Raw genomic sequence first — 276882 nt, forward strand, 5'->3', positions numbered from 1 at the left:
ATCTGTAACCTTGACACCGCTGCTACCCTCACCACCGAGATGTGCCCGTGATGAATGTGGCTTCATTTGGCAAAAGGGTCTTCGCAGATGTAACGAAGGGAAGGGTCTCCGGGTGAGACCTTGCTGGCTTAGGGAGGGCCTGAAATCCAGCCACAAGCGTCCTTACGGGAGACAGAGAAGGAGAAAATACACGCAGACGCAGGTGAGGAGGCCCCGTGAAGATGGAAGCAGAAGCTGGGGCGATGCGGCCCCAAGGCCAGGAACGCCTGGAGCCCCCAGAATCCGGAAGAGGCAGGAGCTTCTCCGAGAGACTTCAGAGGGAGCGGGGCCCTGCCGCACCTCAATTGCAGACTTCTGGCCTCCAGAACCGGGAGAGGATACATTTCTGAGGCTTTTAATCTCCTGGTATGTGGTCACTTGCTACGGCAGCCCCAGGACGCTCACACAAGGGTCGAGCACCATAATCTTCACTTTGGGTGCGGGGCCAGGTGTGCGGGCAGGTGAGGGGGGCAGAGGCCTACAGAATCGACCTTGCAGGGTAACCGGAAGGGCCACCGGGCTCCACCGCTCAGCAGGCCGGGTGGGCAGTGGGTGGCCTGGACTTCAGAATCCCAGCTCGGGCAGGTCCCGGGTCTGCCCCCAACATGCTGTGCGACCCACACGGTCCCTTAAGCCCTCTGAGCTGCCACCTCGTCTTCATGAATAAAATACAACGAGCTCCGGAGTCTCGGGGAAGGAGTCAGATGCCCGGCTCTGCTCTCCCTCCAGCCCACACGGGCCTGGCCTGCCTGCCGTGGCCGGGAGGGAGCAGGCACTTTGGGAAACATCCGGGGCCAGCTGTGAGCCGGGGTCGGGGTCCCACATCTGGGCCTCTCCTGGGTCAGGCCAGGGCCATCTGCGAGCCTGGGTGGACCCAGACGGGGTTTAGGGAGAGTCAGTACCCTGCTTGGCGGGCCCCGGGCCGCTGCTGTGGCGACCCTCTCTCCCTCCCTGTCCAAGCAGTCCAGCCTCCCGCCCACGAGCACAGAAGGGCATGCAGCCCAGCATGTCCTCATCCCAGCCCCGGCTGGAGGGTAGACCAAAGGGAGTGCTTCTCCTCGGTCCCAGGGGCCACCGGCCTGAGGATGCAGCGCCCACTGCAGACAGCCCCCTCTGCTGGGGTCCCTGCACTCCTCTTTCTCTCCCTTCCTCCCACCCCACCCCATGGCACTCCCTCCTGCCGCCCTGTGCCAGGAGGACGCCTTAGAGTCCACAAGGGGGTGGGAAGGCCATTGTGAAAACAGGGAGATGCTGGTGCCTGGCCTGGGGCTGGAGGTGGGGACCGTGAGCAGGGGACATTTTTAAGATCGAGGAGGTCTAGTGCCGGGGACAGGGGATCCGTGAATGTGGGTGAGGTGGGTGGGGCAGGGGGCACAGCTTTCTGGCTGGAGAGGAGAGGTGGATGGGGCGTCTTCTGCTGGGAGGGGACTCAGAAGAAGCAGGTTTGGAGGTAGGATGCTGGGAGCCACTTTGATCATGCCCAGCTGGCTTTGGGGCAGACACCCCTGTGAAGCTGCCAGTGGGAAGTTAAGTAAATGGGCCCAGAGCCAGGGGAGGCCTGTGTGTCTGCCCTCCCTTCTGCTAGGTCTCCACCTCTGACTGTTCTTCCCAGGCGTTTTGACCCTGTCCTCCCAGCCCCATGCCAGCAGCCCCGCTGGGACCTTGTGTGGGGCTGATCACAGAGCCTGCACCTTGGTTGCTCTCAGGGATGCTGGGCAAACAGTTGGCACTCCATACGTGTCTAATGAAGGAGAGTCTCGCCACAGAGATCCAGTGGACGCAGCATGCTCCCGGGCAGCCTTCTGGCCAGTATGGATTGGCCTGGTGTCCTTTCTCTCAGTTCTCTGGCCTAACCCAGAACCCAAAACAACTGCTATTCCTTTTTCCAGGGTCACTGCCCCCAAGACCATAAAATCCAGCCTGACTCCCTTCAAGGAGCACCTCCTATTTGCTAGGTGCTGTGAGGCTGGGGCAGGGGAAAGGGGTGGGGTCACCGTCTCCGTGCTGGACCCAGGTCGGAGGTACAACCTCGCCCAGGGGCAGGAGGAGGGCCGGGTGCCACATCTAAATGCGGTGTGTTATGAGGGACCCACGGGGGGGCTCCAAGAGGCATGGGAGCCTGTGTGGACTCTGGAGCACGGTAGTACCGCCCTAGAGAGGGAGGACTTGCTGGAGGGCAGCTCAAGCATTCCAGGACGGGCGGCTGCGGCATTACAGACATCTGGGGTGAGAAACCCCCATGCCTCTCCCCGAGCCCTGGCAGGGCTGGGTGAGGAGTGAGTGAGACGGGGGTGAGGGACGTCCGTGAGCAGAGGCGAGCTGCCCTCTCGGACGGGGAGCTCACTCCCACACGCAGCACACATCTGCAGCAGCTCCTGGGTTGACCAGCTCTTTGAATTTGGCCCCAGGGAGGAGGTGACTGCCGCCCTTTGGAGAATCTGGCCTCTGTTAGTGATGACAACTGCCAGGGTGCTGAGAAGGGGCCCTGCTGGGTGGCGCCCCCTACTGGTGGGCCCAGCACAATGGCGACCACCTTGCTCCCGGCTGGCCCCTGCTTCTGCCAGCACTCAGGCCCCAAGTTGCAGCTTTCCAAACAACCCTTTGGAGTGAGAACCGGGTCCAGCTGGGAAGGGACACCTCTAACTGACCCAGGATGCCCCCAGCGCCTCTGGGACCCCGCCCCACCTCTTGTGTCCTGCCAGGGGGCACACAGAGCAGGCTGTCCTGGCCCCCTCATATACATGAGGAGCCTGAGGGTCAGAGAGGTTCCAGACCTGGGTGGAACCCGCAGGAGGCTGGGCTCGAATCCAGGTCTCTGAGCCCCTTTCCGGGGCCCTTCCCAGTGCGCCCCATCATGCCATCCCTGCCCCCCAGGGCAAGGCTGCCAGCAGGTCCCCAGAGGCCGTTTCTGCCATCCACCTGCCTTGATCTCTGCTCTAGAGCGGTTCCTGGCATTCCGAGGTCCACCTGTGGCCCAGCCTAGTATGGGGCAGGCCTCCCGCTTTTCTCCCGAACCCGGAGGGGCCAGGAGCTGGGTGGCAGTCCAGGGCTGTGGGAGGCTTAGCCAGAAGGAAGCCCCTCGCCCTCAGAGCCGCTCCCAAGCCTGGGAGGCGGGAGGGGGGCACCACCCTCTGAGCCCCAGATCCCTTTGGCTCTGGGCTGGGGAATGAGGGGGAGGGGACAATCCCCCCTCCCTGCCGTGCTGGCGGCAGAGGCCAGCTTCCTGGGGGCCAGCCGCACATGAGATTCCAGCAGCATCTATGAGTGAGGGGGCGGGGGGAGCGCTGCCCGCTCAGGACTCCAGTCCCCAGGCAGGTGCTGCCCCCTGGTGGGCCGTCTCTGGAACCGCGGTGTGGGCATTTCCAGTTTGGCTCAGGCCAGGAGTCCCTCATTCCGACAGAACATCCCCCCGGCGGGTGGGGGTGGGGGGTCCTGTCCAAGCAGGGCCCCTGCTGGTATCTCTGTCTCCTGGGGGGTGGAGGGTGTCAACTCCTGCCCAAGGGACTCCCAGGTGAGCACCTGCCAGGGGGCCTCGAAGGATTCCAAGAGCCCCCTCTCTGGGGCAGGGTCACTGGGGGCACCGACAGCATCCTGCATTCACAGGTATCAGCGTCTGCTCAGCTGCCCCAGGTACCCAGCGCTGGGCCAGGCTGGGGGCGGGCAGGAGCAGCCCTGTTCCTGAAGCCCCTGTCCCTACAGCCCTGAATGCGACTCTGTGGGGCTGCTCCCGGGGCCCCGCTCAGATGTGGGAATGTGGGCTAGACTCCATGGGAGCAGGGGGCGCAGCTGTGGCTCAGACCCAGGCCGAGGTCCCCCGGTCTGCCCTTCTCCCACCTGGGCCTGGGCACTGGGAGAGTCCAGTCGATGGAGAAAGCCCTTCCGAGCACCTGTTGTGAGGACAGAAGGGATGAGGCGCCACCCACACTCCGAGAGGGAGGCAGCCGGACAGCAGCCTGAGCCCACGGCACTGTGGCCACCAGCCCCAGCCTCCAGCTCGGCTCCAGAAGTGCATCCGGGGGTGGAGCCTGCTGTGCAGCCGGGCCCTACGAGTCCCCTCACGGGAGCGGTCTCAGACTGAGAGTAGCCGGGCGCATCAGCGGAGCCCGGGAGTCACCCTGAGTCAGCACATCCTCTCCCGCTGCTGGCCCGAGTCCATTACAAGGCTCTGTCGTCAGAGCCTCGCACCCACCTGGGGCGGGGGCTCTTGTTGTGGCTCCATTTTTCAGATGCGGAAACCGAGGCGCAGGGCGACCAGCCAGCTGTTAAAGGCGGGGGCCGGGGTGGGGGGCGGAGATGGGGGGGCCTCCGTGGCCGCCTCTCCTGCGCGTGGGGTGGGGTCAGGTTTGGAATTTCCTGTTGCTTCTCACCTTTGAGTGGTGTCGGCGGCCCGGCGGTGCCAGGCTGGGAAGTCTCTCTGGAGGCTCCACACCCAGCACACCTGGTATTTTTATTCCCGTGTAAGTCTGATGCCAGGAGAACGTGGTTAAAGCCCTGCTGTTTCCTTCCATGCCCAGGGTCAAGGGATCCCTTATCTGGCGAGATCTTATCTGCGTGTCCTCGCTGGATTCTGGAGCTGGCTCCTGGAGGTACAGGAGGCCCAGGCGGGCAATCCAGGGTACCAAGGATTGGCCCAGAGGGGTGGGGCCTCCCGCCTCTGGGCCCCGCCTCTGTCCCCTCCCCCCAGCACTGCTTCCCTAGGAGGCCTTTCCCTCTTGCTCACCTGCCCACTCTCCACAGCACTGGAGGTGTCAGGCAATAAAAGGGGGATAGAAAGGAAGTCAGAACAAGCAGAGGTTGAGCAGAGAGGGGAGGGGGGGGAGGAGGAGGAGGAGGAGGCTTTCCAGGGCCCCAGGGAGCTATTTCAGCCCTGGGTTACACAAACTGGCTCTGAGCTTCCTAGCAGCCAGGGCAAAAGGGAAAGAAGTTGAAGGAAGGTGGAGTCAGAATAGGAGACTGCACTCATGCACAGATCCTAGACCATTCCCTAGACGTTGTTTCACTAATCCTTTCTGCCCTCAGTCTTCCCTGACATGAACCTTCTTTGAAAAGAGCGAGACAGTGCAAACGTCACGTTCCATGACAGGGCATGCATGCACACTCCTGCATGTCTGTTCACATGTCCTTTCCTCCAGCAAACACTCACTGGGCACCTACTATGTCCAGGCCTGTGCTAGGTGCCAGGGAGATGGTGGTCAGCAAGACAGGCGTGGTCTCTACTATTGGGGACGGGGTGCCTACCCTCAGGACCTCATCAGCTCAGAGGAAGATGACAGTAAACAAATAATGCAAAGGAAAACAATTCCATGTCATCAAGCATTTGATGCCTCCTCCTTGGACCTGAAGGAGCTGAGGTCCCGGCACATCTGAACAAGAGGACAAAGTGAAGAAGGATTAAGCCGTTGGGCCTGCAACAGAGATGGGAGAGTGAGCACCTGGAGACCAGGGCTGAAGGGAGGGGAGGAGGGGGCGAGGGGCTGGGGCCCCGGAGAGGTGTGGCCAGGGCAGCGGTGTGCTGTGCCCCGCATCCAAGAGGCAGAGGGGATGGCAAACGCTGCTCTCCTTGCAGACTGCGGGTACCGCTGGCTGCAGGACCCCTGCCCAGCCTTCAATCGTTCTATGCCTCAGTTTCCTTGTCTGTAAGAAGAGCTGGTGCGGGGATTCTGTAGTCAATACAGACAAGGTGCTGAGTTTGGTGTCTGGGACTCTGACGTTGAATGTGAAGTTTCTCCTGCTCTGTTCTCCCTGAAACTTCCCACCCAACGCAAGCTCACAGCCCTGGGTCAGGATGGTTTGGGGGATGAAAAGGGAGCTGTGTGGGGCGGGGCTGTCTTGTGAGTAACAGGGCTCCCGCTCCACGCCCAGGGGGATGCCTAGGAGACATCCCTCAGGTGGAGGGGCTCCGGCCACGCTCCACGGCTGGGGCGGGGGAGGGGCGACATCAGGAACTGTCAAGAATTACCAGCACCAGTTCTGTGAGAGCAAAATTGCATTTTCACGGAATCCCGTTTTATCCAATGACACGTCACACGAAAACCTGGTTTCAGTGGGGAAAAGGAGGCAAGCAACGGGAGAGGGTCAGATGTGAAAAGCAAATTGCATCCTTCTGTGGGAATTTCAATATTGCAGGTGGGTTTTGCAGCAGTAAACCTACTTTTGCAAGGCCAGAGGAAAGGACTGCGTTCACCAGAGCTTCCCTACCCAAATCTAAATAGCCTGTGACTCTATCGACCTTCCAGACTGCAAGGACATACCCTTTAAAACAACCCCCACAGTATTTGCTCCCAACTCCTCACTACGGCCTCCAAGCCCCCCAACTAGTCCCTGCCCACCTCTCCATTACCTCGTACCCCCTCAATGTGCCCCCCACCTGGCACCAGCCACTCTGGCTTTCTCACTGTTCCTCAAGCATAGTGGGCTAGTTCTGGCCTCAGGACCTTTGCACGTGCTGTTCTGTCTGCCCGGAATACCTTTCCCCCAGAAAGTCACCCTCCTGCCTCTCAACCTCCATAACGCTGCCTCTGGAGTGCCTTTCCTCAACGGCAAGGCCATCCTCTGCTCTGTGTCCAGACCCCAGCACATAATAGGACTCAATACCTACTTGAGTATTGCATCGAACAAAGACACGAAACCCTCATTGTTTTACTTTTAAGACGGCAAATGGAAATCAATTGCAACCTAGTTCCTAGACTCCTGGACTTTCTCCTGCTCCAGCCCCGCTTCCCCGACCTAGGGGATGCCAGCTCCCAGCCAGCCTACATTGTACGCCGAGCAACACAAACCATATTCCCTGATTGATCCATGTCTCCAGGTCTGGATCTGACCCTGGGGGCTGTGGCTAGCTTAGCACTCTCCGAAAAACCAGACCCACCGCTGGGGGGCAGCATGGCGTCGCGGGAAAAAGCTGGAAGCTTCAGGGGACCTGAGTCTGGATACAGCCCTTGCCCCTTCATGAACCTGGTGACACTGGCCCGGTCACTTCTGCTCCCGAGCCTCAGAGTTTCCCTCCACAAAGTGGGGCTAGGACTCTTCCGTGCCAGGCATATGCGCTTGCTGGCCGTGGAGACAGGGCGTGAAAGGCCAGGACCCTGTGCCACCCGAGATAATTTCAGACAGACTGGGGACCATGGCTCTCAGGCCATTTTCAACATTCAAAAAGTTACAGGGGGAAAAAGCAACAGTTTAAAAATAGGAGGACACAAGTCCAAAAGAACGTTCTATTATTCCCCACTGGGTCTCTCTTGGCAGGCTCTGGCTGGGAAGAGCAGGGACAGGCCATGACGAGGCCATCTCGCTATCAAGGGCTCTTTGGGGGCTCTGAGTCCTAAGCCCCTGGCCCCCAGCCTTTGTCCACTCCTTGGACAGCCAGGGAGAACTGAGGCTGCTTCAGTGTCCCCACAAGGCCGCCTCGGGCTGGCTTTGGGGTCTGGGCAGAGGGGGGCTCGTGACCCCCTTCAGTTAGAGGACAGTAACCCACTTCCTAGAACGGGAGCTGCATTCGTGTCCTACGCTCCTGTCGCAAATGACCACAGATTTACCGACTGTGAAACGACACAGATTTATTCTCTTGTGCTTCTAGAGATCAGACGTCTCACTGGGCTAAAATCAAGGCATCGGCAAGGCTGGTTCCCTCGGGAGGCTCCAGGGAGAACCCATTCCTTGCCTCTTCCAGCTTCTGGAGTCGCCCACGTTCCTTGGTGTGTGGCCCCCTCCTCCCTCTTCAAAGGCAGCAGTTCAGCGTCTTCAAATCTCTCTCCCTCCCTCCAGCCTCTGCTTCAGCATCACATCTTTTCTCTGACTCTGACCCTCCTGCCTCCCTCTTGTAAGGACCCTTGTGATGACATGGGGGCCCCCTGGGGGATCCAAGAAAAGCTCCCCTCTCCACTCCTTCCTCAAGTTCATCACACCCAAAAAGTCCCTTTTGCCACATAAGGTCACATATATGACCTGCGTTCTGGGCATTAAGATGTGGATATCGGGCTTCCCTGGTGGCGCAGTGATTGAGAGTCCGCCTGCTGATGCAGGGGACACGGGTTCGTGCCCTGGTCCGGGAAGATCCCACATGCTGCAGAGCGGCTGGGCCCGTGAGCCATGGCTGCTGAGCCTGTGCGTCCAGAGCCTGTGTTCCGCAATGGGAGAGGCCACAACAGTGAGAGGCCCGCGTACCACACACACACAAAAAAGATGTGGATATCTTTGGGGGTGTCCTTTTTTCAGCCTACCACAGACCCTGTGCACCGTTGGTGCCCAAGGGACTTATTATAATAATAGGCACCAACTGCCTGCCGTGGGTATCGCCCTCCTGAGGATTTCTATTCCAACACCAGTTTTTTGAGGCAGGTAGTATTATTCCAGATCCCAGGGTGCTGGCCACCAGAACACAAACACTCAGCTAGCCAGGACTTTCTCCAGGCTTTCCTGGGGGCCCGCTGCAGCATGCCCTGCATCCCACAAGACATTCCCCACGAGGCATCTGCTTAGGGCCCTGGACCATTGGGGTGAAATCTTCGGGGAAGGGTGACCCTCCGATGCAGGTGTCTGGGACGGTCACTCCACCCCCTGAGCCTCAGTTTCCCCGTTTGTAAATGGGAAGGGTGGGGCTGGGGGGTCACGTGGGAGACTGGGCTCAAGTCTGGATTCTGTTAGCTGCAGGCAGAGCACCCAGGCCAGGCGTCTGTAAACAGGCCAGCAGCCCTGCCTTAGGGGGTGTTGGAGGATGACATGTAATAATGTCCCCCCACCCCCGAACACAAGGTCATTGGATCACTCAGCCTCACTCGGGAGGTCTCGTGTGAACACACTTTCTTTCTCAGCCTCCGAGGGCCTTGAGGCAAAGTTGTGCGATGGAAAATTTAACGTTACAGGCCGATTGACAGAGGTTCTTTCTACCACCAGGGGGCAGCATTGGCCCTCACTGCTGAGCCTTCCTGAGGGGCCCAGCTGCCTCCACCCCATCCGCCAAGGGCAGAGGCCTCTGGGTTCGCGGGGTGTGGGCCCTGAAAGCCTGCCTGGCCCTTTCCAGACACTACGTCCCTGTTCCCACCTAAGGAGTGGCTCCCAAGACTGACTAGAACCTTGCAAGGCCCTGGTGGGCCATCTTCCCGGCCTGGGTCCCTGCTGTGAAATCTCACGGATGCTCCTCGGCCTTTATGCTCCCCGACCCCCTTCCTGAGCCCCCCTTCCTTGACCCCGTCCTGGTTTCCCCCCTCCCCCAGGCTGCTGTCCCCCTGGTTCACACCAGGCCTCGCCCAGAGAGGACTGGGAGGCCCTAGCGCCTGGATGGTGGAGTCTCCAAGGGTGATGGCCCTCCTGAGCTATTTTCCCCTCACAGCCCTTTCACTCTAGCTGGCCTGGCTCCCTGGTGCTCCCACACATGTGCACACACACACACATGTGCACACACGTGCACATACCGGCACTCACGCCCAGACACATGGCACACTCACACACGTGCACACACACACGGCACACACGTGCACATACCGGCACTCGCACGTGCACACATGCCCAGACACACGGCACACTCACACACGTGCACACACCCACTCACATGCACACACCCGGCACCCCAGCATTCTAGGGTCCTCTCTGTGTCGTCACCCCCTGGGTTCTTCCTCCCCAGCGACACCCGGAGGCTCCCTGTGTCCTGAGCTCCTCCTGGGGTGAGGCCCCCTTCCGGGGTGAGTCCTCCCTCGGGGTCCCCCTCCCCCCTCCAGCCTTGGAGCCTCTCCAGAGCTCCCAGTAAGCCGAAGTGTGCCGGGCCCCCCAGGAGGACCAGCTTGGGCCCTTTTCTTTCTTTTCGTCTGTTTCCTCAGCTGCCCTGCAGCAGGGGTGCAGCAGGGGTACAGCAGGGGCGCAGGGAGGAGTGGTGCCCTCTCCACCTCCCGGAAACTTGATGCACGCATCCTGCCCCACAAAGCGTGTCTGCAAAGAGCCTGCAGCCCATGAGCCTCCCAAGCCCTGTGCCATCAGTGGGAGACGGTGGGGAGCGTCCCCACGCTCTCTGGGATGGACCATCTCTACGATGCACCCACAGCGCATGGCTGGGGAGAGGTAAGGAAAGGCTCAGTCCAGGCCCCGTGCTGGGTCCTGGGCCAAGGGTAGGTCCTGCAGCCCCAGGCATATCTGAGCTCCATCCTCCTCCCCAGGAGATGGGGCAGAGCTGCCTCCCCAGGGGCCCGAGGAGTCCGGGGCAGCCTCTGAGGTTCTAGCTCACAGCTCACCTCCAGTCATGAGATGCTTGTCCTGTGGGATCCGCTACTGAGACGTTGAGCCCCTCCCCACGTCCGACAGGTGGGGAAGGGGCACTGGGTTCCTGGGTCACTCACAGCTTCCTGGCTTCTCAGGACCACAGACTCACCACCACCCTTTGTCAGAAGATAAATGTATTTCCCTTCAAGAGATAAAGCCAGTGACCCCGACAGGAAGGGGAAGGAGGCCAGGCTCAGGCTGGGAGGGGGAGTGGCCAGGGGGGCAGTGGGCACCCTGAGAGCGGGCTGCAGGCTGGGGCCTCTCGGCCTGCGGGGCCCCGTCTGTGGCCTTGGTCTTGCTGCCCACCCACGGCAGGCCTCCAAGACCACAGGAGCGCTGGGCCCTTGACCGGCTCTCTCGGCTGTGTGTCCCCAGCCAGGGACCCTGGGGTAGGCGGGGCTGGGAGAGCCAGGCCCCTGGCCCTCGTTGGCTCCACAGTCTGACTGAGAGATGTGACTGAACAAGAGGGTGAGCGTGGCTTCCTGATGGGTGGATGGGTGGATTCAGCTGCCGGAAGGGGTGGCATGGCACACGCCCAGGGAGTGCAGGGCACCGTGTGGACCAAGGCCCAGAGGCTGGAAGGTCCCCGGTGTGCCCAGGGATTAAGCAACAGGGGACGGGGCCAGAAGCAGGTGTCTGCTTCGCTGTGCCCACCTGAGAGCAGGACTAGGGTTTGAGCAATCCTTTCCAGATAATGGGTGTGTGGAAAGCCGGCTCCTTATTTCCGCAGGCTCGGTTTGGGCACGGTGCCCACCTGGGAGACTGACGGTAATACTCCAGCAGCACCTCTAACAGTCCCCTGCCCCGATGTCTTCTCCGTGTGGCCTCATCAGCTGTCACCAACCCCCATCCTACTTCTCTAAGAGGCCGAGGTGGCATCAACTGAGGTCCCACAGGGATCTGAACGCCCTGACCCTGACCTTGACCCTGCCCCTGCCCCTGCCCCTGCCCCTGATCTTGAGTGGGGTTGTGTAGTTCCTGGTGGCTGGAACTTGCTCCTCTAGGGGCCCGTGTGAGGGGGCGTCGGAGAGCAACAGAGGGTCAGGGTTCTCAGCGGCCCCTTTCCACGCTAAGAGGGATTTTAGCGTCTGCAGATGTTATGGTTGAATTGTGTTCCCCACAACCCAGATTCATTTGTTGAAATTCTAACCCCCATTACTTCAGAATATGACCTTATTTGGAAATAGGGTCATTGCAGATGTAATTAGCTAAGATGAGGTCGTACTGGGGCATGGTGGCCCTTAAGCCAATATGAGTGGTGTCCTTACAACGAGGGGAAACGGAGACAGACACTCACACAGGGAGAACCCATGTGAAGACTGGCATGACACAGCCACAAGGAAAGGAACCAGCAGGATCCAGGAGAGAGGCCTGGATGGACCATCCCGAGCAGCTTAGGGGAAAGCACCAGCCCTGCCCACACCTTGACCTCAGGCTTCAAGCCTCCAGAACCATGAAAGAAGAAATTTCTGTTGTTTAAGCCACTCCATTTGTGGTACTTTGTTTCGAGAGTCCCGGGACACTAATGCAGCAGAACCCGCCGTTAACTCTGGTTACCCCGGACCTGTGAGATAGCAGGTGGTGGGTGGGGGCAAAAGGGATTCATTCTTTGAACCCCACCCTCTTCTAAGAGCTGCAGTAGCATGGGGCATCTCTCTCCTCCTGGAAGCTGCCCCCCAACTCCCCAAGACCCCCCATCACCCCCAAGACCAAAGTCCCCTCTACCCACAGCCAAGGGGTTCCCTGGGGCATTGTTCTCTTGGGGCTGCAAGGTGTCCAGTCCATAGGGACATATGAGATGACCGCGCCTCAGTGGATGGACGGATAGATAGCTGGATGTTTGGTAGATGGATGGATGGATGGATGGATGGATGGATGGATAAATGGATGGATGTTTGGATGGGAAGCTGCTAGTCTTATGGCCTCACTCCTGTGTCACTTTGTCTGGGGTATGGACACCATGGGAGGCACTCTTAGCGCAACAATCTTGTTGGCCATGAGTATGCAGACTGACACAGGCTGTTGGGTTTGTGCGGCTGCCCTCCAGCAATTTCCATGCCAGTTGCCAGGTGAGATTTTTCACTAGTTCCCTGGCTTCGAAATGTGGAAAAACAAAGCACATCATCCCCAAGCCTGCAAGCCTCTCCGACCACAGCAGTCATCGCAGCCGGCACCCCGCACTCCCCCAGGTGTCCCGCGTCGGCCACACTGGACGCTGGCCTGAGGAGAGAGCCCTGCCTCGCCGAAGCATGTTGCTCGCCCAGATTTCTAAACTCGGCTCTGGCAAGCATTAAATTTATGACAGAGTTTATTTAAGGGAGGAAGCGGCAATAAAGTACAACACCCAGGAAGAGATGAGCTGAGAGCTCCAAGGCAGACACAAAACAGGTACCGACAAACACAGGACACGTTATTTAAAATTCCCCTCGCTGACAGATCGGACGGCCGAGTGGGCCAGACACCGCTCGGGGGAGATGAAAAGAGCTTATTTCCTTCCTCTGGATAAACACGCCAGCAGCCAGATCCTTCCGTGATGATAAATGGTTTCCTCCTGTCATCAGTGCGGGGGGTCACGCCTCATGACTGGCCAGAACCTGTGGTCCATCAGGGGCCCTGGAAAGGGCAGCGACAGGAAGGTGCTCCTGCGTAAGAATTCCCACAAGCCCGGCCTGTCTTCAGGCACCGAGATGCTGCTTGTCTCACTCCACATCCATCACAATTCTCAAAACACAGGGAGGTGCGGAGGGCGTGGGTGCAGGGGCGGGTGCAGCTCTGACACCCTGCCCGGGGGCCAGGACTGTGGGATTGCAGGGCCTCCCTGGACAAGATTCTAGAAGGAAAGGAGCAGGGGCAGGGAGGCATCTTCCCTGCTCCACGGGACAGGAGGATGCCGTGGGCCCTCATCTGGGAAGTGAGGATCCAGCTCCGTCTCCCCAGGACCGGGGACCGGCTTTGGTTGGAGTCTGAGTGCCAGGTCTGGTGGGAAGGCAGTCACCCTACAGCAGGCCAGCATCGCTGCCCGGGCTGAGACTGTTTCAGGAGGAAATTGGTTTGAAGGTATAAGCAGAACCTGGAGCAACCCGCCCCCCCCCCAAAAAAAATGGTGCTTTCACACAAAATCCAGTGAGGTTATTTATAAAAGGCCAAATTGCTGGTAGATGCACCACCTCCCAGGGCTGGAGAAAGGAAGGAGTCAGAGCCCAGCTCGAGGCTTGCGGTGGTCCCCTTGCTGCCCCATATGCTCCCCTACATCAGAGATGCATCTGTGCTTTCCTGCTGCCTGGGCTCACCTGGGGGTGGGCGGAAGCCAGGGCAGAGACCTGGGTCTAAAGAAAACTCCCTTCCCACCACCCGGGGGGCAGCATCCTGCCTGCCGAGCCGTCTTCCCCAGGGCACCTCCTTGCTCTCCAGGGCTAGGAAGCAAGAGTGCGCGTGGGAAGTAGTGAAACATTGACGCCGTTACGGCAGGGATGACCCTGGAAACCATTCTGCTCAGTGAAAGTAGCCGGACTCCAAAGGCCACACGTCGCACAATCCCATTTATATGAAACATCCAGAATCGGCAAATCCATAGAGACAGAATGCCGATTGAGGGTTGCTGCCAGAGCTTGGGGTTAGAGAAAACGGGGAGTGATTACTTAATAGGTGTGGGGTTTCTTTGGGGGTAATGAAAATGTTTTGAACTTGATAGAGGTGGTGGTCATACCACGCTGGGAAGACACAAAATGCCACTGCATTGTTGACCTGAAAATGATGAATTTTATGTTACGTGAATTTGACCTCAAAATTTTTTGAAAATGCAGGTGGGGAATCAGTGTGGCCTCTGGAGGGACCTGCATGGCGCCACCTGGCTCCTTGGCTCAGACAGGTAGCCACGTGTGCAGCCCCCGGAGGAGAGAGGCACACAGATCACCACCTTCAAAGGCAGTTGCTCATGCATCGGACAGTCTGGGCTCTAGGCCCAAGAGATGGTGGTATCTGGGGACTCAAACCCCGCTCCACTGCTTATGGGTGACTGGACCAGATGACTGGCCTTCAAGAATCCTGTCTTCACATCTATAAAATGGAATCCACCAAGACACAACACCAGACAGCACAGGGCCCCGGATGCAGCTTGAAGCCAGGTTCTGCTCACGGGCCATTGCCCTTAGCCTTGCTCCCATGTGGTGCTTCTGATTGGGGTGTGGAGAAGAATGTCGCCCGCCATATCGGGAAACAAAGGATGTTGCAGCCGTCAAGACAGCAGCCACTGCAGCTGCGACCCCCCACTGTGCACCCTGAAAGGATTCAGGATGGAGAAAAGCAGGATGCTGTCCCTAGATAGTTGAGGTGCTTATCAAAGGGATGATTTCAATCAACCCAGACTCTTGCATCTTCCCAGACATAAAAAAGTGCTAAATTCATTAACTTGAGATGTCTGGTTTTTCTTTAATTAACAGTGATCCCTTGATGTACCAACTACCTGGTATTTGTTTCAAAACCCCCTGTACAGGCCTTCCCTGGTGGCGCAGTGGTTGAGAGTCTGCCTGCCGATGCAGGGGACACGGGTTCGTGCCCCGGTCCGGGAAGATCCCACATGCCACGGAGCGGCTGGGCCCATGAGCCATGGCCGCTGAGCCTGCACATCCGGGGCCTGTGCTCCGCAACGGGAGAGGCCACAGCAGTGAGAGGCCCACTTACCACAAAAAACAAACAAACAAAAAAAACCCCCTGTACATCCTGGTTTCTCCCCTGCCTCTCTGGGGCAGTTCCTCAGGGCTGTCTGAGAGGCTGCCTCTGGGGCTTGAGTCCTCAGCAAGTGCACCGAATAAAACATAAACAACTTTTAGGTTGTGTTTTTTTTTTTTTTTTTAGTCGATAGGGGTCCTGTCTTACCTTTCCTGCCAGACAGTCATGGTCCCAGAAGCAGGGCTGTGTCTGACTCATCTCGGTGTCCTCCACAGCCTGGTTTCCCAGATTCCAGGCCACGGACAGATCACGTTGGCATCTCCCCGGCACTGCTAAAAATTCAGATTCCTCTCCTGCTTGACTATCTGCATCAGAGCAACTGGGGTGGGGCCTGGAGATCTGCATTTTAGCAAGTGCCTCTGCACAGCCAGGAACCTTCTACAGTAGGTGGGAAGGGGAGTTGGAGGGGGCAAGGCGTTTCCTGGGGCTTCAGTTGTGCAGCCAGCCTGTGCTCTGTCACCTGGGCTGGCAGCAAGTGGGCCAGAAGAGGCCGCCAGGAGACCCTCTTTGAGAAATGCTTTCACTCCCTTGACACCCAGAGGGACCCCATCCTTGGCCCCAGCAGGAAATGATCCTCCTGGAGACCAAGGGTAAAAAAAAAGAATGCTACTTAAGAAACTTGTCAGGCTTTATTATTATTATTTTTTAATACGAAAAGAATGTTCAAGCCTTCCCACCAAGGAATAATAAGATTAAGGAATTTAAAAGAGGTGGCTGATGACATATATTGTACATAGTCCCCATGGGAGGAGACTTCCGGGGAGCCCTGTGAGGGCTGAGCTTCCCTTTGCAGCCTCACTCGGGGATGGCAAAGCTGATTCGGATGTAACCGGGAGGATGAGTAACACGCTCGCCTGCCAGGCCCTCGCAGGCCCTTCCAGCCGCTCCCCTTGCTTGGTGATCCAGCTGCTGCAGGTTGTAAGAGCAATAATGACTAAGACAGACTGGCCTCTTTCCTCCTGGACACACAGCCGGCCCACGTGTCCCAGCCTCCCTGCACTTAGCGTGGCCTCAGCCTGTAGTTGGAGGTTCCGGCCCAGAGGAGCCTCCCTGGAATCCCCCATCTGCAGAGGACCCAAGAGGAAGACTCTGAAGCCGTAAGAGGGCCACAAGCTGGAAGGAGCCTGGATCCCCAAATGACTTTGTGGATCAGACCCTCTCTCCTTCACCTTCCTGCACTGGATTGTGATATGAGAGAGAAATAATCTTCATTGTATTAAGCCCTCCACATTTGGGTTGTTAAGGGCAGTGGCTGGCTCGCCCTGTGCACTGATGCTCATAGCTACAAGTAGTCAAGCTCTTGTCACCAAACGGGGTTCTAAGCACCTTTGGTGTGTGTGTGTGTGTGTGTATATATATATATATATATATATATATATACAAGAAACACAAGTCTGTTCTCTATGTCTGAGTCTGCTTCTCTTTCATAGATAAGTTCATTTGTGTCATATTTTAGATTCCACATATAAGCTATATCATATGGTATTTGCCTTTCTCTTTCTGACTTACTTCACTTAGTATGATAATCTCTAGGTCCATCCATGTTACTGCAAATGGTATTATTTCTTTCTTTTTTATGGCTGAGTAGTATTCTGTAGTATATATGTACCACATCTTCTCCATCCACTCATTTATCTGTGGACATTTAGGTTGCTTCCATGTCTTGGCTATTGTAATAGTGCAGCTGTGAACATAGGGGTCAGCACTTTTGGTATATTGACACATTTAATACTCACTCAGGAAAATAAAGCCCTGGGCTTTCCTGGTGACGCAGTGGTTGAGAGTCCGCCTGCCGATGCAGGGGACACAAGTTCGTGCCGCGGTCCAGGAAGATCCCACATGCCGTGGAGCGGCTGGGCCGGTGAGCCTGCGTGTCCGGAGCCTGTGCTCCGCAACAGGAGAGGCCACAGCAGTGAGAGGCCCGCGTACTGCAAAAAAAAAAAAAAAGAAAGAAAAGAAAAGAAAAGAAAGCCCTGGGGGATGGGGGAGAGATGGGGGTGGTGTAAATGGCCTAAGGTCACACAGTCAGGACCCGGGGGGCTAGCCTCTGAGCCCTACCTTTGACCCCTCAGCTCCCCCATTAGAGGAGAAAAGCAAGAATCAGCAGGATGGGGGCTTCCCTGGTGGCACAGTGGTTGAGAGTCCGCCTGCCGATGCAGGGAACACGGGTTCGTGCCCCGGACCGGGAAGATCCCACATGCCGCAGAGCGGCTGGGCCCGTGAGCCATGGCCACTGAGCCTGTGCGTCTGGAGCCTGTGCTCCGCAACGGGAGAGGCCACAATAGTGAGAGGCCCGCGTACCGCAAAAAAAAAAAAAAAAAGAAAAGAAAAGAAAGCCCTGGGGGATGGGGGAGAGATGGGGGTGGTGTAAATGGCCTAAGGTCACACAGCCAGGACCCAGGGGGCTAGCCTGTGAGCCCTACCTTTGACCCCTCAGCTCCCCCATTAGAGGAGGAAAGCAAGAATCAGCAGGATGGAAGGCGCTCACCCCAGGCTGCCCACTGGTCATTCTCGAGGAGCAGGGATTCACTGGCTCCAGAGCCCATGGCCCTGACGGCTTGCTGTTCTGCTGAGGGAGGTGGGAGCTGTGCCCTGAGGCGGCCATGAGCCCCATCCCCACTGCTGTGCAACCTGGGGAGGGGTCTCAGAGTCGGGGAGCCAGCCTCCACCTTGCCATGGCCAGCCAAGGGTCTCTCTAGGGATGATCCCACTTCCAGTGGGGGCCCGGGTCCCAGAGAGCCAGGCCCCTTCCCACGGCAGCCCCAGCTCCACTGGCAGCCTGGGTTCAGGTCCCACCCTCCAGGCCTGGGATCCTGCGCCCTCCCTCTCCCCACAGAGCCACACGCTAAGGGCTCAGCCAGCTCCCTCCTGAGTCCACAGCACGGCCAGGTGAAGTGGGACTCACGCCGGTCCATCTGGGCTGCAAACTCCTGGGGGGCACCACCGCCCCTGCCCCCGACTGCCCGAGTTGGGCTCATCATCTCAGACAGCAGCTGGGGCCACCTTAAGTGAAAAGGACATTTGTTGGATGGAAGCCCAGCATCCTCGGGACCCCCTCTCAGGGGCCCAGGCCCACGCCCCCAGGCGGGTCTCTCTGCTTCTCCTGCATGCAGCCCCACCTTACCTCCCTCCAAGCGGGCACCCCACCCAACCTCACAGCACCCCTGCCTGGAATGTTCAAGCCCTGCTCTGTCTGAGAGGCCTCCCGACCCCCCCGCCCAGGAATACACCCAGGTCTGCCTCCCCCAAGCCCTCCCTCTCCCAGCGGATTATCTATTCATTTGTCTACAGTCCCCCATCCCCCCCTTAGGTGAGCCCTAAGATGCCAGAACTTCATGCACCTGTCACTTTGATGTGACCACAAGACCCAGTCAAGACCCTGGCACAAAGGAGCAGAAGCCCAGCATCCACCGTCTAAGAGAAAAACCTGTTAAAATCGCCACGATTTTTGATACCCTGTCACTGTGTCACTCTGTGGTGCCAGGCCTGGGGAGCAAGGCTCTGGACACACCCCGTACACAGAGGGCTCCGGGCCACACCTGGTAGGATGGCCCAACGGTTAGGGGCCACAGGAAAAGGGAACACTCTGGCCAGGCTCCAGACTCCCCGGGTGTGGCCTGTGGTCCAGCAGAGGCCCGCATGAGGCTGTGTCTTGAGCCACACAGAGCAGGCGGCCGCGCCTCCAATAATGATTTCTGATGCCCTAAAGTCTTCATCAAACACCCCATAGAGCTGCCTAGCTTCATACTTTGCTTTATGCAACTCTCATCAGGGCTCCAGACGGATGAAGGGGGGCCCATCCTGACCCTCCCAGGACCCCGCAACGCTGGTTCCCCCCTATCCAGCAGGAACAAGGCCTGGTGGTGAAATACAGGCGGGGTGGCATCTCCAGGGTCACAGGGAGGCTGCCAGACCACCGCAGCAGAGGATCTCTTCCCCGGAAACGCCCCTCCATGCCTCCCAGCTACTGGTGAATGGTTGCTTCCTCTGCAGGAGAGTCCGAACTGGCCAGGCCACAGTTTTCCCTGCCATCCTCTCCACCTGCCACCCTCCAGACACACTGGGCCCTCAGCCCTCACACCCCAGGCCTGCATTGGCGGGGGCCCCTCTGCCCACAGTCTCCCTGCCTCTTCTTCACGGGGTGGTCCCTTCTCAGCCGTCCAGTCCGGGCTTAAATGTCACCCTTGCAGGTGCCTTCCCAACACCCTCTCCCCCGGGCACCTCCCTGTCCTCTCCATCTCTGCCTTTCACTTCACATCCCACCTTGCCCCACACTTGGTTCCTCGTTCACTTCCGGAAAGGACGCTGAAAGCGACAGTGGGGGGATGAACAGTGGCCCCCCCGAAAGATCCATTCACAGCCTAACCCCTGGAACCTGTGAAGGTGACTTTATTTGGAAAAAGGGTCTTTGCAGATATCATTAAGTTAAGGGTCTTGAGATCATGGTGGATTTAGTGTGGCCCCCAAATCCAAGGACTAGGGTCCTTATAAGAGAAAGGAGAGGGAGGTTTGAGACACAGACACACAAGGGGACAAGGCCGGGTGTCGATAAGGCAGAGACTGGAGAGATGCGGCCACAAGCCAGGGATCACCCGGGGCCCTCAGAAGCTGGAAGAGGCAGGAAGGACCCTCCCGTGGAGCCTCCTGTGGGGACACAGCCCTGCCGACGCCTTGATCACAGACTTCTGGCTCCAGAACCGGGAGGGAATCCCTTCTGCTTTCATAAGCGCTCCCAGACGGTGGTTGTTTGTTGCAGCAGCCCCAGGACACTCACAGAGAGCCTCACCTGCTCTTTTGGCCACAGCCCTTCCTCCCTGCAGGGGCCTGAGCCAGGGCGGGCCTGAGTCTGGGGAGAGAAGACTTAACCTGATTGAGAGACTGGACTTTTTCTGTGGACCAGACGGGACATTTTCGTCTCTGAAAGGCAGTCATCATGGGTGAATTAAGACTATTCCTATGGCCGAAAGGCACCAGAAAGCTACAGCATCAAGGATTTTATGGGACCCGAAGCTTATACAGTTGGTGGAGGAACACTTGAAGAAAAAGAATATATCACTATAAGGGATCTGTTTGGACTTCCCTGGTGGTCCAGTGGTCAAGACTCCGCGCTCCCAAGACAGGGTCCTGGGTTCGTTCCCCGGTCAGGGAACTAGATTCCACATGCTGCAACAAAGACCCCGAGTGCCACAACTAAGACCCAGCACAGCCAATTAAATAAATTAATTAATTAAAAAAAAGAATATATAAGGAATTTGTTGTCTATTGCTACCTAACACACTGCTGCAAGTTTAGCAGTTTAGAAAAAAACCCATGTGTAATCTCACAATTTCCCTGGGTCAGGAATCCAGGCGCAGCTTAGCCAGGTCCCCTGTCTGGGTCTTAGGCTGGAATCCAGGTGTTGGCCAGGCTGCGTCCTCATCTGGAGGCTGGCTCAGGGAGAGGAGCTCCCAAACCCACCCAGGTTGTCAGCAGCTTCACTTCCTCGGTGCTCTAGGATTCAGGGCAGCTGGTTTTCTCAAAGCCAGCAAGAGACAACCTCTGACTTCACCAGAGGCCTGGGTGCCCTCTCAAAGGCTTGCCTGACTAGGTCATGCCCACCTGAGCCCATCTTTCGAAGAACTCAAAGTTAAGTGGTCTGGAATTTTGATGACTTTTGCAAAATCCCTTCGCCTTGGCCCTATAACTTACCGTACTCACGGACACAGTAGTCCATCAGCTTTGCCATATCCTATCCAGCAGAAATAAGTCACAAGATCTGCCCACACTTGAAGGAGGGGAATTATGCAAGGGTGTGACACACTGGGACCAGCCCCGTCAACCTAGAGTGTGTCCACCACATAGAAATCGCTTATTTTTGCAAACTTTACAAAAACACATGACCTTGTAAACACAACACCCAATTCCCTCCTGGGCCCTTGGAAGCCCCTGGCAAGTAAGATGACCTGAGATTGAAGCTGCATTAGCTTCACGAAAAATCCACACCTGACCGCGGGCCAGGGAGGGGACTTCTGACAGGACTGTTTGAAGAGTTGGGTAAAACAAAATCCTTTCCCAGGACCTCAGGAGGCCAGTCTGTTCAATAAGCTGGTTCCTGTGACTGTCTCCCTGGTGGTCCCCAGGACCTGGCCCATGGAAAGAGCCCAGGAGGTGCCTACTGTGTGTGTGAGTGCACCCCCAGAGCGCCCTGGTATTTGGGGGGACTCACTGCTCTGATGTGTACTCCGTTTTCGATTCTGTCTGGCCCTATTCTGTGAACACGTTCACCCAGACACCCAGCAGCCAGCTCAGGCCTGACTGTGCTACCTATAGAGTGAATGCAGGACAATGAAAAAAGGGAGGGGCGGGAAGGAGAGGAGGGGCGGGTCAGAAACCGCAAGGGATGGGCCCTCAGGTCAGACGTCCTGTAAGGCCTCTGGTCCTCTGGGTTAGGACCCACCTACCTGCTCCTCTCTCAGCCCTGAGAGAGGCTCAGAGTCATGCATACGGCATTTGCCTGCAATGAGCTCAACTTCTGTGGCCTAAAGCAGGGCACACCTGATGAACCTTAAAACCTTGGACAGGTGTACACCTGCTTGACATGTTGCATCTGCTTTCAGTGCATGTGCGCCCCGTGCAGGAACCACTCTTGAGCCCGCACATCTGAGCCCGCATACCTGAGCCTGTATACCTGAGCCTGCACACCTGAGCCTGCTCACCTTGGCTGGAGGAAGGTGAAGGGGGGAGGCGGGACACCAGGGTTCCCAGCTCAGCCTTGCACTTGCTTCCAGATCTCAGATAGCCCCTTGGTTTCCTTATCAGCATACCACAAGGTGTGAAAACAGTGTGTAGACCCGGAGCTCTTGGTTCAAACACAATTTGGGGAGAGGGTCTAATGTACAACATAGATTAACCTAGAGTTGCCAGACAGACGGCCCTGGGCAGCAGGAACACTCTCCACCTGGCCTCCCCCTTTCCCTTCTCTGCTAAGATGATCTCTGAGGTTCCCTCTCACCAGAACATTTTATTTCGTAAAGGAGAAAATGCACAGGACGGCCAACAAACAAACAAAAACAACCAACCCAAGACAAATAGCACAAAACCCACCTGAAAAGTGTCAGGTTTCACTTGATTTTTCCTTCTTTTAGCATCTTGGGGGGAAGGTGAGCTGCTGGCCACCCAACTGGCATCCTGGGTTGGATGTTTTGTCCAGACCTCAACAGAGCTAGTCAGACCCTCCCGCAGGGAAGGGAACTAAGGGAAAGTGGAGAGATTGTGAATAAGCCTTCCAACTCTGCCTTCAGATGTGTAGTTTTGCCCGATTCCTAAGGTGCTGAGAGGGAATGTCGAAAGCAATAAATGGTAAAATGTAAGCTATGCAGTTATATGCCCAAGTCCTGCTGATCCTAAACAGCTCTCAGACCCTCCCTTACTATATACCCCCTCCTGCTCCCTACTTTCTAGGATCAGGCCAGGGTCCCTCTGCTCCCAGACCACTACAACAGCCAGGCAGACGGCCTTACCTCCCTTCCCACCCCTCTAGTCCATTCTCCACACAGCAGCCAGGAAATGATAGGGGCTTGTTTGGGTCTGCCAAGAGCCAGGTGCAAAGCTAAGACTTGACCTAGAAGAGGTTTATTGAGGGAGGCAGTGGACGAAGGAGCAAAGAGGCTTCAGACCACTATGCAGGGCTGACACCTCCAGAAGGAGAGAGGGAGGACCAGAGGACCATGCAGGGTGGGTCTCCAACTGCAGCATCATCCCAAGAGAGTTTCTGCCAAGCCGACTCTTTGGAGGGAAAAAGGTAGTTAAACCAGCGAAATTAATCAAGAAAAAGGGAGAACATATACACATACGGAATAAGACAATACAAATAGAGAAACACTGACAGAGAAACTGGAAAGAACCACAAAAGAATGCTTTGATCAACTCTATGCAAATAAATTTGTAGACTTGGATGAAACAGATCCTTTCTAAGAAAATATAAATTATAAGACTTAAGCCCAGATGAGACAGAAAAGAGACGATGACCCAATTACCATTAAAAAAATGACATTCTTAAATAGATAGCTCTAGCTCGTGCCAAGACAGCACCAGGCTGTGTTATTTCAGATGGGAATTCTAACACAATTTTAGGGAACAGATCATTCCAATACCGTTTAAATTGTTCCAGGGCATGGAAAAAGTAGAAAAGTTTCAAAAATGTTTAGAAAAAGCTAGTGTAACACTGATACTAAATTCAATAAAGATAGGACAAAATTTTGAAAACCATAGACTATGCAAGAATCTGAAATAGAATATTACTGAACACTACAAATCCTAATGAATATAAATGCAAAAACCCTCAATGAAACACTGGCAAATCAAAACCAGAAACATATAAAACAATCATACAGTATGACCACATGACATTTATCCCAGGAATTCTGGGTTGGTTTGACATATGAAAATCAATCAAAGTCATACACCACATTGTTAGAATAAAAGATAAAACCACAAGTTCATCTTCATAGATGTGGGAAAAGCATTTAACAAAACACTCTTTCATGATGAAAATACTCAACAAACTATGAATAGAATGGAATTTCCTCAACACAATAAGGGCATCTGTGAAAAACGCACATCTAACATCAACTTAATCATGAAAGACTGGATGCTCTTCTCTTAAGATCAGGAAAAAAACAAAGACTTTGATTCAACATTGTACTAGAGGTTCTAGCCAGAGCAATTAGGCAAGAAAAAGAAATAAAAGCCATCCAGATTATAAAAGAAGTGAAACTCTCTCTACTCTCAGTGGATATGATCTTGTGTATAGAAATTAGGAAGGAATCCACTAAAAAAACTATTTGAATGAATAATAAAGTTCATCAGTGTGGCAGGAGACAAGGTCAATATACAAAAAGTCAATTGTATTTTTACACACTAGAAATGAACAATATGAAAATAAAATTAGGAAAACAACACTATTTGTAATAGCAGCAAGAAGATTAAAATACTTAGGAAGAAATGTAACAAAAGAAGTGCAAGACTTGTATACTGAAAGCTATAAAAAGTGTGGAAATGTAAGAAGTTGAAGTTCTAAATAAATGGAAAGACATTTCATGTTCATCCATCAGAAGATTTAGCATTAAGATGGCAATATTCCCCCAATTAATCTACAAACTCAATGCAATCCCTCTCAAAATCAAACCTGGGTTTTGTTTTTGTATTTTTTCAGAAATTGACAATCTGATCCTAATATTCATATGGACCCAGGATAACCAAAGCAAATCTTGAGAAAGCAGAACAAAGTTGGAAGACTCACACTTCCTGATTTCAAACTTGCTACAAAGCTATGGTAATAACATAGAGTGGCACTAGCATGAGGATAGACTGGTGGGAAAGAATAGAGAGTCCAGAAGGAACCCTCACATTTATAGCCACTTGATTTTGGGCAAGAGTACCAAGACCATTTGATGGGGAAAGAATAATATTTTCAACAAATGGCGCCGGAACAACTGGATATCCATGTGCAAAAGAATTCAGTTGAACCCCTTCCTCACACCATACACAAAAATTAACTAAACATGGATCATAGACCTAAATATAAAAGCTAAAATTATAAAACTCCTAGAAGAAAATATAGGACTAGATCTTCATGACCTTAGGTTAGGCAAAGCCTCCATGGATACAACACCAAAAACACAAGCCACAAAAGAAAAAATAGATAAATTGGACTTCATCAAAATCAAAAACTTTTGTGTTGCAAGCAATATCATCAAGAAAATGGAAACACAACATACAGAACAGGAGAAAAAGATTTGTAAATCATATATCTGATACGGAACTTGTTTCTAGAATACATAAAAAACTCATATAACTCAACAATAACAAGACACTCCAATTTAGAAAGACAGGTATTTGAATAGATACCTCTCCAAAGAAGACCTATAAATGGTCAATAAGCACATGAAAATATGCTTAATATCATGAGTCATTAGAGAAATGTTAATCAAAATCACAATGAAAAACAACTTCTCACTCACAAGGATGGCTCAAATTTAAAAAAAAGATAATTATATATATATTATATATATATAATGGAATACTACTCAACCATAAAAAAGAATGAAATCTTACCATTTGCAACAACATGGATGGACTTGGAGGGTGTTATGCTAAGTGAAATAAGTCAGACAGAGAAAAACAAATACTGTATGATATTGCTTATATATGGAATCTAAAGCATACCACAAACAAGTGAATATAAGAAAAAAAGAAACAGACTCATAGATATAAAGGACAAACTAGTGGTTACCAGTGGGGAGAGGGAAAGGGGGAGGGGAAAGAGATGGGTAGGGGATTAAGAGATACAAACTACTTTGTATAAAGTAAATAAGCTACAAGGATATACCATACAGCACAGGGAATATAGCCAATATTTTTTAATAACTATAAATTGAATATAACCTTTAAAAACTATGAATCACTGCCAAAGTAATCTTGAGGGGAAAAAAACGGAGCTGGAGGAATCAGACTCCCAGATTTCAGACTATACTACAAGGATACAGTTATCAAGACAATATGGTACTGGCACAAAAACAGAAATATAAATCAATGGAACAGGATAGAAAGCCCAGAGATAAACCCATATACCTATGGTCAACTAATCTATGACAAAGGAGGCAAGGATATACAATGGAGAGAAGACAGTCTATTCAATAGGTGGTGCTGGGAAAACTGGACAGCTACATGTAAAAGAATGAAATTAGAACATTCCCTAACACCATACACAAAAATAAACTCAAAGTGGACTAAAGACCTAAATGTAAGACAGGACACTATAAAACTCTTAGAGGAAAACATAGGAAGAACACTCTTTGACATGTCATGGCAAGATCTTTTTTGACCCACCTCCTAGAGTAATGGAAATAAAAACCAAAATAAACAAATGGGACCTAATGAAACTTAAAACATTTTGCACAGCAAAGGAAACTATAAACAAGACGAAAAGACAACCCTCAGAAGGGGAGAAAATATTTGCAAACGAATCAACAGACAAAGGATTAATCTCTAAAATATATAAACAGCTCATTCAGCTTAATATTTAAAAAACAAACAACCCAATCAAAAATGGGCAGAAGACCTAAGTAGACATTTCTCCAAAGAAGACATACAGATGGCCAAGAAGCACATGAAAAGCTGCTCAACATCACTAATTATTAGAGAAATGCAAATCAAAACTACAATGAGGTATCACCTCACACCAGTTAGAACGGGCATCATCAGAAAATCTACAAACAACAAATGCTGGAGAGGGTGTGGAGAAAAGGGAACCCTCTTGCATTGTTGGTGTGAATGTAAATTGATACAGCCACTATGGAGAACAGTATGGAGGTTCCTTAAAAAACTAAAAATAGAATTATCATATGACACAGCAATCCCACTACTGGGCATATACCCTGAGAAAACCATAATTCAAAAAGACACCATGCACCTCAATGTTCATTGCAGCTCTATTTACAATAGCCAGGTCACGGAAGCAACCTAAATGCCCATCGACAGATGAATGGATAAAAAAGATGTGGTACATATATACAATGGAATATTACTCAGCCATAAAAAGGAATGAAATTGGGTCATTTGTAGAGACGTGGATGTACCTAGAGCCTGTCATACAGAGTGAAGTAAGTCAGAAAAGGTAAAACAAATATTGTATATTAATGCACATATGTGGAATCTAGAAAAATTGTACAGATGAACCAGTTTGCAAGGCAGAAATAGAGACACAGATGTAGAGAACAAATGTATGGACACCAAGGGGGGAACGCAGGGGCAGGGTGGTGGTGGGATGACTTGGGAGATTGGGATTGACATATATACACTAATATGTATAAAACAGATAACTAACAAGAACCTCCTGTATAAAAAATAAATAAATAAAATAAAATTTTAAAAACTTAAAAAATAGGGCTTCCCTGGTGGCACAGTGGTTGAAAGTCCGCCTGCCGATGCAGGGGACATGGGTTCATGCCCTGGTCCAGGAAAATCCCACATGCCGCGGAGCGGCTGGGCCCGTGAGCCATGGTCACTGAGCCTGCGCGTCCAGAGCCTGTGCTCCACAACGGGAGAGGCCACAACAGTGAGAGGCCCACGTACAGCAAAAAAAAAAAAAAACTTAAAAAATAAAAATTATGGATCACTATGTTGTACATCTGAAACATATATAGCATTGTACATTAACTATACCTCAATTTAAAAAAACAGACAATAACACAAAGTTTTCAGAACTTTTGGCTTCTTTGTCTGATCCAACCCCAGGCATCCCACCCTCCCCGCCACACACACACACACACACACACACACATACACACAAACACAGAGTCACACACACATATACATTTCCCAGCGAGGCCCCAGAAGCCACGAGCCCGGCACCTACAGCTTGGGGAGGCAAAGCCAGTGAGGTGCGTGTCCACGGCCTCTCTCAGGAGACGTAGCTCCACAGAGAAGACAAGACTCCCCCTGCCCAGCAGCCTCCAAACTCCCAGGGGTGAGTGGAAAGTTTAGAGGTTCAGGCTCCTGAAAAGCCAGCCCATCTGTTTTCAGGCCCCGCCGCCCCAGGATTGACTTTTGGAAGTTCTGAACAACCATCCTCCCAGCTTGAAACCGCCAAGTTCCCTCAAATGCCATAAAACTCAATGTAAACAACTTTGCAACTCTAACCACGGGTGTCCCGCTCACCCTGAGAGGTTGCTAGGATATTATCTTGGCCGGGAAGTCTATCCGCCAAGTTTGAAGACCAATGGCATGGTTTCACAGCAGAGAATGTGGACGGATCTGCACAGAACAAAAGTCCCATCCTCCCAGCCAGCCCTCCCGCAGTGTCCAGCCCTTCTGGGTATCCACAGGAGGACATGGCAGGGCACAGCTTTCCTGAACAGGGTGGGCTTGGATGTGGATTCCCGGGCAAATGCCCCCAAGCTGTCCCCTCGCACTGCCCTCTCCCTGTCCTGTGCCGTGCAGTGAGAATGGGTCACTCAGTCCTGGCAGAGACCGCAGTATGGCCGAGGCCAGGGCACTGGGCGGATTCCAAGACTCGTGAGCGCAGCCATCCCAGGCTGTGTTTCCTCCACAGTGTGAGAATGGGGGTGGTCCTCTCCCGTGTTGTGAGGTAGTGGTCCCAGGATTTGCCATTTCTCAAAGCCTGGGTTGATGGCCTGGCTGCCATCAGCAACCATCCCCCAGAGACAACGGAGTGAAAAGGCAGCTGTGTGCTGAGGAGTCAGGGTGCCCAGGGAGGTACAAGGGTGCCCAGCAGACCGGTCACCAGCTCCCGGGTGACCCTGAGCCTCCGTGGGGAGTTTTGCCTCTTCCATCTTCTCAACTCAGACAGATGGGCGTTAATCCATCCAGTGGTGACCCCTCAGGGCCTTTGCACATGCTACACCCTTTGGCCTGGTTGTCCCGGCCCGAAGTCAAAGCCATATCCCCAGGGCAGATCCTGTGACAGCAGGGACCACATTAGGCTGTAACTGCCCTGTGCTTAGCTCTGTCCCCAGTGACATGGGCCGTTCCTACCTGCGTTCCTTTTTTTTTTTCTTTTCTTTTTTTTCTTTGGCCGTGGTATGAGGGATCTTAGTTCCCCAACTAGGGCTCGAACCCACACCCCCTGCAGCGGAAGCGCAGACTCTCAACCACTGGACCGCCAGGGAAGTCCCCTGCCTGTGTTTCAATTCTTACTCTTCCTTCTTTCCAAAACCGCAACTCGGTGCCCACAGCAAATTTTTATTAAAGATGTAAAAATAGTGCACTAGTGCTTTCAGCCACAGAGGGGCTAAAGTCAGTGCTGGGACCACTGGAGCCCCAGATCCATGAACCAGTGAGGCTGGGCTGGGCTTCCCCCAGGACAGGGTCCTCACCCTCAACACTGTCGATATTTGGGGCTGGAACATTCTTTGCTGTGGGGCCTGTCCTGTGCCTGGAAGGATGATGAGCCGCGTCCATGGCCTCGACCCACTCGACGCCAGTCTCACCCCGACTCCAAGTTCTGACAGCCAAACATGCCTCCGGACATCCTCGCGTGTTCCCACGGGGACAAAACAGCGGGGCTCCCCACCCCAGCCCCAGCCCCAGCCCCATTGAGAACCACCGCCCCAGGGAGGCCCACAGGAAAGAGGAAGGCGGAGAATGAGGGTCCATCCTGATGTCAAGTTTAGTTTCCTCTCCACTCCTCTCAACAAGGAAGGAAACTCCCAGAGGTGGGTGGGGCAGGGCGGGACCAGGTATGCTGTGCTGGGAGAAGGTGTGAATCCTGGCCCTTGGCCCCATCCACCTGTGACCTCGGGCCTCCCTCCGTGGGCCTGTGAAGGGATAACTCAGAAAACATCATTCAGGAGATAAAGGAGCTTTACTGCAAAGAAGCTCACAAAAGCCAGATGCAGGAGGACTGGCTCATCAAATAAAGCCACAGCAGTTGCCAGGCTCTCCGGGGCCACCAAGGGGGCAGTGCCAGTGGGCTTGTGGCAGCGATTTTCTCCCAGGCCCAAATCAACACAGGCAAGGACCCTGGAGAAACCAGCAGAGCAAAGGTCAGGGCAATTAGGATTGGGAAGCTAGGGGCCAGGCCCAGGCTGCTCTTATGCTGGAGACCAGGACTCCACGGTGACCTGCTGTGACCTGGTTTATCTTAGAAGGGCAGTGCTCTCCAAACATCGCAGACGTGTCCTTTCCTCCCCTCTGCAACCACACTGCCCCGGGGACCATCACTTCTTGTTTGGACAGCTGCCCTGGCTTCCTACCTGCCTCTGCTGGGACCCCCTCCAATCTGCTCCACCCAGAGAGCAAACCAGCCACGACCTGGGGCTGAAGCCTTTGGTGGCTTTTGCTTCCCAACTCGTGTGATCACCTCTGGGAGGAGTTCCTTGGCCTCCCTGGCAAGGACCGGTGCCCTTGTGGCATACCCTCCTGGCTCCAGGAGCCTCGCCATCGCCACAAGTCCCAGATGACAATTTCCACTGGTCTGTGTGCTTTCTCGGATTAATGTCCATCTCCCCCGTCAGACCTGAATCCCCAGGAGGCCAGGAATGTGGTGCTTTGGTCCCCACGCACATTTCTAGTGCCTATTGGAGAGATGAATGAATGAAACTGACACGGACAAGGTATGTCTCTCTTCTAGGGGCAGAGGGCCAGATTCCAGACTGAGGTGACTATCGAGGCACTGCCCAGCCCAGCCATTGACCCCCGCAAGCAGTTTCTGTTCTAGATGGTGAAGACAGATTTGCCAGTGACACATGGTGACCTCCAAAGGCTGGTGCTGGCGGACGGGGACCGATAGGCAGGCCGGCAGGATCTAGAGGCCTTAGGGAGATGCTGAGGACACACAGGACCCACCCCAGAGAAGGGCAGGCCGCTGCTGGCCACCAGGACACTGCATGAGTCCAGTCACTGCTAAGACTGGAAGGTAGAAGGTGGAAGGTGGAAGGTGGATGACGCTGGTCTTGTAGGCTGGCTGCAGGTCCTTAAAGGGATCCCGAAAGAGGAGAACTTTGCGTGTGGAATTCCTACTGAATGCGGGGTCCAGAGGAGCCTGAGAGGCCCAGGGACATGGCCACAGGCAGTGGACGGTCCCGCTGGGCAAGTGATGGATGTGGAGGACAGGACGCTTTCTCTGCATCGGCGCCCCTCCCACCTCCCCCGGGGACCAGACTGCAGGGAGGTGGGGGTCTGTATCAAAGCCTCAGCTATTTCCCACGCTGCCTCGTGCAGTAGAGAGACTGGGTCCCAGGGGGAGGCTATTCCAGGGACTGACCCAGGCCAAACCCGGAAGCCAGTGCTGGGAGTCTCTCCAGGACCGGCCCTGAGAGAGAAGCAGCAGAAGCCTCCCGCTGAGAGGCTTGAGCCAGCCTACCGAGGCTGCCGGGTACCCCAGACTGGCAGGGAAGGGCGGGAGACCCTGCCCTGGGTGGGCCCACGCGGGTCACGGACCCTGGACAGCCCTTCCTGATTTCATACCTTTGGGCTTGTCACTAAGAAACTTCAGAGGTTCTTTCCCCACCACCCTGGGCTTCACTGTTTGAAGGTAGGATCCAGGTGCGAGGCCTTCTGGATTCTTCCAGCATCAGCAAAGGGGTCAGTGACTATGTAGAAATGTGCTGTTCTTCTCGCATGAGTGGGGGGCAGATTAAAATCCATCCTGATGGAAAGGAATCTAATCTTGCCATTAGGCAGATTCTTGGTAAAGATCACTTGGAATGCTTCCACCCCCTGACAAGCAAGCCTTTTCCTGGGAAACGCAGTCGGCACCTTCCGAGAAAACACAGTCCCTCTTTTTAATTTGCCTCAGGGGCCTGAGGTGGGTGGACCGGGCGGTGCCTGGGATGGAAAGCACTGGCAAGAGGACCACAGGTCCCTACTCAGCTGGTCAGCGTTCAAGGAAAGGCTCCCAGCCCAGGTGGGAGGAGGGGCTGGAGCGCAGGGGGAAACTGAGGCAGAATGGGCCAGCCAGGGGGAGTTCGGGAAAGGCTGCTGTTCTCCGGGGCTGGAGCGGCCGAGGTTCTCGCTGTGCTAATTCGAGGCAGCACGGAGCACGCCCCCACCCTCTGCGGCCAGGGCTCTAGGTCTGGCCTCCTCTGGTCAGAGGGCCCTGGGGCTGGGAGAGGATCGTGTCCCCCAGACCGTGGAGGAGTCCGCTCTCAGGACCCCTGCCTGCTCTCTCTGGGGTTCTTCTGCTCCTGAGCCAGAAGGCATAACGCAGGGGTCTTCCTTGGTGCCCACCGGCACCTCCTCCTGGGACACCTCCTCCTACCTACTTCAGGCGTCACCTCCTGCCCGGGATCAGGCTGGCTCCACTCACCTGCTTACAGGTCTCACTTGGTGGAAGCCAAGAAGCAAATCAAACCTCAACTAACCACCGCTTCGACAGCTAAGGGTCCCAGTGATGCGGGGCTCCTGCCCCCCAGAACCTGACAGTGTGAAGCAAATCAGCAAAAGAAAGTCGCAGGAAAGCAATTCCAAATCAGAATCCACAGGACTGGGGCATGCTCCTGTTGTTTGCCATTTCTCTGAGGCTGGTCCCTGGGATGTGGGCCTTTAGCCTCAAGGGACCTCAATCAGGAAACACTCGTTTCCTAGAGGAACCTAATCAGGGATAGTAGAGATGGCACGTGCTCAGTGACTATTTACTGGATGAGAGGAAAGAAGGAGAGAAGGGACGAAGGAGAGGAGGATGGAAGGAAGGGGGCAGGAGGGAGGGAAGAGGGAGGGAGGGAAGAGAGAGGGATGGGTGGATGGATATGTAGCTGGATGAATTGATGAATGGGTTTGTGGGTAGATGAATGGATGGATGGATGGATGGATGGATGGATGGATGGATGGATGGATATGTAGCTGGATGAATTGATGAATGGGTATGTGGGTAGATGAATGGATGGATGGATGGATATGTAGCTGGATGAATTGATGAATGGGTATGTGGGTAGATGAATGGATGGATGGATGGATGGATGGATGGATGGATGGATGGATGGATATGTGGGTGGATGGATAAATGAGTGGGTGGGTAGGTGAGTAATCAGGTTCCATGCTTCAGAGAGGAAAACGCCAATACTGTAGAAAGATGTGTCACAACAGTGCTGGACACAAGACCAATAAAATTTGCCTCCAGGTGGCAAGCTTGCGTGTGGTTTTGACTTTCCTCTTTGTGCTCTTCTGTGAGTAACAAGATGGGACCCCGGGAGCATGAGGCAGTATCAGCACAGCCGCTCACTGCCCTGCCAGGCAGGAGGACTTTTGTCTTTACTGAGGGGGAAAGAAGAGGCCCCGGGCAGACAAAGAGGAGCTCGGCTGATGGCCCCAAGGTGGGCAGCTGGACAAGAGGGTCTGACAGAGGCAAGCAGTGTCTAAAGGGAGGTTGGGGGCTGTTTGCCATGGGTGAGTGAGGCCCCTCCCTCACGACCTCCTCTAATGCTGATCACATCCCAGAGGCCCCAGCACCAGCCCACGGGGGGTTAGGCTCCAACCTGTGAATCTGGGAGGACACGACAGCGTGTCTCCTCTGTTCCCTTGTGCAATTGCCCAAACAGCCTAGAAATAAAACCGCCAAGTTTAGAGATCTCCTGGACTCCCCCGAAGACCACACACCCGTGCTGTGCGTACTGTGCGTGCTGCACAAGGGCCCAGCTCAGGGCATCACTCACGGCTCAGACCTTGTAGGTCTGCATCTTGCTCAGCTCTGTCGGGTGGAAGGGGCACCTTAACCTGATTTGCATAACGTTGCCATGTGGGCTGGAGGCCCCCCCACGAGAGCACCCTGCACTGGTCAAGAGGACACCCACAAATCCAGACTCCAGCATTTCCACATTCTACAATTACAAAAAGAGACGAAAACCCAAAGTGGTTCGTGGTCCCCGCCAGGCATGTCGAACATTCTGGAACATTCCAGAATGTTCCAGAAACCCCAGTTCCTGCTGCTCCCATCACTACAGTACATGGAAATATCCCCAGGCTTCAGCTTGTGCTTCTGAGTAACGATGATCCCAGCTGACCCAGGTGTTCCTGGCACAGAGAGGCGGCCCTGCCTCACCCCATCCAACCATCCTCCCTGAGCTGACCCTCTGGGCACCTGTACTTTTAAAATCTCTCCAGATGATTCCGATTCACAGCCAGGCTGGCTCCCCAGGTGGGGCTGCGGTTTCTCCTGGCTGCCAGGCCAGCCTGCTCCCCACATGGTGGGCTGTGTGTCACGGCTGAGCAGGGAATTCCGAGTCGACAAACTCAACCTCAGCAAGCCACCCTCCCCACTGCCCTTTGGAGAGTCGGGGTGGAAAGGCTTCCAGACTGGCTCCCATCCCCGGCTGTGAACAAATGAAAGGGAGGGCCCATCCACAGCCCCGCCCTGGCCTGTCCTGGCCCCAGCCCTGGGCTGTCTCTGCAGATCTGACCCCACCATCAGAGCATCGGAGAGTGGACACAAGTTCACGCCTGGGCCTGCTCGTCAAGGGGACCCTGAGTCACTGGGTGTGCTCGGGAGAACAAAGACCGAGACAGGGAGGGGCCGGAACCTCCAGGAATCTTAGGCTGGAGGGAAGGAGACATAGGGAGCCGCACAGCTAACTCCTGACATCTTCAGGGCTGACTCACAGCAGAGAGCAGGGGGAGGCTGGTTTTTCCCCAGGATAAGGAGTAGCTGTGATAAGCGACAGATTTTAAACAGTTAGAGAAAGGGCCGTTTCACACCTGCACTGCCCAGCCACCTCTCCAAGGACTGAGACTCCTCCTAGAAGGGTCCCGATGGCGAGAGAGGACACAGCCCACACAGAAGGGGGGACCTGAGCGCATTTATTGAAGGGAACTATTGTTACAGGTGTGAACAGAGAAAAGAGAAACCAGAGATGGGGTGGGGGGGCCTGCCCAGGGCCCCCAAGGCTGGCAGCAGTGGGTGGGGAGCCCTGCATCCCCAGACCAAAGTGACAGGGGAGGGGTTGCCAGAACAGGATAGAGCTGCAGCTGTAGGACAGCCCACTTGGGTAGAGGAACTTGACCGCCGCCAGGAAGGAGCCGGGACTAATTCCTCAGCCTCTCCTTCACCTGCTTCTGCCAGGCTCTCCCAGCAGCCAACCCGACCGGAAGCCAGAGGGCGAGGACAGCTGTCCACACGCCACCTGTGCAGGCCAGTCCCTCGGACACAGGGCTGAGAAGGGTGCAAGGAGGCATGAGGGACTCCGGGGGGGTCTGACCCGGGATACAGGACCAAGATCCCTGCCCCCCAGGAGGGTGTTGGTCTGGGTGACCTGCCGTATCCGCTGGTGGAGGAACTGGGGGCGAGCCAAGTCCTGCCCCTGTGGGTGAATACACGTTGGTGCCATCGGCGAATTTGCTTGCCGGTCGGGTCAGACTTGTCACGTGAGAGTCACCCCTACGGCCGAACAGCAGGCGCCCCACCGGCGACTCAGACAGACCATCCCTCTCCTGGATTGGGACAGCAGGTCTGTGGAGGACAAACCAGGACAGGAGCAACCAGGCACTGGGGGCTGGCACTTTTGAGAATGGATGGATTTCCCCTCCAAGCATGAGGCGAGTCAAGTCCTTGCCTCCACCGTCAATGGACTCCAATCTGGATACTGCAGAGCAGGGGGTTGGGGGGCACCCACTGTGGTCCCCAGGAGAGCTGGGGGAGGCATGGCATCAGCCCACAGTTCAGCTCAGTGAGGCAGGTGAGAGACGGAGGGGCCTCGTAGGACGCTTTGGAAGGTCGTGAGCCCTGGAGGGGGCTGGCTGAGCTCCACTGGGAGAGGGCTGTTTGCTTCCAGCAGGAAATCCCATCCCTGTTTCTGTGCTAAACTGTTAGCAAACTGCCAGGCTGGCCCCATGCACGTGTCCCTGGTGACGATATGACCAGCACCCACCTAGATACAGAAACTCACTTCCTTTGTAGTTTCCCATTCTTTGTTCCATCATCCCCCAGCTTAGCCAGAAGTCTAGAATCTTCCTTTTGAATCCTCCTCCACCAATGTGAACGGTCCAAGAACCTCGGGAGCCCAAAGGATTGAATCAGCCTCCAGGGCCCACGTTGGACCCACGTTGTTTCTGCTGTTGCCACACGGTGTCGCTGTTAAACACTGGTCCAGAGCATCCTTGCTGCTGGCCTGGGGGTCCCCCTGCTCAGGTCCTTGTGGCATCCCACGCTCAGGCTACAAAGAGCCTATGGAGTCAAGGGCTTGTCACTTCTCCCCAGCTGGAGCCCACTTTGGCAGGACCAGACCCCTCAAACTTTGGCTCAGCTGGGGGCCTGTGGGTGTGGGATCCCTCTGACACCTGTGGGTCCTTGGTCCCTCTCTTGTCTGTGACCTCAGCTGGAACCATTCCCATCCATCTAAGAGCATCGCCAGGGCCCCAGGGCTTCCATTCCATCCCCCAAGAGGCTCCTGTGCCCTGGACATGTCTGTCCACTTCTTCCTCAGCACTATTCCTCAGGGACGCTGGAGGGAAAAGGCCAAACCATTCTATCCCCTCCAGACCCCACTCACAGAACCCTTGTCTACACTGGTGACCGCTTTATCCACATGGTCGGAAAAACAAGTGGCACTTAACAGCAATAAAAAGTGGCATTTCACCCCATCGGACACCCTGAACTCTGGTGCGGACCGTAATTGCTTGAATCCCGGGTCTTGGCGGGGGGTAGGGGAGGAGTGGGGTAAGCGGGGTGGGGGAAAGGGGGAAACGAATGCGGGGGGAAAGGGAAGAGGAAGAGGAGGAATACAAGTTCTTCCTCAACCGTCTTCAACTCAGGCCTGGCCCATTAGGAACATTTGAAATGGGAGAAATGGGACTGTGTCCCCCTCCCTCCTTCCTTGGGTGCCTCACGTGTCCCAGTGCCCCCTGGCTCCACCCTCCCCAGGGCAGCACGCCTCCCACGGCGCTCTGGGTGGGATCCCCAAGAGGTCCTATCCTCTCGGTGTTGCTCCTCTGCTTTGGGGTGTTAGAAGGAAAGCCTACTAAACAAACTAATTTATACTATAGTGACAATGACCGATAGATAGCAGACCATCTAAGAGCTATTAGTATTTTCTAAAAAGGTAGTTCCTGAGCCTAATTACTCCCTAACTAGTGGGCTTCACACCTGTGCCAAATCAAAGGCAATGCGGGGGTGTGTTGGGGATTCCTGAGGATAGGGGCTTAGAACAGGCCCCCCTAGAACCACATACTCCATGCCCCTCCTCTACCTTCTCTGGCTCTCTGGACCCAATGTTTCTGTCCCGGCCCCTATGGGGATGGGGAACCCAGGTGGGAGCAGCAGGGAAGATGGCCCATGGGACTGAGCTCTGGGTAAGTCGAGGGGGACGCCAGCCCCATAGCAGAGATCCTAACAGGATTGCCCTCTGTGGGCCCTGAACTCCCAGCTGTGCCATCCTGAGGCCCTCGCTGCCCCCAGAGGATCTTCTGGCTTCACTGAAGTGACCTTGGCCTGAGTCGAGCTGCCAAGGACCAGCATCTGTTGATCTATTTACATTCATGGACAGAGCTCGCCTTTTCCCACGGAGGAAAACCCCCGGGGCTCCACCTCACAGAGGCCAGGAAGCCAGAATGTCCCTTCCTGCCCTCCCTGGGGCACACACAGACCTCGGAGCCTGGGGGGAACTCAAATGGCACGGGATCAGCCCCGTTTGTGAACGCCCCACGACTCCTCCGCGGCAGCCCCTGTGAAGGGCTCCCTGACAGGCAGGGGCACCTCCTGGCACGACCACACCTCCTGGCATCAGGGAGGATGTGGTCACCAGCCCCTACCCCTGGTCCCCAGTCAGCTGGGATGAAAGGCGGGTTCTCTGACGCCAGCTCAGCCCCGAGTCCCAGGCTCCCCTAACTTGGGGTCAGTCCAGGTGTGCAGGCTGGACAACATTACAAAGCACCTATTGTGTGCGGGTCCCCGTGTCCGGCCCTCCATGGTCGGGCACAGGGTGGGGGCCGGGAACGAGGTACTTCAGGGCTCTGAGCCTCGATTTCTGCACCTGAAGACTAGGGTGGCAAGTGTACCTCCCTGCAGGGCAGAGTCAGAGAGAAATGAGCCGATGGGAGCCAGGCAGAGGGGGTGCTCAGTAGACACCGTGATCGTCTGAGACCGTGAGCTTGGTCCTGGCTTCATCCCTGTTCTCACAGTGAAGCAGCTGCTCACAGACAGTTGTGACAATATGAGGAGAGGTAAGAGGAGAGAGATAGAGACAGAGGCAGAAAGACAGCAAGAGAGAGACAGAGGGAGCTGGTGAGCTGTGGAAGCCCAGAGCATCTTCCTAGATTGGGGTGGGGGAGGGAAGGTGCCATCCTCCCTGAGAATTCCGGGCTGCAAAGGGACCAGGCCTGTGCAGGAAGCAGGAAGTTCTTCTGGGCCAAGGGAACAGCATGCACAAAGCCCAGAGAGTGTGTTCCAATGGCAAGGGGCTCCCGGTAGGAGAGAGAAGTGGTTAGCGCCAAGGAGGGAAAGACACAGATGAGGCTGGAGCTGGGGGGGTTGAGGGGCCGAGGGGCCTGGAGCCTGTCCAGGAGGAGGTTCAGTCCTGTGGACAGTGGGAAGCCCCTGAAGCTGTGAGCCAGGGGAGCCTTTTGGATGGACCAGGCCACAGCTGGGAACAGTGGTCCTGCAGCCAAACAGGTCCTACAGACTACAGTGACCGCTGGGGCCAGAGATGCGGCAGGAACCGGCTGCAGTGGGAGGAGGAGGGCCGAGTCCTGGAGGGAAAACCCACGAGCCCACCGTTCTCCATGGGGCAGGAGGGGCTGGGGGAGCAGAGGTCTCGGGGCCCCTGCCTGCACAAGGGGCCCCCAGCAGCAAAGCGGTCTCAGCATCGTGGCGGGAGTGATTTCACGCGTTCACTGCAGAGCTACCGGAGAAACGGAAATGAAACCAGCAGGGTGGTTATGTGATCTGTGGGGTCCTGGTCCAAAAAGCAGTGGAAAAATGCCCCCGGAGGTGCCAAACCACAAAGCCTTTGTCTTTCCTCTGCAACGTCTTTCTCGGCTTGTCATGTTTTTTATTTGCTGTTTAATGTTGTTGTAAAGTAGAAAAGAGTTAGAATTTTAAAGTATGAGCATGAATTTTGTTGTTCATCTTGATCCTGTGTGGTGCCAGCTTTGAATTCAAATATAAGAGCATGTTAAACAAGGTCCTCCTGTAGAGCACAGGGAACTCTCCTCGGTATTCTGTAACAACCTAAATGGGAAAAGAATTTTAAAAAGAATAGATGTATGTATATGCATAACTGAATCCCTTTGCTGTACACCTGAAACTAACACAACATTGTAAATCAACTATACTCCAATATAAAATAAAAAATTTTTAAATATGTATATGTTGGAACAACCAAGAACTACTGACTGTAGAGCACAGGGAACTATAGTCAATACCTTGTAATAGCTTATAATGGAAAAGAATCTAAAAAGAGATACATATATATATATATATGTATGAATCACTTTGCTGTACCCCTGAAATATTGTAAATCAACTGTCCTTCAATAAAAATATCTACTGGGAGGAAAATAGAGCATGTTAACGTGTGCGTGGAATCACGGAACTTACACAGTGTGCGTTTCGTAGCTCATACACACGTGTGCATTTTTGTTCTCACCAGAGCAGTGGAGGCACTGCACACACTGTCTCCACTGTTGCATTCCCCGTCTCTCCCCTTCCTCCTGCATCGTGAGTATTGGAGCAAGAGCTTTGATACAGAGAGGTGACGGGATGAGAAGGGCGTGATGGGTGACCACCAGTGCCGCCTTCCCGTGACTGAATGGAAGTTGCCCTCCCGGGGCTGTGAGGGTCCCACCTTCTCAGAACGTGGTGACCCTGTGCTCCCTGGTATTTCACTGGCCTCCCCGTCGTGACGCCTCACAGCTCGCAGGGGAGGGTGAGCCTGCATCTGGTGCGTGGCACCTGTGCCAGAGCACACACTCCATCAGACTTGACCTAAAAACCCAAATTCAGGGCTTCCCTGGTGGCGTAGTGGTTGAGAGTCCACCTGCCGATGCAGGGGACACGGGTTCATGCCCCGGTCCGGGAAGATCCCACGTGCCGCAGAGCGGCTGGGCCCGTGAGCCATGGCCGCTGAGCCTGCGTGTCCAGAGCCTGTGGTCCGCAACGGGAGAGGCCACAGCAGTGAGAGGCCCGCGTACCGCAAAAAAAAAAAAAAAAAAAAACAAATTCAGTAAAAGAATAAGAATTTGAAGATAGAGACAACAAAGCATTAAACCAAGCTCGGGCCCTCTGAGCTCGGGGCTCTGGGTGACGGTGGGGTCCCACGCCCCGAAGCTGGCTCTGCCATCAGGCCTTCTCCCCACTGTCTCTTGGAACCCTTGGCCTGTGCTCAGTGCTCAAAATAGGAGGTCTCTGGATTCTATCTAGGTCAAAAATCCTATAAATGATACATTCCTTGGTTAATGAGTACAGTTCCTTCCCAATGGGGTAAAATTAGGGGCACATCTTCTGTTTTTTTTTTTGTTTTTTTTTTTCCTTTTTATCATCAAGATTTCTCGACCTAGCCCGGTCTTATTTTAATTCAAATCTGCCTTGATCCAAATCCCCAAAGACCACCAGCAGGAGAGTTTTCAGCTTCCTTGAGTTTTCTGTGCTCCCTCCATAAGCCACCTCGGCAAAGATGAGGGGCTGTATCTGCAGGGAGCTTTGGTGTAACCGAGGGTGGGAGGAGAGGGGAGGGAGAGGCGGAGAGTCAGGAGAGGGACTAGGAAGGGGGTCGAGGGGGAGGCACAGGGGAGAGGGACAATCTGATTGAGGGTCTGCAGGAGCCCCACACTTACCCAGCCTGGGTCAGGCCAGGTCAGGCCAGTGCCCGCTCCCGGCAGGACAACTGAGGGAGCTGCACGACCCCCTGCTGGGCCTCCTCCACACCCCATTTTTAACGAGGAGCATGTGTTGGTGGCCCCTTGTGTTTGTAGATGTCTGTATCATAGGGGAGCGAGGCTTGCGGCATTTATTTATCTTTTCAGCCGTAATGCATGAGCTCCCGGAGAAGAGACTGAAGGTCCGGGCATTCCTGGATGCTGGCATCACCGCTAAGGACCAGGCAAGGGCTCCAGGCATGGCTGTCACTAGGTGACAAATGGGTCTATTCTAGAGGGAGGCCAGCCTCAGCCACCTCTGACTCCTGGCATGGCTTGGGAGGGGGGTGCAGAAGGGGACCCACTGGAAGACGCCTCTGTGTCCCTGCCAGGCTTTGTCCTCACCACAGCCCTGCCAGGGACCAGTGACAGCCGATGTTCACCTGGCCACCATTTTGAGCACTTACACTCGCAAACTCATCTGCTGCACAGTCGCCCTAGGGAGGAGGCCACCTTATTACCCCAGTTTATAGACGGGGAAACCGAGGCAGGTGGGGCTTAAGTGGCCAGTAAGTGATGGAGCCAGAATCTGAGCCAGGCTGCCCAGAACCCAGGTGGCACTCAGGACCACGTGCCTGGTGTTGGATATCATGGCCTCTGACTTGCAGGTGAGGACACTGAGGCCTCAAGGAGGCCCAAGGTCACACAGCTGGAGCCACACCCACGTCTGGCTGAGCCCAGGCAGGACTCCTTCCTTTCAACTGGACGGTGCGGAAGTCTAGCCCTCCAAGGAGGCGTGGACCCCATGGTCACAGTGAGGAGAAAAGCGACCCCGTGCTCCCCTCTCAGGGCCCCCTACTTGCTCTGCTTTCTCTTAGCGGGCAGGTCCCAAGCCCCCATCCTTCCTGTGTCTGGCGGTCTCCTGGCCAGTCAGCTGCTGCTAACTCAAACAGCTCTCACCCCAGCCCTTGAGGAAGCTAAAATGTCCACAGCTTCTGCGGTCCTCTGTGCTTCTGGCTGCAAGTGACAGAAACCTAACGAAATCTTAGAGAAGAGAGCAAGCAGGTCACGCTGCTGGGGAGGTCAAAGTGTCCACTAACCCCCATACACAGCTGCCTCCTTCAGCTCGGCCATCCCCTGCACTGTCCCCAAGGAGTGGCAAAGATACACCAGCATCTCCAGGCTGTGTCTCACCCAGGCTCCCAGCCACTGGAACAGCTCGGGCCACGGGGCCATCCCCGGACATGTCACTGTAGCCCAAGACTGCCGGGGCTCAAGGTCCACCTGGGGCGCCAGTCACCCCAAAGCTGAAGAGGGAGGAGGCTCCACCTGGGCCTCATGACTGGAGTGGGGAGGGTGGCCCCCGGGGGCCCAGGGAGCAAAAGCCGCACATCCCAGAAACCCCGGGCACGGTCTCCGCCCACTGTGGGCGTGGGCGGATGTGGAGGGACCGTGAATGACCTGTGCCCGCGGAGGCACGCAGCCATTCACAGCAGGCCGTTAACTGATGCTCTCACTGGACACAGATCCAGAATGGATGAGGCCCCCGAGCAGCTCCTGGAGACTTCACTTGCTTTCTCTGTGCGCCAGCCTTGACCTCGAGACCCCGGCGGCTTCCCCCTCACGACGAAGACCACTCACATCAGAGAATCTGCGAAGAAAACCTTTTGCTGTAGACTTCTTGGGTGATCCAGAGCAGGTGTTTACATCTCACAGCCAGGAGTGTTTCCTGCCAAATCCCAAGAAGGTGCGCCTCTGCATCCCAGTCTTCCTGTCCGCAGCCCACCGCGGGGTCCCCCCCACTCCCCCTCAAAACTGCTGCTGGTGTGGGACCGAGCCTCAGCCTCCCCAGACCTCAAAGAGATTTTCTAAATTGTGGTAAAATCCACGTAACATAAAATTCAGCATTTCAATGTGCACAGTTCAGTGGCATTTAATGAATTCACGATGTTGTTCCGGGATGTCTTCATCACCCTACCCACAGCAGTCACCCCCCATCCCCCTCCTCCCAGGCCCTGGCAATCACCAATCTGCTTTCTGTCTCTGTAACTCTGACGATTCTGGAATGTCGTAGAAATGAAATGATACAATTGGCAGCCTTTTGTGATCAGCTTCTTTCTCTGAGTGTCATGTCCTCAGCGGTCATCCGTGGTGTAGCACATGTCAGAATGTCATTCCTTTTTATGGATGAATAACCTTCCACGGCAGGGAGAGACCACAGTTTGTTCACCCATTCCTCTGTTGGTGGACATTTGGGTTGTTTCCACCTTTTGGCTATTGTAAGGAAGGCCGCTGTGAACATTAATGTAAGATCTTTTGTTTGAACACGTTTTCACTTCTTTATACCCTAAAAGTGGAATTGCTGGGTCATGTGGTAATTCTCTGTTTAACTTGTTGAGGAAGCAAACTGTTTTCTGTAGTGGCTGCATCATTTTAGAGTCAGGAAAGGGGTTTTGAAAAGCTGGCCTGCAAGATTACAAGTCCCTGGCACTTGTAAGCATCCGCTGGACAGTGGAGGGTGTGAAAGGGAGGTGGTCGGAAGTACAACCTATGCAGACAATGATCTAGATTCAAATTCTGGTGTGACCACTTGCGGGCTGTGTGCCCTTGAGAGACTTACTAAATGTCTCTGAGCTTCACTTTCCTCATCCATCCAATGGGGCTGTAGTGAGGGCTAAAGGGATATTGCAGCGTCTGGGTCTGCTCTGGGTGCACAGTGAGTGCTCGACAAACCTCTACTGTCTGTTCTCAGCACACACGTCTCATCTCAGCAGGAGGGGAGACGGCCCAGAGAAGTCAAGGAGCTCACCCAGCCACACAGCAGCCCCCAACGGTGGCCGGGTCTGCCAGCTTCTCCCCATCATACGCAGCCCCCCACGTGGCGCCGGCCTCCCACCATCACCCACCCCAGAAACTGAAGCTCAGACACAGTGCTGAGAGCAAGTGTCTAATGCCCATAAAATCCAAGGAACTCAATAATCCCAAATAAGGTCTCCTATGCATTTCTCCAGGAACCCAGCCCAGAAGGCAGAACTTGAAACATATCTTAGAAGGGAAAAAAAAAGCCGCTCTTCCCCTTTTCTTGGGTCTCTCTTTATAAGACAGCTGAGATCGTATCTCGAGGCCCAAACAAAAGCACTTAGTGGGACGCCCGCCAAACCCCTGCAGCTCCGGGCCCTGTTGCCGACAATTCAAATTAACTGCATAACGTGTCGGAAAATGATAAGCGGGGTTCAAGTTTAATGGGCAAAAGGAAACCCACTATTCTTAGTTATTGGAAGGGTTTCTGGAGAAGGAACTGCTCTCAGGTCTGATGTTTGCATCGTGCCTGCCTCTCCACTTAATCTCTTAATAACAGGGATTTTTTTAAGTTTACAAAGAGATGTTTCTGGAGGCCCAGCATCCTCACCTCCCCTTGGAAGGAGCCCAGCAGGGCCGGGACGGGTGGCCTCGGCCTTCCCAGCTCTGACTCCCCATTACATCTCAGCGCTGGGACAGGCCCGGATGACCTGACTCTAGGTCTCAGCCCCACCTCTTACCTTGTAGGGTGACTTCTGCCAAATCGCTTAATCTCTTCATGTGTCAGCTTCCTCACCAGCCAAACTGATGCAAGTGGGCTTCAACACCGAATGAGGAAACGAGGTTCCTAAAAGTGCCGGGTACATTGGAAAGCTCGTGGAAAACTGTCGTCCACATCTTTGCCATCACCCAGGCCACCTTGCTGCTTTTACACATGTAGAGGCCAAGGGAGCAGATGTTCCATGTTAAGCTCACACAGCCAGCCTGGACCCCTCAGAGGGCTGTCTCCAGGCCTCTCTGGCCTTTTCCACTCTTCACCTGGCCCCGGGCCTGCACCCAGCCGTGTCCTGTGGCTTTTCACTCATTTTGTCATGACCGAGTCCCTAGGAGTAAGGACCATTACATCACTTCATTTGACAGACGAGGAAACTAGTGCCCAAGGAGGTAAACCTTGCCCGAGGGACAGCCCCCTTGGGCTATGGGGGGCCCCAGCAGCAGGGCTGCTCTCTGATGAATATCCAGAGCACAGGCCCCACCTGTCCGAGACAGCAAAAGCCTGGACAAGAAGCAGGTGGTCCAGGCAGTTTTGTCTGCTTACCTGGACTCGTCCATTGTGGCCCAGTGATTGGGAGCCTGGGGAAGTCGTCAAGGCTTGGGCACTGAAGCAGCCATCGCAGCGCATGGAGGGCTATTCAAGGCTTATCATTCGCTGAGACTTCCCTTACCACCTGCAGAGAAAATGCCAGGCTCCTCCTCATGGCCTGCACAGCCCTGCCCTAGTGCCTCTGTTCTGCTTCTTCTTCCTCCCACTGCAGCCATCCTGGGCTTCTTTCAGACACATTTCCTTAATGTGTCAGCTCCTCCCGGCCACAGGGCCTTTACACATGCTATTTCTACTGGCTGGAATTCCTCTTGTCATTACCTCTTCACCTAGTTAAGTCCTGTTTGACCTTCCAGTACAAGCGTCAACTTCATTCCTTGCTGTAAGGGGTTGAATGGTGTCCCCCACAAGATACGTCCAAGTCCTCACCTCAGTACCTGTGAATGTGACCTTATTTGGCAATAGGGTTTTTGCGGTTGGAATCAGGTTAAGGATCGGAAGATGAGCTCATTCTGGATTCAGCATGGATTGGGCCCTAAGTCCAATGACAAGTGTCTTTTTAAGAGACAGAAAGGGAGAAGACTCAGAGAGGAAGGCAACGCAAAGATTGAGGAGAGATCGGATGGATGCAGCCACAAGCCCAGGAGCACCAAGGATTGCTGGCAGCCCCCAGAAACTAGGAGAGAGGCTTGGAAGAGCTTCTCACTCAGAGCCTCCAGAAAGAGCCAATCCTGCTGACACCTTGACTTCAGACTTCTGGCCTCCAGACTGTTAAAGAGTCAATTTTGGTTGTTTTAATGCACCCAGTGTGTTGTAAGTTGTTACAGCAGCCCGAGGAGATTAATACACTTGGAAAGCCTGTCCAGTATGCCCAGAGTGGAGGGGTTCCCTGAGATGTGAGACTTGCAGTGCCAAAGCCAGGACAGTCCCAGGAGAAGTCAGATCCAAGGTAGGTAGGGAAGTCCCAGGGCATGCAGTTGGTGCTTAGCTCTGGGAAATGCTTCTTGGCATGAAGAGTTGCCAGCAATGATCAGGCTGCATGGGAGGTGGTGAGCACCTCATCCCTGGAAGCATTTAAGCAGAGAGGCTGGGGGGATGCTGTGAGGCCAGCCTATACTGGGGGAGAGCTGCAATCAACACCGTCTAACACCGCCTGAGTCCCAGGATTCTGTAAGAGGCCCATTCTGCACGCAGAAGACAATCAGCCTGGGTGGAAAGGGCACAGTGCAGGGCAGGGGGTGGGGAGGGCTGGGCACCCAGAAGTATAGAGTGAGGACATTGAATCATGACAGTCAACTCAAAGGAGTTATGGCAGGGTAAGGGCAAAACGAAGGCCAATAATCAAAATAATAATAAACATTGGACCCATTTTTAAGGTGAAAAACAAAGGCAGCAGAAAGTTAACTAACTTGTCCTTCACGCTGGATATTGGAGATAGGGTCATTACCTTACTGTTGTAGGGATCTTCACAGTTCACAACATACTTTCATGCACTGTCTTAAGCAAAATGGAAATTTGTTTATTCTCCATGTAAAAATCCCAGGGTATGTGGTTAAGGAAACATGCTCCCTGGTTTCAGAGACCCAGGCTTCTTACCTTTTGCTGCTCTGCTTTGTGAAGCCTCCATTCCCCAAGCCACTTCATAGTCTAAAATGGCTGCTCTTACTCCAGTCGTCACAGGTCTATCCCAGCCAGTAAGAGAGGGAGAGGAAAGGGGAAGGAGATCCTCTCTTTAGGATACTTCCCAGAAGTTGCATTCTTGTGTGCCATCATAATAAACGGTAGGTGAAATAATAACATTTTGGAAAACGTGAGTGACCTTTTCTCATTCAATTATTTACTTAATCCCACCAACATCATTTTAGCACCTACCATGTACCACTGGCATCTCTACATATATCCATCTATGTATTTCTCGCAACAGCCCTCTAAGGCAGGTCCCAGTAAGCTTATTTCACAGATGGAGAAACTGAGGCTCAGAGAAAACTGACTTGCCTGCAGCCCCACCCGAAGGACACAGCAAGTCTGGAGCCAGAGCCCAGGGCCCTCTGATGCCAGGCCCGGCTCCACCACCCCATCACTTCAGGCACCAGAGCTTCCTTCGCACTCTGGGCCACACTGAGAGTCACGGCCCCTTTGTGTTTCCTCTTCGTTTCCTTGTGATGCCCACTGTCTGATTCACCCCAAATCACCCCTTGGAGGGAATACCCGGGTGTGGAGAGTGGTGACTGAGCAGATGACCACTGGGGACAGCTGCAGTTTCCACAGAGGCTAGACTTTCACGGAGGGAGCATGAGGGCCTCTCCTATCCCTGGACCAGGGGATGAGGCAGCTGGCTCTGCAGGGGGACTCCCTCCAGGCTGCTCCTGGGGGCAGGAGCATCTGCTGCATGGCTGTTGCTGGGCTCCTGGTTCAAGGCCTGGGACTCCAGCTAGCTGCCCCTCCAACAGACCAGCCTGTGGTCCAGTCCCTTCGCTGTGAGCAAAAGGGCCACCCAACTTCAATGTCCAGGATGCGTGGCAGTACTGAGCCCGAGCCTGGCACCCCAGTGACACCAGCCACAGCCGATATCTTGCTCTTAGTTTCCCTGCCCGGGTTTGGAGCACCCCCTGGACACCCCAGAAATCCAGGGACACCCGGCCTTCTTGAATCCTGCTCTGCGACAATGAATTTTGTTGTTTCAAATCCGTGTATCCATACGAACTTCAGAGAAATGGGAGGTTCTTCTGACGCCTGGTCTCCTGCACCTAAACACCTAGCCTACTGCAAGCCCGCGGGGCCCAGATTTGGATTTGGGGAGCACGCTCCCCTGGCTCGGGCAGCACCCTGGGCAGCGTCTGTAAAAGCTGCACTAGAAGCCCATCAGCGCCAGACCCCGGGGGGCCCCATCCGAAGGGGGCCCTGAAGCCCCAGCCGGTCGACAGAGGTGGCACCCACATCCACAGCCCAGGCGAACGAGGACGTGGAGCTAATTGTTTCTCACACAGTCAAAGGCAAAGAGGCCTCTGCAAGTGATCACTTGGCTCTGTCACCAAATAAGGCAATATTACATTTCACTGTTTACAGCGGCATGAAGCGGGCGGCTCAAAGGGCACGGGGAGCAATGCCGTCCATGCTGTCTCTCCATCCCCAGCATCCAATAACTCTGTCCAAAGCCAGTTATACGTTCCTTATAGAAACAACCATTTGTCACTTTTTAAATACACTAACAAACCCCAGAGGTGACCCAGTCTCGCCTCCAGGCAGCCGGGGGGTGGAACCTGGCTTTGAACTTCCACACGCATGATTTAAAGGTCCTCTAAAAATTGTATTCCAGGGCCTGAGCAAAAACAGACACTTCTTCAAGAGCCAACTTCAGAGCTTCACTCGTGAGGTGCCTTTTTCTGCACTGAGAATTTATTTCAAACTTTCTTTTGCAAAGAAGACCATTGCTGCAGCAAAGAGCTATGGGTGACCTTCTTGTCCCGATAGTATTTATAAAACGAGACGCATGATTGGCAGGGCTGAGCCTTAGTAATTGGTATTAATAATAAGACAAGTGTAAATGTTGTAAACCCATTAGGAGGCTTTAAGTGCTAAACAAAGCTTCAACTTGCTGGCATTTGCACCCTGAGTGTGGACCAGTCTAACCTACAGCTGGGAAAATTGAACCCCAGGGGGATTCTGCAGCGTCGGCGCAACCCGGTGCTGTCTGCGTGGAACACGCTTAGAGCCCAGGATGGGGACATGGCTCTTGCAAAACGGGGACGACAGGAGAGCATCGATCTCACTTTCAAAGTGGAATTTTTGAACCTGACTTTCTCCCCACAAGACCCCTTGCACTGCTCCCATGCGCTGCTTGCTGTCAGGAATGCAGGCCACTTTCAACTCTGTTCTACCCCAAAGCAGCCTTTCTGGACAAAGCAGGTGCTCAGGAAATGTTTTCTGGAAGGGAGAATGAATGAGTGAATAATGAATGAATGAATGAATGAATGAAGTTTATTATTGTATCTCTCTCCATTGGCAGCCTCTGATGTATCACCCTTGAATTTCGTGCAGGAGGGGTTTGTAGTGGCCAAGCGAGCCAGGACCAGCTTTGGGATAAAATTCTCGAGCCCAGAGTTGATTTCTGGGGAGACCAACAGCGATCAGTCCTCGGTTTCATGCCCTAACACCCCCAAGAGCCCCCCTGTGGTCCCAGTTTCTCCTTCCCCCAGGAGAGGTCTCCCCGCATTGCCTCCCCACCTCCGCCACCTGTCCACCCCCTCACGCCCCTCCTCCAATCAGGAGAGTGACCGTCACCGGGCTTGGGCTCTGCGCCCCCGGGGGCTGCACCGACAGTGAGCTGGAACTTGGGGCAGCTGGCCTGGGGCCCGTGAGGTGGGGCTCCGCGGCCACATCCAGGTACCACTGCTTTCAAACCCACCCGCCTAAAGGAAGTGTAATCCACTTTCCCAAGTGATGAGATCTCGGGGACCAAATGCAGCCTTTTTAAAGAGCGCATCACTAAAAGTCAGACCCACCTGGGCTGAGACTCGTGGCTTGCCTGTGGCTTTGCCCAAGTCACCTGACGTAAGTTTTCCTTCAACACCTGCCACGTGCTGACAACACCAGCGAGCAAACCGGGCAAGGATCCTTGGCTCTGAGACACAGCCCGGTGACATGAGAGGCAGCCAATATTTACTGAGTGCTTACTGTGTGCTCAGGGACGGTGCTCAGAATTTTTCCTGCTTTGCCCCACTTAACCCTCGCCACGTCCTGCACTGCAGGGACGGCTTGAGGAAACAGAGGCCCCAAGGGAAGAAACGATTTACTCTTTTTCTCCCTTGCTCTCAACCAGACCTGTCGCTGGACAGCCACCTGTCTGGACCTCACCCCCTCACCCACGAAATAGAGACACACAACCCTTCATTTGCAGGGCTGGTGAGAATATTCAAAGAAGGAGTGTACATTGAGTGCCTGGCACAGCATGGGGAACAGAGCAGACTCTTAGGGAAGCGCAGCAGGGTGATCTGAAGGGGCTGTTACTGGCCAGGGGGTTAGTGTGAGCTGTGAGATGGGACCACTCTCCTTCAACAACTCTGACATTTCAGGGCTGAAAATGTAGGGACAAAGGGAGACAGGGTCCCTGGGCACTGAAGCTCCCTTTTAGCACATAATCAGCCTAAGCTAGCCCTGATGGGGTTGGTCACCCAGGACCACGGTCAAGGCTGGTAGATGCCATGCAGGCCCGGGTCCTTTGGAATCCCGGGGAAGTGACTGAGCTGTGCGTTAATGATTAACCCACATGCTCTGAGCTCTCTTGCCAGCTGACTCATTTTGCAAACTCTGCTGGCCCACCAGAGCGGCCTCTACCCCCTTGCCTGAGATACCGGTGCAGAGGTGTCCCGACCAGCCGCTGGGGGCCAGCGCCCACCTGAGGCCAGTGTGCAGGGCACACTCAGATGAGGAGATGGTGCTGAACTCTCTGCTGGCGAGTAGGGAGCGGGCATCCATGGGGTGGGGGCCTGGGGTACGTTGCTCACTGCCAGCCCAGCCCCGGCTGGACATCCCACCTGCCCTCTGGGACCCTGGACGGGTCCAGGGAGGACCCAGGGAGCACAGTTTTTCGTGGTGTCCAGCGCAGCCTGGCTGGGGAAGCGCCTCCGGGGTGGGCAGTCCAACAGTGGGTATGTCCATGCAAGACCCTTCCTAGGAGGGAAACCCCTTCCAGAGAACAGTAATCACAACCCAGGGCTTCTCAGCCTGGGCATTGTTGACATTTGGGGCTGAGTCACTCTGGGCCCTGTAGGGTGTTTAGCAGCATCCCGGGCCGCCACCCACTAGAGGCCAGTAGTGCCCTCCTCTGTAGCGACAACGCCAAAGTGTCCCCAGATGTTACCCAGCATCCCCTCTGAGAGCTCCCATGCCGCCTGTATGGAGCACTAGCTGAGCACGCGGCATTCCACTGAGCCCTCGGGCCGTGATGCAGCTGAGCTTCACGGGGCCTCACGAGGTTGGCCCCGATGCAAGTTGCCTGACCCTCCACGCCTTTGTTTTCTCATCAGTTAACTGGGGCTTAGAATAGCGTCCACCCTGGGCTTCCCTGGTGGCACAGTGGTTGGGAGTCCGCCTGCCGATGCAGGGAACACAGGTTCGTGCCCCGGTCCGGGAAGATCCCACGTGCCGCGGAGCAGCTGGGCCCGTGAGCCATGGCCGCTGAGCCTGCGCGTCCGGAGCCTGTGCTCCGCAACAGGAGAGGCCACAACAGTGAGAGGCCCGCGTACCGCAAAAAAAAAAAAAAAAAAAAAGAATAGCGTCCACCCTGCAGCACCCTGGGGTGGGAAACACTTGAGTTGAAGCATGTCAAGGGCGCTAAGCACAGGGCCTGGTCCTCACCACGTGCTGTTTTGATCCCATTTTACATGAGGGGGTAAAGCTGGGGCCCAGAAAGGTGAAGTCACTTGCCCGTGGGTCACACAGCTCGTGGCCTCAGGGCTGTGAGTGACCCTCTCCAGGGCCTCCTCTTGTAACCACCAGACTGCCCCGTGCGCAGGAAGAGGGGACAGATATGGGGGCCTGGTCCCAGCCCCGCCCTCTTCCACACAGTGGCCGGGCAGCTCCCTCTGTCTTGGGACAAGGCCTCTTGTGCTCTGAGGGGTTCCGTCTGCCTAGCAAGGCCCCGCCAGGTGGGCAAGGACCAAGGACGGCTCACCTCACTCTCCCAGGCTGTTGGCGTCCTGCCTGTGATCCTTAAGGATGGGGCCTGCTTGCTGCGGGCAGCAGCTCTGAGGGCCTTCCCGGCATCAGGGACCAGGCGGATGGATCGCTTTGGGGCGAGCGGAAGGTATTTCTGAAGATAGAGCCCTCCTCTTGCCTCCTAAGGATTCGGTCACCAAGTCCAATACTTGGATCCATCTGACCAGCCCCACCCTCCGTCCTTGGATTAGTGAATGAATGAATGACATCACTCCGTCTATGAGTGAATGAATGGAGGAATGAGTGAGGCGGCGGACTTACCACCCCTGACCCCCAGAGGGAATTCCAGGAGCCAAGCCGGGGCGTCCTCTCCTGTAGGACAGAGGGGGTGGGAGGTGGTTCTCGGTGGCCCCCATTCTGTGCTTCCCATCAGAGGTCAAGTCTACAGGGCAGCTGCCTTCCCAGAGATGTCCTTGGCCAAAGCCAGAACACCCCCCAGGAATGATCCTCTGGCCTCCTTTGGGAGACAAGTCCCAAGGGCAGAGGGGACAAAGTGAGGATTTGCAAAAAATAAGCGAATCAGCTGGAAAAGGATTAATTTTTATTTTTGGTTTGTTCTCAAAGTGCCTGAGAGTCAAGCCAGAGGAAGGAGAAATGTGAGTTGAGCAATCAAACGTTCAGAGGGGCCTTCAAATACCTGCCAAGTGTCGCCAGAGCTTGGACATCCCTGCACTGTGGTTGCCCTGGGACCCGTCTCCTCCTCAGTGACCCCCAGGCATCGCTCTGCCATCCTGAGGAGGGAGGCTGGGAGGGGCCAGCCTGATGCACACAGAGGAGGACGGGGCTTCCACTCCAGGAATTGTGGGAAATACTGAATCTCAGAGCAAATACAGGAAGAGAGGGGGCAACTGAAGTCAGGAACGAGGGGCTGCCACTGGGGTCCTTTCAGGGAAGGGCTGGGATCTGCATCTGTGCCATCTACTTCTAGAGGGGATGAGCATATAGCTCTCCAGTTTCCCTGGGGGTGCCTCCACCTCTCCCAGGAGTACTTCTTGGGCAGGATTTCTCTCCAGGAGTGAGTGATACTCCTATGCTAGCTGCAATGCCCACAGACTTGCGACCTGGCCTTAAGTACCTTCCTGCTGGCAACACAGGATTGTAACTTGAAGGGGTCCCCTGGGAAGACCCCTTGTCGTGCTGCTGGAAGCTGCATCCTTCAGTCTCCATTCCTTTGTCCCTAAGCCCTAGGTCCTCAGAGCCCTCAATTATAAAGCCAGCATCTCCAAAGGGGAGCAGTTAGACATGTATCAGTCAGTCACACCCTAGTATAAACAAGGTTAGTACCAGCCTTTCTTAGTGACTGCTGACTGAATAGACATGGGCACCACTGCAGGACCTTAGACAGCCGAGGGACGGCAAGGGGTGTAGGGCACATGGGGAGGGTCCCTGGCAAGCGATGGGGGTGCATGGCTAGCAGTAAGAAATTCTCCTTCTCCAGCTGTCACCAAAGATCCAAGATTTACCTTTCAAGGCCATGTGTGGTGACTTCCTCCCAGGGTGGAGGCTGGGAAGGGCAGTAGGGAGACCACAGGATCTGGTCTGAGGCAGGGCTGGATCCCGGTGCCGGGACTGCCTAGCTGGTGTGACCTGGGGCAAATCAAACTCTCAGCTCTCAGCTTGCTCTTCTGTAAATTGGGCATGTCCCGCCACAGAGGACACCTAAGGAGGTCAGGATGGCTATGGCAGCGTTTTCCCTGCCGATGCTTTCTGTCTGATATTGGAGCCGGGAAGCGACCACTCTCTGGCTACTGCCTCTATTTCCTCTTCAGAGTGAGGCCCTAAGTATCTGACTCCACTGAGAAATTGTGTCTCTCTTTTCACTAAGCGGAGAAGTCGTGAAACGCCGCTGTGGGCTCGTAGGGTAAGGAGAAAGAGGCGGCTGGGGAGCTCTGTGAGACCCCAGTGGCAGGAGCGTGGCTGGGATGAATTATGTCACTCCCCATCAATCAGAGGAGGGGGTCCCTGTGAGGAGGGAGGAGTCTCCGAAGGTCGGAGGCAATTACAGGGAGGGGGGTGCACTGCAGTATCCTTAGGGTCTCAAAGAAAATCTTTGCCAACAGGAAATGCAGACAAATAGGAAGGGAGGGAGGGAGGGAGGGAAGGAGATCTTGAAGGACCTTCTTGCTCCTGGGTGGAACCCGGGAGGGATGATGCTTCACATCAGAAGCCTGATCAGGGCCTGGTGGATCAATGCCCCCAACTGTCCCAGAGACTGGCCCTCCAGGGAAGTGTTTTCTCAGAGCCACAGGGGTCCCCCACCAGGCCCTGCAGCGTGTCCCTGAGGAGGACGAGGCAGAGTTGGGCTGACAGCAGCCGCAGTGGCAAAGGCCTTCAAAATGTCACCAGCCTCATCGATTAGTGGTCATGTGAACATCCTGTTGGGAAATGCTCTCTAGGCCACGGTCTTGCCCAGCACTCTGGAGGGAGGCCCTATTTGTTTTAGCAATTACTCTGTGCAGGTCTGAAGTGGCTGTTTATATAAGAGAAGCTCTGTGACCTCGGGCAGTTCACGCCCCCTCTCTGGGGCTGTTCTTTATCTCTATCATGATGAGAGGGTTGCAGAAGTAGCCACATGGCAGGGAGAAGAGAACCAGGGAAGGTCTCTGTTGGTTCAACAGCAAGGGGCAAAAAAAGCTATCTTTAAAAAGTAATTCTCGGGCTTCCCTGGTGGCGCAGTGGTTGGGAGTCTGCCTGCTGATGTGGGGGATGCGGGTTCGTGCCCCGGTGTGGGAGGATCCCACATGCCATGGAGCAGCTGGGCCCGTGAACCATGGCTGCTGACCCTGTGCATCTGGAGCCTGGGCTCTGCAATGGGAGAGGCCACAGCAGTGAGAGGCCCGCGTACCGCAAAAAAAAAAAAAAAGTGATTCTCTCTCAGAAGTGGGTATTTCGGGATTCCAGGGCTGGTAGGGGGTTTCATAAACTCATCAGAGACCCAGGGTCCATCTCTCAGGCTGCTCTGTCATGTTCAGCAAAGACATCCTCCTCATGGCCCGCGATGGCTGCTTGAGCTCAAGCCATCAAATCTGCATTCCAGTGCAGGAAAGAGAAATGGCAAAGAAGGGTACTCTCCCTCCCTGGAAGTTGCCCACACACTTTGACTCATTCCCACTGGCCATACCAAGCTGCAAGGGAAGCCTAGCCATGTCATCGTTTTTCTGGGTAGTCACATGTCAGCTGAAAAACTAGGAGTTCTTTTACTAAGAAAAAGGCAGAGAATAAATATTGGGAGGCAACTGGGAGTCTGTGGCACAGGTTCAGGATGAATCCCTAGTCCTGGTGCTGGCAGGCCATCAGCTGGCAAGGGACCTGGGTGTCCTCTCCTCACTCTGCGCCTTGGTCACTCAACTGCAAAATGGGACAGTGGGTCCCCCAGGGCCTCTTCTCCAGATAAACGACTCCATTTAACAGAAAAGTGAAGGCGAATTCAGAGAAATGCTGGAGTACTTGCCTAATAGGCTGTGTTTAGAAATGCTATAGCTTATCTCAGTCTCCAAAGTTGAGTGAGCGTGGGTGCCTAGACTTTTTTTTTTTTTTTGAAGTGAGTACATAGACATTTGGATACATATTTTCCAGTCCTGGCAAAATATGAGTGTTATTCCAAATGCACGAGCAGCGGGCACTGAATCAATTACGAGACAAGCCTCACAGACAATTGAAGAACCTCATTTCCTGGGTGGGTTTTACACACACATAGTGTTTCTCCCCACTTTGGAAACTGTAAAATGCTGTCATTAACATCATATATGTCATCTTCCTGGAGCTGTAAAACAATCTGAGACCCTTTGGATTTTCCTCTCAAGTTCACACTGTACTGTGATAAGATATTTCCGTGTACATACGCTGTATCAACATTTACCTGTGATTATGCCTGAAGATGTGGTTCATAAAACCAGGAAGATTCCATGTCCTTACTCTTTGCCAGCATTCCTGAGAGAGTCAGGCCGGTTGTGAGACTGAAGCCAGCTGCCCACAGGGCCTTTGCACAGCCGTTCCCTGGGCCCAGAATGTTCTTCCCCAAATGCCTGCACAACTCCCCACCTCCCTTCACTCAGGCCTTGTGCAAACACCCCTTCCCTGTCCCCTGACTCTAGCATCTTTTCATCCTCTCTCCCCTCCCTTTGCCTAACTTTTCTTCAAAGCCCCCTCATTCTCCAGCACAGCATCATTTGCTTATTCTCTTTCTCCTGCATAAGGATGTGGGTCCTTAGCAGCAAAGACTTTTCAAAGCCCTCTACCCCCAGCATCTAGACTGGTGCCAGGGCAATATAGGTGCTCAATGAATATTTATCCCCTGAAGTCATCCACTTTTCTAAATATTTTCTATTGGTGCTTAGAGACTCTATTAAAAATGAAAATACTTTTTTTCATGTATCTATTTTTTTTATTTATCTGATGGAAGTAGAGTTGATTTACAATGTTGTGTTAATTTCTGCTGTACAGCAAAGTGATTCAGTTATACCAATATAGACATTCTTTTTCAGATTCTTTTCCATGATGGTTTATCACAGGATAGTGAATATAGTTCCCTGTGCTCTACAGTAAGACCTTGTTGTTTATCCATCCTATATATAATGGTTTGCCTCTGCTAACCCCAAACTCCCAATCCATCCCTCTCCCCGCCTCCTGCTTGGCAACCACAAGCCTGTTCTCTATGTCTGTGAGTCTGTTTCTGTTTCATAGATATGTTCATTTGTATTGTGTTTTAGATTCCACATGTAAGTGATATCATGATATTTGCCTTTCTCTGTCTGACTTACTTCACTTAGTATGATCATCTCTAGGTCCATCCATGTTGTTGCAAATGGAATTTTATTCTTTTTCATGGCTGAATAGTATTCCATTGTATATATGTACCCCATCTTCTTTATCCATTCATCTGTTGATGGACACTTAGGTTGCTTCCATGACTTGGCTATTGTAAATAAGGCTGCTGTGGACATTGGGGTGCATGTATCTTTTCGAATTACAGTTTTTTTTCCAGATATATGCCCAGAAGTGGGATTGCTGGATCATAAGGCAACTCTATTTTTAGTTTTTTAAGGACCCTCCATACCGTTTTCCACAGTGGCTGCACCACTTTACATTCCCACCAACAGTGTAGGAGGGTTCCCTTTTCTCCACACCCTCTCCAGGATTCGTTATTTGTAGACTTTTAAATTATGGCCATTCTGACCGGTGTGAGGTGGTGCCTCATTATAGTTTTGATTCGCATTTCTCTAATAATTAGTGATGATGAGCATCTTTAAGATGGAAATACTTTTAATTCCCCGGTCTGGCAGTGGTGGGGGTGATCCTTCTCAGGTGGTATAAGATGTCAGAGCACGTGTTCTACTTGAGCAGAAGCATTTTAGATCCCAGCTAAAGGACTTTAAGGTGGCTTACCAAGATCTTTAAAATTCCTCAAGAAATAAAATAACTTGGAAGTTTGCAAGGAAAGTGAGGCACAGGGAAAATAAGGTTCTGGAAATGAGATGATTGAAAATAATATTCAGCACTTACTGAATGGCGGCTGTGAGCAAGATAAGGGGTGTTTTCCCGGCTCTGGCTCCCTTGTTCTCCACAACGAGGCTGGGGGCAGGCACTGTGATGGGTCCCATTTCACAGATAAGGAAACTGAGGCCCAGAAGGAAGAAGGCCCTTGCCTGAGATCACCAAGCTGGCAAAAGGCAGGTGGGTGTGAGTCAGCAGTCTCTTAGCAAATGGGACCCTCCCCCTAGTGCTATTGGTCCTGACACCTTTATCGAGGAATGTGGGACCACCTGCGGGTGGCACAGGGTCCTAAACGCCTGCTCAGGGCACCTCCCCTGAGCCTCGCAGCAACCAACCCGAAGAGCGAAACAAGAGCCATTACACAAGTCAGCGCCCACGAAATAAGACCAGTTGCTCAAAAGGAAGATGCCCAAGACCAGCCGCTTCTGGGCATGAGTGCAAGTTCCACTTTCCGTGGGCCAGGGTTCCCGGCTGCAGGCAACAGAAGCTGAGTCTGGTTCTCCATCTGGAAAAGAACATGGTGCAAGGCCCTGTAAGAGGCAGGAGTAAAGACAGCCTGGGAGGCCACGAGTGGGCTGGGCAAGTGTCCTGCCCCCAACGCTGCCACAGGACACCCTGCCACTGCACACGGCTGCCATAGCGATGGGACAGTGACACACGATTCCAGGAGAACCCTAACCCTCTGCCCCTTCTGGTCCAGCCCCCTTCCCCAAATGGCCAAAACCCACCACCTCCGCTCTGAGGAGTCCCCCAGGACAGCCTCTCATGGGGTCCACTGAGAACCACAAGCTCTAACTGCCTGAAAAGCAGGGAGTGAGGGGCTGGTGCCTTTCTGTGTAAGTGAAGCCCCTGAGTGCAGTGGGGGGTGTGGGGAGCTGAGCAGACCCCAAAGGTAGGCCCATGATCCCCCTTCAGGGGCCATTTGGGCCCCTTTGACACAGAGACTCGTGGGTGCTTGGGGATCCTTTGGTCCTCGGCAACTTGCAAAAGCATCCTTATCATGAACATGGCAGCTCTGGGCACCCCTGCTCTCCAGGACCAGCTGCCCCAAACAGCCTCTCTGGTCCCAGAACCAATGTCATCCCCATAAGCCAGTGAGACGCTGGGGTCGTCTACCAGGTGGGGTGACTTGCATTTTAGACAGTGTGCTCCAAACTTACCGGCTGGCAGGGTCAGAACAGCTGACCGGTTTGTTTGTCTTACTTTGTTCTGCTCTGTTTGGTTTATTAAGCTGTCCGCGTGGTGGGGGTCAAAGCGCTCACACGCTGTGCTTCACGGAGCCTCTGTGGGCCCTGCGCCCTCATGACCCTGCTCTGCTCTGGGGCCAGAGAAGAGGACAGGGGCCAGCCGTTAGGGACGGTGTCCATTTGTCCCTGCCACCCTCTGGATTCTGGACACGGTTGGCCATCGGGACCAGAGGACAGGAGAGAGACACTGGACATCTATTCTTCTGGCCACTCCTGCCAGGCTGGGCCCCTCTGCTGAAGAGGCTGCCACACCCGCATCAGGCAGCCCTTTCCTCCAGCCTAGCCCCCTCCCTTGTCTCTGGGTATCAGCTTCCCACTGTTGCCAGCATCTGGGTGCCTCTTCACCCCTTACTGATTTCCTCTCACCTGACCACGCCTCTGTAAACGATTCTTTCGTTAAACTTGTCATGGGCTGAATTATGTCCCCCCCCCCAATTCATATACCGATGCCCTAACCCCTGACACCACAGAATGTGACTACATTTAGACCTGGGGCCTTTAAAGAGATGGATAAGGTAAAATGCGGTCACTGGGGTGGGGCCCTAATCCCATAGGACTGCTGTCCTTATAAGAAGAGGAGGTCAGGACACAGACACACCCAGAGGGACGACCCCGTGAGGACACAGGGAGAAGACAGCCGTCTACACGCCGAGGAGAGAGGCCTCAGGAGGACCCAGCCCTGACCACACCTGGACCTCGGATTCCAGCCTCCAGGACTGGGGACAGTGGACCCTGTTGTTTAAGCCGCCCATCTGTCATATTTGTTATGGGGGCCTGAACCGTTTCATACAAAATCCCTCTGGAGAGAGCCGTCTGTTTGCTGCCAGGCCCTGACTGGTACATATCACAGCAATTTCGTATCGAGGGCTGGAAGGTGCTAGGCCAGGTACCCCCTGCATGGGCTCACTTCATACTCAGCCCCACCCTTGAAGAGGGGCGCTCTGGTGCCCCTGTTACCCCAGACCACGGAGCAGAAACTGAGGCCGAGTTTGAGAAGGCGTCAAAGGGTGCACAGCCAGGACCGGTCCCCGGGCGGCCTCACCCACACCCCCCTCTCCGCGGCTTCTCTGACCGAGAGAGGACTCGTTGTCCAGAGTGAAAATACAACCACTCCGCTCGCCCAAAATGGTCCTAAATTCTTTGGACTGAAATTAAAAGAAGGGGCCGGAACACAGCTCTGGGTGCTTCCTGACCTGTTACACCAGCCCTGGCCCAGGTGATGACACGGGGCTCCTGCCCGTGTGCATGGCAGCGGCCGGAGGAGGTCCTTCAATCCCAAAACAACTCCGGCCACCATGATCAAAGACCACGGAAACGTGCTGCAAACAGTCGGATATTAGTCCAGACCCTGTGACGTGGCCATGGAAGGGCAAGTCCTGCCCCCAGGACCCCCTCACTGAGCAGGGCGCTGAGGGCCAGGCCTGCCGCTCACCAGCAAGGCCGCCTGTGCTTTGGGCAGGAGCACGCTGACAGCTGCAGTGGGAGTGGCGTGGGCAGCCGCGTTGCCCTTTGAAAATGGGACACAGCCCAGCCCAGCAGCCGGCAGAGTGGGCCCGACCAGCAAGCTGGCCCAGCATCTGATGCCCGCCCGCCCGCCAGAGTGGCCCAGAGTCTTGAGGGCTGATGTTGGTCGATTCCCTGAGCGTGAGGTTTTAAATCAAATGTTTTGTAAGCGAGATCATAAGGGTGGCCTGGGGACATGACTTACCCTCTGCTTTTCAAGGACAAAGGAAGCCGACTCCCGGTCCGTCGGGCTGTCCCCCAGATGACTGGCCCTGTGCACCCGTCGCCAGGGCATCGTGGGCGGACTGTGTCGCGGCTCTGAGCCCTCTGGAGATAGCTGAGGTCAGAGTTTCACTTTTCCTTCTCAGATTCCCTTCAAATGTCTGGGAAAGCGTTATCTCGAGGGTCTGTGAACAGTCCTGTCTCTGAGTGGCAGAAAGGGGGAAGGAAACCCCCCCAGGGGGCCTCAAGGAGCCCTGCTCGGGGCCTTCAGGGAAGAGGCAGCCGGGTATCCCCACGGGCAGTGCTGCTGACGGTTTTTTTTGAGAATCAACATCCCCCAACCAACCCTGAAGAAGGGGCTGGCATTTGGGGCACAACTGCCCCCTTGTGCAAAAGACCCCGCGTGACCCTGAGGCTTGCCCTGCGGATCGAGCTGGGGCTGGCCCTCCAGCCATTGGGTGGGCCATCCTGCCTGGCAAGTACCTGCGATCAGATGGCGCTGTCTAAGCTTTTGTAGGCCAAGCACCTGAGAAAGGCTGAGCCTTAAGAAACAGATTCCCTGGGTGAGGACAGATGGCTTCTTGACTGTTGTATTCTTAAACTGAACTCCATGGGAAGCGATCCTTCTCTAGAGACCGTTTTACCATCAACCCCTGAGTAAAAGCTTGATATCTCTACTGAGGACCCATTGAATATTCTTGGGGCCTTGGGGGGATGGAAAAGCACCAGGTGTGTTGAATTACAGATACATCTGCGACCCTCAGATAACTTAGAGACCATCTGGAGACTGCCATCTCCCCTCTGGTTTACAGCCAAGAACCTTGGCATTGATGTTATGTACTCTGAAAAAAACCAGGCTGTTGCCTTTGATGGGGCATTGAGGGTAAATATTTGCACCATTAATTAGAGTCTGTTTAGTTCCCCAAACTCAAACAATATGGGCAGCCTTTAAGGGTAAACAGACCACAAGATGTTAGTCATACCTGGAAGACTGTGGGCTGAGTGTCTTCCCTTGGGCCCCTCGCCCACTTCATCCTGCAAACAAACAGGTGGAGGAAGGTTGAGGAGAGGTCAAGGAGCCCCGAGCCTGGATTTTGGACGTAGAAAATAAAAGGGACTAATTATGGGGTTTTTTCTATTGTTTCCATAGCCTTCTTGTTCTGTAATAATGTGTTGCAATGAGTGTGTTGGGTCTATCCATGAGAATTCCAAATTCTAGAGACACAAAGAGAAGTTTTGTACAGTGCATTGGAAAGAATTCTGGAGTTAACTAGAAGTTTCTAGAATCAATTGGACCTGGATCTGACTCCCAGTTCTGCCACTTACTAGCTGTGTGGACTTGGGCAAGCCATGGTCCCCTCTGGGCATCAGTTTCCTCAGCTGTAAGTGAGAAGCATAACTCAGACCTCACCTGGTTGAGGTCACCCAGGCAAAGACAACAAAGCAAATATTGAATTCCGGCGACCTTGTGTTGCCCGAGATCTCTGAGGCTGAGGCTGCCCTCCTGCGTCTAAGGGGGAAGATGGCCAGTGGTGGGAGGGTCACAGTGTCGGATCACAAAACCTGTGCAATGCACCGAAGCGATCATTATTACTTCGGGTATTTCCCCTAATGCAGCCCCCGGGGCCAGAAGTGCTCTGCAGACCTGCTCGGGTGCAAAGGGAACCAATCTAGGGCGATGGGGGGGGGGGGTCACAGACGTAGTGAGAACACAGTGCGGTTTTTGCTTCCCTTGCAGATATTTGCAGCATGTCAAGGAGAAAGTCTCAGCCTGCTGCCAGGAGGTCCATGCACTCTTTACCAGGTGGTCTCCCGGGCGATGGTACCATCTCAGGTTCAGGGTCCCCGGGGGCGGAGCATCCAGGTAGACCTGAACACTGTTGTATTTTTATTGTCCTTTATTAAACTATCACCTTCTGTTTATGGCCAGTGATTCTGATTCTCCATTTCCAATAGAGATATTGGGTACTTTTAAAATAAAGTTTGAGGGCTTCCCTGGTGGCACAGTGGTTGAGAGCCCGCCTGCCGATGCAGGGAACACGGGTTCGTGCCCCGGTCCAGGAAGATCCCACATGCCACGGAGCAGCTGGGTCCATGAGCCATGGCCGCTGAGCCTGCACGTCCGGAACCTGTGCTCTGCAACGGGAGAGGCCACAGCAGTGAGAGGCCTGTGTACCGCAAAAAAATAATAATAAAAAAAAAGTTTGATAAGCCTTATAAAGGAAGGACATTCTGATACACATTACAACATGGATGAACCTTGAGGATATCATACTAAGTGAAATAAGCCAGACACAAAGGGACAGATACTATATGATCCCACTCATATGAGGTCCCCAGAGGAGTCAGATCCATAGAGACCGAAAGTAGGACAGTGGGCGCCAGGGACTGCGGGAGGGGGATGGGGAGTGAGTGTTGAATGGGGACAGAAGTTAGCTGGGGAAGATGAAAAGAATTCTGTGGATGGATGACGGTTGCACAACATTATGAATGTACTGAATGCCAAAGAACTGTACACCTAAAAATGGCTAAAATGGTAAATTTTATGTTATGTATGTTTTACCACAATTAAACAATAAAAACAGTCCCCAAAAGTTTGAAAAAGTGAGCTGGATTAAAGGAAAATATGAAGCAGATCATAGCCCAGGGGAACACTGCTCAGGCTCAAACCAGGATGTGGGACTCTGGATGACCGATGTTTGGGAAACACTGGATTTCTACCTTAGAGCACATCAGTTCCGGCACAGACTCTGGAGTCAGGCTGCCTGAGCTCGAGTCCCAGCTCTATACTTACCGCTGTGTGACCTCGGGCAAGTGACTGCACCTCTCTGAGTCTCGGTTTCCTCATCTGTAAAGTGTGAATGATAATAGAATGGATGGCATAGAGCTGCTATTTATGAAGTGCTTGGAACAGGGCCTGGCACACAGTAAGTGCTATATGTAAGTGCTTGTTAAGTTAACAGACTCCCGAGGGGAAGCACCCAGCGGCTGCCTCTTCAGCAGGCCCCTCTGCAGGTTAAGTTCTCAGAGACAGACCCGCTTCAGCTGTAGGAACCCTGCATCAGTGCCGGGGCCCAGGCTCACTCTAGCAACTGCGTGCCCCTGTCAGGAGCCCCTGGTATCAGCAGCAAGCAGCTGCCTCCAGTCTCCAGCTGCAGAGAAGGCTTGACTGGTCTCTCCCCAGCTCACTGTCTGCTCTCTAGTCCCCCTTCCCCCTCCCCCTCCACCCCCCTCTTCTCATAGCCACTGAGCTCTCTGCCCAGCCTTGCCCAGGGCCCTGGGTCATAGTGGGACCCTCCCCAGCCCCTGCAGGTACCTTAGCGAGACCCCTTAGGTCCTTTCCAAAGACACCTTGGAAACAGCCCAAAGGTCCATCAATGGATGAATGGATAAAGAAACGTGGCACAGCCAGACCATGGAATATCATTCAATCACAAAAAGAAATGAAGCTCTGAAACGTGCTATACTGTGGATGAGCCTCAAACACATTACGAATTATGAAAAAAGAAAACCACTGTGAAAGGAACGGGACACAAAAGACCACATTTTGTATGATTCCATTTATATGAACTATAAGAGATAAATCCACAAGAGACAGAAAGCAGATTGGTGGCTACCAGGGGCTGGCGGTGGGGGACAGGGAGTGACAGCTACAGGGTCCTAGGTTTTACCTAGAGTGATGGAAATGTTCTCGAAGTATGCAGTGACGATGGTTGTACAACACCAGGAATGTACCAAATGCCACTGAATTGTTACTTTAAAATGGTTAACTTTATAGTATGTGAAATTCACCCTGATACTATTTTTTCTTTTTTTTTGGCAAAAAACACCTGCTCGGTTCTGCTCAGTGCAGCTGCCTGGGACCCCACTGTGTGCCCGGCCCTGCCTTCAGATTCATCCCTCACCCGACCCATCACTGCCAAGCTGGCCTGTTCCAACTGGCCCGCACCCCCCCGCCATGGTCCCCAGGTCAGGGTAGCTACTGCTGAGGCCCTTTTTACAGATGCACAAACCGAGGTGCCGAGAAGCAACTTGTCCACGACTGGGTGCCAGCCTCTTTCCATTTCCCCCGAGAGGCCCCGGGCTTAACTCCTCCGCCACCTTGCTTATCTCCTCCGGCTGTACACCGGCTCTCGGGGGCGGGGGGTTCATCCCCTGCCAAGCCTGAGAAGGGGCCCTACCCACGGCGAGGGATGCTCAGAGAACCAGATCGAAATCAAAACACACCTCCCGAGACTACCAGAAGTGAGTATTCAAGTGACCCGTGACCCCGGACGTGTTCTGAGAATGAGTGACAGTGGGGGCAGGGTGTATGTGACAATTTGGGCATCTCCCGGTCTCTCTGAGGGGCCTGAGTGACTGCAGGTGATACACAGAGGGGTCTGCAGAGGCGGGTGGCCTTAGGCCCTGTGACACCGCTTGTCAAGTCAGTTCTGGCCTCTGACCCACTCCTGAGTGGCATTTGGGGGCAGTGGAGACCCAAGTGCTGTTACTTGGTGGCCTTGAGTCCTGTCTGATAAGGCCTGGGGAGGGCTGAGCCTGTCCCCACAGGGCCCTGGCCTCAGCCTGCAAAGCCTATTTTAAACCAACCCTAGGGCCTGAGTGCTGGCCCCAGCTTTGCTGCGAACTGCCTCTTTTCCCTCCCTCCCTCCCCGCTTTGCCGAAAAGGGAAACCATTTTCCATAATTATAAGCATTGTGCAGCATGATTCCTGTATCCGTAATGATGGCTCCAGTGGCAGGCGTGTCCCTCCCCAGGACAGTCCACTTGCCCCACTCTTGCTTTTAACAGAAACATCTTCCTGACTGCACAGGGGGCTCCCTGGAAAACGAGTTGGGTCCCCAGGCATCCGTTCTTCTAGGGCACTCGCTCCCCTTTCACGCCACACGGGAGCCCGGTCTCGCCCCAGCCTGGCAGCATTTACCAAAATAGCAGCCGAAACCAATCTTTGTAAAAATGCACCAGTTCGGGTATTTACTAAAATATCTTTTAAAACTTGATAGGATGAAATATCTTTTTAAAAGGGTCTGGATCTCTGACCGGCTCTTTTGCATATGTTGGACACAGCTGAAGGGTTTCATCAGAATGCAGCTTAATTGGAGCCAAGAAATGAAAAGAAGAAAAATGGCTTCAATCGGAATGAATCAACATCTATTAATGGCGGTTTAAAATATTTCTGCTAATAATAATACATTAAATAATCTGCCTTTTGAAGCTGGCTAACTAGACAATAGCCCATCTCTGCCCCCAAAAGGTAAACAATGATGGTTAAAAATAGCCCCAAGACCTATTTACATTTTTTTCCTCCTGAGCATTTTTGGTTTATAGTTCATCATTCCAGGGGTTAGAATTCTAAAATCTTCTCTGTGTATTTACACAACTGAGCTATTGCTATGTATCACGTTGGCTATCAGACTCTTCCAAGAAAAATGAGTTTGTATCTGGACTCCCGCACACCAACGGTTTGGGTCAGATGACTAGACTCTGTGAAATGCACATGGCCCCAGCAAGGGCCCCTACAGTGCTTTTTCTCCATCCAGACCCCTCAGCCATCCTAGGTATACATGTGGGGTATGCAGCAGACAACTTGGGGCTTCTTGGCAGCCTCTTCACAGGATGAGACTTTATCCATCCACAGCCCCCCACCAGGTGCCTCGTCTTCCAATATTTTAGTCCAGACTGAAACGAGATAAATACAAAGGACAATCGCAGGTCACCTCTCTCCCTGACCCTTTGGGAAGAAGGAGGCTTGAATCTCCTCTCTGTACACAGCACTTTGGGTGGGGGGCAGGGAAGAACTTCCCAGCTGGAGACATTTCTTTGTGGTTTTGCTACTATTACAAGCGTTTCCGCCCAGAGCAGTACGCGTGGGTACCAATGCCAGCAGGCTTGGCAGGGGTCAGGGAGGACTGGTCTTCCATCCTCAAGGAGGCATAGATTCCTTTCACGTGGATGTGGTCTGTCTCCCCAGGGTGGCTGGATCTATCTCCACCCGGAGCCAGGCAAAGCCGGGGGCTTGTGGGGTGTTTACTTGGCAGGTGATCCAGGGGTCCCCGGCCCAGGCGGGCTCCCGGCACCAGCCTGGCTCCTCCTCAGGGTGTGGAAAGTGGGAGATGGCCTTTCAAAAGGTCAGTCAGGCTGCCCCATCCTGCCACTGCCCATGCAGTGATCAGGGAGCAGCTTAAATTAACGTTTTGTTTAAGGCAGTTCTGCCCAGAATTTATAGTTATTTACCTGGAGTTGTCATGGGTGTGAGGTTAGGAGAGACAGGAGGCGCCTTGCCTAAGGCTCTCCGCGCTCTCCTGATGCCCACATCTCTGCTGTCCAGGAGGATGCTGAATTGTCCAGACCTTGCCTTCTAAACAGGAACAGGGCTGCAGAATGGTACCTCCCGGCTCCCAGCCCTGAGCCGGGCTGCAGGATGTGGGTGGGAAGTCCCTGCCAGCACCCCTGGCTGAGTCCTCTTAGCCTCGCTTAATTAGAATCCTCAAATAACACAGTTTTCTCCGATTTGGGGGCAGTTCTCACTTTATCCAGATTCCCAAGTTCTGCATAGGTTGGTGTTCAAGTTCAGGCCAGGCACTTGCCCTGTAACCTCCAGATCTCCTTCCCATCCCTGGGCTTCACTTCCTCCCTCTTCTGACAAATTCAGAGTGATGAGTCGGGGTCCCGCCTGGGGGAGGGGGCCAGTGCACTCTCCACTGACGCCCTATGCTGTGCCAGCCTCTCGGGGCTGGATCGCTGCCCCTCCCCCCAGTCAGCACCCCTTCCCTGGGGCCCTGGCTGGGGACCCGTCAAGCACAGCCGCTCAGGGCCCCACTGTTCACCCCGACTGATAAGACGGTCCGGCAGCTGGTGGAGACTCGCCCCGCAGAGCACAGAGCGGGAGGCCGGGGGCGGGCGGGACCCGCGGGCCGATCGCTGCGGCTGGCCTCCAGCGTCCCGCGCCATCGCTCGGTGTCCGGGTGGCCGCGGGGGAGTCGCGCTGCGCACGGGGCGGGGCGAGGGCGGCGTCCGCAGGTAGCCCCGGGGGGGGGCGGTGGCGGGGAGCCGGCCAGGACCCCCAGCCCAAAAAGCCGAGGGGGAGGAGCGGCGCGGCGGTGCGCGTGGGCGGCCAAGTTTGGCTCCTGCACTTGCGGCTTCGCGTGCTGCGTCTGGGGAGGCGAAGAGGGACCGTCCCCTCCCAAGTTGGGCTCGGACCCCGGCCCTCAGAGTCACTGCAGACCTCTGGGGGTGACTTCATCACCCCCTTTCCTGGACCCTGTGCGCCCGGGGCGCACCGGAGCCGGGCAGCGAGCCACGCCATGCTGGAGGGCGACATCGGCCTCGAGGGGCTGCCCCCCAAGGAAGCCCCCGCAGCTGGTGAGTATCCAGGGGCGGCGCAGGGGGGCGAGGGTCCCGGGCGTGGCGGCAGCGGCGTCGGGGACGTTTCGGGGACAGCGGCTTCCCCGGGACCAAGGGGCAGGCGACAAGGACCCGCGTCTCCGGCGGCGGGGACCGTCCCCCGCGAGCTTTTTTTGGGGGGGGGCTGACTTTGTCGGCCGCAGGTCACTGGGGGCACTCACAGACAAACTGACGGCGGACAGCTGGACCGCGGGCTGGGCGGGGCTGGGGGAGGCAGCGGCCCCCTGGCGGGCAAATGCCAGGCCTGCCGTGCGGTTTTCAATTCCTGGGAGAGCATCTTCCAGCCGAGCGGCGTCCGAGGCCCTCGGCGGATGGAAGGTTTTCGGATGTTTTCACAGGCGCTATTAATACACATAATATTTCCGTGCTATTCTGGAGATTTATTTGCGATGTAAAGTAACTACTCTGACTTGAAGTCATAATGGAAACTGCGGTGGAACTTGGAGGGGACAAACGAGGCTTGGACAGGAGCTGGGAGGGGGAGTCCCTGGCTTCCTCGACCCCTCCCTGCACATAAATCATGACCCTGGCTATTTTTATACCAATAATTTTAAAATAAATGACCCAAGCAATGTTTCCTGAATGATTTTTCCCCTCCCAGTTCAGAGGTTATTAAATAAACCTCAGAGCGGGACAGTGACAAGGGGCTCAAGCGGGCACTCGGCCTTATTTAATTATACAGCTGAGTTCCAGCCGGGAGCGCCCTGGTTAGGATGCTGTGCCCTGCAATCAGAGCCACCTGGAGCCAGGAGCCGCTAACTGTAGCACGAAGCACCGCTACTGTTCCTCCCTCCTCCCCCCATCCCCCCATCTCTTTTGGTGAGGGTGGGCTGGATTCCCATGGAGCAACTTATCCTGATGTCTGCTGCTTCTTAAACAGCCCCCAATTTGGCTTCTTTCTAGAAATGACACTGTATACTCATCAAATTCTTCCCAGGAGGAAGAGAGAGGGGGCACTGCCAGCCAGAGGTGGGGAGGCCAGACCTAGGAACAGGAAGGAAGAGTCAGGCTTGAGAAGTCAGCCAGGACAGTTCTGGGCACACTGGCCTGCTTGCACGCGTGGCTTCTTCCAGCTCCCATGCGGACATGATGAGTTCTGGAACCAGCTGGGCACAGGAGCCCCAGACTCAGCATCTGTGAGCATCTAACCAAGCTCTTGCCTTCCGCTGGGCACGGAATTAAGCACTTCACTGGTTTCATCCTCAGTCCAACCCTGTAAGCTGGGAGCGGAATCTTCCCCATTGTGCAGACAAAGAAACTGAGACCACACAGTTAGTACATGGGGCTACCAAGAGTGGAGCCCAGGATGTCTGGGTCTAGCTCCCATGAGGCTTCTGGCTCTCCCTTACCCCACCCCAAGCAGAATCACCCAGTGATGCAGCTGAAACTGATTCCCGCACACGAGAGTGTACTAGCTGGGGGCTTGCTCTTTGGTTTTGAGATCCTTTAAATTGGGGGGGGGCAGGCCATATCTCCGATGTGAGTATCGGGAGGCTTTCCCTAACCGAGGGTCTGACCCATCAGATCTGAGCCGTAATGATGGACAGACTCCACTCCTAGAGCAGACCTTCTGCTCCCTTCACCTGCATCTCCACTCTGTGTGGTGGGCAGGGGTCTCGCCCCCTTTCCCCTGCTCTGGGCTTTAGCAGTGACAGGGCTAAGACCCTAGGACCAGTGCCCCAGCCTCCATTCCTGGGTTTGCCGCGGGGCATACTGTTCCACCACAGCTGGCATGGAAGAAATGTGGGCAAACTCTGGCAGCATCACACTACTCCCTAGCTCATTCGGTGTAATTAAGACCCAGAGGCTGCATTGGCGCTCGCAGGTAAATAGGAAGTAATAAAGCCAGGGAGGTGGCGGAGAGAAAGGGGCCTTAGTCCTCTGCTTTGTCTCCATGCCAGGCCCTGAGGCCCTGAGAGGGGACGTCCTCGCAGGGGGGGTGCAGCTGTGGAGAACCCAATTCTAAATCCCAGCTTTCTGCCCGCAGCTCTGTGACCTTGCCCAACTTACTCAACCACTCTGTGCCTTAGCTGTCAACCCAGAGGGTTTGTGAAGGTGACTTGAGTGTATAGCCTTTCTGCTGGAGTGGCTCTGCTCTGTGCATGAGTACCGCCCCCATTGTCGTCATCCCCTCTTAATCTCCCCTCCTCCCCCTCCTCATCTTCATCACTGCAAGCTTCAGTTCACAGACCCAGATGTGAAGCCCTACCGGATGTTCTGAGACTTATCCCAGGACCGGCTCATTCTTGCTTCCCTGGAGCAATCGATTGTTACAGATGCCATGTCCCTCTCTGCCTTCTTTAGAAGCTCACTCGTTATTTATTAATAAGCTATTTATTCATAAGCCCATGGTCAGCACCTCCCGCAAGGGCAGGTGGGATTAGGACGAGGTGGGGGTGGGCACCCCTCCCCCAGGACACGTCTGCCCGGCTCACTCCTGCTCATCCCCCAAAACCCTTCCGGGAAGGCCCCTCCTCTTGGAAACTAGCCCAGGTGCCTCTCTACACTGATGGCATCCTGGGCGTGGAGAGAGGGAGGGAGAGCTGGTGGGTAAAGATGGCTGTTGGTTGAGCAGTTCACTGTGTGCTGGGCGTCGTCACATGTGAGACTCCCCTACTTTATGAGATGGACACTACTATCTCCCCATTTATGGATGAGAAAACTAAGGCATGAGGAGATTACTCAAGGTCAAACAGCTGATAAATGACAGATGCAGGATCTGAATCCCAGGCAGTCTGGCTGTGTGCACTGTCACCACACTATGCTACCCACTCAGAGAGGATGGGAGAGCTGTCCCTCCCGAAACTTTCACGAGCCTCTTCAACAAACAGCTACAGGTTGCCCGGCACTGCGTCCTCAGGGCTTGGGACACAGCAGGGAACAAAGCAGATGCAGGCCCGGCCCTCATGAAACTTTTTTTTTTTTTTAGATGTTGGGGGTAGGAGTTTATTAATTAATTAATTTATTTTTGATGTGTTGGGTCTTCGTTTCTGTGCGAGGACTTTCTCTAGTTGTGGCAAGCGGGGGCCACTCTTCATCGCGGTGCGCGGGCCTCTCACTATCGCGGCCTCTCTTGTTGCGGAGCACAGGATCCAGACGCGCAGACTCAGTAGTTGTGGCTCACGGGCTCAGTCGCTCCGCGGCATGTGGGATCCTCCCAGACCAGGGCTCGAACCCGTGTCCCCTGCATTAGCAGGCAGACTCTCAATCACTGCACCACCAGGGAAGCCCCCTCATGAAACTTCTTTGACCACGTAGGAGAATTCAATATGTCATATGTTGGCTAGTGATGTGTCCCATGAAGAAAAGCTGAACAGAACAGGGGGCAATTTTAAATAGGGTGTGTGCCAGGGAAGCCTTCATTGATGGGCAGCCTGGGAACACACACCTGAAGGAAGAGCACTCGGGGCAGAGGGAACAGCCAGTGCAAAGCCTCACACCTGAAGTGCCCGAAACATGCCCGTGGGCTCACGGAATCTGGAGGGAGTGGGAGAGGCAGTCCAGATTGTGATGTGTCCCTGGCCACTGGGCTGGGTGAGATGGGAGCTGCTGGAAGGGTCTGGAGCTGACCAAGGTTTGGGCAGGATCCCTCTGGCTGCTTTGGAGAACAGGCTGAGGGGGGGAAGGACAGAGGCCGGTCCGGAGACTCTTGCAGAAATCCAGGCTTGAGATGCTGGTGACCTTGTGCCGGGACCCGTGGAGGTCAGCCTCTGGGTATATTTTGAAAGTAGAGCCGACAGGAATTGCTCACACATCGGTTGGAGGGTCTGAGAGTAAAAGAAAAATCAAGGACTGCTCCAGGATTTTTGGATTGACCTGTTTGGAGAAACAGGTATGGGTCGGGGTAGGTGAGGAGTTCACCTTTTTGGTTTTTGTTTTTTTAGTTGAGGTTAAATAGACATAACGTTTTAATCATTTTTAAGCATACAGTCAGTGGCATTAAAGTCCATCTCGAATGTTGTGCAACCATCACCACTATTTCTTTTTTTTTTTAAATTGTATTTATTTATTTATGGCTGTGTTGGGTCTTCGTTGCTGCGCGCGGGCTTTTCTCTAGCTACAGCAAGCGAGGGCTCTTCATTGTGGTGCGGGGGCTTCTCTTGCTGCAGAGCACGGGCTCTAGACGTGCAGGCTTCAGTAGTTGTGGCACACGGGCTCAGTAGTTGTGGCGCACAGGCTTAGTTGCTCCGCAGCGCGTGGGATCTTGCCGGACCAGGGCTCGAACCCGTGTCCTCCTCGTTGGCGGGCGATTTTTAACCACTGCACCACCAGGAAGTCCCCACTATCTACTTCTAAAACTCTTTCTTATCATCCGCAAAGAGAAACTGTGTACTGATTAGGCAATAACTCTCCATTTCCCTCCCCCCATGCCAGCCCGGGGTAACCTCTGTTCTACTTTCTGTTTCTATGAATCTGACTATTCTAGATACTTCACAGGAGCAAAATCACACAATATTTGTCCTTTTGTGTCTGGCATATTTCACTTTACATGGTTTCAAGGTTCAAGGTATCAGAACTTCATTCCTTTTTATGGCTGAATAACATTCCATTGAATGTGAGACCACATTTTCTTTATCCATTCATTCAATGGACACTTGAGTTATTTCCCCTTTTTGGCTGTTGTGATTAAAGCTGCAATGAAAATTTGCATGCAATTGTCTGTTTGTCCTGTTTCCAATTATTTTGGGTATATACCTAGAAGCAGAATAGCTAGATCATATCTTTCACTTTTGAAGAACCACCAAACTGTTTTCCACAGCTGTGGCACCATTTTATATTCCCTCCAGCAGTGTAAGAGCGTTCCTGTTTCTTCAATCCTCACTAACACTTGTTAGTTTTGCTGTTTTTTTTCATGACAGCCACTGTAGTAGTTGTGAAACGGCATCTCATTGCGGTTTTGATTTGCATTTGCCTAATGACTAGTGATGTTGAGCATCTTTTCATGTGTTTGTTGGCTATTTGTATATAGTCTTCGTGATACACTCAATTTCTTTGCCCATTTTATTATGGATTGTTTGTCTTTTTGGTATTGAATTGTAGGAGCTCTTTATATATTCTGGATATTAAGCCCTTACCGATGATAAGATATGCAGATATTTCCACTCATCCTGTAGGTTGTCTTTTCACGCTCTTGATCATGTCCTCTGATGCCCTTGTACGTACAGTGAGCTTCTCTTCTGTGCCTTCATGTGGCGGATTGAGCAACCTGTCTTGTACCCCTGCAGTCTGATGCATAATTCCATTCAACTTAGAGGTAGATGACTCTCTGTCTTTGGGCACTAGTGATGTTGAGCATCTTTTCATGTGTTTGTTGGCTATTTGTATATAGTCTTCGTGATACACTCAATTTCTTTGCCCATTTTATTATGGATTGTTTGTCTTTTTGTTATTGAATTGTAGGAGCTCTTTATATATTCTGGATATTAAGCCCTTACCGATGATAAGATATGCAGATATTTCCACTCATCCTGTAGGTTGTCTTTTCACGCTCTTGATCATGTCCTCTGCTGCCCTTGGACGTACAGTGAGCTTCTCTTCTGCGCCTTCATGTGGCGGATTGAGCAACCTGTCTTGTACCCCTGCAGTCTGATGCATAATTCCATTCAACTTAGAGGTAGATGACTCTCTGTCTTTGGGCCAGTTACAGGGCCAGGAGCTGGAGGTGCAGTGCAGCCGCCGCCCTTGCTCTCATGGGGTTTACAGCCTGTCTTGATTTACACTGGGGTGTACGTTATGGACAGGTCCTGGTTCTGGCTAAGCACGCCCTGTGTGCCGAGGGCACATCCATCCGGCAACCCTGCCTGCTTCACCTCAGCCGTCACCTCCTTCAGACACGCAGCAGGTCGGGCCTCAGGGAACTGCATCCGTAACGTCTGCCTCCCTGGGTGGATTCATTCTCTAGCCCCAGCACAGGGCCTGGCATGGTGGGGCTTGGTGGAGGGATGGATGATAGCTTTTGTCAGTTTTTGTCAACCCATTCTGCTTTAGGCACTGTTGTGAGCCCTTTGCGTACGGCACCTCCTTTAATATTCACTCGTTACGTTGGTGATATCATTAGTAATATCATGAGCCCCTTTTGACAGATGAGGAAACCAAGGCACAGAGACACCAAGCGACACGTCCACGCTCACACAGCCAAGGGTACCCTGGGAATCAGTCAGCGTAGATGGGGGGACCCTAGATTCAGACCAGAGTTGGGACAGCTGGACAAGGACCAGAACTGGGTCCCCAGCTCCAGACTTGGGGTCCTCCCCAACTCATCTGCCACCTCCCCAGCTCTCCAAAGAGAAGGCAGTCCTCTGTGGGGGGCTAGTGGGGGAGGTTCTGCTGCTGCTGAAGTCCAGCAGGGAGCCGGGTGTGGCCGATAAGATCTTCCTCTCCAGAGCCTGCCCTTGCCTGGCGTGGGCACCCCCAGCAGCGGTCACGGCCCCCGGCTTCCAGCACCAGGCCCCTGTGGCGGCGTTTTCATGCTGCGTAATGAAGTATTAAAAGCCTGCCGACCCTCAGAAATCCACTTGACGATGGTCACGTGGCCTTTGGGTAGACAAACGCCTGGTTTCTTGCATTCAGCCCTCAGAGGGCCTGTGTGCGCATAGATGTCTTGCCTGGTAACCCACCCTGCTTTCGTGTTGCAGCCCGGGGGTTACCTTGCTCCCCTCTGGGCCTTGCACTGCGATGCAGTCCAGCTGGGCTCTGGGCTCCCCCCCACACAGCCAAACCCACCAGGCCCCACCCCCTCCAGTCTGCCAAAAGCTCCTGCCTCCAGCTGCACCCCCATTTGCCTCTGGGGCTGGTGTACAAACATTCCTGGCGACACCCGAGATTTCATCCTTTCCCTTCACACCCAGCTGGAATGATTTCTGCCCACGTACAGCCTCGGGTGTAGAATGATTTTTTAGTGCATTGACACGGCACCTTCACTGCAAAAGTCTGAACACGCCGTTGGGGGTGGAAATGGAGCTGTTGATGTGAGCTGTGAGAAAGAAGGCATAATTGGGCATAATTTTTATTGCATTGTGTTTCCTGGACGGAGAATGGCCGGGGTTTGGGGGTACAGGGGTAAGGGGGTGCAGAGCAGCTCCAGACTGCACTCGTGTTCCTACTGCAGACTCTGCTCTTGAGGACTCTGGGCTCCGGGCTGGAGCAGGAGCCCATGGAGCATTCCTTCCTACTCCCAGCCCTGTCCTCAGGCCAAGGGGGCTCAGATCCCTCCCACCTCCAGGGCTTAAGCGAGTCACACAGCTGTGCGTGGCGCTGGCAGCCCTCCACTCAGGCCCACATTCCGCCCTCTACCTGGTCCATCTGATGCCAGTTCCTGTGCATGTCTCAAAGCTGCCTACAGCTCCCCGTGTCTGTGCTGCCCTCTCTTCAGTTCCACTGTTGCCTCTGCACTGGCCTGTGTCCACCTTGCCCCCCTCCTCCCCCTGTAGTGGACCCCCGCCAGCCCTCACCCAGCCCTGGCCCACAGGTGGGGCTCACCTGCCTCTCTGATTCCTTCTCACCTCCAGCGCTTGCCCTCAGCCTCATTGGCCTTCCTATGGTCCTTCATCCTCTCTTTCCTGCTCCCTGGGCTCTTGGCCGTTTCTTCTTCCAAGCTCCATCACCCCCTTCAGGAGGTCCTTCCTGACCCCAGTGGCACCTCGGCACCAGGCTCCTCTCCCCTGAGCACTTACACAGCTGCCCCTATATCTGCTGCTAGCAGTATTCTATCAGTGTCACTCTCCCTGCACTCCACAAAGTTCCAGAAGGACAGGACTTAGTGTGGTTTTGCCAGTTTGATTTTATACCACCCGTTTGTCCTTAAACCCCCAAGATCAGAGCTGGAGAAGACCTGGGGGTTGCCTGGGCCAGATCAGCGTCGCCCACTTGGGCTCAGGACGCCCATGCACGGTGTTCGTGTCTCAGGCGAACTCCTGGGCGTTAAGCATGCCATTGTATTTCATTTGTGTGCTATATGAAAAAGGAGTGGTTTTAAGTGAAAAATACTTCACTTTGGATATTGGTATAGCATGGAAAGTTTTCCCCTTGATTGATAGATAGATGATAGATAGATAGATAGATAGATGGATAGATGCATATAGGCAGGTAGATGATACAGAGATAGCTCTACATAATGTGTTTTGTATAACATATATAATCTCTATATATAGAGGTAGATAAATACATATATATGAAAATTTTTTTTGGCTGCACTGGGTCTTCTTTGCAACATGTGGGCTCTTCGTTGTGGCACACAGGCTTCTCAGGTTGTGGCACTTGGGCTCCAGAGTGCGTGGGCTCTCTAGCTGAGGTGCGTGCGGGCTCTGGAGTGTGTGGACTCAGTAGTTGCAGCTCACAGGCTTACTTGCCCTGCATCATGTGGGATCTTAGTTCCCTGACCAAGGATCGAACCCACATCCCCTGCACTGGAAGGTGGATTCTTAACCACCAGACCACCAGGGAAGTCCCATATATATATGAACTTTAAATTGTCATCAGGAATTCCCCGGTGGCGCAGTGGTTAAGAATCCTTCTGCCAATGCAGGGGACACGGGTTTGAGCCCTGGTCCAGGAAGATCCCACATGCTGCAGAGCAACTAAGCCTGTGCGCCACAACTACTGAGCCCACATACCACAACTACAGAAGCCCGCGTGCCCAGAGCCCATGCTCTGCAACAAGAGAAGCCACTGCAATGAGAAGCCTGTACACCAACCGCAACAAAGAGTAGCTCCCACTCACTGCAACTAGAGAAAGCCCCCCTGCAGCAACGAAGATCCAACACAGCCAAAAATAAATAAATAAAATAAATAAATTTATAAAAATAAAATAAATAAAATTGTCATCAGTATGACTGGTCTGGGATTATCTTGTCTGAACTATCATCATTATCTTGCATGATGCATTTTAAAAATCAGCCAGTTGACACGGGGAGGGGGAAGGGAAAGCTGGGACAAAGTGAGAGAGTGGCATGGACATATATACACTACCAAATGTAAAACAGATAGCTAGTGGGAAGCAGCCGCATAGCACAGGGAGATCAGCTCGGTGCTTTGCGACCACCTAGAGGGGTGGGATAAGGAGGGTGGGAGGGAGACGCAAGAGGGAAGGGATATGGGGATATATGTAGGCATATAGCTGATTCATTTTGTTATACAGCAGAAACTAACACACCATTGTAAAGCAATTATACTCCAATAAAGATGTTAAAAAAAATCAGCCAGCTGATTTTGTATGTTCGTGACTTGTTTCTGCATGACGACTCAGCGTTGGGTTCAGACTCTTTACCAGCTCTTTCTTCCCCACCAGAAGCACATGGCAGACGTGAGCAAGGCTCCCGCCCAGCCAGTTACAGTTGGGTAATTGTCACCACTCCGTCTCTGTTTAAATAAATTTTTCTTTTACAGCAGTTTTAGATGCACAGAATTATTGCAAAGATAGTACAGAGTTCCCATATGACCCACACCCGTTCCCCCCGTTGTCAACACCTTGCATTGTTACGGTACATCCTCACAACGCACCAACCAATACTGATATGTTATTATGAGCTGAAGGCCACACTTTATGCAGACTCCTTGGCCCTTTTACCTGCTGTCCTCTTCTGTCCCAGGATCCCACCCATTTAGTTGTCATTTCTCCCTCGGCTCCTCTTGGCTGTGACTCTTTGTTTTTGATGACCTGGGCAGTTTGGGGGACGACTAATGCGGTTGTTTTGTGGATGTGCCTCAGCTGGAACTTTTTGTCATGCTGAGACGGGGATTGTGGGTCTGGGGGGTGGGACCACAGAGGGGAAATGCCTTCTCATCCCATCGCATGAGGTCATATGCCATCAACACGGCGGGTCCCTGGGATGCTGCCTGCTCCCTGGCTGAGGGGAGGTGTCAGCCTTCTCCTGTGTGAAGTTACTCGTTTCTTTTTTTTCACATTGGTGGTTGAGGTTCTGGAGATTTCTGAATGAGCTACTGATTTTAGATTATAGCCATCAACTTATGAAACCATCTGAAGCTGAATTTACTAAATTTTTATCATATGTGAGCTCTTTCTTAATGAGTATTTTAACATCAGCGGTCCTTCCACCACCGACACTTGGGGTTATATATTAAACAATATGTGACTAAGAATAGAAACAATTTAAAACTCTCACTTGGCCAAAGCTCCAAGGGTTGTTAGAAGTGTCCAGCTGAGCCATAAATCGAGTCTTGACCTCAACTGACCACCTCACTTACACACAGAGGCTTCCAACTTCCATCTCAAGGGGGAAATCTTTAAATAATTATATCACTGATTTTAATAAGTAGTCATTAGAACAGGTGTTTTTCTGCCCTTAAAGAGGCTAATGAATGTCCTGTATCCCTTCCAGAGACCCCAGAATGAGAAATCCAGGTCCAACCCCCTCATTTTCCTGGTGACAGAAGGAAACTGGAGCTCAGAGAGGTTGAGTGATATTCCTAAAGTCACACAGCAGTTTGGTGACAGAGATGGGACCAGAGCTCTTGTTTGCTTACTCCAAATCTGGTGCTCTCTCCCCTCTTCCCAAATCTAAGGAGGAGGTTAGAGTCAAAGGATGATTAACTTTGAAAGTCCCTTGAGGAGGCCACATTGGAGGCCAATCTTTAAGACAGGTCCAGAGCCAACTGTGTTTCCTGCTGCCTTAGAAGAGACACCAGTGTCTTGTGTCTTTGGCTGGTGCCAGATGAAGTTCAACCTCTAAAAGACAGTGAATCTAGAGAATGCATGCAGCTCCTCGAGGGCTGGAGTCCTGGGGCGTGGATGACGCCCACATGCTGAAAGGCACGAGGGCATGAGACCTGAACAAGGAACAGGAGGTTCACCTCCCTCGACTCAGGTTCCCTGGGAGGTGAGTGATAGGTGGAACCACCTGCAATGTTTAAATGTCTGCTCTTATCACTGTTCTTTTGGGTGGGGAGGAGAGGAATAGCCATTGTATTTGAATCTTTATGAGCTTGCCATGCCCACGAGGAGAACGTGGATGGCCCGCAAAGCCTTACCTGGGCTGGTTCACATTCCACCCTTAATTCTCCTTCGTCCTCCCATCCCTCAAATAAAAGATTATAGCCAGTTTATACCTGTGGATAAAACATAAGAAAATAGCTTAAATTAACATTAAGATGAAAAAAAAAAAATGAAGGAAGCCAAAGGTGGAGCCAGAGAAGAGCGAGGACCGAGACCAGGTAGAGTTCACCTCAGGCTCTGGACCCGCTAGTCTTACCAGTCGCAGAGCCACAAAATGAAAGTCTACCGGTGTCTCAGGAAAGGCTGTCCCCCAGCCACCCCAGACGGCAGCCCCGGGCCTTTGCACAAGCAGCCTCCTCCCCTGGAGCCCTCTTTCTCTGTTTCCTTCTCATCTCTGGCCTTCGATGTCATCTGATGGAGACCTTTTTATCCTTCTCCATCCCACTGGGGGTGCCCGTTACCCCCACTCCTAACACCAGCCCCTCTCCTTTATAGCTCTGAGCACATGTCTTAATTAGATGTTTTAAACTGAGGTGTAATCCACATAGAGTAAAATGCCCAGATCTCAAGTGCACAGTGCCATCAGTTTTAACACAACTTCCTATGCTTGTATAACCTATATCCTGTTAAGATATGAAATAGTCCTATTGCCCCCAGAAAGTGGCCTCACACCTGTTCCCCATCAGCCCCCCACCCCCACCACCAAGGACTAATTCTGCCTGTTCTAAACTTCCTATAAAAGAAAGCGTAGGGTGAGGACTCCCCCAAGTCCAGCTTCTGGTGCTCAGTCATGTGGAGCAGTAGTGGGTTTGATGCTGGGTACATCCCATCATGTGGATGGACCACAGCCTGCGTATCCATCCTCCTAGAAAGATTGGTTGTTTCCAGTTTGAAGCCTTTATGAATGGAGCTGCAAGGAGCAATGCTTTTTTTTTTTTTTTTTTTTTGTGGTAGGCGGGCCTCTCACTGTTGTGGCCTCTCCCCTTGCAGAGCACAGGCTCCGGACGCGCAGGCTCAGCAGCCATGGCTCACGGGCCCAGCCACTCTGCGGCATGTGGGATCTTCCCAGACCGGGGCACGAACCCGTGTCCCCTGCATCGGCAGGCGGACTCTCAACCACTGCGCCACCAGGGAAGCCCCAGCAATGCTTTTTATGAGCATGTTTTCATTTCTCCAATAAATGCCTCCAGCTGGAATACGGGGGTCACATGAGGAAAAGTGTGTTTAACTATTTAAGAAACTGCCCAACCGTTGGCCAAAGTGCTCCCCATTTTCCGTCCCCCCAAGTAGGGTCTGGGAATCATAATTGGGTCTGATTTATTGGACTTATTTACTATCTGCCCCTCTTTCTCCACTGATGTAAAGACCAAGTGGCCCAGGATAGCATCTCTTGTGTGTCCTGAATCCTCAGCATGCCCACAGTGCCAGGCACATAGTAGGTGCTCAGTAAACACTTGCCGAATGAATGAATTCCCCGTTCTACAGCTCTTTTCTGATGTTAATTGTCCAGGGACCTGTGTGTCTTGCTGAGGATCAAGTGGGCCCGAGTCCCCACCCTTTTGTGAAAGTGGAGATAGTGAGAGTCTGAGCGAGGGCTCTCCCACGTCCACTTGGAGACACCTGGGGGGTGTCTGATAACAGTGCTAAGGGTTTCCTCAAGGACAGAGGACAGGGGAGTCCCAAGTGTCCTCCATACAGCCCAGCCACAATTGTTGTGTTCTGAAAAGGCTCGGGGTCGGGTGTAACCAGATGCTCACCTCTGCCAAAGTGAAATCTCAGGAAGGCACTTACAGAGAACTCCCGGCGGGCTCTCCATGACAAAACCTTTGTAACTGTAACTCAACCAGATTACCTGCTGTATGCAGATATTAAAATGGGGTCAGAGTGACGCAAAATGAGCCCTTGGGGAGAAAATGGATCGGTACAAGTAGCTCGAAGTCTCGTTTGTGTGTTTGGGCTAGTCTTGGAGGAAGAAAATGAAATGTGTCACTGCTCCTGGGAGAAAGCTTATCAGTGTGTTCTCAAGAGATAGGCATGCTTCCCAGGAACCCAAAAATCACATCTGGTGATTAACAAGCATCTTAAAAGAAAGGGCCTAGTAAGCACATGAAAAGGCCCTCAAGTTCATTAGTCATCAGGAAATGCAAAGTGAAACCACAGTTCAGTGCCATCATATACACATTAGAGGGGCTAAAATGCAAAATGCAGATGATGCCAACCTCGGGCCAGAGCGCGGGGCCAAGGTGCTCTCACAGGCTGCTGGCGGGAGTGGGAGTTGATACTGGAAACTCAATAGTTGGGAGTCACTGCTGCTGAACCAAGCAGACTTGGTGCCCAGCAGACCTCTCCCCACGGGACTCAACTGAGACGCATGCCACCCTTGGTTGTCCAGAGACACAGATGAGGGTTCCTCACAGTACTCTTCATGATGACCCCAAATCCGGACCCCCAAATGCCCACCAGCCCTGCGACAGATACACACCCGTGGTCCTTTCCCACCATGGAGCCCTCTACATCCCTCGGGTGAACCACCCACAGCTGCTCCCAACATGGGGAGGAATCACCAAGGTCGCGATGAACATAGGAGGCCAGACACTAAAGAGCGCACACTGTAGGAACCCACTTATAGGATGAACAGAACTCCATCCAACCCCATTTATAGGACACACAACAGCAAAACGCATCTGTGAAGACAGGAATCAGGATAGTGGTTTCCCTTCGGGGGTCAGGAAGAGGGCTTCTTGGTGCTGGCCACATGTGAGTTTTGTTACCAAGAACATTATCATGTCTGCATGTCTGTGTGTGTGTGTGTGTGTGTGTGTGTGTGTGTGTGTGTGTGTGTGTGTGAAGCTCCTATGAGATGTTTTTAAGACATCAGGAGAGGGCAGTGCCAGAACTCACCCCTGCTTCAAGCCACCTAAAGCAGCTCTGCAGGAAAGCGTTCTCACTGACCATGTAATTCCACCATGAAATTATGACCTGGCTTCTGCCTTCAAGGGGTACCCTGAGTTGAGCTTAGCCAGCTGCCAATCCCCCCACAAGGGTGAGAGACCAATGCCAGGGCAGTTAGAACAAATGTCAGGCAGCTTCTGGGGGCTTCTCCTACAGTGGTCTGTAGAAGGGCTTTGGTCAGAGACCTGCTTCTCTTGTACAACACCAGTCTGAGAAACCCGGGCTCACTCCTTGTCAAGCAACAAGTTGGCATACATTTTAAGTAGAGTGTCCGGTAAACTAAGAAGTCTATGCTAGTGGGAGGTTAGAGGTGAGAAAACTGCCAGGCCCTTGAGTTCATGAAAGAGAACAAGTTGACAATGATGAAGTCACCACTCAGAGCCAGCATAAGAAGTATATTATTTATCTTGCACTGTGTAACAAACGACCTCAAAACCTTGTGTCTTAATGCATATTTATTACCTCAGGTTCTTTCTGTGTGTCAGAAATTCAGGAACAGCTTAGCTGGGTGATTCTGGCTTGGGGATCTCTCATGAGGTTGTGGTCAAGATGTCATCCAGGTTTACAGGCATCTGAAGTTTGTCTGGGGCAGGAGGGTTGACCTCCAAGATGGCACGCTCACAGGGCTGTTGGCAGGAGCCTCAGCTCCTCACCACAGGAACGTCTCCACAGGCTGCTTGGGCACCCTCGCAACATGGCGGCCGGCTTCCCCAGGGCAGGTGGTACAAGAGAAAGTGAGGAAGAGGCTGAAATGCCTCTGGTGACCTAATAGTTACATGCTGTCATTTCTACCTTATTCTGTTGCTTAGAAGTGAGTCACTAAGCTCAGTCCACACTCAAGTGGAGGGAGATTAGGCTCCCTTCTGAGTAGAGGAATCTCAAAGAATTCGATGCCGTATTTTAAAGCCACCACAGCAAAGCCCTAGGGACAGCAGTGTTCTGGGGGCTTCATTGAGCTTAGACTCTGTGACCCCCTGTGGGATGGCACCAACGCTCCCTAGGCCCACCCACTTAGAAAGTGGCCTCAGCTGGCTGTACCTCTGGGGCCTAAGACATCCTGGGTGTCGGCCGCCATGTTCTCACTCTGGATATCATGCTCGTTCTGCTCTAAGCATCGCACACCTAGAAGCCAGGCCCCTGGGCGACCCCAGAGGCCACACCCATCCTCTCCCATGAGTTGATGGTAGCTTCATTTTTTGAAGCAATAAGACGTTCAAAAATGAGCCTCTTCAATTTTATAAAGTCTCAGGTAGCCAATTCTTTTCCTTTTTAACGTTTTAGTTTATATTGGAGTATAGCCGATTAACAATGTTGTATTGGTTTCAGGTGCACAGCAAAGGGTCTCAGCCATGCATGTACATGTATCCCTTCTCCCCCAGACTCCCCTCCCATCCAGGCGGCCACGTAACACTGAGCAGAGCTCCCTGTGCCCTACAGTGGGTCCTTGTGGGTTATCCTTGTTGAATATAGCCGTGTGGACATGTCAATCCCAGACTCCTTAACTACCCCTTCCCTCCACCCTTTCTCCCCTGCCAGTAGCCATAATTTCATTCTCTTAAGTCTGTGGGTCCGTTTCTGTTTTGTATCATTTCTTTTTAGATTCCGCATATAAGCGATATCCTATTATATTTGTCTTTCTCTGTCTGACTTACTTCACTCAGGATGACAATCTCTAGGTCCATCCATGTTGCTGCAAATATTATTTCATTCTTTTTTTTATGGCTGAGTAATATTCCATTGTATATATGTATCACATCTTCTTTATCCAGTCCTCTGTCGATGAATATTTAGGTTGCTTCCATGTCTTTCAGGTAGGCGATTCTGATCACGAGTGCCTGGTCACATTTGCTAAGGTTTTGGTAACTAGGAAGGATATAAAAAAAATTGGGCCCAATCACACATGCAGGCTCATTCCGTGATTGCCAGAACACTGCAGTAAACATCAGTCCCTCATCCTCCAGAAGGCTGGCCCAGGCTTGTTCACAGGCAGTAGCCAGGTCCAGGATAGAGAATGGAGGCACACGGAGGCCCAGTGAGGTCTGTCACTTTGTCTCATTCTATTGGCCAAACCAAGTCACAGGGCCAGGCCAGGCTCAAGCTACAGAAACACCCTCTGCCTCTTGATGGGATGCACTGCAAAGTGGCATGGCAAAGAGTGCAACTACAGGCCAGGGTGGGAGAATCGTGGCCTCCTGCAATCCGCTCCACTTGTGATCTTCTTGACTTGATGCTGAAGAAGACATCGGATAGAACTCAACATCTCTGCCTGCCAAAAACTCTTAGAAGAACAAAAAGGACACCTTCATAACAGGGTTAGAAATATCTATTTCAAGCCAGGAGCCAACATCACATTGAATAGTGACATGTTAAAAGTGGTCTCATTAAAGTTGGGAACAATCAAGGATGCTCTGATCAGCTCTGTTAATTATCAATGTCCTGAAAGTTCTAGAATGTGCTATTAGGCAAGAAAATTCAATAATAATTATAGGTATTGAAAGAGGGATATAAAATGGTCACTGACTGAAGATGATATGATGGCCTACCTGAAAAACCCAGAAGTATCAGCTCAAACCTCGTTAGAACTAACAGGACAGCTCAGCCAGGGAGTCAGATGCTAACAGCTCTGCAGAGTCAGTGTGTGGCCAAATCAGGTGTAACTGCTGGAAATTACAGTGGAGAAAGAATCCAAAACAAAAGAGCAAGGTGGGGGGTGTGAAATAGAAATACTCTAGGAATAAATTTAAGAGAAATAAAATACCAATATGAACAAAAATGTAAGTTCTACTGAGGGACAAAGGAAGGAAGGAAGGATAGATGGATGGATGGGTACATGAATGGATGGAGGATGGATGGATAGATGGTTCGATAGATGGACTGATGGATGGAAGGAAGGAAGGAAGTTTGTACAGATGATTGATGTATAGATGGTTGGATGGATGGATGGATGGATGGATGGACAGATGGATGGATGCATGGATGGATGAATGGATGGATGGATGGATGGATGGGTGGATGGATGGATGGGTGGATGGATGGATGGGTGGATGGATGGGTGGATGGATGGATGGATGGATGGATGGATGGATGGATGGGTGGATGGATGGGTGGATGGATGGGTGGGTGGATGGATGGGTGGATGGATGGATGGATGGGTGGATGGGTGGATGGATGAGTGGATGGATGGGTGGAGGATGGAGCGAATAAGACAGATGTTAACGCTCCATTTCTAGAAACATATCCTAAGGAACTGATTGAGTAGGAGTTGGGCAACGATTGTTTTGTGCAGAACAGTGAAAAGTGTTTGGAAACAGCCTAAGTGCTCATCAGTGAGGGGTGAGGTACAACCTGTAGACGTCCCATGAGGAAAACCTCCTCCTCCCTCCTGAAACCTTCCCCCTCCCCAGGAGCTCATCAAGGGTTCCGCCCATGTCCCCCCACCCCACCCCGCAGCCCCACAGGTCCTCCCGTGGGCTCCTCATCACATGGTATTATCATCACCCTCCCATCTACTCAGCTTCATCTCCTTCGGGACAAGGTATGTTCTTGCCTCGTCAGCCAGAAATTTGTTGAGTGTCTCTTTTGTGCTGGGTGTGGGGTTTACAGTGATGAGTAAACACAAACATAGGGCACAGTTAAGTGACAAGAGAGAAAAAGGAGCAGATTATAAAATGCTATCACTATGAATAATTATAATGGCTAAGATGGGTGGTGCATGACTATACACCAGGTGCTGTGTGTGTGCCTTAACCGAGCAGGTGCTACTTCCTCCTCATTTACAGAGGAGAAGACGGTGACAGTCACACACTTAGGAAGTGGTGGGGTCAGTTTCCGTGCACTTTGCAGTGCTCCAGGCCACCTCTCCACTGGATGCCATAGGAATAAAACCTGTGGAGACGTTATGTGGCATCCTCTGGGACTTAGGGCTTGTAACAAGGGCTTCTCCATCATTCTGTCTTTAAAATATATCATGGAGCAACAGACCTATCCTTTTTGTGATTTCCCTCGTTTCTTTTAAGCCTAAAAAATAATCTTTCAGTGCTGCTGGGAGAGGTTTAACATATGGTCCCAAGGAAGGTCAACGTTCACCAGCAGGTCTGTGAACAGCCCTTGACTTGTGGAATCAGAATTGGTGGCAAAAAATTCTCACCATGAGTGTATTATGATTGTCGCTGCTGGTTACTGAGCATCTCTTTTGTGTTCAGAACTTTATTATGGGTTTATTATCCGGTTTACTCCTCACAGCATCCCTGAAAGGTAGATATCATTCTACACTGGAAACGTGGTTCAGAGAGGTTAAGTAAACTGGCAAAGGTCACACAGCTTGTACCAATCTCTCAGAGCATGAGGCTTCTCTTTGCCAGTTTCAGAGTCAAGGAGGAGGTGACATGTTGCTTAAAATGTCAATGAAAAAAAAAAGGCTTCTTGGCACACTGTCCTTCCTAGATTATTCTAGGAACGTCTGTGAGAAATTTCTACCATTTGAAATCTCCACTTCTTAGGGAGTCAGCCAAACATGGCTCATTGTTGATCTTCAGAAGCATATTTTTAGTGTGAGGTGGGTTGTGTTTATTTTTTTGATGGATAGCAAAAATGAGGTTTCTATAAATAAAGCCATGGCTTCCCCCCCGTCTCATTTTATTTCCTGTGCACGATTCACAAGTGAGTTGACCAATCAAATGAGGTTACCAACTCCAAAGAACTCAAAATGGAAAGTTCCCATGAGTGACAGAGAAGGGACAGTCTCGGTCTTTCAAGAGCTTCTCCATCTGGAGCACCACGAGGTGGTTTTCCACGCCTTGTTAAGAGCGAACGTCAGTCTGTCCGGGAGTGCAGTTTGATCATTTTAATGATAGTTATATGATGAGGCTACCAATTAAGGACTGTTTCTCTTTTAACTGAAAGCAATCCATTGTTTGAATTGGAAAGCAGGGTAGACCAAGTGGTAAATCCATTTCCATTTTTCAATCTGTAAAACAGTTGGCGCCAACATGGGATCCTGAAGCACCCATAGCCCCCAAGACTCGGGCTGTTGTGAGTTCTGGTTTCTAAGGATCCAAGGCCAGGCCCACAAGGGAGTGCCCTCCCAATACAAGGCACCCGAGCCCCCTTGAAACCACGGCCATGGAAGACCCCGTGCAAACCCTCGATAAATGTCAAGGGAGGCTTCTGCAGGAGCGCTTGCCTGGCACTGCCACCCATTAAGAAACCAAGGATGATGTTTCGTGGAGCACTTTGGAGACTCCTTACACATGGCCTTTTCAGTTCTTACTCATATGGAGACAAGCCCGGGTCCCTAATCCTGCCTGCGCATCCCCTGAGCCACCTCATCTCTACCTGCTGCAGGGCAGCTCCCCACCTGTGCACATAGCCTAGCACATCGCAGAGGCTCCGGGAGCTTGCATCCAATTTGGTACCCAAACTCTCTCCTACATGAGCATGCGTCCCAATTGCCAGCCTTGCTCTCTCCCTCCGCCATCACGTTTGAGCCCCACAGGCTTCTTCCTGCCTGCCTGTGATCTCCCTGTATGAACTCAACCCTTGTGTGGCCCCAGCTCCCTTAAATGAACTTGCCAAGTCCAAGGACGGCACAGGTAGGGGCCGGTGTCCACACCTACCTCGGAAGTTAGCCCAGCATGCGTCTTGCTTGCCTACCTCTCTCCTCAGTTCTGCTCTCTGCCCTGACGCCAGTACACCTACCCTTTCCTACAAATCTGATCCTTTGAAGAGGCTTTAGCTCTGTTATTATTATTATTGCCAAAAATACATAAAAATTTCCCGGGCAGCCCATCTTTAAATGTACAGTGCAGCAGCGTTACCTGGATACACACTGTCGTACAGCAAATCTCTCGAACTTTTCATCTTGCGGAACTGAAACTCTTGCACTAATTGGGCGGCTCTCCTTTTCCCCTTCCCCCCAGCCCCAGGCTCTCACCATCCTACTCTCTGTTCCTAAGAGTTTATCTATTTTGGATGCTTCATAAAAGTAGCATCATGCAGTATCTGTCTTTTTCTGACTGGTTTATTTCACTGAGCATAAGGATTTCAAGGTTCATCACATTGTTGCATGTGTCAGAACGTCCTTCACTTTTAAGGCTTAATTACCTTCCATCGTGGGGATGGACCAGATATTCTTTATCCATTTGTCAGTCAGTGGACACTTGGGTTGCTTCCAATTCTTGGCTATTATGAACAGTGCTGCAATGAACACGGGGGTGCAAATATCTCTTTGAGACCCGGCTTTCACTTCTTTTGGGGATACACCCACAAGCAAGATTGCTGGATCACATGGTAGCTCTATTTTTAATTTTTTGAGGAACCTCTATACTGTCTTCCATAGTGGCTGCACCGTTTTACGTTCCCATCAAGAATGCACAAGAGGGCTTCCCTGGTGGCGCGGTGGTTGAGAGTCCGCCGATGCAGGGGACACGGCTTTGTGCCTTGGTCCGGGAAGACCCCACATGCCGCGGAGTGGCTGGGCCCGTGAGCCATGGCCGCTGAGCCTGCGTGTCCGGAGCCTGTGCTCCGCAACGGGAGAGGCCACGATAGTGAGAGGCCCACGTACCGCAAAAAAAAAAAAAAAAAAAAAAGAACTTAAAAAGAGTGCACAAGAGTTACAATTTCTCTACATCCTCAACGACATGTGTTGTTTTCTGGTTTTTGATAGTAGCTACCGTAATGGGTGTGAAGTGATATCTTGTGCTTTTGATTTGCATTTCCTTGATGATTAATGTTGTTGAGCATCATTTCATATGCTTCTTGGCCATCTGTATATCTTATGTGAAGAAGTGTCTATTCAAGTCCTTTGCCAATTTTAATCAGATTTTTTGGTTTTGGATATTGAATTGAGGAGTTCTTTCTGTCATCTGGATTTGAACCCCTCATCAGATACATGGTTTGCAGATATTTTCTCCCCTTGTGTAGGTTACCTTTCACCCTATTGATGGTTTCTTTGGTGGCATAGAAGTTTCAAGTTTAATGTAATCCCACTTGTTTATATTTGCTTTTGTAGCCTGTGCTTTTGGCATCATATGCAAGAAATCATTGCCAAATCCTACGTCGTGAAGATCTCCCCCTATGTTTTCTTCTAGGAATTTTATAGTTTCAAGTCTTTCGTTCAGCTCTTCGATCCATTTTGAGTTAATTTTTGTAGATGGTGGAAAGTCAGGGTCCAGGTTCACTCTTTTGTGTGTGGAGATCCAGCTTTCCCAACCCATTCATTGAAAGGATTGTCCTTTGCTCCATTGCATTCAGTGGTTCAACCCAATGGTCTTGTCAAAGATGGTTTGACCGTATATGCAAGGGTTATTTCTGGATTCTCTGCTCTGTCCCATTGGTCTGTGTGCCTGTCTTTCTGCCACCATCACCCTGTTTGTGAGCCATTAGCTCTTTTTAAAGGGTGTGGTATTTGCCTTCATCTTTAGTGATATGCGCCTTAAGCTGCTCCCACTGTTCCGCCCACTTTGAATGAAGCAAGTGCCCTTTAGATTTGGTGGCAGGTGATGACCACAGAGACCTTACGAAGGGAGGCTGTGCCAAGTGCTCTCCTGAGCACTGTCAGGTCGCTGTCCATAGTGGAACCTCCCCCAGTCTCCCCTGCCCAGGAGCCGAGACACCACCTCCAGGAAGCCCACGTGAATGCAGCACGCAGCATCCCACGTCCTGCACATCTCAGTGAGGGAATATCAAGCAATTGAGGGAGAGCGTGGCCCAGCCACAGAGTCTCCAGCGAGACGAAGTCGCGTTCCACAGGCAGCTAGCCATGGGCCCCTGGCGCCCAGACAGCCCTCTTGGATCCAAACGCCACAGGCATTTCCCACATGCACCCCAGACGTCTGGAAATGATGACATGGCCCTGGCAGGTTTCATTACTTCCTTCTCTTAACACACAGAAGAATGCACGCCAATGGGGGACCAAAGGACCAAAGGCCTACGGAACAGCCAGCGTGAGCCTCAACAAGCCAGGACCCACTGATGGGGAGGGTCTCGTTCAGGGCAGGGACTTTGTCCGAGGGATTTCTGAGCATCCCTGGATGCAGCTCTTTCTCAGGAGAGGCACAGCTCTGCCAGAATAGTCGCTAGAAGTCTCCACTGATGCCAGTGAGGGTCCAGAAGGGACATGGGCTGCACCCAAGGAAGGGGCAGGGTCTGCTTCCTGCAGTGGGACTGACAGTTACCCCTCCCGGTGCTCCAGCGTCCCCAAGTGTGAGGTGGGGTCGGAGGGCGCCCTTCGAGGGGGTTGGTTGCGAAGTGAGTGCAGATAAGCAAACTGCACAAATCCTGCTTTTATTATTATCTTCCCCGGAACAATAGAAAGCCCCTGCTTACTCATAGGCCTTCCAGAAGGAGATCGGGGAATAACCTCTGCCGCTCGTGTCCAAAGGTTTGAGCCTTAGGATTTTCCTTGGATGTCACAGAAGTTAGGGAGGATTGCATGTCAGTTCTGTTTTTCCCCTTAAAGGAAAATGCATTAGTCAGCCAGGGCCACCATGACAAAGTCCTAGAGTCTGGAAAGCATAAACAGCCAGATTGACTGTCCCCAGTCCTGGAAGCTGGAATCCGAGGTCCAGGTGTGGGCACGGCTAGTTCCTCCTGAGGCCTCTCTCCTCGGCGTGTAGACGGCCATCTTCTCCCTGTGTCCTCACGGGGTCGTCCTTCTGGGTGTGTCTGTGTCCTGATCTCCTCTTCTTATAAGGACACCAGTCACATTGGACTAGGGCCCCACCCTAGTGACCTCATTTTACCTTAATCACCTCTCTAAAAGCCCAGCTCCAGATACAGCCACTCTCTGAGGTGCCGGGGGTCAGGACTCCAAGGCAGGAATTTTGAGGGGACACAATTCAGCCCGTAACATGGAGCTTTGGTCCCAGTCACACAGCCAGGGACCCCTACTGTGCCCCTTCCTGCCCACTTGCCCGGATTGCTTCTCAGCGCCTGAGGTTTGCGGTCTCTGCAGGCTTTGCCCGGGTTCTCCTGCAGGGGCCGCTGATACATCTGACCAAGCTAGTGGTATCTGTCTCTAAGTCTGAGTTTCTCCATCATCACAGGGAACCGTCTGCACTGTAGGGTCGTGGGAGGGAAAGGGAAAGGGAATCAGACAAGCTGGGGAAAAGGCCCTCTGGCTTCCATCTGTAGGTGAGGGCGGGCAGCCAGCACAGCCCACACAGACCCTGCTGGTGCTTGGCTGAGCCCCAGTCGCCTTCCAGAAGCTGCTCCGGGCCTCAAGGAAACTGCCTCAAGGAAACCGTCATGAGACAGACAGATAGACAGACGGACACTCAAGCATCAACAGGATAGATCAGGAGGGGCCCATGGGCCCCTTGACTGTCCCTCCAGCACAGGCCCCTCGCTCCCGCCTCGGGCCCTGGTCCCTGCTGTCCCTCCTGCCCACGTCCCTCTGCACATCCTCAGCCACCTGCGCCACCGCCCACCCGCGCGAGGCCCCTCCCCTCCACCTGGGTCCACAGCTGGTCTGACTGTGGTTCACTACACTCTGCGTTCTTGGCGGGTATTAATATTTCCTCCACTGGGATGTAAGCTCCCGGGGGCAGGGGCTGTCCTGCTCACTACCCACTCCCAGTGCCTCGACACCTGTCTGCAAATAGTGACACCTGTCTGCTCTGTGAATGTGGGTTGAAGGTACCGGGACGGGGACACTCAGGGTGAGCAGGGGGAGGAGAGTCTGATGTGTGTCGGGGGGAATCCCAGGAAGGCATCCTGGAGGAAGTGACAAGCTCCAGAAGAGCAGGCGTTACTCAGGTGGAAAGGCTCAGGAAGGGTGTTCCAGGTGGAAGGAACAGCATATGCAAAGACCTGGAGGGGAGAGAGCAGGATGGAAGAACTGGAAGACACAGAGGTCAGCTGGGGGTGGGCGAGGAGGTGACCTGGAAGAGTTACGCAGGCCTTGGGACACCCAACACCTCATCGTACACCCCCACCTATGTCTAACCCTGCAGCTCATAGATGAGCACTGATGGGCTTCTGACACCCACTGCAGCCACTGCCCTGGCACGTGCCAGCTGCCCACACACCTAGGGTGCAGGAACCAGAATCTTCTCACTTCCCCGATTCTGGTGCTGGGGAAATGTCCTTCATCCATTTTCCAAAGAAAAAATTTCTTTTCCCCTTTCCATATAGCTGGAAGGCCTAAGGTAGACAATACATCACAGGAGTATTTTTTAGGTGTTTCCAAACTTTAGCACTTTAAAAACATAAATATTTAAAGAGGTTCATCATTTGCCTCATCGATGAAAGGCTGAGAGATGTATTCTTAGATCACTTCCTAAAAATCAGCAGAGCACAGAGTGCTGACTCATTTGTGCACCTCAAAGTTTCAACATATGGCTTCTTGTAAACAGAATTGTTGCCTGCTGGAGATATTTTTATTGGGATTGATATCTACTCATCCATCCATTTGTTCATAAATTTATCCAACCATCTGTCCATCCAACCATCCATCCATCCATTTGTCCATGTATTCATCCATCCAACCATCCATCTATACAGCCCTCCATCCTTCCATCCAACCATCCATCTATCCAACTCTACATCCATCCATCCATCCATCCATCCATCCATCCATCCATCCATCTTTTCATTCACAGTGGGTACTGTGGTCCCACTGGAGAACAAGACCACCCCCTGCCCTCAAAGAGTTCACAATCTAGTGGGGAAGACAGACAACAGGCAGCAATATTACATATATTTCCAAATGGAAGGGGTGTAATGAAGAAAAAGGCAGCTTGGGATCAGGAAAACCTTTCCCAAGGAAAAAACAAACTTAAGCTGGAACCTGAAGGATGAGGAGTTTGCTATGCAAAAAGGTAGAGAAAGTGTTTTAAGTGTTTTAGGACCAGCAGGCACAAAGACCCTGAGGCAGGTAAGTGTTTGGCATGTTTAAGCAACTGAAACAAAGTCAGAGAAGCTGTGGCAGAGTGGTCCAAGACTAGAAAGGCCAAGAGGGGCTCAATCAGGCTGTCTTCACGACCACATTATGAATTTGGACTTGATCTTAAGAGCAGATGAGAAGCCAGGAAAGAATTGCAAATAGAGGAGGGCTAGGACCAGATTTGCCTTTTAAGTCAAGTTTTAATTGAATATGCCATATGTGGAGAAAAGTGCACACGTCCTAAGCATACGCTAATTAGTCCGCTCAGGCTCTCATAACAAAATACCACAGACCAGGGAGCTTAAACGGTAGAAATGTATTTCTCACAGTTCTGGAGGTTGGAAGTCCAAGATCAAAGTCCAGCAAGGCTGGGTTCTGGTGAGAGCTCCCTCCCTGGCTTGCAGACAGCCACCTTCTTGCTGTGTCCTCACATGGCCTTTCTTCTGTGTCTCTCTGGTGTCCCTACAGGACTAGAGCACCACCCTTGAGGTTAATGGTCTCATTTAACCTTAATTCCCCCCGTAAAGACTCTATCTCTGGGACTTCCCTGGTGGTCCAGTGGGTAAGACTCCACACTCCCAATGCCGGGGGCCTGGGTTCGATCCCTGGTTGGGGAACTAGATCCCACATGCATGCTGCAACTAAGAAGCCCACATGCTGCAACTAAAGATCCCGCATGCCTCAACAAAGATCCTGCGTGCCGCAACTAACACCCGGTACAGCCAAAATAAATTTTAAAAAAGACTCTATCTCCAAATACAGTCACACTGGGGTTAGGGCTTCCACGTGTGCATTTGAGAACAACACAATTCTGTCCACAGCAGTACAACTCAATGGATTTTCATAAAGGGAATGCACTCAGGTAACTAGTACTCAGGAAAGAAAAAGAATGTGACCTCCATATCCTCTCCATGACCCCTTCCAGTCCGCCCCACCCGCAGCTGTTCCTGTGCCTTCCAACACCATGGAACATTTTGCCTGGTTTTGAATCGTTACCCATTGAATCGGGCAGCAAGTACTCTAGCACCCGGCTTCTTCGGCTCAGCATGTGCCGTGAGCCACGTCCTTGTAGCCCATGTGCCATGTAGCGCATTCATTTCATTCCACGTGTTCCTGATGGTCCTAGTGCAGGCGGCGGGCTGCATTGAGGGCTATGGAGAGCAGAGCTGCTTCCTCCGGGTGTTCTGTGCAGGGCTTTTGGTGAACACGTGAAAGCATCTCTGTTGGGAGTGGAATTGCTGAGTCAAAGGTGTGCTCAGATGGGGCTCTAGTAGATGACGCCTCGACACTTTCCAAAATCGCTCTACAAGTGATGCTCCCACTAGCATTGGCTACGGCAGCCGGGGTGGGGAGGCAGTGTCGGGCTGCTCCTGGAATCCAGAGGAGAGAGGGCGGTGGCCGAGGAGATCCAGACATGTGGACCAGTGACAGTTTGTAAGCCTTGCGTCCAGGGCTCTGCAGACCATCCTTACTTCATGAAAGGCCCGCAGCCCCTTTTATGTATAAGGTTTCAGGGCTACGCTCTGTCTCTCCTGTCTTTTCATTGTTTCGCTCTTGGACCCATGGTTGCGTGTTCCTGGCTGTAATCGTTTTCTAAAAAGTCTTAAAATCCTCAAGCGAAGGAGAAAAGCAGGTGAAATACCAGTGAGTTAACTTTTGGGGGAGTTTTCCCCCGTCTCCTTTTGGCCCAGTTCCTAGATGTTGAGGACCTACTATGTGCAGGGCCCTTTTGGATAATCCAGGGGGCTCACATGTGCTCCTGGCCTCAGGGGGGTATCATCCAGAGGGGCTCCGGGCCGAGGCCAGGATGTGGCCCAGCAGACATTGAGCCCCATCTCTGTGCTGCCCTGTCACTATGGGGAGGCAGCGGGACCCCGACTGGAGGTCGAGAAGACCGTGGTCTTGGCGCTTCCAAGGACGGAAGCTTTCCTTTGCCGCTTTTGCTGAGCTCACTGTGATCTGGCTCCTGGTGACGCCTGCTCACGGCTTCCCACACCGCTAACTCAGGCATCCAGCAAGCTCCTGTCACTCAGCCTCCGTCCTCCTGGTCCCGCTCATCACGGGGAAGATGACACCACCACAAGGCAGCACCGGCTCGTGGCGCCTGGCGTCTGCTCGCCCTGTAGCCCTTTGAGGAGCAGGGCAAGGGAAGGAGAGAGGGAACAAGGCAGGGGGCACGTGACCCCACAGAGGTCAGGAGACACGCCCACGGCCACACAGCTGCAGAGACTTTCCAAGGACACATTCCCCCCCGCCCCTTTTTGTGGGGCAGCAGGAGGGTGACGGAAAGTCACCTCCAAGCATCTGCTCACATGACATCAACACAGAGGATGCACTGCTGGGTTTCAATGCTTTCCCAATTTGCATGTTAGCAAAAATAAGATGAAGCTGGGGAGACGGCTCTGGGAAGCAAGAAGAGCGATAGAAAGTTGTGACTGCTCGTCTGTGCCTTTGACCCTGGATCTGGTGTCAAAGAGAGGAGGTGGTCCGAGCCTGCGTCCCTCGGCCTCACTTCGGCCATCTGATTTCAGCGGAAGCATGGAGGCAGGTCAGGGATGCTGAGGACGGAAAATGGCGCGAGAGCGAAACTAGGACAGCATCAGGGACCGGCTCCGCCCCTTCCGTGCCTGGGAGCTCCTGGGAGAGCCGGGGGTGCCTTTCAGCGGCAGCCTCGTTGTCTTCCTGAACGATTTTCTGCCCGGCTGTCAGGTCAGCGGACAAATTAAAGAGGGTCAAGGCCCAGGCCAGGCTGGCTGCACCCTGGACATTGTGGGCAAAGGAGAAGCGGACGGGGCCTGCGATGCGGGGTCTCTACCGTGTTCTATTAGTGATCAGGCCACTTCCAAAGGGCAGCTCTCTGCCCCCCAAGCACAGCGCCTGCTTGATCCCTGCCTTTCACACTGTACATCTGACTTTCTTTTCCTGCTCTTTCTTCCCCACTAGAATGCAAGCCACCGCAAGCAAGGATTTTTGTCTGTTTTGTTCACTGCCTATTTCCCTAGAAAGATGCCTGGCATCAAATCCTTGTCCAACAACTGAATTAACCCACGGGCCAAGGTGTATCTTGGGTCCTGATGCAGGGAGAGGGGTGTGGCCGCCATATAAAGGCGGAAACCCAGATGTGTTTCCTCGCAAATCTAAGCCCTGCAAGGCCCCAGGAGGCAGCGCTGCACCCCCATGCTGAATCATAAAAGCTAACTCTTTAGGAGGCAAAAGAGATTCTTTTTAAGCCCCGAGCCTGTTTCCTATTTGAATGAAGCTGTTTGCATGTAAAACTTGTCTCTGTCCTCCTGGTGTCTCCGGGCAGGGCCCTGGTGGCTCTGGGCCCGCGGTGGTAACCCCCGGCCCACATGCTTGCAAGACACCCTCCTTTACCCCTTTGTGAAACGCCCACTCTTACAATTAGGACCAGCTTCATAATTAGTGGGGCCCATGCCAGAGTGAAAATGCCAGGTTCTGTTCAAAAATTATGAAGACTTTCAAGATAGCAGCAGCAGAGAATTAAAGCCAGGGTCCCGGGGGCCTGTGCGGGACGTACCCCCGGGATGAAATGCACAGGACCCACGGCTGGTTCCACCCGACAGCCCCTCGCAGGCAGCGCCAGGCCGGGCTGCCCGCTGCTCCGAGCTGCCTGATACTTTCTGCTCTGGACAGTGCCCGCCCTTGCCAATCACGCCTGTGTTTCAGGAACAAGTCAGGTGGCCTTTGGCAGCGCTCACTAGCAGGTCCCCCTCCTCCTGGGGACGAGGACGGGTGGGGCTTCCTGGCCCCTGGTGAGCGGTGGGCCGTGGACTCATCCGGCTCTCATGTAGTGAGTGGAGAGGACATGGTCCCTTCTGGACGGGAGTATTTCTGACTGTTTCTAGACTCCACTCCGGCTGGTGCCCGGCAACGTTTGGGGTGGTGACTGTCCCCTTGCCCGGATGCGGCATGACCACCTGGGTTGGATGTGGAAGCACAAGCAAGAATCAAGGGCCCTCCGATGGCTTGAGGACCTGCTGTTCATTGCTGGGTGGAAGCTGCCTACCTGATGAAGCCCCAGGGTGCTCAGAAGAGTGGGGGGCTCCCCCAAAGCCCACCCCTGTTGTGTTTAGGCCACACGCCAATTATCCATTTGGCCATCTGTTCGGGAGTATTTATTGAGGGTCTGCTAAGTGCCGGGCTCGGAGCCAGGGCTGGGGATGTGGCCGTAAATAAGGCCGCTTTGGAATCGGCCGTGAAGTGGCTTCTCTTCCGGCAGGACATGCACACCTGGAGCCCAGGGAATTGCCAAATGCTGTCCCATGAAGTGCTGCAAAGTCCATGGCATAGTGCAGGTGTGTGGCAGGGAGACCTGTCCTTGCCTGGGGGCCAGGGAGGGCTTCCTGGAGGAGGGGCCCCATTCACTAATTTATTCATTCATTCAGTAAACACTGAGAACCCGTTCAGAGCCAGATCTGTGCAGGCTTGTGCGGCGGGGATTTAGCCGTGATCAAAACAGCACGCCTGGGCTTCCCTGGTGGCGCAGTGGTTGAGAGTCCACTTACCGATGCAGGGGACGCGGGTTCGTGCCCCGGTCCGGGAAGATCCCACATGCCGCAGAGCGGCTGGGCCCGTGAGCCGTGGCCGCTGAGCCTGCGCGTCCGGAGCCTGTGCTCCGCAACGGGAGAGGCCACAGCAGTGAGAGGCCCGAACAGCACTCCCGTTCTCACGTATCTTGGGATGCAGGGGAGAGAAGGAAGACCTTCCTACCCCTCTATGCACGTGCATGCAGAAAATGTAAGGCCGGGAGGGGTGTTCCCAAGGACAATAAAGCAGGGAAACCATTACATTAACGAAGCAGGATCCAGAGGGGAGAGCAGGAAAGGTCCCCTTTTCTCCCCACCGCCCCTTCAAACCTGGGTGTGCTGCAGAAGGCTCACACCTGCTCACACCAGCTCACAAGAGCGAGCTGTCTGTGTCTCTTCCCAGCTCTGCATTCGGTGACATCACACTGGGACCTTGAACTCGGCAGGGGTGGAAGAATTTACACCTCAGCCGTCAGCAAACACTGTACATCAGGTCTGATTTGTTTGGTTCCAGGAACCCGTTTACCACCCACCAGTGTCTGGGACTGGTTCTTCCCAGCCCCCCGGGTAATTCCAGGGCAGGCCCCATGACTTTCTGGTCACTGTCAGAAGAAAAGCTTTCCCAGCCCTGTTGAGTCACAAAAGCATGGTCTCCTGAGGATAATTAAAGCGTCCGGTCCCCTGTGAGACTTCACTAACCCTAACCCCTGCCTCTGCCTTCTCTCATTTCCTGGGTTCCTCCCCTCCCTCTGCCCACCCGTCTCTAGGCTCTTGGACCCTCCAGGGCTGGGGGAGGGGAAAGTGGCCGGAGGGGCATGGGGGCTCCCAGCTGGGCTTGTATTTGCAGCTGACTCTCTTGAGCTACTTTTGTGGGTTTGGGGGCCCTGGTGTAATGAAAACATCCCACTCAGACCCCCCTGAGCCTCTGTAGCTGAGAGTAACACACAGGGTCTCTTCACTCCTGGCCGGCTCCCTCCCAAGGGCCCACTTCCAGTCCACAGGACACTCTCTAACATCCTCAGGGCCCTCACGCCCACGCTGTCAGTGGGGACAGTCACTGCTGCCCAGGACACCCCAGCCAGCCTTCTGCCAGAGACGCTTTGAAGCACAAGTCAGACTCTGGTCCACCCTCCCCGCAAGTCCAGGGACCTGACCAAGCCCCCAAGTGGTCTTCTCATTTTGTCCCCCCAGCTTCGGGCAGGGGAGCAGCTCTTCACTCAGACAGCTTTCTCCCAAGACACCTTCTCTCCCTGCCCACTGTAACTCCAGCCCTCTTCCACCCTGGAGGACGGTGTCCAGCTGAGGGTCCCCAGAGCGGTGCTGGTCACCTCCTTGCTGAGTGATATTCAAGCAGGAGTCATTAGCCTAAATCAGAACAAGGCACATTAAAAGACTTGATGGGGCTTCCCTGGTGGCGCAGTGGTTGAGAGTCCGCCCGCCGATGCAGGGGACACGGGTTCGTGCCCCAGTCCGGGAAGATCCCACATGCCGTGGAGCGGCTGGGCCCGTGAGCCATGGCCGCTGAGCCTGCGCGTCCAGAGCCTGTGCTCCGCAACGGGAGAGGCCACAGCAGTGAGAGGCCCACGTACCACAAAAAAAAAAAAGACGATGATTCAAAGAAACCACGGGCTACCTTCACAGGTAAGGTTATTGTGAATACTCTGCTGGCGTAATGGCTTCTCTTTCCTTATTACTGGTCTATTTATTGAGTGGGTACTTTGAGCTAGGCATGGCGCTGGCTACTTCCTTTACACACATCGGCCCAGGCACCAGGACCCCTCTGGTGGGAATTAGTACTTACTTTTCAGAGAAGTCACACGGCTTGCCCAGGCTCACCCAGCTGCTAAGGGAGAGCAAGACTCGAACTCTGACCTTCCTGACTCCCCTGTGAGTGTTCCCTCACCATGTCACCAAGGTCAAGGAAAGTGATGGACCTTTCTGTCGTCCCACTTAAGCTGAGACCCTCCACTTCATTGTAAATTTCTCTCAGGCCCCGCTGGACCCAAGGAAGCATCATCTTCACAGAGTGCTCTTTTGACCTGTATTTTAGCCCCACTTTTTCTTTTTTAAACTATATATACATTTCAGTTTTTAGAATAGGGAGTGTTTTGTTTTTTGTTTTTTTGGGTTTTTTTTAGCTCTATCAGAAGAGATTAAACAGAGACAGAATGGAAAATGAAGTATATTTTTAAATACACCAACAGCTTAGTTCACATTCTCCCCCGGAACCTGCATCCATTTAAAGCAGCCTCGTTATTTTTAATGCGTCCACTTCCTCGGCCTGCTCACCCCCTCTGTTTTCCCATGTTAATCGTCTGAGAAATCCCAGTGGTGAGATTTATCCAACGCCGGCCAGTGGCTGGGCGAGGCCCCAGGAGCCAGCTTTTGCCCAGGGAGGCTCCAGAGACGTGAAGTGAGAACCCATGACCCCTGCACGCCGTCCCGTTGCCCTGCGTCCCCGGATGGCATTGACATCGAAAGCCAGGAGCGTGTGAACCGAATCCCAGAGGCTGCTCAGAGCATTTAAAAACCCAAGCTGCCATCATGTGAGAGCTTGTTTCCCCAAAAGCCTGGATGTCAGAAGCAGCAAGGGAACGGGATCAAGCACAGGTGTGCCATCCTGGCCCTTTGACATTTCATGTCACTTTGAGGCAGAACTCCAGAGAAAAACAAGGTTTTCTGAGACTGGACCACAGACAGCCTCAGGGTGGGCAAGACACCAGCTTCCCTTTGCAACCTTTTCAGATTGGGGTCATCCTCTGCTTTAGCCTCTTTATTTTAACTAAAAAAGCCCTAGAGGGTAGGACTTGGTCTCGCCCCTTGGCTGCCATATACCCAGTACCCATATCAGCTTGGAACGCAGTAGATACTCAATAAACATTTATTGAATGAGCAAATGCAGGAATGGCCCTAGAGATCGTCAACTCCAGTTTCTTCTTTATCCACATTTGGATGTGTCCACACTTAGCAGGTGCGGTGGGCAGAATAGCAGCCCCCTGACTGTCCACACGCTGATCCCCGGACCTGTGAATATCTTGCATCACGTGTGAAGGCAGAATTAAGCTGGCAGCTGGAAAGAGATTGCGGTAGAGACGGACCGACCGCTCAGATCCGACTTTCAGACCTCGTGTGCAGAAAGTATCCGATGCGCAACGGGGATATTGAGGGCACAGCCATGCGTGCAGCAGGCCCTGTACCCAACCCACTATGATCAGCTGGTACTGGATGTGGAACCAGTCCGGCGCAGGCAAAACGTTTCGGGGGCACAGTTGTCTATACAATTGTGGAGGAACCGAAGGTAAAGCAAGGCTCCAAGGCGCTCAGGCAACCCCCCCACCCCTGGGTCTGAGGCCTCGGCACCGCTCGACCGAATGATCCCAGGAGCCCTGGCCCTAGCGTGCGCCCCCCCAATGCAGCCAAGGGTGAGAGGAGACTCTGGAATCAGTCCCCACAAATGTCCAGGTACTGCACTATGATGGTGCAGTTCCCACCTCACCTGCGCCGCGCCCAGGTTATTGAGTAAAGCACTTATAATATCATTAAAAAAAAAAAAAAAAAGATCCCAGAGCCGTTGTAACAAATCACTATAAAACAACACACATTTGGGCTTCCCTGGTGGCTCAGTGGTTGAGAGTCTGCCTGCCGATTCAGGGGACACGGGCTCGTGCCCCGGTCCGGGAAGATCCCACATGCTGTGGAGCGGCTGGGCCCGTGAGCCATGGCCGCTGAGCCTGCGCGTCCGGAGCCTGTGCTCCGCAGCGGGAGGGGCCACAGCAGTGAGAGGCCCACGTACCGCAAAAAAATAAAAAATAAAATAAACATCACACATTTAATATCTTACAGTTCTGGAAGTCAGGAGTCTGAAATGGGTCTTGCTGAGCTAAAAGCAAGGCATCAGCACAAATCTCTAGGAAAAAGCCCTCTGATCAGCTGATCTTGGGGTGGGGAGATTATTCTGGATGATGCGGTTGGGGCCAGTGGAATCCCAGGGTCCTTAAAGAAGGAGGCAGGGGAGTCAGAGCCAGAGGGGATGTGGCAGTGGGTCAGGGTTGCAGTGACTGACTTTGAGGATGGAAGCAGGGGCCATTAGCCAAGGATGCTGGCAGCCTCTGGAAGCTGGCAAAGGCCAGGAAACAAGTTCTTCCCTAGAGATTTGTGTCAGTGCCTTGCTTTTAGCCCAGCAAGACCTGTTTCAGACTCCTGACTTCCAGCACTGTAAGATAGTAGATGTGTTTTGTTTTATGGTGATTTGTTACAACAGCTCCGGGAAGCTCACGCTGCATTAGGAATTAAGGGGAAAGGTGTTCTGAGGCTTCAGTGCTGAGTGCATGCACCAGGGCAGACGACCCCCGTCCTCAGGAGCTGACCAGTCTGGGGGTGCCTGCATTAAACCAAGCTGAGTCCATTTCTGGATAGCATGTCTTTTCTGATGCTAACATACATGATGAATGCCCACAAGAAAGGTGCAGTGCAGACTTCCCCAAATTTAGGTGACCACGGAACCCTTTGAATGGGGACAAGGTCACATTGTCTTCCTCCAGGGTAAGGTTGGACCAGCCCTGAGATGTCCTGGTCTCTGCCAAAGTCAGGGCTTGGAGAGGTTGGCTTTTGTTCTTTCTGGTTATGGAGTCACAGCCTCATGCCCAGACCGCAAGACGACCCAAATGGGAAGATCTGTTTATTTTAAGAAATGCCAAATATTTAAACCATCGCTAGATGGCTTAAAATAATAAAGGTTCTGTTAATGAATTCATGTAGAACTTTCTTTCCCAGAATCTTCATAAGAGTGTGTGTCTCTGCCCCAGGCCATCTGTGAGCTGAGAGTCAAAGAAAGAAGATGGCTGCTGAGAGGGAGATGAGGAAGAAAACAGGGCTGCAGTTAGTTTGTGCTTTAAATCTGGGGTTGTTCACCAGATAGACACTGAACAAGAGAACACAGGTGGGTCAGTATAACCCATCTGTACTATTCAGTTCTGTTTGGATTGTAAGTGAAAGAAAACCAGCTTCAGGCATAGCTGGATCCAGCGGCTCAATGTCACCAAGGCTTTATCTTTCTCCATCTGTTGGCTCTGCTGTTCTTTGGATTGGGTCCACTCACAGGAAGATTCTTTTGGTAACCAACTGATAAGCACACCTCCTGGCCTCCACCCTGTGCAACTCCAGGGAACCGAGAACATTTGTCCCCTGTGCCCTCCAGCTAGAGTCCCAAGGTTGGCTCTGATTGTACTGACTTGGGTCAGGTTTGTGATCATTCCTAAATGAGTCACTATGACCTGGGGGATGCTAAGCTGTAACTGGCCAGAAGCAGGCCCTGTGGCCACTCCTGGAGCCCTGGCGGGGAGTGGGGGGATTCTACTGCCCTGAACCATGTAGGCTGAGAGCTAACGGTAGTGGTTCCTCAAGGAAAACCAGAGGATCAAAGGCAGGGAATAGAAGCTGGCAGAGGACACTCATATGGGGAGCTGGGTCCACCCCATAGAGAATAACTTCTCTTCAAGGGGTCCCTCGGACAATGGCCAAAAGAACTATAACAACCCAGATTTCTCATGTCTGACAGATTTGGCGTGCCAGGGGCTCCACATGCCCAATCTGCTTTAATTCTTGCAACAACTGTGGGATGTCAGGGTTCATGGCCCTCCAGCCAGTTCACAGAGGAGGAAACTGAGGTTCAGAGACATCCGTTCTGACCCAGGACCCCAAGGTCTTAACCACTGCCCTGACCAGTGTCTTGTCTGAGCTGCATGTGCTCAGAGTGGTGTCTGTGCACAGACACCCAGGTTCAGCTGACAGCTGGGTCAGGACTGGGTGCATTCTGTGGCCAGAGCTGTCTCCACTGGAGAGGAGGACCTGGCCCACACATTGGTCTCTTGAGTCACGTACGGAGGCAGAGAACACCAGGGGGCCACCAGTGACCCACACAGGCATTCTGAGGGCAGCAGGGAGGGGACAGACAGCTGCAGGGACTCGGTGATGAAATGCTGGGCTCCCCTGACAGTGGAAGAGCATCTGAGGGTCTAAGTTCGAGGGAAAACAACAGAAAAAAACAAAGTCCTGTCCATGGCTGTTCAGGACACCAGACAGACACGAGTGCAGTTTCAGAGCCCAGCTTTGGCCTCAGATCCAAGTTCCATGCCCAGCTCTTCTCCTCACCAGCTGGCTGACCTTGAGCAAGTCACTTCGTCTCTCTGTGTCTCATCCAAACGAGGTCGTGGGACAGAATACCCAGCCCGTAAGGTGACTGTGGGGATGAAACAATATTCAGTCTTTTTGACATGTAGGACATACTTGATACCTGCTATGACAGTGGTGACGACAGTGGTGATGATGGTGATGATGGTGATGACCATAATGGCAGTGATCATGAAGGTGATGGTGATGATGGTGATGATGGTGATGACCATAATGGCAGTGATCATGAAGGTGATGGTGATGATGATGGTGATGATGAGGATGGTGGTGATGGGGGGGGGGTGGTGATTATGATGGTGGTAGTGATCAGGCTGATGGTGATGATGGTGATGATGGTGATGACCATAATGGCAGTGATCATGAAGGTGATGGTGATGATGATTGTGATGATGAGGATGGTGGTGATGAGGGGGGGGGTGGTGATTATGATGGTGGTAGTGATTAGGCTGATGGTGATGATGGTGATGATGGTGATGACCATAATGGCAGTGATCATGAAGGTGGTGGTGATGATGATTGTGATGATGAGGATGGTGGTGATGAGGGGGGGGGTGGTGATTATGATGGTGGTAGTGATTAGGCTGATGGTGATGATGGTGATGATGGTGATGACCATAATGGCAGTGATCATGAAGGTGATGGTGATGATTGTGATGATGAGGATGGTGGTGATGAGGGGGGGGGTGGTGATTATGATGGTGGTAGTGATCAGGCTGATGGTGATGATGGTGATGATGGTGATGACCATAATGGCAGTGATCATGAAGGTGATGGTGATGATTGTGATGATGAGGATGGTGGTGATGAGGGGGGGGGTGGTGATTATGATGGTGGTAGTGATTAGGCTGATGGTGATGATGGTGATGATGGTGATGACCATAATGGCAGTGATCATGAAGGTGATGGTGATGATGATTGTGATGATGAGGATGGTGGTGATGGGGGGGTGGTGATTATGATGGTGGTAGTGATCAGGCTGATGGTGATGATGGTGATGATGGTGATGACCATAATGGCAGTGATCATGAAGGTGATGGTGATGATGGTGATGATGAGGATGGTGGTGATGAGGGGGGGGTGGTGATTATGATGGTGGTAGTGATTAGGCTGATGGTGATGATGGTGATGATGGTGATGACCATAATGGCAGTGATCATGAAGGTGATGGTGATGATTGTGATGATGAGGATGGTGGTGATGAGGGGGGGGTGGTGATTATGATGGTGGTAGTGATTAGGCTGATGGTGATGATGGTGATGATGGTGATGACCATAATGGCAGTGATCATGAAGGTGATGGTGATGATGGTGATGATGAGGATGGTGGTGATGAGGGGGGGGTGGTGATTATGATGGTGGTAGTGATTAGGCTGATGGTGATGATGGTGATGATGGTGATGACCATAATGGCAGTGATCATGAAGGTGATGGTGATGATTGTGATGATGAGGATGGTGGTGATGAGGGGGGGGGTGGTGATTATGATGGTGGTAGTGATTAGGCTGATGGTGATGATGGTGATGATGGTGATGACCATAATGGCAGTGATCATGAAGGTGATGGTGATGATGGTTGTGATGATGAGGATGGTGGTGATGAGGGGGGGGGTGGTGATTATGATGGTGGTAGTGATCAGGCTGATGGTGATGATGGTGATGATGGTGATGACCATAATGGCAGTGATCATGAAGGTGATGGTGATGATGATTGTGATGATGAGGATGGTGGTGATGAGGGGGGGGGTGGTGATTATGATGGTGGTAGTGATTAGGCTGATGGTGATGATGGTGATGATGGTGATGACCATAATGGCAGTGATCATGAAGGTGATGGTGATGATGATGGTGATGATGAGGATGGTGGTGATGGGGGGGGGGTGGTGATTATGATGGTGGTAGTGATTAGGCTGATGGTGATGATGGTGATGATGGTGATGACCATAATGGCAGTGATCATGAAGGTGATGGTGATGATGATGGTGATGATGAGGATGGTGGTGATGGGGGGGGGTGGTGATTATGATGGTGGTAGTGATTAGGCTGATGGTGATGATGGTGATGATGGTGATGACCATAATGGCAGTGATCATGAAGGTGATGGTGATGATGATTGTGATGATGAGGATGGTGGTGATGAGGGGGGGGGTGGTGATTATGATGGTGGTAGTGATTAGGCTGATGGTGATGATGGTGATGATGGTGATGACCATAATGGCAGTGATCATGAAGGTGATGGTGATGATTGTGATGATGAGGATGGTGGTGATGGGGGGGGGGTGGTGATTATGATGGTGGTAGTGATTAGGCTGATGGTGATGATGGTGATGATGGTGATGACCATAATGGCTGTGATACTGAAGGTGATGGTGACGATGGTTGTGATGATGGTTGTGATGATGGTACTGGTGATGATGAATATCATTCCTGCTACTGTTATTCAAGAGACTGGGCTCGGACTTCCCTGCTGGCACAGTGGTTCAGAGTCTGCCTGCCGATGCAGGGGACACGGGTTCGTGCCCCCGTCCGGGAAGATCCCACATACCACGGAGCAGCTGGGCCCATGAGCCATGGCCACTGAGCCTGTGCATCCGGAGCCTGTGCTCCACAACGGGAGAGGACACAACAGAGGGAGGCCCGTGTACCGCAAAAAAAAAAAAAAAAAAAAAGAGACTGGGCTCACTTTCTCAAACCAATAAAACATGCTGTAATCAGGAGACTGCCATGAGCAGACAGACAATGGATCAGCATTGTGCTCCCATCTTCTTCACAATGCTGAGCCTTCCTGAACTGCAGATCCTGCTCCTCCCTGGCTCTCAGCCCTCCAATGGCTGCCCACTGTACATGGCCTGCAGGACCTTACTGGGTCTGGCCCTGCCCACATTGCTGAACTCATGCCCCAGGACCCTCCCCCTCCCCCACCCCACCCAGCCACACTGGCCACCTTACCAGTCCTCAAGTACACCCAACATGTTTCCACCTCAGGACCTTTGCAGTTGCTGTTCCCTCTGCCTGGGACATTTTTCCTCAAGTTACGCACAAGATTCATACCCTCCCCTCATTCAGGTCTCTATTCAAAAGTCTCAAATGCTCAGAGAGGTGTCCCCCTACACCTCTAAGTATGACAGAAACACCCCTAATTCCATCCCATCAGACCCTTTCTATGTGCTTTTCCTGATTTACTTTTCTCCACAGCACTCAGCGCTCCCAGACAAACCATGTAGTGAGTGGTTTGTTGTCCATCTCCCCTACTAACTTGTAAGCCACAGGAGGTGGGGACTCTGTTTCCTCGGCCCATGAAACAGTGCCTCACACACAGTAGGCCCACTGTTTGTGGTTGAATCAGCAAAATTTGCCATTTCTGTAATGTGGAAGTAACGATAAAGGCAGATCTGGGCAGGATGCTCTGTTGTGGTCCTACCTGGAGGGGAAGGACGATGCCCAGGGATGCTTTGGATGCAGGGGAACTTCTCATTAGTGTGAAGATATGAAATAGTGCTCACCTTTAGCTGAAAGTAGTTAAATTTCTGCACATTTTTAAAGCGCCGTTTAAAGCACACCAAGAAAATCCTGGTCTCTGTCTAACGTCATTTTGGCATTTGTGTTATTTTAAGGCATCTGGCTTTTGAACTTCTGTGGTTTTCTTTTGTATTTAAAACAATTAAGTTAAATATACCCATGGGTTTTTTTAAGGGTAGGAAGTATTTCTGTTTTCTTAACAAGTAGATCATTTCATTAAAAGTTAAGGTACTGGGCTTCCCTGGTGGCGCAGTGGTTGAGAGTCCGCCTGCCGATGCAGGGGACACGGGTTCGTGCCCCAGTCCGGAAAGATCCCACATGCCGCGGAGCGGCTGGGCCCGTGAGCCGTGGCCGCTGAGCCTGCACGTCCGGAGCCTGTGCTCCGCAACGGGAGAGGCCACAGCAGTGAGAGGCCCGCGTACCGCAAAAAAAAAAAAAAAAGTTAAGGTACTACTAAACCAAAGAGCGACTTTTCCAGGTTTACCAAAGAGAGACTGATATGTTTTCAGAGCTGTTGGGTGTAAAAATGAAGTGTCTTTAAAGACAGGTCTGTCTCGTTGAAGCCCTAATAACTGGTGATTGCTGCCAGGCCGGGCCTGGGGTTTACAAGTGTCTGTCGGGTCCCTTCTCCCCACACTCCAGCCGTTATCCTTCTCTTTTCTCATTTCCGAAATGCTGAGTTAAGGTTAAAGGCAGGTGTGTGAGTGCATGCATGCACCTTGCACATGTGTGTGGAGAGGCTCGTGTCCCAGGGCAGCTGGAACCCAGGAGCATCCTCCCACTTCTGTGCTGGTGGGCAGGGTGAGAAAATGGGGCACCTGAGGATGGGATATCCCTTCCTCCTTCAAGTTCACAGAGTGGACTTTCCTCCCCGGCCCTAGGCTGGGCTGGGGTGGGGAGGTCGACTCCACTTGGCAGAGGGTGCGGGGGAAAAACTGCTTGTTCTCAGGGGAGGGGGTGGGGAGACTTGCACGTTCACAGCCCTCAGCAGCCTTCAGAGCTCACAGCCCCGCACCCTTTGTCAGGGCTTCTGAGAGCCAAGAGCCCCCTGGAGCGGCTGCAGCGTCGGGTGGGGGGCTTCCATCATCGCTTCCAACAAACAGCCCCACCCACGTCCGTGATTGTGACTCGTGTCTCGGCCAATAAGGGTCAAAGCCATGAAGGTCACAGGTAGTGCACAGGCCCCTGAAAGCATCCTGGGGCTCCCACTGTAAGCTTCTGTTGGCTTCCTGTGACCACAGAACTAATGACCACAAACTGATGGCTTAAGACAGCAGAAGTTTAGTCTCTCACAGTCTGGAGGCCAGAAATTCGAAATCAAGATGTGGGCAGAGCTGCACGCCTTCCAAAGGCTCCGGGGAAGGATCTTTCCTGCCTCTTCCAGCTTCTGGGAGCTCCAGGCGTCCCTGGGCTTGTGGCCACATTCCTCCAGCCTCTGTCTCCGTCTGTAGTCAAATGTCCCTCCTACAAGGACACATGTGATGGCATTTAGGACCTACCCAGATAATCCAAAATAATCTCCCATTTCAAGAGTCTTCATGACACCTGCAAAGTGCCTTTTGCCATAGAAGATGACATAGTCATAAGTCCCAGCGCTTAGGACGTAGGACCTAGACATCTTTAGGGGCCATTATCCAGCTGACCAAGGCCACGACACCAGCTGGAGGGAGCCCTGTTGGGGAGAGGAGGGAGGATAAGAGGAAGGGCCCCTTTTGAGGGGAGCCATTGAGAACCAGGGCGGGTGGTCTGGGAGACCAAGAGACTGGACGAGGGAGGGTGGGGTCTCGTGTTTAAGGTGGGGGAACAAAGAAAGCCCAGGGGTGAAGAGGTGAGCAGGGGACTCTCCAAAGACCCCAGCCACACCCTGGGTCGCGAGGGCCACCATCACAGGTATTGATGGAGAAGGCTTCACCTGCCTAGTACTGGCCAGGCTGCCCCAGCCGCTCACAGGAACAGCAGTGCCCTGAGCACCACGACTCAGGATGCTGCAGACTCACGCCCCCGCTGCCCTGAAGGGATCCTTAGGAGCCCAGAAACTTTTTTTCTGCCTGTGGAAGCAACTTCGATGCCAGGGCAGCTCCCACCCCAACCCACCCCCACACCCACTGTCCACTCGTTTGCTTTCATTGACTCGACGGTATTTATTGAGGCTCTGCCACATGATGGGTGCTCTCTGGGGCTCCGGAAGCTCAGAGAAGAGCAGGACAGATGTGAGCCCTGCCCCTTGGAGCCTGCAGTCTAGTGAGAGAGATGGCAGGAAAAGACCAGATGGCTAGAGAGCTCCCACTGTGGTCTGCGTGGTGAAGGATGTAAACATGGGGCTGACAGGGGGACCTAGGAGTTACCCCAGACCAGGCGTCAGGAAGAGAGAGATGGGGAGAGAGGCCAGCCAGAGCAGCATGGGCTGATGAAGGGCTTGGCTGGTTTGAGGGCCAGAAAAGGGGCCCCCGTGACAGGAGAGCAATTATCAGAAAGGGTGGAGGCGGGGGATGAGGCGGGCGTGGACCATTGTGAGAAGCTGGGGACCTATGTCTAAGGCAATGGGGAACCAAGGTGGCTTTGAAAGAAGCAGAGGGACCCAATCTGGTTGTGTCTTGAAAAGCCACTCTGGATAGGAAAAAGGGACCAGGTGGGGAGGGAGCAAGGAGCCGGGAGGACCAGTGGGGACAGGGGAGGTGGCAATGGCCCTGCCGAGGGCGAGGCCAGTGGACGTGGAGAGAGGTGGGTGGATTCGGGGTGAACCTGAAGAGTCTAATCCACAGGACCTCCAAGGTGGGTGCAGGGGAGGGAGGCACCTGTGGTGGTTTCCGAGTTTCTAGTCTCGTTTACTGAGACGAGGTCGGAAACTCTGCAGCGTCCCTTCATCTGGAAAAAGAAAGAATGGATCCAGGATCCTGGTGCCTGTGTTTTAATCTAGTCAGTTCATTTGGGAATGGAAGAGGGCTGCCTTTTGTTTTTTCAGATTAGAAACGGATGCAAGTTCATTGTTTAAAAAAAAGGTGGGGGGGAAGAAAGGAGGGAGGGAGGGAGGAAGGAGAGGAGAAGGAGAAATTAAAGAAAGGATGGAAGGAAGAAGGAGGGAGGGAGGGAGAAAGGAGGGAGGGAAGAGAAATGGAAATGTCACAGAAGAAATAAGTGACTGTCTCCCTGGGGGACAACTACGGCACACAGGGTACCCAGCTCTCGCCTAGGCTTTTCTCTGTGTCTGTACACACATAAGCAGGTCCCTTTAACAGCATCTTCCTGTATCTCCAACGCTTCAGCTCAGCATGTTTTCCTCTGGGCCTGCTGGGTGCTGAGCCAGGGGAAGGAAGGAGACTCCGTCGATGTGCATCCAGGGGTCAGGCTCTGTGCTCCAAGTTGGGTTATCCCATTCCATCTTTCCTTCATCCCTGTCAGGGGACCAGCTTGCCCCCATTTTACTGACAAGAAAACTAAGACCGGGAGATTAAGTCATTTGCCCAAAGTCACAGAAGGTGCACATGGTGTCACACGCAGCTTTTCTCTGGGGTTCCAACAAATCCCCCAAGACCGAGAGTCTAGATCACCAAAACAGGCTTTCATTCAGTCAGTCACTGATGTTTATTCCTCTCCTGCCTACAAGGACCTGCGAGGATGTGAAAATAAATCCTTCCTTAGTGCAATTCAAACTCTACCATGAGCCTCGGACACCTTATTGCACCAAGATGATTATGTGCCTTCTTGAGTCTATGTCCCAAAGGCAGGAAACAACTTCTTCTCTCTGTAGCCTCCCACTTAGCGCAGTGCCTGAAGCATAGTAGGTGATCAGTATTGCTTTGTTGGATGAATACGGGATGGATAGGTGGATGGGTGGATGGATGGGTGATGGATGTGGGTGGATGGATGGATGATGGACGGATGGGTAAATGTTTGGATAGTTGGTTGGGTGGATGATGGATGGATGGATGGATGGATGGGTGGGTGGTTGAGTGTATGGGTGGGAGATGCCCTGCCTACAAGGAACTTACAGTTGTATAGAACGGGGGTTGGCAAACTCTTAGCCGGGGGCCAAATCTTCCCCCAACCCCTCCTGATTTTGTAAATAAAGTTTTATTGGAACACAGCCACCCACATTCATTTACATATTGTCTCTGGCTGCTTCTGCACTACAACGGCAGAGTTGAGTCATTGCTACAGAGACCATATGCAGGACCACTTCATAGAATGTGACCTGTACAGTCTCATGAGGCCCTGCACTTAGAAGGGCTCCATGTCACCACCTTGATCATCTGTGTCACAATCTTGAAATTCCTAAAACTTTTTTAACAAAAGGCTCTGCACTTTCATTTTGCACGGAGGCCCATCAATTATGCAGCCAGTCCTGTCTGTATGACCCACGATGCCTAAAATATTTACTTTCTGGTTCTTTACAGAAAAAGTTGGCCAATCCTGGTCTGGAAAATAAGACAGGCACCCAACTTATGACAGATTCAAGGTAGAAAGTGTTGCGTGCCGTCTGGGAGGGCAGGCACAGTGTGTTGGGAGCTCAGAGGGCAGAGAAGTCCCTCTTAGCTGAGGGACCCAGAAAGCTCCACAGGCTTTTGGTGCCTGCAGCATCAGAGTGTGGGTGGGAAGGCAAACGTGCACAGAGCACAAGGTCAGCTCGTGCGCGGCTGTACCAAGAGGGAACGTCAGCCTTTCTTCTTCCCTGATCAATGCAGTGTCCAAAACCAACATAAATTAATAATCATACAAGAACAATAACACACTGATTTCTGCCCACCTCCCCTGGCGTTTATTTTGCCATCGTGGCCACAAGCTGGGTGGTCTCTGCCGCAGGAAAGGGGGCTGCCAGGGCGCTGGCAGATGGACAGATCTGGACAAAGATTATACCTCAGAAGAGAAAAAAAAACTCGAGCAGATGGGCAGGGAGCAAAGACATTCCAAACTACATGCAGAAAAGTTAGAGTTTCCGCACAAGCAATTGTTTTCAATATTGGGGCTTTTGCATCTAATGGGATATACATTTAAAGAAGTGAAACCAGAGCTAGAAAAGCCCAAGCAGTGGGCAGTGGCCCAGGCCCAGCAGGGAACGGGCTCCTTGGTCAATATTTGCTGAACTGACAAATGTATTGCTCTGAACGCCTCCCAGACCAGGAAGAGGCAGGACAACAGGATCTAGTGGCCACACCTTCCTCTCTGCACCCAAGTGGCCTAACGTTGGGCCCTGGTGGCACCCGGTGCTCTTAGACACTTTGATGGCCAGAGCGGGGCGGGACCTCACTGGGTGAGCCTCCCCTCTCCCTGTGAGTTCCCGAGTGTGCTGTGCACAGAGGGACAGCGGCAAAGGGGAAACGGGGTCCCCCTTTCCAGCCAGCCAAGGGCTGTGCCCCCCACAGAGCTGCCTGGCAGCGGGACAGGAGCACGAGTCTTAGGTCCAGATCTACACGAGGCTTGTGTCCAGGTTGTACATTGTGTTGCCAGGTTAGGAGAACAGCCGAGGGCTAAGTATGTGGAGGGCACGCAAGGAGGCAAGTCCTTCTACCACTTGGACGTTTTCACTTGTCATGACTGCTGTGTGCATGTCCTGGGGCCACCGCCAGAATAAATAACCACAAACGGGGGCTCAGAACAACAGGAATGTATTGTCTCGGGGCTCTGGAGGCTAGAAGTCTGTAATCAAGGTGCTGACAGGGCCGTGCTCCCTCCAGAGTCTCCAGGGGAGGATCCTTCCTGCCTCTTCCAGCTTCTGGGGTCTCCAGGTATCCCAGAGCTCGTGGCTGTGTCTCTACAGCCTCTGCCTCTGTCATCACGTTGCCTTGTCTTCTTCTCCTGTGTCTGTCCCCTGTGTGCCTCTTATAAGGACACCTAATCTAGGATGACCTCATCTCGAGATCCTTAATTATTATTATTTTTTTACATCTTTATTGGAGTATAATTGCTTTACAATGGTGTGTTAGTTTCTGCTTTATAACAAAGTGAATCAGTTATACATGTACATATGTCCCCATATCTCTTCCCTCTTGCGTCTCCCTCCCTCCCACCCTCCCTATCCCACCCCTCTAGGTGGTCACAAAGCACAGAGATCCTTAATTATATCCTCAAAGACCCTTATTCCAAATAAGGTTATATTCACAGGTCCCAGGAGTTAGGATGTAGACATACCTTTTGGGGGCCACCGTTCGGTCCACTGCACCTGCCCACTGGTAACTGAGGCACGACTGGTGACTCTTCCTCTTGGGGATGAAGAGAGAAAGGGCTGAGGACCCTTCCCCCCCGCCCCCCCCCAACCAGCTCTGACATTCGACTACACCTAGTCTTTGACCTGTTTTCTCTCCCAAAGCCGGGGAGCCCCATCTCAGGCATGTTTGCCTCCCAGCGTCTAAGGCAGGGATTGGTGCTTTGCTGGCACTCAGTACACACCTACTCAATGAGTACGTGAATGAGCAAATGAGCGACATGGAAGACTCCTTCCCCCTCCTCCATCACCCTGTATCCCACCATCCTACCTAATAAGCATCCCCTTCACAAGGATGGCTCTCAGAATTCTGCCCTCAGACTGCTGGCTACGTGCCTGGGCATAGCCTCCAGTGCGTCTGTACTCCAGTGTCACTGGCCCTCCAGCACTCATGCACGCAGTGTGTGGGCTGCAGAAGGGGCTCACCAGTGCCTTGTTGGGTAAATGCGTTGAACGGTCGTGTTCAATAATGATGCCTGTGAAAGCACTTTGCTAACCTGGAGACAGCACACCAAGGGGCGTGATCCACGGGAGGAGGAAAGATGGAGGAGATGCCTCTGGGATACTCAGGTGGAGCCGTGGGGGGTGCCTTTGGAAATAGGGGTCTGGAGCTGTGGAGAAGGGTAAGAGCCGAAAGAGCCCTTGGATTTGGGGTTAATTAACACATGGGGTGATGGGGACAATGGCTGAGATATGATGACCCAGAAAGAATGCACAAACTTGGGGTGTAGGAGGGCCAACCCTGGGAACACCCCCATTTGGAAAACAGGCAGGAGAGCAGGGGCCGTGCTTGTTTGACCCAGGAGGCCTGGCGGGAAGAACATGTCTTTTAGGGTCAAGCAAGCAGGGGTGTGTGTTGGCTGTGGGACCTCAGGAAAGTTACCTAGCCTCTCTGAGCCTCCTTTTCGACTCCTGAAAAGGTTGTTTGAAGACTTGAAATAATAGACCCAAAGCATGTAGTAAAACAGCCGCCAGGTAGCACAGCATCACTAGCTGGTGTTTGCTGAGGGCTTCCCGGGCCTGGGCTCTGTGCGGGCAGACGTGGCTGCATCACCATTTGACACTCACATCAGCCCTGGGCTGCACACGGTTAGTTCCATTTGCAAATGGGGAAACTGAGGTGGTCAAGAAGCTCGTCTAGGATCACGAGCTCGCTCTGTAGCAGAGTCTTGGGTTCCAACCCAAGGAGGAAGCAGGAAATTGTCCTCAGGCTGTAAAAGAAGAGGCAAGTGAGCGTGAGGATGGAAACGTGACAGCTGGATGTGGCCAGACGTGAGAGGATTCAGAACCAGGTCCCGTGAAGACTGGCCGGTGTGGGGGGACAGAGCTGCCTCTGAAGGGCAGGACTAGGAAAGACTTGTATGTGTTCCATGTGGCCTCAGAAAGCAGAACATAGAAGAGTGGGCAAAAATTATAAAGAAACAGTTGACTAGTGTTTAAATGACCAGCAAGAGAAAGAGCTGTCTAAGCCTCTCAGCTCAAGGGGCTCTGTCTGTAGAGACATCCCAGGAGCTTGCGGGTTCAAGCATTGAATAAAGTTCTGAAGTAGGTGGGGTCTCAATCCCCTTACAGCCCAGAGACCCCATGGAGCCGTACGCTTTGAGCGCCTGATCCCGTGTATGGCATTTGGGAGGACAGGACCCTGACCCCTTAAATCACAAGCGACATTTGCATTCACATCACATTTCAAGTTCTCTGTAAAAACTGTGAATTTTTGTGAGTGCCTTGCTGCAGTGGTAAACATGACAGGGCAAGGAAATTAACGCTTTAAAAGAACCTTGACCCTCTAACAAAGCAAGGGGTTGTTCCTCACGACAGCATGTACTCTTTTTATTCTTTTAACATCTGGGTTTATGTCCTTGATTTTTCAGGAGGGCATTTACAAATATAACCCTGAGATTTGAATTTTAAGTTCACACACACCCAGCTATTTAGTCTCGGGGAAACACGCATCTAAGCGATTCAAAGCACACACATTTAAGTGATTGTTAACACGGCTGAGATTTGAGCAGATGTTGGAACTATGTAGAAATGGCCACATTTACTGTCATAAAAAAGGTGTGACCCCAGGAGACACTTCAACAGCAACATAATAGCAGTGGTCATGTGTGCAAGCACCATCAAGGCAGGGATCTTTGTCTGGTTTGGTCCCTGCTGTATCCTCAGCATCTAGAAGACAGCCTGGCATTCAGGAGTTCTCAACACAGGTTTGTTGAAAGAGCAGTTTCCCTGTTCTTCCTTTTTCTATTAGTGGAGAACGTGAAAGGAATTTTTTTATTCTGCAACGTTTCATTTTCAAGAAAAAGGGACATGGAACTCCCCTTGAGGTTCCTGCTTGTTTTCCTGCATAGGTGTTTCATTTCTATTTTTAAAAACTTGCCAACAAACCAGAAGTGATGCATACACCTGGTTACCTAGATCTTGGCTTCTAAATATCCTTCCCCAATAAGGGGAACCAAGGCTTCTCAGAGAGATGGCTGATTCCAGGGCTGGGGCCAGGAAAGTACACAATGAGACCAGGGCAAGGATGTGCTCTGAGGTGAGGAGAGCATTAAAAAGACACAGGGGGCTTCCCTGGTGGCGCAGTGGTTGAGAGTCCTCCTGCCGATGCAGGGGACACTGGTTCATGCCCCAGTCCAGGAAGATCCCACATGCCGCGGAGCGGCTGGGCCCGTGAGCCATGGCCGCTGAGCCTGCACGTCTGGAGCCTGTGCTCCACAACAGGAGAGGCCACAACAGTGAGAGGCCCGTGTACCCAAAAAAAAAACAAAAAAAAAGACACAGGGCAGGACTCATGATGCTGACCATGATGGAGTGAGAGGCATCAGACTTAGCAGTCCCCACTCTGCCTTAAACAACTAGAAACTGAAATAAAATCTATGACGCATATAACTAAATCACTTTGTTGTACACCTGAAACTAACACAACTTTGTAAATCAACTATATTCCAATATAAAATAAAATAATTTTTTTAATCTATGAAGCAATGGCTTTCAAATTTTGGACAACAGGCGGCTCAGGACTATGATTCCTCATAAAAGGGAAGCAGACTAGGTGAACCCATGATAATTGCCCCCATCTTCCTTCCTAGACGCAGTGTTCAGGCTGCAGTGCAGGGAGAGGAGCCCAAACAGCCCAGCAGTCTCATTGAGTTGAGGATACAAAGATCAGAGGTGAAGGGGGCAAAGGCAGTTAAAATTTGTGAAGCTGAGAATGGAGAGGAGGATGCAGCAGAGAGAGAGAGACAGAGAGAGACAGAGAGAGAGAGAGAGAGCGAGAGAAAGCTGCAGAGGGTGCCCTTGAGTCTTTGGCAAGTACTGATCTTCCCAGGCATGAGAAGAAACCACCTGAGGCTGGGGAAAGAACCAACAGAAAGCAGTAAATCAGACACTTCTGAGGACTCACAGATGTCTGGGAATGGCTTGTGTTCCCACCAGCTGAAGTGGGGGAATCCCATAATACATGGGGCATCACACAGCAGGGCATTAGCTGGATTCAAGTCTGCTCTGGACCTGCACTATCAAAGCCTAGGAACAAACCTGGAAAGAATTCAACTGATTCTAAGCAACCTCACTTAGTGTTAGAACAGAGTCTAACACCAATTAAAGGAATAAACAGCAAAATCCAGCACCCAACAGCATAAAATCACAATGTCTGGCATCCAACTTAAAGAGTACGAGACAAGTGAAGAAGCAGGAAAATATGACCCATAACTAGGAGAAAAGTCAATTAACAAAAAAGACCCAGAAATGATACAAATGATGGAACTAGAGCATAAGAATGTGAAAACAGCAATTAAAAATATGCTTCATATATTTAAAAAAGTAGAAGAAATCATTAGCAAATGAGGAAAACAATGAAAGATATGAAAAAGATCCCAATAGAACTTCTAGATCTGAAGAATACACAGAATGGGGTGAACAACACGTAAGGTGCTGCAGAAGAAAAGATCAGTGAGGCTGAAGATGCAGCAATAGAGACACTTCAAAATACAGCCCAGAGGGGAAAAGACTAGGAAAAAAATACACAGAACAGCAGTGACTTGTGGGGCAATGTCAAAGTCCAAGAAACGGGGTGGGGGGTGCATACAGAAAAAGTATTTGAAGGAATAATGACCAAGAATTTTCCATCATGAATGAAAACCACAAGCCCACATATCTAAAAAGTTTAGCAAACCCCAAGCAGAAAAAACGTAAAGAAAACACATGAAGGCACATCCTAGTCAAAACTGCTGAAAACAGGTAACGAAGAGAAAATCTTAAAAGAAGCCAGAGAAAAAGGACATGTCATATAAAAAGGAACAAAGTTAAGAATTAACAGAATTCTCCTCAAAACATAAGGCTAGTCAGAAGACAGTGCCGCAGCATCTTTAAAGTATTGAAAGAAACAAATTGGCAACCTACAATTTACACTCAGCAAAAATATATTTCAAATTAAAAATGAAATAAAGACTTTTTCAGAAAAACAAAAGCTGAGAGAATCATTACCAGAAGAACAAGAAATGATAAAGGAAGTTCTTTAGGCAAAAGAAAGGTGATAATGAATGAAGATTGGATCTACACACAGGGATGAAGAGCACCATAATTAACAAATAATAACAAATATGTGGATTAACATAAAATTTTTTCTTATTTTTTATCTCCTTGAAAGATAATTGACTGTTATAGCAAAAAAAATGTATTACGGAGTTTACAATACACATAGGAGTAAAATGTATGATGAGATTAGCACAAAGGTTGAGAGAGAGAAATGGAAGTATGTTGTTGGAGGGTCTTTAAACTGCATGTGAAGTGGTGAAATATTATTCGAAGGTAGACTATTATAGTTTAAAATGTCTATTGTAAACCTAAGGGCAACCACTTAAAAAGTAAAGTAAAACAAAATTATATAACTAGTAATCCAATAGTGGAGATAAATGGAATTATAAAAAATGCTCAATTAATTCAGAAGAAAGCATATATATATATATGCTTGTTATATGTATAATGATGGTAGGTTTATACTACACTTTATTGATAATTACATTAAATATAAAAGGTCTACACTTTCCATTTAAGAGGCAGAGATTATCAATTTGGATCAAAAAATAAGACTTAATTTTATGTTGTTAACAAAAGGAATTGGCTTGAAAGGACTCTCACTGGCCAAGTCCAGAACAGTTGGATCATCACAATAACTACTATAGTAACAGATTGTAATTCATTAAATAAACAGAAAGGTATGCGTCTATAGGGAAAGAGAGAGTGAGAGAAAAGGAAGATCTTCCTTACAATTGAATACTAAATTATAAATATAGAAGTAGCTAAAGCTACTTCTGACAGTGAATGCTTGATAAAGAACATAACATTTACATAGTCATAAGGTTATCTCTCAACAAATTTCTTCCTGATTACAAAGGAGAAACTAGTGACTGGCCTGTATTCTTAAAAACTGTTAAGATCCAGAATGACAAAGAAAGGCTGGAGAACTCTTCCAGATCAAAAGAGACTGAAGAGATATGACAGTGAACTGCAAGGCTTGGTCTTTGATTGAATTCCGGATCTGGAGTGGGGCTGTGGGATGCTATTAAAGATATGTTTGGAACAGTGACAAAATTTGAATAGACGTTGTGGATTAGATAGCATTGTATCCATGTAAAATGTCCTGATGTTTATCATTGTACTGTGGTTCTGTAAGAGAATGTCTTTATCCTTAGGAAATACATGCGGAAGTATTTAGTTACCAACTTACTTTCAAATGATTCAGGAAAGAAATACTCCGTAGATACATACAGACGGAAATAAAACTAGAAATGGAAGTAGGTAAAGAGAGAACGAGAAAGCAAATGGGGCAGACAGAAATGACTAGTGAATCTTTGTAAAAGGCATTCAGGTATTCCTTGTACCATCCTTGAGACCTCTCTATGTGTTCGAAATTATTCAATATTAAATCTCTTTCCAAAATAAAAAAGATTTTTAAAAATTCAGTACTTTGGGGCTTCCCTGGTGGCGCAGTGGTTGAGAGTCCGCCTGCCGATGCAGGGGACACAGGTTCATGCCACGGTCCGGGAAGATCCCACATGCCGCGGAGCGGCTGGGCCCGTGAGCCATGGCCGCTGAGTCTGCACATCCGGAGCCTGTGCTCCGCAACGGGAGAGGCCACAACAGTGAGAGGCCCGCGTAACGCAAAAAAAAAAAAAAAAAAATTCAGTACTTTGGAACTGACTGTTCCATTTTTGTAAGTAATGGTTCATCCCAAATGTGTTCCAAAAGCAGAATTTCTGGAACTGGCTGGATGTTAAGAAACTGTGTTCATGTAGAAAGAAAACAAATCTGAAGAATAAGGCTATTTTAGAGCAAAAGTTTCTATCGTCCTCCACTTGGCCCTAAAATTTCATAACTGAGACACGGAAGGCACCAGCAAAAGAATCAACAAACATTCCAGGCCAGGCCACCAGGGCCAAGGTTCAGTCGCTAATGAATTAATGGAGCTTCTAATTCATCCGGATGTGAAGCTGAGCATGATTTGCACAACAGATTGTTTTTAGTATCTTATGAATGAGATGTTTTAGGGAAGAGCTTTGCTTTCCAGAGCTCTCTCCCCTCCCACGCCCATCCCTGGGAAAAAGCACTTCTGGATAAGTACCCCCCGCATCTGAGGATCAAACAGCAAACTGACTAGCTTCAGATGGAAAGGAGGAGGACTCTGTGTGTGATACAGAATCTGGACAGATAGGGATGCAAGATGGCGAGGGTTTTGTTCATTTGGAACTGGTCTTGGGAGAAAAAGGGATGCTCCTCATCCCTTCCCCCCAGTCCAGTCTTTTCTTGCTCTGGAATATGTGACATCAACTTAGGTGACTGTTCAGAAACTAGGTGCAAGACAGGAGCAGGGAGTTCAGTCCCCAGATCGCTGAGATCCGATCTTTGAGTCGGTCTGGGCATCACACAAGCCAATGGGCCTCACAGGGAAGAGCAAAAACACTCTGAATGCACAAGAAAGCTGTGATGGATAACCATGAAAAAGAACTGTTTCTGCAGAAAATGCCCAGTGCCTGCCTGTGTTGCACTGGCAACTTTCTGCTTTTTAAATGCCGTAAAAGCACACATTGTCCCCTGTGGAGCAGTTTCTTTTTATTTATCCAAGCGTTGGGATGCAAATTGTAAGGGTGACACACACAGTAGCTGGTTGTCACCTGACATCCACCCAAGACTCCATCTCCAGGAGCCCTTTAACAGTGTGCTAGGCTTGGGAGCCTCTAGTCCAGAGAGCCTAGCAAAACTTACCTGGGCAAAGAGCTCCAAAAAAAAAAAAAAAAAAAAAAATGGCTACGAATATTGCAAAAGCAGCTCTAACATTTGGGAGATACAAACACAACCTGGCTTGTTGTGATTTCCAGCTTTTCCAGGAATATGGCAATTTAAGGCAAATGAGACCACCCGGGACCCTGTGAGAACTGGATGATTCTAGATCCCAGGGTAAGAAAGGACCAAAATGAGCCTGGAGCATCTGAATGAACCAGGCAGCAAAGAAATGTTCAAAGCTGAATGAGTGAGTCAGAAAGAGCATCAAAAAGAATAACCGACATCATGTGGTGTCCTGGATGGAACCCTGGAACAGAAAAAGGATAGTAAGTAAAAACTAAGGAAATCTCAGTGAAGTCTGGACTTTATTTAATAACTATGTATCAATATTGGTTCTTTAAGCGTAACAAATACACCATATACTAATATAAGCTGTTAGTAATGGGGGGTATATGGGAACTCTCTGTACTACCCCCTCAATTTTTCTGTAAATCTGAAGCTATTTTAAAACAAACAAAAAATGTATGGAAAAATAAGAATAATGGCCACAATAGATTGAAAGACATTAAAGGTATATGACTCTGAAAGCTTACATGTGTGAGGCCAAGACTTGATACAGTATGAAGAAGACAGAAAAATAGGCTGAAACAAATTCTTTCTCTGCAGTTGGGGGTGGAGGAAAAAAAAAGACCAAAGAAGGGCTTTCTATTAAGAATAACTTCGTTTACTTTTGGGTCTCTGAAGACCTTCTTCTCAACTGAAAACAAGGAGAAAAGATAACATTTTAGGTACCATTGTTTGACTTAGAACGACCTTTTCTTGTAATACCGCATTTCCGTGCCACTCTTTAAAATAATTCTGATGATTGCGTATAAAATCATCATCATAAACAAAAGACCCAGAAAAAAAAAAAAAAAAACAACCCTCAGAAATGAAGAACTCAGCATCTAGTAGGGCAGTCCCGAAGTATGAAGATGCAGGATGAGCCTTTTTACCTGAGATACAGTCAAATGAAAGGAAGGGAGAATGGAAATTCCCCTGGAGTCATCAGGATTTTATAAGCACCACATTTACAGGCAGTTTCTGGCTGGTTTGACACTTTTTGAAACAAATTGTATCTTTGTGGAATGAATGTTTTAAATAATAACCAAAGCCAGTTTCCCCGCTAGGCTCTAGCTCCCAGTATTAGGCTGAAACCTCCCTTGCAAAAGTTACATGGAATCTAGGTAATCCAAATTAAAAATAAAAGAACTTTTCCAAATATTTTGGTGAAAATAGAAACTTTCCATTTTATGAGATATTATTTTTGTCTCCCCTCTGTACTCAAAGTAAAACAAAATATTAAGGCTTAATTCCATTTTATTTCAACTGTTTAACTTTGCCCCTGAACTTTTAGATAAACATTTACCCAATGGATGAACTGGTGGATTTGAGTTTTTGAACCATAGTAAACATTTTCCTATTTAATAATCTCTCTAGTTTCTATAAACTGTATCAATTTATTAGATGTTTTAGCTTCTTTGAAGGTTGAATAAAGTTTAAGGTTCACCCAGAATATTTTTTTTAAGATGAGTTTATATTCTTCCCCATCTTGCTTCAAAAATGGTTACAGAGGCCATCTCTGCTTGTGTTTAATCAAGTTTTTGAGGTTAGTTTTTGAGTGAGTGGCTTATTGATTAGATGTAAGATTGAATGTCAGGAACTCCAAAACTTGAAATAAACTTTATCCTTGGTTTTTATTCCCTCCCTTCCTCCCTCCCTCCCCTCCCTCTCCCCCCCCTCCCCTCTCTCCCCTTGCCCAGAGTGGCGCACAGGTGGCAGTCACCTTGCCAGCCACTAGGTGCTGTGTAGCACACCCTGGAGGCAGCCAAACTGGCAGTAGTCTCTGCTTATCAGGAAATGACATACCTGGGGGCCTCACCACCGCACCAGAAAGTGGATAGACAGGATTTGAGGTGCTGTGTTTGCCAGCGGAAACAGGTTCTTCTTGAATGTCAAGGGCTATGCCTAGTTTCTTCGGGTTGGTTTGTGTGTCCTGTGAACACATGGGCATACGGTTCCCGGATGAGCAGGATATGTTTTCTTCCTGAACCATGACTGTTTTTTACAGGAGTTGCCACCGGCGACAGCCCCTGATTGATTCTGGTGGCTTATGTGGGGAGTTGGCTGCAGCACCTGGAAGGTGAAAATCCGACAACCAAAAAGGTGTCAAAATCCAGCTCAGCAGAGTAAGCTACGGCTTGGCAGGAAATACGATCTGGGACGTCAGCTCATGCTGCCTGAAACTTCCCAATCACCCAGCCAAGACAGCACCATCCTGGGGGCCTCAGTGCCCACCACTCTGGCTTTGCAGTTCCAAGCCCTGACCTTGGCCAAGTTACTTTGCCTCTCTAAGCCTCAGTTTCCTCATCTGTCAAATGGGAATACTAGTCCCTGCCTAGAGATTTTCCCAAAGATGACCAAAACAACAGGTATAAAATGCAATCAGGGCTTCCCTGGTGGCGCAGTGGTTGAGAGTCCACCTGCCGATGCAGGGGACGCGGGTTCATGCCCCGGTCCGGGAAGATCCCACATGCCGCGGAGTGGCTGGGCCCGTGAGCCATGGGCGCTGAGCCTGCGGGTCCAGAGTCTGTGCTCCGCAACGGGAGAGGCCACAACAGTGAGAGGCCCGCGTACCACACACACACACACACACACACAAAAAAAATGCAATCAATGCCTACCACGTAGTTGTTATTGAATAAATGGTAGTTTGTTCATTCATTCAGCAGGTGGTGCTTTGAGTACTTACTATGTTATGGTCACTGTTACGGGCAGTAAGCATGGATTTTATAACTCTTAGTCTTATCTTAAATTTAGCTGACTAGACAAATACTAAAAGGTAGTGGTAGTAATCCAGGAAGTGACCAGTAGTGGTGATTCACCACTTCACATGCATATAGGTCATTTGGAAAGCCTCTTTTGAGGAAGAGCATGTACAGGTTTGTTTTTGTTGTTGTTTGGTTTTGGTTTTGGTTTCAGGTTTTAATTGGGTTGTTTGTCTTTTTTGATTCCTTCATAAGACTTATTTATATATTTTGGATACAAGTCTTTTGAGGGATATATGTATCGCAGATACCTTCTCCTGCTTTATGACTCACCTTTTGACTCAGTGGTATTTTTTCGTCAACAGAAGCTCTTCATTTTAAGAGCTCTTCATTTTAAGTCCAATGTATTCATCTTTTCCTTTGTGGTTACTGTGCTCTGTGTCCTGTTTAAGAAATGTTTCTCCATCTCAAGGTCGTGAAGATAGTCTCCTATAGTATCTCTAGAAGCTTTGTTGTATTATTCCTGTATCTGAAATTGGCTTTGTGTATGGTGTGAGGTAGGAGGTCAGGGTTCATCTTTCTCCCTAGGGCTGTCCACAGCATTTATTGATTTCACACCATTCGTTGGAAAGATGATGCCTTCCCCCCGGTTGGAAATCTTGCAGTAAGTCAAATAACAGTATCTGTGTAGGTCTGTCTCTGGACCCTGCTTTGTTCCATTCATCTATTTCTCTATCCCTTTCTCTAGCCTTGCACAAAACAACACTGTTCAATATTGTAGCTTGAAAAGTCTTCATGTCAGATAGGATAAGTCCTCTACCCTGAACTAAAATTTTCTCTACCATTGTTGACCTTTTGCATTTCCATGTAAATGTCAGTATCAGCTTGTCAATCTGTCAATCTTCTCTCTCTCTCTCTCTCTCTCTCTCACACACACACACACACACACACACACACACCCCTTCTGGCATTTTGACTGGGATCACATTGAATCTATAGATCTCCTTGGGGAGAATTGACAACATATAATAATATATTGAGTCTTCCAATCCATAAACACAGAATGGATTTCCTGGTTTCCTTTGCTGAAGTCATGCATATTTTTTTGTTTGTTCTCAGCTACTTCATATTTTTAATGCTAGTTTTTTTATATAAATTTATTTATTTTTGGCTGCGTCGGGCCTTTGCTGCTGCGCTCAGGCTTTCTCTAGTTGAAGCGAGCGGGGGCTACTCTTTGTTGCTGTGTGCGGGCCTCTCATTGTGGTGGCTTCTCTTGTTGCAGAGCACAGGCTCTAAGCGCACGGGCTTCAGTAGTTGTGGCACGTGGGCTCAGTAGTTGTGGCTCGCGGGCTCTAGAGTGCAGGCTCAGTAGTTGTGGTGCACGGGCTTAGCTGCTCCACAGCATGTGGGATCTTCCCAGACCAGGGCTTGAACCTGTGTCCCCTGCATTGGCAGGCAGATTCTTAACCACTGCGCCACCAGAAGCCCCCAGAAGCTATTTTAAAAGGCATCAGTTTTTCAGATTTTGTTGGTTCCTAGAATACAGAAGAATAATTAACTTTTAAATGTTAATCTTATATTCAATGACCTTGCCTAATTCATGTATTAATTCTAATGATTTATCTGTAGGTACTCCTGGGTTTCTCCATTCAGAATTATGTTGTCTGTGGATAATGTCAGTTTTGTTTCTTCCTTTCCAGTCCATAGCGTCATATTTATTTTTCTTGCCTTATTGCATTCCTAGGACCTCCAGGGCAACATTGAATAGAAGTGGAGATGGCAGACGTGTTTCAATTCCAACCTTTCCAACCTTGGGTAGAAGCTTTCAATATTTTACTATTTAGTTGCGATTTGTTGCAGGTTTAGACATTTATCCTTAGTTTGCTAGGAGTGTTTATCATAAACAGGTGTTAAATTTTACCAAATGCTTTTTCAGCACCTAGGGAGATGATCACTTGTCTTTTTCTTTACTTTGTTAATTCTTAAATATTACACCAACCTTACATTTCTGAAATAAATTCAATTTGGTCATAATATATTACCCTTGTTAATGGAATCTCTTTGTTTAGGGTTTTTGCATATATGTTTAAGAGAGAGATTGTGCCTTGTAATGTCCTTTCTTGGTTAAAGTGAATTGAGAAGTAGTCCCTCTTTATTCCTGGAAGAGTTTATGAGACCTTGGTGTTATTTTTTCCTGAAATATTTAGAAAATTTCACCAGTGGAGCCATATGGACCTAGAATTCTCTTTGTGAAAAGGATTTAAATCAAATTTATTTTATAGATATAGGACTGTTGGGGTTATCTCTTCATAGGAAAACTTTAAGAAGTTGGGTTTTTCTGGAATACTGTCCATTTCGTGTAACTTTTCCAATGTATTTGTGTAAAGTTATTCATAATGCCCTCGTGCTATCTCTCTATGTCTGTGGGAGCTGTAGTGATATCTGCCTTCTTGTTTCTGTTAGTGATCATGGACTTCCTTCTCTTTATCCCTGCCAAGAAGGGCCCTGCTCAGAACCCACTTCTGCATGTGCCTTGCTCTGTATCTCCTCCTTTCCACCCCTCCCCATGGGGTGAAATCACTGCCCACCCTGAGCCCACACCTGCTTCTGATACCATGCTTGGACACTCAGGCTCCAAAGATCCTACCCAAATGGCCCCCAGCCCACTTCCAGAGCCTGCATGGGCCCCTTCCCTAGACTGCCCTCTCAAAGGCAGAGCATGGGCTTGCTGTGCAGGCCCCTTGGGTGGCTGAGGGCAGCTGTCTGCGGAGTTGTGGTCAGAGCGTGGATGTGCAGGATCCTCATGGTATGACATGGTGCCGGGGTGACAAGACTGGGGGGAAGGCATCATCTCCCCAACACCCCATCTTCCAGGACAGATCTCTGAGGACTTTGCCACTTCTAGATGTGGACCTTACCTTCTCTGTTGTGCAAAGGTATATTTCTCAAGGTAGGAGGAGAGAAAATATTTTATTTAATAGTTTGTTAGCTTGATTTATAACTTAAATATTAGATATATGGCATACAGTCTTCTCTTGTTAGGGGCAGGCCTGAGTCTTGATAGAGGTTTATTGATATTAGCAGTCTTTTCAAAGAACTAAATTTTAGTTTTGCTAATTTCTCCATGATGCATTTGTTTTCTAAACCAGTGATGTCTACTCTCATCTTTATTATTTGCTTCCTTCTGCTTTGAGTTTGATGTGCTGGTTTTTCCTAGCTTCTTGATATGCACACTTAGATCATTGATATCAGCCTTTCTTCTTTTTGATTACACGTGCTTTTAGGTCTATACAATCTTCAAGCACAGATTTAGCTACATATGATAATATGGTATGGGATATCATATCTTCATTGTATCCAGCTCAAACTATCTTCACATTGTCAAAGTGATTTCTTCTTTGGTCTATAGATTATTCAGAAGAGTATCACTTAATTTCCAAACACTTGGGGATTGTCATTTTGTTATTGGTTTCTGTTTATTTCCCCTCTCATCAGAAAATAACAGTTCAGTCCTTCAAAATATGTTAAGATTGGCTTTATGGTCCGACATGGGCCATTGCGGCAAATGGTTTGCATGTGCTTGAAAAGAATCTGTATTCTGTAGTTTTAGTTGATATTTTCGTCTACAATCCTACCATTCTCTGAAAGTTAAATTTTCACAGTTAAACATACAATTATGATTGAGGATTTATTTTTTATTTTAATTCTGTCAGTTTTTGTTTTATGTACTTTGAGGTAAACATATTTTAGAATTGTTATGTCTTTCTGCTGAATTGACCTAAGACATCGCTTTTAATCTCTAGGACAATTTCTTACCTGGAAATCTACTTTATTTGATATTAGTATAGCTACGCCAACTTTCCTTCTGATTGTGTTTGCGTGGTATATATTTCTTCCACCCTTCAACATCTAATCATTCTGGTTCTTTATACTAAAGTGCATCTTCTGTAAATAGTATAGAGTTGAAGTTTTTAAAAAATCTAGTCTGATAACTTTGCCACTTAATTGGAGGATTTAGCCCATCTATACTTAATGTAATTGTTGACATATATCTGGGTTTACACCCACCATCTACTCTTTGTTTCACATTTGTCCCATTTGGGTTTTGGGGGGTACATTTTTACCTCCTTCTTTTTGATTAATCAAATCATTTTTAAATTCCGATTTCTATTCTATTATCTGGTTATACATCCTTTTATTCTTCCTCTGGTGGTTACAGTGTATTTATCAAATACATCCTAGCTTTTTGAGTCTGTCTTATAATAGTGCTTTTACCATTCACTTTTGGGCTATGTAGAACATTAAATGCCTTTCACTTCATTTACCCCCTTACCTTTTGTCTTATTTTTGTCAGGTGTTAATTCTATCTATATTTCAATCCCCGCAAGACACTATTATTGCCATTTTAAACAATCAATATTCATCAGATTTTCCCTTTCCCATGATATTCATTCCTTTCTACCTGCATTAGGGATTATTTCCCTTCTGTCTGAAAAACTCCCTTTAGTATTTCTTTCCAAGCAGATCTGTCAGCAATGAGGTCCTTTAGTTTTAGTTCATCAGAAGACATCTTTATTCCACCTTCATTGGTTTTTTTTAAACTTATTTCACAAATCTTTATTTAGTTCAGCTTTTAAGACCCCCAGAGCAACATTAAATCCAGTCTGTATTCATAGAAAGAAAATACCCATAGTAACATTTTAAGAATATTTTTTCTTTGAGTTTCCATGGCATCATGAGCAAGTTTACTTTTCCTTTCAAATCTTTCATATATTTACAGTCCACCTTCATTCTTGAAAAATACTTAGAATATAGAATCCTAAGTTGGCTGTTGTTTTCTTTCAGCAATTTAAATATGCCATTCTATTGTCTTTGGCTTCCATTGTTTCTGTGGAAGTGTTAGCCATTAACCTTATTATTGATCTTTTGAAAATGGTGCCTTTTTTTCTCTGTCTGCTTTTAAGAGCTTTTTTCCTTGTCCTTTGTTTTCACCAGTGTCACTATTATGTGCAGGCATACCTCAGAGATGTTACAGGTTTGATTCCAAACCACTGCAATAAAGTAAATATCACAATAAAGTGAGTCACATGAATTTTTTGGTTTCCCAGTGCATATAAAAATTGTGTTTGGGCTTCCCTGGTGGCGCAGTGGTTGAGAGTCCGCCTGCCGATGCAGGGGACGTGGGTTTGTGCCCCGGTCCAGGAGGATCCCACATGCCATGGAGCGGCTGGGCCCGTGAGCCATGGCCACTGAGCCTGCACGTCCAGAGCCTGTGCTCTGCAGCGGGAGAGGCCACAACGGTGAGAGACCCGCGTACCGCAAAAAAAAAAAAAAATTGTGTTTATACTATACTGTAGTCTTTTAGTGTGAAAGAGTATTATGTCTAAAAAAAATCAGTGTACATAATTTTAAAATACTTTACGGCTAAAAAATGCTCATCATTATCTGAGCCTTCAGCAAGTCGTAACCTTTCTGCAATAGTACCATCAAAGTCACTGATCACAGGTCACCGTACCAAATGTAAGAATAATGAAAAAGCTTGAAATGTTGTTACCGAAATGTGACACAGAGACACAAAGTGAGCAAAGGCTGTTGGGAAGTGGGGCTGAGAGACTTGCCCAATGCAGCATTGCCCCAAACCTTCAATTTGTAAAAAATGCAACGTATGCAAAGCGTGATAAAGCGAAGCACAATAAAACAAGGTACACTTGTAGCTACATGTGGTTTTCTTTGTATGTCTCCACTTGACGTTGATAGAGCTTCTCACATCCATAATTAAATGTGGCCTGGCATCTGTCAGCAGTTGTGGAAAATTCTTGGTCGAACTCTTTTCGAGTATTGCTTCTGACTCCTTTGTTTATTTGTATTACTTGATTTTTAATGATTTGAGCCTGCTTCCTGGCACTTGTGGTAGTGTTTCATTGAATCTTGGACACTGATGTTTGCTTCTTCCAGAGAGGATTTTAAGTTCTTTGGTGGGCAGAATACAGACAGGTCAGCTTGTTTCTATCAGGGTTGGATGTGATTTGAGGCTGGACTTCAAGATTTGGGGAAGGATGGTCTCCTTCGGGAACATAGCCTTTCAGGGTTCTCATCTGAAAGCTGGACAGTTTACCAGGACCCACTCCTTTCTTGGCGGGCCCTGAACTCCAGTTGTTGCTTCCCCAGAATCAAGAGTCTGCCCAAATCTCTGATTGCCTTTGTATCCTTTTAGCTGTCACTTTCCGCCTTATTTCTCAGCTGCTCAGCCTTGTACATGAGCAGTTTGGGAATAAAGTAAGCAGAATGTTGAGCCCGTTTCTCCATGGTTCCCTTCTCTCTGGGGTCTTAGCCTTTGAGTCCTGTCTGCCTCAGTTGTCCTCCAATTTCTTCCAATACCTAGGGGTGTTTTTTTGGGGGGTTGTTTTTATCCAGCTTCTACAGTTGTCCTTGGCAGAAAGATTACTCTGACACTCCTATGACCAGAAGCAGAGCTCCCGTTATGCATCTTACCAGCTGCTACCTCCAGCAGACCCTTTTATGCCTTAGAGGGATGCACACACAGAGCGTGGCCTTGAGAGTTTCAACTTCTCAGACAACAGCAGAAAAGCATGCTCTTGGGCTCAGGTGGTCAGGGGAGGGTCCTCTACCTCTGTTGTTTCCAAATGCATGACCCTGAGTAAGCCACTGGATCTGCTGAGGCCTTAGTTTCCTCATCTGCAAAATGGGTCTAATGACACCTGTGCCGTGTATTTCATAAACTTTGTGTGAGGATGAGTCTTAGGGAATGCAGCCAAGGGTACTTTGAGAAAAGAGATGTGACTTTTTTTTTTTAATTAAGAAGATGCTGTGAGCCCTGAATACAGGGGCAGAATCAGGACCAGAGCCTTTTGCTGTGTGGAGGCGCCACACCCCTGACAGATATTTACAAACATCTGCAAAGGATGGGTATGTGCTCCAGGAAGCCTTCCCCAGGGGACCCATCTTCCAGAAGACCCTAAAGACACTTGCCCAGTGAGCTGAATCTTGTAAGCAAAGGCAGAACCCTGGGAACAAATGTGCACTGGCGCTGCGGGTTCTGAAGGGATCAGGCTGGAGAGAGGTGGGCAGAGGGTCCAGAAGCTGCCCTCCCTCTGGAGCTTTGTTCAGCATTCCCTCCACGGGGCTTCCATGGACTCCATGCCTGTCTCCATAAAGGGTTACTGGTCCCACGGCACCACGGTCACCAGTGTGAGTGTCTGTCCCCCTGAGACTAGGTGTGTCCCAAACTTAGCTGCCCTCTGCCCTGGGAGCAGTTGAAAATCTCAGATTGTGAAGCCCGACACAAACATTAGTCAAGACACTGAACTTCCCTGGGGTAGAAACTGCCATAGGCCCAAGCGTGCCTGGTACTATATGTTTGTTGGGGGGGGTGGTGCTGGGAGGGGAAGGTGGAGAGCAGGTGGGGAGGGGGCAGAAGCATTCAGCCCCTCGAATCCCAGCTAGTTTCACCCTGGTCTGCTGACCAGTGGCCTGGCAGCATGAGCAGGCATTTTAGCTGAGCGATTCCCGCCTTTCATTTTTTTTTTTAAATAAATTTATTTATTTTATTTATTTATTTTTTGCTGCATTGGGTCTTTGTTGCTGCGCACAGACTTTCTTTAGTTGAAGCGAGAGGAGGCTACTTTTGCTTGTGGTGCGCAGGCTTCTCATTGCAGTGGCTTCTCTTGTTGTGGAGCACGGGCTCTAGGCACTCGGGCTTCAGTAGTTGTGGCACACGGGCTTAGTTGCTCCACGGCATGTGGGATCTTCCCGGATCAGGGCTCGAACCCGTGTCCCCTGCATTGGCACGCAGATTCTTAACTACTGCGCCACCAGGGAAGCCCCCCGTCTTTCTTAAAGATAAGATTAAATTCATGCTAATGCAAGTCTTACCACACCACCTGGCATTAGCACCCTTCCCTGGGAAGCCAAGCCGTCCCCAAGTGTCTCGCCCACTGTTTTTTTGGTGTCTCATTACATGTGATGATGAAAATCGGGCCTTCCGTACCCCACCCACCCTGGGCTTCACAACCCCCTTGGTTCTGGAGAAACATGACCTGGTCACAGCAAGTCTTTTTTTCCCCCCTCTTTTGGTAACTTTTTTTCTTAGAGAGAGAAGTTATTTTTTTAAATTAATTTTTATTGGAGTACAGTTGCTTTACAATATTGTGTTAATTTCTACTGTACAGCAAAGTGAATCAGCTATACATATACATATATCCCCTCTTTTTTGGATTTCCTTCCCATTTAGGTCACCACAGAGTACTGAGTAGAGTTCCCTGTGCTATACAGTAGGTTCTCATTAGTTATCTGTTTTATGCATAGTATCAATAGTGTATATATGTCAATCCCAATCTCCCAATTCATCCCATTCCCCCTTTCCCCCCGATACCTATACATCTGTTCTCTACATCTGTGTCTCTACTTCTGCTTTGCAAACAAATTCATCTGTATCATTTTTCTAGATTCCACATGTAAGCAATATTATATGATATTTGGGTAAATTTTTGATGAATCAAAGTCAAGCCACCACCAATAACTATATTCAATATGACACGGGGCGGTGGGGAGGTCCTGACTCTGACCTTGGGGCTTCCCCATCCCTCTTCTCTGAGATACAGGTCTTTACGTTTCCAGGGAATCTTGCTCTCTCTTTATTTCCCTCATTCTCCTGTTTAGTTCTTTTTTCTTCCCCTCTTTTCTTCGTTCCTCTTTCTTCTGTACTAGAAGTCTTCACGCTTTGGAAGAGGATTGGCGCGTACAGGTGGGGGGCACTTTCCCAGTGCACAGAGGCTGTTCCCACAAGGGGTATGTGGCAGCTTTATGGCTTGTTGAGGGAAGGAGGCTTATGAAGTGCCAGGCAGAGCCCTTCCTGCTCCCGAGATCATGCTGGGGTGGCTGGACCCCCAGCCTGCAGGGTAGATCGGGGCCAGGGTAGGGGGTTTCACAGCCTGTGCCCGAGCAGCAGAAGCATGGCCACCTCTTGGGCACCATCCGTCCATCTGTCTGTCCCTCTGTCGAGAAGAACACCACGCGTCTCCTGCACCCCCGCCCCCCAGGGCTGGTTCTCTGGCCTCAGCCCCGCAGATGAGAAGGAACACTTCTCCAAGGCCAGACGATTGTCTGAGAAGCGGGTTTCTCAGTGCCCCAGGCGCCCTTTGTTGTGGCTTCGCAATTCTTTCTCCTTTGTTCTTGGTTCTGCTTCTGCTCTGGAGAGGTTTTTTCAGATGGAAGCCTGGGACTGAAGTGAGCTTTCAAGTTGCCCTCAGGGAGCAGACAGATGCTGGCGTCTCCCTGGTCGTGCTGGCCTCCAAAGTCAAGTCAGCAGGCAGTGAAGGGCTGCGTCAGGCCAGGCCAGACCAACAGGAAATAAAGGTGTTCCCTGCCCCCCTTCTCCCAAACCCCTTCCTTCTCCCCTTTCCCTTTGCCTGGGACGTTTTTTCCCTCTCTCCACTTCCCCCATCCCCAGATGTCCGTGGACTTGATGCTCGTTGCCCGGTTCACCTATTAAAAGTACGTGGGAGAAAACAGTCATTTACACCTTAGTATGAATTAGATCAGTAGTTGGCCTGTTCTCATGAGATTTGCTGTCTCAGTCAATGAAGAGCTTAGGGCCGCGATACAGACATTTGGGGCAGTTCCAGGAGAACAGGAGTTAAGGATGGAGGGGGATGCGACCCAGGAGGGCCTCTGCAGAGCCCTGCACTCACACACTGGGCTGCCAACACTGAGTCCTCACTTAGCTTGCGTGTGTCCATGGTCCAGAGCAGAGGATTTTGAAAATATACGGTTGAGAGTGATTCATGGCATTACCGGAGACAGGGAGTAGAGAAAACTGTGGCTGCTCGTCTGAGCAAGGAGGAGATACAGGGAGCTTTGTTGCACGGCTGACTCTAAATTTTGGATGCTGTTCTCATGATGGGGTAATTCTGCAGGTGGCCCAAGCCTGGAAGCAGGGCTGGCTTTTCGGAGCAGGTTCCCTCAGAGCTGCCCCAGGGGCAGTCAGCTGCCCTCAGAGGCAGTGAAGCCTCCATCACAGGGCTTGAGATCTCCTGGGTTCAGCCGTCGTCAGAGGAGGCCTTGCACGTTGTCGAGGGGTGGTGCCAGACCAGAGGCTCCGGGGTCCTTGGCTAAAATGCACATCCTGGGTCCCCACACTCTGCCAAACCCTGGCACAACCCTTTCATCTACTGAGCCAAAGAGCTCGGACCGCATCCCTCTACTCCTGCGCTCCTCCCCCACCCAGAGGGGCCGAGGCCCTGCAGCCCGACCACCCCACCTCTGCTCTGACCAGGTCCGCCACCAGCCTCAGCAGCCTCCACGCTCGTGCCCCTCACTCAACACTCATCCCAGCTCAGGGCCCCGCCTGGCTGCAGCCTCCACCTGGAATGTTCCTCCCTGGACTGTCCAGGGCCGGGTCCTCTCATGATGCCGGGTCCTGCTCCAGAGCCTCCCTAATTTGTCCAAGTTTGCCCTGCAGGCACGCAGGTCCCTGGAGGGAAGAAGCCTATGCCATGTTAATAGATAACTCAACACTTTTAAGTGTCCTCTGGGACAATCCCTTCCACGAGCATTTGTGAGCACATACTGTGTGTCAGGGCCGAAGCACGTGACACCTTCCTCTCGTTGGGGATTCGGTGTGGGTGGATGTGCAGAGGCAGCCTGACTTTGGCCTTCACCTGGTAGTGGCACAGCAGAGGCGTCTGCTGTCCCGTGGAATTTTAATGACTTCCACGTGCAGGGATGCAGCCAGCCCGTCATCGTGACGTTCCACTCCGCCGTGGATGCTGGATGAAGGGGCCCCCGAGGCACAGCCTCACTACAGTCTGGAGGGAGAAGGCGCCAACACCCCCAGACCAGCTCAGCCAGGCTTGGTCCCTTCTCCTGCCCGCCTCAACTCCCCGCTGCAGGGGAGCCCTTGCCCTTGAAAAGGAAGCACCAGCGCACATCCTTAGAAATCCTTTTATTTGCATAGAAACAGAGTCTGGTTGTCAAAGTCTTCCCAAGGTCTCTCTCTCCTGATAGGCTATGAATGTCCCTTTCACAGAGAGGCCACCGTGGCCACCCATGAAAAATCACCCAGCCCACTCTCTGGGGGCGTCCCCCTCCCCTCTACGCTGCACCAGCAACCTTGTAACTTCACAGGGACAGGGCGGCAGCACTACTGGGGAAACTCTCTGATGGATGAATCGGCAGTCCCTCGCCCTTCCCCACTGCCCTCCCCTCCAGACCCTACCATCCCCCCTACCAGACCCCTGGCACCCTCGCCTGCAGGCCTTTCCCCTGCCTGGAGCGGCTGTCCCCTCTCCTTCATCCTCCTGGTTCCCGGTCACCCTTGAGGGCTCGGCTGAGAACCACTCGCTCTGGAGAACCTTCCAGGACCTACCGTGATCTTTCTTTCTCAGGCCTCTCCCTGGGTTTCCTGACTTTCCCCGGCAACGTAAGCGCCGTGCGGGCAGGTCTGTCTTTCCGTTTGTGTCTGGGGCTCACAGCTCTGTGGCTGTACACAGTAGGACCTTAGTAAACTTGCTGATTGCCCAGGGGAGGGGGAGGCACCCAGCTGCCTGGAGAGCCCAGCCTGCTCCCTCCCTCCTGCAGCTCAGAGGTCTGATGAGGGCTGCTCACTGGGCTCCTGTGACGGCTGGACCAGTGGCCCCAGGACCCTCGGCCCCAGCGGCCCCAGCGGCCTGAAAATGTTAAGACATTAGCTCCACCCTCCGGGCTCCTGGGGAGAACCCTTTGGTGAAGATCCCACACCTCCTTTGGCCAAGAGGCAGCTCAGGGGTTGGTTGAGTCAGATTAAAATGGTCCCCTCGTAACAGCGCTTGCTCTCTGTGCGGTGCTGGAGTCCGCGGACGCTGGTGAAGCAACGTTATTCACTCATTCGTGCTTTCGATAAATATTGGGATGGCCAGAAAGTTCATTCGGGTTTTCCCGAAACGTATGGAAAAACGCGAACGAACTTTTTGGCCAACCTAATATTTTTGCAACCTGCTGTGTGCTTTGCTAGGTGCTGAGAATACAGCCGAGAGAGACAGACAAGGGCCCTGCTTTCCAGGCACAGAGAGAAAGTAAACAGTCCGGTAACAAGTGCTGCTTCAAAGCAAAGCGGGGGCGGGGGGCGGGGGGTGGAACAGGAAGGCCTTCGGGAAAGGCGATACCTGAGCAGGAACCCCAGGGGGAAAGTTAACTCCTGTGAAGCCATTAACAAGTGTCTGGCCATGGAGAGGGGATCCCGGCCCTCATTCAAGGAAAAACAGTCCCCTGCTGGGGTCCCCAAAGTCAACAGGCCATGACGGGAGAAGGAAGGGTCCCTGCCGCCTGGCCCCTCCCTTGCCAGCTGTTCCCAAATGTCATTGGCACCGCAGAGGCCCGTCCAGATCCATGCCGGGGACGCAGCCGACAGCGATGTGCCCGTGTGCTTTCTCAGGCGGGAGGGCCAGGCTGGTTCGGTGCCCCCTGGATAGCAGAGCATCCTCCTCAACACGCTTTGCCTTACGAAACGATTGACATGCATCTGCTCACACAGGCCAGGATCCACCTCAGGGCACCATGTTCCTCCCTTGTTTTCCTTTTGGAAGGAACTGGGGGCACCGACATCCTCCCTGACAAAGGACAGGATGCGCTTTCTCTTCCAAAGGGGGCTGGAAGGAGCCAGCAGTGAGTTCTACAGGAAGGTGAGGGGTCTGGGGCTGAGGTCAGAGGTCAGCCTCTTGCCAAATGGGGCGGAAAGCAGGAAGGACGGGGGGATGGTTAGGAAGATCTCAAGGTGCTTGCCCTGAGAATCGAGTTGTAGAATAAAACATGAATTAACTGAAAATTTCTCCTCCAAGGGATTCTCTTGCCACGTAGGGGTGGATGGAAGGGGCAGGGGAAAAAAAAAAAGACATTTGGTTTTCCAGAAAGCCTGATTTCAGATGTAATAATTCTCACACAAGAAGCAGGGAAGGTGGCTCTCAGGCACTGCTTTTGGAAGGGATGGTGTTCGGTGCAGGGGCGCGGGCACCACACAGGGGGCGGCCCTGGGCCCTCCAACATCTGCAGGGTCACAGATTGTGGAGGATCTAGGCCGTGGTCAGGGTGGGCTTCTGGGGGGATTCCAGGACCACAAATTGTATAAGCGTGAGGGAGGAGGTCACATACTTTGGGCCCATTTTTAACCCTTTAGGGATCAGGTGGTGTGTGTGTGTTTGTGTGTGCGTGTGTGTGTACTTACTAACTCTACAGGACACGCACTTTGGGGTTTTGTCTCCATAAGCAAAGGGATGCAAGGGGCTGAGTTAACTCCTTGTGGCTTATTAACGCTTTCTCAAAGCCAGACGCCATCCTGGCTCGCAGAGGCTCCTCTCTCTCACCCTCTCCCCGCCTTCCCACATTTTACCTCTTAAGAGAAAATGCTTTGGGGCCCAAACTCACTGAATCATCGGCTCAATTCTGTACCTTTGTCCTCGTCTCGGTGGCTTACTTCTGGTGTCATTTTCAGGCACGGAAATCTGGAGTCACTGAATGAATCATGACAAAATAGCCTGGAGCTGACATTCTAGACAAGGGGGGGGTGGGGCAGACAAGAAATGAGACAATGAAGGGAATTATGCAGCGGATGAGGGGTGGGGTGAAATCTGAACAGAAAAACAGAGATGGATGGACAGGGTGTGGGGGGGAGGTAACAAGAGAGTGAGTGGATGAGCGAATGAATGAATGAATGTGTGAGTGAATGAATAAGTAAATGATGAATGAATGAATGAATGAATGAGTGGGTAAATCATGGGTGAATGAATGAATGATGGGTGAGTGAATGAATGAAAGAATGTGTGAGAGAATGAATAAGTGAATGAATGAATGAGTGAATGAATGAGTGAGTAAATCATGGATGAGTGAATGAATGATGGGTGAGTGAGTGAATGAATGAATGTGTGAGTGAATGAATGAGTGGGTAAATCATGAGTGAGTGAATGAATGACCCCCCAACCAGCCCAGGCAGTGCTATCAGAAGAGCCGGGGGCCAAGAGTCCTCCAGGCAGGCAGCTGGGTAAGATGCCCCACCCGATGCACTGGGCTGGCATCTCAGGCAGCATCTGCTCCCGTGCTCCATGGTGGGGCAGACAGCCCACGTTTGCTGAACCTAACACTTAGCACAGGGACCCTTGGAGGATGCCCTCACGTGGACCAGGTGGCTGCCCTCTGGGTCTCCAAATAGAGAGCTCTTTCACCTCCTCCACTCAAAAGCCTCTGTGACCAGCTGTGTAATCATATAAGCTTTGTAATTAAAGACTAAACTTTGTCAAAATATTTTAGGAACGTGTCTCCAATTGGCCCTAAGCAAAGGTGGTTTTCTCTAAATTGGTGCTGTACAGATAAAAATCCGATAAACTGGCCATTTTCCCTCAAACAGTAAAAAGGGTACCATGTAACCCTGCAGGTTATATGGTATGTCAGAGTTTTTAATAATAGTTTCCCTTTTCCTGGTGATAAAACTAGTTTGTGTTCACTGCAGAAATCTTAGAAGACACAGAGAAATGTAAAGCAGAAAATGAAAGCCATCCAATATAGTTTTCCTACGTAATAAGAAAAGGCTTTGTAGCTAACCTGTTCAGTATCTCGCCCCTGACCACAGGCAGATCTGATCCTTGAAATAGGGCTTGTCTGAATTAAGATGTGCTGGGTACGTATAAAATACACATTAGATTTCAAATTGTTATAGGGTAAAAAGAATGTCAACTAGCTCATCGATAATTTTTTTATTGATCACGTGTTGAAAAGATAACATTTTATGGAATAAGCTACATAAAATACGTTATCAATTTCCCTTGACGATTTTTATTCTTGTAATGTGGCTATTTCAGCATCGCAAATTACCAGTGGCTCACATCACGTTCCTATTGGACAGTGCTGTTCCGTAGGGGCCAAGGACCCACTCCTTTAGTACACCAGAAAGCTCCATTGGAGGATGAGGTCCAAGGTCCCAAACCTGGAGGAGGTTCATAGTTCTGACCCCCAGCACCGGGGCAGGGAGAGCCAGTGCCTTGTTGGTGAGACTTCTGGTTCATCAGCTCATTCACGCCTCCCAAAAACATTGGGTCATTGCTTTGGGCTGGGTGTCCAGGCAGGCAGGCCCCAGAACACAGGATGCAGTGAGCTTGCACCCGAGAGAAGCTTGCAGCCCAGCAGCTTGGCTGCAGGACGGAGACCCAGGACCTAGCAGAGGCCTGACACAAAACAGAAGCTCTGCACTGAATCATACACACATGAAGGCACAACCACATGAACAGCAAGGTTTCCAGGGAAAGGCCATTCATGGCCTCACAAAAACCCAGAAGATCTTTTATTCCAGCCCTGGAGTCTCACAGGAAAGCATCAGGGTCTTCCCATAAAGATACCAAAGCCTGGTCCTCTGTCCAAGGATTTCTGGTGTTGCTTGATCTTTGGGGAAGCTGTGTGAGGTCACACTGAGTGGTCCAAGAGGATGAGCTCTGGAGGGAGACCCAGGTCACCGACCTAGGCTGTGACGTCAGGGTCCAACCTCCCGCGAGATGGGTCTTTAGGGAAATTAAGGGTTGTGTGTGGCCACTGACCCCAGGACAGCAATAATGCACATGTGATGCACTCCAAAACACACGCATGCGTGCATGGGGAGGATGCAGTCGGTTGGGCTGTGCGGGTGAGAGCGGTTGCTCCTGTTCACACATTTCAAGGGCATGGGGCGAGCTCCATCCCAGCTCCGCAGCCTGGGGGCCTCACGCCACCTTCAGCCTGGAGCACCTGGCTCTTATCTCTCAGCAGCTCCATGATCTGGAAGGCTCTGCCTGGTGTGGTGTGAGCCCAGATGAAGGCGATCTATGCGTGGGACTTGGAAATCCTTTGTTCTCTTGGGGAGTGCTGAGAGGCTACTACTCAGAGCAAGGCAGGCTGAAACTCTGCTATTCTTTCAAGACCCAAGACGAAGCGTTAGACCCCCGGGCAGGGCTTTCATTTTGAGAAGCGGGCAGCCAGCACGCTGTGATCGGACTCTCCACCCTCTGCTGGGCAGGGTGGTCCAGAAGCTGTCTCGGCTGCATCCTGCATCCCATCCCCGGTGGGCAGGATTTCTGGTGCCCAAGTGTCTGTCATCGTGGGAATGAATATCATGATTCCTGTAGGGTTGCTGGGGAGGAGGGAGCAGCCACTGGAGACTCAGTCTGGACTTCTCCCCAAACCTCCAAAGAAAGGAGCTTGGCCGGGGGTGGGGGGGGGTGACATCTGTGTGAATCCACTTGCAAATGGTTGTAATCACTATAAGAATTCGAGTTACTATTTGTGGAGAACTTAGCACGGTGCTGGCTTGTAGTAAACGCTGCCCCACTGCTTGTTAAATAAATAAACATAAACAGGGAAATCTATATTGTGCCAAAGATGGGACGGGGGTGCGGGTTAAGAGTGGAGAAATAAAGTAGGAGGAGACGTGAGGAAGATGGAGCAGAAATGGGCCTGAGTGCCTGGATGGAGCCAGCAGAACAGAGATGAGTCATGCCAACTGACTCAGGCCAGAAGGGCTTCCAGGAGGAAGTGACGGGCTGGGTTCTAACTTACCCTGGGCATGTTTTTAGAGTTCCTAGGAATTCTCAGAAGGCGGGCCTTGGGTTAACAAAACACATAAAACATCTGAAAACCCTCTGATGGAAACAACACCCATGGATTCTGTGGGGGTGGGGGAAGTCCCCCAGACAGAGCTTCATGCTTTGGTTACATTCCAGAACTGTGGGCTGGCAGTTTCCGCGCCCAAGGAATCTCCCATCCAGCTGCAGCTTGCCAGCTTCTGCTCAGAGCTCTGATATCATTCGAAGGAAGGAAATGACAGGGGTCCAGTCTCCCACCCACCGTATCTCAGCTATAAATTCTCCAGGCACATCTTCCCTGGGGATAATTACACCCTGAGTCGCTTTTAGCATGTTAGGTCATATACCTGTGGGATGTTCGTTTTTTTCCTACAGGGGCTGCCCACCAGATACTCGAAGGGGGCGCCGAGCCAGCGGGGGATGGGTGGCCATTGGCGCTCATAATTGCCCTGAGTCATGAGCCGATCACTTCTTCTGCACTCCTCTCCCCACCCAGGCTGCCCGTGAGTCAACGGCATTTATTTAGCACCTCTGAGTGCAGAGATCTGTCCTGGGGAGAAGGCTGCCCCATGCAGGGGTGGCCAGAACGAGGGACAGAGCAGCCTGGTGTGTCCTGGGCTGTGCCAGCCCCTCCACCAACTGAGAGCAGCCCTGGGGGGGCATCTGTGTATTTTGTAAAAACAAATCATAACTCCCACCTCGTGTATCTCTAATAAAAAGCCAAGTATCTCTCCAGGCCTCCATTCCCATCAGAGAAATGGGGGTGGTAAGATCAGTCTCCTGGGTCTTCCTTGCAGCCTGGGAACAGGGTTCTCAACAGGGAGGGGTTTTGCCCCCAGGGGACACCTAACAGTGTTTGGTGATGTGTTTGGTTGTCACACTGGGAGGGAGATGGTGCTACTGGCATCTACTGGGAGGAAGTCAGGGACGCTGCTGAGCATCTCACGGGGTGCAGGATGGCCCCAGGACAAATTACAATCCAGCGCCAGATGTCGAGCCAAGGTGAAAGCCCTGCTGGAGAGTGCCATATCAGAGAGACCCTTGGGGGAATAATCCCTGCCCCGGCTCACTATAGCCTCAGTCTGCTCGCTGTGTAAAGCTTGGTTTGCTCTCCTGGTGAGGCTCAGACCGGTGCCACTAAGCAGGAACAGTGCCAGACGTTCTTTCTTTCTCGTGCACCATGCCAAGGAGATGAAACTGACGTTGCAAAGAAAACACCACTGGAAAGGGCCCCCTCCTGAGCCACTTACAAAGGAGGCATTCACCCGGGAGCATGCTCAGCCTCCTCTCCTGCGCCCCTTGTCACTCTGTGCTTGTACACCGGGTGACTATTAAAATGTCAGCAGAGACGAAAGTGCCTAACGGTGGGTCACATCACAATGACACGAAAAGGCAACACGGTGGCAGAAAAGGGTGAGCCGTGAGGCCCATAACTTCCCATAATAAAAGATACCACTTAAACTAATGAGACCGGTTTTTACTAATTCATGAGCGGGGAATTAATCCTTCTGGTGAAATCAGCCCCTTTGGATCTTTAACAGTGAGAATCACTGAGTCAAAAAGAAGAAAATGCAAAATTAATGCAACAGTTTATCTAGAGGATCTGTTTATAAGCAGTTAGCGATTCAGAGTAGAGACGGAATCCCAACATCATGGCCCGTGAGACACTGTAAGGCAGGGAACCCAGGAGGTGAAATCATCACCAGAACAAAAGGGACCCTTTAAGGGACCCTCTAACTTAAGAGATATCTCAACTAGAAGCATCCCATTCCTCCTTCCTGATTTGGTGGGAATGTTTTTACTACTTCTTGGTCCCTGGAATCCCAAGACCCAAGAACTGTGCCCCCCCACCCCCGGCCCAGGCCATAAGTAGCCCGGGGATGGAATTGATCCCAGCTGGCCCATCCTTGCACCTGCTCTGTGCAGAGGCCACCCTGCATTTCCCCTCCCCTTGATGAAGCATTTCTACGCCGTCCACCTCAGAAGATTAGGGGAGGGGGCGAGAGGAAGCAGATGCAGGGAGTGGGGCAAAGCAAGGAAATCAACTGTATGTGGCAAAGAAAGTGATGCTTTACAGGCAAGCAGATGTCTTGAACCTGGCTAAGGCATGAATCACAGAAACAAGTGCAGAAACACAGCTTTTGGGGCAAAGCCAGAGGGGGCGCTGTCTCCGGAGGAGGTTGGGAGCTGCCAAGCCTGAAAGACTGTCCCCCACCCTGCAGCCCCCAGAAGGACTCAGGCACAAAACCCCCAGGCCTCCTGGGGTCAGCAGTCAAGTGTCACCGCCCAAACGTTTGGAAATGCCAACATACCCAGAATTGAGGAATTACATTTTTCCTCTTTTCTTCACAAATTATATCTCGTAGACATCGGCAAGACCCTTTGCCACTTGAAAATAAATTTAGAAAGATCGTACATTAGGGTTACACAATCTTGGTTGTTTACCAACACGGATAAGAGAATGAAGTTACATAATCTTGGGTGTGTGTGTGTGTGTGTGTGTGTGTGTGTGTGTGTGTGTGACTCTTCCCAGCCCTGAAAACTTCAACTTTTAAGGGCAAGATCTCCCTGGCATGGCAGAAACTGTGGAGGACTGTTTCCGGCCTTGGGCAGCCTAGCGCACTTCTCCAAACCTACTCTAGCTGTCCAAGGTGCAGACAAAGAGTCCTTTAGGGTCACTCAGCTCCCATTGGCAAGGCCAGCGCAAGGATGGAGTAATCTTCTTGCATTTCTCCAAGTTCAAGAAATTCATAAACTTGAGTCTAAATGGGGGAGGGAAGAAGGTCATGACAATGACAAGATGATAGTTTGTAGTAACAGTGGCGGCCACTGCCCAGCCTCCCCTGTGCCCGGCACTGAGCTGCAGCTTCACACACACTGGATGCTCACGGGAGAAGACGGAGTCTCTGTGAGGCTTAAGGAGCCTCGTCCAAGGTCACAGGGCTGGGAAGTGCCAGAGCGGGAACCCAACCCCATCCCATCTCCCCCACCCCATCCTGTCTGATCCCAGAATGCATTCTTGAAACCACAGCAGGCTGATGACATCATGGCCTTAGAAGGCAGCTTTATAATCATTCTTTAGAATCATTTCTGTAGGCTCTGAATGTTCCTCAGTGGCCATTTGACAAGCAATTATTGAGCATCAACTGTATGAATCCACTGTAAAATGAGGTGGATTAAAGAAAGTGCTATAGTCAAGGTACAGGCAGGTTCTTGGGCCTCAGTGATTGGGCGAGAGGCAGTCCAGGATGACTTCTTGGAGGAGGTGGCATTTGGCACACACACCTTGAGGAACTAACGGCATGCAGAAGGGCAGAAAAACGGGAGACTTCATTCCCACTGGGCAGGGCTGCTAGCGTGGCCCCCGAGGGCTAAACCTCAGCATGGTTGCCCCCAGAGACCTGCGTCCCCCTCCTGCAGGGATGGAGGATTAAAAATGTCCTGAGGAGTGCCAGCTGTGTGCCCGAGCCCTGCTAGTCCTGGGAGGAGACCATCCAAGTCACCGTCTGTCCCTCAGGGAGGCTGCAGAGCATAATAGAGTGCAGGCAACTCTGCACGAGCTTCCCCTGCCCACACTTCCTTGGCCTCCGAAGTCCCCAGCCCCCTCTGCAAAAGGAGGACCAGGGTGTGGGGTTAAATGAGATGAACTGTGTCCCAGACTCTGCTCGTGCCTGGGCACAGAGTACTAAACATTCCATAAATGGGGGCTGCGGGCAACCTTAGGGGGCTCCGGGGAGCTGGACAGGGCGGGCATGCAGAAAGCAAGGGAGGCTCCCCGGAGGAGGTGAGAGCTGAGTGACAGCCGGCCGGAGTCAGCCAGCGGGTGGGGCGGGAAGGGGCAGGGAGAGCATTCCTGACTTCAATCTCAGAAGCGTGTCTCCCTGCAAGGTGACCCCCAACTGAATTGTAAGGTAGGGGCGACTGAACCTTTCCTCCCTGACGTGAAACCCGGGCCACCAAGGGACGCTTTCCCCGGATAAAAATAAAACTTGAAGGGGCCCGCAGGAATGGAATACTTTCTTCCTGTGTTTAAATTTCTACGGAAAATCTGACCCGCGTGGCCGCCGCCCCGGCCATAAGCGGGCGCACAGCGCGGATCATCTTTCTTGGAGGCAAAGGAAGCCGGCCGGCGTGTGGGTCCCGCGGGACCGGCAGGGTGGGCGCTCCTGCACCGCAGCGCGCGGGGCCGGGGCCGGGGCCGGCGCCGGCGCCGGGCGGCGCGGGCGGCGGGCGGAGCGGGAGGCCCGGCCCCCCGCGAGCCAGCGCGCCGCGAACGCTGCCTGTCCGCTTGCAGAGGCCGCCGGGGCCGTGGATGGGGAGGGCGCGCCGCCCGGCGGTCCTGGCGCACAGGCGGCCGCGATGAGGGTCAACGAGAAGTACTCGACGCTCCCGGCCGCGGACCGCAGCGTCCACATCATCAACATCTGCGCCATCGAGGACATCGGCTACCTGCCGTCCGAGGGCACGGTGAGTGCGGGCGGCCGCGATCGGGCGGGAGGGCCGCGCACCTGAGCCGCGCCCCGGACGGGCGCGACTGGTGCGGGGGGAGAGGCGCCAGGTCCGCGGGGCTCGGGGCGCGTGGGGGGCGACCACCCGCGCGCCCGCCCCGGCCCCGCGTCCCAGCCCGCAGCCGCTTCGCCCGAGCGGGCCGCTGGGGCCCCGTGGGGGATAGCCGCCTCGCCCCGGGAGGGTGGCAGCCTCCAGGCCCCACCGCGCCGCCACCCTCCGGGGACCGACCTGTACGGGGCGCGGAGTCCCCGGGGCGGCGCGGGAGGCGGCGCGGGGTACGGCACGGGAGTTCCGCACACCCCGGGCAGCAGGCGGGCGCCGGTAGCTCGAGACTGACTTTCCGCGCTAGTCCCAGTCCCCAGCCCGGCGCTCGCGCCTGGCCTGGGTGGTAGCCGGGCCGCGTGGGCCAGCGCCTGGCCGACCACGTGGTTGGGTCCCCTGTCTGGGGTCCCCGGTACCCCTACCACTCTCTCTGGGGCGGGACCCAGCGGTCGCAAGGATCCCCGGAGGTCAGAATTCGCCCATGTGGGTTTTGGCTTAACGCTGGAACAAAGTTTGCCTGAAGGGGGAAGGGCTGAGACCAGCGCCCTCAGCCGGGGAGCCCCGCTGCCGCTCGTTCCGGGGCCAGAGAACAGACTCCCCTTTCTCCCCGGTGCCCACACAGCCACTGCCAAAGCCCCTCCCCAGGAGATGCGGAGGCCCCAGCCCCGTGTTTCCCTCTGACCAAGCCCAAGATTGCCCTAGACTGCCTCTCTAGCCTCGGCCGGAGTCCGGCCGGGCATCCAGGGAGGTGCCTGTGGGGTGCGGTCCGGGAAAGGCAGAGACCCTCCGGCCTTGCACCCCCTGAGGTCATGATTGGGCTCCTGTGGGCTATGGGGGTGTCCTCTACAGCTGGGCTTGCGCAGAAATGCTGGCAGTGTTAGGGACCAGTGCTGGTGGTGACCTTGAAAGTTTAGGGTCATCATTTCAGCGCACACTGTGTGCCTGCTGCGTGCCAGGCCCTGTGGTATCCCGGACACCACCAGAGTGAACGAGCCGGGGAACCCCTCCCAGCTGGAGCTTAAGGAGCAGTTGTGGAAGTTACCCAAGACAGCGACAAGGGACGCTTCCAGAGCTATGGGCCAGCCGCTGTGTTAACTCATTTCACTCTCTCAGTAACCGTATGGGGTAGGTGTTGTTACCACAGATGAAGAAACTGAGGCCAGAGGGTGCAGATGACTGTCCCATGTCATCCACCAGCTGGGAGGAGAGCTAGGAAGGGCGAAGACACAGAGGCAGGTGACCACGGACAGCCTGTTGGAGGGATGAGCATTCTGGAGGAGAAGGGGCCAGTTATACCCATAATGGGGTGGGGTGGGGCCTTTCACACTAGGAAATCACATATTTGAAAACCCAGAGGTGGGAATGAGCGGGACACCGGTTAGGAGTCATGAGGTAGAGGTGGCAGCTAAGGAAATGGAGAGAAACAGACATTCCAAGGTAGACCAGATTGAACTTGAGAATGAACGGGCTGTGAAATTAAAAATGGAGGGCTTCCCTGGTGGCACAGTGGTTGAGAGTCCGCCTGCTGGTGCAGGGGACACGTGTTCGTGCCCCAGTCCGGGAAGATCCCACATGCCGCGGAGCGGCTGGGCCCGTGAGCCATGGCCGCTGAGCCTGCACGTCCAGAGCCTGTGCTCCACTACGGGAGAGGCCACACCAGTGAGAGACCCGCGTACCGCCAAAAAAAAAAAAAAAAAAAAATGGAGCGCTTAATAAATGGCCCCTGGGCTCTGGAATTTTAGTTCAGGGACCCGTTGTCTATCCCAATCCAGAAATTCTCGGCTCCCCCAAACTCTGGTGAGGGCCACAAAGTCTGCAAGGAGGCAGCTCGGCTCTTCTTTCAAGCTTCTCACAGCCCAGAAGCAAGCAGACAAGCCCAGAGGAGACTAGTGACTTATTTTGCCCACAGCTCTTACGGTGGGGAGGCTTCAGGTATGACGGGCTTGGAGGGCTGTGAATCAGGAGCACGTGGCTGCAGGAAGGAGGGCTGAGCAGCGTCCCACCAGAGAAATGGCCACAGACAAGCTGGAAGCAGTGGCTCTAGGAGCTGGGGGCCTATCTGTGCAGGGTAGGCAGTGTGCCGGGGAGAGCCTCCAAGGGCATCCCCAGCACAGCTCAAGCCAATAGTTGTTGCTCAGTCATTACTTTGAGTCACCCAGCGAAGGTGGCTCTGTGCAGGCAAAGGCCAGAGGGCGGGGACTGCATTTCAGAAAGTTCCTAGCCAGTTCCCAGATATGCGTCGCATACTTGGGGTGTCAACATCATTTAAATCGGCCATCAGAATACGCCCCTCCCAGGCAGGCTGTGATTTCCAGCCCCTCTCTGTGCCTCTCCTCCCTCTGTCATTCCCAAGTTCAAGGGTAAAAGTCATTTCGTTGTTTCTGTACAAAGGTGTGTAAGAGATGACTCAAAAGCTAGAGTCCAGGTTGGGTGCAGTTTATTTCTTTAAGTTTTCTTTATGTTAATCTTTGAGTGTTTCTACTTTCTTCCTTCAAACTGACGGCTGTCAGTGGCCCGGGATCTGTGTCCCAACAGGCCCAGACACCCCAGGGACAGGCACCCGATGCTGGCATCTGCCTGCCTTCAAGATAAGAGCATCCTCTTTATCTGCTGTTGGAGATGATCTGTTTATAGATCACGGAATTCGCCCAGTAATCATAAATTGATATGCAGTGTGAGTGATTTAATCTAAATTTTTTTGGAATAAAAGTGTTTAAGAGTGATGTTCCCTCTGGAGTTGAAATTCAAAGAGTCCCGAAATGGAAAGAAATTTTGCAGGTCACCGATTTCATTTTCCCCATGAAATGGAAAAAGTGAATACAGTAGATTCCCTTAGAATGATCATTGAGACTCGCCCTGACTTGGGCTATTTCACCCAAATGTGTGAATTCAGTTCCTGGAGCTCCAAACTCCAGGTAAGAAGCCAAATTAAAGACTGCACTGGATCCTGGATATTGAGAACAGACTTGTGGCTGCCAAGGGGGAAGGGTTTGGGGAGGGATGGAGTGGGAGTCTGGGGTTCGCAGATGTAAGCTATTACATATAGGATGGAAAAACAACAAGGTCCTACCGTATAGCACGGGGAACTATATTCAATATCCTATGATAAACCATAATGGAAAAGAATATTTTTAAAAAGAATGTATATACATATATATATATATATCTGAATCACTTTGTTGTACAGCAGAAATTAACACAACATTGTAAATCAACTATATGTCAATAAAGAATAAATAAATATAAAGAAAGAATGCACTGGGTCACAGCCCAGCAACCAAGGTGTGGATACAGGGCTCCGTACTCCTCTTCTGCCCTTTTCTAAGAGTCTGGGGAGGAAGTTTGCAGAGACAGGTAGACTGCCCTCTCGCTGTTTGTAGTATTTGGGTCAGGGCACACCTGCTGTGAAGGGGACTTTTGGCCCCTGACCTCTTCCCACGTAACCTCAGACAGCCATCTTTCTACCTTCCTTGGGACAGCTCAGGGGTTCATCTTCAAAATACGTTCAGTTCTCCCATCACACTTGGTCCTCACAAGAATCCTGTGACCTAAGTCGAGATGTTTTTGCCCCCATCTCGCAGATGGAAAAACTGAGGCTCGGAGCTGGGGGGTGTGGTGTTTAAGCTCTGATCTGGCTGGGTCTCAGCTTCGGTGTCCTTGATCTGGTGGCCCCTGCCAGTAGCAGCGTGCAAATCCCACACCTCTGTCATTCATTCCCCCATGCATACGTTCATTCCAGAACCGTGCGTTCGGTGCCGAGCATTAAAAAGATGAATGAGAAATCCCTCGCCCTTAGCAAAAGTGCACCAAGAGGTCACTGTCCCTTTCCTAAGGATACAGAAAGGACATTCTGAAGCTTTCCCAAGCCTTTGAATTGGGAAGTTAGGCATTCAGTCTAACCCATATCGCTCCCACTGCAAGTTAGATCTTTGCCTTCTTGTCCTGTTCTGCACAAGAAAAGCAACCACTCTGACTCCATGGAAGGATCCCAAAAAGTCACATGGCCACCCTGACAGCCTCTGTGATCCTCACTGTGCATCTACCTCCCCAGCTCCCTCTAAGCCCAGCCCAGAATTGCTCTCCAAACCCTGCGGGCCTACCAGCCTGTGCTGAATGTACTAGGAAGAGAGCCCCTACTTTCTGTTTGAAGATTGCACGCCCCTTACACTTATTCAGGTAGGATCATCCCCAGTTTTTAAAACCAAGATGCAAACAGACAAGGCAGCTTGCCCAGGATCACACAACAGATTAGTGACGGGGCCAGGCCTTGGGGGAGGATCTGGGACCCTCACAGCCGTGCTTGGTTCTGCCTCTTGCTAGACCTGGCAGTGCCACCAGCTCCCTTTTCCACTGCCACCATCTGTAACCTGTGGTCCGCTGCGACCGTGAGATTATGTTTTCCTGTCCTCCCCCAGTCCTTTACTTGTGCCATGTCTCAGTTCCCAATTAGAGCAACTTTCTGTTGAGGGTTCACCGTATCCCAGGCCCTGTTGTAAACCCTTTACATATAGTAACACGTTTAATCCTTCCGACAACCCTTCGAGGGAAGTCATATTAGTTGAGGGAGGTCTGTTTATTCCCTCTGGCCCTCATTTTACAAAGAGACGATCAGAGGGACAAAGATATTACGCTACGTGCCTAGGGGTAGCACAGCTAGAAGTGGCAGAGCTGGTCTTCAGATGGAAGCAAAGGACACCCATTCTTGTCTGGCCTCCATGCTACCACTCCCCCCAATGGCACGAGATGTTTAGGGGATGTTTATGTGCTCCGCAGACTGTCGGACTCTGAGGGTCCTCGATCAGGCCCCAGTGGATGGATGGGCATTCAGTTTTGAACCTGGTAACATTTTCTTGTCTTGTGTTGGTGGGGAATGCTCTCCTTACGTTAATTTCCCTGCTCTCTGACTTGATGGGGGTCACTCTGAATTTCCTTCCCATTCACTAAGGACTCACTGGTCCACTTTGCTCAGTACCAGCCATTATTCCAGCCAAGCAGAAGCATTTCTGGGACCCAGGCCAGGTGCTGAGCCCGCTGTGTGTGCAGCAGGTTGTGGAGGGAATTGCGTTCGGGGCGGTTCCTGGCCCAGCCCCCGGTGTCCTGCCAGCCTGCTGAGGGGCCTCCGTGAGTTAGGAGCTTATGTATGGCCGGCTCCGAGGCAGTCCCAGGACATGAGATCCAGAGAGGTCAGGGACCTCAGATCACAGAGGACAGGGGGATTGTCAGTGCTGGGGAAGCTGGGGAGAACTACGAAGGACAGAGGAGGAAGGGAAGGCGTGCAGGTGGGGAGCACAGCACGTGCAAAGGCAGGGAGGAGGGGATGAGATGTCCTGGCTCCGGTGTATGCTGGGGTGCGGGGTGGGAGAGGAAGCTGGTGAGAGGTGTTGCAGGCAGGAGACAAGGATGACCACGCCAGCCCTCGAGAGCGGCACATGGCCCCTGGCTCAGCTCAGAAGATCCGCGTTCCCCGTCTGGAAAATAGGGATGAACCCCTTGTAGAGATGCTGAGAGTCTGGAGTGCCCAGGATGCTGATGGCAGGCGGTGTGCCCTGCCCGCCCAAAGCCCACGTGTCCACCTGGCTCTGACCACCTCCCATGCTCTTGCCCTGCCCGTCAGCAGCAGCGTTATTCCCCAGCGCTAGCCAGCATCTTCCACGTTCCCCCCAGGCAGCCTTCGGGTCTGGCTTTTCTGCCCACTCCCCTGTGAGGAGAGGAACCACCTTTAGCGGCCAGCTCCCCGTGACGCTGCATTTCCCTGCCCTTCCTGATATAATCCAGGAGAAGGAGCACCTGCCTTCACACCGGGATGGAGGGCGGGGAGGCGAGATGGGCCCGGGATGCCTGGAGGGAGAGTCCACCCAGCCTAGACGTTCTTTTACTCAGTCCTCCTGGCTGCCAGCGGGGACGGCTTCTATTATCCACCCACTTTACAGAGGCGGAAACCGAGGCCCAGAGAGGGTAGAGTATTCCCCCAGGACTCGTAGCTGGAGAGGGACCAAGCCTGGACTTACCGGAGGCCTCTCACTGCCCAAAGCTCCACTCCACCCTCACCTGACCTGTGGTTCCAGGAGCAGTGAGGGTGGAAGTGCAGCTCAGCTGAGCGGCTACACCCATCCTAACAGTGTCCAGTGGAGCAGGCCACTGGGGGTCCTCCGGGGAGCAAGGGCCAGATCGCTCCGCCCGCATGAGCCCCAACTTCCTCCGGGTCAAGTAGCCCTAATTATAGTGGCCCTCACGCAGGGACTCCAGGAACGGATGTGCCCCATGCTGAGAAGCAGTGTCACCCCAAGTCCCTGTCACTGCTGAGGAGGGGCGCCCTGGCTGTGCAGACGGGACTCCAGTGGGCTCAGCCCGCCTGCACTGTCACCTTGGGCGCCCCTCGCCCCACCGGGCCTCAGTTTCCCCTGACAAATCGTGATAAACAACTCTTTCCCGCCTCTCCTGCAACATGACCCACCAAAGACGCTGGGGTGGTCCATGGTCTCTGTCCTGGGCCGGGGGGGTGGGGCTGGGCCTCCCTCCTCCCACCCAGGCCCCCAGCTCTCCCAGCATCAGCTGCCCGCCTGGGTGTGGGCCTGGCTCCTTAGCCCTGGTGCAGCTCCGCAGACTCTGAATGGTGCAGAGTTGCTCGTATGGCCTCTTCCCAGCATGATTTTATTTATTTTCTCTGATTCCTGAAGACCAGCTTGCAGCAGAACCTAATACCCTCAATAGCCAGCCGAATCCCACGGGGATGCTAGAGATGCGGGTATGGCTTTAGCAGAAGCCACGCACCGTGGCGCCTGGACTTTGAATCCTCCACCCCAGGCGGGCTCCCGCCTCGCCTCCTTGGCCCCCTGGAGTCCTTCAGGCAGATAAGGACACCGAGGCAGGACTGTATGTGCAGCGACCCACCCTGAATCTCGCCACTACCGGCCCCCGCCCTCCCTCCCCCACCTCGCTCTGGCCCCTGAGACCACGCCCCAGGCAAACTGCGGCCTGGGAGTTGACTTGGGAGAGTCAGACTAACACAGTGGTTGCCTGGCCCCGACCACACAGCTAATCAGTGGCAGAGCCGGGTACGGTCCCGCAGCCACCTTGACACGACATTGCCACGCCTGCTGGCCATCAGAGGTCGCGATGTGCAGAACCTGAGCTCAGCTCTGCTCTGCCTGGGACCCTGTGGGCCTGTGCGAAGAGCACCCCCCGGGGGGTTGGCCGTGTAGATTTCACATCCCATTCCAGCCGCCTGGTCCCTCCCAGGCAACCTGAGCTCACTAGGGAGAGGCGGGAGGCCTTCACGTGTGAGCATCCAGCCTGGCAACTTCAAGTGCCGGGAGCAGCGACGTCTCTTGAATGTCAGCTCCTTGAAGGCAGGGCCTTCTGCAGTGTTCTCAGCCGTCCGGGCCCCTAGTGATCAGAGGGCACAAGTGGAAAGCGTTGGGGAGGGCAAGCGGGTGGCCAGTTGTCTTGGAAACGCGCTCCCCTCCGAAGGCCCGTCCCTGAGCCCTTGACGGAGAGTGACTTTCGTCTTCTCCCCCCGCAGCTGCTGAATTCCTTGTCCGTGGACCCCGACGCTGAGTGCAAGTACGGCCTGTACTTCAGGGACGGCAAGCGCAAGGTGGACCACGTCCTGGTGTACCATCACAAGAGGGCCTCAGGCAGCAGGACCCTGGCCAGGCGGGTCCAGCACAGCGACGCCGGCCTGGCCGCCCGCAGTGCCCGGCAGGACCAGCCCCTGCCCGGGAAGGCAGGCCCCGTGGGTGCGGGCGAGCCCGAGCCCCCGCTGGACTACCACGAGGATGACAAGCGCTTCCGCCGGGATGAATACGAGGGCAACCTGATGGAGGCGGGCCTGGAGCTGGAGCGGGACGAGGACGTAACTATCCCCTTCTCCGGGGCCGGGCGGGCGGGAAGGTCCTTCTACTGTCACCTGTTCTTAGAAAAGGGCCGAGGCCAACGCCCTTGAACCAACGCCCTTCCCACATCTGCCCCGGGAGGGGCTGGCCTTCTCGGTAATGACCTCGGGGGTTAAGGCATTTCCTTCTCTGGTCAGTTCCTCCCCTGGGAAGATGGGCAGATAACCGTTTCACGGGCGGAGGACGAAGGTCTCCTAGGAGTCTCCCTGGCGCTTGACCTTGGCTTCTCGGGCCTCGGTTTCTCAATCTGTCAAAGGGGGAGATTGGCCTGGCTGATCCCCGGGGCCCCCAGCGCACTGAAATCTGTGACCATAACACTGGTTTCCAGAGCTTCTCTCCTTGGCAAAGCTTGAGAGTCTTTCTAAGGGAAGTTTTCTGGGGAGAGCAAAAGGTCGGCCGCCCGGCCAGCTGGCTGCCCCAGTGGCAGAAGTCATGGCACTGCACGGAGAGTTGACCTTGGCGGCCTGGGGACAGCGGGGCGGCCCCCTCAACTTCTCAGCGGGTTTGCTGATGCTCCCCAGACAACTCCTTAACCTCTCTGTGTACGGTGGGCCAGGGAGTATTTCTTCTATGAACAGTGGGGTCAGACCTCTAGCCCGCAGGAACTGTCGCTGTGTAGATTAACCAAGAATCCAAAGTCTCTACAACATATTAGGAGCAGAAAAAGTAGCCAGCAGGTTGACTTAGGGACCCCTGAGTCCGTCGTGAATGTTTAAAATAGAAGTTGGTATTAGTTTTGCTATTTTCCTCAGTGAGAACCACCGCGTCCTTAAATAGTGAATGCTTTGGGTCTGGTGATAAGGAGGCTTTTGGGGTACCTAGAATAGAAAGCTACAATAGTAGAGCCGGTGTGAATGCTGTTTCACAAGATTAGGTGACTTCCCCTGAAAGCAACCAAATATGCTCAGCGAGCCTCATTCTAACTTGACCTGGTTGGTGGTAGAGGCATCTTGCTCTCAACGGGCACCACCCCTCTGGGTGAGGCTTTGGCTGCCGGCACGTGTTGGTGAGTTCTGGCTGTAGGGTTGGTTCCCCCTGGAGTTGCGAGGGTGCGAGGGGCCTTAAAACGCTTTGATGATCAGGAAGCAAAGGTTGGATCCTGACCGGGTGGCAGAGAGCCTGTCTCCCTGACTTTGAGGGCCGCAGCTGCAGACAGGCCTGTGCTGGTCCTTTGGAGGTTTCTGTCTCACTTTGTCTTAGACCTGAGCTGAGGCCGCTCGGGAGAGAGAACAGTCATTCACGCTGACTTTTCCCAGTCCCGCCGGGCCAGCCCCATGGCCTTTTGTCAAAACAATACTGCTACTATACAGGCTTGACTTCATAGTGTCCTTTATAACTGGAGGAACAAATGGCCTCCGTTGGAGGCAGGGGAGGCTGGAGGGAGGCTGGTGGCAGAGGCCTCTCCTGGGAGCTGTGATCTTGGGCTCAGTCACCGAGAGATTTACTCTCTCTCACTTGCCTGACTACAGCTCTGAAATCTCATGTTTGAAAGGACATCCCTGTCCCCTGGATCTGGTAATTCACTCTCCCTCTCCGGGCCAGATCCCAGACCCTCTACCTGTCCTTTGCAAGACTTATTAAGCTTCCCCATCTGTCAAACAGATAACAGTCGTGTTTACATCACTGGATTGTCATAGAGTACTTAACTCAGAGTCTGGCAGTCAGGGAATTCTCATTGGCTGATGTGAATATTCAATCATATATTTTTGCTCATATGGAAATGGAATGGCCGTGCTCATGAAGGAGAGAAGAAAGAACCTTTCCAAGTCCAATTAAATACTACACCACACATATCTTTTTAAAAACTCCATGACTTTGAAATAAATAGCAAATGTAAAGACATTGATTATGGCCCCCCAAAAAGACTGAATTGTCCCAATAAGTGATGAGGATTCTGCACCCAATTCCAACACGTATGGGTTGTTTTCCCCATGCCACTCAGCACTTCTCCGACACCAGCTGGATGTCCTACAACTTAACTCAGTTTGGACACTACCCATCTGGAGGTAGCATCAGACCCCAAGGTTAAGGGCTCTACAAGGCCACCCACCCCCGACCAGCCGTCATTTGCAAGCCCAAGTTGCCACCTGTGCTCTGACCCACTGGCTACAGTTCAGAGGTTCTAAGGACTTTGGGTTCGATTAATTTGCTAGAGCAACACACAGAACTCAGAGAAGCATGTTACTTACTAGATCACTGGTTTATTATAAAAGGAAATAACTCAGGAACAGCCAGATGGAAGAGATGCACAGGGCAAGGTGTGAGGGAAGGGCGTGGAGCTCCCATGCTTTCTGAGCACCATTCTCCCCAAATCGGCACGTGTTCACCAATCCAGAAGCTCTCCAGACCCTGTCCTTTTGAGTCTTTATAGAAGAGTCATCACACAGGCACGATTGATTAGATCACTGGACACTGGCGGTTGATTCATCCTGCAGCCCTTCTCACCTGCCCAGACATCCGGGGAGGGACCAGAAGTTCCAACCCTCTAACTACGTGGTTGGTTCCCCTGGCAACCAGCCCCCATCCTTTGGAAAGGAGGTTCTTTCCAAAAAGTCACCTAACAAGAGACACCGTTATTGCTCTCCCCACTTAGGAAATTCCTAGAGTTTTAGGAACTCTGTGCCAGGACCGGGGAACAAAGACTGAGCATTTATTTCTTATTACAAATCACAAGATCACAGTGACCCACAATTTCATTGATAATTTAGCTCTAGAGCTTAAGAAGCTTTTCCAGCAGTTGATTGGGTCTTTTTTTTTTTAACATCTTTATTGGAGTATAATTGCTTTACAGTGTTGTGTTAGTTTCTGCTGTATAACAAAGTGAATCAGCTATACATATACATACATCCCTATATCTCCTCCCTCTTGCGTCTACCTCCCACCCTCCCCATCCCACCCCTCTAGGTGGTCACAAAGCACCAAGCTGATCTCCCTGTGCTATGCAGCTGCTTCCCACTAACTATCCATTTTACATTTGGTAGTGTATATATGTCAATGTTACTCTCTCATTTTGTCCCAGCTTACCCTTCCCCCTCCCCGTGTCCTCAAGTCCATTCTCTACATCTGTGTCTTTATTCCTGTCCTGCCCTTAGGTTCATTAGAACCTTTTTTTTTTTTTCAGATTCCATATATATGTGTTAGCATATGGTATTTGTTTTTCTCTTTCTGACTTACTTCACTCTGTAAGACAGACTCTAGGTTCATCCACCTCACTACAAATAACTCAATTTTGTTTCTTCTTATGGCTGAGTAACATTCCATTGTATATATGTGCCATATCTTTCTTATCCATTCAACTGTCAATGGGCACTTGGGTCGCTTCCATGTCCTGGTTATTGTAAATAGTGCTGTAATGAACATTGTGGTACGTGACTCTTTTTGAATTATGGTTTTCTCGGGGTATATGCCAGTAGTGGGGTTGCTGGGTCATATGGTAGTTCTATTTTTAGTTTTTTAAGGAACCTCCATATTGCTCTCCATAGTGGCTGTATCAATTTACATTCCCACGAACAATGCAAGAGGTTTCCCTTTTCTCCACACCCTCTCCAGCATTTATTGTTTGTAAATTTTTTGATGATGGCCATTCTGACTGGTGTGAGGTAGTTTTGATTTGCATTTCTCTAATGATTAGTGATGTTGAGCATCCTTTCATGTGTTTGTTGGTGAACTGTATATCTTCTTTGGAGAAATGTCTATTTAGGTCTTCTGCCCATTTTTGGATTGGATTGTTTGTTTGTTTTTTTGATATTGAGCTGCATGAGCTGCTTGTATATTTTGAAGGTTAATCCTTTGTCAGTTGCTTTGTTTGCAAATATTTTCTCCCATTCTGAGGGCTGTCTTTTTGTCTTTTTTATGGTTTCCTTTACTGTGCAAAAGCTTTTAAGTTTCATTAGGTCCCATTTGTTTATTTTTGGTTTTATTTCCATTCCTCTAGGAAGTGGGTCAAAAAGGATCTTGTTGTGATTTATGTCAGAGTGTTCTGCCTGTTTTCCTCTAAGAGTTTCATAGTGTCTGGCCTTACATTTAGGTCTTTAGTCCATTTTGAGTTTATTTTTGTGTACGGTGTTAGGAAGTGTTCTAATTTCATTCTTTTACACGTAGCTGTGCAGTTTTCCCAGCACCACTAATTGAAGAGGCTGTCTTTTCTCCATTGTATACTCTTGCCTCCTTTATCAAAGGTAAGGTGACCATATGTGTGTGGGTTTATCTCTGGGCTTTCTGTCCTATTCCATTGATCTATATTTCTGTTTTTGTGCCAGTACCATACTGTCCTGATTACTGTAGCTTTGTAGTATAGTCTGAAGTCCGGGAGCCTGATTCCTCCAGCTACGTTTTTCTTTCTCAAGATTGCTTTGGCTATTCAGGGTCTTTTGTGTTTCCATACAAATTGTGCAATTTTTTGTTCTAGTTCTGTGAAAAATGCCATTGGTAGTTTGATTGGGATTGCACTGAATCTGTAGATTGCTTTGGGTAGTATAGTCATTTTCACATGGTGATTTTTCCCATCCAAGAACATAGTATATCTCTCCATCTGTTTGTATCATCTTTAATTTCTTTCATCAATTTCTTATAGTTTTCTGCATACAGGTCTTTTGTCTCCTTAGGTAGGTTTATTCCTAGGTATTTTATTCTTTTTGTTGCAGTGGTAAATGGGAGTGTTTCCTTAATTTCTCTTTCAGATTTTTCATCATTAGTGTATAGGAATGCAAGAGATTTCTGTGGCTTAATTTTGTATCCTACTACTCTACCAAATTCATTGATTAGCTCTAGTAGTTTTCTGGTAGCACCTTTAGGATTCTCTATGTGTAGTATCATGTCATCTGCAAACAGTGACAGTTTTACTTCTTCTTTCTGATTTGGATTCCTTTTATTTCTTTTTCTTCTCTGATTGCTGTGGCTAAAACTTCCAAAACTATGTTGAATAATAGTGGTGAGATTGAGCAAACTTGTCTTGTTCCTGATCTTAGAGGAAATAGTTTCAGTTTTTCAGATTGTGTCTTTCTTTTTTTTTTTTTTTTAACATCTTTATTGGAGTATAATTGCTTTATAATGGTGTGTAGATTTCTGCTTTATAACAAAGTGAATCAGTTATACATATACCTATGTTCCCATATCTCTTCCCTCTTGCACCTCCCTCCCTCCCACCCTCCCTATCCCACCCCTCTAGGTGGTCACAAAGCACCCAGCTGATCTCCCTGTGCTATGCGGCTGCTTCCCACTAGCTATCTGTTTTATGTTTGGTAGTGTATATATGTCCATGCCACTCTCACTTTGTCACAGCTTACCCTTCCCCCTCCCCATATCCTCAAGTCCATTCTCTAGTAGGTCTGTGTCTTTATTCCTGTCTTGCCCCTAGGTTCCTCATGCAGATTGGGTCTTTTTTAAATGAAAATATTACTGTGGCATAAACTAGACAGTTCAAGGTTTCAAAGCAGCTGGAGTTGAGTGTGAACCATCTTCCTGCTATAGTCTTTCAGATCCTAACCGAGTTTCCCATGGGCCCCTGCAATCCCGAGCTTCCCTCTGAGGTGAACTAGGCCCCGAGGCTGTTGAAAGGACCTTCGTTCACTGCAGCCTGTTGCTTTCACCTGCTCACCTGAGACCAGAATCTATTCAGGGGCCAGCCGGCCGGGTGCGTGCAGTCTGTGGGTGTATACGGTCCCCTGCCAGTGAGATTAGCAGAGAGATGCCCGGCTCATGACTCATTCCCGGGGTGTGCTCTGATTACAAGGAGTGAAAGAGTTTGCAGTTTGGGGAACAAGATAGCCTCAGAGAGAGAGCCCAATCGCACAATCTTACCCACTTTGAAGCAAAATTTAGGGACTTATGTGCACTTTCCTGGGGAGAAAAAAATACGTGGAATCCATCAGATACTCAAACAACGCCGCCCAAAAGATGAAGAATCGTTGCTTTAAAGCGGGATTTCTCAGCCTCGGCACTGCTGGCATTCAGTATTTTGCAGCATCCCTAAATGCAACCAAAAATGTCCCCAGACATTGTCAATATCCCCGGGGAGCCAATATTTTTTTTTAAATGGATTATTATGAGGATTAAGTGAGATCATATTTTTGATTTTTTATTTTTTAATTTTTTTTTTATTTATGTATTTATGGCTGTGTTGGGTCTTCTTTTCTGCGCGAGGGCTTTCTCTAGTTGTGGCAAGTGGGGGCCGCTCCTCATCGCGGTGCGCGGGCCTCTCACTATCGCGGCCTCTCCCGTTGCGGAGCACAGGCTCCAGATGCGCAGGCTCAGCAATTGTGGCTCACGGGGCCAGCCGCTCCGCGGCATGTGGGATCCTCCCAGACCAGGGCTCGAACCCGTGTGTCCTGCATTGGCAGGCGGACTCTCAACCACTGCGCCACCAGGGAAGCCCGGGGAGCCAATATTGAGAGCCTGCTTTATTAAAGGCTGGATGGGGGTGGAGGGGTGGACGTGGAGGGCAAAAGGGAAGTGAGAGCGAGAGAAATGGGGGGGGCAGTTAAATAAAGCCTCCTGAGCATCTGGGAACCCCTCCTCAACTCTCTGCTGGCCCGGCTGTGACTAGGCAGCACATGGAGGTCACCAGCAGTGCAGAGGTGTGTGACCTGCATTTGCTCCCCCAGGGGCCAGCGGGTGTGTGTGACTGAGCCGCTCCTGGGCAGCGTGGGCCACGAGCCCACACGGATGGGGCCCCTGTGTGCCGTGCGAGCCTTTCTCCCGAGTCAGGAGGTTTATTGTTGTGAAGACATCCCGTGATGACCAGTGGAAGACCGGCCTAGCTGAGGGCACAGTGGGGGGCGGTTCTTAGGGACACAGAACAGTGAGTGTCCTGGGGCTGCTGGAACCAATGACCACAAACTTGGGGGGGGGGGCTTGAAACAACACAAGTTGATTCCCTCCCAGTTCTGGAGGCCAGAAGTCCAAAGTCAAGGTGTCAGCAGGGCCGTGCTCCCTCCCAAGGCTCTAGGGGAGCATTCCTCTCGCCTCTTCCAGCTTCTGGGGGCTCCGCGTGTTCCTGGGCTTGTGGCCGCGTCCCTCCAACCTGTGCCTCGTCTTCACGTGGCCTCCTCCTCTGTACGTCTCTCCTCTTCTCATAAGGACACCAGTCATTCTGCTTAAGGCCCATCCTAATCCAGTATAACCTTATCTTAACTTGATGACATCTGCAAAGACCCCATTTCCCAATAAGGTCCCCTTCACAGATACGGGGAGTTAGGATGTGGACGTCTCTTTCGGGGGGCACCATTCACCGTGCTACAGAGCTGAGACTCTGCACAGGGGTGTTATCCCAGGAGTGGGGTGGCTCATGCAGGACCCCTAGAGGTACAGCAGTGGGTGGGGGAGGCATGGCTCGTGGTTGGAGGGCAGAGCAGGGGAGGTGGTCTGGGGGGGACAAAGCCTTGGCCTGGCTGCCTCGGTGCAGGGCCCGGGACGTGCACAGGAACCCCGTGGGGTCCTGCCAAGATGCAGGCTCTGACTCAGCAGGTCTGCGTGCTTTCACACTGTGCTTCTAACCTGCTCCCAAGGCATATGAGGCGGCCGACCCTGGACCATACTTGGAGGTGTGAGGACCGTGCAAGCCTGTTCCCCATGAGCCATCAGAAACATCCCAGGGAAGGGGCCCCCAACATCCACGCAAGCCCCTGATCCACTATTCAGTGCCCCAGAGGTAGCCCCAGACAGAGACCCCCGTACTGGGTACACTGGGCCAAGAACCGTGGAGAGGGAAGTGATGGGTCTGGAAGAAACCCGCTCATAACCCTCATTATAGGATGGGTAGAGATTGAGCCTGGCCAACAGGCTCTAACCATAGGTTCGCCACTGCTCCCACCCTCCCCCGGGGAACCGCAGTCTCAGAGGAACCCAGTGTGAACACTGCTTCCCTGCAAGAGAGGGACCCTGGGTGTCAAGTTAGGGTCTGGTGCCTGATCCAGAGGATGGCCCCCAAAGTCGGTTTCACACATGAGGGTCCAAGAGGGGTGTCCTGTCAAAGGCCCCCTGGGACAACACACGTGATAGGAAATAGGGAGGAAAAGGTCGTGGAGACAGGCGGCCCAGGCCTTCCTTCTCAAGGAGACCCTCCTCCCACCCTACCCCCCAACGGCAGTGGGGTCAGCGTCCAGGGTTCCCAGTAAACGGACAAGAGCAGCTTGTGGCCAACACGTTTCCTTGCAACTGAAATCCATCAGCATTTTTCAAGTCCAGCCTCAAAGCTGGGACATTATTTATGTCCATTGGCCATTGCCAAGAAGGCCACACACTAAAATGCCGGCTGTATGCTGGGGGTGACCGAGGCCCGCACTGCCCTGAAGTTGAACTTGACCCCGGCTTTGGCAGAATTGTTAAGGCCACGGACACGCGAACCCTGTAAAATCAGTTTGCTTTCATGCTGCTCTTCGGGGCTCCCCTCGTCGCCCTGGGGCTGGTGGGCTGTTGTTTCTCCGTGTTCCTACCCGAAGCTGGTGTGGGCCGTCGTGACATCTGTTTCCCATCTTTGTGGATGTTGCTTTTGAAAAGCAAGTGAGGAACTGACTGCAGGAGATTGGGTGCTGCTTCCGCACCAAACTTTGGGATGCACCGCCAGGTGGTGAGTATATCTGAGCTCCCAATGAGGCTCAGACTCCGCCTGGCCCCTGTGAGGGCCACGTGTGCAGGTCCAGACCCTGCTCAGCCACTTCCTGGCCGAGCAGCCTCAGGCAATGGCTTCCCCCCTCTGGACCTCAGTTTTCCCATCTGTAGAATGGAGGTGATGGCACTTCCTTCCTCCCGGAGGGGTGGTCATGGGACAGGCAGGGGGACGTGTTTCTTGCAGTTTCCAGCTGAGGTTTTGCAGGCATGAGTGGTTTCTGAGGCATCTCTGGGGCTTGGATAAGCATGGTGATGAGCACAGAGGAGCGGTCCCTCCTCGCAGGCTGGGCGTTGGGGTGGGGGTCCTTGACTTTGAGGAACCTGAGGTCTAACCCTGACATCCGCATGTATAAGGACAAAGGTGCAACAGACATTCTCAGGGACTTGTCAGTTTGGGAGCAAACCCCATCCCACCTGGTGTGGGCGCCCTAACCTGCCATGTGACACAGGGATCAGATCCCTTTACAGAGGGAAGGAACTGAGGCTCTGAGAGGCGGGGCAAGGAGACCAAGGGCACCGGGTCCAACAGGGGCAGGGCCAGCACTTGAACCTTGGTCCTGGCTCCCAGTGTCCTGAACCACGTGGTCTTCAGCCCCCCACTCCCATCCCCAGGCTTAGTGCCTCTGCCATGAGCCTCTCCTACAGTGGGATGTTAGGGGCCATTGTCTAGTCCTGAAGCTCTCATTTCTCCACAATTCCACCATTACGCATTCATTTCTTTGGCCCTAAAGATTTGATGTCTCTTGAGTCTTAAGTGCTGAGGCTTTTACACACCCCACCTGACTTCCTTTGGGCCTGTCTTGATTTTGTGGAAGCATACTTGCTATAAAGTAAATTCTGGACACTTTTTTAAAGTCATGTCTTTAAAGTTCCCCAAGGGCAGGTCTGCCCGGGTCCCAAGTAGTCGGGCTAAAATCTGTGCCACTCTGGCTGCAGTTCCGACATCCTCCTGTGTCTCTAGGTCCGTGGTGTGCCGGAGTCAGCTTTTTCTGGCTCATCAGGAATTCTGCCAACCGGGTGTTAACACTTTAGTAGCTTGAAATAGGCCACGGCAGGAGTATTTACACTGTGGAAATTGGCAAATGCTGCAGCTACAGATCAGGGTTGGTTTTTTCTTCCTGAGAGCAGGGGAGTTGTGGGGGGTTGCATACCTTACTGGCATCTCCTTACTGGCAACTCCCTGCTATACGCCCATGTGTCTCCCTTTCCTTGGAGAAGGCAAGTACCTTCAAACGTGTCTGTTGAATTTTCACTTCTCATTATGACACTTTTTATTTCTGCAAGTTCTGTTTGGTTCTCTTCCAAGTTGGCTGTGTCATTTTTTAATAGTTTCCTGTCCTTTGCAGAACCTTTCTGTCTTGAGGTTTATTTCTTTAAACAAGGTGAGCATAGTTGATTTATTATCCATCTAATCCTCTCAGAATCCCAAGGCTGAGGGGGTCACTTCTGCTGGTTCTCCTCCAGCTGTCTTCGATCCTGGTGGGCCTGGCGCGCTTGCCCACTGACCACCACCCTTATGTAGCCCATGATGGTGGTGGGGGGAGTTCCCCAAGCCCAGGAGGAAGATGTCCTTGTCCAGAAAGGCTTGCATTCGTCACATCTGAAGGCTTTATAGACAGAACCACCTTGAGTCAAGGTCACAGGCTGAGGTGCCCAGACCCACTGGGGCCGTGGCCTTTGGGACCAGGACTTCTCGGGGTGGTCCTCATCCCTTCCCTCTCCTGCTCAGCACCAGGACTGCCTTCCTTGTAATTCCCAGGGTTGGAGGAGGGAGCCCTTTCTGGGTCACCTGAAAGTGTCATCTCATGGGGGTCCGGCTCCATGGGGGAGGGTCTTCTGTTAGACTCCCCATTTGGGTGGGCCTGGGGCAGAAACCTCCGTCCCCGCTCCAGCCCAAGTGTCTGCATCGGTAGAAACCCCTTGGATGGCATGGTCTTGTTTGCTCCTCTGGGTCTTCTCAGGTCTTCAGCAACTTTAAGACGTGACATTTATTTTATTTATTTATTTTGTCCAGCATTTGGCGGCAGGCCATTGCGGGACCCTGACGCCTGGCCCTCCCCACGCCCACGCCATGGTGCGCGGCCCCGGCAGTTCTGTGGACTCCAACCTCCCCACACCATAGGGACCAGAGTCAGGACAGAACCCACGGCTCCGGGGCATCTGGCTCAGGGACCCGGCATCTCACAATTTCTTCCTGCAGGGGGGCTGCTGTCAGGCTGGGCACCAAGGTTTAAAACATCCCGTATGTGTTCTTGTCCAACCGGTCCCACGACCCCTTTCCCCAGTCCTGCCAGATATTTCCCTGGGAGGGACCCCACTGCTCACGTAAACAACGGAGCGTGTTTTCCCAGGGAGGCCAGCCCGGGCACTGGTCCTTGACCACCATCGAGAGAACTCGCCACGGACTCGGAAGAATATATTTTGGGTCTTTGCATGTGGCTGAGCAGTGCGCACAGAAATAAAATTGGGCTGTAACGGGAAAGAGGGGGTCTGCCTCATGGGGCCGTCCATGGTCACTTCTCCGTCATTTCATGGTGCCCCCGGGGCTTCCTGGAGCTGGGGAGGCGGCTTCAAGCTTCTTAGCCAAAGGAGTCCACGCAGGTGTGGTCTCACCAGCCTCAATGTCACAGAGAGAAGCCATAGCCCCAGCCACGGGGCTGGATGGAAGTGTTAGGAGCGTCAGGGACTCCCTCAGCTGTGAAGCAAGTCTTGTACTGCAAAGATTTGCAGATGAGCAAAAGGGGGTTCAGAGAGGTTGAGTCACTTGCTGGAGACAACACAGCAGCCCGCCAGGACTCGGACCCAGGCCGCCCAATCCATGGCGTCCCCCAGCGCCCACCCGACCTGCCCCTTGAGGGCAGCAGGAAGATCTGAGTTCCCCTTGCCCGAGCCCCCGGGCTGCCTCCTCTGATCCACGCTAGTCCACGAGTCCGTTCCCAAGCCCGCGCACTGAGTCCCCAGCCCTGGGCCATGGTGTCAGGCTCCAGGCTCCCTGCAGGTGTGCCTCACGCCAGCCAGCACACCTTGAGCCTTGCACATCTGGTCCCTGTGCCCGAGCACCCTGGTCCTGGAAGCAGCCTCAGGACCCAGCTCCTGGACCTGCTTCTTCAAAGCTTCCAGCCACTTTGTTAAGCTCCCTGCACTTAAGTATCGTGGGCCAAGTGGCAGCTCCAAAAGCTGTCCTCCTGGAACCTGCAAATGTGACCTTATTTGGAAGGGGGGTCTTGGCAGATGTAAGTAAGTTACTGATCTCTGCACCAGATCTTCCTGGGCTCGTGTGGACACTAAATCCAATGACAGGTGTCTTTGGAAGAGGAAAGAGAGGGAGTCTTGAAACACAGAGCCACATGGGGGAGAAGGCTTGTGCAGATGGGCACAGAGGGTGGGGTGATATGGCCACAAGCCCAGGAAGGCCTGGGGTCCCCGGCGGCTGGGTAAGGTGAGAGGGCCCCTCCCCTGGAGCCTCTGGAGAGAACGCGGCCCTGCCCACACCTTGATCACAGACTTCTGGCTCCAGAACTGGAAGGGAATGAATTTGTGTTGTTGAAGCTGCCCAGCCTGTGGCTATTGGCTGCAGCCTGCCCTGGACACTCACGGTGAACTTGCAGAGAGTGAATCTCTGGGCTCCAAGGTGAGGACAGTGGCAGGATCACCCTCACGGGCCTGTCGTGGGGTTAAATGAGTTACTACGCACAAATGCCCGAAGCAGAGACTGGCACGTAGTGAGCGCCCGGTGGGTCCCAGCCTCCTCCCTGCCCCGACCCCTGTCATCATCATTGTTAGGGGACTTCATCCGCTCGTTCAGTGGACACGTGGAGCATCTGCACTGCCCCGACATGGGCAGCAGGGCCAGTGAGCTGGGAGGCTCCAGACAGGACTTGTCTGCCTGCTGGGGCCACATAGACAAGGCCTGTGCGGTGACACTGAGGCCCCGGGGAGAGGCTCGCTCTTCTGGTTGTGGGGGGCATGGGGGCCTCTGCATCAGAGATGGAGAGATGAGCCGGAGCTCTCCCAGCAGGTGTGGCCCTTCTCTCGAGGTGAGGCAGGAGCCCCACGTGGAGCTCGGCATCTGGGAGGGTCCCCTTGCCCAGGCAGGGTGCAGGCAGAGCCGTCTGTGACTCTCCACGTGGATGACCAGGAGCCCCACGTCTCACTGGGGACCGAGGCTGGCGCTGGACAAGTGTGTTTGGACCATGGAGGATTTTTTCTTAAAAATTAGTCCCAAGTGACTTTGACTCGGTTGCTTTTTGCCAAAAACCTGCCGTGGTCCCATGAGCTGTGTATACTCTGAGGCTGGTGACGGGACCTGGGGCTCAGAGCCCAGCGCAGACCCGAGTCAGCCCCATACTGAGTCCCGAGTGCCGGCCACACCCCCACCCTGCCGTGGCCTGGCTCCCTTCTGCCAGGACCCCGGAATGGTGGAAAGGTGAAGTGGGACCTCAACCTGGGGGCCCAGCGTGGGCTCGAAGCCCCCGGGGGTCCCCTTGAGACGGCTGGTGGACTGAGGACCCCACTGCCATAGGGTGGCTCTGTCTGAGGGGAATGTTGTGTTTCTTTGCTTTTTGTTGCAATGGGGCACCCCAGTTATCTCGGGGTGATTGGGAAGTCTGCTGGTGTTACCTGCGTCTTAGATGGGGAAACGTGTTATCGCCGCATTGACGCTATTCACTCAATAAAGGGAATCTCTTAAACCCGAAAGGTAAGGGGAACAGAGAAAACCAGCAAAATAGAGAGCTGTTGGGATGTGTGTGGTCTCACCCACGATTAAGAGCATGTATGGCCTGCATGTGAACCCGGGTTCCCGCACCCGCCAGCTGCAAGATGCCAGGCCCTGACTTTCCACCCCCAACTTTATTGAGGAGTAATTGACAAATATAATTTAAAGTCTACACTGTGATGACTTGATGCACATAGACACCATGGAATGGTTACCCAGATCAAGGTAATTAACTCGCCCATCACCTCACACAGTTAACTCTGTGTGTGTGTGTGTGTGCGTGTGCGTGCGCACGTGCTGAGAACACTTTGATCTCTCAACACCTTTCAAGTATACGATACCATATTAGTAACTAGAGTCACCCTGCTGTTCATTAGGTCCTCAAAACTTAATCTTATAACTGAAAGCTGGTACCCTCTGACCTATCTCCCCATCCCCATCCCCCCACCCAGGCCCTGGCAAACACCATTCTACTCTACACCGTTTCTATGAAATCGGCATTTTTAAAATTCTACATATAAGTGATACCATGCAGTGCTTGTCTCTCTGACCCATTTCACGTAGCAGAATGTCCTCCAGGCTCATCCATGTTGTCACAAATGGCAGGGTTTCCTTCTTTTTTATGGGTGAATAATACTGCGCTGTATATGTCTACCACACTTTCTTGATCTGTTCATCCGTCCAAGGACACTTAGGTTGTTTCTGTATCTTGGCTGTCGTGAGTCATGCGGAGTGAACATGGAGGTGCAGATCCTGATGTCATTTCCTTGGGATAACTACCCAGAGGTGGGATGGCTGGATCACACGGTGGCTCTAGTTTTAATTTTCTGAGGAACCTAGGCGGTGACTTAATCTCTCAAGCCTCAGTGTTCCCCTCCGTGAAGGGGGGCAGTGGTCCTGCCTTTCCCATAGAGCTCGTTGGAGTCAGTTCTCGAAGCTCTTAGCTTGTGCAGTTCCCGGTGGGGCAGCACTCAGGGGCCCTCAGCTGCCCAGTCCTGTCATTCAGACACGCTGGACCAGAAATGACTTGTCCAAGTTCACAGCAGCTTAGTGGGGGAGGGGGGCTGGACTTGAATGCAGGGTTGCCTCGAGTCCTCTCACATTAGGATAAAGGCAGTGCTGACCCAGGGAACCCGGAGGGTGGCCAGGTCCAGACAGAGGTGTGTCCTGACCCCACAGAGATGCCCAGAGGGGACCATCTTCACCATCACCTCCTCATCTCTGCTTGGGCACCCCGGGGACACCGAGTACATCCACTCAGTCGAAGGGCCTGGGCTCTCAGTTGTGGAAGGTCTTCTGTGGCTCAGGCTGCTCTGGGGCCCCTCGGCTACCCCTCTGGGAACTTCCCAGGTGTTGTGGGATCTGGGACCTCCCTCCAGGCACCCTCCCGGCTGTTTATCATTCCCGTGGGACCCGGTGGGGGGAGCCCTCTCAGCCCCGCAGCTTTCTTCTGTCATCTGGAAGGAGGGGATTCTAGCAGTGCCTCAAAGCATCGTCAGAGGAGCCACGAGGTGACAGGGAGAAGCAGCTGCCCAGTAAACTGTAGTTGCCCCCGAAGGTGAAAACGGTTTTCAGCCCCAAACATCTGCCCACGCTGACCAAGGACCTCTCCCCTCTTTCTAGACGAAAATTCACGGGGTTGGATTTGTAAAAATCCACGCCCCCTGGAACGTGCTGTGCAGAGAGGCTGAGTTTTTGAAACTGAAGATGCCGACGAAGAAGGTGAGTTTTGACGTTCCCACTCCACAGGGGCCGTTTCAGGGCTGCCCGGCAGGAAAACGTCATCAGGAGGGTCTGAGTTGTTACGAAAGCCCAAGGGAGCTTCAGCCACCCCCGGGAGGGCGGGAGGGCTCCCGTGTCCTGCGGGCGGAGAGCATAACCCGCTCCCCCAGAGATGCCACAGGAGCCCGGGAACTTCTCATAGATACAAACACAGTGAAACTTCCCGCTCTGACCATTCGTACTTTCAGTATTTCAGCTCATTTATCAGACTCATTTTAATTCCATTTCCTCGCTTGCTGGGGTTTTTCTTCTTAATCTCTGACAACTTCAGGCTGGGAAACGGTCTGCCAGTGCGTCCAAGGAGCTTAGCAGGGCGTCGGGGTTTACTTTTGTCCTTGGGGAGGAAAGCAGAGGGGGACGAAGCTGTTCTCGGGAGCGAGTCAGCTCCCAGCTTCTCAAAGCCACCAGAATCCTTTGGATTACCTCTTTTTAAACAAAAGTGAAGTTGGGGGAAGTTCTCTGGCATGTACTAGAATTGCCCTTTTGGCTGGGATCTCCCGAAACTCTGAGCTTTCAGGCTCATCTAGAAACGCGGGCGTGGAGGGGACATCGTGGCCCATCCCCGCCCCCTGTTCCCAGGCCGGGCCGTCTCTGTGGCGGGGGGCTCGCTCCCTGCCCGTCTCAGCATAGATTCCCAGAGTCATGGCTCAGCAGATGACATGCGTGCCCCTGCCCTGACTCGCCCGCAGCTGTATCACATTAATGAGACCCGTGGCCTCCTGAAAAAGATCAACTCTGTGCTGCAGAAGATCACGGACCCCATCCAGCCCAAGGTGGCGGAGCACAGACCCCAGACCACAAAGAGGCTCTCCTATCCCTTCTCCCGGGAGAAGCAGCACCTGTAAGTGGGCCCCCCCACACCCGCTTGCCCCTTCCCGAGGGCCCCCCGCTGTGTGGTGATTCCACCCTGTGTTGGATGAGGTCCTCTGAGGCCAGAGGGAGTTCTCCAACCCCCAATGAAGTGGGGGATTTCAGCCCCTGAAGCATATTCGCATGAGAGCTTGTGGTTCTTGAGCACAGAAGAGGCCCTGGAAATAATTTCCAAGGTCATTATTAACTGAGGAATTCAGGGGACAGCAAGTCCTGTCCTGCTGGGTGACACTTGGGAAAACTAGCTTGAGCCCATGTGAGGGAAGGCCTGGGCCTGGGATTAAAGCCCCAAAGCAGCAGTCTGGGTACCCTCCCCCTGCCCTGCTCGGTCCCTCTTGGGATGTGTCCCGAGGAGTCGGATCTGGTTAGCTGCACCCCCTGAAGGCTGCCGAGCTCTGGGAGCCCAGAACCGAATAGCAGCCCCAGCTGGAGTCCTGAGGCCCTAGAGAGTCAAAGCCAGTGCGGTTGCCTGGCGGGGCTGCACCTATTCTGGAACCTTCCCTCCTCCCCCGCTCCTGAGAGGCAATGGGGCGTAGCCACCTGGGTCAGCGGCAGCTGCAAGGCCTCCGTGGGGCCTCACTGGGCAGAGCTGGAGCGAGGGCAGGGGTGGGAATAGAAAGCTTGGAGTCTGGGAATCCTGTGGGGCTAGGATGACGAGCTCTAGGGGGTGGGAGGCTCCTGGACACCACTGGTCCCACGAGACATGAAGAGCCTCCGCTCAGAACTGGGGCTTCCGCCCTGGCCAGGGCATTAGTCACAGGGCCGGGGCCACATGCTTCACTCGCTGGTTCCCGATCCTCCTGGGGATAAAACATAAGAGAGAAGGAAGTGGCTCCGGCCCAACTCCTCCCACCAGCGCCAGGACCCGGGCCCCCGCGCATTAGAGGGAGACGCCCTCTTTCCATGACCCCCAGGGCCCTGGCCACCTCCCTTGGCACCCCCTGCCTTGCCAGGCTTGGCTCACCTCCAGGCTCTGGGCCACCCCCAACCCCGAGTTGCCCTCCCCGGCTGTACGCTGAGTGTGTTGGGAATCAAGTAATGTGTTCCAGAGACATCCCTCTGCCCTCAGGAAGCCTTAGGAAATCTCTGTGTGGCCCAAGACCTCAGGACGGAAACAATTTGGAAATTATAGGGAGACTGTCTTAAATAGTAAAGTGTCGGATGATGGGATCACCCCAGGAGTGCTGCAGCAGAGACTAAAATTTGCCCCCGAGGGTGTCATTGGAAGGAAAAGGGATCCTTGGCGAGGGAGGTCTGACCACAGTTGCCCTGGGGTCACTTCCCACCCACGGGGGTCTCCCAGCCTCCCCAAGGGGTGAGGGGATGAACAGCCTCTTCCAAATGCCCAGGGTCGGGTCACACCCGGCGTGCGTGCAGACAGAGCTTTGTCAATTTCACGGTCACCGCTCATGGGGGTAGTGTGGTCCCCCAAGGCCTCGGAAACTGGGAGCGCTGACTCCAGTGAGCTGCGTCTCTTTTTGTTCCCAAAATTTCAACAGATTTGACCTGTCTGACAAGGATTCCTTTTTCGACAGCAAAACCCGGAGCACGATAGTAAGTATCGCTCACTCATGGGAATCCATAGCTCCTCAGCAAGGTAGCCCCCGGGGAAACGGGATGATAATTTCATTTCAGCCAAGCTCCTCTGGGTGGAAGGGGCTCTAATTGTCTGTGACAGAAATAATTAGAATAATAAAACCAGCGGGCTGCGAGGGGCCCAGGGGATGGCCGGGGTGGAGTAGCAGGGACGAAGCAGAGGGACTCCAGACCCGCTGGGTTATTTCAAAATGTTCCCGCATCTCTGCAGCTCCCAGCACGCCTCTCCAGCCTCCGTGCCACTTGCCCTTAGTGGAATCTGTACGTCCCTGTCTCTCTGGAGGTTTGTGAGCAGGCAGGCCTGACAGGAGGGATGGGGTGGTGTAGGCAAAGGGACGAGGGTTTGGGTCGATTTCCAGAGCTTTGCCAGACGAGCAAACTGTGGCTTGAAATCTGACCAGGCCGCCCTGCCCTACTCCAGGTATTGGTTTAATGTTTATCCATCGGCCTCCAAGTTGTCCACCAGCCAAGCTGGGCTGTGCACGGCTCAGGACCCAACTTCTGTCTAAACAAGTATTAACCTCGTAGCCAAGCTGCTGCTTCTCTCTCTTCCTGGCCCAGAAAGCCCAGCCTGGCGAGGAGAGGGGCAGGGCTGGCAGGAGGCGGCCGCTTGACCTTGAGCAGATAACTGCCCCTCACAGCCACATCCTGAGACTGGCAGGCACCCAGGCACAGGACAGTGAGTGGTGTAGGCCGCCTTGGCGTGGGGGGCCCAGGCCACTGCCTGGACAGACAGAGCCCGGTCCCATCAACCCTGTGTCCCCTCCCAGCCTAGCGACTCGCAAACGGGACAAGGTGGCGTCCTGCTCAAAGGGCAGCCGTGCGCCCACACCAAGGGTAACCTGGATGCAGCGCCGGGAACACAGCCACTGCTGTGCTTTTTATTATTGACCATGTTCTGATGAAATTAGCAATTACATCTCATAATTTATAATAAACAATGAGGAACTCGTTTATGCAAAAATGTCAGCAGCCGGTGTAGCTTGGGGCTGACATGTGGTCCAGGAGAGGTAAGTTCTCCCTCTTGGACACAGACCGCTCAGGAGAACCAGATGCAGTTGAACCTGAACGGTTTCACTTTTTCTCTGTCATTTTGGGATGGGAGAGAATTGGAATGGCCAGCTGGGGGAACTGAGGCACGTGCTGTGTTTCCATACGTATGTGCACCCCAGTTTTTACATTATCTGGAGCCACCAGGATGCTCCTGGAAGCACAGGGCAGGGTGCAGATTCGTAAATTCATTCTCTTTTTTTTTTTACTTTTTTTACTTTATTGTTTTATTTTATTTTATTTTTTGGGCCACACCATGTGGCTTGCAGGATCTTAGTTCCCTGACCAGGGATCGAACCCGGGCCCCTGGCAGTGGAAGCGTGGAGTCCTAACCCCTGGACTGCCAGGGAAGTCCCCGTAAATTCACTCTTGCTGTCGGGGTGGTGGCCTGGGGTTGGGGTCATATGTGAATGGAAGCTCTAGGCCCCGTCTCGTGGAGAATCCACTTTAAAACTGAGCTCAGACCGTGATCCCCAAGTCACAGAAGGCAATTCTGTCCGAGCCAGTAAGTGTTAGCTGAATGATCCATGACTCCAATTACCTCTCGCGTGGGGGGCATTCTCTCCCAGAGACCCTGAAGGCCTGTTTGTAAACACCAACGCTCCAGAGAAACTCTTTGGTGACTCAAAACTTTGCCCTCGGTTAGTTGGACCCCGTGGTCTTGAGACCCAGCGTCCTTCTAGACAAAGATATAACAGTCCCTCCTGTCTCCTTCCCTGTGCTGCTAGGATATCGGGGCCTCCCAGTGTGCAGATGGGTAGGAGTCGGGATCAGCAAGGAACAATGGGGAAGGGCCTGGGGTGCTGGTCTTAGGACTTGGATTTTCAGCCTGTAGGCACTAGGGAGCCATAGATGGTTGTGGAGCAAGGTCCTAGAAAGATCACTGCCAGTGGCCAGTTGTGGAAGGGCAGATGGAGGGGGGATGTGGGATCACAGGGGTGGTTGTGAAGGGGGGCTGTGGCTGCACATGGAAGGGAGGAGGGGGTTATGGGAGAATCAGCAAGGTCGGGATGAGGCCACCGATTAGATTCAAGAGGTGCCAGGGAGAGAGCCAGCTAACTGGGTCATTCATTCATTCATTCATTCATTCATCAGTCAGTTACCGAGCACCTGGTGTCTGCCCAAGATGGGCGGGAGGCGAGGGAGGCAACAGGCACATGGCAGGGGTGAAGTAATCCGGGACAAGAGAGCAGAGTTAGGGAACTCCCTGGCGGTCCAGTGGTTAGGGCTGGGCACTTTCACCGCCAGGGCCCATGTTCATCCCTGGTCGAGGAACTGAGATCCTTCAAGCCGAGTGGGGTGGCCAAAAAAAGAGAGAGAGAGAGCAAAGTTAGAAGGCAGAGCAACAGGGATGGTGGCTGCTCGGTGACCCGTTTGTTAAGGTGGCTCTGTAGCCATTTAGCTCTCGGGGAGAAGCACTTCTGGCAAAAGAAACAGCCATGGTGAAGGCCCTGTGGCCTCAGGAGAGGGTTGGCGAGTGAGGGGGGGCAGCCAGGAGGCCGGGTTGCTGGGACAGGGCTGGGCGGACAGAGAGGAGGAGAGAAGGTCAGATGGCCCAGGGCCTGGGGGGCACTGGAGGGTGAGACCTCGGGGGGGTCTCGGGGGGTTGGAGTGCTCTGACCCACGCGTCTATGGCACAGGGCCGATTCTTTTCACCCCATTTTGTGGATGGGGAAACTGAGGCACGGGGCACGAAGTAGTTAGCCCAAGACCACACGGCTACAAGGACGCAGACCCAGGCAGGCAGACCCCCAAGCCGGGGCTCCTGAGGCGGCAAAGTGAAATGTTTTGTTCGTAAAAGGGGCACAGGTTTCTAGAACATTCAGGGCCACACCCGAGAGTGGTCCTATCAGCGGAGTCCTCATGCCTCTGAATTCCAACTCACCTCTCAGCCAAAAGGGGCAGAAACCCACCACCAGAGTGCACAGGACCCCCGTACTCCTGAGCCCAAGCACAGTGTGGGCCCTTCGAGGTGACCTTCTCCCCAAGAATGCAAATCCTGACCCCATCCTTGGGGGATACAGGAGGCTGGCACTGTTAACGGTCACCACCTCCCTTCCCAGTGACCCGTGATGGAGTAGCTCTGGTCCCCCCTTGTCTCCACAACAGGTCTACGAAATCCTGAAGAGAACAACGTGTACCAAAGCCAAGTACAGCATGGGTAAGGGCGTGCTTGGGGCTTGAGCTCAGCGCTCATCTCGCTGTGTAATCTTGCCTCTCCATCTTCTCCGTGGGAGGCGGGTGGCCGGGCTGGGGTTTTTTAGAGGGTTTTGATTTAAGCCTGGTGTAACAGTCTCAGGCAGGAGGGCCGTTCCAGGACCAAGGGGCGGTTTTACAGCCCTTTTAAGCACCAAAGGATCCTCCTCTCTGGCTTGAGGCATCTGGTGGCCTGTGGAGCCTCTCAATGCAGAGGCGGTAAATCCTGGCTGCTGGAAACTGGAGGGTGACCAAGGGGTCCTGACCCTCTCTTGACCTTCACAGTCCAGGGGGAGGTAGTTAGGGTTCCAGCCGGGGCAGCAGCCTGATGCAGCAGCCAGACACGCACACAGCCTAGAAGGTGCCCCACCCAGGCTGTGGCCTTGCTGGAAGGGGTGCCCCTCGATGTGTGCCCTTAGGCGGAACCTGCCACAAAACCGGCCCCGCTGGGCTCCTCGGGTACCGGTTTACAGAACACCTCAACCACAGGTGCAAAACCTTCTCGATTAAAGCGTGCAGAGGGAACCATCCCCCCACCCCGCCCCCTGCCATGCAGGTCTCTTGCCCACCGCTGCAGGCTGAGTTTGCTAAAGCAAAATGTTTCAGGGCAAAGTGATGCCTTTTCCCAGTCTTTCCCCCCTTCCTGTTGAGCCGCTTTATGCCCCGCTGAGAGCGGAGCTCACGGCACAATCCTTCATGCTCTGGAAGCATCTGAAGCTCCAAGCCTGTGGTTCGAGGGCGCAGGGCAGGGCTGGTAAGAGCCTATGTATCGGGAGAGACGCCCTGCCTATTGGCTTCCTGGGAGGGAAGGAAGCAAAGAACAGGAGGAGGACTCAGATGCTCGCAGCTGAAGTCTGGGGCAGGCCCAGGATGCAGTGGGCGGGGGGCAGGGGGGATGACACCTCCAGGCTCAGACAGGCTGCCTAGGGTGGCCAGTGGTCAGTCACGGGCCCGCCCTTTGGGCCTGAAATCTCTAAGCCCGTGTACTAAGTCGTGGTGGGAGACACACATTCAGGAGTCGAGAGGAGGCCAGGAAAACTGTCCCCAGTGGAGCAAGGTCCTCCAGGGGGGCCCCGGCCACCAGAGGTGGGGAGAAGCATGGGTCTAGTCCCAGCGATGCATCTCAGAACTCAGTCTCCCTTTAGCGTCCCTGTAGGATCCCTTCTGGTGGAGACTCGTGTGGTTGCTGTGAAGGTTTGCAGGGAGTCCAGGGTCTGGCGCTTCTCAGCTAGAGCTGATCCCCACCCCGGGCCACGCTGTGTGTCCTGGCCAGTTCCCTGGCAGCACTGGTTCCCAGTGCCCGTGACGAAGCAGAGAGATGGAGGGGCCTTCTCTGCACCCCATTTCACACTGGCTTTGTCTGAGGGTCCTAGGACCTCCAGATTCATTGATGGGTTCGGTCACCCACCAGCCTCTGTGCCAGGAAGGTCCCTACCCTCAGGGAGTTTCCATTCTGGAGGATGGAAACAGATGAGAAATGACAAGGTAAACCAGAAGATAATCCTGCAGGTTGGGGATGGGGAGTGATGGGGGATGTAGAACCAGCGATCAAAGGTCTTTCTGATGAGGTGACCGTGGAGGGGTGAGGCTTCCGGGTAGAGGAGCACCTGAGGCAGCACGGTGTTGAGAGCATTCTAGGGGCAGTGGGGGGGCCGGTGAACCTGGATCCGGCCCCTTGTTCATTTTTTACCGCAGCTGAACTTTCCACTCGTGGGGGTTTGGCCACGTGCTCCCACCTGGCTCCGGTTTGGATTTCTAAGTGTCCCTAGGTGCCCTGACCATTCCAGATCACTAGCTGAGGAGATGGTCTATTTTTAAGTGGATTTCAGGGAGTGCCTTTCCCCCCAGTGTCACAGCAGAGTAGTCAAGAGTGGGCTGGCCAGGCCACTGAAAAATCTGACCCCCTTACCACCTAGAAAGCCTCTTCATCCAGGCAGAGGGTTCTGTGACCAGCAAAGGGCTTCGTGGAAACTCCTGGGCAGCGCTGGCCCCCAAAGATGTGTGCGAAGCAAGATCAGGTCTCTGGGAAGCCCCAGACCCATGCGCGGCCGAGCTCTGTCTTACCCCCTCACGACGCTGTCTTCTGGGGCTGGGTGCCCAAGCCCACACCTCTGGATTCTAGGAGGTGCAGGTGTGGTTATTTTTATCCTGCCCCCAGCGCGGGGCTTCAGGCAGCAAACAAGGGGCCCGGCCATCGCTCCCCTGCCCCCAGGAGTGCTGGACTGTGCGTGAGCGCTTTGCCCCCCAAATGCAGCTTTGATCCTTTCAGGCCCTTTTGCATGTAACTAATAGCCGGATGTATAAACAGGGCAAGGAGAGGGAAGAAAGAAGGACTCTGCCCTTTTAAGTAAAAGGCGAAAATGTGGTAAATACGGTAAGTGCCTCTGCCCCCGCGTGGGGCACGCAGGCCTCCTCTTTGGCTTTTCCAATCAACCTAAAATCTAATTCCAAATTGTATGTGTGTTTTCTGACACCATCAATTTTTCCATCCATATTTTTCTCATGATTCAGCTTTTCTAACCACTTACAATCCCCTTCCTCACCTGCAGGTTTGCCCTCCAGCAGGCGGGGGTAGCTGGTGAATCGCAGGTTTGGGGGTACCTCCTTCCTCCCAGATGTAACTTCCTCTTGGGGTTTCCTCTGTGTCTTCCTAATTCTGCCAATAGAGCATGTTTTTATCATCTCCTAGTCAAACCTGGGGAGGAAACTCCAGAAAGGTGGTCGGGCTCTGTGCAACCAGGTGTGGCTCGCTTTGAGAAAATTCTCGGTGATTGAGACAGCCCTGGGACCGCTCTGATTGAACACGGAGCCGACGGGCCTGGTCCGTAATCCTCTCTCTGCCTTTGTTTTCAAGGCATCACGAGCCTACTGGCCAACGGCGTTTACTCGGCAGCCTACCCACTGCACGATGTAAGTAACCTTGACAAACATAGCTCATCTCTGCACGTCATTTGATTCTCCAAACCCCGAGGGCCACACGCCCCAGGGAGCTCTTGTTATCCTGTGGTTGGGGCTTCCTGCTTTGGCGCTCCTGTAAATGTCAGCCGCTCAGGGCCCTTCCTGGTTCCCCAGGTGGGGACCAGAATCACACACAGAGCCATCTATTCTTAGCAAATCATTCCACCAAGACAGGGGCACTTGGGGCAGAAACTCTGCAGGGCCATATCTGAACTTCACGGCCAGCTGGTCCACAAGAACTTTCCCTGGCTCAGCCTCCCCTACCCCACCCTTCCCGAGCTCTGGCAGAATGACCAGTGAGCTCTGTTTTGTATCTGTTTCTGCAGAGCAAGTGGCCAGTTTCCTGAGCCGAATCTCCAAATCCCACTGGTATCCCCCTGACAAATATAGCCTGTGGCCACGGCCGCGTGGTCTTGGCTTGGGATAGAGAGAGAGAAGATTCTCTTCTTATTGTCTCTATGGAAACAAGGACTAGAGTTCAACAGAGCACTGGGGATGGGCCATGGGGCCTGAGCAGTGTGGGAACTCCAGACAGAGGATCTCTGGAACTTTCCAAATGTGTGTTACTGCAAAGGCTAGGGGAGAGAGAGGACAGGCATGGGGGCCCGGGGACCCAGATTCTAGTCCTGGCCGCTCACTCCTCTGTGACCTTGAGCAGAGGCAGCCCCTGTCCTCTCTGAGCCCCAGTGCCCCCATCTGCAAGTCAGAAATAATACCTGCCCTGTCCAGTTGCCAGGGCTGCAAAGGGTGTTAGCAGGAATTCAGAAACAGAAGGGCTTTCAGTAAGACATTGGACGAATGGGGGGTGGGGCCGGATAGCAAAGGGCTGTCCACCCGGACCGTGGACTCAGAGGGAAAGCTGCTCAGCCGACCTGCCGCCGTCCCCCGTCACTCAGTGTGAGGATCTGGGCTCAACTGAGCCCGTTTTCCCACCTCTGTGCCTCCGTTCATGCTGTTCCTTCTGCCTGCAGTGCTCTTCCCTCCTCCTCTGCCTGGACAGCCCCTCCCCAGGGCAAACAAAACATCCCCATGGAGCCTTCCTTTCCCCGCCCCCCCCGGCACGGTTGAGTCTTCCTCCCTCTCTGGACCTCCATGCTCCCCGTCCCACAAAGACAGCACTGTTTGGCCGCCATGCACTATGCATGCATCTCATGAAAGCCTCTGCACCCAGTAGGTGCTCAATAAATGCAGCGTGGGGTTAAGTCGAGTCGTCTTGGTGATTGCCCTGTTGCGGGATGAACGCTCCGAGGGAGGACTCAGACCCCGCAGGTCCCGGCTGGCGCTTCTGGCTTCTCCCTAGAAGGCGCCTCGCTCATCCGTCCTGTCTGTGCCGCTCAGGTTTGCTCAGCCCTACTTGGCCTTTGAGCTGTCACCCCTGCCAAGACGTCAGGGACAGAAGCCGAAACGTTTCAGGGCCTCCCTGCCTGTCTGATTCAGCCCTTTAAGTCTTGAAAGGGAACGGGGGAAGATCAACATTTCTGAGCACCTACTGTATGCAAAGAACTGTGTCTAGTAGGAGCTTTATCTCATTTAATCTGGTGCAAACATGGAGGCTCAGAGAGCTTTAGTGACTCGCCCAAGTTCACACAGCCCCTGTGGAGGAGCTGGGGCCAGAAGCCAGCCCTGGTTGACAGCAGGCTACTCCACCCCTGGCTGCACCACCACGGCGTCCTCCCCTGGAGGCCGATGCATCCCTCTTCTCAGGCTTCGCTGCCACATTTGTCTTAGGAATCAATTCTCGCAGCAGTTTAAACCGACGAGTACAAGACTTCCACTGAGCCCCCAAAAAGCATCTCCAAGATCCTCATGTCAGAAACTCCTTGCGCACCATCATCTTTGTCCCTTACACAGCAGTAGGGAAGCCCACCACGTGAGGTCTGTTCCCACTTTACAGGTGCGGAAACTGAGGCTGCAGCTGCTCAAGCAACTTGCCCACGCGCACACAGCCAAGGAGTGGAGCCCAGATCCTCTGGCTCTGCTTCCAGGGTTCTTTCCAGCGGGATGATGGATCTCAGTCATCTCGAGGGAATAAGACATTTTACATCCATGAATTTTCTGTACAACTGATGGACACACACCCCATTAAGTACCAAAGCTGATGTTCAAATATTTGGGGAGATAAATCCTTCTGAAGCTAGCCCTGTGGACTCCATGCCTTAAACAGAGGATGCCGGCTGTTGCGAGGCTGCACCTCGGCCTCTGTCAGGCAGCAGGCCCCTCCCGCGCGTGTACGCTTTTCGCCATCTGCCTCTCACCCCTGAGCTGTCCTAGGTCACATCTCAGTGCGTGGCCCAGAGCATCCCACCCTCTCCAGGGCCTTGCTTGCTGCGTTCACTCACTCATTCATTCATTCATTCAACAAGAGCATCTGCCAGGCCAGGGGCCGGGGTCATTGCCAACCAGACAGCAGCCTGTTAGGACTGCACAGAGAGGAAGGGCCTTCTGCTCCATAACTAGCATTCGAATCCGGAGAAGGACTTGGTGTTTCAGCCACTGCTGGGTGGCTTTTTGGCTTCCTTCCTGGTTGGCATCTGCCCCCTTCAAAGTCACCGGCTAACGGACCTCTACAGAAATGAGGTGCTGCTGGAATCGTGGGGCCATCTTAGACAAGAGGGAAAACTCTGGGAAGGGGATAGATTGGGTTGGGTGGGGAGGGCCCCTGAAGACTCGGGGGGGGGAATTTAGTTAAACTGCTCCCAGAGCATCTTCATTCAAAGACCACAGGCATTGGTTGCCCACCTGGTGGTCAACTTCTCCCCGCCTGGAGGGGGCTGGCGGGGCCGGAAGGGGGGGGGTCACGGAAGGAGCTGGTGAGAGGAGCGGGCACCAGGCAGACCTCCCAGAGCCCTCAGAGCTTTATCTGCCCGGCAGTCCTCAGGACCGGTTGGCCAGGCTTCTAGTCATTAGTGTCCCCCGTTGGAATACTGGGCTAGCTTTCGACCTTTAGACACTCCTTCTTTTCCATTGGATTTGGAGACCTGGATCCAAGTCCCAGGTCTGACCAAATTTTGCTGTCTCTCCCAGGGAAGTCAGTTTACTCCTCTGAGCCTCGGTGTTCCCATCTATAGAATGGGAGCATTGGACTCACTGATCTGTATGCACTGGGATCATCTAACTCATGGTCCCTCCTGGGACACTTGAGAGGGAAGGGGACACCACCCTAGTGGGGCCTGGGATGAGACGCCAGGACCCTCCTGGCAGAGTGGGATGCATGTTCACCCTGTTGACAGTCCCTCCAGCCCCTGAAGCCCCCTTTCCTCTGTGTCACCAGTTCCAAGGACCGGACCGTGTTCCCATCCTGGACGTCGTCTCTGTGTCGAGGGGAAGGCGCTTCAGGCTTTCCCGGGACACTTTTGATCCTGGGAGGAGGGGGCCTGGGCACCCTTCCACACCGTGTGAAGTTCTGTCCTGGGACTAGCTCACCTGCGTAGTGGGGGCAGCTGGAGTGCATGTCTGGAAAGGTTACAGGACAGTAAGACACCTTTCTCTCTTTACAGGGAGACTATGAAGGGGAGAACGTGGAGTTCAACGACAGGAAGGTAGGTGCTACAGAGCCGGGAGACGACTCCTCGGGGTCTGGGGGTCTGGGGGCCAGCGGGGGACAGGGGCCCGGGGGTCACGGCACTGCAGCCCCACATCTGAGTGAGGAGGTTGGTGAACTCACCTCTCTGATTCTCAAAAGCATCCTTGGCAGGTTGTCCGAGCGGGTGAAGGGAAGGCACGTGCCCCCCGCCTGACCTTCCTTCCTGCACTGACCTGGCCAGCTTCAAACCCGTGTCTCACCGGGTCGGTCAGAACCTTTGCCGATGTTTGGCCTAATCCTGCCTGGCTTCCGGGAAAATAACTTTGGGAGCCACGGGGCCAGCCGCCTGGAGCACCCCAGCCCCCAGCAGCACACGGGGAACACGATGGATGGTGGTCCAGCCAGTGTTTCTCAAACTGACTTGACCTGGAACCCTTTTTAACGGGCAAGTTATGGAGCTGGTGTCCCATGAGACACACTTTGGGAAATGCCTAGTGATCCTTTATTCTTCAGTGGTTCTCCCTAATTCCACCCACCCAGGCTCTCAGGACGCTCTGCTCCGGCACCCAGCCCACATGCGCGCCACCACCGCCAGTTCTCCCCTCGCATGCCCGCACCCGGACCCCAGCCTCCCTGCCTCCGCATGAGCCTATCCCAGCTCCCCAGCAAGCCCTGCCCTCCCTCACCTCAGGGAGCAGCCCTCCCTGGGCTCTGCATTCCTTTCAGCCCCCTTTGTCCCATCTCTTGCTTCCCAAGAACGGATCCTTCCAAGGTGCTGGGTGGGGATGTTTCCCTGAGAACCTCACAATGGAGGCCTTGTCCCAAACGGCAAGGCCCGGGAGACTCTACGTGTGGAATGCTCTCTGTTCCCACCTCCCTCCAGCCCCCCATATGTGTTTTTAAGCCTCCGGTACTTGATACAACTCGCCTGCCCGCCCGCCCGGGAATCCAGCTGAAGATGCTATCTGACGTAGCACAAAAATTACATATTTGGTTATTTTTAGTGTGACATCTGGCATTCGTCTGAGAGCCCATGACTTGCAGATCTCCTCCATCCCGTTCTTGGGCCTGCCCTGCACCAAGCCTGGCCTCAGAGCCCAGCCCGCTTCGTCCCCCTGCAGCCCCCTGCCACTGCCTGGCGCCCTTCCTCCACAGAGACCCTCTTCTGGCCATTTAGCCTCCAGGTCCCAGGCCCCTGCGCCCTAATCTCCCACCCTCTTCCCCATGCTGCGGCCACACTGCCGCCTTTCTAATCTAAAGACGACTCGGCTGATGGTCGCGTCAGTGCCGAGACGGTCTCATTCAGTTATTACTCAGGAACTATTTCCTGGGCACTATAGTGTGTCGGCCCAGCAGACAGCGCCAGGTTCATCCAGACCCAAAAGCTCTCTGCCTGGAATGCGGCCCGCTTTCCACCCCCCTCTCCTCACTTAATGTTATGTCCCAGCAATGTTTGTCCCAGCAAAGCCTGGTCCATGATCAGGGAGTATTGGATGAGTGGATGAGTGGATGGATGGATGGGTGGGTGGATGGGTGGACAGATGGACTGACAGATAGATGGACGGGTGGACGGATGGATGGACGCGTGGATGGATGGAAGGAGGGAGGGATGGATGGAGGATGAGTAGTGGTGGGTGGATGGAAGGAAGGAAAGAAGGAAGGGAGGAAGGGGAAATGCCCCAGATACGTGTTTGTGTCCTAACTCAGAGAACTCATTCTCCCATGGTCGCTGCATCTAAAGTGATCTGGTTCCGAGTATTTTGCTTTCACGATGACAAAATCTGTGGCATCCCGTCAGTGGCAGGAGCCCCAAGTGACCGAGGAAAGAAGGGGGGACGTAACCAAGCCAAGCCCCGGTCCTGTGCTGAGCTGGCAAAGCAGGGCAGAGGCAGGCCTGGGCCAGGGCTTAGCAAGGCCATAACGATCAGCCTCATCTTTGGGCCACAAACACTCGGGGCCTCGGGGCCAAGCGCTCCTTCCTCCAGGATTGGGGGGCGGGAGGGTTACTCCAGGTGTGGACTGAGGTGGCCTCATTCCTGTACTGCACTGAGAGCCACGGGGCCCTGGCCCATCATTCATTCATTCATTCATTCATTCATTCAACAATTACTTACTGGAAACCTGGTATCTGCCCTGTTTGAGGAGCTGGGGATGACACAGACCAGACAAACCTGGTGCCTCCATCCTAGGGGGAGACAGCAAGGGTTGAGGACATACACAGTAATTAAGGACAGCGTCAGTGCTGTGATGGACGTGCCCAGCCACATGGGCCCAGGTGGGAGGTCTGGGCAGGAGAGACGCCGGTGGAGGGAGCCAGGATCCCTCTGAGGTCCAGGTGCTGGAAGGCTCCCAGGGTCACAGTGACCAGAGCCACCGGTGCCCAGCTGACCTGCCTCAGGGCCCCCGACACCTCCCACCTGTTCACAGACCGAGGGGCCCCCAGAGTTCTGCCAGCCGTAGCCAGGAGATCTGATGCTCGATTTCCTTACGCTGACAGCTACAGGGTGATTGATGTTCTCTTCTCGGCAGGAAGAAAAGTCCACCGAGGTAAAGTGGTTTATGTAGAAAGCTGGAGTGTGCCCCCATCTGCCACATCTCTCAGGGGATGGTGGCCGGCCTGCTGTGGCCAGTCCCAGCGGGCAGGCCCGGGAACAGGGTGACCAGCATGATGCGGACAAGCCTTCCAGAGCGTCGGTCTGTGCCTCCCCTCCCCCGTGGCAATCTCCACTCCCTCTCTTTCCATCCCAGGGTCTCTGCCTTCATCCCTCCCCACTCCCTCCTCCCTCCCTCCCTCCATCTCCCTCTGACGCTCCCCCAGCTGGTCTATGGTGTAAATTTCAGCTGAGGGGAGGAAGCTGCCCGGTTGGTGACTGGTGCCGGCTGCTTTGCCTTTCCAGAGGTGCTGCGCGATCTCATCAGAGTTTGCTGGCTCAGACCTCTCCTTTAGAGAGTAAAACTGTAGGCTTTTCCTCCTTTTCTGCGTCATCAGACAGATGGCACAGAACAAGCCCCCAGCACTTCACTTCACAAAGCATGAGCCCATCTGCGTCCACTCCGTGACCTGGGAGGAAGGACAGACTCCTTCAGTATCAAGGAGGTGATGGAGCTCAGAGGGGAGGGGGTCTGCCCTGGATGCCCAACGGGGCTCAGAGGGGGAAGGCCTGGCTCAGATCACCCACTCGGGACTCTGCCCAGGACACCGACTCCAGACCCAGCAGAGCCACCATCCTAGCAGGGCAGCACACCTCCAATTCCTGGACCCCTTCTCCTCTGAGATGGGGGGAGGCCCTGGGCATCCCAGTTCCTTACCCAGAAGCTACAGAGGCTCCCCCACCAGCAGCCAGACTTGCCATTAAGTCTTTCAGAACTTGGAATCATGCTGAACACGTCCTGCTTGTGCCACTTACAGAGAGATTTAAAATCTAAAGAAAGCTACTCTTCTACAGATCAGAGCAGGCGAAACCCAGGATTTTGACAGCAAGGTTCGCTCATAATTTATTAAGAATGCATTTAGCTTTTCTATGTTATTTTCCTCCCTGTTTTTTCCTCCCTGCTTATTTTGTCCCTGTGTGCTGACTTTTGATGAAACACAGCACTTGTGTTCTCCTGAGTATTATTTTCAGAGCTGCAGAAGGAGAGAGGAAATGGGAAAGTTTGCTAGAAGGTCATTTCTAGGGACCCCTGACTCTGTGGTCTGTGGAAGCTGGCCCCGTCCCCGTGAACCTCTTAGACATTTTTAATTTTCAGAGACTCAGTTGAAGGCATCTTTGTGCATAGAAATCCATCCCATCAGCTCTGGATCTTCCAAGTCAGTGGGGAGAAGGTAATATTAGCTCAGGCTGCTATGACAAAATATCAGACTTAAACAGAAGACATTTATGTCTCACAGGTCTGGAGGCTGGAAGCCCCAGATCAAGGTGCCGGCAGGGTTGGGTTCTGGTGCAGGCTCTCTTCCTGGCTTGCGGACAGCCGTCTTCTCACTGTGTCCTCACACAGCCTTTCCTCCATGTGCGCACGTGAAAAAAGAAAGCTCTGGTGTCTCTTCCTCTTCTTATAAGGACACCAGTCCTGTCAGGTCAAAACCCTGCTCTCATGACCTCGTTTACCCTTAATTACTTCTGGAAAGACGCAGCCTCCAGATACAGTCATGTTGGGGGCTAAGGCTTCAACCTATGGATCTGGGGGGACACATTCAGTCCATAGTCTAGAGTATTTGGGACGATGATATAAAAGGCTGTGTTCGGGGGCCACAGCAGCATCTGTATATAGGAGACCCCCAAATGTTTAAGTCTACATATTAAGAAAAGGAAAAAGGATGCGAGTCAGGCTTCAGTGTACAGGAGAGACCTGGGGCCCGTGGTGGGTTCTCATGGGCATCCCCCACCCCCTGCTTCCTGCCAGCAGAGATGGGCAGCCGAGGCCCTGGGTTCCCAGCTGGGGCCCAGCTCCCCTCCAGCCAGCAGTGTCACCGTAGGCTTTGAGTTCAGGTTGGTAAAGCATTAATTACCCACATGCATGGGATTTCTTTATTAAAACCAGCAGTCCTAACCCGGCGTATTCCCGAGGACACCCTATACCCACGCGTTCATACAAGGCTTACAATCGCCAAGCTCATTGCCATCCTGTGTGTCCAAAGCCTGGGGCATGATGGGGTGTGTAGATTTCATTTATTTCAATAAGCTGTGTTAATCGGACAGCCCATCTCGGGAGAACACATCGGGCTCTCTTTGCGTCCCGTGAGACTTAAACGTCGTACCACTGGTATTTCTCTGCTGCAGAGCCTGGTGGGTCTGTCTTTTTACAAAGAAAGTGAGATGTCTGACAGCAGCAGGCCATTCCAGGTCAAATCGTGAGCACTGAGGACTCTATAATGTTGCCAGACGTTTCCTTCCCATCCCCACCGTCGCCTAAAAACATAAGCCTATTCCTCCTCGGAGAGCCCACCACCGCCCGTGGCTTCGTCAAGGCCCTTACCAGAGCTGAAAGTTTGGACCCGTTTTTTCGTGTCCGTCTCCCTGACCAGAACGGCAGCTCCAGGGCTCAGGGCTGTGTCTGCCGTGCTCAGCTCAGAACCCAACGTCCACCACGGTACCCAGCACAGGGCTGACCCTCTGTACGTGTTTGTTGAATGGATGAATGACGTAGCTGTGGACGGACACCTCAGTTCAGTGGGGGCCCAGTAGCTCTGTGTTCTGGGGAGCAACCTGGGAGCGTTACATTGTCCCCAGCCCTTCACCACTTCCTCTCTCCCAGCTCCTGTACGAAGAGTGGGCGAGTTACGGGGTCTTCTACAAGTACCAGCCCATCGACCTTGTCAGGTGAGAGGGGACGCTGGGAGCCGGCCTGATCGGATAGATGTCCCTGTGCATTTCGACTGTGCTGAGTGTGCAGCGCATGGGGGCCTGCTTGAACTTGAAGAGCTTGTGTAGGAAAGCCAAGGTCTCCCGGCAGGACGGGAGCCTGGCTGAGCCTTAGATAGCAGTTTATTCAAATTCCCTGCAGGACGGGCTCTTATCTGTCATATATTCACTGTCTCCCCCTAAATTCACAGTCCAGCTTAACCCAGCCAGGCATCTGGTGTGATTTCTTTCTGTGTTGAAAGGAAGAAAAGAGCTGCCTGGGAATTCGTAAGAATTGCCCCTTTGGGCAGTGCGTCCTCTCCTGAGGGGACCTCCGTCCCGGGGCAGGAAGGGGCGAACAGATCAGGCAGTGGGTGTGCTGCTGGGGACACGTAGACCAGAACTCAGCCCATCGAGGAGCCAGAAACGCTTAATATACAGAGTGATTGGTTCTCTTGGTGCCTCGGGGCTGGAGTTTATGCCTGTTCTTAGGCTGAACAGGGCTGGAACAGAGCTGACAACCTCCGGGCGACATCATGCCCTTCAGCGTGGGCATCACAAACGGAAGTGCTCCCACCTTCGGGGCACGGTAGAGAAGTGCTGGCATCGGGAAAGCAGAGAACACCCCAAACCTGACAGCCTGGCTCAGGGGCCCCCAGTCTCTGCCTCTTTGGTTGAGAGAATCAGGGGCCTCCCTATGAGCTGTTCCTCGCTGGGGGGAAGGGGGTAGGGTGTAATTTTCTGCCCCTGATGTGGATTGAGAGTGCGTCTCTGTTTGGCTTTGCCCTGCGGTGCAGGAAGTATTTTGGGGAGAAGATTGGCCTGTACTTCGCCTGGCTGGGCGTCTACACCCAGATGCTCATCCCCGCCTCCGTGGTCGGGATCATCGTTTTCCTCTACGGATGGGCCACCGTCGATGAGAACATCCCCAGGTAGGTGGGCAGCCCCTCTCTCCAAACACATCCTCATCTTACCAAGGAGCCACGTTCCTATTACTGCAGGAACAGAACTTCCTGGGACTCGGGCCCCTCACCCCAACCCCTGCCCCGCCGTGCACCCGCTCAGTCCCCCCGGGAAGTTCCAGGCCAGGCCAGGCGGTGTCAGAAAGAGAGCCGCCCAGTCCGAAGGATGTAATAGCCATCTGAGCGTGTGGGCGGCCTTTGCAGACACGATCGCCCTCAGAGATGCTTTACTGTCGAGAGGAAGACATAAAATAGACATCCAACTCCTTTTCGTTCTTTGTAAAGCTTTTTTTCCCATTTAGTTCTTGGTCATTATGTGACAAATTGACCGCTTCCCTGTGTGGTCAGGAAATGAGACGGATGACCATTCGGAGACCTCGGGGCAGCGCACTCAGCCAGCCAGGCCCTGTGTCCATGCCGCATCCCCTGTCCACACGGCCTTGGGAAATGCTGCAACAACAGAACCGTCATGAGAGCTGACCTGGTGCAACTTGCCCCGGTCTCTGAACGCAGGGCTGATAGTCCTGCTACTGTTCACCAAGGGGTAGGCCAGGCGTGGGGGGCTTTTGGAAGGAGGCCAGGACCCCAGAGACAGCCCGGCATCGTGCCGGGTGTGGTTCTCCCAGAATGGCAGCCAGAACGTGAGTCAAGCAGCGGGAGCTTGAGGACACCGTCTCCCCTCTTTCCTGGTGGTTTCCTAGACTTGCGAATACCGACCCAGGGATAACTGATTGTGTTATGAGTTCAGGATTTCAGGCCTAACTTCCATCAGGAACACTGTGCCAATGGGCGAAACACTGGATAGAAAAGTGGACGCCCCTGGCCCTGCCTCTAGGGAGCTGGCGGTCTGCTGGGGACAGTCCCGGTACATCAGCGCAGTTTACGTTTCTTACAGCTCAGCCCAGTGTCTCTGAAGCAGAGCTGTGGTTTAGACAATCCATCCGTGGTTCTGATCAGAAGAGGCAGTGAAGGAGACTTTTACTTGGTGGAGACACTGACTCCTTAGGACTCAGCGGTGCAGAAAGGCCACATCCAGTAATTTTTTGCAAGTGATTTGTGAATACATGAATAACACCTAAAATATTCCACCCACCCGGAATCAGAACGTTAAAGGAATCTGGCTTATGTCCCTCCAGGGTTATTTTGGGCACAGGCAGGAGAAAGCTTGTCCCTTTGTTTGCTAATGACACGAGTTCACTGTGCTTGGGTTTGAGGAAGGCAGAGATCAAAGTAGCCCAGACGCGGAGGGGACTGAGTGGAGGGTGACGGGCCCCCCACGGAGACTTCTCCATCCGCCTTCCTGCCGGTCCTGGAGGAGAAGCTGGGCTGGTGGCCTCGTCCAGGATGCTCTGCCCAGGCAGGCGCGGGCTCCCTGACAAGGACGCCGACATCCCCAGGCCAGACCAGGCCAGCGCTGTCACACAGCCAGGGATGCAAACAGCATTTACTGGGAATTCTGGAGCCCGGTCTGACCTCGGCCTCTGCTCACTTGGTGTCTTGAACAAAGCAGGAAGTGTGCATTCCCCCTGGAATGTGGCCCAAGCCAGTGTGTAGGATAGCCAGTGCCCCCTGCACCCCCTGCGCCCCGCACGATGCTGCCCTGCTGCCCCTGCCCCTCTATTTGCCCCAAAGAGCAGGCCCACCCATGGCTTGTCTTTATTTTGGCTGAAGGCAGTGAAGGGAGAGGCTGAGGGTTTAAAACCAGCAGAAACAGGCTTTTTGACTGGTTGACGTTGTTTAAGCTGGCAGGGAGGAGGGCTGGGCAGCCGTGGGGCTCACAGGCAGGCCGAGACGTGGGCTCTGGCCCCCCCGGCCCCTCCCATCCTCGGGGCCCCAGGCGGCACCCTGACAATGGCGGAGGGGGCCTTCCATCCACAGGTTCCCTGAGAGGGGCTGGGGTCCTGCACGGGTGAGATGTCCTGCCCCTCTGCCTTTCAGGAGAGGCCCCCAGAAGAGAGGAAGCTCAGGGAGGGACAAGGCTCCATTATTCCCACAATAATGACGGTGAACGGGAGGATGAGTCCCAGGGCCGTTCCGAGGGCTTCACGTGCGTTCCCCTGTTTAATCCTCCCAACAACCCAGTAACATGGGTTCTCAGGGAATTCTCTGGTGGTCCAGTGGTTAGGGCTGCGCTCTTTCACTGCCGAGAGCCTGGATTCAATCCCTGGTCGGGGAACTAAGATCCCATGTGCTGCGCAGCGCAGCCAAACAAAGAAAAAACCAAAACCAAAACCAATATACTTGAATAAAAATGCCATGGCCTTTAAAAAAAAGAAATGGGTTCTCTATTCTCAGCATCCCCATTCTATAGATGGGGAAACTGAGGCCCAAGGAGCTGGAGCAACCTGCCCAAGGCCACACAGCTCAAAAGCGGTAGAGCTGAGATTCAAATCCAGAGCTGGCTGGCTTCCGAGTCCACGGTGCCCTACGGCCTCTGTGTGCCTGTCCCCGCCCCACACACACGTGCACACAGGCACACACACACGCATGCTCACACACGCACTCCCCCAGATGCTTCGAGGCAGCAGCTGGTCCATCTTTCCCTCTCCCATGCCTGACACCGTGCCTGGCACATACAGAATGTACACAATCTTTTAATAAGTCTTTGGTAAGAGTAACTGTGAGAAGAGAATTGAGCTGAATGCCCACAGTGCTAGCAAAGGAGGGTCCCTCACAGCCTCTCAGCAAATGTTTCTCCAACACCAATGGCTGTGGCCCAGCCACGATTCTGTGCATCCAGAAATTTTTTTTAAAAGCCAATAACAACCACCCAATTCGTCCCCCCTCCTCGATAGCCACCTAACCCTTGGGAATCAGACTCCTGCCCGGTGTCTAATAATAGCTCAGTATCTTGTCCAAGTTAGCGGGGAGATGGGCAGGGCAGGGCAGGGCAGAGTTGGCACGGCCTAATTCTGGCCTCCCTTCTCATCTTCCAGAAGGAGAAACTGAGTCTGAGGCTAAAGGACAGGGCCGGGGGCACAGAGGGCAGGAATAACCCATCAAGGACCTGGTCTCAGCAGGGAGCCCTCCTGTGGCCTCTGGGCATCAGCTGAGAGCAGTGCAGGGCACGGGCTTGACAGACAGAGCCCAGGGCTCAATCCCCGCTCTGCTGTGTGGCCCTGAGCAAGTGACTTGCCCTCTCTGGGCTCGCTTCCTCATCTATGAAGATGGGATTGTAATAGCCCCAGAGCTGGTCCAGGCCAGGTAGACGCTCGGTGCAGGCTCCTGCTCACGCAGCTAATGGCCCTTATTGTATTTTTCAGTATTAGTAGGAGAGAGCCTGAGTGCTGGGCAGGGCGGAGGAGGAAGGCCACTGGGCATCGCGCAGCTCCCCATCCGGTCCAGCCACACCCCCTGGGCTCGAGCCCCAGACTCAGCAGAACAAAAGCCTGCCCTGAGCCAGACTAGTATCCTGAGCAGGAACTGCCCCTCACTTTCGGGGTGAGCCCGGCGTGGTGGGCCCCCAACCCCAAGCAGCTTGTGGGTGTGTTCCTTCCAACCCAACCACCCGTCTCCCGGGAAGAGGTTCTCCATCCTCTTAGGGGCCCAGAGTGCCCAGCGATGTCCGCAGGCTGGTACCCAGGCCTGCCCGGGGCCAGCTGTCCCACGGCGTCCCCACAGGGATGGACTGAAGCCCGCAGGAACGGCGCTTAGCAGGTGCCAGGCTCACGGCCAGGGCTCAGGAGGGGTGTGGCGTTCTCGTGCCTTGATCCCATTCCTCCTTCGGGTCTCCGGGGCCTTGTCAAGTCAGGACCTGGACAGCATTCACTCTTAGCACAACCTTGGTGGTGCCTGGTTTTCAGAGGGAGGCTGGCTGGGACCTTGGCTTCAGAGATGAACGCTCACTGGCCACACAGCAAGTCCGATGGGTCCACACCCAGGACCACCTACAGAAGTTGCAGGCTGGGTACAAAATTAAAATGCAGGGCCCAGTTCAAAGACCATTAAGGCTTTAAGGGGTGACAGAGTGTGAAACCGAGCTGGGGCCCCTGTGTGGCAGCACCTGTCACACGTCCCTAAAGCCCACCTGGGATGGAGAAGAGGGATGTGGGCGCCGGCGGAAGCTGGCTGATGAGCCAGACCATGTCCACCACGGCGGGGACCCCCAGCACTTTCTCCCACCCGATGTGGCTCCGGGAGGCTCCGGTCCACGTGGGCCGGCAGGGACCCTGCGCATCGGCCAGGGGACTCTGGGCTACTCCCTCTCTTCCAGCATGGAGATGTGTGACCAGAGACACAACATCACCATGTGCCCACTGTGTGACAAGACCTGCAGCTACTGGAAGATGAGCTCTGCGTGCGCCACGGCCCGCGCCAGCCACCTCTTCGACAACCCCGCCACTGTCTTCTTCTCCATCTTCATGGCCCTCTGGGGTAAGCCGAGCGCCACCACCCCGTCTGTGGGGCACAGGCAACTTCGGGTGGGTCCCGACATTCCCTCCCTCTCCTTGAGGCTACCTGCAGGACCGTTTGCCAGGAATGCACACAGGAGGAACGGTCAGCAGAAAGAATCCCCCGTTCTGTCTGCAGGTTACTGGGGTCTGTACTATGTCACGACCCACAGATGCATCTGACCCGGCCAAGAGCCCCTCATGAAAAGCCTAGGAGGGTGCTTTGCTCCCGGAACCGGGACCTCTTTCCTGGGGCCAGGATTTGTTGCTGCTTTAGAACAAGGAGTGCCGAGGGTCCTGCCTTCCTCCCGATGATGCTGGGAAAGCTGACCAGGCCCAGGCCCTGGGGCACAGCTCTCATTACCCCCCAGCACCCCTGAAGGTGTCACATGCCCATTTTACAAGTAAGGAAGCCAAGGCCCAGGGAAAGTTGATGTGACTTGCCCAGGATCTCCCAGCTCCTGAGCGGCCAAGGTAAAGAGTGAACATACGATTCCAGAGCCTGTGCCCTTAACCACTGGACTCCACTGCTACCTGGAGTCCAGGGCAGACGGCTCCTCCTCCAGGATTCTCCCTGAATCCAGGTCCTACCTGGTACCCATCTCAGGCTTGGGGGGCACGGGAGGTGGGTAAGTGGTGGCTGGATGCATTTCCACAGACGTTTTTGGATTAGCAGATAAACCCCTTTCCTCCTCTGTGGCCCCGTGACACAGCCTTTGCCAGCAGGGCATTCAGGATTCGGGCACCCATGTGCTGAGCCGTCCCCTGGGCACCAGAGCCCCAGTCTTTGCCCTCAGGGGCTCCCAGCTAGTCGGAGATGGAGCTGCACACAGAAAGGGCACAGGAGCCCTGGGGGAGGGAAGTCAGCTCTGCCCTTCCCCACATAACTCAGCCCTCAGCTTCCTCGCCTGTAAAATGGGGGTGTGATAAGGATCAGAGACAGCGGGCACAAAATCTCAGCCAATGCTTAGCACGTACAGGGCTGACTCTCAGTAAACGGTCCTGCCCTTGTGACCACAAACCACAGGCAGGGCTGCCTGACACACGGCGGGGGTGTGAGACTGAGAAGGTGATGTGCCTTGCGTGTAGCGTGCGTACCAACTGGTACTTACTAAGTGCCTGTGCTGGGCACAGGGGAAACCATGGGAGGAAAAACCACTGCATCCACTGACTTAGTCCAAGATTCAGGAGGGCGCAGCATGTGCAAAGGCCCTGTGGTGCGGGTGCAGGGAGCAAGTGGGAGTGGGAGCAGGAGGACCCTGGAGGCCAGCAAGGGCCGCAGAGGACTTTGTGTTCTCACTGGGAGGACTCAGAAGCCGGTGCAGTCGGCCTCCTGTATCAGAAGTTTTCTCGTCTTTAACTTGAGCCAGAGATGGCAACTTACATGAGAAGCAGCTGGGGAGGCGATAGAGGGAGGCTGACCCAGCTCTGACTGGGGACGGCGGCGGGGCTTTTGCTCAAGACCCACGTGAGCTCCAGGGGCGCCGTGGAGGAAGAAGGCCAGTGAGAATGTGCAAGAGCAGCAGTTAGCGGGCCTCTCGCGCCCTCCCTCCCTGGCCCTGGGCTCCCCAACTGTGTTCCATCTGTTCCCACTGTCCTGCCTATACGCCCGGTAACAGCTGTGCCAAACTGAGGGCCTCCGATGGAGGAGACTCTGTTCATCCCAGAGGGCTCTCGTGCCCACCCCTCCTGTGAGCTAAGGAGATGCCTCAGGCTTGGCGAAGCCCGTGTCGCGTGGAGCACAGGGGTACAAATGACAGCCCCCGCCCCACTCATGAACGTCACCCCTCCACATCCTTCCCCCCCTGGCTCGGCAGTGGCCTGTAGCCCGTGGACACCCGGGTAATAGAGACACCCAGGACTGTCCATCCACCCAAGCTCCAGGAGCTCGAAGCAGAGCTTCACGATCAGCGCAGTCATCGTGGGCACATGATGGTCCTCCTAATGGGGCTGAGAATGAGAGTCACAAGTCACCAGCTCAGCGTAAGGGAGAGATTTCCAGCAGTGAGTGCTGGGCTGGGCTGGGCTGGGCTGGCCTGGCAGGTGGTGAGCACCCTGTTTCAGGAGGCATTCAAGCTGAGGTTGGAGGAGTCCTTGCCGGGGCTACCACAGAGCATGGGGAGGTGATGTCTGTGTGTGGTTCATGGTGGCTTATGAGAAGATTCCCTGCACCACACTCTAGCTCGGATGATTAATTCTGGGATCAACCTGACTATAAATTTAGGCTCAATGGCCATCTTCACTGAGCTGATGTGTATGTGTCTGACATTGGGCTGGATGCTCCTTGAGCTTCATCCCACCTTATCCCACAGCTGAGAAATTGTCCCCATTTCACAGATGAGGAAAGTGGGTCTCCACTGGCAGGGCCAGGAAGGGAGCCCACGTTGCCCTGAGCCTGTTCCGCCTCCCCTGCCCGCCCCTGTCTCTTTGGACCCTGCATCTATCAGAACCACCCCCCGGCCCCCCACCATCCTCTGCTCTCATTGCCAGCCTCCCTGGCCTTCCTCAAGATCTCTGGTTGGCTCCCTTCCTTCCTCTCTGATCGGGGCCCAGGAAGCTCCCAGCTGAGGCTGGAACACCTCCTGGCTGGGCACCCAGCCTCCCGGTTCCCCAGCTCCGAGCGGGGGAGGCTCACCCAGCAGCATTCACGCCCACAGTGGAGCCCAGCTGCACAGCTGCCGGCTTGACAGTTTGGTCCAATTCAATACCCAGCTGCGTTGGCTGTGAGCCAGGATGGCTAGTCAGCAGGTAATAGTGCCAGTCCCCGGGCCAGACCCAGGTTCAACTCTCAGATCTGTCACCTGCCAGCTGTGCAACTTCAGGAAAGTTGTTTCAACTCTCTGGGCCCTGGGTTCCCCACTTGTAAAATGGAGACAGTGGTTGGGAATGTCAAGTGAGTCACGTCTTGTGATGTCTTAAGGCTGTGCCTGGTGCTAGTTGTCATGTCGTGCTAGCTGTTGCATCGGATCAGTGAGCCCTTGCTTCTTGAAAACGTGAAAACAGCCTAGACCCTTGGAGATAGGAGCTCACATCTAACCTGTCACCTTGTGCCTGGGGGCCTCTGTGAATTATGTCACTTCATCTCCTTCAGAAAAGAACACTAGCTTTGGTTGGCTAGTTCCTACTGTGGGCCAGGCACTGTCCTGAGCATCTTATGTGAGCGACTCATTAATTCTCCCAGTAACTATAGGAGGGAAGCAGGCTTTACTACCCCATTTAGCAGCTGAAAAAATTGAGGCAACTTTCCCAGGGTTACACCAGCTAACAAGCAGCAGAGGCAAGACTTGAACCCCAGCGTTCTGGCTTCCCAGCCCCAAATACTTGACCCCTGGGCTTTACTCTCTCTGTCAGCGTTACTTATCAGGTCTAGCTCATGTGTGTGCTTATTCCTGGCAGGCTTACCTTAAATTCATTCTCTCACCTGGAATAGTTTCCCCAGCTCCTTCCACAGAAACAGGCTCCCTTTCCCCCTACAGAGTTCTGCACAGAGTTCTGCACAGGCTACCTCACTGGTCCCCACAACAACCCTGGAGAGAAACCCTGTTATTCTCTGATGTGGACAGGGAAGCACAGAGAGGTTAAGTGACTTGCCCAAGATCACACAGCTAGCCGATTTGTAGCAGACATGATAGATCCGTGCCTGGCCTGCCGGCCTTCACGGTCCAGGCTAGTGCCCTGGTCTCACCTCTCCATCCAAACATCCTCCACCCCCCTTCTGTGCCCTCCTGGGGGAGCAGAGATTCACCATGAGCAGGCGGTGAGGGGCACACAGGCAGCAATGCCACTCAACCCGCCAGGAGGCAGGGAGTTGGTTGAATTTTATGCACCCCCTCAATGAAGCCAGCTTGGTCACATCATGCTTCTTTATTGAGCACCTACTGTGTGCAAAGGGGTACCACTTCGCAGCCTCAAAGGTGTTGGCCAGCCCTTACCAGCAGCCCCGTCCTTGGGAGAAAAACAGATGGTCCCATCCTGCCCCTATCCAAGACGCAGGGAAACGGGCAAACCTGTGTTTCCGCTGTTTGTCCCTACGTCCTCCAGCTCCACTTCCACCGTAGGAGACAACAGAGGTGCCTGTCTGTCAAGGGCAAGTTCAGTCTACACACCCCCATTTGGGGGAGAAAAAAACAACAACAAAAAAGCCAAACCACTCTCATGAAGCACTTATGGAAAGAGGAGCTTATTATAAGTCAAGCCAGCAGCAATAGGAAAGGGCCTGCTGGGCTGAGCGGTGCCTGTTGACAACCCGTCCCTGCCCCCAGGGTGGAGGGAGACTTAGTCCCTCCATCGTCCCCCAGGCGTAGTTAGCAGCGAGCTTGCCATTGTTGAGGGGTTTTTTTTAGTCCCTTATTCAATTACTTGTTTATTACCCTCTAAAGGATCATTTTCCCACTGGTGTTTCTTCTCCCACTGTGTCCTTTCTTTTCCTGTCCTTCAGCTGCTAACGCTTCTGCTCGCAAGGTGACAGAGAGCAGCCCCAAACCTGACACTGACAGTAGCGGGGCTCTACCGCCCCAGGAGTCACCTCTGGCCGCTGTTTTCATGTTGCTTCCGCTCCACTGTGGGGTCTGGTTTGCCCAGAGGCTGACCCGCGGGTCCTGGAGCCTGTGAGCTCTGGCTGAGCTCTCCCCTGCCTGGGATTTATGACAATTCAAAGCCTTCATTCAGTAAGGTGTCACACGAAGAAACTTTGAGCTCCATTTAGCTGTTCCCGCCCGGGATCAATTTTCTGAAATTATGGCATAATAATGGGGTTTTAAAGCCTTGTCAGTTCCAGGCAGAACAAAGGGGTTTATTTGATTTGAGCCTGCCTGCAAGGAGCTGGAGAAAGATGGTCCCGGCATTAGTGGAGTGACAGGTGTGATTGAAACCCCTCCTTGGGGGGCTGCACCCGAGACTCTGAATGGAGTGGGCAGGTCACCGGCTGAGTCACCCAGTGCGGACGGAGGGAGAGAGACTGAGTCTCTGCTGGAATTAAAAGGCCAGCAGCGGGTTTGTGAGCGAACACTCGTTCAGGGGATAACTAAATAGAATCAGTGAGAAAATGAAGGGTGGGGGGCCTTTGTGCGGGAGCCCTGTCTCCCCTGTGGGCCCACAGGTGGGTTTGTGACCAAAAGCTCGGCCTCTCTGGGCACCAGTGCCGAATCAAATCTCGGAGATAGAGTTTGGGGTGAAGTAGAAAAGGAGAGTTTTATTGCTTTGCCAGGCAAAGGGGGACACACCGGTTCTGCCTCGAAAAACTGTGTGTGTCCCCCGCCAGAGGATTTGATGAAGGGCTTTATAGCAGCGGTTCAAAGGGCAGGGGGCGGGGGGGTTCTCTAACAAGATTAGGGTGTGGTGAGCAGGGCCTGCACTCCCTTAATCTCATCTCAGGTGGTCGTCTCCCGATGTTTTAATTTATTTTATTTTTGGCTGCATCGGGCCTTAGTTGCGGCATGCGGGATCCTCATTCTCTCTAGTTGAGGCGCGGAGCTCAGGAGTTGCGGCGCGCGGGCTTAGTTGCCCCACTGCGTGTGGGATCTTAGTTCCCCAACCAGGGCTCGAACCCGCGTCCCCTGCATTGGCAGGCGGATTCTCAACCACTGGACCACCAGGGAAGCCCAGCGGTCATCTCCTGATCTTGATGAGTTTCTCTGGTCCCTTTAATCTTGCTTCGGATGGTTGCTTGGCTGCTTCTCTGTTGATTAGCAGCTGTTTGAATCCACCCTTCGGAACTCAGGGACGGTCACGGGGGCTGCTGCAGTCTTGCCTATAAGAAATGGGGGACAAAAAGGGCCTCCGTGCCAGGGAGCCCCACAGGGCCCCACTCAGTTTCAGGTCACTCTCTTGTCCGGTTCCTGCAGCCCGAGGACATGTATCTCTGATCTCCACATTGAGAGAAAGGAGTCTGTGCTGAGCAGACGTCGGACTGTCACGAGCCAGAGGTTTGAGAAGCTGGTCTCTGCTCCCAGGGGTCTTGTTTTAAAGGAGGGTGTGGCCCTGCCTGCCCCCTGGGGCCTCCGCGGCTCAAGAGTGCCTGGCACAGGTTTGGGAGACAAGACCCCGGCCCATAAGGAGCTTGGACCTCACCAGGGAGACGGGGCTGTTCTCCGGGCAGCCGCAGAAGCGCCCCAGCATCCGTCAGAGCCTTCCCTCCGTGGCCTGTGAGATTCCCACGGCGGGCCTGAGAGCCTGTGAGGTTCCGACGGGCACAAAAGACCAAAGGGCGGCCGAACCAGGAGCGTCTAATGACGCGTCCAAGATCGTGCCACAGGGTCAGCAGGAGCATTTCAGGGGAGGGTGAAAGCTCAGAAAGGTGGTGGGGGGTGATCAGCAGCCAGCCCAGGAAGCATCCAGAATTAGGGAAATTGGGGTTAGGCCTAGGAGTGCAAGCAGTTTGGAGAGGTCAAGCAGGGCCCGAGGGAGGTAGGGTGGGATGCGGCCTGGGAGGAGAGCCGAAGCAGAGGCCCGGGGTCCTGTGGGGGGTGGACCGGCAGCTCATCTGATGGATAGAGAGATGGATGGAAGGAAAGGGCAGACAGTGAATAGGCCAGTGCGTCCAGACGCCTGTGTGGACAGCGCCACACGCAGAGCTTGTCCAGAACGGAGATTCCAGGTCAGCGTGGTGCCCAGGAATCTGTATTTCAGCAAGCCCCCTGCGGTGGGGCTTCCGGCACAGCCCACACTCTATAAGAAATCCTGGGGGAAATGGACAGATTGCCCCTGCCCCACGTAACCATGCGGGTGTGTCCTGGTCCATTTTCTCTGCAGCTCCAGCCTACAGCAGGGGCACTTAAGCCCATAAGCAGAATCTGTACCCATTGTTCTGTGATTCTTTCTTTTGTTAATTGACGTGAAATTTACGTAACATGAACTAACTGTTTTAAGTGCACAGTTCGGTGGCATTTAGTACCCTCACCATGTCGTGCCATCATTACCGCCATCCTCCCAGGTGGCAACCTGGTGCCCATGTAACGATCTGTCCCTTTCCCCTTGTCCCCACCCCTGGCAACCACCAGTCTGCTTTCTGCCTCTGTGGTGGATTTATCTGTAGATATTCTGGATGCTTTGTATAAATGGAACCAACCATACGTTTTGTTCTATCGTCAGACACTTAATGAGAAGCGGTGGAGATCCTTCAGGTGAGCCGGGTCGGGGGACCGCTCCTCTGTCAAGCCCCTCGCCACGGGTGGGCCCTCCCCTGGGCCCCGCGGCGCATCGGCTTATGGACGCCTCACCGTAGGCCCCACAGTGGGCACTGTTATCAAGCGCATTGTACACACGTGGAGACTGAGTCTGACAGGCAGGTGGAGGGGCGCGGGCCCATGCCCAAGCTCATACCTGCTTCGAGCTGTCAGAGAGAGACAGCTGTCAGAACACAGTGAAGGAGAGACAGGCCTTCCAGAACTGGTGGTGGTGTGGGAATGGGCTCCAACCAAGGGGATCCCAAGCATGTGGGATCCTCCCGGACCGGGGCACAAACCCGCGTCCCCTGCATCGGCAGGTGGACTCCCAACCACTGCGCCACCAGGATAGATCCAGGGTTCATCACTCACCTGCTGCCTCTGGGCTCTTCTAGAAGAATGTGTTTGTCTAACACTGTGTCATTAAAACAAATGTTTGAAGGGAGAAGCTCAAACACCTGCTTGCACCCTGGCCTGGGTTCCCTCTTCACTACCTGCGATTTCTGCTGCACTGCCCTCTGGGCTCTGGAGTTTGGGGGGATGGTCTTTTCTCCTTGGCCCCCTCGTATGGCTGCTGGGGTCAAGGCCATCTCTTCATGTCTTTTGTACCCTGGACCGGGTTTGGCCCACAGCTTGTCCTCATGTGGGTGAAGCCACACCCCTAACCCCAGTCGATCTTGGGGTCAGAAGTCCTGGATCCAGGTTTCTGCTGTATATTAACCAGTCACCTGACTCCTCAGGGTCTCAGTTTACCCATCGGTGTGAAGGAGTGCGTTATCTCTGCGCTGAGGGCTTGCGGGTGGGATGAAAGGAGATGCCCCAAGCATACCCAGCACCTGACACCAGGTAGACACCACGTTATGTCTGTGTGATGTAGTTGGCACGTCAGCCAGGAGAACCATGATTGGGGACCTTGAAGTGAAGGGATGGGAACCTGGCAGGACCCGCTGCTGTCCACATGGCTGCTATAGAGGGGGAGGGCTGCAGGAGCACAGCTGCAAAGCAGAGGCCCTCGGTTTTCTTCCTGCCTCTGCCCAGTCCAGTAGCAGGTGAGTTTTCACGCTGCTCACGATGCCTGATTCTGAGCTGAGACCTCAGGACTGCCCCCAACTCAGCATGAGCCTTCCCATCACCCGTCCTACTGGCCAAGCCTGAATGTCACAGCTCCGCCCCTTTGCTACAGAGCAAAGGCGTGGCAAACTCAGAGCCAGAGAGCCCAGGCAATAGGACATGGTGGGGTCTGTGGCCCAGCAGAGAAGGCATGCCCAAACCTTGACAAATGGATTGTCACTCCTCGGCTCCAGCCTCCTGGTGCCAGAGTTTCTGATTTTTAAAGGAGAAGCAGGAAACTCATGATTTTATATAAAATGCCTGCATTTCTTAAACATAGCCGAGCACAACAAGCCTTGTCTATGTACCATCTCCACTCCTTGGCCTCCAAGGTGTGACCTCAGGTCCAGTCTCGATCCTGGTCAACCTACAGATACCCCTGGGAAAGGGCCCTTGTGTCTATCTTAAGACATTTAACAGTAAAATTCTAGAGCAAGAATGCCTGGGTTTAAATACCAGCTGCCTAGCTGTGTGACCTTGGACAAATTACTTAACCTCTCTGTGCCTCCATTTCCTCATCCATAAAATGGCAATACAAGTTTTGCTGTAATCATCCGACTTATTACGACTATAGTTGTTACTCCCGTAAAGAAAATCAAATATCTGTGCAGAAGGTCGGTCAAGTATGGTGGTTAAGTGTAGACTCTGGGGTCAAATAGAATTTGGTTCAAATCCCACTCCTGCTGTTAACCTGAAGTTGACCTTGGGCAGAGCATTTAATCCTCTGAGTCTCTGTCCTCACTTGTGAAAGAGTGAGTGGAAATCACTCCTACTGCATGGCGTTGTTTTGAGGGTTTGTGTAACTGGTGTCGCTAAATCACTAGCACAGAGCCTGGTGCAGGCTGAGTCCTCATTAAAAGGTAACAGTTATCACACTGCAGGCTGGTGAGTGGAGGGAGGGGGAGGTTCAGGAGGTAGAGGTGTGGGTCGGTGAGCCTAGGAATGGGGAGACATGGGGAGGCTGAGACAGGGAAGGTTAACAGGCCAGCTTCCCTGCTGTGCATGGAGCCAGCCCTCCTCCCTCACTCAGCCCAAGGTCTCAAAGGAGTCCTTGCCATGGGCAGGCAGAGGAGGCCAGAGAGAGTCAGCTGTCAGAACACAGTGAAGGAGAGACAGGCCTTCCAGAACTGGTGGCGGTGTGGGAATGGGCCCCAACCAAGGGCCTCCACTACAGTGACCCAGGGACACGTTGAAAGAGACAGAAGGAAACATCCTCACACCTTCCTTCTTAGGAGGCGGTGCAGGCTGCAGATGGGCCTGTCCCACCAGCCATATGTGTCTGCTGAGAGTACATTTGAATCGCAGGGAACTACATTTCCCAGGCTCCCTTGCTGTCCCATTTCCTGGAAGGCTCAGCCAATGGGAAGCCCTGATGGGGGGCGGATCAGAAGGCGGGAGGAAGGGAGAAGTCAGGGTATTTCTCCTCCTCTTCCTCTGCTTCCTGGGGCACCTGTGGCAAAGGTTTCGCCTTCTCCCTGGCTCTACCTCCCTCCAGAAAGCCCTTCCTCCATGATCCTAGCTTCTGGGCAGCTCCAGTTCCTGGCTCTGGGGACACCACCTCCCATTGTCCCGCCACCCCTAGATAGGCAGCAGCTTCCTGCTATCGCTAATCTCTGGGTGGTCTCACCATCCGCTGCCTGTCTTCTCAGCTCTTCCATTGTCTATGTGGCCAAGTCCCAGGATTAAATTACCCCAGTCCAGAAGACCTAAGAGGTTTCTGTTTCCTGGCGGGACCTGGTTGGTACAGTAGCTAATACTTGATGGGCAGATACCCATTATGCGCAGATAGGTGCAAGCTCGGAGGCCCTGTTCTCACTTCACCTTAATGGGGAGGCGGGCGTGTTCTCTGAACCAGGAGGTGAGTCAGATTCAGACCCATCTCTTGCCAGGTCCAACGCCTGTATTCTTTCCTGGTGAAGGATGATATTGGAGAATTTGCACTGAAGTCCTCATTGAATGTCCGTCTTCACACTGCCACTTATCAGATAAGCCATTTAATTCTGCCGAGCCTCAGTTTTCTCATCTGTAAAATGAGGACAATTATAGCAGCTCCCTCCTATGGTTACTATGAGGTTTAAATGAGATTAACACTTCATGTGATGGCTCTTTGAACAGTGCCTGGCACATAGCAGCTCAAGAATCCGGAGCTCTGCTTAACTTTATGGCCACCCTTATCACTACTCCAGCCCTCAGCCTCTGCTGATTTTCCTTCATGGGTGGGAAGAATTAATGATAAATGTTTCAGTCCGTGGTATCTCCATTTGCAAGTGTCTACCCATAAAAGCCATTCATTCATTCAGTGAGCTCTCTTGAGGCACCTGTCTGTGCCCCACACTGAGCTCTCCATGGGGGACCCAGATGACAAGGCCCCATCCCTGCCCCACACCCCAGAAGGGCCACGAGACATGGGACAGGGATCATAATGGAAGGTGGCATGAACAGCATGAGCAGGAGAGGTCCCTGCTCATGTGTCAGGAGGTTTCTTTCCTGACACTGAGGGGGATGATCGGAGGCTTCCTGGAGGAGGTGGCATTTGAACTATGCTTAGTCTGTTGGGAATACAAAGCAGGATGTAGCAGCTAAGAGTGCAGCTCTAAAGTCAGGCCACCTGCAGGGGTTTGAAGCTTGAGTGAGTGACCTTGGCTCCCCTTTCACTCTTTCTGACCCCACCTGTGACTTGGGGTCCCCAAGATCAATGGAGCAGGATGGTTAAGAGCAAAAGCTCTGGGACCAGCCTGCCCAGCCCCTCACCGGCTGGCAGAATAACCTTGGCTGGGACTCGGTTCCCCTGTGCCTCAGCTTTTTCAACTGTAAAGTAAGCAATAGGGACTTCCCTGGTGGTGCAGTGGATAAGACTCTGCGCTCCCAGTGTAGGGGGCCCGGGTTCGATCGCTGCTCAGGGAACTAGATCCCACAGGCAGGCTGCAACTAAGAGTTCGTATGCCACAACTAAGGAACCAGCGAGCCACAACTAAGGAGCCCACGTGCTGTAACTAAGGAGCCCGCCTGCTGCAACTAAGACCCAGATAAATAAATAAACCAAATAAATAAGTTTTTTTTTTAATGAGCGATAGATCATCCCTGCCTCACGGGGTCAGTGGGAGAGCTGAACAGTTTAATTCATGTGAAGTTCTTGGTCCAGCACTTGTTGCCCTCACTTACCAAATGGTGCAGAAGAGGAGAATGCTTTCATGGCATCTGACGTCGTGGGGCTTCTGAGCCCCTAACTTCCTGGTCTTCCTCCCTCCCTGCAGCCGCCACCTTCATGGAGCACTGGAAGCGGAAACAGATGCGGCTCAATTACCGCTGGGACCTCACAGGCTTCGAGGAGGAGGAGGTGAGTGGGCTTGGCAACTGCGCCCCCACCCCGTGCCCTCCCGCGTGTCCCCCGCGGCCCCCACCCTGTTGCTTCTGGGAGACTCACGTGGAAGCCCTATAGGGTCCTAAAGCCCAGGCAAGGCTGCTCCCTGCCTGCCTCTCAGTTCACGTCCCTGATGTTTGAATCCCCTGCAGTTGCCAGGGCAACCGTATGATGTCTGTTCTAGTGGTTTTGATCTCCATGCTCACATGGACGCACCACCCAGCAGCGTGGTTGGGGACTCAGGCCAAGGCTTACCATGCTGATCTCATCCTGTCTGGGGGCAGCACCGCGGGCCTGGGGAGGGGATCACCACCACCCATGAGGCTGAATCCCCAAAGGCAGCCGTGAGGCTTTGCCCCGGGTGCCAAACCCACAATCCTCAGAGCCAGCTCTTGGCCTGCAGTCGGACGTGGCTGAGAAGTGGGGCAGATCCTTCACTAGTAGAGGGAAGCCACGTACTGGGCATCTTTGTGCACCAAAGAGAGGGGCAGTCGGGGTCGAATGGCCACTGCAATGGCGGGTGGACCCCCCTCCCCGGGGTTGCTCAGGAGAAACTTTGCCAGTGCCCCATCCCGTATTGCCAGCTCCAGCCAGAATCCCTATGGTATGAGTGGGAATAAAAAGGAACAAGGTCTCCCAAATAGCAGAGCCATTAGGTGTGGCCACAATGACCACAGCTTCATGTTATGAAATCTTTTGCTCAGTTTTTTAAAGAGAAACTGCTCATCCATTTTCACTGTAATGTGAAAATCTCTTCCATCATCTTTTTAAACATCCCTATTATTATATTTCCCCACACACGCACTCCCTTGAAGACTGGATCACTTTTCCGCCAAATGTGTAGCTGAGAATCCCCTGTGCAGGCTCTGTGCTGAAAGTATTGTCAACAGACAAGGGTGCTAGTTTGCTGGAAGAGGCACCAGCTTAGTGGAGATGAGACGGCCTCTGGGACCAGGCTGTTCTTGCACCACCCTCGCTGTGTGACCTGGGACAAGTTGCTTAACCTTTCTGTGCCTCAGTGTCCTCACCTCTCAAACAGGGATGGAGGAGTAGGGTTTGAGGGGGTCTCCCTGGGTCGGCAGATATAAAGCACTTCAAGCAGGGCCTGGCACCAGCGGGTGTCCCTTAACCCGTCTCCCACCTCTGGGTTCAACCTCTTCCCCAGTGGGTCTCATCGTCCCGTTTCACAGATGGCGGGGCCGAGGCTGATGCAAGGAGAGCCACGCAGCTCCTTAGGGGCAGAGACAGGCGTGGAATGCCATTCCCCATGACGGGCCCTGGGTCACCTGTCTGCCAGAGCGTGTTCTAAAGCTTCAAATAGAACAAAACGCAGTGTTGTCTTGTTATTTTGGAAGTAGATTTAGAACATCCCTTTTCATGATGTCCCTGGGGTTGGGGCAGTTCGATCCCTTGGGGACCCATCCCGTGAACTCTTCACCCTGATGGCTCAGACCCTAGATGGTGGGGTGGCGATCAGAGCCACTGGGCACGGGTCCCCAAGGACCCTGAATGAGTCCCCGAAAGCGAGCCCCCCACGGCTGGCCAGGGCCTCTTCTGGGGTTAGTCACTCGAGACGAAGAGGCAGCCTGTCCACGACATGACCCCAGGTGTCCGCTCTCGGAGCAGAAGGAAGCCTGTGTACCCAGTCATCTGGCCTGTGTGTTCCTTCCCTGAGTCTAAGACAGTTCAGCCCAGCACTCCCTCGGGAATCACCTAGAACATGTGACCTGCGGAAGCAGCAACACACGTGGTCACCCTAAAGTAGCATCAGCCTTTAGTGAGCCCTCCTTATCCACCCACGTCCAACTACCTTCATCCAGGTTCTTAAGTATATCATCTTTAGCAGACGTAGCCGGTTTCTTAAAAAAACAACACTAGTAATGAAATCTTTTTGTTTTTGTTTTACGTTTCTGGTTCCCGGAAGGAGGCCGTCAAGGTTTGGAATTTTTTGTCACTCCTCTGTCTTCCAGTAGCCTGTCTCCCCGGGAGAGGGACCTTCTCGCACACCTGATCCGTCTGTTTCTGCTGAGCGGTTCCCTGCAGCTCTTCCACGGCGGGCAGGGGTCTCCGTTTCCTCCCCCACCTCTGGGTCTCTCTTAACCCCTGTTCTTCTGTTCCAGTGCACTTCGCTGATCTGCTCTGGGCTCTCCCGAGGTCTGGTGCCTCTGGTCTGCCCCCGCTTGCTGACACTTACTGCCATCTCTTCTGACCCCCACAGCTCCAGATAGGATATTCTCAGGGGCCAGTTCATGGTTGGGTGTTCAGAGTGAGTGGCCTGCAGGATGGGCTGCAGCCTGGTGCAGACTGACCTGCCTGCAGGACACAGAGCCCGATTCTGTGGCCTTCCCAGTGGGCTAGGGCTCCCCACAAGGTAGAGAATTCTGGATGAACTGCATACAATGAGTTCTAAATTGGAAATGGTACAAACAGCCAGCTAGGAACTGGCCCCAAAGGGTGTCCAAGGGAATGTCTGGGCTGATTTTGCCACGCGTGCTCCTCCTGAGGGTCTCAAACTCACAAAATTAACAAAGGCTCCCCGCTGACTTGGTTTCTTTTGCAGGACCATCCCAGAGCCGAATATGAAGCCAGAGTTTTGGAGAAGTCTCTTAGGAAAGAATCCAAAAGCAAAGAGGTACGGTGGCCGCTGCCAGTTGGCTTTCCCAGCAGTAAAACATTCTACATTCATCAACATTTCAGACCAGGGATCAGCAAACACTGTGTAGTCGGGGGGCCGGCTCCCAGACAGGGCCAGATAGTAAATATTTTAGACCCTGCAGGCCTGTGTCATAGCAACTCAACTCTGCCATTGTAGGATAAATACAGCCATAGACAACAGGTAAACAAATGGGTCTGGCTGTGTTCCAATAAAACTTTATTTATAAAACAAACAAGGGGCCGATTTGTCAAACCTGCTAGAGTAGAGATCTACCTTTTTGATCTATCCTGAGGGTGATCTCAAACTTCAGCCAACATTTCAACATCAAGAGCCGAGTAGCTTTGCAGCTTTTTTGCTCTGGGTGGTCATTATGTCCAGCCCTCCAGTTCTACATTGAGTGATGGTTGGAAGGGTTTTGCCCCAACAGGGTCCCTGAGCAGCTGGCCAGTTCCTTGTCTCACTCACAGACCATGAGAATGAGAGAGAGAAGTGTTTTTGTGAAGTTCCTGAAGCCATCACCTTTTTTATAATAAATGCCTTTCTTTTTCCCCAAAACCTCTCATTCAAATTGGCAGTCATGTTTGCAGCCTGAATTCTCACAAACCTCTGGGGGTGCTCGGTTATTTTTTTAATGGAGGTTTTTTATATGACATGGGACAAGCACAGAGCACCCGGGCCCTTGTCAACCTCTCACTGAGGCTGGAAAGTCAGGTCCTGAAGGGATGGGGAGCAACTGTAGGACACTCTTCCCTGATCCCGGTGTTCTGGGTCACACCTGCACCATCGGCCTCCGGGAGTGACCAGAGCGAACCCCTGCATCGATCTTTTCTTGTCATTGTGTCCCATGGACAGAGTTTGCTGGTACAGAGTGGCTGGGGGTCCCAATTACCAAAAGTCCCCTCTGGGGGGGCAAAGTGGGTGCAGCAAAACCCCCTCTCGGGCCCCAGTTCCCGTAACAGAGCAAAAGCCCAGCTCAGTCCTCCTGCAGCCAGAAAGCGGGTGCACTTCCCGGAACTCAGAGTCTGAGAGGGACCGAGGGTGCAGAGAAAATAACCACAAAAGCATGAGTCCTCACCCCAAAATGAGAAGACTGTCCTTTTAACTTAACACATCAGAACGCATGTCCCGAGCACATCGCCTTCGGAGCAGCCGCCCTGTGGCCTTGAACCAAGGGCTCCAACAAGGAGCCCCCCATGGGCTGCGTCCCCTCTCCTAAAGGGAGAGGCGTGGTCGCCGCTGCTCTGAAGCCCCCAGGCCCCCATGGTGAGCCACCACGACCCGCGTGCAGTGCAGCATCCTCGCCCCCCAACAGTCCACCCCACGGCTTTACGGTGGCCCCTCGTAGCGTGAACGTGGTTGGGATTTCATTCCTTCCTAAGGAGAAAAGGGCTCGGTGGCCCACGTCACATCCACTTAAGTCCGGGGCTCGACCAAGCCCGAGTGCCGGGCCTGGGCAGCCGTGCCAGATTCCCGGTCACTCTGCTTCTTGGCTTTGACCCGAGCTCTTTGATCACCAGAACGACAAAGGTCGGGGTTCATTTCTGCCAGCCTCTGATGGTGACGCCAGGCCCCGAATGCCTCCGTGGGGCCACACCCTCCCTTGATTTTCTCCTCCATTTCCCTGGCTCCCAACTTTGTGGTTTTCATTTTTCCAGCTAAGGCACCAAATCTGTTTAGGAAAGAAAAGATCCACCCCTTCACTGACGTGTTAGGATTCTGAGTGTGGCTTCCTTCACGTTGGCGTAAAATGCTCAGGGTCATCCTCGCCTTTGCATAAGATGCGCCGTCTGAATTACGGCCACCGTCTGGTGAGAGGGGCCCCATGGAGCCCACCGAGCGTCCAGGCTGGAGTTTTCATTTCCATTACCTTCGTGGCAGCCTTTCTTTTAGAATGCGGGTCTCTGCCATCTCTGATGGGTTTAAGATGCCCAGAGCCTGAATCAGCCCCAGCAGCCGGCACAGCCAGGGGTGCGCTGGCTGCCCAGGGGGCCGATGGGGGCCTGGGTGGTGGTCTCACCCCACGGTGCTCTCTTGTTTCCTCCACCCGCCCCAGAAGCGCCGGCACCGTCCGGAGGAGCCAGCAAACAAATGGAGGCAGAGGGTTAAGACAGCCATGGCGGGGGTGAAACTGGTACATGTCACGTCGGGCCGTCGCGAGGCTTGAGTGTTTGCAGACGACCAAAGTCCACTGTGTTTTCCTCAACCGACTGACTGCTGTATTATCCTTTTAACATTCACATCCACGTTCCTTTGCCTTCCTTCGGCACCCACGGGCTGTGACGTGTGTTGAGATGTGTCTGCATGGCTATGGTGGGTTCGTAGGGGGAGCTCGGCTGTCTCTGGAGCTTGTGAAATGTGCCTGTCACAGCTGCCTGCCAGCGGTCCCTGGTCTCATTAACATGCATGCCACCTGCCCTGGAATGTGTGGCCTCGGGTGTCATGCCTGCCAGCATTCTTTGACCTCGTCCATGCATTTTTCCCGTTAAAAATCCACCCCATTCTTGAAACATCCCAGGTTAGCAACAAGCGTCCACTTCAGATCCCTCCAGACCCTGCTGTCCCTGTGCCAGAGCCTTCGGACCACATGTCCCCGCTCTCCGCCATTGCTACGTGGCAGGCAGCGTTTGAACTTAGAGTGCTGGTGGCTTGTTTCAACTTGCTCTGCAAAGGAAATTTACTATTATGGTCTGGGTGGTGAAGGAAAACAGCTTAGATCTTCTGGCCTTGGAAATGAGACCTTCAGCCAAGAAAAGGAGTCCAGGCTTCTCCCAGACGGGGGTCTGATCATCTAATTTAGAAAAGCCTCTGGCACCATCACGCCCCGTACACAGAGGACTCACTTTTTTAGACAACTATTATTATTTCTATCATTTCGTAGCATCATTTCATCGGGGATAAGGCCCCAGATGCCAGATGTTTGCATTCATTCATCATCATTTCTTTTTAACTGTGTTTCTGTTGTCCAAGTTGTTTGCGCCCATACATACGTGCACACACACATCTTTCCACTGGGATGGTCCCCACCGCTGACCCAGCCCTGTTCGTGTTGTAGACAGACAAGGTGAAGCTGACCTGGAAAGACCGGTTCCCAGCCTACTTCACCAATTTGGTCTCCATCATCTTCATGGTGAGCTCTGGGAGGTAAAGGAGGGAGGTGTACCAAGGTGTGCGGTGCTCACCTGGATGGGGCCAGCCATCCTCGTGGCAGCTGTGTTCATCCCAGGCTGCAGTGACCCCCAGGGAGCTTCCCAAGCCCTGGGGCCCGTGCGGTGGTTTCCTTTGGTCCCCGACACACATCTTTCATTCTGAGAGTGACACATATAAGTAAGTAGTCATTCAAACCCAGGAGTTCACAGGTATTATTTAAGACAAAACGGGGGGCTTTTAAAGAAAACCAGTAAGTGAAGAACACACGGGACAAAAATCAGGACGATGCCACTCAGGTGACGGAGGGCCCGTGACGCCAGGCTCATCCGGACGCTGCTGATTTGAATAAATTGCCAACACCGTGGCCGGCTCTATTAGGGGATTTTAATCCCCAGTTAATTGGGCTGCATCCCTGGAAGGCCTCAGGCCCATGCTAGCCGTGCTTTCATTCCCCCCCACAATGGGTCAGGGCCACCTGTGGTCAGTGTAGCGATGACCTTGCTATCAAGGTCATCCGCATGGCCGCTGTGGACCAAGGGCTGGGCTGTGCCCAGTGGCCTGAGGGCCTCACACCTGCCTGTTCCCCTCCTGCTGATGAGGAAACGGAGGCCAGAGGTCTCACCCCATCCCCAGGCCAGAGGCCAGGCAGATAGTCTGCCCTGAGACACCCCCCGCCCTTCCGTATGAACTTGGAGACCCACAGGTGGGCTTGCCTTGGTTTTCCACTGGGGGTGGCATCTGAGGCCCCCTAACCTGAACAGTTGGAAGCAGAGGGAGGACTCCGTTTCCCCTAACGCTCTCTCACATGGCAAGAAGGATCTCTCTGATGTAAAGAAATCTGTGGTGGGGACCCCCAAGACCACGGATTGGGAGCCACTGGGGGGTGGGGGGAGGGCCGTTGGGCTGTCAGGATGACTGGGTGGCAGTGGGCCCAGCCGTGTTTTGAGGGTCCTGGAGCACACCCCCCAAATGCACAGGAGTGCTGGCAGGGTAATGTAGGATGACGTGGTCCCTGCCCGGAGCATCCCCGAGGCTCACCCGACAGGGGACGGGGTGCGGGAAACGGGGGACTCAGGCACCAAGGTTCAGCCCCTCCTGGCAGAGAAGAAGCAATGTCAGCACAGAAGGTCCAGTGAGGGGATGACAGGAGGTGGGAGGCTGTGGGCCCTTCTGTGCCACGGCAAGTTTGGACAAGAGCCCTCGTGTTACGGGTCACTTCCTTGATTAGTCTTCAGGGGGGTTTGAGTTTCTCTTGAAACTCTCATAATAAAGATCAAGATGGTGGGCAGTGGAGTGCTGGTCTGGCACCTCCCTCAGGTGTCTCTGGCCTTCTGCGCACCTGTCCTGTGCCTGTGTCCCTCTTGGTCACAACATGGCTGCCCCACCTCCAATATCACCTCCACTTTCCAGGCAGGAGGAAGGGGAAGGAGACAGAGGCCAGTGGAGGCAGCCCCTCTTTGAATGTGCTTTCTCAGAAGGCCTGCCCACACCTCTGCTTGCATCTGGCCACCCCTGTCTGCAGAGAGGCGGGGAAATGGGCACATTGTCACTGCCGCAAAGGTGGGACAGTGGGTAGGGAACTAGCTGACCCTTGAGGTACTGGGGACCCCATCACAGATGAATCAGTTTTGTCCTGCACTCGGGAGCTTCATTCTCTGAACAAATAGCAGGCGAGCACCTACAAGGTGCCCCCATGCTCCTGGCCCTGGAGACGCTGGTATGAACACAATGACCAAACCCTGGCCCTCACAGCCCTTTCCTTCCAGAGGGGGCATTGCACCCAGGAGGGAACTCAGCTATAGGGCTTGTCATGGGGGTGCACCGGCCTTCTGACAGGGAAAGGGGGCACCATGCTGAGTCACCCTGCAGTCCTGGCACCCCATCTGCACCTCCACACACAGGCAGGAGGGACATCCCGGAGCCCAGGGTGGTGCCTTCCCCTGGGAGGGGCCTCTTGGCAGGAGCGCGGGATTTTCCCAGGAAAGCCCGCATTCCGGGAGCTGGGAGCTGGCGGCGAGAGGTACCCACACCTCACCACAGGGCCCCCCCTTCATCAGGACGTTCCCCGGGCGTGTGTGGTCACCGTTCAGTCGCCCGCAGATATGGACAGCTACAGAGTTACTGGCCCGAAATTTACAATAAGAGCTTCCTGGGAGATGCCTGTCGCTGTGGCCTCCCTCTGGGGTGAAGCAGCCACAGCCCTTCCAAGCTGCAATCAGAGGCACACAGCATGGCTCCATGCCCCTCCAGGGCTGTCCTGGGAGCCTCGAGGGGCCGTTCTGGCAGGGGTGGGCCACCCTGCACAGCCTCAATGGGAGTGACATGCCCGGGACCCTGGGCACACAGAGGGTGCAGTGTAGTCGGGCTCGGGTGACAGCCCTGCACAGCTGCCCTCCATTCAGTGTCCCCTCGGGACTGGCATTTGCAGGAATCCGCATTCTCAGGGCAGGACACAGTGAGGACAAGGTCTTCCAGGGCGAGTCAGGGCCTTGGAGGGTTAGGAAGACGAGCCCAGGCAGACACACGGCTCCACGCGGAACAGACTTGTCATCCTAGCCTAGCCCGGCCTCTCGAGCGGCCGCCAGTCCAAGTTTTAGGGAATGTTCTGGTCCCACAGTGGTTTGGGCAAGATGAGGGTCTCGTTCCCAGGGACAAGCCGAAGGGTGTGGGTGGCTCCCGGCGAGGTCGGGAGAAGGGACCCCATCCGTCTGTCCCAGCCAGGCCTGCAGCGTTGCCGGTGGGACCAGACCATCCCACGCCCCACCCACCTCCTGCAATAGCATCAAGAACGTCACCGCTTCCACTCAGGGTCATCCAGGCTGGGGGGAAGCCCCCCCTGCAGTTAGCCTGCCGTCACACAAGCCAGGCAGCTACTGGGGTTGCAGCGACCCTAAGTCCTGTCGGGGACGGTGGGCAAGATGTCTCGATGCCCCATAGTGAGCAGCAGAACCTTGCCCTCCGAGCTTGGTAGACACACCCAGAAAATCCCAGTTCACGCGCTGGGTGACCTGGCCTGGTGGCCCAACCTCTCTGAACATCAGTCTCCTCTTCTATAAGACAGAATCTAGCCACTCATTCATCTGTGAAGTTAGCACCCATAAAGCCCAGGGCATTTGGTGGGTGACAAGAAGCACCCATCTTTGTTTTGCAGTGGAAGTGCTCCTGGGTGGGGGGACAGCTGGGCCCAGGGAGCTGGGGGAGGTTGTCCGATGGGCCCAGGGGGACCCGGCCAAGAGCGTCCCCTCCTCCCCCCGCAGGTCGCAGTGACCTTCGCCATCGTCCTCGGCGTCATCATCTACAGAATCTCCACGGCCGCCGCCTTAGCCATGAACTCCTCCCCCTCCGTGCGGTCCAACATCCGGGTCACGGTTACGGCCACGGCGGTCATCATCAACCTGGTGGTCATCATCCTCCTGGACGAGGTGTACGGCTGCATAGCCAGGTGGCTCACCAAGATTGGTGAGTGCCCCGGCCAAGCCCTGGAGCCTGGCGGCCCCAGGTCACCTCCCTCCGGCTGTGGGGCCTTGGGCTGGTCACTCACCCTCTCTGAGCCCCACTGCTGTGACAACTGAGGGAAGTGGTCAGCCTGGCCCGGGGCAGTGGCTCAGCAGCGTGTGTCTCACTCCTTCTAGAGGTTCCAAAGACGGAGAAGAGCTTTGAGGAGAGGCTGATCTTCAAGGCTTTCCTGCTGAAGTTCGTGAATTCCTACACCCCCATCTTTTACGTGGCGTTCTTCAAAGGCCGGTAGGGGCTTCTTCAGTGACTGAAACGCACTGCTTTTCCGCAGTCCAGTAGAAGGCTCCCCTCCCTCATCTCTCTTCAGGTGGGAGGCACCCGGCCCAAGACAGAGCAGTCGGTGTGGCTCCCACTGCCGCCGAGTTTGGGGAGAGGCCTGGCTCCTGCTGGGCCCCCAGGGAGCAGGGTCCCCTAGGAAGCAGGGACCCTAGACTTTGGGGATGCCAGGCAGCAGGGACCCTGGGAAGCAGGAACCCTAGACATCGAGGAGCCCAGGGAATAAGGACCCCGGGAAGCAGGGACCCCAGGGAAGAGGGACACCAAGCAGCAGGGACCCGGGAAGCAGGGACCCTAGACATTGAGGACCTCAGGGAACAGGACCCTGGGAAGCAGGGACCCCAGGCAGCAGGGACACCAAGCAGCAGGGACCCTAGACATTGAGGACCCCAGGGAACAGGACCCTGGGAAGCAGGGACCCCAGGCAGCAGGGACCCCAGGCAGCAAGCTCCAGGGGTTCCCACAGTGCAGGGGGTGAGGGCTGCAGGAGAAGATGCAGGAAAGGCAGCCGCTGGTGTTCCAGGCTGGTGGGGGGTGAACCCCATGCCCTGACCCTCTGGAGCCGTCCTGGGTTTATCGGGGCCTGTGGCCCACCCACCAAGACTCCCCACCACCCCTCCGCCTAGGGGCTGGCAGGGCTGATCCCAGAACCCCTCCCGAAGTCACCTTCCTCGGCATCATGTGATTTATAAGTACCACTCCACCCTGGGGTCCTGGAGCTGGGCCAAGGTGCACCGGCCCCCCCTGAGAGCACCCACATCAGAGCAGGCTCTCAGAGGGCCCCTACTCCCACAGCCCACAGGAGGCTGAGAGGCGGCCTCAGGGACCACCCGCACCCCAGCCAGTCCGCGGTCCCCAGCGTGGTTCCGTGACCCTGCCACGGCGGGTGGCACCCTCTGCCCTTAGGCTGCTGTGCCTTCTTCCCCTCCTGGGCTCCCTCCCCTCTATCTGCCCCTCAGCCTCTTGGTTTCCTGTTGAAGCTATGTTTTCTTACCCACCTGTTGGTTTGGGGATCACATGAACGTTCGACCAACAGAAAACCCCTGTGGCTGATTCTTAGGCAGTGAAATGGGCGGAGGGAAAAGCCTGTGAGACACCGGAGGCTCTGACCTGGGGAGTCATGGCACGGCCCAGTCCCCACGTGGGGGTCTCCGCGAGCCCGCTCTCCCCTCTCTAAATGACCCCCAATTGTTGCAGGTTTGTCGGACGCCCAGGCGACTACGTGTACATTTTCCGTTCTTTCCGGATGGAAGAGGTAACGAGATCGTACGCGCTGCTCCGCTCTGTTGGTTCTGTCCACACGGCAAACCTGACAGCTCCCTGCCCTGAGAGACCCCTGCTCTGTTCTCCAGCTGCAGGGACGGGGCTTCGCTCTTCTTTGGCCTGTCCATATAGGATTACCCTAAAAGGAGAACGTCTCTTCAGGGTCATGGAAGCCAAAAAGTTACACCCACTTTTCTTTTTTTTTTTCTTTTTCTGTAAGACCTTGAATGTTTTTCTCTTTGGTTAAGATGAATTAGTGAGGAAAAAACAGGACTCAGCTACACTTCTTTTACTTTAACATTGAAATGCCCACCTCTCTTCCCGCCAAGCACAATGCTGGTGACCTTTGGCTTCTGCTCAGCGATTCCTGCCACTCCAGGTCTGGTGAGTCGTCCAGCTGCCTTCTGCCGCTGAGTCCTGGCCCCCAGGCTTGCTCTGTCAGACCAAGCCGGTCTTCAGGTCTCAGGGAAACCAGTCCAAATTTCCAACTTCCAGAATAATTCAGCATATCGGAAAAGAAGACTCTTTTTTTTTTTTTTTTTTTTTGCGATACGCGGGCCTCTCACTGTCGTGGCCTCTCCCGCTGTGGAACACAGGCTCCAGACGCTCAGGCTCAGCGGCCATGGCTCATGGGCCCAGCCGCTCTGCGGCATGTGGGATCTTCCCGGACCGGGGCACAAACTCGTGTCCCCTGCATCGGCAGGCGGGCTCTCAACCACTGCGCCACCAGGGAAGCCCCAAGAAGGCTCTTTTTTTATCACGGTCTTCTTGATAAAGATTCTGTGAAACAGGGTAGGGAGGATTGGGGTGGGCATCAGGTACAGGGTGATCTGGCTGCCTGGGGCACAGTCTAGAAGTTCAACTGCCTAAATGCCAGCCCCTGAACATCCCAAGACATAGGCCTCATCCGCAGTAAGGGATGTTTGCAAAAAGCCCACGACGTGCTCCCCCACTATATAACACATCATTTACATAGATGGCACCCTGTTAAGCTCTTTAATGGTTGGAGAAGTTGGGGAAATGCCTTTGTGGAGTAGAATAAAGCAGAGGAAGTTTTTGGGTTTTTTTAATGAGATTGATGGCTGTCCCAGATAAATTTTTTGGTAATGGTATATAAAGTTTTGCTCAGGACTCAGAGAGCAGTGAGCTGTGCCCCAGAGTGTCACTCAGTGTCCCTTGAGTTCCCTGCACTTGGACAAGTTAAGCTTCTGACGGCCTGCCCGGCCCCCAGTACAAGCCCACGAAGGACAGGGCATGAGGCCTCTCCGAGGGGTGGCCGGCTTCCTCACCCCACGGCTTCCCAGCTGCACGGCCCAAGCCTGCGTGGCCCTGGGGAAAGAGCAGCCCTGAGATCCAGCCCCACCGCTGCCTACTCCCTGGCAGTGTGCTCCACTCTGAGCCTTGCTCCAGCCCCGAGAGCCTGTCGGCCAGGTTGTACTAGCTTCCGGGAGCTGCTGTAACAAGATACCACAGACCAGGTGGCTTAAAACAGCAGAGATTTATTCTCTTATGGGTCCAGAGGCCAGAAGTCCAAAATCAAGGCATCAGCAGGGCTACGCTCGCTCCGAAGGTTCTAGAGAGGGTTCCTCCAGGCCTCTCTCCCAGCTCGGGCAGCCACGGGCAATCCTTGGCCTCCCCCTGCTCATCAATGGGCCTCTCCAATCTCTGCCTCGTCTTCACGGGGCTTCCTCCTCTCTGTGTACCTGTGTATTTCCTCCTCTTATCAGGACACAAGCAATCGGAGCAGTGTCCCCCCTATGCCAGCGCGACCTCACCTCAACTCGGTCACATCTGCAAAGACCCTATTTCCAAATAAGGTTCCGGGGGTTCAATGTGGAGGGCACAATTCAACCCTCAGCCCGAGGGCCGACCTCCCCTCGCTGGGAGCTGAGGTCGCCTCTCCTGATAGGCAGGGTGGGGGCAGGGGCTGACGCCCGTTCTCTGTGCTGCAGTGCGCCCCGGGGGGCTGCCTGATGGAACTGTGCATCCAGCTGAGCATCATCATGCTGGGGAAGCAGCTGATCCAGAACAACCTGTTTGAGATTGGCATCCCGTGAGTAGCATCAGCTTCAGGTCACAGCGGAGCAAGGGGGCGATCAGGGCCTTGGGGTGCTCGGGAGACTCTTGCAGTAGTCTGGGTGACAGGTGATGTGGGGCCAGGACCAGGGTGGGGGCACCGGAAACAGGGAGGTGGTGAGGACACAGGAGGAAGATGGGCTGTAGCCACCCCTAGTGGACGAGGCCAGGGACGAGGCCAGGATGACCCCTGCTCCCAGCTGGCTGAGGATGCAGGGTACCCATAGGTGGCCCCAAACCCACGTGCCAGCCTCCATGGTCCAAGGCAGCCAAGTCTGCTTGGGCCCGGCCAGACCCCTGACACCTGAGGGGCCCTCCCTGGCCTCCGTTTCCTCATGTCACAAACAGAGCAGTGATGCTTGCCCCCTGCCCCTGGGGAAAACGGCAAAGGAAATCCTCAACAGAGGGGTCATCACAAAGATGTTAGTTCGGGATTTAGAACACTCGATGGCTCAGAGAATTGGAAAAACAACTTGGAGGTGCCGGACCCCCAAGCCCACCTTCCTGGAAACCTAACCGAGGTGACCTCATGTGTCTTTCAGGAAGATGAAGAAGTTCATCCGTTACCTGAGGCTGAAGCGCCAGAGCCCCTCTGACCACGACGAGTACGTGAAGAAGAAGCAGCGGTACGAGGTGGATTACACGCTGGAACCCTTCGCGGGCCTCACCCCGGAGTACATGGAGATGAGTGAGTGACGGGAGGATCCTGTCCTGGGAGACGGGGCAGGGCGGAAAAGGGCCAGCTGGCCGCCTCGGGCTCGCCGCGGTCCCTGCACGGAGTGGGACACGCCCAGGACTCAGCCGTGTCACCTGCAGCTGTGTCGCTGGATGGGAGGACGCCCAGAGGCGGCACATGACTCCCAGGAGTGGGGCAAGAGAGAGAGGGGACAGGCCAGGTGTGGCCTGCACGGCAGCCACCTGGAGCCTCCCTGACCCCACCTCCGACCTCTCCCTCCACTTGGGCCACACTGGCCTCCTTGCTGTTACCCAAACCCATAGAGGTCACTCCTGCCAAGGGGCCTTTGCATGGGCTGTGCCCTGCCCAGAATGCTTTCCCCTGGTATGAGCGTCACTCCCTCTCTCCCTTCCTCCAGGTCTCTGCTCCGAAAGTCCCCCACCAGAGGGGCAGCCCCTCCCCCTGCTTTCTGGTTCTCACCACAGCTGATATCTTTGGTCCCCATCCCTCTCTCCTTCCTCCGCCATCTGCCTCTCCTGTAGAATCAAAGCTCCATGAAAGCAGGTCTTTTTTCTTCTTCACTGCTGTACCCCCTGCCCCTAGAACAGGTCCAGCTATACACTGGGTGCTCAATACATGCTCCCTGAACGAATGGATGAGTGAAGGCTGAGACTCACGCAGAGGGGTCCCACAGTGTCGTGCCCCCTAACCACCATGGACAGCTTATCTTAAATGCTGGGGGACTTCCCTGGCGGTCCAGTGGTTAAGACTCTGGGCTTCCACAGCCGGGGCCCTGGGTTTGATCCCTGGCCGGGGAACTAAGATCCCTCAAGCCTCGCAGTGCAGCCCCAAAAAAATTTTTTAATGCTGGTTCCCGGGCCCAATCCTGGTCTGCACGGAGTGGGACCCAGGACTCTGTGTTTTAACAGGCACCTGGGCGAACCAGCCACGGACTGGTCTGCAGGGTGGGCTGGTCAGGGGTGGGGTGGCCTTGGGTTGCAGGAGCGGTTCTGTTTAATTGTACCGCGGGCGCTTCCCTCCCTGTTGGCAGAGTTGGTCCCAGTAAGTCACTCCCAGCTTCCCGGACGACGGTGCCATAACACTCTGAGACTTAAAACAAGGAGATGGTGTGGTGTTTGGGTGACATCCTCTGTTTTGTCCCGGAATCAAATCCAGGCTGAACCGGAGGCAGATGGGCAGCTCCCTGCCCTGTGGGTGCCGCTTCCCCAGGCCTGCCCTCTGCCCGGCTGTTTATGCTCATCGTGGGGCCTGGGAGGAGGGTCTCCATGGCCTGACCCCGTGGGAGGATGGACAGCGAGAACAGCAGCCTATGATCCGCTGAGAGACTGCAGTCGGTCATTTCCCCAGATTTTAATTTTTTTTTAATTTTATTATTATTATTATTATTTTGGCTGCGTTGGGTCTTCGTTGCTGCGCGCAGGCTTTCTCTAGTTGCGGCGAGCAGAGGCTTCTCTTGTTGTGGAACACCGGCTCTAGACGTGTGGGCTTCAGTAGTTGCAGCGCGTGGGCTTAGTAGTTGTGGCGCACGGGCTTAGCTGCTCCGCGGCATGTGGGATCTTCCCGGACCAGGGCTCGAACCCATGTCCCCTACATTGGCAGGCAGATTCTTAACCGCTGTGCCACCAGGGAAGTCCCCAGATTTTAATTTTTATGGTGGCTGGAGAGTCCTGCGTCCTCTGGGGTTTAGTGAAATGAAATTCCTGGGGCAGGCCCCTCCTGCCCACCCAAGGAGCAGCCACCCTGTGCCTGGCAGTCTCCTCCAGGCCGACTCGGGCTGGGATGGGGTAGGTGGAGGAAAAGGCCCAGTGAGCATGACCCACCCGCACCTCCAGCTGCCCTCCCCCCTGCCGTCCCTGCAAGAGGAGGCAGTGTCACTCGGGATTCAGGGAACCCGCAGCCTCGGGGCTCAGCAGCCCCCTGGCCCCGACCCTGAGCTTATCCAGTGGCCTCCATCCCATCCATCATAACTCCAGAGCCTTCAGGCGAGGCCAGCGTCCACAGAAGCATCCCGCGGAGCCCCCGTGGGGCATATGAGGGGCCAGGGACGTGGCTCTGGGACGAGGGGTCACACAGAGCCTCCACGCACCCCGCCGCGCCAACAATGGTCACTCTCAGCCCGCCGGGCCCAGGGTGACTTTCTGCCAGCCTCCTTGTTTCCCGCCTGGCACCGAGCGCCCTTGGGTGGGGTCTGGCTGTGAAGTTCCTGAGCCAGCTTCCTCCACTCGCTCCCATTCAGCACCCTTTCCCCGACCTGCCCCGCCAGCCCATGACGAGGAGAACAAGGAACAGCGAGGGAGTGAGGCAGAGGGGCGAGACTGTCCGGATGCGGGCGGCGGGCCCCGACCGGCTCCCCGAGGCCCGATGGAGGGGGACGCTGGGGGCTGTTGGAAACGCAGTGATGCTCGCGGGCCCCCCAGGCCCTAGGAAGCACTAGGGCACCGTCCCAGCCCGCACACAGGGTGACTGAGGCTGGGCCTTTGTGCTCACGGACACCTCTTTCCCATTACTGGTGATTTTTTAAGATCAGACACATGCTAAGTGAGTACACGCCCTTTATTCAAGAGGCAAGACTCAGGTCCAGAGCAAAACTTGGAACCTTGCCCACAGCTCCCTCCCGGCCTGGGCGTGTCCGAGATCCCCTCTTACACGTGGGAGGCAGGGCCCCGTCCTACCCGGGTGCGTGGGGCGGGGGTCCTGCCGTCCCGGGACAGGGGCAGCGCATACTGACCGCCGCCTCCTCCTCCCTGCAGTCATCCAGTTTGGCTTTGTCACCCTGTTCGTCGCGTCCTTCCCGCTGGCCCCGCTCTTTGCGCTGCTAAACAACATCATTGAGATACGCCTGGACGCCAAAAAGTTCATCACGGAGCTCCGAAGGCCGGTGGCCGTCAGAGCCAAGGACATCGGTGAGTGCCCTGGGCACTGGGGTTGGAGGACATACGGGGCTTGGGGAAAGGATGCTGCTCCCCGGAAGCCAGAGGCAGAGCTGGCAAAGTGGGGTCCCGGGCTCCTCACTGCGCCTGCCCTGGGGACAGAGTCAGAGATGGGGTGGGGGGTGAGGATGCAGGACCGCCAGGCCCCTCTCCACCCCACCCCGAACTGCCAACTCCTGAGATGTGTGGGCCACGGAGAACACTCGGGAAAGAGCTCGTGTCTCGGATACCTGAGTATCTCCCCGGTGTGCTGCTCCGGGAGGTCCACAAGATACATTCCCTCTGATGGTCCTCAGCACCTCTGCCCCTCCCCAGCTGTCTGCGTGGCCCCAGAGCACAGAGCCAGACCAGCTAATATTAGCTGCTCAGCAGTGCCTTCCTACAGAGTGTATCATTTAGTCATTTAACGTTCACAGAAGAGTAAAGGAAGGAGGGAGCCCCCTCCCGGCAATGAAGGAAGAGCATCGTGTCACCTGCCTGTCGAGTCAGGGCCGAGAGCAGCCTGGGCTTTCTAACCCCGAGTCACTAAGGGGCTCCTCATCCATGTGGAAGAGGGGCTTGGGGTTGGGGGACATTTAGCATCAGCATAAGGACTAACTTTCGAATAGTCAAAGGTGTCGAAAGTGGAACCGACATCCTTGTGGAGTGGTGAGCTCCCCGTCACCAGAGGCATTTAAGCAGATGTGGGTGCCCGTCTGTCCAGGAGTGGGGGGATCTAGCAGGAAGGGCTCAGAGCCCCATGCACGCCTTGGCCAGAGCTGGCCCTCACCAGCAAGGACGATGCTCACCGTATCTTAAAGGGAATCAACTTAATCCGGGACCCGATTTTCAGGGTGAAAACAAAAAGGTCTTTATTGGGATTTTATCTTGAAATGAGATGGAAAATTACAGAATATATTCGTTTTATCTCCTATTGAACACAATTTTAGTTACAACAGCACCTGTGCTAGTTCTGTGCTGGTTCCTAGAACAAGATTGAATTGTGTGTTAGGGATGTTATCTGTCACTTTACCAAAATAAGGTTTGCACACTAGCGAGATAGATCTTTGGGTTGGGCTTTCTTTTTTCTTTTTTTTTTTTAAATAATTTTTTTTTTTTTTTTGCTACGTTGGGTCTTCGTTGCTGCACGCGGGCTTTCTCTAGTTGTGGCGAGTGGGGGCTACTCTTCGTTGTGGTGCGCGGGTTTCTCATTGTGGTGGCTTTTCTTGTTGCAGAGCACGGGCTCTAGGTGCGCAGGCCTCAGTAGTTGTGGCTCACGGGCTCCAGAGCGCAGGCTCCGTAGTTCTGGTGCATGGGCTTAGTTGCTCCGTGGCATGTGGGATCTTCCCAGACCAGGGCTTGAACCCGTGTGCCCTGCATTGGCAGGCGGATTCTTAACCACTGCGCCACCAGAGAAGTCTGGGTTGGGCTTTTGTAGCCCAAATATAATCTTGCAAAATTGCAGGGGCTTCATCACTCCTTCCAAAACTTTCTCTCGCCCTTGGCATTGGGTCGCCCTTGTTGAAAATGCCCCTGAGGCCATTGCATCCCCAGCCAGGGACTCCTTGGCCCGTGCTGGGCCCCATGGTGCGGCCCACACCCGCTGATGATGCCAGGCCCACTGATTCTCCACCATCCACCCCTGTCCCCCGAGAAGCCTGGAATCCGGCTTTACACGGTGCAGCCTCTCAGGTTGAACCGGATGAAATTGCCATTTTCACAATTCAAACACGCTCAGATATCGGTGATTTCACCTGGTTCACATTTGTGCTCTGGGCTCCATGATGTGACCTGCCGGCCCCAGGCTTAGAGAGGGTCCAGGCACGCTCGCTGTTCCACCAGGAGGGACGTCTAAGCCCAGCTCCAGTACAGAGGTCATCGCCCTGTGTTTTGACACTTTAGTCTCCTTCCTATCTGGACGACCTAGACAATCAGCAAAGACTCAGCAAACAGATGTCCTCCCTCCTAGACTTCGTTTATGATTTTAAAAGATTTTAAGGCCGCTGAACTCACTGGCCCTGGGAAGTCCCTTCTGGCCCCAAGGGTCCCTGATTCTGCGTCATCTGTGGCCTTGGAGCGAGCCTTCGCCCCTCACACCACACCCCTACGTAGCTGGGAGGGCCGTGGCCACAGGGCCGGGGAGGACAGCAGTCCAAAGGAGTGGGTTTGCTGCTGCACTGAGTCAGAGCCTGGCTCACGTTTCCATGAATGGCTGGAGAGTAAACGTTTTTGTCTCTGTGGACTGTGAGGTGATGTGCAGAATTCTCACCAAAAGGCTAAGTTTCTCACGCTTTTTTCACTCACACTTGAAAATGCAAGAGCTATTCTTTGCTCGTGGGTCATCCAAACAAACACCAGCCATGCACTGATTTGGGCCACAGGCCGTATCTGCAAATCCCCCCTCGAGATCAAGGTGATGTGGAACCCAGGGCTCTCGGAAGCGTACCCCACCCAGCTCTGAGGACAACCCCAGAGAGCTGTGTCTGGCATTGAATTTTCTCTGGGACTTTCAGCTGTCAAGTCCCCCCAGGAGCCTCGCAGGGAAGCTGGGACAAATCCTTGTTCCCACTTTCCAGATGGAGAGACTGAGGCCAGGTGGTTAGCGGAGCTGAGCTGGAAGCGGAGCACTCAAACCCTCGGCCCCTCCCGGCACACCTCCATGAGGTGCACGCCTGAGGCCTGGATGGGGCAGACGGTCAGCCCGCCAGGCACTCCCTGGACAGTCCTTGGGAATCCTGAGCCCGTGCCCAGTGGCCGTGAAGAAAAGAGCGTCGCCTCCCGCCACTTGTTGCTTACAAAGGCCCAATTCTCAGGTGCCCGGAGGCCCCAGGCGTGTCCACAGCGGCCAGAGTTTGCTTTGGCATCTGTGCCTGGCAGAGCCATGGCCGTGTCCTGTAGCAGCACGCAGACCCTGCAGCCCCCCAGGGTGGAAGGGAGCACCAGGGCGCCACGCTGCCACCGGCCCTCCGCGGCCCTGGTGGGCGTTGTCGTTCCCACCATGAGCAGGGCTTGGATCATATCCTCAGGGTTTCCGCTCACGGCTCCTCGATTTTTCCCAGTCCTTACGGATTGGCTGCTCTCTTCCTGGTTCCTGCCTGGTCAGTTGGAGCATAATCTGGGTTTGTTTATGGCCTCCTCCACGGTAACCTTTCCTTGAAGAGGCTTTTGTATTCCTCCTGTGATCCGTGCAGGGCCCTTAAGGGACAGAGAGCCCCAGTGGCCCCCATGACCTGCACCCACGGCGCCAGGAGTGTCTGGAGGAAGCTCTGCCACAAAGCATAAGCGCCGCGACTGCCCTGCTTGGCCCTGGAGGTGGGGGGGGAGCGTGGCGAGTGGCTGCGGGGACCCAGCCCCGTGCGCACGTGGGAACCGGCTCCAGCATCCCAGTCCTGACCTTTGACTCCAGACCAACGTGCTTCCTGCCCTCATGCTCATTCTTCAGAGCCTTCCGAGTGAGGAACTCTGCCTGAGCTCAGCTCCTGGGTGCTGAGAGTTGACAGGCACGTCTAAACACCTCCCTGACGTGTGCTTGGAAATGGGGCTTAGCGTCTCCTGGGACAGCAGTGATGCCTTGATGAAGAAGGCAGATGGAAATGAGGCATCTCCCCCCGCGAGATTTTCGTAAAGGAAGCCAAGCGTTGTCCCTAACAGCATCAGCCCCTTGTACCTCGAGATTGTCAGAGCAACGGTCCTTATCCTGGAGTGCAGAGTGTGTGTCTGAATAACTCGGAGGGTCAAGGCTCCAAAAGAGGCTGATCCGGCGGGCCGGAGCGGCGTCCGGGTTTTGCACTTTTTCAACAGGAGCCCACGGTTCTAGGGTGGGGATCGCACAGAGGACCGTCGGCCTGGACATAAAGGCACTGCAGGACCTGGAAGCCCGGCTCAGCCCTGGGCCGTGGAAAGCTCTCGCTGGCCCATCCGTCTCCCACCTCAGCAGCCCCATTTTCTGTTGTCACCTGTCTCGGCCCGTTGAGCCGCTCCCTGGGCCGGCCGCAGACTCGTTTCCTCCTGCTGTGCTCAGGAGCCACCCCACGAGGCAGCCCCATGCCCGGAAACCTCAACTTGCCCGGCTCACTGGCACCCCGGCCCCCCACTCGGAGTTCTCAAGCTCAGAGCCCTCGGTGCCAGGCGGGGCCGCAAGAAGGAGTGGACAAAACGTACGCAGCAGGCGTGCTTGTTCCCAGCTCCCTTGAAACACCCAATGCTCGGGGGGGTTTGTCTCCCCACTTTAGTCAGGTCTGGGTTTGGATAAATGTTTCTCTAAGCGACTGGTGGTGATAAAGGGAGTTGCCTTGGTACAGAGAGACCTGCAGTGCATTGTGTGGCCTGAAGGAGGCACCACTGCCTGCCACGGCCAACTGTTGTAATGGAGATACCAGCCCGCTGCTGACCCAGAGCTGAGGCTCCTTTAGAAGCCGCAAGTTTCACTTTTTTAAAAATATACCATTCCGAGCTTTCCTGGTGGTGCAGTGGTTGAGTGTCCGCCTGCCAATGCAGGGGACACGGGTTTGTGCCCCAGTCCGGGAAGATCCCACATGCCGCGGGGCTGGGCCCGTGAGCCATGGCCGCTGAGCCTGCGTGAAAAATACATCATCCTGATCTGTAAACATCCATCAACATTTTTTTTATTTGCATTGTATCTTTTTTTTTTAACATCTTTATTGGAGTATAATTGCTTTACAACGGTGTGTTAGTTTCTGCTTTATAAGAAAGTGAATCAGCTATACATATACGTATGTCCCCATATCCCCTCCCTCTTGCGTCTCCCTCCCTCCCACCCTCCCTATCCCGCCCCTCTAGGTGGTCACAAAGCACCGAGCTGATCTCCCTGTGCTATGCGGCTGCTTCCCACTAGCTATCTGGTTTACGTTTGGTAGTGTATATATGTCCATGCCACTCTCTCGCTTTGTCACAGCTTACCCTTCCCCCTCCCCATATCCTCAAGTCCATGCTCTAGTAGGTCTGTGTCTTTATTCCCATCTTACCCCTAGGTTCTTCATGACCTTTTTTTTTTTTTTCGTAGATTCCATATATATGTGTTAGCATACGATATTTGTCTTTCTCTTTCTGACTTCCTTCACTCTGTATGACAGACTCTAGGTCCATCCACCTTATTACAAATAGCTCAATTTCGTTTCTTTTTATGGCTGAGTAATATTCCATTGTATACATGTGCCACATCTTTATCCATTCATCCGATGATGGACACTTGGGTTGTTTCCATCTCCTGGCTATTGTAAATAGTGCTGCAGTGAACATTGTGGTACATGACTCTTTTTGAATTATGGTTTTCTCAGGGTATATGCCCAGGAGTGGGATTGCTGGGTCATATGGTAGCTCTATTTTGAGTTTTTTAAGGAACCTCCATACTGTTCTCCGTAGTGGCTGTATCAGTTTACATTCCCACCAGCATTTTTTAAGTAGCGGGCAAGCTCGAGGAAACACCCATGCACCTGGATGTGGCAACCTCTGCTCGGGCATGAAGCCTAGTTGGAAGGGCTTTCTACGTTCATACAGTCACTCAGCCAACATTTACCCAACAGCACCCAGCCCCACGTGCCAGGCTGCGTGCTAGGCCCAGGAGGGATGACGGATGTGCAGTTCACAGCCTCCCCGGGAGCCCAGAGTCTCCAGAAGGGCTCCCAGCCCCCGAGACGGCCAGCCGTGAGGGTGGGCTGTGCACAGCGCTGATTTTCTAAGGATGCGTTGCCCAAGGAGCTGCCTCCTGCTCACTTGCACCTTCAGTGCTTCCTTCGCAAGAGACGGGAAGGGTGGGTGGATCTAGCACCCCGAGGAGTGCAGGCCCCGTGACCGCCCTGCCACTGCTCCAGCGCGGAAGTGAATCAAAAACCGCTGCCCTCGTGGGAAGACCCAACAGAACCGGGACGAACTTCCCATCTCGGGTTTGGTGATAGCCTGCACGGATGGCTGATGGGCAGGAAGGTGAGCGTTACTCCCGCGAGGCCCCGCAGAAAGTCTGCAGCGGGCAGCGTAAGTGCTTGCTTCGTGGAGTGGTCTCCGGCGGCGGCTGGGGAGCCCCCTCACGGCAGACCTCGGGTGCTGGGTCCCAGCCTGCGGTTTCCAGCTTCTGGGCTACATGGGCCTGAACTCCTGCTGTCTCTGCAGACCCCCAAGCATACACCCCCGAGATGGGCACTCACTGCGAGGGCAGGCACACCCATGAGCAGCTCTATGTGCCCTGGGTAGAGACCCCCAACCACCGGCCACTGTCCCCTCCAGCCCTTCCTGAGAAGTGCCGTTGTCACCACTCAGATCTGGCTCCGGGCAGGGAGAGAAAGTGCCTGGGACAGGATTCCAGCCCCAGCTTTTCGATGATGTGTGCCTAGCCTGATAGGAACGCGGTCAGGTTGGGCGCAGGGGCACTGGGAGCCCTCCCAGGAGTCGCAGCATTGAGGCCCTAAGGAGGGGGGCTAGCCCTGGGTAAAGGGCTTCCTTCCTGGGCTTTCTGGTTCTTGTCTCTGCTGGGAGGGAGGCCAGTGGGGCAGCACATGACTCTCCAGGTGCTGTGTAATCATCCTTCTGTTCACCTGTGATTAGGTGCAGTGCTGCACCTTGGGGTGATGGGAACAAGGGGACATCCAGACGGGAAATGGTTTGTACCACACGGCTGTCCAGTCATTATACCCAGGCCGTGGTCCCAGCCTCACCAGCCAGGGGCCCTGGCTTTGCTCCTTGACACTCGCCCTGCATCTGGCCTGTCCCTAGATTCAGTTTTCCTGGCACTAGAGCTACGGAAAATTCACAGGACATCAGACTTCGTGGTTTCAGTCTCCAGTTACTGCTGCGTGGACTCTTTGGGGCAGGAGCTGCATCCAAATTGAATCTTTGTCTCTCTAGAAAAAGGCTCCATCCAAGCCGATCAGTAGTTTATGCAGCTTCACAGGAGATTGTTCAGAACCAGGGACCAGATGTTTCTAAGCACCTCTTTGAGAAGCTACACAGTTTGCTTACAAACAGCTGATGAGCCAGTACAAGCCATGGGCTCTGTTGTCAGCCAGGCTCCCCCAGGCCCTCCCCAAACAATTCCCTGTTACCACGTGTCTGACCTGCCCCAGAAAAGGACCAGACCGGCCCCTGCGAAGGCCGGGCTGCTGCCTGCTAGCCCGAGTTCCTGAGAGCCAGGGCAAGGGGGTCTTTAAACCTGTGCTTCCCTTCCCCAGGAATCTGGTACAATATCCTCAGAGGCGTCGGGAAGCTTGCTGTCATAATCAACGTAAGTGACCGGTGACGTCAGGACCTCGGCCAGGAAGCCCGGCCGAGCTGCCATGCGGCCGGGCGCCCCTTCCCCTTCCAGGGAGCTGGTCCGTACCTCCAGCCTCGGCGTGGTTCCCAGCTGGCAGGAGCTTCTCCTCTTCAGAAGCATCCCTTGGTCCTGTTGAGGGGTGGGGCGGGCTCTGGCGGGAATGACAAAATCTCCTCGGCCTTTCTCTGCAACCGGGGGCAAAACCCTCCACCATGCCCACCTTGGCCCCTAAGCCCCCTCTCTCCCAATTCCTGAGAACAAACAAGAGAAGGAGATAGAGGCAGACAGGGAGGGAGAGAGACAGAGACAGGGAGGGCGGGAGAGAGAGACACACAGAGACACAGAGACAGAGAGAGACACAGAGATTCCTCATTAGCAACTCTTCTGCTCTTTTTTAAAAAAGCTAATTTTGGGGCCTCCCTGGTGGCGCAGTGGTTGAGAGTCCGTCTGCCGATGCAGGGGATACGGGTTCGTGCCCCGGTCTGGGAGGATCCCATATGCCGCGGAGCGGCTGGGCCCGTGAGCCATGGCCGCTGGGCCTGCGCGTCCGGAGCCTGTGCTCCGCAACGGGAGAGGCCACAAGAGTGAGAGGCCCGCATACCGCAAAAAGAAAAAAAAAAAAAAAAAGCTAATTTTGGGACGTCCCTGGAGGTCCAGTGGTTAAGACTCCGTGCTTCCACTGCAGGGGACACGGGTTCGATCCCTGGTCGGGGCACTAAGATCCTGCAAGCCACGCGGCACGGCCAAAAAAATAAAGTTAACTTTCCCCCTTTATGTGAAACTCATGCCCGCTCTTTAAAGAAAGTTTGAGAAATCCTGAAACACGGAGCGAAGAGGAACCTGCCGGTCACACACACACGCACACAGGCACGCACAGACACACGGGCTTGCTGAGGACAGTGCCCCGCCCTCCACGGCCCTGCCCCAGCATCTGGTCCACGCCTTCCTGACACGAGAACCCCAGGGGTTCTGCAACACCTCAGCCCTGTGACCCTAACCCCTCCACCAGCCGGCCAAGCCTGAGCCCCCCAGAAGCTGCCACCTTGCGCCTTGTAGGGTCAGGGATGGAGCGGGGGGCGGGGGGCGGGCAGGCAGCTCCCTGGAGCAGATGGTCACAGTGCTGGGTCAGGGTCACAGTGAGGCCCTGACACTCAGTCCCCATGGCACAGGAAGTGATGCTCCACCCAGGAGAAGGGACCCTCAGAGCCCTGGATCTGCTTTCCCTGCTGGCTGACAGCTCCCTGTCAGCCACCCAGTCCCGCTGGGTTAAGGCTTTGAAACCCCACTTATAAAGGGAGGCCATGGGCTGAGCTTGCACACTGGATGGCGACAGCTCCACACCCCGACCCAGGCTGAGCTGGGGGCACGTTTTGATGGGGAGAGGCTGGAAACACCAAGGTACAGCCCCTCTGGGGCATGAGCATGGGGGCGCTGAGAGCAGAACAGCTAGGAACAAGCTGGATGTCTCGTGAGAACAACCAGCAGCAACAATAATAATAGCAGCTAACATTTATTGAGCATCTAGAATGCTCCAGGCCCTTCTAAGCCCATTCAGTGCACCCACCCACTAGTGCACACACGGCCCATGGAGGCAGAGGGTCATTGCCCCATCTTTCAGGTGATACAGCCAAGGTACAGAGAGGTCAGGTGACTTGCCCAAGGTCACACAGCCAACAAGAGGCAGAGCTGGACTTTACCTCAGGCCGTCGGGTCCATGCTCTGATACTGGCCTTACACTATGCTGCCCCGGGGACTGCTCTAGAATAGGGTGAGCTGGGTCTGAACTTCACAATCTACAAAGCACTTTCCTTCCCTGCCATGCTCTCAAACAAGCCAGGAAGGAGAAGCATCTAGAGTGGGCACTGTTAGCCCTGGTTGATAAGAGAAAATGGAGACACAGAGAGGTCAGGCGATTTGTCCAGGGCCACACAGCCAGTGAGAGGCAGCCAGCATTTGTCCCCAAGCCTTCTCGTTCAGGGGTGCCCTGTTCCCAGCCCCCAGGCCCTCTCCTCAAGGTGCTGGAGGGGCTGACAGGAATGCCCCCAACCCTTCATTTGTCACTTGACGAGCCAAGGCCATGAGGTCATGTTTGCCAACTTGGGTCACATGGCCGGGCCCCAGGGCCAGCGCTGCCCTGGCTCAGGTGGGGCACGTCCCCCTCCCCGTCCCGGGTGGCGTCCGCACTCACTGCTCTGTTCCCCGCCCCAGGCGTTCGTGATCTCCTTCACGTCGGACTTCATCCCTCGCCTGGTGTACCTCTACATGTACAGTGAGAACGGGACCATGCACGGCTTCGTCAACCACACCCTCTCCTCCTTCAATGTCAGCGACTTCCAGAACGGCACGGCCCCCAACGACCCCCTAGACCTGGGCTACGAGGTGCAGATCTGCAGGTACCGCCCAGGCAGCTCTCTTTAAAGAGCCCCATTTGGTGGGCTTCTGCGAAAACCCCAGTTCAAGCCAGGATTCTTTCAGGGCAAATCACAGAACAGCTCAATCTTGCATCAAGGGAAAAAAAAAATATCCCTGGGGTGGGGGTAGGAGGTGATTTATTAGTTCTTTAACTAAGAAGTCCATGGTAGGCTTCAGGCACAGCTGGATCCAGGGGCTGCCGTTTGTCATCCGGCCCCATTCTGACACTGCCTCCCAATTTTATACATTCCTGCATGTGGGAGTCATTTCCTGACAGGCAGTAAGTGTCCCCCAGCAGTCCTCTCTGCTCAGCAGTCCCAGTAGGGGAGGCTTTCTTCCCCACTAGTCGGCAAAAGTCCTAGGATTGAGTCTCAATGACCTGTCTTGGGTCAGAGGCCCATCCCTGAACCAATCACTGTTGCCAGAGTGTGCGGGGCTCTTATTGGCTAGGTCTGGGTCGTGTGCCAGGGTATGGAGTCATGGCCATAGATTTGGGGGCATCCCAAGGAAAACTGGGGTGCTGGGTGCTGGGCAGGCAAAAGCAACAGATGTCTGAGAGGGTCCAACCTGCGGGGCCCCATCAGCTGGCCAGACACTCAGGGCAGGCAGGGAGCACCCCAGGAAAGACGGAGGTGGGGAAGGGGGGCACGAGTGAGGGGCAGAGCCAGGCCTGGCTATTCGCTGTGCGTCTTCCACGTGCCAGCCTGGCTGGGTTAGGGGCTGGGGGCTCAGGGCTGGGGGCTCGGGAGTGGGCCACATGACCCCTGCTGCCCAGGGACTTTGTGCAGGGGCAACAGAAGCATAAACAGATCGAGTTAAAGGGGTGATAGTAGCCGGAAGCCCAGGTAGAGGGTGGAGGCAGTAGGGGTCACTCCAAGGGGAGGGGCAAGGTGGGTAAAAGAAGAGTGGTGAGCAGGGGTGTCTGTGGGTGGGAAACTGTAGCCTGTTCTGGAGCGTAAAGCGTAAAGGGAAACGTGGTGGACGGTAGGACTGAAGGAGCAGGCAGGGGCACGGCATCCTGGGTCAGGAAACAGAGGACTGTGGAGTGATTGGCCACGGGCTTTGCCGTGAGGCTGAGACCGGGGAGGCAGAGTGGGGCATGCTCAGCATCTGTTGGCAGTCCGAACCGCCTCCAGCCCAGCTGAGATTCAGAACACGAAAGACTGCAAGGGCCAGAACACGTGTCACAAAGCCCACGCGATGACGCGCAGCCCTTTCTGCGTAGGGCGGATGATTTACCCCAAGGCTGTTTACTCTTACTTTGCCCATAGTTCTATCAAGTTTACCTGTCTGTCTTCATACCCCTGCCCTAGTAGCAGGAAGCGGAGGAGACCACCAGGGTCCAGGGTGCTGACGGCAACAAGCAGTGGCATGTGGCTGCTTGCAAAAAAAAAAAAAAAAAACTGGCCCAAGAAATGGAAAAACAGCACCGCGTGCGGTCATTGGAACAGGCAGGCAGACCTATCCAGCATAGGTGCTACTGATGGCTTTGCAACAGCAGATGTGCCCGGCTGACCCCGAGTGATGAAAGAGAAATTACACGAGGTGCCATGTGTTCTGTGTCAGGGCAGGGACCACACCTACTCTGGGACCCGGTACAGCCAGGCCTGCCAACGAGAAAGGGCAGGTGACACACAAACATGCAACACGACATGCTTCCCGCTTTTCAGAATCCCACCCACCGCATGTTTCAAGGCACATGTATGTGAGCACGTACATCACAGGAAAGGCCCAGGTGATCCTCTTCAACCCCCCGCGTGGTCGCCTCGGGCAGGGTCTGCCTGGAGAGCTGGGGGTCAAGGGCAGGGACTCAAGGTCCCTTCCTCCCCATCCTCCTCAGGCACGGGCCCCAGAGACCCCCGAGCTTCCGGCCCAGGACCCCTGCCGCTTCTCAGCCAGCACTGCACTTCTCTCGCTTTGTTTGAAGATCCCACGCCAAGAACACACTCAGGCCGACCTATTTAACTCCAAATGAATTTTAGAGGAAGAATGATTTAGAACAAAGAAGGCCGGGATATAGGTGGACATTTTATTATAAATTCCCTCAGAAATGTCAGTGCTGGTGTTTCCTGGGTAAGAATCGGGCATCGGGCATCCAGCCCCCGGAAGCAGCTCCCCATCCATGCATCGGTCAGGAGTCCTGGCCACGCAGGGGGAGGCCGAGGAGACAGAGCAGAGACCTGGCTTTTAAGTGAGAGCCTTGTTACTTTTACCCCCACAGAGAAGGAAGGCCATGGGCCAGTCCACTCTGCTCCCTGGGATTCGGGCTTTAGCCAGGCCCACCCAACCGTTGCCCACTATTCAGTGCTGTAGGTGCCGTGAGCTCCGTGCTGCCGGCCGCTCCCCTGTCAAGCCGCCTCCCAGAGGAGTTGGCTGTGGGAGGAGCAGCACCCAGCCCAGCCTGGGGCAGCAGGTATGGGAGAGGCAGCTTAGCAGAGCTGAGTGCTGTGACCACTGCTGGCTACCATTTATTCCTGCACTGAAACAGACATGGTCTCATTGAATGCTCACAGCAGCCCCAGAGAGGGCATTATTATTCTCCCCAGGGAGAGCTGGCAGGCTTAGCACAAGAGCAAAGCAAGGAAAACTGTAAGATCATCTCTGATAGAGGTCAGTGCAGGTGGTGGGGGTTGGCATCTGGACAGTTCTTATGTAAGTGGGCTTTGAGGGATGCATAGGAGTTTGCCAGGTGACCCAAACACATTTCCCAGCATCCTGGTGCAGCTGGCCTTGAGAACAGAAAGAAGAGGGAAGAGAAAATGTGTATGGCTTCTGACGCTGGGAGAACAGGGCATGCCTGTTCCCATCGGAGATCAGGTGGTGCATCTTCTGCGTGGTTCAGCATCTGGCACCAGAGGGTGTGTTCCCAGCCCAATCCTATCTCTGGGGTTGGCAGCTTAGTTCTGAACAGGCCCTCCGAGGCTCCCATCCAGCTCCCTCAGACACAAAGCTCTGTGGGTGAGGGGCCCTGTCTGTGCCCCCCGCAAGCTCTGCCCCTGGAATGCAGGGGCATGCAGTAGCTGCTCAATAAATACTTGCGACGTGACTAAGTGAGGGAATGCCAGACCGAGGCCCAGAGAGGCCAATCAATGGTGCAGGGACGCACAGCAAGGCGGGAGCCGGCTCTGGGTCTATGCGAGGCCTGTGCCCACACAGCTAGGTGCCTCCTCTCCTGGTCTCCCCAGCTGGGCCTCAGCTTTTCAGTAACCAGCAGGGCACACCTGCAGCCCAGCACCTAGAAGCCACCCCGGCCATGGCTTCCTCACACAGCTTTAGGGAAGCTTTTCCCACACAGGGGGTCAGCCCCGTTAAAACCAAGCACCCCCCAAATTTGGGGGCGGTTGGTGGGGACAGAACCCGGGTTCTCATCATCACTCTGCCTCACGTCAGGCATCTCTGGGCCTCTGAGAAAAAGGCAGACCTGAAGCCCAGGAGGCACCCACCACTCCCGCTGCATGAGGGACAGAGGTGGGACCGTGGGGGCCAGGGAAGTAAGCAGACTTGTCTCCCAGCAGGCGCTCGTGGGCAATGTCTGGAAGGATGAGAAGAGGGGTGGGCTGGTATTTATTACACGGAGATAAGGAGCTAACAGTTGGGAGAGGGAGAGACATACCCCTTGGGCGCTGGGCCCCGTGGGGCAGGGTGGGCCTGGGGACAGTTCCCTGGTGCCCTGACCACACCAACTGTATGGTTAACGTCGTACAAGGTCTACTTTGAGAAAACGTTTCATTTTTTCCAATAGTTTCCCTGACAGAGAGGGTCGAGACTGGAGAACTGGATTTCAGGGAACCCTGCCTGGAGCTTTGTGGATGATGGGGGTTGGGTTGAGGTTCTAGGCTTAGGGACCCCACCCCTCTTCAACCAGGGAGGCCCCACTTGCTTTGTGTGACCTGCCAGAGTCTCAGCTGGGATTTCTTTTGGGAAAATGGGCTCCACTGCCTTCAACAGTTTGGAACCCTGGACCAGATGGTCCCAGAGCCCCTTTCTATGGGCCCACGGCTGGACTTATGGGGATGCCCCTCTGGCCTGCCCAGCCCACGTGGGTGCTGGCACCCCCTCCAACATGGGGAGACTCCCTGGGTGTGTGAGTGGGCTGGAGGGGGGCCTGTTCCTCCCGGGAGGGTGCTGCCCTACAGTTGGCCCAGGGTCCGACTCAGGCTTTCCTGACACTCACAAGCCCCTCGGTGCGGCCAGACCCCAGTTCCTGTCAAAGACCCACCTCCATTTTGCAGGTACAAAGATTACCGGGAACCACCATGGTCGGAACACAAGTACGACATCTCCAAGGACTTCTGGGCCGTCCTGGCCGCCCGGCTGGCCTTTGTCATCGTCTTCCAGGTGCGAGGGCCCTGTCTGCTTCCAGAAGGTTTGGGAATTGAGGCACCGAGGAGGTGCTCTATGCCCAGAACAGGGTCAGGAGGACAGGAGCTGGCCAGCGTCGGGGGCTCAGAGGCTGGAGGACTTGCCCTGGGTACCCAAGGGTGGGGAGCACTGGTGACCCCAGGCCCTGGGCAAGGACAGGTCCCAGACCCTCCTCAGTTAAAGGAAGGCGGGAGGGGTGTGCCGGAAGGACTGGGGTCGTTCAGGGAACGCAGGTTTAGTTAAATGCAAGGCGTCTTTATTGAAGGAGACCTGGGAGGGACCCACCTCAGTGTCCCCTGTCACTGTGCAGCAGGAGACACGCCCCGGTGGACAGGGCTGGCAGGGACAGGAGGGCAGTGGGCTCCCAGCTGACCCCAGCGCCCCCCTGCCCCCCGCAGCAGGCAGGGGACCTGGCCTCGCCTGGCCCAGTCTCTGGGGAGTGGGGCTAACTCTGAGGCCCGAGCGATTCCCAGTGGACAGGACCCCAGACTGGGGAGTAGCTGATGCACGTGGCACTGAGGTCCCAGCCGGGGAGGCCGTGCTGGGGTTGCCCTCCTGTGTGGCTCCCAGAACCTGGAATCCAGGAACTGGGTTCAAGCCCCAGCCCTGCCCCTTCTACACAGTGTGGCCCCTGGCAGGGCTTCCGGCCCCCGAGGCCCCACTGCCTTGTCCGCCAGCTTTCCATAACCCTCTGGAGCCAGAACTAGTGTCTGGGGCCCAGTTCCCTAGAAGCAGAGCCTGACCCAAGGATTCTGGTGCAGGCCGGTCATTGAGGGAAGGCCCTGCAAGGGGCTGGGGGCACGGAGCTCAGCTGGGAGGGGGTCTGGGCTGGAGCATGAAACCCACCACACACGTGGGCCCACCTTGATGCAAAAGAGGGCCTTTAGTCTGCCCACCTGGCCAGTCATTGGCTGCAGCCATCCAGGCTGGGAACAGGGAGACTGGGGGGATGGTTCCCTGGAGACGAGCCTCTGTGAGCCTTAGTGGCCAGCACCCACCACAACTGGGGGCTTGGAGCGTTAACCCAGAAAGGTGATGGTGGATGGGGGGGCACCAGCACCTTCCATGACAAGGTCACTAACTCAGCCATACGCACTAACAAGTGCCGGTCAGACGGAAGTTTAAAAACCAGAGATTTCCATTTGTCCGTAAAAGCCCACTCATTTGCACCCTATGGAGCAGAAATGCATCCAGGGAGGCGGCAAACGTTCAGGGTGATCCCGGGAGACCTTACAAATGACAGAACGGCCTGCGGAATCATCAGAGACAGTTTAAGCTCCCTGCGTTTCTGGGCTCTTTGTATTTTGACTATTTTCCCTTAAAGCCTTAACACTTGTTGTATTTGGTGATGTGTAACCCATCAGATCATTTCTTAAGCCTCCCAGCCAAGAGATTCAAAATCACTCAGAGACATTTCCTATTTACTGAGCTCAGATTCTTTCAAGAAAGTCGGCCCCCGGAGGCCCCCCCTGGCTGGTTTCCTGTTTCATTTATACCTTCCGGGAAACCGAGGCCTGGGAAGTCCAGCTGTGCCTGAGGTCCTGGGGCCGGGGTGCGACGGGACAAGGCACTGCCAGCTGGGGTGCAGGTGGAAGTGGGAGTGCCTCCCGGGTCCTCCTTCCCACCCCCTGATGCTGACTCTCCTTCCAGAACCTGGTCATGTTCATGAGCGACTTTGTGGACTGGGTCATCCCTGACATCCCCAAGGACATCAGCCAGCAGATGCACAAGGAGAAGCTCCTCATGGTGGAGCTCTTCATGAGGGAGGAGCAGGGCAAGCAGCAGCTGCTGGACACGTGGATGGAGAAGGACCGGAAGAAAGCGGAGCCCTTCAGCAACCACAGCCCCAGCCCCCCTGCCCCACCGGACAGCCCCGACTTCCCCGGGGACGCCCTGTAGCTGCTGGGCATCCCTGTCGACGACGCGCGCACCCTCTCCCGGGGCAGGCGACTTCTCACAACCCCCTGGCCCAGTGGCTCCTGGGTTTGTGGCAAGCCTGGAAGACCACTTTCTTCTGATAGAACAACATTTCCCCGTCTTTTTCTGTTTTTTTTTTTTTCTCTTGTTTTTGCACAAGACCATTAGGCAGGGAATTCTGTTATCTTTAGTATTCAAGGTTAATCAGAATGATTAATGGGGACAGGGTGATACACAGCGGATGCAGGCGCTTTGCGGCAGCGATGCTTGGAGTCTGGGGTCTCCTTGGCCGTTAGCGGTGAGAAGCAGCCCCCAGAAGACATCTTCTTTAATCCTCCCGATGCCTTAAGAGAGAGGCAAGGTGGTATTCCAAGGCATGAGACAAAAGCTGGTGCGAGATTTGAGGGCAAACAGAGTAGTGGAGAAGGAATAAACGATGCTGACACCAGTTCCAAAAGACATCACCTGTCTCTAGGTTGAAGAAGTGAGATTTTTCATCACCTTTTCCTTCCCTGGATTCAGAAACTGAGACACTGGTCAGAAAGAGAGGTGCCCTGGCTCCGTCCACTCAGAGGGCCAGGAAGCTCTGAATTTCCTCTTGGAGAACTAGCGGGGTGCAGGTGTCCTGAATGAGCGCCAACCGGCACCTCTGGGGTCCCACCAGCAGCCACATGCCTCCCCCACCTCAGGGTGACAGAAAAACGGGCAGTGAGGGATTATGACCTCTGAGGCATTTCTGCAGACGGCTTCAGGGTTGCAAGAAGTCTTAAGGCTTCTGGGGGGTACTTTTGCAGCTTCAGAATATTTATTGGGTTTTTAAAAAAATCAATTCTACAGTGGATGTAAGGGTTTTTTCTCTGTAGCTCAAAGGCTTTTATTTTATTAGCTAACCAAATATCATTGAGAGGAATTTAAAATACTGTTAATACCAAAGATTTTTATTAATAAAGGCTTCTATTTTGGTAACACTTCTCTATATTTTTACTTACAGGAATGTTACTGTTGGACTATTATCATTTTAAAAGCTTGTGCAAACAAATCTCATAGCTGATAAGAATGATCTCAGTTTGCAGCCATTATACTAACCGATGATCTGAAATTTCTCAAGCACCCAGAGAAACATAAAAGAAATGTTTCACCGAAGGGAGGGACAAAAAGATAAATGTGTCTGTCTTGAACGTGTGGTCGGTGAGACGCTGACATTCCTGTGAGCTGTCAACTAGGGGGGAAGTCCGTAGGTGTAGCAGACTTTTGTTATTTGCTAAAGTCATGCAATCTGATGCTTCTACTTTCTCTTGTACAGTAAGTGGTTTGAAATGGGGTTTTTTGTATATAAACATTGTATTAAAAATGAGGTGATTACCAAAAATCCTTTTATGGAAACCATTCTTTTTTTTAAAAAGTGAATGTACACAAATCCACAGAGGACCTTGGCTGAACGCTCGTCTGAATAAATTTGCATACATGACACCTTCCTCTCAAACGCTGTCCGCGTGACTTTTGCCCCAGGAAACTCGAGGGGCCAACCCCAGAGCCCCATGGTTGGACCTGCAAATGTGCAGGGACTCATAAGCCTCCACATCCTCAGCCCCAGACACATGGCTCGTTCAGGATGTTCCTGGGACGTTGTCTGTCCACGAGTATGTGCATGGGTGTGTGTGTCTGTGTGTGCACACGTGTGTGGTTTGCGTGCATATGCATTTCTGTGTTGTTTTGTCTGTGTGTGTGCATGCCTGTACACATATGTGTGCCGGGGAGGGGGGAATTGTGGTCACACCTTCCCAGCAGCCTCTTCCACGATACCTAAATCCCAACCCCTGGTGCCCGCAACCCGACAGAGTTTTTAGTATTTTGGATTTTGTGGACCTAAAACTTCCCCAAAACCTTTTTGGGACCATCCCAGGGTTGCCAGTGCTTTCATCTGGGCAAGTGGGGGCACTTTTTCTTTAATTCATTACCGATAATCACCATCATTTCCTGAAAGACTATCTTTCACACTCACACGTCAGCAAGGCCTCAACCCGCACACCTGCAGGGCCAGGGAGGGCCTCGGGTGCCCCTTGTGCTGCTGTGTCCCCAGGGAAGTCTCAGCAAACCCAAGCTCACGAGGTCCTGGCTGCTGCTCAGTCAAGAATGTCCTGGGGAATTTGCTGGCGGTCCAGTGGTTAAGACTCTGCGCTTCCACTGCAGGGGGTGTGGGTTCCATCCCTGGTCGGGGAACTAAGATCCCACATGCTGTGCAAGGCGGCCATAAAATAAATTAAAAAGTAAAAGTTCCTTCTAAAGCTTTGGAACCTCTTTCTTAGTCCTGATGAGGGTGGCTCCCAGGGCCAGCATCGCCGGAAGCCCTCCCCTTTCATGGGTCCTCCCAGGGGGAGGATCTTTGGCCCCAGTGAGTACATGAGCGAACAGTCTCAGAGTGGGGAGGTGACTTGCCCAAGATCACGGGGCTCCTTGGCACCCCTTAGAGAGATCCATCCAGGCAACGTTCAGGATGAAGCCGTGAGCAAGGCAGACACAGCCCCTTCCCTCAGGGGATGACCTCTTGCAGTGGGCATCAGAGGCTGAACAAGACAATGAACCCAGCACCAGATCATCTCAGAGGAAGGAAGAGGTGCTGATGAAAATAAAACAGGGGTGTGACTGAGAGTCACTCAGAGTGACCGAGCTGGGCAGGGAGGTCCCTGGAGTCTGAACAAGGAGGAGCCAGAATGTAAAACCCTGGAGGAAGGCAGGATGGTTCAGGCAGCAGAGTGCATGTGCAAAGGCCCTGAGGCAGCAGTGTGCTGGGTGAGTTGGAGGAGCAGCAAGAAGTCCATCATGTCTGGAGGGGAGACACGGTGGGGAGGTGGCCAGAGATGGGGCAGGAGGCGGCAGGAATCGGGGACCAACTCGCACCAGCCCCTGGCTTAGTGAGGACCTCAAGCTTGGTGGTAAGTCCACGGCAGGGTCCGGCAGTCTTAACCAGCGCAGTGATGGACCTGATTCACATTTTGAGGTCTTGGTGGCTTTGGATGGACACTGCAGTGGGGTGGGGAGCCACAGAGGAGAGTTGCAGAAATTCAGATGAGCAATAATGGGACTCGGACGAGGGTGGTAGAGGTGGGTGGAAGAAAGCCAACAGATTAACATCACAAAGACCTGGGATCTGGCAGCGAAAGGACCCCCAGAGATGAGCGGGTCAGATGGTGCCATTATTTCACAGATGGACACAGTGAAGCCCAGAGAGGGTCAGGGCTCTGCTCCGGTCACACAGCAAGCTGGCTACACAGCCATCCCTCGGACCCAGGCCCCTGGCACCCAGCACTGAACAGTTTCTGCTTCTGGTCCCTGGAGTGGTGTGGTGGGAGCTGGGCAGGGCTGGGCCCCAAGCACGGACAGTGAAGGGCCAGGACCTGCAGGGGGCCTGAGGTCTGGGGCCGGGGGCGCTCCTGCCAGCATTTCTTATGGGGACTCAGCAGCTCTCTTGAAGGTGGAGGCTGCTGTGAGCTGCAATCAGCCCAAGATACCTCTGTTTGATAGGTTCAGTGCTTGTTAAATTTTTTTAGTTAATTTAATATATAAAAACCCGGTACATACACATAGAAATCCAGATTTGTATGTTCTCTTGAGAAATCACGCCATCTGATGACACAGCTGTATTTTTCACCATGTCACGTTCTTGCACTTGACTGGGGACCGGTGGTGGCCCTTCTTCTTTAGAAGGTGCGTGTCCTTTCTGACTATCACGGCCCCTCTCCCCACTCTCCCACTGGCTGAGGGGGTGGCTGAGACTGCAGCCCCTGGAATCACTGGCCCTTTGAGACAAGCCGCAGGCCTGGTCCCTTTCCTGGGATCCAGGACCAGCTGTGGGCTTCCCTGGAACTGAGCTTGGCCAAGGTGTGTGCCTGAGACAGGGCTGTCCCCGCCCCAAGGCTGCACTCAGAGCCCCTGGCCCTGGCACCCACATCCCCAGCACACACACACTTTCACCTGCAGGTTCCCGTGCCCCCCACTACAGGTGGTGTGTGCCCCGCACTTTGGCAACACTCATTCACCCATCCATGTTTTGTAAGAGCCACAGTAAAGTAGAGAAATGCTAACACTTGCCAGAAAAGAGGCCAGGAAGCAGCACTGACATAGTGCCAGGCATGGAGAAGTCACCAGAAAGTGCTGAATGAATGAATAAGTGAGTGAGTGAGGGATGGATGGATGGATGGATGGATGGGTGGATGGGTGGATGGATGGATATGGGAGGGAGGGAGGGAGAAAGGAAAGATGGATGGATGGATGGATGGACATTTGCATGGATGGATGAGTGGATGAGTGGATGGGTGAATGGATGGATGGATGGATGGATGGATGGATGGATGGACATTTGAATGGATGGATGGGTGGATGGATGAGTGGATGGGTGGATGGGTGAATGGTTGGATGGTTGGGTAGTTACATGGATGGGTGGATGGACATTTGAATGGATGGATGGATGGCAAAAAGACTGATGACTAGGCCTTTCTGCCTTTGAGCCAAGTGGACCTGAGTCAAGCTGACAGGGATGGTGGTGGAGGAGGTAAGGGGCCCATGGGAGGTAAGGTGTGGTGCCTTCTGGACCACAGATATGCCCACAGCAAGTAGCCCACCCCCTGCTCACTCACAGCCTTTTTCAGAGAAGCCTGTAGCAAAGATACACCTGATGCCCAGAGACACCGACTTGGCTCAGCACAAGCATTTTAAGCCTGGTTTGCTCAGAAGGGCTGGTGGACATTGCCCCTGCCAAGAGCCTGTCAGAATGCACCCCTGGGAAAAAGGCAACCTTGTACATACTAAGGTCTGATTTCCTAAGCTCTTCCAGGTAATTTATTTAGTGTGTCCATTCCTGCTGTCCCCTCTCCACACACCCCCGCCCCCTCCCCCTCATCTCTCTCTCCCCCAACATTTTTTATTGAAGTATAACATACAGAAAACTACACAGATCTTGAGTATACAATCAATTTCCCCAGAAATCACACACCTCTGTAGTCAGGACTCAGAATGTTACAGCACCCAAGAAGCTTCCCTTGGTGCTCCCCTCTGGTCACCCCTCCTCACCCAGCTGTCACCCTGGCCTGATGGCTATCCTGACCTCAGCAGGAGTGTTTGTCTGGTTTTGCTTGTGGGTGGTTGCCGCCTCCTGCTGGCTGTCTGTGGGAACTGCCCTTAGGAAAGAAAGAGACCCAGCATGTGGGGCCTGTGTAGGTTTTCTCTTTGTGGCCGGGGCAGATGACCACGAACCCAGTGGCTTAAAACACCAATGTACTACCTTACAGTTCCGTGGGCCAGATGTCTGACACAAGTCTCACTGGACTAAGAGGAAGGTGTGGGCAGGGCTGGGCCCCTCCCGCCATCTCCAGGCCAGCCATGGTGGCCAGCCCTTCTCCCGCGGCTGTCTCTCCAGCTCTCCGCTCATGAGGACCGTGATGGGTGGGGTCCCTGGGATAACCCAAGATGATCACCCCATCTCAAAGTCCTTCATCTTCATCACACCTGCAAAGTCACTCCTGCCATGTAAACTAACTCGTTCACAAGGTCTGGGAATTGGGATTGGACACCTTGGGGGCCATTGTCCTGTCTACCATGTACCCCTGCCCCCAGGAAGGAGGGTTTTTTTGGGGGGTGTTTTTGGAAAAAACTAACTACCCCCAAGCAAAGCCCAGAATCCCCAAATATCTAAGGAGAGACTTCGAAAGGAATGAGAAAAACCAAAACAAACAGAAAAAGAAAGAGCCCGGAGCACACTGAGACGACACAGGAGAAAAAGAAAGGAAAGTAACTCTGTTCACCGTCTTCATGAATAAAGACCAATGTTCATCCATGAAACAGGCAAAAGATGCATTTTCTTTCTTTTTTTTTTTACATTTTATTTATTTTTGGCTGCACTGGGTCTTCGTTGCTGTGCGTGGGCTTTATCTAGTTGCAGCGAGCTGGGGCTACTCTTCGTTGTGGTGCGCGGGCTTCTCTTTTATTTTTTTAAAGAGACAATGTCAAGTGAAAGGAAAACATATAAACTGGACTTCATCAAAATTTAAGAATTTTTTGCATCAAAGGATACCCAATCAACAGTGAAACAGCAATTCACAAAATAGGAGAAAATATTTGCAAACCATGTTTCTAATTAGGGGTTTATATTCGGAATATAAAAGGATCCCCTTCAACTGAGCAACAAAAAGACAAGCAACCCAGTTAAAAGTGCGCAGAGGCCTTGAATAGGCATTTCTCCAGAGAAGACATACAAATGGGCAATAAGCACATGAAAAGATACTCAAGATGCTCAAGATGGTGATCAGGGAAATGCAAATCAAACCCATCGAGACACCACTGCACACCCATTAGGAAGCCTATTATCCAAAAAACACAAAATAATAAGAGTTGGTGAGGCTGTGGAGAAATTGGAACCCTTGTGCATTGCTGTTAGGAATGTAAAATGGTGCAGCTGCTACGGGAAACGCTTCAATGGTTTTTCAAAAAAATTAAACACAGAATGATCGTACGATCCAGCAATTCCACTTCTGGATATATAAACAAAAGAATTTAAAGCAGGGACTCAAACAGACAGTTGTACACTCATGTTCACCTGTGGCTTCACAGGGAGTTCCCTATGATCAGTTGACAGAGGAAGAGAACACTCAGGCCTGGTTTATGGGGGGTTCTACATGATACACAGGCACCCCCTGAAAGTGGACGGTTGTAGCACTACAGCCCCTCTCTGAGGCATCCCTGAGGGACAGCGGTGAAGAGAAATCCTTTAGGTGGGCAGAACTTCTATCAGAATACTTGAAGGCATGAGAAGGAGCCTGGGGCGGGCTGGGGTGGGGGTGTTCCAGGACTTATTTGACATCTATAGACATGCCACCCAATGACAACAGAGCACCCTTTTTTTCTCTCAAGAACCCAGGGAACACTTACCAAGACAGACCACATACTGGGCCCTAAAACAAGCTCAACAAGTTTAAAAGAATTGAAACCATCCAGAGTGTGTTCTCTACCATAAGGGAATCAAACTAGGAATCAATGACAGAAAGACAACAAGGAAAATCTCTAAACACATGTACGTTACACAGCATACTTCCAAATAATCCATGGGTCAAAGAGAAAGTCCCAGAGGAAATAACAATACATAGAAATGAATGAAAATGAAAACACAGCATATCAAAATTTGTGGGACAAAGCTAAAGTCATGTTGAAAGGAAAATCCATAAAACTAAATGCTTACCTTAGAAATAAATAGCCTATGTGTCTACCTCAACAAACTAGAAGAAAAAAAGAGCAAAATAAATCCAAAGCAAGGAGAGGGAAATAAAATAGCCAAGACAAGCAAAAAAAAAAATGAAATAAAAAGTGTGGGGGGGGTAGAGAAAAATCATTGAAACAAAAAGCTGGTTCATTACAAATAAATAAAATCAATAAACCTCTAGCAAGACAGAGAAACTTAAAGAGAGAAGCCACAAATCACCAATTTCAGGAATGAAATTGAGGGTTCATTATAGGTCTCATAGCCATTAAAAGGATAATGTTGCGCTTCCCTGGTGGTGCAGTGGTTGAGAGTACGCCTGCTGATGCAGGGGACGCGGGTTCGTGCCCCGGTCTGGGAAGATCCCACATGCCGCGGAGAGGCTGGGCCTGTGAGCCATGGCCGCTGAGCCTGCGCATCCAGAGCCTGTGCTCCGCAGCGGGAGAGGCCACAACAGTGAGAGGCCCACGTACCACAAAAAAAAAGGATAATGTTACAGACTGAATGTGTTCCCCCAAAATTCATATGTTGAAACTCTACCCTCCCCCCTTGTGATAGTGTTTAAAGATGGGGCCCCCATAATGGAATTAGTGCCCTTAAGAGTCTGGAGAGAACTTGCTTCCCTCTCTGTTCTTCTCCATGTGAGGCTACAATGAGAACTCAGAGTCTGCACTCTGGAATACGCCCTCACCAGAATGCGACCCTGCTAGCACCCTGATCACAGATATCCAGGCTCCAGAACCATGAGAAATCAATTTCTGTTGTGTATAAGCCACCCAGTCTATGGTAATTTTCTAGAGCAGCACAAAATGGACTGAGACATAAAATAAGGGAATACTACAAATCACCATGCTCATAAAGTCTAAGGCTTAGAAAGATGGACAAATTCCTCAAAACTGCACAAACTACCAAAACTCAATTAAGATGAAATAGACAGTTTAATAACCTTATAACCATCAAATCCATAAAAGGAAAATTTGATGAACTGGACCTCATCAAAAGTTAAAATTTTTGCTCTGTGAAAGATCATGTAAAGAGGATAAAAAGATAGGCTACAAACTGTGAGGAAGTGGGTCAGACGCAGGGATAATTGTGTTAATGGAGATTCAGCTTAACCAAGCCTTGTACAAGATTCATTCAGTCAGAAATATTTTGTGAGCTCCTATGAAGTGCCAGCCAGTGTTCTGGGCGCTTCTGCAGGGCGCTTCTGCAGTGTTCTGCAGGGGTGACAGGCAAAAAACAGAGCAAGAAGCAAAATGTGTAGTAATGTCAGGAGATGCCACGTGCAGGGGACCAAGAAATGTGGCAGCAGGGTTGGGGATCCAGCGGATGGGGATGTGGTTTAACCCTCCCACGCCAGCCTCCTCCCTGGCCCCTCCGTGTCTCCCTTACAGTAGCTGCCCTCTGGCCTCAGACCTTGGTCCTCTTTTCTTTCTCCTCTCCCTCCATTGGTGACCTCATTCTGTGGGTGATCTAAATACTGTATTAGTCAAGATTCTCAAGAGAAACAGAACCAATAGGATATACAGAGATAAATGAGAAGGTTTATTGTAAGATTGGCTCACTTACAGTGACAGAAGCCAAGAAGTCCCAGAGTCTGCCATCTGCAAGCTGGAAACCAGGAAAGCTGGTGTGTGATTCAGTCTGAGTCTAAAGCCCTGAAAATTGGGGGGGAGGGAAGGGGGGCAATGGTGCTCAAGCAGAGAGAGCGAATTCTCCCTTCCTCTGCCTTTTTGTTCTGTTTGGATGATGCCACCCAAATTGGGGAAGGCCATCTGCTTTTGTTAGTCAACTCAAACGCTAAATTCTGCCAGAAACACCCCACAGACGCACCCAGAAATAATGTTTTACCAGCTATCCAGCCACCCCTTAGCCTAGTCAAGTTGACACATAAGATTAACCATCACAAACACCATCTATCTGCAGGATACTCCCAACTTCACATTTCCTGCCCAGATCTCTGTTCCGAACCCTGGTCCACACATCCCACTATCCAGTCAACATCTCTACTAGGTCCTCCCCCAAACTCACCCTGATCTCAGGTGGCTGTGAGCGACCACAGTGAGCAGCAGCTTGAAGTGGGATCTCAGTTCCCTGGGAATTGAACCCGGACCACAGCAGTGAAAGCACCGAATTCTAACCACTAGACCACCAGGGACTACTGGCTAGGAGCCGGGCCCTGGCTCTCATCTGCTTTGAAGAAAGAATCAGCAAACAGATGAAAAGTCGTGAGGCAAGTAAAGTGTTTATTAGGAGAGAAGAATAGAAAGCACAGGCAGGCTGAGAGAGAGAGAGAGAGAGAGGCGTGTGCTTTGGGGGGTGGTTTAAACTATATGGGGGGAAGTTCTTCTAGGTTTCCTCTGGCCAATCATCTTGCTTTGTCTGGCTCTGAGTCCATATCTGGTCTGACTCAGTGCCCTCCCCTGTGTGCACATGCATCTTTTAGCCAAGATGGATTCCAGCGCAAGGGTCTCTGAGAGGTTAACAGAACATATTATGGTCTAGCGCCCCCTCCCTTTAACCTTTCTGCACAAGCATAGTCTGGGAGGGGGTCTCCTTGGCCCCAAGAATGAGAACCATGTGGTCTCTTTGTCTTTAATGCCAGCATGGCTCAGCCCCTGTCTGTTTCTGCCGTTCCCATTCCCTTGAAGCGTCCACAGGAGACAAAGTCCAGCTGCTTATCCTGTTCCTGTTATTATCTTTATTTTTAAAGCGTAAACAGGAGGTTAGTTGTAAATGTCTAAACTGGGGCCCGTCTATCTCCTGCCTCAGCCCCACCCACACCCTCCTCAGGTCAGCCAATGGACGCTCCATCTCTCAGACCTTACAAGCATCCTCAGTGCCTCTCGTTTACATACAGCCCAAAATCAAAAGAAGGCTGCACCTCTCATCTGGATTACTGTGGAGTCTCCTGGGTTCTACCCAGTGATTCTATAAAAATGTAACTCAGAGGGCTTCCCTGGTGGCGCAGTGGTTGACAGTCCGCCTGCCGATGCAGGGGACGTGGGTTCGTGCCCCGGTCTGGGAAGATCCCACATGCCGCGGAGCGGCTGGGCCCGTGAGCCATGGCCGCTGAGCCTGCGCGTCCGGAGCCTGTGCTCCACAACGGGAGAGGCCACAACAGTGAGAGGCCCGCGTACAGCAAAAAAAAAAAAAAAAGAAAGAAAGAAAATCCCCTTGGCATTTCCTGCATCATGAATCTCTTTGGTTCTTCAGTTACTTGTTCTTCCTCTTGTCTCTCTTTGTCCTTTCTCTGGGCCTCCAATTCCATCAGGTCTTCATTAGTAAGTTCCACGTTCGCATCTTTGAAAGTTCGCAACTTGAAGGTTCCTACGTAGGGGATTTATTATACTCATAATGGCCAAAAAGCAGAAAAAACTGAAAGATCCATCCACTGATGACTGAATACAAAAATGTGGTCTATCCGTACAATGGAATACTACTGACCCATAAAAAGGAAAGAAGCATTGTCACAGGCTACAAGGATGAACCTTGAAGATGTTACACTCAGTTAAAGAAGCCAAGCACAAAAGGCCACACAAAAGTGTATGGTTCCACTTACATGAAATGTCCAGAACAGTCAAATCCAGAGAGACAGAAGTAAATTAGTGGTTGCCAGGGGCTGGAGAAAGAGCAAGGGAAAGGAAGTGATTAATAATGAGTACCAGGTTTCTACATGGGCGAGATGAAACTAAAAGTAGCTAATGATGGGGATTGCACAACCTTATGAATATACTAAAACCCACTGAGATGTACACTTTAAAAGCGTGAGTTGTAGAGAATATGAATTATATCTCAATTATATATATATATATATATATATATATATATATATATATATATATACATTTTTTTTTTCCTCTAGGTAACTCAGATGGCTTCACTCTTCCACTCACCCTCTGCAGGGTCTCCGGGACAGTAAAGCCGCGTTCTTAGCTGGCTCCTCCTAATTCGCCCCCTCCCCTCGCTGACCACCCCCTTCCTCCCCGGCTCTGCTCCTGCAACCTCCGCCCTCCTCTTTGCTTCTGCTCTTGCTGTGGCCCCGCCCTCTTCCCCCCAACTCCTACACACCTGGCCCCTCACACCTGGCAAGTGCACCTGCACCTTGGGACCCCGCCCTCTCAACGTGCACCGCCCCACCTCCACACTCCCCATCCCCCTATCCTCTTGGCCGCGACTCGCATTAACTTCTGGCTTTCCTGCACTTCCTTATCTGTGTTAGGTAACCTTGTGTCCTGATGCTGTAAGCTCCGGGCAGGCGGTGCCTTTGGCACTTTGTTCCCGATTTGTCTCCAAAACCTACTGCATGGTACACAGTAGGCGTCAGTAAACGCTAATAAGCATTCAGAAAAATAATGAGGATAACCTTAAAAAATCAAGTAGTTATTAATCTTTTAAAACTAAATAAAACTCTGAATAGTCTTTTCTGCACACAGATCTCCAGGGGTCACTAAAGGACATTCATTTTCACAAATGTTAGTAAATAAATGCATTTATTATCGGCATCCGCAGTTCAACTTTCCACAGAACACACAGCCCGCGCCCGGAGCGTCGGGACACCCACGGCCGCAGGCCCCCACCCAGCGGGAGAAGGACGTCAGGGCGCAGGCGCAGAGGTCGCCCCAATCCCACCGCCGTCAGCTTGTCTGGTGCGCCTCCTGGCGGCGGCCGCAAGCCACGCCCCCACCCCGGGCGGAAATGGCTACTGTTGGACTCGGGGCGCATGCGCGAGCCCCGGCAGTTCTCGCGAGAGAAAGTGGCCCCAAGGGAGACTTCCGGTGAGGGGGCATCAGACGCTGGAAGTGGGAACCTCCGTCGCTCGGCCGAGGGGCGCGGGGCGCTAGAGGAGACGCGGGCCGTGTCTGCGGGGGCGCGGCCAGAGAGCGGGCGGCGGGCCGGGCCGGGGGAAGCCAGAGGGGGGCCGGGCCCCGCCGCGCCCGCCGCCATGGACCCGTTCCTGGTGCTGCTGCACTCAGTGTCGGCCGGCCTGTCGAGCAGCGAGCTGACCGAGCTCAAGTTCCTGTGTCAGAGCCGCGTAGGCAAGAGGAAGCTGGAGCGCGTGCAGAGTGGCCTGGACCTCTTCTCCGTGCTGCTGGAGCAGAACGAGATGAGCCCCGAGAACACCGTGCTGCTCCGCGAGCTGCTCGTCTCCCTGCGGCGCCAGGACCTATTGCGGCGCCTGGAAGACTTCGAGGCGGGCGCGGCGGTCGGGGCCGCGCCGGAGGAGCGAGGTGGGGGCGGGGGCCTGAGGTCTGGGGGTCAGGCGGGGCCGCGCCCGAGGAGCCAGGCGGGGGCACGGGCCTGAGGATTGGGGGGGCGGGCGAGACCGTGCCGGAGGAGCCGGGGGTGGGGGGAGGGGGCCTGAGGACTGGGGGGCGCCGGGGGAGGCAGGGTCAGCTGGACCTGCAGCAGTTTCGATCTCCCGGGCGCCTAACCTTTTCCGGGTTCGGTTTGCGTGGGTTTTCTCTAAACAGCCCTGGGAGACGGGTAATATACCCACTTTGCAAATGGGAGAACCACAGTGCACAGAAGTTAACAGCCTAAGTTGCAGAGCATGGACACCCATCCCCCAGCCTCAGTATTTTCTCCACCTCCCCCCTCCCTCCGGGTAAGTTAGAGATTACCCGAAAGGAAAGGACATTGCTAACCTCCCGGGTGGAGTGGAAGTACACCAGAAGCGTCACAGCAGGTACGGGTTGGTTGATAAGGGACAGTTTTTGCACAATGGGCCATCAAGGTGTGGTCCTGGCTCTGCCATTGTCTAGCTGTGTGATCTAAGAAATAACTTAACACCTACCTTCCTGTGTCTCCATTTCGTCTTCTGTACAAGTGGTCAGTAACGCAGGTGCCCACCTCACAGAACTGGAGGAGTTGGCACACAGGCTGACAGCATATCAGGGATTTGTAGCTGAAGATGCAACTTTGCAGGAGCCTTCCAAGAAGCATATTGTCCTTCCTCTTCTCCCTGCCCCCGTCCAGAAACAGCCTTTTGTAGTCTGTCATGCTGATCTCAGTAGTGACTTTTCAGCAGATGAGGACATAGTAGCCAGAGACGGAGGACAGGTGTCAGTCAGGACATCTTCCAAAATAAGAATCGGGGTGTTCAGGGCTGGCGCACAAATTACCATATCTTGGTGGCCTAAAGCAACAGAATTTGATGCTCTTACAGTTCTCGGTCCAGTAGTCAAATCAGGGTGTCAGTAGGCCATGCTCCCTCTGAAAGCTCTCGGGGAGGAGCCTTCATGCCTCTTCTGGTTTCTGGGGACTGCAGGCGTTCTTGGCTTGTGCCCGCATCGCTCCAGTCTCTGCCTCCATGGCACGTGGTCTTGTCACTGGATTTAGGGCTCACCTGGGTAATCCAGGATGATCCCCTCATCTCAAGATCGTCAACTTAATCTCGTCTACAAAGGCCCTTTTCCAAATAAGTTAACATTCACGGTTCCAGGGGTGTGATGTGGACATACTTTTTAGGGGCCACCATTCAACCCACTGTAGGGTGAGATGGGGGAGCAGCTCCATCTCCCTGTCCTGAGTAGGTATCTCCGTTACAACACACCCCAACCCCAACCGGGAAGTCTTCAGAGCAGGCCACGCCTCTTGGGTAGTGTTTCAGGGTGTGGTTAGCCGGGGCAGGCTTGGCCTCTGCAGGAGGACCTCTTGGTACCCAGCCCTTGGGGCAGCACCGAGGAGCCCGTCAGGGAGTGTGGGGTAACCTGTCTCCTAAAGAGCTCCCGTAATCTCTGGTCGGTCGTTGTGTTCTTTCCCTCCCCAGACCTGCGGGCAGCGTTTGACATCATCTGTGATAACGTGGGGAAGGACTGGAGGAAGCTGGCTCGTCACCTCAGAGTGTCTGACGCCAAGATTGAAGCCATTGAGGAGAAGTATCCCCGGAACCTGGCAGAACAGGTGAGGGAGTCGCTGAGAGTCTGGAAGAACAGCAGGCGGGATGATGCGGCCGTGTCCCACCTGGTGAGGGCGCTCAGGGCCTGCCGGCTGAACCTGGTGGCAGACCTCATCGAGGAGGGTCAGCGGGCCCGGGCCCTCCAGAGCGAGACTGGGGATCCTGTGTCCCTCTCTGAGTCCTGGGACTCAGACTCGCCCGCCTCGGGGGCCTCTCGATGACCCAGCTGCTCTTCTCCAGGACCAAAGGCATCTACCCACTCTGAAGTTCGGTTCCCTCCACCGCGGTTAACCATGTCCCATCCGTGCCAGCGCGTGAAGACCCGGCAGGGAGCCGGGTGAGGGCCCGCGCGGGCTCTGGGCACTGTGATCAGCCTCAGAGGGAGATGCTTTCATCCCCATTAAACGAGTTCCTACCAGAGGACATTGCGGGCCACATCCAACACGTAGGAGGGACCTATAAAAGATGGTGGTTAGGGTTATAAACCTGGTCGTTGTCCAAGTGAGGAAGCACAGAGTCGAACTGGAGGCAAGTCAGTAGTAATGGGGGGGCTGGGCTGGTGGCCAGTGCTGTCCAGCTCTGGAGCCCGTGCTTGGAACCGCTGGCTCCTTCTGCCATCCCCATGGTTGCCAAAGGCTTCGAGGCTGGTGGTGTAGACCCGTCTCCCAGGGCAGGTGGCATAGGGGTGAGGCGATGCCTGTGAGGTGCTTAGAAAATGTGGACACAGGGCTGGGCAGATGCTAGTTCAGAGAAGTATGATTCCTGTGATTCCACAGTGTGTTACTATTTTGTGTCAAAACCACTATCTTTCTGATAACAGAGTTGGCAAGGGAGCTGGAGCCTGTGATTTTAAGAAGTAATCTTTCTTCCTGCTTCTCAGGTAACCCTATTGAATCAGGGCCTTTACAAAGGAAACCTCCACATTACAAAGAATTTTCTCATCCCATTGATGATGATTTCATTTTACGTGCTCTCAGAAGTCCCATTGTAGTCGATTTCAGTGTCCCTTGAAGGTTATTACAGGCCCAACCTGGGAGTAGGGTGGCTGCATTTCATAACAGCTCCGGGGACCACTAACAAGGGGAGTGTTTAGGGGGCTGGGATGAATTAGGAGATTGGGATTGACATATACACACTACTATGTATTGTATAAAGTGGCAGAGAGCCCAGCGTTCATGCCTTGCGCCTTCCTGCTGTGACCTTGGGAAAGCTACTTGTGATGTCATGCCATGCCGCCTTGACCTTGGGTTGCTGAGATCCTAGCAACACTCCCCTCCAGGCTGTGGACCCAGCCTTCGGCACATACTTAGTGCCAGGCACTGCTAGGAGCTGGGGTCATGCAGCAGACAAGACAGAAGTGGCCCTACTCTGTTGACCCCGAAAGCCTGGCCGGGAACACGAGTGTTGACCAATTCATCACAAGTTTGGGAGTTGAGCCAGTTCAGCCCCAGAGTGGCGTGGCCTGGCCCGGTTCATGCACAGAATATTCCCCCACCTGCCAGGAGCATCTGCCTCTTCAGGACCTCGGGTCAGGGCTAGTTCTGTGGATAACACACACATCATCATCATCATCATCAGTAAATGAGAGTGGCTTGGCTAACGGGTCGCTTTGGGACATAGGTGACCTGGAAAATGTGTCCACATTTCTTGAACAGAGGCAGATTTTAGAGGTGCTGCCAATCTTCTTATGGTTTATGGCATATGCTACTGAAATGTGAGGGTGCTGGGCACCCTGGCCTGCATCCCCCAGCACGGTTCTCACACCTGGAAGGAACCTCTACCCTCTGTCGCACCAGGTGCTCTCATGGAGGCTTTGACAACACATGCTTACAGCACTCAGGATTTTCCAATGCCTGGGACCCGGCACTGGGCCGACTCCGTGCCACGTGAGGTGAGGCACTGGTCCCCCTGGCCACTGACATCCAAAGGCTTCCCTCAGCGAGCTGCTCTGGTCCACGTGGTGAGGGTGTTGGAGCAGCCGCAGTAGACCAGTCACATGACCTAATCTCACCCCCAAGGCACAGATCTGAGTTCCAGGACACAAGAGGTGATGGATGAGAAAGCGCCTCCTTCCAGCACTGCTGTCTGCCTCCCAGGCCCTGCAGGTGGGCCAGCCGTGGTGGCTCTGGGCCGCTGGGGCAAAGCTGCAGAGCCTGGTGGTGGGTGAACTTGCACAAGAAACTGGCCCCGGAAGGTGGGAGCTCAAGGCCAGGTAGAATCCTCCGTTTGTTCAGTCCTCAGTGGTCAGGAGGCTTCCACTGTAGCTGCGCTGCCAGGCATTGAGGTGAGACTGAGCAAGCAGGCAGCCTGCCCTCAGAAAGCACACAATTTCCCCAGTTTTGTGACACAAAAGGAAAAGGCACAATAAAAGTGTATAGAGCGACTTCCCTGGCCGTCCAGTGGTTAAGACTTCACCTTCCAATGCAGGGGGTGCGTCGGGGAGCTAAGACCCCATGTGCCTCGCAGCCAAAAAACCAAAACAAGCAATATTGTAACAAATTCAATAAAGACTTTAAAAATGGTCCACATCAAAAAAAAAAGTGTATAGAAAAAGCACAAATGCCTATACGGGCCCTAAAAGTGGAAAGGTACACAGCAAATTTTGGAGAGCAGTTCTCTGAACGATAGTTTTTCTGTATGCTATCCATATTTTCCCTGTTTCTGTAATGGTTTCAGTTGTCCGCCAAATACCAGTCCCAGGTGTAACGTGGACCGTGAGGGGGGGTGTCCTGGAGAGCAGGGCACCGCATGGGCTCTCGAGCCTGACCTGGGTGTGAACCAGGGGCTCTGTCCCTTGGGGCTCCACCTTCCTGAAAAGGGGCCATTAGATAAATATGAAGTGCTTGGCCAAGTCTGTGGCCCTATTTTTACCTTAAAAACAAACATGTCACCCAGAGCCCCAGAGGTCTGCCAAAGGCTGTTCTGCTCTGTGTGGTCTCAGAACGTTGAGCCCGGCCTCTGTGCGTCTTGCGGGATCTTAGCTCCCTGATCAGGGATTGAACCCGTGCCCCCTGCAGTGGAAGCGCAGTCCTAAGCACTGGACCGCCAGGGAATTCCCATTCCGGGTCTTCTCATAACCCCTCCTGGGACAGATGTGGTTGACATCTAACCAGAGCTGTGACCCTGGGGACAGGTCAGCTACACCCCACGTAGGCTGTGAGCTGCTGCAATTTCTGGACAAGGATTTCTCACAGCAACTTTCCAAAAAAAACCATCCCTTTTTTTTTTCAGTCACATAAAATTTTTTCTGATAAAGCTGCACGTGATTTCCTTGGAAGCGAAAGTTGAGCCACATTCTGCTCTCAATCCTTTTTCCCCTGAGAAGAAGGGAAAGAAGGGTCCACATGTACGTACTTGGCGGGAGATTTCCCGGCCAGCGAAGGAGAATTGGAACAAGTGTTTCCTCGACAAGGGTCGCTCCCTCTCCCGGCCCACAGGCTTCCCGGCCTCCCCCTGCCACCTCGCCGAGGCCAGCCCTGCTCCTGGGCGCCCGGGGCTGTGGGTCCCCGTCCAGGGCCCCCGCCCCCTCCAGACTCTTCCGTTGGGGCGGGGGCTAGCCCGCCTCCCGTCCGCTCCTCTTCCTCCCAGGCGACCCCACGGCCACCCCCAAAGTGCACTGCAGAGTGGAGGCTGCCGGTCCCACGGTGCGCTCTCCTGGTTTGTGCGGCCTCTAGGGCACCTGTTCTGGCCGCTCCCTTCGGCCTCTGTGCCCTGTCCCAGCCCCCCACCCATGGGAGCAACACTTGCCATGCAAGTGACCGGATCACAGATTTCTGGGATTCGGACGTGGGCGTGGTGGGGGCAGGTGTTCCGCCCAGCGCACGGCGCCTCCGCCTCAGCATCCCCCCACGCGTGCCCGGTTCCGTGCCTGGCGACACAGCCCGGTTAGTTGCCCTCGGCGCAGACCGCGGCCCCCTCCCTGGGGCTCGCGCTCCCGTGCGCAGCAGCACCGGCTCCTCTGGACCCTACCTCGCAAGCCTTTCTCGTTGCCCCCGCCCCGCCCCCCAGCGGGGCTCCACCCTTCTCAGGACAGCCCCGCCTCTGCCCCTTCTGCCCCGCCTCGTCAGCCGCCAGAAATAGTCGTGCTGCAGACTCCCGACTGTATTCCTAGAAACCGCAAGCTCTCTCCACATATTTTTCAGTTTTGTGTTTTTCTTCCCATGATACGTATTCTGAGTCATCTTGCCGACTGCTTTCCAACCACAGGATTCCTGTGTGCATCGCGTTTTGGAACCAGACAGGCAAGCGTGACGCAGGGTCGCGCGTGTGCTTATTCGAAGATGGCCGGTCACCGTACATCGGCCGGATCAGGCGAAGCTTCCCTTTTACAAGGAAAATGTGCAATTGAAACCCTTTTTCGTCAAAGGAGCCCTCAGTTTCTTAAGTCAGTGACTAAGTTAATACACTGTGGCAAGAGTCCCACGTGGGTACCAACCACATTAGTTGTCACCAGGCAACAGAGGCCGAGTCAGTGCGTCAGCGGTGTCCTCATCAAGCGAAGGCTGGAAACCGGAAAACGTGGGTCGTTTGGTCACCCAGGCGCCAGGCAGGGCTAAGCTTCCCTTCCCCACACCTGCTTGGTGACAGTCTCGGAACGGGCAACGACTTTGTTTCAGCGCGTGTTTCACGGGACAGACCTTCTGTCTGGGGAGATGACGAAGTTCTCGAGATGGTTGCGATGATGGTTGACAACACTGAGTGAATTTTATGTTGGTATTATTTTACCACAAGTTTTAAAATCATCCTTCACATTAAATTAACCATTTAATTATATTATTAATCTAAATTGTATTCGTTTCGTGGACTTCTCTCTATCTAATTTGAATTTTATTGGCGTTTTGTAAGTTACGAGGGCTAGGAGCATAAGCGTGTCTCCGGCCTATGTGTGTGTTGAAGTGACATTATTATAAATAAAACCTTGTCCATCCCTGGGAGTCTGAGTCCCTGTTACTCCTTACAGCTGGAGAAACCCATCTGCAGGGTGCCCAGACCCCCATGGTCAAGTCCTGGGGCTCAGCGTTGTGAGGAACAGGCGGGGCGCCGGGCCCTATGCAGCTTGCTCCCCAAATGCCAGCCTCCCAGGGGACTGAGGACCAGCTCAGACACCCAGTGTCGCCTGATGCCCGCCACCCACAGTGGACCCCTCCTGCCCTGGGCGTGCCCCACCAGGCGCGGCTTCCTCATCACCGTGGCTTCCAGAGCTGCTCAGCGGCTCTCTGAGCAGAGGCTCACTGTGCCCGCTGAGCAGGTGAGTGAACTGCGATGATAAAAGACCAGGTCCAGGGGCCCCAGGGCAGGGACCAGGCTGCCTCTCCGCCCATCGTGCCCGGCTGTGACCGAGACCCAGGATTTGCCCTTCACGCCGCCTAGTCCCAGCAAGAGGTCCACCAGGGACCCTAGGGCGGCTCCCCCACCCCCTGAATCGCCGCCGGCCACCCCAAGGGTCCCCTCCCTGGGCAGGGTTGATGCTACGTGCGCAAGAACACACACCTCTTGGCTCTGGAAGCTCTGAAATGTGTGGTCCGTTCACGCACCCACCCATGCATCCACACCTTCATTCAGTAGGTTCTCAGCCAAGGGCTAGCGGCTCAGGTGGGGCGGTGGGGAGGGGCCCTTCACCTCCCTCTAGCTGGTGACTGCACAGTGGAGCCCCACCTCCCTTTCTCACCTGGCAGGACCAGCCCTCTCCCACTTCAGGCTCCAAGGAGATGAGTGGTGGTGAGTGGCTGGGAGTTGCTTTCACATGGTAAAGACCACGATGTCATTACTGTAATTATTCCAGAGTGACGGCACGTGTTTAAAATGACTTGCCTTTACGCCAGCTTGACTGGGTATGAAACTCTTGGATCACACGTTCATTCCCTAAGGTCTTTGGAGGCATCAGATGATACCTGGGGAACCTGCCCCAGTGCCTGTCACCGAGGAGCACCTGACCCAGGCCCAGCCACCGAGTCCTACTGTGAGAAAGGGGAGTCCTCTGTCATCTGGTCCCGCTGATGTTGTCTGCAGCCCAGACCATAAACCAAAGATTGTGGAAATTCAAATGAACGTAAGTATACGGACAAGACTAAGAGACCAACTCTTCTTCCTCACACAGTGGGGGACCCTGTAGAGGCAAAGGAGAACAGAATTAATAAGATAGATGTAATAGGGACAAAGTGAGCAGTGCCATGAGAGGCATGGCATCCCCTGCAGCCAACTGCCCGGGTTCGAATCCTGGCTCTGCCATTTAGCAGCTGCCTGGCGCTAGGCAAATTAACTCACCTACAAAATGGATTATTATAGGACCTACCTCGAAGGAATGGGATGCTGGGGGCATTCTATGACTTGCTTCTAAAGCCCAGGGTGGGTACAAGGACGCCCACAGCCTCTGTTCCGGGTGCTGTGTCATAACCATGACATTTGTGTAGCAGACAGCAGAACCAAGAGATGTGTCACTGAGTTGCTGAATTGACTTACTCTGCCCCTGGGCTCCATCACCTGCTCACACTTCTTTTTACAATTCTTTAGGACACTTTGGTTGGATTTTCTGATATTTGATGCACTGAAAGACATCATAGTGGTCAAAAAGGGAATTTAGAGCATGAAGATGGTGTTTCAAATCAGTGAGGAAAAAAATTCAAAAATCGGGGTTAGGACAACTGGGAAAGATCGTTGCATCCTTACCTCCCTCCTTCTACCAAAATAAATCCCAAATGCATACAAGATTTGGATTTTTTTCAATATGAAGCAACCCTGGGAGAATTTATCATCTTGAAGAGGAAGGAGAGGGCCATAAAATGAAAGACTGATCAATTCAACTACATGAAAAACTAAAAATGTCTACCTGTCAAAAAATATTATAAACCAGTTTAAAGACACGATCCCTTGTGAAATGGTTGTAGCTGAAGGAAATGAAGTTCAGGGTGAAGAGCCTGCCCAAAGTCACCCACTCAGTCACCTGTCAGCTAGTGTTCAGTGAGCACGTACTGTGTACGGGGTAGACGTCGCCAGGACGGGAGCTGCATCCGGGAGCTACCTTCACGGAGCTTCCAATCCAGTGGGAGAGGCACGGTGCTCACAGCCTCCTCAGGAGAGCAACACTGGGCTTCCTGTGACACCCACTGGGTCCCCGCAGCTGGGCTCTGGGTCCTCATGGCTGAGCATCCAGTGTCAGGACCCACGTGGGGGATGAGGCCCCGCTAAGGAAGGGATCGCAGCTTTGCCTACAGGCACTTACTGCTCACCGGTATTGAACTCACAACCTGCATTTCCCGTGAGTCATTCTGGGGGTACTCTGCCTTCCCCTGGGGCTTCCAGAGCCCAGCGAATGCAGAGCCCAGTGAACTTGATGCTCATTTGTTATTATCCTGGGATAGTAACTGCCTCAGGCGTTGGGGAGGAAGAAAAGGACTTGGGACAAATAAAACATGGTGCTGATGTGGAGACAAACAGAAACAATTATAAGTGGAGAAACTGAAGTCCTGAGAGTTGCAGTGATTTGTCAAGTCACAAGGCAGAGATAGGACTAGAACCCAGGCCTCCTGACTCCAAGGCCCATGCAATATCTAGGACATCTAACTGTGTTTCAGAGAAGGGGCCTTCTGAGCTGGGTTTCATAGGATAAGTGGGAGTTTGCCAGATGGTGAGCAGTTTAGGCACAGGAAACAGCAAGTGCAAAGGCCAAGAGGCATGAAATTGGAGGGTTTGTTCAGGAGGCAGCAAGTAGATTAGTGGGGCTGGTTCCAGGCAGGTTCAGGAGAGTTACACGGAAAAAAATGTGGTAGCACACACATATTATCCCTTAGGAAGAAGGTGGCACTGGTTAAAACTGTATAGCAGCTTTGGGATTTTTTTAAGTGCTTTGGGGCTTGCCTCTTGTTTTAGTCTCACAGAAACCTTGAATTGTATTAAGGGAGGTGTTTTCCCCTTTTGACAGGTAAGGAAATGGGGGTGCAGAGGAATTTAGTGATTAGCACGGGGTCTCACAGCAGGAAGGGGAGGGGTGAGGTCTCCAGTCACTCTGCCAGACCAAGAGAGCCAGCCTGCCCTGCAGAACTTTCTAGTCCCCAGACAGGCCCCAAAAGTGGCCCAGCTTGGGGTGGGGGGGCAGCACCAGGGTGGGAGCAACCTCAAAAGCTAAAATAAGGCTCATGTGCTCCAAAAATACTCTGCTGAAAGCACTGTGGTCCTGGAAATGGGCCCGTCTGCTGGCTTCCCGCCTGGGGAATCAGGGTGGAGCACGAAAGCCACACTTCCATCCCCACCCCTTTTATTTGGGGAGATCAAGCCCTCACCACCGCCACCGGAGCTGCCTCCATCCATGCAACGCTTGCTGGAGGGAGTCTGGGCACAGACTCAGGAGAGGTCGGTCACCCACTCACCGTTCACCAGCACGTCCCCGCGGTGGCCTTCCTGTGCCAGGCCCTGCTCCTGGCATCAGGGCACAGCAGGGAGCACGGCCGACCAAGGTGCAGGAAGCCTGGGGCAGGGAACAGATCAGGGCAGGTTCATCGTGCTGTGAGGACGCAGTGAGAAGATGCAGACAAGGCCATGAGTCCCGCCCGTGTCAGTGCATTGTTCATTCATTTATTCAGGACCCCCTGTGGGCTTAGCCTAGTTGACCTCGTGGGTTCCTCCCAGCAGCCTCTGAGCTACTGACCTCTGACCTACTGACCTCTGACCTGTCCCCTTTAACTTCACCACCTTGGCTCCAAACCTTTCTCTTTCTTCTGAAACCCCATCATGGGCCCCTGACCTCAGCGCCTACCTCCAAAGCAAACAGGCAGGCCAGCAGGAGCCTGCAAGCCTTCCTGGCCCTTCTCAGCAGGCAGGTGGCTGCCCTCACCCCACACTTCTGGCCTCCAGCTCCGCTGCCTGGCTCAGACCCTCTCAGCCTCTCTTCTGAAACAAGTACTTGCTTCCTCCCCGACTCTCCTGGGATCTCTCCAGCCGCAGGCCCCTCTCCACACCCGGGCCTGAGAGCCAGCCTGATTCTTAGCTTACACACTCACTTCGTGTTTCTGTCTTCACAGTGTGTTTCCCAAATCTCAGTGATTCCAGGGCCAGCTTGGAAATTTTTGCCTTAGCCATGTGCCACCTGTTTTTTTATTTACTTACCTTTTCCTTCGAAGTGACTCTCTTTCCTCACTGAATTTTAAATGAAAAGGGAATAGGATGTCTTCATCCCAAAAGGAAAACAATCTGTGGCAGACGTGGCTGGTGTCCCCACTGTCTGTTCACACCTTCTCGCTTTACACTAGAGCCCTGACTTTTAGCTGCCCAGATCCAGGCTATATTTCCCAACCCCACTTGTAGCAAGGTATGGCTATTCCACCGAAGTTCTGCACACGAGCAGAAGCGGTGGTTGGAACTTCCTAGAAGTATTTTTAAAAGGAGGAGGATGTGCGCGTCAGCATCTCCTTCTTCCATCCTTCTAGCTGGAATGCAAACATGATAGCTGGAGCATGGGCAGCTACATTAGGCCATGAGGGAGTATAGCAACAAGATAGAAGGAGGCTGGGTTCCTGATGGTCATGGAACCTCCCTACTGACCTTGGAAGGCTTACCTCAGGACTGCATTTGTATGAGAGAAATAAACTTCTCTCACGGAGGCCACTGTGATTTGGGGATTTCAGACGTTTGCCATAAACCCAATACTGATTGAAACACCATGTCACTTGGAGTAAGCAGAAGGTGACAATGAATGCAGCGAAAAATAATATTCTAAAACTGTGGATAGATTCAGCTGCCCTTCAAGGCTCTGAACCCAAGAGCTGCTCTTTCTGTTTAAAAAAAAAAAAAAAAAAAAAAAGACGTTAGTCATCATTAGGCTGAGACTGAATCTGTTTGTTCAGGACTTGATGGATAATTGAAAATGGAACATCTTTCTCACCATGTGACTCGGTGCTATTTAGTGCCAGGTCCCTTACCTCACTGCTCCCTAAAACCATCCAGCTGATCACACCCCACAGGCTGAAAGCACAGCACGATAGGATGAAGCCTGCACGGCCGCCTATTGACACTCCCGCTCCTAGCCTGGAACCACCCTTCCATGCCCTCCCCCAGGGCTCCGCTGTAAGCAGCAGCCCAGCTCCCAGCCTCCGCCTAAACGTTCCCCTGGGTCTTCCTTTAGTCGATGTTTCTCAAGCACCTACTGTTTGTGGTTCTGAGCGACAGGTCCAGAGCCAGACAACCACGCCTTGCTCCCTGCTGGGTGGGTGACCTGGGCAAGTTATGTAGCTTCTCCCCACCTCAGTCCTGCTCATCTGTAAAATGGGCATAAAGGGTTACATGCATCAGTACATATCATGTGCTTGGAACAGAGCCCAGAACTCATGAAGCCCGCTCCCCCCCCCACAAGTTAGCTGATGTTGTTACATGTCAAGCGAGGGGGCTACAGCGGCGAGCCAGGCAGGTGAGGATTCTGCTCTCCTGGGGAGGCAGGGTAACCTTCTAGAGGCTCAGAAGACACAGCTTCAGCCCTGCCGGCAGCATGACACCCTCTGCATTGAGCATGTCCCACTGTGATGGGGGTTGGATGGTGGTGGACCATTAGGGGCCTGTCTTCCCCACTAGACGGGGGCCCCTCACAATAGGAAACTCAACTGACATTTGACTTCTGAGCACCTAGCCTAGCGGGAGCCTACACACAGCAGGTGTTTCAGGAAACGGTATCAATAGAGGAATGAGCGTTTGAGATACCAGATGAGCAAAGACAGCGAGGCTGAGGACAAGGTGGCCCAGGGCCCTGACCTGTAGTTGCTCCTTCCAGCCCAGGTCTCTGCCCCCAGCCCAGCACCGTTCCTTCTGAAGCTGCAGCAAAAGGCTTTGAGTGGCTTTCTTCCTGGCACAGGTGACCTCACTGACACACTTGTGCACACGTGCAGGTGGAGAAAATGTTAGCTGTGTGGAGCCCAGGCCTTGACATCATCAAACTGGGTTTGAATTCAGACTCTCCTGTGCGTTTGCCGTGTGGCCCTGGGCCAGTTTACCTGACCTCTCTGAGCCTCATCTTCCTCACTGAGAAACTGGCTGTTGATGCCGTGATCTATTCCTGTATAACAAACGACCCAAACACTTAGCAGCTTAAACTACCAGTTATGTCCTGTCTGCCAGGGTTCCTGTGGGTCGGACACTCAGGAGGGCTCAGTGGACTGGTTCTGGTTCCAGGCCTCCAGTTTGGGCTTCCTCCCAATATGGCAGCCTGAGGGTGGCTGAATCACCTACGAGTGGCTCGGGGCTCACGGCCAGTGTGAATCCGCAGCCCACGCAGGTTCAACGGCAGGGGACTTAGACCCCACTCCTTGGTGGGACAGTGGGAAGGTTCTAGAAGAGCCTGTGGGACAGGAGATGTTGTTGCAACCCTCTTTTGGAAAATACAGTTGCCACAGATGATAACACTCATGCTGGCCTCAGAGGGGGCCCAGGAGGGTTTCTAGGTGGACAACACCTGAAACAACATAGGTGCCTAATAAGTGACCTCTGTGGTGATTACAACCATGATTGATTGGCTCCCCTCCTACCCTTCCTTGGTCAGCTTACATCCTGTTCATAATCCACAGGAATCAACTCCCAGGAGACAGCTGGAAGAAGTAAGGATCTGTTGGTTCAGTTGCAGTGGCCCTACGCCCGGTGGAAGGAGTGCCAGGGCACTTAGCCCAGGCCAGGTGAGCTTCGGCGACACCACATGGGAGCTGGGCATTCACAAGGGGCATTTCCATTACACTGGGTGAGCACGTGGTGGCCACATTGCCCCACCTGGAGGGCTCAGCCTCCACCCTCGGTGTGACAGCCTCTCCATAAACAGTCCCTTCCAGGTCCTGGAGAGCCTTGTGGCTTGATTTCATCTCCGCTCTGACACAGCAGCACTGAATTAAAGATTTCTGCTGAAGGGAAACTGTCAATGGTAGGGGCCAGAGTATGTTCTTATTGGACGGCCTTCCCGGATCCATCTTGGCAGCCCTCTTTGTTACCAGACTCAGGTTTGGCTGCTCGTTGCTCAAGAATCCAACACTGAGAGACAAGTGCTGAGTAGAAGGAAAAACAGCTTTACTGAGGAAGCTGGCAATCCTGGGGAGAAGGTGGACTCATGTCCCAAAGAACCAGCTCCTCCCTCCCCAGGTTTTGCTCAGAGATTTTACAGGGAAAAGAGGAAGGGGCTACGTGCTGGGAAGGGATTGTGGGGTGTGTATCAGCTCGTGGACACTCTTCTGATTGGCTGGTGGTGAGCTAACTGAGAGTCAGTATCATCAACCTTCTGGTTCCTGCCAGTCAGGGTCCCCACGCTGGTGGTCAGCATGCAGGTAACTTCTTCCACCTGCTGGGGTTTCAGTCTCTGCAAAACGGCTCAAAGGATGTGGCTCAGAATATGATCTCTAGCCCTTGAGGAGGAACTAAAGGTCCTTGACTCTGTCTAATGGCTAAACTATTATTATTCTGTCTTGCTTGACTATTTTCCTTTGTTTCTGCATATTCTCATTTCCCTAATTAAATTAAATGTATTCTTTGGGACTCAGAAAAGGCCTCAGGGGCTAAAGTTTTTCTACAGACGAGAAGCAGGTGGAGGATGGGGGTGCTGTCTGTTCCGGGAAGACCCCATAGGGTCCTCCTGGTCAGGTACATCCTCATCCCTGATCACAGAGAGCATGAAAAGCCACAGAGGCAGTGGACCCTAGCCTGGGGTATCTTCCATGATCCACCCTCTACTGGGTTGAATAGTGTTCCGAAAAAATTCATGTCCACCTGCGACCTCCAAATGGGACCTTATTTGGAAATAGGGTCTTTGCAGATGTAACTAGGTTAAGAAAAGGTCACATTGCAGTAGGGTGGACCCTAAGTCCCATGACTTGTATCCTTCTAAGGAGAGGAAACTTGGACAGAGAGACACATGGGGAGAACACTGTGTGAGGACAGAGGCAGAGGTTGGAGGGATGCAGCTACAAGCCCAGGAACGCCAGGGCTTTTCCACAACCTCCAGAAGCTAGAGAGGGGCATGGGAGAGATTCTCCCCCAGAACCTCCAGAAGGAACCAGCCCTGCCAGCACTTTAATTCTGGGACTTCTCGCCTCCAGATTGTGTGAGAATATGTCTCTGTGGCTTTAAGACCCTCAGTTTGTGGGGTCATTTGTCACAGCAGCTGCAGGTCACACACACACACACCACCACTCCTAGCTACACCCCCCTAGTTCTGCCCACAGCCCCCTGGTTCAGGCGGCCCCTTCAGCCCCTCTCTCTGACTTGCCAACCATGGCAGAAAAAAGAAAAAGATTTTACTCTTTAAAAAGTGTATGTAGGGGCTTCCCTGGTGGCCCAGTGGTTGAGAGTCCACCTGCCGATGCAGGGGACACGGGTTCGTGCCCCAGTCCAGGAAGATCCCACATGCCGCAGAGCCACTAGACCCGTGAGCTGTGGCCGCTGAGCCTGCACGTCTGGAGCCTGTGTTCCACAACGGGAGAGGCCACAACAGTGAGAGGCCTGCGTGCCGCAAAAAAAAAAAAAAAAAAAAGTGCATGTAGGACTTCCCTGGAGGTCCAGTGGTTAAGATTCTATGCTCCCAGTGCAGGGGGCATGGGTTTGATCCCTGGTTGGGGAACTAAGATCCCACATGCCACACAGTGTGGCCTAAAAAAAAATTTTTTAAATACTTTTTTTAAAAGTGCATGTAACTATTCACAATAGCCAAGACATGGAAGCAGCCTAAATGTCCATCAACAGAGGAATGGATAAAGAAGATGTGGTACATATAGACAATGGACTATTACTCATCCATGAAAAAGAATGCAATAATGTCATTTGCAGCAACATGGGTGGACCTAGAGATTATCTTAGTAAGTGAAGTAAGTCAGACTGAGACAAAATACCATATGATATCACTTATATGTGGAATCTATAATATGACACAAATGAACTTTATCTACAAAACAGAAACAGACTTACAGACATAGAGAACAGACTTGTGGTTGCCATGGGGGAGGGGGGGCAGGGAAGGATTGGGAGTTTGGGACTAGCAGATGCAAACTATTTTATATAAAATGGATGAAAAACAAGGTCCTACTGTATAGCATGGGAAACTGTATTCTATATCCTGTGATAAACCATAATGGAAAAGAATATGAAAAAGAATATATATATATATATATATATATGTATAACTGAATCACTTCGCTGTGCAGCAGAAATTAACATTGTAAATCAACTCTACCACAATAAAATAAATGTTTAAAATAATTTAATTTAATTTTAAAAAATTAAAAGCTCATTTAAGACCAGGTATTTCGCAGGTATGACTTCTCCCCCCACTTTCTAATCTGCGCAGGTCCCAGCTGCATTTACTCTGTGTCACATCAGGGAAAACAGATCAGGAGGAAGACTCTCTCCTTGGGTGGGTGGTGGAGGGAGAGGTGGGCAAGACCCCTGGGCCCCTCTCTCTCTCCCACCCACCCCGCCGCACCTCCGGCCATCTGGACAGGGTGGGCCTTGACTCCACAGGGCACTACCTACAGTCCTGTCACCCCGAACTGTAAAATCCTCCCATGGTCCCCTGCTGGCTCGACCTTGAGCATCAGAATCAGCAGTTCCGAACCTCATGCCCACACGTTTTTAATTATGATAAAATACACGTAACACAGAATTTCCCATCTCAACCATGTCACGTGCACAGTTCAGTGGCATTAAGTAGATTCACATTGCTGCGAACCATCTCCACCATCCATCTCCAGAACTTTCCATCTTCCTAGACTGAAGCTCTGTCCCCATGAAACACTCGCTCCCCCTCCCGTCCCCCAGCCCCGGGCCCCACCACCCTCCTGTCTGTCTCTGTGGATCTGATGACTCCAGGGACCTCATATGAGTGGAATCCTACAGGATTTGTCCTTTTATGTCTAGCTTGTTTCTCTCAGTACCATGTCCTCCTGGTTCATCCATATGGTAGCCTATGTCAGAATTCCAGTGCCGGCTTTTTATAACAAGCCACCCATAAAGCCCTTTTAACTCTCTGGAAATGCAGCGTCTAGAACAACCTAGCACCTTGCCCCTATGCCCACTAAATGTCCAGTAGAACCCACAATCACCGTAACAAGCAACCTGCCACCCTGCATTTCCGGGACACTCCCTAGGGACTGTGCCCCCCCCCCCAACCACCCTGAACACTGCTGTCCCAGATGACGCTGGCCCCTGGGGAGCCCAGAGCTCTTTGTTCCTCATCCCCTCCCCAAGTCTCGAGCCCCTGACCCCCCTATGAAGTTCCCTCCTTGCAGATTTCATCCCCATAAGCAAATCACACATGCAAAAGGCTGCCGAGGGCGGAACCGGCACACACTCTGCCTCTGCGTGGGCTCAGCCGGCAGCGCCCCACAGCTATACCACCATCCTCAGCCGTCACCCTCATTTCAAAGAGGTGGAGATTGAGGCCCAGGGAAGAGGAGAGACTGGGACTAACGCTCACTGCACGCCTCCCAGGTGCCGCGTGCAGTGTGTCCTTGCTGCTCTTGGCACCCCTGAGAGAGGCATCATCCCATTTCACAGAAGGGAAGACCGAGGCTCAGAGAGGCAAGGAACTTTGTTCTGGATCACGTCACAAAGCTGTTGGGTGGCAGAGCCAGAACCAGGAGCTAGGACTCCTAATTCTAAGTCAATATACCCTCCCACCTCCGTGAGGAAGGACAGAGGGGCTCAGACACCCTTCACCTCTCTCACAGTGGCCGCGGGGTCCCTGTGAGCCTCCGAAACCAGGCTGTGCACCCTGACCCTGTGAGTCAGTGCTCAGAGGGAGCGGCCACCCTGGTGCCGCCCGGTCTCTGCCAGGCACTGCCGTGGCCCCGTGGGCAGGGTGGCATGTTCCTTCCCTGGGCCAGGAGGTGATTAATGACCACGCGGGGAGGATGAGCAGGTAGGACCAGGTGCAGGCATCCCAGCCGAGGCTCGTTTCTCTGTCTGGCTGGTTTCTCTGCAGCTGTTTTCACCTCACTCCGGAAAATCAGCTTTCCTGCCTCGCCCCAGCCTCCTGCCACCCCCGCTCCAAAAACACCACCTTTGCCCTTGTCCTCCACCTGGTTCTGCCACTGCTCCCAGCACTGTGCCTGCTCCTGAGCCTGGCATTCAAGGCCTTGTGCCAACTCCAGCTGCATCCAGTTTCCCGACACAAGCCCTCTCCTCTGGCCAAATTCCTCCCGTCCCCAAAACATGCCCCAGCTTTCCTGCCTCTGAGCCTTTGTCTGTGATTCCCCCCATGTCCGCCCTCCTCACTCCATGTCTCCTCCTAGGCTGAGAGGGCAGGTTTGGAGTTAGAGGAACCTGATTATAACCCTGACTTTGCCTTTGTATCAAGCTGTGAGACATCGGGCAAATTCCCATAGCTCTCTGAGCTTCAGTTTCTTCATGTGTAAAATGTCATTCAATTCAATGCATATTTATTGAAGTCCTGCTGTGTCCACAACAGTCTGGGAATTCAGCAGCTCGGAAAGCTTATTTTTCACTGTCTATCCTTTTGTACCTTTTCAATGCTGTGTTATATGCAAGTGTTCGTTAATGAAAAATTTTTTTAAGATTTTTTGGATAATTTTTTATAGTTTTTTTAAATTCAAGTATAGTTGATTTCCAATGTGTGTTAGTTTCAGGTGTACTGCGAGTGATTCTGTTATATATACATACACGTGTGTGTGTGTGTGTGTGTGTGTGTATGAATATATGTATATTCTTTTTCAGGTTCTTTTCCCATATAGGTTATTACAAAATATTGAGTAGAGTTCCCTGTGCTATACAGTATATCTATTTTATATATATTTGTTTATCTATTTTATATAGTGTGTCTATGTGACTCCCAATAAAATTTTTATTAAAATAATAATTACTAATGAAACAAGACTTAGAAAAGGGAAAGATATCTCACTCCAAATGCTGCCACGAGGATGAAGGGAGATTATACATGTAAAGTACCCAGTCTAGTGTCCAGCAAAGAAGCGCTCACCAAATCACAACTTCCTCAAAATGCTGCCCTCTCAGCTCCTCTGATAAGACTTCTTCAGTTAAACTTGATCCCCACCTCCTCCAGGGTCTCATGACACCTTTGCTTGTCCTATTTCATCCATCCATCCACCCATCCATCCACCCATCCAGCCCCAATACAGCTATCCACTCATCAATTATTTATTGCATACCTACAATGTGCCAGGGCCTCTGCCAGCAGGGCAGGAGATAATGACAATACAGTCTCAGTCCTTCCCCTCATGGGGACAGCTGTCAGGTAGGGGAGAGACACCACCAGAAAGTATTTACTATACAGCATTCGAGCTTTACTAGATTATGTACAGAGTAAATGTGCGCCATGGAGCACACAGTGATGGCACACGACTTGCAGAAAAGCAGCATCTAAGTCGAGACCTGAAGGTGGCACAGGCAGGTAAAGACGGGAAGTGTGTTCCCTGTGAAGGGCGGGAGGTAAGGTCAGTGTGGAGAACGTGATGGAGCGTTGAGCTTGAAGTTGAGAGTAGCGCAGGCCTGGAGAGGTGACAAAGGACCTCGTAGTCACATGAGGTATTTGAACTTTGTCCCAAGAGCAGGCTTGGAGGGTGTCAAGCAAGGAAGGGCATGATAAGGGTCTCTGGGTCTGGAGCCCTGAGTCTGGCTGCACTGTGGACAGTGGGCTGGAGGGATGGGAGGCAGGGGTGAGCAGAAGTGGTGCAAGGGAGCCCACTGGAAAGCTGAAGCAGAGATTCCTGGCGCAGGAGAAGGCGATGGGGGCTGGAGCAGGGCACGGGCAGCAGGGTCGAGAGAACAGGATGAGATCAGAAGATTGCCCCCAACTCTTCATCATGAAGATCTTCATCCTGCAGGAAAGTTGGAAGAACAGTTGGCGACCACGGTCTCCACTTTGATTCAACAGTCATTACCACGGTCCTCTTTTGCCTTCGCTCAGTAGATAGATAGCGAGACAGGTAGATTTCCTTTTTCTGAACCACTTGAAATTGCAGTCATGACAATGCTTTGTCCCAGGGCCCTTCAGCTGCATCTCCTGGCGTAAGGTCATTTTCCTCCTTAACCACAAGACCAGTATCACACTGGAAGTTCAACAGGATGGCATCTGGTGTCCAGTCCGAGTTCAGATTTCCCCAGCTATTCCAGGAATGTCTTTCAGAGCTGGGTTTTGTTTGTTTTGAAATCCAGGGACCCGTCAAGTTTCCAGGATTGCATTTGGTTGCATCTCTTTGGCTTTTAAGGAAGATTCAGGAGGTGGAACATGCAGGGCTTGGTGAGTCATTGTATGTCGGGGTAGAGGGCAGGGACGAGTCCGGGGGACTGCTGGGCTCTAGGCTTGGGCAGCCCGGATGTGGTTCCCCAGGCGAGGAATTCCGGAATAGGAACAGATGTCGAGAGAGGAGCGTGTGGTAGGCAGGTAGAAATGCAGGGGTGACATTCAGGGTCACGGTAGGAGACAGATTGGAGGCTGCATGGGAGTCCTGGAGCTGCTCTAACAAGTGACCACAAACTGGGTGCTTTAAAACAACAGAAAATTTATTCTCTCGTGGTTCAGGAGGCCAGAAATCTGAAATCACGGTATCAGCATGGCCGTGCTCCCTCCAGAGACTCAGGGAAGGATCCTTCCTTGCGTCTTCCAGCGTCTGGTGGTTTCCGGCGATCCTTGGTGTACCTTGCGTTACAGCTGCATCCCTCCGACCTCTGCCCCCTTCTGGTACTTGACCTTCTCCCCTGTGTGTCTTCACACGGTCCTCTTGTAAGGATGCCAGTCACTGGATTTAGGGTCCACCCTATTCTAGTGTGACCCCATCTTAACTAACTGCATCTGCAAAGACCCTATTTCCAAATAAGCTCACACGCTGAAGTTCCAGGTACACATGAATTTTAGGGGGGACACGATTCAACCCATTACAGGGACCATAGCTGTCTAGGTGGTCATTGAAACCTCAGGAAAGGATGTGATTCCCCGGGGAGTACAGATGGAGAGGAGGGCTCAGGATGGAGCCTTATGGAATCCCAATGTTTAAGGGGGTCGCCATAGGCTGAGGAGCCCTACAAAGGGACCAGGGGGTTTGGCCAGAGCTGGGAGGGGGAGGAGAGTGTGGGGTGAACAGGGCAGAGGGCCGTGGGTACCAAGTAAGAGAAGCGCTGAGCCGGGGGCTCTGGATTCCGGGAAGAGAGCGGTTTCCGGGGAGTGCTTGGGGAAAACGCAGACCGCACGGGATTTGGGGTTTAACTTTCGCACCCTGGCCTTGGAGCCTGCTTTGAGGCCAGTGGAGTAGTCGGTGGCTCTTTGTATGTGTTGCTTCTCTGATGCTGTCAGTGCTCCCTGTAGGACCGGAAGCCCCTCCAGCTTAGGGACCCACGCCGGGTCTTGTTCACCGTGACACTCACAGCCCCCAGGACAGTGCCAGCATGTAACAGGCATTCAGGGAGTGCCTGTTAAGTGAGCCGGGGACTGGGGCCAGCCTCCTGGCTACCACTGGGCCTTTGGTGTGTCCGAGGTCCCCAGTGTCGGAGAAGGGGCACCCCTGACCCTGTTCACCCCAGGACTCACCACCTTCACGCTCCACCCCCAGGACGAGGCAACACGTGGAGCCACTGGGAGGGAAACCCATCCCTCCCCCTACCCCCGACTCCCTGAGTGCGGAAGGGATGAGGGAGACTACATCGTAATAATAATAATCACAGCGGACCTGCACGCGCGGGCTGGGAATCCAGACCTCCGTGTGGCTGCCACGGTCCTTGTGTCTGCCCAGCAAGCGTCCCCCAGGCCCGGGGCCTTGGCCCTGCCGGTCAGCCTGCCCTTCCTTCTCCACCGCCGGCCCCAGACGGCCTTAGTTCAGCCCAAAGCCCAGGGAAGCCACTCCTGGCTCGGCCTGGCCCGCCACGCCGCACCAGTGAGGCTTGCTGCCCTGCCTGGGTTTGGTTTATTCAGTTTTTATTAGGAGTCCTCATCATCTTTCTCACGAGAGACTGCAGCGTGTCATCCCCAGGCAGGTTGCCGCTTGGCCAGTGGGTGGGAGCCAGCGGCTCTGCTCCCACACCCCTCTGGAGCCCCAGCTGGCACAGCTGCAGGGGGAGGAGCCTGCAGGCGTGGGAAAGGGGCCGAGCCACCCCCCACCCTGCCCCCGCTCCTCCTGGCGGCCCGCTGGGGGCCCGCCTCACTATCCCAGGGGGCCCCAGCAAAGGGGGTGAGAGGGAGGAAGCCCCCTCTCCCTCTTCTTTTCTTCCATTTACAAGTGCATCTTTTGGGGCTGTCATCTGGGAATTCCATTTTACTTATTTATTTATCTATTTTTAATTTTTTTGGCCACGCGGTGCGGAATGCGGGATCTTAGTTCCCCAACCGGGGATGGAACCCGTGCCCCCTGAATTGGGAGCACGGAATCTTAACCACCGGGCTACCGGGCAAGTCCCCCACCTCTCTCTTTTGCGGAATTTCCCTTCCCTCAGGCAGAGCAAATCTGAGTAACCCCCCCCATCTTTGGGAAGAGGGGGTGAAGTGTCTAGTAGACGCCCCAGCCTCAGCGAACACCCTCCTCCCAGCCTCTGCAATGCTGGTCCCTCTGCGTGGACCTTCTTCCCCCACTCTCCTCACGTGACTAACTCTTACTTGTCCTTTCTGTCCTGCCTTTGATGTTGCTTCCTCCAGGAAGACTGCCCTGCTTTTCCTGGGCCAGAGGTGGTGCCTTCCCCCAGGCTCCCAGACCCCACCACCTCCTTTCCCCTGCACTCTGTCTACACCCACGGGGAATTTAGGTTCCTTGAGGGCCGAGGGCATGTCCTCTTGCCCTCCCTGTGTCCTCGGCACCTGGGCCCACAGAACCTCATAGGCTTGCTGTAGCTGGGACGGGAGTTGGCCTGGTTACCTCTCTCCCCCTCCTCTCCCAGGACCAAGCTCATTGCCTCACTGACTGAGGCTCCCGGCTTCCCCCTTCCCCACTGGCACCACGGCCAGGAGCTGCACGAAGAGCTGTGTGAGGGACGGGGCAGGAGAGGCAAGCGGGGTGAGAGGGGCTCCTTGGCGGGGTGACCTCCTGGAAGAGGTGACTCTATGGCGTGACAACTCAGAGACTGGGAGACGTCAGCTGTGTGAGAGGTCAGGTCAGAGAGTTCTGGGAAAAGAGGAACAGCCAGTGCAAATGCCCTGGGGCAGGAACCAGCCTGGCAGGTTTGAGAGCCACTAAGGCAGCCATTGTGACTGCTGCTGGGTGAGTTGTGGATTTCATTCCAGGTGTGTCAGAAACCAGGGAGGAACACGACCTGACTCAGCCTGGACTGCTGCGGGCGGGCTTTCCTGAGCCAGGGTGGCCTGTCGGGTTGAGGCTGAGGGACAGGGCTCGAGGGGCATTCACGACGGTCCCCACTCCTGCCCCCATCCTGCAGACGCTGGCCAGTACTTGGAGGTATTCCCAGAAAGCACTGCAAGGAGGAAAGCATCCATGTGGGGAGCAGAAGCACAGCTCAGCTTCTGGTTCCCAGAGGTAATATTAACCTTACACAGTGAGAAATAGGCCAGGGGCGAGAGAACCTGTTTTTCTGTCACCCACAGGGATGGAGACTGGGACGCAAAGAGCACTGAGCGGGATCTCGGTTCTCCGACCAGGGATGGAACCCGTGCCCCCTGCAGTGGAAGCACGGAGTCTTAACCACTGGACTGCCAGGGAATTCCCTAGCACACAAGCCTTTAAACAAGGACAGCATGTCTTTTGTCTTAAACCCCATCTGGGTTTAAGATATTTGCACAAAGGTCTAAGTTACATGTAAACAAGTGTTAAATTATTTGACAGAAAAGACCCATCTTTTCCTCTCTTATTGGAAAGACCCTGCACTGCCATAGGGATCAGCTGTGTGACTGGAGCTGGGGTCCCACCCTGGCCCCTGGGGGGTCCAATAAGGTGTGCCCTCCTGAGCCAAGCACTCCGGTCTCCCCACCACCACTTACCCCCAAGTGAGCATCCCAAACCGCAGGCTGGAATGTGCAGAAAATGAACTCAGCACATGACTCCAAATCCTTTGCCCTCTGAAAAAACGTCTATTATGAAATAGTTAATTTATACAAAAGAACAGAGGTGAAAATAATAGCGAGATAACATGGACGCCCACGTACCACAGACCGCTTAAGAAATAAAACAAGCCAGGACCAATCACGCCTTCTAGTGCACCTCATGCCCAGCTCCCCTGCACCCCACCCCACAGGTAACCACGACCCCGGATTTCACTTTTATCTTCCCCTCTTCCTGGGTTCCTCCTGCCTTATGCCAGCTGCTCTGTGGTCTGAGAGTGCACGTAGGATGTTGGTAGGGAATGTTTAACGTATCCGTTTCCGGTAGTAACTGGACTGCTTATGACAACAGAAATGTATTCTCTCCTATCCTGGGGGCCCTAGACTTCTCTTTTTTTTTTTAATTTCTTTTCTTATTTTTGGCTGCGTTGGGCCTTTGTTGCTGCGCGCAGGCTTTGTCTAGTTGTGGCGAGCGGGGGCCACTCTTTGTTGCTGTGCGCGGGCTTCTCATTGCTGTGCGCGGGCTTCTCTTGCGGTGGCTTCTCTTGTTGCGGAGCACGGGCTCTAGAGCGCAGGCTCAGTAGTTGTGGCTCGCAGGCTCTAGAGCGCGGGCTCAGTAGTTGTGGCACGTGGGCTCTAGAGTGCAGGCTCAGTAGTTGTGGCGCACAGGCTTAGCTGCTACGCGGCATGTGGGATCTTCTTGGACCAGGGCTCAAACCCATGTCCCCTGCATTGGCAGGCGGATTCTTTTTTTTTTTTTTTTGCGGTACGCGGGCCTCTCACTGTTGTGGCCTCTCCCGTTGCGGAGCACAGGCTCCGGACGCGCAGGCTCAGCAGCCATGGCTCACGGGCCCAGCCGCTCCGCGGCATGGGGGATCTTCCTGGACCGGGACACGAACCCGTGTCCCCTGCATCGGCAGGCGGACTCTCAACCACTGCGCCACGAGGGAAGCCCAGCAGGCGGATTCTTAACCACTGCGCCACCAGGGAAGTCCCGGCCCTGGACTTTTTGATCAAGCACCTCCAACACCAGAAATCCAAAACGAAGACCAGAAATGAGGCCAGAAATCCGAAATGAAGGTGTGGGCAGGGTTGGTTCCTTCTCGAGGCTCAGAGGGAGAATCTGTCCCATGCCACTCCTCTAGCTCCCTGGGGTGGCCAAAACCGCTTGGCGCTCCTGGGCCTACAGTTGCATCCCTCCAATCTCTGCCCCCGTCTTCACACACCTTCTCCCCTGTGTGTCTGAGTCCTCTCCTCTTTCTATAAGGACACAGTCATTCTATGTGGGGCCCACCCTCAATCCAGGACGGTCTCATCTTGACATCCTTAACTTGATTACATCTGCAAAGACCCTTATTCTAAGTAAGATCGCATTCATAGGGACCAGGAATAGAACGCGGACAGATCTACCCACCCACCGTTACGTAGAGGAAGGTGCTCAAAATTTACTTAGCGAGGGACGTGTTGATCCAAAAGTCTAGGGCGCCCCGTAGAGCGGGAATGTTTCTGGCATGGCCTCTCCTTCGGGGCGGGACCACGTCTTACGCCTTGAGGTCCCCCAGCTGCTCAATGGGATGGAGGAGATGGGGTCTGTTCAGGGCTGCTGGAAGCTCACTCAGGAGCCCTCTCAGGCGTATTAAGATGGGCCAAGCACGGAGGGGCAGCCAGGACTTCCCGCCCGCGCCTGGCGGCCACGGCACCACCATCTTGCCCACCACCCTCCCCCATGAGACTAGGTGAGAGCAGCGCTGCCACTGCCGTCAGCCCTCCTTGCTCCCATCCTTTCCAGTGGGGCATGTCTCACCACGTGATTGAAGAAATGCTGGGGTAGTTACTTCTTTAAGGCTCATCTCCTCCCCAATCCTGCCTGGCCTGTTCCCTCCTTCCCTGTAGGCCCTCGAGAGATCACTGTGCCCCGAATGAATGAGGTCGGGTGTGAGTGATCCGGACCCTTCCCGCCCTGGTCCGAGGGAGCCTGCAGGGTGGGCTGCGTCACAGTGAGGCACCCGACCCGTCCAGGAGGAAGGAACTGCTCCACGTGGGCTCCCTGGCACCCTTCCGGGGACAGCAGTTGTTCCACAGGTGATGACTGCCCACCTGCTCGGTGCTGGAGATCAAGGCAGAGAGACAGACAGAGGGACAGAGTGCTGCCAGGCCCTGCCTCCCGACCGAGAGCGGACCCTGCCCAGGGCCCTCCCCCATGCCTCCACCACCCTCCCTGTGCAAAGCCTCTGCCTACAGCTTCCACGCTGAGAAGCCGGGTAAAGAGATTCCACGTGTTCCCATCCTGCCCGGTGTGAAAGCCCAAACCAGCCAGCGCTGTGAATTACCGCGGACGGACAGGCCCTGGGATGGGCAGTTCCCAGAACTCTGGCTGTGAGCCTGCCCGGCTTTTCTTTGGCGCTCAGCTCTTAGAAATCCCTTGGGGCAGCACCTCCCAGCACAGCGTGGGTGGATTTGTGTTCCAGTTGTCCGGCTTCTTCCGGGAATTGGCAAACTCCTTTTCACAGCCCCGCCCCTCACACCCTGCCTGGAGCCTTCATGGGTGTTCACACACTCTGCTGCTGCCTGGGTCAAGGAAGGCATTTTCTCAGGTCTAAATATTTTGATCCCCCAAAAAAGTCCCCACACCCACTGCCCAAGAAATGGGCCTCGTTTCCCTTTCTTCGTCCTGAACCGCAGCCAGCAGGTCCTGAGAACGCTGGGCCGGAGGGGACAGTGACAGTGCTCCCCGTCAGTCCCTGCAAAGCTGTGAGCCACCCCTGCCATCAGCATCTTCTCATCCGGGCCAGGAGAAGGTACGGCCAGAGGGCGGCCTGGGCAGTGGGCAGCAGAGGAGTTGAGGCAGGGTTGGGTGAGGAGGGTGGGTTGGGGCAGGGGCACCGTGAGGTTGGAGCAGGCGGTCAAGGCTCCATTTGTGGGAAGTAAGTTTGCCTCATATGTGGGGAACCTTTTCCTTTCACATTGGATCTGACTCACCTGCTAAAATCTGCTTTTTTCTTTTTCTTTTTTTTTGTGGTACACTGGCCTCTCACCGTTGTGGCCTCTCCCGCTGCGGAGCACAGGCTCCGGACGCGCAGGCTCAGCGGCCATGGCTCACGGGCCCAGCCGCTCCGCAGCATGTGGGATCTTCCCAGACCGGGGCACGAACCCGTGTTCCCTGCATCGGCAGGCGGACTCTCAACCACTGCGCCACCAGGGAAGCCCTAAAATCTGCTATTTTGACCTAAACTTACATGCTATCTAGAGAAGCGGCCTGTAATGAGCATCAGATGTGTGAAAATCTATACAGCACAAGAAAATCACAGGTGCCTCCCTAAGCATGGTATAAACACACAGGATTATGGGAATTCCCTGGTGGTCCAGCGGTTAGGACTCGGTGCTTCCACTGCTGGGACCCCGGGTTCGATCCCTGGTCGGGGAACTAAGATCCCACAAGCCACGCAGCGCAGCCAAAAAAACCCCCCAAAACAACAACAGCAACAACAAAAACCACACACACACAATTAGACAACGTCAGTAGCCAGGTTGAAGAAATCTGCCAGAAGCTACACATAAAGGCAAATTGTCATTAACCATTTACAACCTCACCAACGTGGGATAAAGAAACGACTGTAGGTATTCTTCAGGCATGGTAGTAAAAAATATCATTAAAAAATGGGGACTTGAGAACCCGCCCCCAGCTCGGGTATTTCCAGATTCGTTTTTAAAATATGTTTCTCAGTGGGGTAAAATGTAGGCTGCAGTCCTTGAGTCCACCCTGGCTGTTCCAGCTTAGACTAGTCAATGGTCAGACCTTGTAAATGGAAATGTGATAGGCAGGAAGTTAACACTGAAGGTGGGGGGAGATTACTGGTGTGTCTACATCATAGCCAAGGACGCTGCTGAGGCAGGCTGTCACGGGCAGACCTGTGTTCCCCAAATTCATGTGTCGGAGTCCTGATCCCCAGCATTTCAGAATGTGACTGTATTTGGAGTTGGGGTCTTTCAAGAAGTGATTAAAGAAAAATGAAGTCACTAGGGCACGTCCCAATCCCGTAGGACCGGTGTCCTTATGAGAAGAGGAGAAAAGGACACAGACACACACAGAGGGACGACCCTGTGAGGACACAGGGAGGAGATGGCCGTCTACACACCGAGGAGAGAGGCCTCAGGAGGACCAGCCCTGCCCACACTTGGATCTCAGGTTCCAGCCTCCAGGACTGGAGACAATAAATGTCTGCTGTTTAAGCCCCCCAGGCTGTGGAACTTTGTTACAGCAGCTCTAGCAAACTAAAACACATGCCAATCTCAAAGAAAAAGTTTTTCAGCTTTTTTGTTTTGTTTTGTTTTGTTTGTTTGTTTTGGCATGAAATGCTAAGCCTTTGATTCCAAATTAACTTGGTGTTAGCAGTGAAGATGGACAACCAGACGCTCCAAGGCAAAGATCCAAAATGCACATAAGAGGTCTTAGCTTGACACACGGATTCATCAGTTAATCGACGCTGAGTTCATGTCTGTCCACCTCTCTCTGGCTTCTCCCCGGGGAAACTCATTTCCCGTCCCGCGTAACGGTGGGGAGCAGAAGGGCAGAGAGGAGCTCTCAGCCACGGGGCAACCTCAACACTACTTCTCGATGTAGGGGATCCAACTGATGCGAGCCCGTCTCCAGAGCCATTCATGGCCGCAACACGTATGATTTTCAAACAGATGCAGTTTTTGTTTGCTCGTCTGTTTCGACGCTGGACACAGCTCTGCCGTCCTGATTTACTGTCTGATTTCTAGCGCATGGCCCGGCGCCTGGCATCAAGTGGCTCGACATGATCACGTCTGTTGAATAAATGAATGAAATGGATTAAAATGGCCACGCCCCACAGTTGTCATGTCATCTATCAAAGTTAAAGTGATTTTAAGGAAGTGTCAGGAAGAAAGAAAAGGCTTTGCCGGCTGCAGTGAGATCATTCATTCATTCAAGGAAAGAGTGCAAACAACACGCTTGTTTCTTGTTCTGACTCCCAGGGCCCTGGGCGCAGGTGCTGGGTGGCACAGCCTCTCAGTGTGATCCTCATTCCTCAGTAAGTCAGCAATCACGGTTTCCAAGTTCCCAACAGATAGTCATCTTTGAGACTTGGGAATGAGGTATCAGAATTCCCCAAACCCTAATTATTTTTCAAAACACTGTGTATTTATATGATTTCAATAATGATGGACCCTAGTAAGCAGGTTCAGAGGTTTTCTGTAAAAAAAAAAAAATCATACACTCGTGGCTTCTTATTATTATAAACTAATATATTTTGACAATATTACATATTTTAATAACGTGGGAAGGATCTCTATCTGATGTAGATATTGGATAACAGAAAACATAAAAAGAAGGGACTATCAGCAAAAGACAAATGCCAATTAAAAATCATTTTAACATGGATGGACCTAGAGATTATCATGCTAAATGAAGTAAGTCAGACAGAGAAAGACAAATATATGATATCACTTATATGTGGAATCTTAAAAAAAAATACAAATGAACTTATTTACAAAACAGGAAGAGACTCACAGACTTAGAAAACAAATTTACGGTTACCAAAGGGGAAAGGGGGGGAGGAATAAATTAGGAGTTTGGGATTAACAGATACACACTACTCTGTATAAAATAAATAAACAACAAGGACCTACTCTATAGCACAGAGAACTATACTCATTATCTTGTAATAACCTATAATGGAAAAGAATCTGGAAAAGAATCTATATCTATATCTGTATCTATCTATCTGTCTCTCTGTATATATCTGAATTACTTTGCTATACACCAGAAACTAATACAACATTGTAAATCAACTATTCTTTGATACAAAAATAAATTATTAAAAATTTAAAGATAATTCCACAAATATATGATATTAAAAAGATTAATTGCCCTGTCTGATAGTCTTGAGCCTTTGTTTCATGACAAATATGCCAGTTGTAGAAAAACTTCTTTCACTTGACAATGATGTTGGTCAGATTTTTAGGAGTCCAAAGGATTATTCGAGTTGGGCAATAGGAAAGTACAGGTTGCTTTTTTTTTTATTATGGTAATATATATATATATATATTTATATAGAATATAAATTTATATTCTATTTATATTCTATTCTATTTCTATTCTATTTTATATTCTATTTATATAGAATATAAAAGTTACCATCTTAACCAGTTCTAAGTGTATAGCTCAGTGGCATTAAGTACATTCACATTGTTGTACAACCATCCCCACTCTCTATCTCCAGAACTTTTTCATCTTCCTAGACTGAAATTCTATCCCCATTAAACTCTCACTCCCCATCCTCCTCCCCCTACCCCTGGCCCCCACGTCCTACTTTCTGTCTTTATGGATTTGACTCCTCTAGGGACCTCCTGCATGTGGAATTTGTCCTTTCGTGGCAGACATGTTTCACTTAGCATCACGTCCTCAAGGTTCATCCATAAGGTTACTTTTTTTGCAGTTTTTTCTTGTGGTTGATTTCTAATCTCATAGCATTGTGGTTGGAAAAGATGCTTGATATGATTTCAATTTTCTTAAATATACTGAGGCTTGCTTTGTGGCCCAGCATGTGATCTATCCTGGAGAATATTCCATGTGCACTTGAAAAGAATGTGTATTTTGCTGTTTTTGGATGGAACACTCTAGGGATATCAATTAAGTCCATCTGATCTAATGTGTCACTTAAGGCCTGTGTTTCCATATTGATTTTCTGTCTGGAAGGTCTGTCCATTGATGTAAATGGGGTGTTAAAGTCCCTGACTATTATTGTGTTACTGTCAATTTCTCCTTTTATATCTGTTAACATTTGCCTTATATATTTAGGTGCTCCTGTGTTGGGTGAATATATATTTACAATTGTTATGTCTTCTTCTTGGATGGATCCCTTGATTGTTATGCAGTGTCCTTCTTTGTCTCTTGTAACAGTCTTAATTTTAAGGCCTATTTTTCTGATACGAGTATTGCTACTCCAGCTTTCTTTTGATTTCTGTTTGCATGGAATACCATTTTCCATCCCCACAAGCTCACTTTTTTAGTGGTGAAACTATTTCATCTGCTTCATAAAACCATAGCCTACAGTGAATATTCAAACACTGAGAAGTGCCAGCAAGTATTGCTGAGTTGGATTCAAATCATGTAACATTGAGATCCCTGAGCAAGTTTAATAGCACTACACAGAATCACAAACTCGCCAATTTAAGGACTTTGTTTATTCCTTAGAACACCCCTCATAGGATTTGTGTGAAGTATCCTGTGTGTATAAACTCATTCATGTTTATTTTATTCAC

At 53.1% G+C, this 276882-nt stretch overlaps 2 protein-coding genes across 2 annotated transcripts; both read left to right on the plus strand.

Annotated features, from left to right (window-relative positions):
- The first annotated feature begins 66895 nt into the window (after nucleotides 1-66895).
- ANO1 (anoctamin 1) lies at nucleotides 66896-234672 on the plus strand. The gene is made up of 27 exons (XM_081239285.1): nucleotides 66896-66959; nucleotides 143216-143388; nucleotides 150995-151327; nucleotides 166315-166413; nucleotides 167163-167314; nucleotides 168843-168897; nucleotides 172099-172150; nucleotides 174494-174559; nucleotides 175040-175095; nucleotides 178641-178682; nucleotides 183920-183984; nucleotides 184803-184937; nucleotides 189181-189341; nucleotides 200886-200968; nucleotides 203553-203624; nucleotides 205702-205779; nucleotides 206701-206775; nucleotides 210053-210254; nucleotides 210428-210539; nucleotides 211785-211842; nucleotides 213803-213903; nucleotides 214469-214614; nucleotides 217374-217526; nucleotides 224714-224766; nucleotides 227005-227189; nucleotides 231441-231546; nucleotides 233221-234672. The coding sequence occupies exons 1-27, from the start codon at nucleotides 66902-66904 to the stop codon at nucleotides 233467-233469; spliced, it is 3120 nt and encodes a 1039-aa protein (XP_081095411.1). The 5' UTR covers nucleotides 66896-66901; the 3' UTR covers nucleotides 233470-234672.
- Nucleotides 234673-245505: 10833 nt separating this feature from the next.
- FADD (Fas associated via death domain) lies at nucleotides 245506-252561 on the plus strand. The gene is made up of 3 exons (XM_081241030.1): nucleotides 245506-245964; nucleotides 247506-251619; nucleotides 251663-252561. Exons 1-2 carry the CDS (start codon nucleotides 245679-245681, stop codon nucleotides 247853-247855), a joined length of 636 nt encoding a protein of 211 aa, XP_081097156.1. The 5' UTR covers nucleotides 245506-245678; the 3' UTR covers nucleotides 247856-251619; nucleotides 251663-252561.
- Nucleotides 252562-276882: the final 24321 nt, after the last annotated feature.

This window comes from Mesoplodon bidens (genome assembly GCF_964165515.1).
Source record: "Mesoplodon bidens genome assembly, chromosome: 7".
Lineage (NCBI taxonomy): Eukaryota > Metazoa > Chordata > Mammalia > Artiodactyla > Ziphiidae > Mesoplodon > Mesoplodon bidens.

Coding starts and splice junctions, on each gene's coding strand:
- ANO1 (XM_081239285.1), top strand. CDS start 66,902: ATGCTGGAGGGCGACATCGGCCTCGAGGGGCTGCCCCCCAAGGAAGCC. Junction 210,540..211,784: donor GTGGCGTTCTTCAAAGGCCG/GTAGGGGCTTCT, acceptor CAATTGTTGCAG/GTTTGTCGGACGCCCAGGCG. Junction 217,527..224,713: donor CGTCAGAGCCAAGGACATCG/GTGAGTGCCCTG, acceptor TCCCTTCCCCAG/GAATCTGGTACAATATCCTC.
- FADD (XM_081241030.1), top strand. CDS start 245,679: ATGGACCCGTTCCTGGTGCTGCTGCACTCAGTGTCGGCCGGCCTGTCG. Junction 245,965..247,505: donor GGCCGCGCCGGAGGAGCGAG/GTGGGGGCGGGG, acceptor TTCCCTCCCCAG/ACCTGCGGGCAGCGTTTGAC.